Raw genomic sequence first — 288,358 nt, 5'->3', positions numbered from 1 at the left:
TCAGTTGAAGTCAGCGCTCTTTCTGTCCTTGTCTCTTCTTCTGTAGTTACGTCGTAACTACTCGTAGTCTTGCGCTGTACAAATATGTTGATTCCCTATCACCAACTAGCCCAAGCATCTGTCTTATCAAGTTACGAAATAACACACTGTATACCCAAAATTTCCAAAACAAAGATATTCGGAATATACATTTTGAGAATAGCGATGACCCAAGAACAGTACAACAAATTTATAAATGATGCATATGATGGTTCTACTCAAATGGACAAAGAAAACTGGAAGCGAGGGGCCACCTCATTGCTCGTGCCGTGCGGTATAAAGCATTGCTTGATTTTTTTTTTTTGGTAACACACGTGAACTCAGTTTTCTCAATAAATTTTTGTTCTTATTGCGATAAGAGCCCACAAGTGTTTTAATATAGATGGATGATATGATATGATCCCACTATAAATACAAATGTCCAATGAACTTCGCTGTTTAAAATTAACGGGGTTGCAGGCACTATAACCTAACTCAGTCTTGAAAGGTCGCTTCACGCCATTGCGAATATCCCCAAAGTAGTTGGTTTCACCGCACAAAGAACTTATGCGGCAGTGAAATCACCTTTCAAAGCGCTTATACACGGTGAAGTATGTCTCACAGGCGCAGCCACTCATTGAGGTTCCGTGCAGGAAATTTTTGCTTTATCGGGGAATTCTCGCCTGTCATTTTGAGCCAAAAGGAATCTTCGCGATATTGCAGGGTATTTCAGGAATGGTTAAATTCTCATATGAGGACCGATAATTAGCGGTCACAGTGCGCCTTCATCTGCTGTAATCGGTTTTGGTGCATGCACCACGCTAGCAGAACCCTTGAGATTTGATGTACGTGGAGCGATTTCTAGTTTATTATTGGTGTTAGACTTGAAGCCCGCAATGTGCAGTGTACTATCACTGTATGAATGCATTTGGCTCTGCACTACTACCTCAGTATCATGCATACAGCCTTGTGAAAGCTGATATTAAAGAATGGTGCCTACTAATCCCACTAGTACCTTGGATCCACCAGGTGTGGCCCTTACAAGTCCCAATCAGATACTCATCAATGTTGTGCAGTAACATTGTGCCATTCCACCATGAGTGACTTTTGTTTCGCCTTACCGTCAGGAGTTATGAGGTCTTCAATTGCGTTTTTTTTTGAGGGGCGAGGGTTTAATGTCCCAAAACCACGACACTGACAGTATTGTTATGTGCCGCTTACCTAGAAACCGAAGAAGAAGACTAGGTGGTGCCTGTCCTGGCCATCGTGGATGTTTTTACCCGCAGTACTGTTACTGTGAATATTGTAAATACACTCGTTTTCTGTCATCTCTCCGTAACATCTTTGGTGGAGGTGCTGGGCACATCAGGAGCACACAACGGAATTTCGCAGCGGGCGTATTCTTGGACCGTCCATCATGCCGGCAGACAATTCTGCTGATCCAGCCCCCGCTATGCCGAATGCACCCAGTCACGATGTCGTGACCCACCTCCGAGACCCAGGCCCCTTCTGCAGGACTGATAACGGTCACGTGGAGAAGTGGCTGGCCAACTAAGAGTGCAGCAGCAAGACCAATCGCTGGGATTCGACTTTGATGCTTGCAAACGTCAGGTACTACCTCAGGGGTAGGGCCAGTGTGTGGTTCGACACACACGAGGAGAATGTAAACGTACGTAACAAAAAAGACGTATGTAAACAAAAAAATGAAACACCTTTTCGGAAAGCCCATTGCACACCAAGAGAAAGAACTCTCATGCCGTGCCCAAACCTCAAAGGAGCTGCACATGGTTTACATACAATATGTCTTAGCCTTGTGCCGGCAAGTTGATAGCCAAATGACCGAAGCCAACAAAGTCACCCACATTAATGAAGGCATCGCTCACGACGCCCTTCACTTGCTCGTGTACAAAGACTGCATGCTTCACCATTTACGACATTATCAGGGAGTGCTGAAGTTTCAAAGAAGCAAAAAGCCGACATGTTACGCAGCAATTTGTTCAGCTCCATAACACTGCTGTCACGTCGTCGAGCAAAGGTGTCTAGATCCAGCCGCCGCCCTGTACCAAAAACTTCCTGCGTCTCGTGCGGCGTAAAATCGAGGCAGCAACTCCATCTGCTCCCACGAGGAGGCCCGCCCGACAGTGTCATTAATTCAGGCCGCCGTGCGCGAAGAACTGGCGAATGCAGGCATTCAGCCTGTATGTGCCCAAAGTCATTCTACGTCAGCCCTGCTCCATACTACCAGCCACAACTGACTTATTCCAGGTACCATGATTCGAACCAGTGGCGCACGCGAGAGGACGAGTCGATATGCTTCAACTGCAATGGCGCCGGTCACATTTCCCTCTATTGTCGCTATCGTCGGCCATCGTCTCCTCGTGCGCCATACCGTCCAGACGACACTTGATCCTCCCCTTTGCATGGCAATCCACTGAACACTAATGCCCGAACATCGACCCCACAATATGACCCGTCAAGTCTCCCCAGACCCAACGACTTTCTCGGTTGCTTATGTCCCGTCGCTTCCCTCGCCGTACCTCCTCGGGAAAACAGACCAGTGCAGCACCCGGAAGGTGATGCTGCCTTGACTGATCGACTCGGAAATCCTCTGCTAACTCTGGCATCTCGACAAAAGCTTATGGATGTAGATGCAGAGGGCATGCCTGTTTCAGCGCTCATCCACACAAGGGCCCAATCATCATTCATAAGTGCTCACCTTTCTCGTCGTCTTCGTAAAGTCGTTACACGCACCTCATCACCTGTTGTTCGCGTAGCCAATAGCCGTACACCTACCGTCCTTTGATTGTGCTTTGCGCATGTGAGCTTCGATGACCACCACACACGGAGCAAGAATTCTTGAGGAGGCGAAACTGCGCTCGCTCGGGCGTCCTAATAAAGTCAAGGAATTGGGCACAGCGCTCACGCGCCCTCTGTCGTGAGATTACGCTAGCGGAAAAGGAAAAATGCGCGCGTCCCTTTCACCACGCTCTCCGACGAAACTCGTCGATTCAAAGCCATTCGTCGCCGATTCACCGTTCGCGCTTCGCACCCGAATTGATCTTTTTGTGCGTCCTCGCCGGCTCCAAATTTTAATGCGATAGCGTTAAAGAGCTCGTTTCGCAGAATTACCGGCGTCGGTGAGGCCAGCAATTGAGACGCACGGGGCCCGGCTACTCTATTGCGTTCTACTCTAGAAGGCGAAGCTCAAGTGCACTCCAAGTTTCTTCGGTAAATTAATGAGAAAAAATGGCGTCGCATACAGGAAAATTACCAGCGTGATATATATTGTACAACGCGAAATCTATAATTTTTGATTACGTGAACCCAATGAGTTAGATATAATTTATTTCAACGAATAATGGGACTTAACCTAAATTCCATCAATTTCAGATTTGGTATGTTGCAGCGGCCGCATTTAGATGAAGGCGAAATGCTAAATACCCGTGTATTTACATTTAGGTGCACGTTACAGAACCCCAGGACTGCCTGCACTTTTGCTTTCGAATTCGGTGGACTCGTAGTGTGTTGGACAACGTCTTGCACGCGCCGCACTGATCTTCCGAACCATCAAGAAGAATGGCGAACCTTCTATGCCGCCGAAATCCGGTAGCGTCGACGGGGCCACATTCTACTTTGATCCCAGGAAACTTTTCCTGTGTCGGACCGCCGTGACATACAAGTTTTTTTGTGGAAGACCTCGAGCGTTTGCGTGACGTCAATAGCATGCTGGGTTCCTGCGCAAGAGTTATCTATTCTGCTGCTGACCTCTCGCTGTAGAACGCACTCTGTCATCTTCACACCTTCTTTGCACATTGTGAACTCGAGGCTCTTATTTACGAAAATCGGTGTTGTCGGTGATGCCTTCTTCAGCTGGATGAAGCAGATGCTCGGAGCTCCTTCCACGACGTCTTGTCGGCTCCAAGCAGCGCTGGGCGTGACGATTTCTAGTTGTCCCGTGAACTTGTCCAAGACGCACAGCTGAGATGAATTAAGTTGCAAAGACTCTATTGGCATGTTTGTCACTAGCACGTCAGCGGCACCAGAAATACTGGCACAGAGCGCAGTATTGTATCTTTCAACCTCGGAGACGCCAGTACTTGTTTCTTCGTGGTTCAATGCAGTGGAATAATGCGAAGAGGACGTTACACGACACACAGTCTCAATTTCCTCACCCTTGCAAGCAGCGGGTTTGTTCGTACCTCGAGCCACCGAAATATCTGTCCTTGCATGCTTTCCGCACTTCACGTCAGGTCCAGTTCGTTGTCTTTTTTTTTTGGAACAGCAGACAAGTAGCTGGGACAGCGCGGAAAGATTGAAGGCACGGCGTCTCGTAATAACACTGGCCGTTTCGGTTTGTCGAGGAGAACTTTGCCACCGAGCTCACCATAATAGCACCGCCTGTCTATGTCACTGTCCGAGAAGTGCTTCTCGCAAATGCAGTCCCGAGGCGACAGCTGTCGGTATTTTCTTGGTATGGCGCGAGCCCACGCTTCCAACCTCACTGGGTCACTAGGAGCTTTGAAGGTAATTACCTTCTCCTTGCAGGACGCGTACCCGCTGCTGCAGTTCGGAACGAAACATTTGCACCCCATCCTTGAGAACCACTGGTCGAAATCTGCAAAGCACTCTCCTTTGTCGCGGCGTGAAAAACGCGCGCAAACATCGGAGTTGGCGCCGCCGGGGAAACGCGCGGAAGCCACTGAGAGCGCTAAAGAGAAAGAAAACCAGCAAATCGCGAAGGGATGCGCGAACTTGTTGGGAACTCTTCCTCCCAAGGCCACTTATGCATGCGCGCGCACAATATGCGAGCGAGGAGCAAGGGGCGCGTGCATGCGGCGGCAGACTTCGTCTGCTCAGGGGCCACTATTAGCAGTTCGTTTCAAGCGCTGTACGGCCTATATTTCTGGCAGTATCGATTAGTGACTGCAGCTAAAATATCTGTCATATCTACCGATTGATGTTACAGACAGAAATCTTAGAAATTTTACATTGTACGAAGCGCTATAACGATTTTTATGCGTCCTGTCCATAGAAGAGCATGTGAAAGATAGATGGATGGATGGATGGATGGATGGATGGATGGATGGATGGATGGATGGATGGATGGATGGATGGATGGATGGATATGGCTGTACCCTTTATATCGGGCGGTGGCTAGCGCCACCAAGCCGTAATACCTAATGAATCAAAAACTATATTTATTTTTTTTTCCTTAAAAAGTGAGTTTGAGGATTCGTACTTTGCAGTGAAGAGTTTAATTTTCACTTGGCAAGACTTGGCACATGGCAACAGGCCGAAAGCGTCATCTGTCGTGCTTCGGCGTAACCCGCATTCCGCCGTGATGCTATCGCGCCGCCCTCGCGCGCTGCCGCCGCCTAGAGATTCTTCTCCTCAAATACTTCTTTCTCCGTGCCACAACACCTTAGTTCTCTTTGCTGTTCTGGACGTTGCTCCTTGGACGTTCTACTGACGCGAATATTAGTTTTGCCTCACTATCTTGTGCCTGTTTCTGCGAACAAATTTTGCAGACCTGTCCTGAACTTTGGACGCTGCACACAACTGCTTCCTGAAGGTATCACGCTGGGCACAATATCACCTTTAGACGCAAACAACTCTGTTTCTCTGGCCACTGATGCCCCACAGTCGCCTCCAGGCAGCCCTGCTGCTGGCTCGACACCTGATGACACATTCGAAAACATGATTGCCCCGGACCCTGACCCTTCTAAAAGCCAAGACCTACGCCTTTTCTTGGAGTCATTCCGCGACTTTTAATTTCGCTTCACCCAAACTTGGACAAACATATCTAGTGAGGCATAGAATTGACAACGTGGACGCAACACCCATTCATCGACACCCTTAGCATGTCTCGGCGACCGAGCGCAGCGTCATTCAAACGGAAGTTGATAAAATACTCGCTAAGGACATCATGGAGCCATTTTTGAGCTCTTGAGCGTCGCCCGTGGTATTTGTAAAAAACAAAGACAACACCTGGCAGTTCTGCGTCGACTGCCGGCATTTCACCGGCACATCAACAAAATAAAAAAGTACTTCTACCCATCGCTGCAAATAGACGACGCCATTGATTCCCTTCTGGTGCACAGTACTTTTCTTCCATCGACCTTCGTTTGGGCTATTGACAAATAGCTGTCGATGAAAACGATTGGGAGTTAAGTCATGCCCTTTGGGTTGTGTAGTGCGCCAGCAACATTTTGAGTGTGTGATGGACTCTCTACTGAGGGGTTTCAAGTGGTCCAGATGCCTCTGCTGCCTAGACGATATCGTAGTTTTCTCCCCTACATTCACCAGTCACCTGCAAAACTTGTCGGCTACATTGCCAGTCTTTCACATTACTGATCTTCAACTCAACTCTTCAAAATGCTGCTTTTGGCGCCTGGAGATCACCGTGCTTGGCCATCGTGTTGACGTTGCAAGTAAACGAGGTGATCCAGCAAAAATACGCGCCGTCATCAACTTCCATATCACACGTTCTTCCAAAGAGGTTCGCTCGTTTTTTTTTTTTTTTTGGCTCGTGCTTCATCCAATGTGCTTCAAAAAAGAAAAAAAAACCTTTTCGGAAAGCCCGTTGCACGCCAACATAAAGAACTCTCGTGCCGTGCCCGAACCTCAACGGAGCCGTACATGGTTTACATACAAGATGTCTTAGTGTTGTGCAACATATACGTCGTAACACGAGGCAGCTGGCTGTTCGCCTTTATTTTATTTGGCTGAAATCCAATGTTGCCTATGGACACCAACCATGCATCCTTCAACATGCCCACCCACTGAATACGCTCAATAAGCTCTAGCCCATGCCAACCATACACGTCAACTTGTGTGCGTTCGGCTAACCGACTCGCAAACGGGCCAACAATTTCGTTACGAGAGCAGTCATATAAACACTCACTTTCCTCCAGGATTCCTCTGCTGTGGTCTCCAGCACGCTGTATTGGGCTTTTTACAAAGCTACTGTTCCCGCCCCCCGAACCGTACCCTGTGCACCGCCAAGTGACTGACGTGACATAATAAATTGAATTGCCTTTTTCTTTGTCGACTCAACCCCGTACCAACATCGTTTACGTTGTACGTCTGAAGCCATGTCATACATTGGGCTGTCGCAGCGCACATGTATAATAACCACAACTATACCGTCTTTCTCTGACTGCACCGAGTCGGTGCCTTCACCGCCGGAGGGTAACGTTATGTGCCGCTCACATAGAGAGGACGAAAAAGTGAAGGACTAGGTGGTGCCTGCTCTCGCTATCTTAGTTGTTTTTACCCGCATTACTGTGACTGCAAATATTGTAAATATACCTGTTTTTGTTATCTACCACTAACAATATCATTTATGAAACGCCCGTTGGGCAGACACATATTTTCAGAGAAGGTTTTTGGGCTACGATTTTATTTCGGGCCTTACAAGGTTTTACAGCGAATTACCAAAGTACCCTATGAGCTTCTCCCAGAAGGCGCCTCAAGAAACTGCTATCAGCTTCCAGAAAGTGTAGTCGCGCGCGTTTCTAGACTTTAACCGTACTTTTCTTGCTCCGACTCGTCTAATTAGCAAAGTTACAGTGTATTGACAACTTAGCATGGTTTCTTTTATTTCATCCTCTCCATTTTGTTGTTTTCTGTTTATTCTTATTTGATACCTAGCTTGATAGCGGCCGATTGAGCTATCTTGCGTTATGACACGCCATCCCATTGTATAGTGCACTCATCCTTTTTCTTTCATTCCAATGTGCTGCATCGAGACTGCCACCGTGGCCGGGATTTCAATGCCGTAACCTGCAGGTCACCACTAGATGTGGTGGGTTGGTCCTCAATGCTGTCGGCCCACATCACTCAATGAATAAAACGGTACCAGAACACCACTTGTCACCACCAAGTTCCCTGCAATGCACACTTATGTGTTAACCCGGCAAACCACCTCTGCTGTCAGCAATAGTATGCCCTTTTTGAACACCACATCATCCAGTGCACCATTATATGATGGCCAACTACCAAGCCCACATTTTTAGTACCGATGTGCCACTTGCATTTTCAATTTCAGCTCAAAACAACAGAGCCCTACTCTAGTCTCAAGATGGCTAAGCCTAAGTGCAGTATAGTGCTTTCTCGTCAACAGAAAGTCAAATTGATATTGCCTGTGTATGCACCATGCTTCATCTGTGTACTTTACACATATTGGCCTGACAGCATCGTGTCGACAGTGTCCATTTAATATACGTGCCTGCCATGCCGCTTCCACTGAAATTCTAACAAAGACTGTGCTTTTTGAATCAATACTTCTTTGCAGACTAGTTGGTTTCATACTTGAAAACTCGGCTTGCAGTGCAAGCTGAAGGAAAAACGAGAAGGGGGACAGGAAAGAGTACGCTCTTTCCTGTCTCCCTTCTCATTTTTCCTTCAGCTTGCACTGCAAGCAGAGTTCATTTTGCTTTTCAAAGTTATTACCATGACTGTTCATACATGAACTCACCAATGTATGTATACATTCACGTGCGTCAATGCTTGACGCATAAAGTGTTATCTTTGTTGTGCCATTCTCCTGCAAATACCTTCAGTGTTCTCTCATGGGACAGTTTTCATGTTAATAAATTATTATCTCATGTATTGCATATTTATTTTTGCATGAGTATAGTGGTTACAACTGTTGGCAGCTGGGATTTTAGTAAGCTTCGCCCTAATACATTCTTTTATTGAAGAAGCCTCTCAAAGAAGACATCATGCAGAGTAAAGCCGCATAGAATGCACTCGACAGTTTCATAGAGAAGGGTGGCAGATTAATTTCAGATCACATAATACACAGGGGGCGAAAAAAAAAGCGACAACCACAAACGGGCGAGGATAACTGCGAGTCTAACTTGCCTTCACCTGAACACGGGGTCGTATTGCAGTGAAGCCATGAAAAAAAAAAAAACCATTTGCGAAGAGCTTTCCAATAAGTTTAATTCTCTTGTCTTAAATTATTTTGACTAAAGACAATGTCTCGAGGCTGCATGCTTTCCTTTTAGCTTCGACAGTGTGGTAGTGACGCACGACAAAGTTTTGCGCGCAGGCTTTCAAGAATTTTACGATCGCACGCATGTATCAACACTACATTTCTGTCCTTGCCCAAGCTCAGTTCGTAGCCTTATTTAAAACGATAGTATCGGAAACGCGCTTTCAATAACAGCATGCTGAGAATCAACAAAAACTCACCAAGTGGAGTGCAGTAATCTCCGGTGTGGCGTTTTTCGCAGCAGGCCTAGGTGTATCAGGCGTAGTTAGTCGACTCGGCTTCAATGCATCCTGAACGGCACACATTTGCGACTCGGCAGTGAAAGGTGGGGCACACGCTTTCTTCATGAATATCCAACTCGGCGTAGGGCGTTCGTTCAGTGGGAGGTGGGCGCACACGCTTCTTTCGCGAGTATCCTACTCGGAGCAGGGCTTCCATCCGAGAACTTGGCAACAGGTGTAGTGGCGACTCGGCTTCATTGCGTCCTGAATGGCGCGGCTTTTCGGCAGTGAGAGGTGGGGGCACACGCTTTATTCACGAGAATCTAACTCAGCGCAGCGCGTTCGGTCAGACGAGCCGCACACGATTACTTCGCGAGCATCCGATTGCAGGGCCATATGCCTTGGCAGGGCTACCTATTCTAGCCACTGTAGCCGGGCTTCCTTCCGCGAGCTTGTTGCTCGCTGGAAGGAAGCCCGGGAAGGAAGCCGGGCTTCCTTCCCGGGCTTCCTTCATTGCTTGTTGATGAGAAAAAATCCTGGTGCGGATTTGATCAGGAGAAGACACTGCTATGTTACGAGGCAAAGAAACTATGTCGAGAGCAACTCGCGGTTGCCTACCGTGGAGAAGTTGAGCAGGAGACACTGCAGTGGTGCCTTGTGGTGTGAACCTGTACGAAGCTAAACATTCCGTTAAGACTTGCTTGAGGGGACGGTGCTCTAATTGGGCGATCTGGATATGTTCCTTCAGAACGCGATTAAAGCGCTCGATTTGGCCATTTGATTGGGGATAGAAAACTGATGACCTCAAGAGCTGAATTCCTCGTTGTGAAAGAAAAGCCTCGAAATGTTGGGACTGAAACTGTGGACCATTGTCCGTAACTATAGCATCAGGAAAACCTTCCCGGCTGAAGATTGGAGACAGAAACTCAATGATGACCTCAGAAGTAACCGTATGTGTGAAACAAATTTCTGACCATTTGGAATGGTAGTCGATGAAAGAAACAATGAACCGGGCATTTTGCGGAACATTATGCAAAGGACCGATGATGTCCATGCCGAGTTTCTGCCAAGGCCGATCAGGCCACTGGACTGTGTGCAACGGAGAAAATGCAGGTTTGGCAGACCTGTCAGTTGCCTGACATATATGGCAGTTGTAAACTGCATACTCGACCTGCTTGTCTAAGGCTGGCCACCAGTACCTGTCTCGGAGATTCTGTTTGGTGCGGACAATGCCTGGAAGGGTCTCATGGGCAAGCCGTATTAGATTGTTACGGAAAGAAGCAGGGGGAATCACGCGTTCATCGCGGAAAAGCAAGTCCTCGACACAAGGCAGTTCCTGTCGGACTGCGAAGTAAGGCAAGAATTCAGAAGCAAGAGCACCTTTGGAAGGCCATCCTTCACGTAAATATTTGAGAACTTGAGACAAAGTGGAATCTGCAGCTGTAGCTGCCTGAAGCTCAGCTTTCGTAATGCAGGAAGTAACTAATGAAACAACTTCCTCATCCCGCTCTTTAGTAACCGGTATCTGAAGAGGAAGGCGTGACAGTGCATCAGCAACCACGTTATCAGAACCCTTACAATATTGAACACTGAAATTATAATACATGAGTTTGGCACACTAACGGGAAATGCGAACGGGGCGGTGGCCTTCGGATCCTGCAGAAAGAAGAGCAACTAGTGCTTGGTGATCTCTACGTAATGTGAAGTGCCGGCCCCACAAGTAAATATGCCATTTCTCACAGGCAAAAAGACAAGCGAGAGATTCACGCTCTCCTACTGAATATCTGCGTTCAGCAGGGGTCAATGTACGAGATGCAAAAGCAATAGTGATCAGCTGATCATCTCTGAGTTGTTGAAACACTGCTCCCAGTCCAAGATCGGACGCATCCGTCGTGATGACGATGGGAAGCTTCTCATTGAAAATACTAACAGCTGGCTTTGAGGCCAGTATTGACTTAACTCGAAGGAAGCTCTGCTCAGCTTCAGCTGGCCAGTTAAAAGGCTGTGCTTGACGAAGTAGAGTACGCAGTGGTTAACAACATCAGTATAGTGGGGAACAAATTCAGCATAATAACCAACAAGACCTAAAAAAGATTGCAAGGGTTTGACATCAGTAGGCCGTGGGGCATTGACAATGGCCTGAACTTTAGATTCAACAGGTGTCAAGCCGCGGGAACTGACATTATGTCCTAGAAATTGTAACTCATTCACAGAAAGAATGCACTTGTTATTAAGTTTCATACCACATTCACTGATGCGGTTGAACAGTATGCAAGTTAGCATCGTGCTCTTCGCGAGTACGTCCCCACACCAAAATATCATCCAAGTAACAAAGGGCGCCATTACAACCCTTAAAAATAATTGACATCCTTTTCTGAAACACTGCAGGGGCAGACGCAAGCCCGAAACACACGCGGCGAAACCGAAACAAGCATTCGTGCGATACAAATGTGGTTAAGTCTCTACTGCACTCAGAAAGTTCAACTTGACGATAAGCGGACGCGAGGTCCAGCTTGGAGAAACACACCGCTCCGGAGAGCTGATGAAGCAGTTCTTCAATGTGAGGAAGTGGAAACCCGTCTACGACGATCGTCTTGTTCGGTTCTCGTAAGTCGACGCATAGTCGATGGGATCCATCTTTTTTTTTTTTTTTTGATGACGACCAGTGGAAAAACCCAGTCGGAAGCAGAGACAGGCTCGATGATTCCGCTGGCTTGAAGGCGAGACAGTTCCGCAGAGACTTGCTCACGGAGAAGAAGAGGAATCCAGCGCAGCTTGGCACGCACAGGGCACACACCTGGTCGACGCATCACTTTATGCACAAAACCACGCACACAACCCAGTTCACGGGTGAACAGGTGGTGGAATTTAAAAGGCGCGTTGGCCGGAAGATCATCTTGGACGTCGACTTGAGCACACGTCATCGACGCACCGTCGATGTTGATGGACAAAGCCCTGATGGCATCACGTCTCAAAAGCGAACTGCCATTGGCAGTTGCATAAAAAGTAATTAAAGCAGTGCGACTGCGATAGGAGACCTGAGCTGTAAAATGAACTAAATTATCAATCGTTTCCTTGGAATATGTTTGTAGAACGACGTGTGAAGGCAAAAGCCGAATGTTGGAAAAATGACTATGAAAGTCAGCGGCACTGATTAAAGAGACTGAGGCACCAGTGTCCACGAGAAATGACAAGGGCACATGGCCCACTGAAACTACTATGCTGGGCTCGGACGTAGTGTGGAGGCCATCCACATTTAAAACAGTGACCGTATTGGTTTGTGCAGTGCTCGAAGGAGCGGACGAAGAAACTGGTTCCGCAAGATTTGCTGGACGGGAACTGCATACGGACTGAAAATGTCCGATTTTTCCGCACGCAAGACAAGTGTGGTTTCTCGCGGGACACTAAGCAAAATTGGCTAAATGCCGAGCCGATCCACAACGAAAGCAATGCGCGGTTGCGCTTGGAGAAGAAAATTTCGAACGCGAATTAGGAGCTCGGTGCTGTTCCTGAAAACCCGAATTTGGCGGAATGGGGTCGCCATATTGTCGGCTTCCTCGCCCCCGTGACGCAGAGGAGCAGCCATGTTGGCCGCCGCGCCGAGACGAAGATGAAGGCCCGCCATGTTGCCGCGTCCCATGAAACGAAGAGCCGCCGCCTTGGCCTTCCGCAGCAGAAAGTTGCTGCACTGAATGCGGAGCGAATTGCTCCAACTGGGAGCGAATAAGCTCGTCCTCTCGTGCAATCGAGAGGGCTACGGATAATGAAATCGAGGAGCCCTTTTGAAGCATGTGGCAGCGGACGTTTTGCGAGGCTACCCCGGTGAAAAGCTGATGGCGGATCATATCGTCCTCGAGGGCGCCGAAGCCGCACGACGCGGCGAGAGTTCGAAGAGAAGTAATGAACTCGGCGACTGGCTCACCAGGCAATTGTCGCCTTTCTTGGAATTTCACGCGTGCGAGATAATCGCACGAAATATCTTTAAAATGCTCATCGAAAAGAGCAACGGCATTCTTGAAGGCATCACACGACGCTGGCGTCGGCGACGCGTTGGTGGCTTCCAAAGTATAGAAGAGCTTTAACCCGGCAGGGCCCAACGCGTTGAGCAGCAGAGCCTTGCGACGCTCGGGCTTGCTGGCCTCCTCCCCGACCGCGTCTGCGTAGGCCTGAAACACCAACTTCCAGTCCGCCCACGGAAGTGGCGGGTCTCCGGGCGAATGAAGAAATAGGGGAGGTGGAATAGGAGACGCCATTTCAAGCAAGAAGAATGGAGAGGTGAAGACGAGAAGAAAATGACGCCAGTACACTGTTTGAAGACGAAGGCAGAGGCGGCGTAGCTGAATGAAGAAATGAAGCGACGCAGCACGCAGTAGCCACCTTGCTGGAAACAAAGAGCGTCTAGGGTTAGCACGAACACGGAGAACGAAACGGGTTCTTACAGGTCCTCGTCGCCATTGCTGTGTTGCGGGCTGGCAGGTCCCAACGAAGCAGATGAAGAAGAAGACGGCCGACGGAGACGTACGTGGCCGGCGGGGACACCGACCAGCCCGAACACGCGGGTTGGCGCGACTCGCCGCAAAAAAGCACAACAACCGCACTCCACGGCCACCTAACACACACTGCCTTTATTTTACAGTCGCCTTGTATGGATGGATGGATGGATGGATGGATGGATGGATGGATGGATGGATGGATGGATGGATGGATGGATGGATGGATATGGCTGTACCCTTTAGATCGGGCGGTGTCTAGCGCCACCAAGCCGTAATACCTAATGAACCAAAAACTATATTTATTTTTTTTCCTTAAAAAGTCAGTTAGAGGATTCGTACTTTGCAGTGAAGAGTTTAATTTTCACTCGTGCCTTGACTTTAGCCACCAATCAGATAACCTCCTTCTAGTTAAGTCTACCCGCTTAAAGTTTATTTTGCCCTCCCGGTCCCTAAACCCCAGTTCTTTGAAAAACTCTGCGCCATCATCCTGAACTATAGGGTGAAGCCCTTTACAGAACATTATCAAGTGTTCAGCAGTTTCTTCTTTCTCTCCACACGCACTGCATACTGTGTCTACCCCTTCGTATTTGGCCCGATATATCTTGATTCGCAGTACTCCGTCCTGGCCTCAAACAGTAGAGAACTACCCCGAGTATTATCATAGATCCTTTCCTTGGCAATTTTCTGCTTAAAAGTTCGATAGATATCTAGTGCGGACTTCTTAATCATGCCCATTCTCCACATGTCAGTCTCCGTTTCCTTCACTTTCTTCTTAACCGATAGTTCTTTTTGGTTTGGCCACCTGCTGTTTTCTAAGTATTTACCAGTCAACTTCCTGGTTCGCTTTCTCCATTTTGTATCGACATTCTTCATGTACAAGTAGCTGAAAACCTTCCTAGCCCAACGCTCTTCCCCCATTTCTCTCAATCGTTTCTAAATTTTATCTTGCTGCTAGCTTCCCTGCCCTCAAATGATGTCCATCCCATATCACCTTGTACTCCCTGATTTGGTGTATTCCCGTGAGCTCCTAAAGCAAGCCTACCTATTCCAAGTTGCTTAATTTCTAATCTTGCTTGAACTTCTGATCTCATGCACAAGACCACATTGCCGAACGTCAGCCCAGGAACCATGACCCCTTTCTATATTCCTCTCACAACATCATACCTATTGTAATTCCACAGTGCCCTATTTTTCATGACTGCTGCATTCCTGTTACCTTTAGTCGTCACGTATATTTCGTGTTCCCTTAGATACTCGGTCCCATTGCTTATCCATACGCCCAGATATTTGTACTTATCTGTTATCTCTAGCGTGACCTCCTGTATTCTAAGCTCACTACCTTCGTTGTCATTGAAAAGCATGACTGCTGATTTTTCCTTACTGAATCTAAAATCTAACCTATCTCCCTCATTACCGCAGATATCCATCAATCTCTGCAAATCTTCCTTGTTGTTGGCCATTAGCACTATATCATCTGCGTACATTAATGCTGGTAGCGCCTGATCAATAAGTTTTCCTTGTTTGACTAAAGAAAGGTTGAAGCCCATTCCACTTCCCTCTAATTTTGCCTCTAATCCTTGTAGGTACATCATGAATAATAAGGGTGACAGGGAACACCCCTGCCTAAGCCCCCGTTTTACCTCTGCAGGCTTGGATACCTGTTTTTTCCACTTTATAACTACCTTGTTACCTTTATAGATACCCTTTAAAAGATTAGTGACTTCATGTTCCACGCCTAGTGTGTCCAGTATTCCCCACAATTCCTCTTGAACCAGGCTATCGTACGCTCCCTTGATATCCAAAAATTCTAGCCACAGGGGCCTGTGTTCCTTTTCTGCTATTTCGATGCACTGCGTCAGTGAGAACAGATTGTCTTCCAACTTCCTGTGTTTCCGAAACCCATTCTGCAGTTCCCCCAGCACCCCCTCATCCTCTATCCACGCCTGCAGTCTTTCCTTTATAATCTGCATCGCCAGCCTGTAGACCACTGATGTCACTGTTATAGGACGGTAGTTGTTTATGTCAGCTTTGTCCCCATTTCCTTTATAGATCATGCTCATCCTGCTAAGTTTCCATCCATCGGGAACTTTACCATCGATTATTATTGTGCTCACTGCCTCTCTCAAAGCCTGCTTAGACTTCGGACATAATGTCTTTATCAGCCTAATTGGAAGGCCATCTGGGCCTGTTGATGTACTACTAGGAACCCTTTTCTCAGCCCTTTCCCACTCTTGTTGTGAAAATGGAGCCATTGCACCACTTGATTCGTCCTTGTCTATTGTGGTGCATAAAGTACTTCTTTGTTGAAATTTTTCTGTCACCCTTGTTCTTATATATTCAATAGCTTCGTCCCCTTCTAGCCCAGCACCTTGGGCTGTAGTTATAAAACTCTGCTCTAGGCTCGTCTCATTTCTTAAGGAGTTTAGATGGTTCCGAAATTTCGCAGCTGCCTTTTTATCTTTTTTATGTACTTCTGCCAGCCACTGAGCTCCCTTCCTTCTAATCTTTTCATTGATCAGAAGGGATGCATCCCTTCTACAGCTTAGAAAGGTTGCCCATTTTCTTTCGACATCATCTGTCGGTTCACCCCGCTGGTTATCATGTCTGTGTTTCCTAGAGGCTTCCTGACGTTTTGCTATGGCTCTCTTAACTTCCTCATCCCACCAACTTTTGGGTTTGTGTCTTCTTTTCCGGGGTGACTTGTCACGCGTCATAGCAAGCTTTAGCTCAAAGAGTTTAATTAGATTCGTGTATGACCACACTGTCTTATTATCCTCCGTGATTACTTTCTCAATTTGCTTAGTGGCTATTTCAATTTGCCTTTCTGAGTAAAAATTTTCCTGTAGTTGCTCATCTTGTCTCCTTCCCACTTTCACAGCTCTTCCAAAACTTAGCTTGATACGTTTGTGATCGCTACCCAGACTTCTGGAGCCACCTTCATCTATGTGCATTCCCCTGAGCTTATCATACATCCTATGTGACATCAGTGCAAAATCTATTGTCGACTGTAGCCTTACTACCTCCCATGTGTTTTGCCCTTCACACTTCTCGGTACTGTTGCAAATGATCAAATCAAGCCTTTCACACATATCCATGATCATTTTGCCTGTCGCGTCGGTATACCCATTTATATCTTCTATGTGCGCATTCATGTCTCCTAGTATAATTATCTCGCACTCTCTTCCTAACTCCTGATTGTCCTTTGATATACACTCTACCATTGCCTGGTTTTCCTCTCTGGCCTTTGGTCTCGTCCACAAGTACACGAAACCAAGGAGTGTCATTTGACCTGCCACTTTCCCTTTTGGCCATAAATGTTCCTTGCACACTGCTTGACCCTTTGCCAGTCTGTACTTTTATGAATGAATGCCCCAATACCCCCCCCCCCCCCTTTCTGCTGCCTTCTGTTCTAATACAATATTCCCACGCGTAGTTCGGATTGTTCGGAGGTTGTTCCATGTCCCTGAGATGTGTTTCTACAAAACCGTATACCATCGGCCTCTCTTCTATTAGCTGTTCTTCTATCTCTTCCCACTTCAGCCTGTTCCTACCACCCTGCATGTTAATATACCCTATGTCTGAATTGGCTCGGCGCTCGTGGCTACGTCTATTTATGCCCCGGACTCTACCTATCTTACATATTGGTGCCACTTTGGAATCGTATCTGTCCATACCACCTGTCGAAGAGTCTCCCTGGTTGTTTTCCTCGTTACTAGCTATCCTGCACCACGAAGGGCTCGCTTGCCCCCCAAAAAAGCTACTGCGCGTCCTGCAAGTCACCAACCCACCTCATGACCGAGCCGCCCATCGAAGTAAATTCTGTCTCGTTGAAAACCCCCCCCACCTATGCACCTCTCTGTTTATTTCCACCACCTCAAAGCCTTTCTCCCGACTCATCCGCCATGTCTTTTGCTTTGCGTTGACCACCGCTCTTTGCAGGTTGCTATCATGCACCGGTACCTCCGGTATCGTGCATATCACTACCTGTACCTTAGGAGAAGTGGCGCGCATGTCATCGACGCCTTTCGCCAGTGTGGCTGCTAGTCCTGCTGCATCTCCGTTGAGGACATCGTTTAAACCGCCTGAAATTATCACGAGGTTTCGTCTATCAGCTGTCGTTTTGAGCTTTGCGCTCGCTTGCCTCATGACTGCTTCCAGCTTGCGTCCTGGGAATGCCCCTACTGCAACCCTCTTGTCACCTCTTACCCTCTCTTTGATGGCTTCTGTGCATCGATTTAAATTCGAGTCTTCGGCGATTATCACATGCTGTGACTTTTCAGCTGGAGCGTTCTGCACCTGGGGGCTACTTGCACCTGTGGCGCCGGCTGCTTTGTTCCCTCCCTGCCCCACCACTACCTCGCTGAAGCTGGGCCTTGCGACAGTTGAACCGGCTAAACCTGTTTTTTCTAAACTTGCTTGCTTTTCCTTCTCCACCGTTCTGGTTGCCGGTTCCCTACTGTTCTCTCGGTAGGTCGCTTCTTTGTTCAGCTTCACTAGCGCTTTCTCGGCGGACTTCAGTCTTTCTCCCATTGCTCTCGTTTTCTCTTGCTTTGTCGCCAACGTAGTCTCGAGCTCGGCGATTCTCATCAGCAGTTCACTCTGGGCAACCATCATTTTCTCCATTTTTTCCTCGACCTCACATTGCCTACACTTCGCGTCAGCCTCTTCTCCATCCACTTCTATGCTTGGTCCACTTTCAAACCCACTCCACATCCTGAACACTTTACAGTTTTTTTAACCATGCCTTTCTGACACCAATTGTCCCTATACTCGATAATTACTAAACTCGAGCCCTGCACTTCGAAAAAAAAAGAAAGTCTAAGCTCTACTACAAAAAATCTGCGTGTTCAATGTACGCGCACCTTCCCCACGGGGTGGCAAAAGAAAAAAAAACTGATGCCAGAGCGCCAGAGCTCTGGTGCTCTGGCGCTCTGGCATGATGCCAGAGCGGCGCCCCCTGGCATCCTCACATGTCAATCCGAAACCGAAACTGAAAACCCAAAACACAACACTTGGCTCTTTTTTGCCCGTGTCGCTGACAGCCCAAGCGGAGAGGTGGCACCGGCTCGTCGGCCACCAAGCTCGCTCGATGGAGGAGTTTAGGGCGCTGTTTCGTAGCGAATTCCTTCCTCCTGAATACGAGCGCCGCATGCGTCGCGAGTTAGAGCTTCGCACACAGCATACCGACCAATCTCTTCTCGAGTACGTTCGGGCTTTGCAGGAGCTCTACCTTCTTGCCGATCCTACGGCATCCGACGCCGAGAAGGTGGAGCGAACCATACGCTAGGCTCATCCAACCTTCACCGCTTACCTTCGGAGCGCCCGTTATCGTGACCTAAACGTGCTGGCATTTGATGCGAAGAGTATTCAGGGCGACATTCTGACGGCACGAGCCTATCGCCCACCGCCACCGCCGTCCGCGTCTCTCGAGCCTCGTTATGCGTGGGCTGGTCGTGACTCGTCACACTGGGGTTCCCCGAACCATGAGGCGGCCTCTGCCGCGAGAGACTGAGACGTGCTCGACGTGTCGCACCGCGCTCTGGACCCGTACTCGTACGGCCGGGCGGCCACCATTGCCCGAAAGCGTGAACAAGAACGGAAACCCCGTGCTCCAGTGCACGAGGGGATATTCTATCGCGGAGCCCCCCTGCGGCTAGCGAACGGATACTTCGTAGCTCGAAAGGATCACCAAAATCTCCCCCTGCTGGAGGAAAAGGCGTTGTCTGCTTTCGTTGCCGTAAGCGGGGTCACACCGTGCGTGAGTGCAACGCGCCCCAACTGACACAAGGGCCTCCTCGCCCGTCGGGAAACGGGGTGAGCCGTCAGTGAGCTCCCCCTTGCCGGCGGCAACAGCAGTAAGAGAGCACGGTAGTGTAACACAACCTCTGGCACCGATGGCGTGTCTCGCAGGACATGACATTCCAGCCACGCCGGTGCCGTTCATCGCCCTTACGATCGCTGGTCGGGAGTTTGCGGCGTTGTTGAATAGCGGGGCTTCTATCTCGCTGTTCGGCGAAGAGGTTAGGCCGGCCTCATTTGCGCGACCACTCTGTCCACATTCGAGCTTGCGAAACTGCCTTCCACCTCGCCAGCGGTACCGCCACCTCGTGCGGCGCTGCGCGGTTGGTTGTGCGTTGGGAGAATCGCGCACGCCGCCAGCGCTTTGTGCATCTACCTGTTCTTTCCGTGCTTGTGATTCACGGTCGCGACTTTCTCGCGCGCACAGGTATCGTGATTGACGTCGCAAGCGGAGGCTACAGGGACGGCCCTTCTGGCGCCCTACGGCCTTTCGCTGCACCTCCCGTGGTCTCGGCTGCCAGTAAGTTGCCGTACGCCACGAGGAAGGAGGAGGAAAGGAGACCAAGCGTTGCCCCCGTGGCCCGTGTCTCCCCCTCCGACGCCAAGACTGGTCATTTGGCTGGCGCGGCGGAAAACGGTCCGTGCGAACAGCTTTCCGTCGAGCATAATGCTGCCTCGGTGAACGAGGCCTCAACTCTGCCGGTGACCCCCCCCCCCCCCCCCCGCTAAGCAGCAACTCGAATGGCTCGCTGCCGCCTTTGCCGGACAACTTGTCGAAACGCGAGAAAGCACGCCTGTCGTCGCTGTTTACACGCTTCAGCGACACGTTCACAGAACGCCCGGATTGCACCTCTCTGGTGAAGCACCGGATTGACACAGCTAGGTGACGCACAACCGTGGAATGCAATCCTTGTCCCGTTAGTGTGGCAAAGAGGAAAGCAATTGACCAGGCACTGGATGAGTTGATTGATACCGGAGTTGTCCAACGCTCAAACAGTCCTTGGGGTTCACCGGTGATAATGGTCCCCAAAAGAGACGGCTCTCATCGGCTCTGTGTGGACTACCGCCGGATGATCGAGGTCACGAGGAAGGATGCTTATCCTATGCCTAACGTTGACTCGATCGTGGCTGCTCTAGGCGGTGCTTGCTACTTCAGCACCTTGGATGCTAGCCGCGGTTACCTACAGGTTCAGATGGAGCCACTGACACGGAGAAAACTGCGTTCACCTCTCACAGAGGTTTGTACGAGTTTACCCGCATGCCGTTTGGCTGTTCTGGAGCTGCAGCTACGTTCCAGAGATTGCTAGACCACGTTCTAGGGGATGCTAAATGGCAACACGCCATGGCGTACATCGACGACATCGTCATCTTATCTCGAACGTTCGCGGAACACCTTCACCACTTGGAGAATGTCCTCGAGAGGTTGCGTGCCACCGGGTTGACTTTGAATCCGAAGAAAGCTCAAATAGCTGAGACTCGCTTTCTCACTATTAGGCTTTACCATTCAGAGCGGTCGTGTTCTGCCGTGCGAGGAAAACGTACGTGCCATTGTGGAGTACCCGACACCGGCAAACATTCAGGGCCTGAGGCGCTTTTTGGTCATGGTGAACTACTATCGACCGTTCATCCCAAACTGTGCAGCCCTCCAAGCGCCCTTGACTGCACTCTTGAAAAAGTCGCCACGATGGAGCTGGGGGCCAGAACAAGAGCAAGCCTTCAAGGCGCTTTCCGAAGCTCTAGTGGCCACAGCCGAGTTAAAGCTGCCCAACCTGAACAGGGAGTTTGTTGTCCAAGCGGATGCGAGCGACCAGGGTCTCGGAGCGGTACTCCTTCAGGAGCACGACGGCGTCCTCTGGCCAGTCGCCTTTGCGAGCCGGTTACCTAACGCCACCGAGCGTAGCTATAGCGTCACAGAAAGGAAATGTCTCGCTATAGTTTTTGCTCTCCTGAAGTTCGACTATTATGTCGACGGCGTGCCATTCGTGGTGGAAACGAACCACATGGCAATCACCTGGCTTAAGCGCTTGCGCGAGCCCTCAGGCCTCCTCGCGCGCTGGGCGTTGACCTTGCAGCGGTACAACTTTGTTGTGCGCTACCGAAAAGGGACTTCGAACGTCGTGGCTGACGCCTTGTCGCGTGCCCGCGTTTCGGCGCCCGACACTTGTGTCCGCCACTCCCGAGAGCAATCGCATCAAGTAGACCCCGGGCCCTCTGGCTCCAAGGGGTCGAAAGGCGCGAACTCAGATGGCGAAGTGACTTTCGAGTCGACAGCCTCGGGCGAGGACGCATACCTGGTAGACCCTGTCACGTCCGCCGGTATCGTCTTTAGCAGAGTGGAGCTGCTCAAGGCACAGCAGGACGATCCGTTTTGTCAACACATTGTTGACGAGCTCAAAGAGCTGAGCTCCCAAGCGGAGCGTGGCGGTCAAGCCGCCGGGAGCGAACAGACAGTTGGTATTGCTGTCGGCGCCGAGTGCCGTACGCAGGCTGGTATTGCTGCGGGCACGTTGGACTCGTACCTGCTTGATGCCGATAGCGTTCTCCTGTGCTACGTCCCATCTGAAGAAGCTCCCCAGGAGTCTTTCAAGGTTGTAATACCCCGCAGTCTGAGGGAAGCCACCTTAGGTTATTTACACGACTCGCGGTTGGCCGGACACGTGAGTGGCCTTAAGACTTTTCAAAAGTTGTGCCACTGCGCTACCTGGCCTGGCATGAAGCGCGACGCCCTTCACTACGCCCGCTCATGCCACGTGTGCCAATGCGTGAAGCTTCGCGGGGGCGAGCCTCCCGGGCTCATGCAGCCGATCGACAGCCAACAGAGTTGGCAGGTCGCGGACTGTGGCATTATGGGACCTTTCCCAAGAAGCTGGAGAGGCCATGTTTTTCTCCTGGCTGTCACAGATCACTTCACGAAGTGGGTCGAACTGTTTCCCCTTCGGAAGTTAACAGCACGTGTAATCTGGGACAAGTTGACCGAGGTCTTTACCCGCTTTGGCTTTTCGGTGGAGCTAATCACGAACAATGCGTCCTATTTCACGGCCAAGGTGTTTGTGGATGCGTGCATGGGCTGCCTTTGGCATTAAGCACCATAAAACAACCACGTATCACCCACAGGCCAACCGACCGAGCGGATCAACCGGAACCTCAAGCCCTTGCTGACAGCCTTTGCGCAGCAACACAGGGATTGGGATGCTTGTCTTTACGAGATCAGCTTCTCCTTGCGGTCTACGGTCAATCGCTCGACAGGGTACACGCCCGCTTTCCTCAACTTTGGAAAGAGCGTCCTAACCTCATGGACCGCGTCCTACGGGGCGGCGGCGGGGCAAGCGCCGCGAAGGTCAGCCCGTCTGGCTACGCGGCGGAACTGCGCTCACGGATGGACGCGGCCCCCGACCTGGCGCGTTCCAACCTGGCGAAAGCACGAGCTGGTCAGAAGGCTCAATACAACCGGTCGCATTGGGATGTCCGTTACCATGTCGGCGATCTCGTACTCAGGTGCAATCACGTCTTGAGTGACGCCGCCAAAGGCATCTCGGCCTCTCTTTCGGCCAAGTGGTTTGGCCCATACCGAGTGCACACCAAAGTGTCGCCCCTGGTATACAAGCTGGCTGACTTCCAACGGAGACCAGTCGGTGGTCCAGTTACTGTCTCCAACCTCAAACCTTTCGTTGCCCGCAGCAACGACTTCGAGGAGGGGGAGGCGGCCACCGAACCACAGGGAAACCGGGATAAGGCTGGTTCCAAACCACGCCACTGGTGCAACCTGCGAAAACGTACTTAGGCTGATTTTCGCCCCTGGCATGTAGCGGGACGTTATCCCCTCCATGTAAGGGAGCGGAGATTTATAGCTGCTGTGCGAGAGCCCATCCAGCAGCATTAGTAACGGCTAACTGGCGAGCTTTCTCTCTGGGAACACCATTACACGCGCTGCGCGTAAAATATCCACCCAGTTCCCAGCACTCCCGGCTGCTCGAGAGAGAAAAGCCCTTTCTCCGGTGGCTCACTCTCTCACTGGGTAACTTCCGCGTAGTCGGCGGGAGAAGGGAAGCGTGCGCCCTATTGGCTCACGCAACCTTCAATTCGACGGAGTAGGCTCTCTTTATTGGGCCAGCCTGTCGCGCCTCCGGGGCCGTACCTTCAGTGCATTTCTGCTTTTCACCGACACCTCAGCATTCGTTATGTCCTCCTCGATGACCCGTTCTTCCAAGAAAACGCCCGGGAGACAAGCCGCGTGCTCGGTCGTTCCGCAGGCACCGGCCACGTCCATGCCGCCTCCGTCGAATGCTCCCCCTGCCCCGGCTAACAAGACACCGCCTCGTCGTGAAGTCGCTACGTGGACGTTCCAACATAGCACTGAGGCCCCGGTCGCCTTCGTGTCGACTCGTCGCTGGTCCAAGCAACGCAAAGTCTGGGTGGGGTTAGACCCCGAGTCCGTCCCGCGTCCTTTCAGCGAGCGCACCCTTTCGGACCTGCTCGACGCTTATGGAGGTGCCTCGATGCCGCCTGTTCCTGAGGCCTCCTACTGCGACGCATTTGGTGTCCTGCTGGTGCACGAGGCTACCCACCTCCGTTCGAGGGTTCACCGAGCGAAGTCCGGCGGTGCCCCTGCGGTCCTGTCCACTCCGTTGGTGCCGCCTGGCCCGGGCCTTCAACCTACCCTCTTGACCGACTCCATTCAGGCGGTCGTGGCGGCGGTCGTCACGGACCCTTCATTCAAGTCGGCCATCGCTGCTGCGGTGTCCGCCACCCTCCCGCGGCCCCAGGCTCCTGCTGAGACGCCGCCGAACGAAGACACCGGGGCGCCCGACGATCTCGTGGACGGCAAGGACCTGGACCTCAGTTTTTTCGGTATCAGTGGATGCTGTTATTACGGCGTCTTTAGGGTGGCCTCGGTCTTAGGAGGGGGGGATGTGGAGATCGAGAGCGCCCTTCTACCTGGCGCCTCGTTACCAGCTGCCGCACGCGCGCCAACAGCGTAGCCCGGGCGCGCATAAGCACCGGCACCCGCCAAGATGGCTGCCAGGGCGCCTCTTGGTCTGGGCCAGTCAACCGTCGGCTTCTTCCCGCGCTGGCATGTCCGGGCACGCTACGCTGGTGCGCTGCACGGGCCTACGTAGCGCCATTTCCCATTGGGCGCGCGTGACATCCTCCTCTCCTATGAACTGTGTTGTGCCCGACGATTCGCTCGTCGCGGCGGATGCTCTCAGGCCTCCACGAGAGGTTGACATGCTGCTCAGCAGGCGGCTTCTCGTTCGTGCGTACGACTTCGGCCCTTGTGCGGGAGTCGTAGCGCCCTCGGCAAGCGTACTTGCTCGGTCTTGCGGAGTTCCCTATACGGCCTGCAAGCCCGTGAGTGTCGCACTGTGCTGCATCTTGGGTTAATAAACCCGTTGTTGTTGTTATCCTGCCTAGTGCGTGGTTTCTGCGCCGTGCCGGAGAAAACGACAAACCCGGCCGCAACGCCTTCGCACGCAGCGGCAGTGGAGGACGTCGCATCCCTACACGGTTGCGCATAGTAGGTAAGCCTTGTGCAAACCTATATCCACAGTGTTAAGTATAAGTGCATGCCTTTGGGTAGTTCTTGTTTGTGTTGTGGCTAGCCTGAACGAAAGATTCATTTTAGTCTTTGCAGTAATTCATCACACTAAGTCACAACTTTCATGTTTTCCAAGGTTTTCTTTCTCACAGGGACGTATTGCACGACATGGATGTTCTCAAGTTCCTCTTGATTGCTTTCGTTGGGACTGAAAGCCCTAGATATCATGTCAGCTAACTAAGACTAATTCCTTTCCTTGTCTGTTTTTTATTGCGATGTTGTGTCTTTGCATCTGAAGGATCATTCTTTGCACTTATCTTCGAACTTGATCCAATGATTTCTTCAGGATTGCTTGCTTCAGTGGCTTACGATTGCTCAAAATCTTTGTTTCTTTTCCGAATGTATACTGATAAAACTTCTTTAAGGCAAAAGCAATGGCCAGAATATCGTTTTCTCTTTGTGCATAACAAACTTCCATTGTTGTCAGTGCTCTGCTGATAAAAGAGACTTGCTGTTTAAAGAAGAGCTGCTCCGAGCCCAAAATCGCTCACATTGGATTTCTAGCTGTTTTCATTATTCATAGAAAGGCGCTCTTCTCACAAACTCATGCCTTTTCGAATGCTTCCTTGTGCTGCTTCCCCATCTGCTATGGTGCATTTTTGACAGTGAGTTTCCTCAAAAGCCCCAATATGCATGACAATTCAGCTAGAAATCGGGAGAGGTAGCTCATTTTAGCTCAGAAGCAACGCACTCCTTGGAATCGATTGTCTTTGGCATCTGCTGAATTGCCTTGACTTTATTTGGATCACATTTTTCAGAAATAGGATGGTGGTCAGCAAGCTTAGTTTGTCATCGATTACCCTTTTTTGAAAATTCAGCTTTTAGAAAACTTTGGCTTTAGTAGGATCTAGTACAACATCACCAACAGTGGACAATGCGTGACATGCTCTCTGTAGTTAAGCACTTGTAGATCGATGGATACTCACATTGGTCCTTTTTTTTTAATGCGAAGCATTCCTTAGCGAACTTCGGCGACTTTGAGCGTATCTACAGGCCGTGGCGTAAAGGTGATGGAAGGGATTGCAGTGCTGCCTTTGAGTCTCTAAAAATTGTCCATTTTTGTGGCTCTTAATCGCTGATGAATTGCAATGCGGCACGAAGAGCTGTGAGCTCTGCTCCCATTGATGTCGAAAGGTGGGAGGTCTTGAAGTTTCTTGTCGTGTCTTTTATTGGTTTAACAAATCATGCCATTGAACTCTTCTGTAAAACAGAGCCATCGGTGTATACGTGTATACAGCCTTGATACGTCTCGTATAACAATAGTAGAGCAAGCTGCCTAAGAGCAGGTGATGACATATCTGCTTTTTTCTGGATTCCAGGTATAGTTAGCCTGATGTAAGCCTGAGTCAGGCACCAAGGAGGAGTCGAAGGCCTGGCAGCGGGTGTGAAGCATGGTGGCAACAATAACACGCATAGTTTGAGGTTGAGGCAGAGGCTCGCACTTGTCGAGCATGGGGAATTGGGTCTGGGTATCTGCCTTGCGCATGATAGGGCAAAATTATGACTTGGCTGTACTCGAATGAACTCACACTGGGTCCACACCTAGCCCAGATCAACTGCAGGAATCTACCTTTTTTTTCACTGAACAGGATCTTATGTATTTTTCACGTGTGCCTATCAACATACTTGTACAGTTGCACGAGATATGAAAGTTGCCGTGCGACCGTTGACTTGCCTAACATCCCAAGGGCCTAGTGGCATGAACAGTGCAAATCAAGATCGTCCATTCTTCTCTCCCTCGTTTCCTGTTGCATGCTACAACAATCACTCATAAGGCGAAATGTACTCCTTTAATTTCTCTCAGTTTTGAGCCCCTCTTTCGTTGCAATCCAAGTGTATTCTTCGTGTGCTTTTATCTCCGCAGCTGGTTACAGAAGTACTTGGGAAAATATGTTACAGCTGGTGCTAGGCACTGCTTCATTTAAACAGCTTCTCCAGGTGGAAGTGATCGCTGCTTAAGGAACAGCAAAAAGAGTGTGTGAAGCTTGTGTAGTATCACCTTCTTCTCGAAAGTGTATTCTGGGACATGGAACTGCTGTAGTTCTTGGTTGTGGCTCGCGTGATAACCTTCAAATAGGGATTGACTGTAGACTTTAAACATTCCTGGCTAACAGCCTTCACCGATCAGAGTGCACAGCGCTGTCTGTAGCCTCTTATTACACTAAGGATTGCTGTCAGCTGGCCTGCTTATTAAAAACTACAAACGATCCTTTGTGATGACAGCAAGGTTCCCTACACATACTCGACAGACTTTTAGTCTGGCCAATGCACCACTGGCCTGCTTTTTAAACTCCTTGCCAGATACTGCATTCCCTACCACATTGAGACACGTCTCCAGTCAACCAGGTATTGAAAACTGTCAGTTGATGGAAGATGTCGTAGATGTACGTGACACTGCATGTCCAAAGCCTCTAACTTCATGACAACCTAACTGTCCTCTTGTCCCCTTGCATAGTCAGAATGCATCCTTTTTCTCCAGGGGCATTTGCATTTACATACAACTGCCTCGCCAGGGATACCCTATGGGCACATACCATCCTCATTGTCTCACTGGTGAAGACATGCGCACGTCGTTAGATTGTGCCAGTCTAAACAAATGCTCAGTTTAGACAGGCACATTCTAGAAATGAAAGTCAACCGAATTCTATTACATATGTTTCAGACATTCACTAAGTGATATTCTTTGGGAGCGATGATTAGGAGTGCTAAATATATTGACCACAGAATTTGATTGGAAGCAATACGATTGGAAAGCATTAAGTCAATCACACTGAAGTTAATAAAAAGAAAAAAGTACAGTGCATCATCAATACATGTGCTTGTACGAAACAAAGTCCACACTCAGTTTGTTTCAAACAAGTGTACGCATCCATGATGCACTGTTCCTTGAGTGCACATCGAGTTGAAGATGTCCTGCATAAATATTTTACAAGCTGAGTTTCACGTGGCAACATCTTTCTTGCATAATCCTGAGGTATATGCAAAAAGAATGAGCAAGGTTGGCACTAGCAAACAAGTGCTGGCAAACATGAAAATTAAAAACAAAATCAGATGACAATTACTGGCATACCTTGTGATATTTCATTTGCATAGCATGGTGGTTTTCTCTTTCTAGTAAAAATGCAGCCGACATAATGTGGTACCAAAGCATACGTAGCCACCACTATAGTTTTTTGAAAAATCATTATGAGTTACAATAACCACATAGGCCGTAACACTAGAATCTGAGTACTACAGTGACTTCATTAGATATTATGACTAGCATTCGAGTACCCGTAAGAAAGTAAATAGTTTTGTCCTAATGTAGAACTGCAATGTAAGATTTCACTTTGCGCAGAATGTTGATCAACACTACTTGTGTTGATTGCGCACAAAAGCAAACCGTTTCGCATAAATGTAGACATTTTTTGCTCCTCAGGAAGCATGAAGCACGCTTCTATTCTTATCATCATAATAATATCCACACCGTAAGCATGCACAAGAGATTTTTTATTTTGGGCCATTGAATACTCGCTCTTGAATATGTCACGTGCGTTGCCAGAAATTATTTAGATCAAAATGCTTTGATTTTGTCACTTTACGGAAAAACATGAAATAAAAGCAGCATGCATCACTTGAAACACATGGTCTCTTTGGAGGGTGTGGCATAATGCATAATTCTGAAGGAACACAAGCTTGTTAATGTTTGTGAAATAATAAATTGCTTTGTGTAACACGAGACAACAAAGTAATGCAAATAAGTTCTGTGGAAACCTGCAAGGGGGCAGAATGGTTCAGAAAAGGAAACTAAACAGCCTCCCGTTTGTGGCTCGAAGCCACAAGGAAATCTGTACGAATTTCTTACAAGGAAAAGCTTCTAAATTGCCGAAAAATTTATCCTGGTCCGGGGATTAAACCAGAGACCGACGCCTTTACGGGGCGGTCGCTCTACCAATGCGACAACAAAGTGACAGGTAGCAAAAAACAAAGGCATACAGGGGTGGCGCAAGGATTTCTCTACAAAGAGGGGTCACCCGTGATACGCGAGTTCCTTCAGGGGGCAGGCATGCTGAGAATTTCTGTGCTGCGTTTCACTATGTTTGCTTTTGTGGTGGCAGGAAGAGGGGGGAGCAGGTAAAAATTTTCAGGGGGCTCCAGCCCCAACAACCTCCCTCTCCCCACTGCTGGCACTGCCCCTGGAGGTGTACTTACTAAATGTCAGGAAACTGCTCGCCATTAGTATTTCCCTCAGCAATTTTCTGGGAGCCAGTTTGCTATGCAAAAATGTCACTGCACGAAAACTGTTAAAGTTGAACTCACCATGTAAAAGGCAACATATGCTGTTTACACTTGCATTGAACCGCTTGAATTGTTTCAAACCAATAACTGGTATGGTAATTGGCAATGTGGTTGCAGACGCACTTCGAAAAACAAATCAGTTGTGTGTTCAGTTGTGGTACCACTGGTTCGGCATGATGTCCTACATTTGAACAATTTGCTCTAAATTGGCAACATATATTTTTTGGCTTGGGTTAAGGCAGATTTTGAGAAAACTGATTTGGGTTGATTCTTACTAAAAGTTACTCTTTGGGTACAGTTTTTTATTGGTGTTTGATGCGACACCATGGTCTTACTACAAATAATGAACGGGCAAATATGTTGCGAAGAAGGCATCTTACAATATGCATGCCGACTAGTATAAGCATGACGTGCACAGTGCCATCCTCGACGACCAACTTAAGGTTGCTTTCAGTGGAATAAGTTACAATTCCCATGATTTGTCAGGCTTAGTGCTTAAAAGCTCGTGTTTGGACATAGCTAAGATTTTATTTTGAGGAAATCAAGAGTGGAAGCGGGGCAATATAATCATTATGTACATACAAATGTGAGTGTACATGATCTCGCACATTCAAACTGAATCATTTTTTAGGTGTTTCAAACATATCCTTTAGCTTGTTTGTGGTCTGTAGCATAGGCAATATGGGAAAGAATGAAGCATTACTTGTGATGTGTGGACTTGCATTGAGTATGTGAATGCACGATCAATTGACCTTTAGCACAATGGCTTGGCTGCTGTGGCTTTATAACAACACAGAGTCTTGACTTGTTTTTATAGTGCTGATGGGGCTGCTTCCATTGTACTTGTTTATATAAATAGCTTACTGTAAAACATGCTCACTGTATCGCATTTGCATCCAACGTATTCTGCACTGTTTTAAAGGGGTGCCCAAAAACTGTGAGTCTGTACTACAACCCAAGAACAACGTGACATGTTTTCTTGTGTACCCTATGCTATATCCTGTGCAAGCTGCTAATAAACTACCTTGTGTAATGTAACCGTTATCGTCTTTCATTAAAGAATGCAAAAGTTATTCAGACAAAATTATTTTAATGATTGTCCATAACTTGCAGCAGTTTACAATTACTATGATAGCACATGTGGCTCAATGTTCCATCTTATGTCATTTGTTGCAGGCTTTCATCTCATTGTCCATTTAAGCAGCTTGCTAGAACAAATGCACGTGTGCTACAAGGTAAACCTTTTTTTTCAATGACACCACTGAACCCATTTTATATTCTATTCAGTGTATTATTTTGGTTTAGTTTAGAATAAAAGACAAATACTGGGCAGCCGTGCATGTCATTTCATTTTATATTTTTTTAGCTAGTGCTGACCTTTGACACTTTATAACAGTGCTATACATATTAAAAATAAAATGTAGTGGCAGATGGTGAGCCACCAGGACCTTGTTTTGTAGGTTTCGGTGACCCCTCTACACTTGTAATGCTTTATACTCAATAAATGCATGAATGGAATTAGGCACTATGCATCACCGCTGTGAGAAGAAGAAATACCACAGGTGGATTATTATCTACTGCTATTCGTTCGCACAGTGGTGACATTAAAAAGCAATAGGTAAAATCAATATTGCATTTGTATAAGGATGCTGTGATAGTCTGGTTCAAGACAAGGGAAGACCGCGAGGAAGATATAAATTTACTGCAAATAAAAACACTTTTTTTTCAGTAACAAGGTTTTGCTGAAGCAAAATTTTCTTGTGAAACAACAGCTACAGATATAGTATTTAACATATTACAAAAGTAATAACACTGCAAGTAATCATCTTCTTGGGGTGTTCATGATTATGTTGAACAATTCCTGTTCTGCTCTATGGCGACGGACTGTCATAGACAGACAAAATGTCTCATCAGACTGACTCAAAAAAGGGCTTGCAATTAGCTGATGATGCTTCAGTATTACAGGAGCAACATGAAAGAGACTCATTTTATCAGCAGAAAACAATTAGTGATCTACCCACTACATTTACATTACTACCACAGGTGACAGAACGAAACGGCTCGATGGGCTAGTACAGCACGACTGATATTTGATTTTAGGATGATACAACGAAAACATTAGCCTGCCAATTCCCCATCTCAACTCCACATGTCACATCATGTTCACTCTGTAGTCAGTGGAAAGCGGGCTATGCATACACATCTCATGCTTAGTAGGGCAAGGCATACAACGTTGATGCAGCCCAGTGGCAAAGCCAGGGGCTGGCACACCGGGCTCACACCCTCCTCCTTTTTTCGAATAGTTTCCCTCGTAGTATACACAGTGAAAAATGACGCTCGATCACATCCACGGACTGGGCCCCACTTAAGATCATAGTGGGGCCCCTGATGATGTGTAGGGCTTAATGGCGCAAGGGCAAATAGGTGCCCAAAAAGCGCCATTTCAGTGACTAAATATGTGAACAATGATATGGTGTGTGGCTGTATAGGGGCCTTAAAATTCCTCGCGCTAAGGCGGGTAAAAACATAATTAATAAAATCATGGCAATGTCGTGATATGGATAGAAAAATGGGTGACAAAAGGTTTTGATAATAAAAGCATGTGTAAATTTTTTGGCACTAGCACAAATGCCTCATCAGCGCCCTTGTGTCCAAGGGCCGAGAGGCAAGTGCTTCTTAATGTAGCCACTGCAGCAGCAACCTCTCTTGAGAGGTCACGCTACGCAATGCCTGGGTATATTACATGGTAAAACCGACATCTCTTAAAAAAGCTAGCAATGATTTATGGGTGAAAAGTGGTTCCCTACCGACAAACATTGCGGGGTGTAATGGTATATGTTGTCGGTAGGGTAATGGAAAGTGTTGTCTTCTTAGAGTGTCTAATTGTTTACACTGGATTAAAACGTGAATAACTGTTAATGCCTCACCACATCTGTCACACAATGGTGGATCGCCACCGGACAAAAGATATGAGTGTGTCGTGTATGTGTGTCCTATCCTGAGCCTTGTTAGTGTTACCTCTGTTAGACGTGATTTTGATACTGGTGGCCAATGGCCAAGGTGTTGCTTAATAACGTGTAGCTTGTTTTGTGTGTGCCTATCCTACTTGCTCTGCCAGTAGTCCCTGAGCTTTCGTTTGAGAGACGGCTTAAGATCAAGGGGCGGGATCAATATGGGTGTAGTGGCACTGATTTCGAGGACGGATGCAGCAAGCTGATCCACCATCACGTTGCCTTGGATCTCACGGTGCCCTGGCACCCAGCACACTACAACATGTTGTTTGAGTGTGTAGAGTGTGCATAAAATAGAGTAAAGTGAGACGAGGACAGGGTTTTTTTTTGTTTTTTTAAGATTGTGCAGAGCCGTAACCACACTGAGGGAGTCCGTATAAATTACTGCTTTTTGTATTTGTGATTGCTGGATGTGTTTAGCCACCACAAGTATCGCGTAAGCTTCCGCTGTGAAGATACTTGTGCCTGGATGTAGAGGGCCAGCATCCGAAAAGGATGGGCCGACAGCAGCGTAAGACACAGAGGAGTTAGACTTGGAGGCATCTGTGAAGAACTCAGGACGTGCGTATTTGTGTTGAAGTTCCAGGAAGTAGTTTCGGATATGGGCAATAGGTGCATGTTTTGTAACTTCTAGGAAAGACACATCGCAGTCTATAATCTGCCACTGCCACGGTGGCGGGTATACTACAGGAGCCATTAAACTGTGTTTAAGGGACACTCCAGTTTCCTCAGCTAGACCCTTCAGGCGAACTGAGAAGGGCTGCCTCATCGAACGCCTGTTTTGAAACAGAATAGAGCTCGACAAATCATTAATAGTGTAGTATGAGGGGTGCTTCTTGTCTGCTTTCACCTTAAGAAAACATACAAAGGATATGTAAGTTCTTTGTAGATGAAGCGACCATTCATTTGACTTAACGTAAAGGCTTTCTACAGAGCTGGTGCGAAAAGCACCCGTAGAAAGGCGGATGCCCAAATGGTGCACGGGATCCAGCATCTTCAAAGCACTTTGAGTCGCAGACTGATAAACAACGGCCCCATAGTCTAAGCGGGTGCGAATGAGGCTTCTATACAGGTTCATGAGACATTGCCTGTCACTACGCCACGTAGTGACAGGCAATGTGGGCACGGATGCACAGACAGAATGAAGAACTTACGGCACATCTTTCTTGTTGTGCAGATTGTGGGCGTTCTTGCAAGCCATCCCTTGGATCATCGATCGCTTCCCGCGGTCGAAATTCCGTTTTGCGGCTCGACTTCGGCGTACGTGGATGTCATCTGCGCAGCCACCGATTCTTCATGCGTGTTTGAAAGCGCCGCGCCCAGTCTTCTCAACAGCGCCACGGCTTGCCCTTTCCATGAGCCACGCAGTACAACGTCAGTGACATCGTCACGACTGATAGTGGATGGTTTAAAAGCACACGCCACTTGCCACCCCGCCAGTGGGCACGGATGCACAGACAGAATGAAGAACTTACGGCACATCTTTCTTGTTGTGCAGGTTGGTGATTCCTTTCTCTTGCCTTGCAAATGTTACAAGACTAGTGACCGATTTGCGATTGTGCTTCCGTGCCCAGAAGCATTGCTTGAACCTTTTTCTTCTTTGCTGCTTATGCTTTGTGGGGACATTGAGGAAAACCCTGGGCCTGACAAGACCCTAACGGAACTAATTCAGTTGGTTAAAGAGACAAATGAGCGTTGTATTAGAATCGAGACTAACCAATCGAGCATGTCACAGGCATTGTCTGATCTTAAGGTTTCCCATGAGACAGTTGCAACTGCTGTGGCTGACATTACCGTACGGCTACAAACAGTAGAAAAACGGATTAGCGATCTTCCAAATGTACAGCAAGAACTATCTATCACGCGCCAATCACTAATTCGCGTGGAACAAGAGACAATTGATCTACAAGCCCGGCTTGACGAGGCTGAAGATCGGTCTCGACGTGATAATGTGCTATTTTATGGCTTACCTGACGTGCCAGACGAGAAAGCGCACCAGTCAGAAGAAAAAATTATCACGATGGCCCGTGACAGGTTGGATGTTCGCTTATCACCCGATGACATAGCACGAGCACACCGAATAGGCAGATACTTGGCAGGTAAAAATAGACCCCTCATTGCTAAATTTTCAAATTCCAAGTCAAAAATGCTACTACTGTCTAAGAAATCTATTTTACGAGGTAGTGGCATTGGCCTTTCTGAAGACTTCTCTGTATCAACTCGTGAAGCTCGTAAAAAGCTGACAGAGTTTGGCATTGCTTTAAAAAAACCGTTTAAGTTGCGGTACAAAAAATTATATGCACAAAATAAATGCTATGTGTATGATGCTCGCACCAACGTCGTCTGCGAGGCACCTTCCCCACAAGTTGCCGTTTCCTCTAGCCCTAGGGCGACCAGATCAGGTCGTCCTTATTCTAACACTAGCTAGGACAGTGTGAGGGGTGGTGGCTCATCTTCACCATCGGAGCTTTCAATCCTGTATGCTAATATTCGCAGCCTTATTCCGAAAAGAGACCGCCTAAGTGCTTTAATTAATGACACGGATGCTGACATAATTCTTTTGTCTGAAACCTGGCTTTCCGATCAAATTGCAACAAGTGAGCTTTTTCAGTGCCACAAAACTTTCACTGTACATCGATGTGATCGCTCCGAAAGAAGGGGTGGTGGGGTCCTTATTGCTGTGAATGAGTGTTTTCAATGTACACTTCTGAAAATCCCTTGTAGATTAGAAATTGTCTGGTGCTACGTGACGATTTGTTTTCAAAAAATTGTTTTTGGCATTTGCTATCGCCCGCCTAATTCCAACGGCTCTTTCTGCGAAGAATTACATGATTGCCTAAGTCATATTTCGGCATTAACTCCCGGTATTCCAGTTTTTCTTCTAGGAGATTTTAATTTTCCATCAATCCAATGGTCTCATCCATGCCCGTTTGCAGAGCCTGCTTCAGCTGAAACGAGTTATTTCCTAACCACTTGTTTGGATTACAATCTATCTCAATTAGTGCGTATTCCCACCCGTGTTACTCCTAGCACATCACACCTACTAGATTTGATACTCACCTCATCACCAGATATTGCATCTGAAATAACTCACTTGCCAGGGTTGAGTGACCATGACGTGCTACATTTTTCCATTTCTGTACCGAGGAATAGAAGGAGCAATCGCTTTAAACTTATAAAGGATTACAATAAGACCAACTTTGAGGCTATCAACACCGAGCTTTCCTCATTTCTCGACAGCTTTTGTCTTTCTTACAATGATGCTACGGTCGAGAAAATATGGACGTGTTTCAAAGACAAAGCACTGCATCTAATAAAAAAGCATATCCCTGTAAGGAAGGTTTATCATTCATCCAACGCGCCATGGTATTCAAGGTACCTCAACCGGCTGTCTAACAAAAAAAAAAGGCTCTTTCGTGCCGCCAAGAAATCGTCATCTGCTGATAAGTGGTCCACTTATACAACCGCGGCAAAAGCATACTCCAGTGCATTAAAAGAAACTAAGTTTAAATTTTATAATAATACACTTCCGTCATTGCTCCAAAGCAACCCAAAACGCTTTTGGAATGTCGTGAGAAACCGGGATAATCTAACTATAGCTCTTACTGATAAATCTGGCGAGTCAATCCCAAGCAGCCAGTGCGCTTCCACACTTAACACTGTTTTTGCCCGTTCATTTTGTGCTACTCACCCTGACATCTGTCCACGTTTCACTGCGCCTAGCTACGTTCCCATGGAACCCATTTTACTTGACTCGTCTGGTATCCGCTCCATCATTAACAATTTAAAGAGATCGTCCTCGTGCGGTATTGATGGCATCACGTCGAAATTTTTGCAGGCTACCGCCGAATATAGTTCCATCCTACTAAACCTTATTTTCACGAAATCACTGAACAGTAGTTCCTTACCTAAAGACTGGAAAACAGGCAAGGTGATACCACTTCATAAATCCGGTGACACACACAACCCTCAAAACTATAGACCTATTTCCCTGACTTCAATTCCTTGTAAGATATTCGAACACGTCATTTTCTCCCATCTGGTCAATTTTTTAGAATCGAATAAGTTCTTTCATAGTAGTCAGCATGGGTTTCGTAAGACATTCTCATGCGAAACACAGTTAGCAACATTTTGCAATGATCTTCACGCATTTCTAGACAATGGTTTTACAGTAGACTGCATATTTTTAGATTTCGCCAAGGCTTTTGACCGCGTCAGTCACCGCTTACTCTTATTTAAACTCAGCCAGTTAAGCATTGATCCCCTGGTTTTCAATTGGATTCGAGAGTTTCTATCCAACCGAACGCAATATGTCAGCATTAATGATAAAAACTCTCCTGAAGTACCGGTTGACTCAGGCGTACCTCAGGGCTCTGTTTTAGCACCATTACTTTTTTTAATATACATCAATGATCTTCCTAACCAAATCACAAGTTCCATCTGTTTATTTGCCGATGATTGTGTTTTATATCGCAAGATTGAAGGCCCTAATGATACCCTAACACTGCAGAATGATCTTAATAACATTTCGACATGGTGTAAGCTCTGGGTTATGGACCTTAACACGTCTAAATGCAAAACAATGAGAATTTCCCGTAGTATTTCAGCATGCCCTAATTATTTACTGAATAATACTTCACTTGATCAAGTAATATCCTATAAATATCTTGGTGTGCATATTACTAACAATCTCTCATGGAAAAGACACATAGAATACATTACATCGAAAGCTAACCGCATGCTTGGTTATTTAAAACGTAATTTTTCCTTAGCTCCCCCGAAGTTAAAGCAACAGCTGTACATTACTTATGTTAGGTCTAACCTTGAATACGCATGCTCCATATGGGATCCTGGTCATGCTAGTCTGACAAACATAATTGAAAATGTGCAAAATCGAGCGGTCCGTTTCATCCTTCACAACTACCATCGAACTGCCAGTGTCACTGACATGAAACGAACACTTGGCATTCCCCTTCTTTCTTCTCGTAGGAGGTTATCCCGTCTTTGCCTTTTTCATAAAATATATTATCATAACAATGAGTTGAAGTCCCGATACATCACATCCGCATCCTATATCTCCCCACGTGTCGACCACCCTTTCAAAGTTCACGTACCATCACAGCGCACAGTCACCTACTCATATTCATTCTTGCCAAAAACATCTTATGAATGGAATCACCTGCCTGCGTCACTAGTCGCAATCAGAGACCCTGACCGTTTCCGGAAAGCATTAACGAACACGCTATAAAGCTGCATCACGTTCACAAATGCATTTACAACACACTGAAACTGCAATTTACTTCTTTACCACCTATCTCTGTACAGGTCTTGATCTCAACAATTTTTTTTTTTTTTTTTTCCTTGCACTGATGTTTTCTTTTTGTGTGTGTAACTCGATAAAATTTGCTTTTTCATGTATCATTTTTTTTTTTTTTTTTGAACATGTGTATTTTATTTTTTTTTTTTTTTTTTTTTTGAACATGTGTATTGAAAAGGCATCAGTCGATTATTTTTTGTGCAACATGCACTGACATTCACTGTGATTGCGACGTCAAAGTGTATTTTTTCGTCCTATTTTCTTTTGTTAGTTCATGTATAAACTTATCTAGTTTGTTTCCTTTTGTGCTCTATCTCTTAGTGCCACTTTTTCTGTGTATTCCTTATAGTGTTTTCATTTACTTCAGCCCCTCCCCTCTACAATGCTTCTTGTAAGCCCTGAGGGTACCAATAAATAAATAAATAAATAAATAAATAGTACGTGACAACACTTTTAGAACATTCATGGCTTTTGAACATTTTGTTTTTAAATACTTGATGTGTGGTACGAAGGTCAACTTGTTGTCCAAGATTAAGTCTAAGAATTTATGCTCCGCATTGACAGACAGACGTTGACCATTCAGTTCAATGTCAGGTTCTGAGTGCACGCCTCTCTTTCGGGAGAACAAGACACACGTGCTTTTTTCTGGGTTCAGCCGGAATCCGTTTTCCTCTGCCCATTTGGAGACCTTGTTTAAACTTAACTGAACCTGCCGCTCACACATTGCTAGGTTGCATGACACACAGCCAAGCTGGACGTCATCGACATATTTGGAATAGTACATGTTGCGGGGGATGGACAGGTCCAAGGAATTCGTTTTGATAATAAAAAAAGTGTACAACTAAGTACACCACCTTACGGTACTCCCGTTTCTTGCACAAATGTTTCGGAGAGAATACTGCCCACACGGACACGGAATTTTCGATTGGACAAGTAACCCTCGATTATGGAAAGCATTCTACCGCGCACACTCAGGTGAGACAAGTCTCTTAATATGTCAAAACGCCATTTTCTGTCGTAAGCCTTCTCGATATCAAGAAACTCTAAGAGGAAGTACTGTTTGAGGACGAAAGCGTCTCGGATCTGTGCCTCTATACGCACCAGATGGTCGGTGGTAGATCTACCCTCTCGAAACCCACACTGGAACTGGTCGAGCAGATTGTGTGTTTCAAGGAAATGTAAAAGTCGGCGGTTTATCATTTTTTTTTCAAAAAGTTTACAAAGGCAGCTGGTTAGTGCAATGCGCCTATAACTTGAAACTGAGGAAGAGTCCTTGCCTTCTTTCAAAATAGGAATAACAATAGCCTCTTTCCAAGAAGCAGGGACGGTGCCAGAAAGACAGATAGCATTGTATAGAGAGAGTAAAGTTTTTCGCGTTTTGAGCGGCAGGTATTTCAATATTTCATACGTGACACGGTCGTAGCCTGGGGCAGAATTACTGCAAGAGTTTAGTGATGTTTGTAGCTCAGCTAAGTTGAAAGGTTGGTTATATGCCTCGTGATTTGTGCGCTTGTATTCTAGTTTCTGCTTTTCTATCCTTGCTTTATGTCTTTGGAAAGCTTCAGTATAGAGTGACGAGGTAGACACTTGCTCGTAGTGTGCACCGAGGAAGTTCGCCTGATCTTCCAGGCTTTCACATTGTGTGTTTACGAGTGGGAGTGAGTGTACTTGTCTTCCTGCTACCCTACGAACCATGTTCCAGACTTTAGCCTCTTGTATATATAAATTTATCTCTGATAAAAACTTGTGCCAGCTTTCTCTTCTGGCCTGCCGACGCGTTCTCCTGCCTCGAGATTTTATTTTCTTAAAGCTCTCAAGGTTTTCCGCTGTCAGCGAGTTCCGCAGCAACCTCCATGCCCTGTTCTGTTCCTTTCACGCATTCTGACACTCAGTGTTCAACCACGGGACGTGTCGTTTGCCGGGCAATCCAGATGTTTGTGGAATGCACTTGGCTGCTGCGACAGTAAGAAAAGCCCTGAAGTACTGCACAGTTTCATCTATGCCTAATTCGCATATGTCAGTCCAACTTAAGCGAGTAATCTTTTGAAATTGTTCCCAGTCGGCTTTGTTTACCGGCCATTTGCGAACATGTGGAGGACATTCATATATTATTGGTGTACTCAAAACTAAAGGAAAATGGTCACTTCCGTATGGATGATTTATGACTTTCCACTGAAGTAATGGTACAAGTGAAGGAGATGCGATAATGAGGTCTATGGACGAGTAAGTTTTGTTGGCAAGGTTATAGTATGTTGCCTCTTTCCTATTCAACAGACAAGCACCTGATAAAATGAGGAATTGTTCAATGAGACGACCTCGTGCATCACAGTGAGAGTCACCCCACAGACCATTATGTGCGTTCAGGTCCCCAAGGACTAGATAAGGTTCAGGTAGTTCGTCTATTAAAGACTGGAATTGAAGTTTTTCAAGACGGTGGTGCGGAGGTATGTACAAGGAGCAGACAGTGACAAGTTTGTTCAGAATAACTGCTTGGACAGCCACCGTCTCGAGGGAAGTTTGAAGGGGTGATTGTGTACATGCTATACCTTGACTAACTATAACCGCTACACCACCAGATGGTGGCATGGCATCATCTCTATCCTTTCGGAAGATTACGTAGTTACGTAAAAAGTTTGTGTTTGTTCGTTTTAAGTGTGTCTCTTGTACACACAGCACTCTAGGATTGTGTTCATGGAGGAGTTCTTGTAAGTCATCGAGGTTTCGATGAAGGCCTCGGATGTTCCACTGTAATATTTCTGTCTGCATATTTAAACAAGAGAGATGCTGCTGTGTGTACAAATAGTATCCTGTGTTGGAGTGAGCTCGTTAATTCAGGTGGAAGGACGGTCGTCCGGCCCCATTATTGGTTTTTTTATTTTTCTTGGCGCACTCCAAGGAGCCGCGCCGCTCTTTTGGTACCAAGGGTGCCGTTGTATCCTTTGCCTCCTCAGAGACACTGGGTGCCCGCACATGCGAGCTGGTGGTTCGGATTTTAGGCCTCGCCTGGTGAGGAAAGGCCTTGAGACCAGAGGATCCTGGAGTTTCCGGCCTCAATTCGCTAGGAGGCGGAGTAGACTGAACTACTGCTGCCTTGGGGGCAGGCGCCACAGCCGACGGCTTGCTCTGCGCTGGCCGAAGGAGTGGCGAGGGCTGGTGCGGCGTTGCCCCCTGACGCACCGCATCAGCATATGTAGCGCCGTAAAATGGCGAGACTCTTCGTCTTGCTTATTTGAATGTGATATTTTCTTTATTTTCAATGTGATGATTTCTTTTTCTTTTTTCCAAAATGAACAAGACCGTGAGTATGCGGCATAATTTCCACTACAGTTCACACAGTGTGATGGTTCTTCGAAATTGTCAGAATTGTGGCCTGACACTCCACATTGTGCACAAGTCTGGTGACCACGACAGCTTTTTGAGCCGTGGCCATACCTCTGGCATTTAAAACAACAACGTGGGTTAGGTATGTATGGTCTGATCGACGTCTTTGTGTACCCTGTTTGAATACTTTCTGAGAGATTACTGGAAGCAAACGTGAGTATTTGGTGTTTTGTTGGTGTTACCTTGTTATCTCTTCTAATGATGATCCTTTGTACATTGGTCACATTCTGACTCTTCCACCCCTCCAGAAATTCCTCTTCGGTCAAGCCGAGCAAATCAGCATCAGTTACTACTCCACGGGTTGTGTTCATAGATCTGTGTGGCGTTACAGTGATCGGAGTGTCACCAAAAGTTGCGAGATTCTGTAGCTTCTCAAACTGTTCTTTTTCTCGAACTTCAAGGAGTAGGTCTCCACTGGCCATTTTGGTAACTTTGTACCCGGATCCCAGAGTTTCTGTGAGACATCTCGCTACTACAAAGGGGGATACAGTCTGGCTTGCTTGCTGCTTATCTCAGTATGTATAACATGAAAATGGGGGAAGTTTTCATTTGATCGGTTGAAAAAGCCTAAGTCTTCGGTGCGTACGGGCTTTAAGGCGGTACGATCACTTAATAAGGAAAACGCTCTATGTATGCCAGTTTAATTTTCTTCAGAAGCGTTGGCGGCCACCCACCACGGAGCCCAACGAGGGTACGCTAAAGGTTTGCGGATGCTAAAACCTGCAGACGCCAGCCGTACAACGCTACTATAACCCAATGCGCCTTGACCAGTAGGCTATTTGCACAGGGTTAACCCTAGCCGCCGAAACTTTGGAAGTAGACAGAAGAGAGTAGAAGACAGGATAGATAAATAGTAAGATAAATACGAAGATGTAGGGAGAGAGAGATAGGAAAAGGCGACTGCCGATTTCCCCTGGGTGGGTCAGCCCAGGGGTGCCGTCTACGTGAAGCCGGGGCCAAAGGGGTGTGTTGCCTCTGCCGGGGGGCCTTAAAGGTCCAATCACCCAGCGTCGGCTCAACCCCCAGGATCCCCTTTTCCCCGGACGCGGCAAAGCCACGCACGGCTAGGCGTGGGAGGGAGTAGAAACTCCCGCGTTAGCTCGGGTCCGTGGTGTCGCTCATAGTGGGGCCCCTCCTTCAATTTCACGCCCATAAAAAAATTTAAAAAAATGTGCCTACAGCCCTGTGGCAGCCCACACACATTCTGGTGCTCACTTCAGTGTTGTCAATCGTTGCCATGACCATGTGTACGCATAAACTGAAGGCACACATTACATGCACATTTAGATTAAAAGGACATGCGTACAAAAAAAAAATAAAGTGCTGAAGCTCAAGCACACCAGTCAGAATTCAGGATAATGAGGCAGATTTTGCAAAATAGTCTATACTAGTTAACTTGGCAGCCAAAAAGAAGACATCACAAATTGTATAACGACTTTTCCCGATTACAGCTGGTTAAAGCCAAGGCCATGCCTTGTGCCAATAGAATGGTCTTGCGCAGCGTATTACACTACGTTGTGGCTGTTCTTGTTTATGTAGCCAGAGTTAAAGCAAACAGAAGTGTTTTCTCTGCCCACTGAGGAGTGAACTGACTTTGTCTCTTCTGAAGCCTTACACATTTCAACACATTCACATTTTCAGCAAGGTTTCTTTGCAAGAACCTTTAAATTCACGAATTGCAGAAGTGACAAATGATTTGAATTTACTGATACTATTATGCCCCAAAATGACTGCTAGCTGAAAATGTGTCTCAGAAGAAGACGTTGTGTGCAGCTCAACTGATCATAGAGGGAATGCCTTAGCAGCTGCCCATGTTTTACTGCATTTGGCACTCTGTGCCAGCTAGCAGAATATGAAATGGAGGAATTCGGGCTGCCCAGAAAAGACTGATATATTGAGTGATGAGAAAAAAGGTTTACCTTAGAGTAAGCACAAATATGCGTCAGTGAACGAGAATAATGGTTTCATTGGCGTCCAAAAAATGCATTTCATTCAAGCATGCCTTTCACTTGACTACTGTGAACATAGCCAAAGAGAAGATTTCCTGCTAACAATTATTCAAACGGGTGAAAAGGGAGCTGAAGCTCCGATAATTTGTCACATCAATCATAGAACATTCAAGTGGGTGGAGAAACCTAATATTCTGAAATAAAAACCTAGTTATGACATCATGTTAGTCCATGTAGCATTGAGGCTATGTCGCAGCATGTAATGAACCATATTGCCAATTGGGAAAAGATGATGAGGTAACAGGAATGTAGAAGTGAATGGGTTGTAGCAAATATATCGTGAAACCTTCAGGTGAGTTAAAACAACAGCGATGTTAGTGGTATCATTTTTTACACACACCAACAAAAAATGCAGACATGTGTTTTCGACAGCAGCAAGGTGTCTTGAATAAAATGTAAACACACAGTACGGTTCATATTTGAATTCTTTAAAAAAACAAGCTACAGCGCCTCTCATATTATACATGACTATTTGATATGCACATACATTTATTGCCAGACTTAATGAATATATCATACATACTAAACATTTTCTTCTAGGCTGAAACTTCAATTACTTCAATACTTGTCGAGCTCATTGTGACATGTTATAGAGGTAACGTGAACTTCTATAAAGCAAAGTAAAAAGTGCGTCAGCAAGCCGCGCACAACGATATACACCAGGGCCCAATGACAAACATTACGGACCAGTGCTTCGGCTATTTGTAGATAGCATCGCGGTATCGCAACATGCAATGCCGCTGCCACTGTAGGCCTTTTTTTCATTGTAATACAAAGCGTTTGTGCAGGTTGGCGCCCGAATTCCTGCTAGCTGTAAAAGATCGCCATCGCTCCAAATGCAACTCGAGCGATACGACTTGTGTGCGGTAACAACGACGACAACAACAAAAAGGGAGCGCGTAATTAGCCTCGAACACAGATGACTACGGCGAAGCAACACTTGCGGCTGAAAAACGCGTTGTGAAAATACAACAGCCTCAGTTTCGTGATAAACGCGGCAGCTTGAACCAACGCATTCAAAAACCTGTCAGCATCGTCTGCTGTTGGTGATTGTTGCCGACCTCAAAAACTGAAGCTCCGCCAAATGGTTGCCAGCCTTAACAGTCGTGGCGTCGTCCAACCCAACGTTTCTAGACTAGGTTGTTGGTCCAACCAGAGTGCGCATCAGAGCCGCTCACGCAAAGCTCATGCGGCTAGCGCTTGTGTTGCATTTTGGCGCAGGGCCGCCATTTCACTGTCCGTTCGCGGGCGGCAGGGGTCCCGCCAGGTGCGGAGCGGGTGTGCGGCTTGCGCGTGTGACGACCCTTAGCGGTTCGCCCGTGCTGGCTGGAGCGGTGTGGGTATGTAAAGATGCCGCTGGCTGTGGTATGTGTGTGTCAGCGCTTCCTCTATTTCGGTGTTGTGCGGCGGTTTGTATTATTGTGATATTCCTTGCGAATATGGTGATGCTTGAGTGCTGACTGTTTTGTGTGGACGTTAGTTGTGAATGCGCGGTGCGCTCTGACGCCCTTTAGTGAACGCTGTCACACGGGTACTTGCTGCATGTGGTCGCGCTGCACTGTATTTGATCCGGACCGTGTGGCGGTGAGTAATACAGGTTTTCCTCGAGAAATTTTGATCGCGCGCAACAACTTTATCGCTGCTGCGCTGTACAGCGTCGAGTTTGGCGCAGATGCCCTGACCGCGATCACAAGTGTCTGTGTGACACCAGCGGTATGAATATCGCATTATTTCTACTGCTCGCACAGGTAGTCCAAGTGGCATAGAGAAAAAAAAAAAAAAGCTGTAACTGTGATATCCCCTGTCGGTGATCGCACGTGAATGCTTATACCAAGTTAAACCGTTCAGTTCTGTACACTTGTGTGGCCTCTACTTCTTTAGCTGCTGCTTACATGACAATGCAAGAAAAAAAGCAGTCTACTAATTACATCAAAATGATGCAGAAACGGTGCATCATACTTAAGCAAGTCTCTAGAAAATATAAAACGTCTGCAAAGAAGCCCACGTACATATTCGGTCTTGCAAACAAGCTTATTGCTCACGCTTCTGGCAAATTTTGTTGTTAGGGTTCTGCTGACATGAGCCACTGTGAACCCCTGCATTATACATATATAGTATGATTGGTGTGTCAAGTGGTCACCTGTAAATTGGGATCTGCATAAAAAGCGAGTGTTTGCCTTCAGCGCAACTTTAGCATGCTCACTTTTTGCTTAACACCTAAATCTAAACCTCGTCGTACATTGAAGGTGTCATCATCATCATCCTGACTATGCCTACTGCAGAGCAAAGGCATCTCCCAAGATCTGCCAATTAACCCGGTCTTGTGCTTTTCATTTCCATGTTATACCTGCAAACTTTTTAATCTCATGGACCCATCTAACTTTCTGTCTCCCCTTCGTGCGTTTGCCTTCTCAGGGAATCCAGTCAAATACCCTTAATGACCAGCGGTTATCCTGCCTACGTGCAATGTGCCCGGCCATTGTCCATTTCTTCTTCTTGATTATGATATCCTGAACGCTGGTTTGTTCGCTGACCCACTCTGCTCTCTTTTAGTCTTTTACAGTTACACCTATTATTTTCCTTTCCTTCGCTCACTGGGTCATCCTCAATTGAAGCTGAACCCTCTTTTAATTTAACCCTCTCCCAATTCAACCCTCTCTCAATTTAAGCTCAAGCCTCATGTTTCTGCTCCGTAGGTAAATACTGGCAAGATGCAGCTGTTATATACCTTTTTCTTGAGGGTTAGTGGCAGATTAACATTCATGATTAGAAAATGCTTGCTGAATATGATCAACCCCATCTTCATTCTTCTAGTTACTTCACTCTCATGGTTCAACTTTGCGGTTACTACTTGTCCTAAGTAGACATATGCCTTTACAACTTCCAGCATCTCTCCACCTGTCGCAAAGTGCTGTTTTCTGCTGAGACTGTAGCACATTACCTTAGTTTTGTGCACATTCGTTTTCATACCTACTTTTCATACTCAGTTCTGTAATCGTGAGCTGTAATTCATCTCCTGAGTTAGTCATCGAGGCAATGTCACCAGCGAATCGCAGGTTACTAAGATACTTTCCATTAACTCTTATTCCTAACTTTTTCCAAGCTAGGGTCCTGAAAACTTCCTGTAAACAAGAGATGAATAGCATTGGAAAAATTGTATCTCCCTGCCTTACACCCTTCTTTATTGTAATTCTGCCGCTTTCTTTATGGTGGCTATGATTCCACTGCAGATTTCTTCCAGTATGTTTATGTAGTGTTCTTTGATGCGCTGATTCATTAGTACCTGCATTATTGCTTATGTCTTGACTGAGTCAAACACCTTCTCGTTCTCTATGAAGGCTATGTATAGGTGTTGATTGTATGTGAAGGTGTTGTTTGATATGTTTATGGCACGCGATAACGTTAACATTATGGAACATTCCACAGTGCAGTGAAGTGTGGCATATTTCATCGATGCGCCTTCTTTTCGTGATCTAGCAGTAATTTATTTTGGGCAACAAATATCAGTTTAGGTCTTGTTGCTTTTTACCACTTCATAATGCAAATTATTTAATAAAAGATAACATCTCATACGTTAATAACAGGACCAGCGCATCGGAGGGTCTTGACCCTTTGATCATGCACTACTATATTGCAATTTTCAACACCAACTCAAAGACCACTGCTTGGCATATTTAATGCATAATATATTCTGTTATTGCAACATTTGTCTGTGTAAAATTTTGGTTCTAAAAACATGTTCAGACGATCGACAACAGCTGGTCCATTAGTTTTTAAAAAGCACCCAAATGGTACTCCATGCCTATTGATTATAGCACAGCATAATAGTATTTGTCTAAAATATGTGGTCAACAGGTATGAAATGCAGCTGTGGCACTTTAAGCAAGTTATTTGCAGTTAAATAAAAGCTGGGAGCACTTGATCACAGCAATATTGGGAGTCTGTCACTATGTATAGATATTTTGTACATGAATGAATTTCTGTGCTTGCAGGCTCATGCAGAGCGGAGCAGAAGGAACCTACATTGCTGACCATTAAAAGCATAATAAAAGAATTTTGTATACTTATTGCAGCAATACATTTCAACTAGGAAGTTTGTCTGGTTAGAATTAGTTGAGGAGATAAAAGTACCTATAATCTTTAGATGCTATAACACCCCCTGAGGAGGCTTTGGTGGTCAAAAAGAATATGCTTTCTTAGCAGAAAAACCAAGGCAAGGTTTCTTTTGATTGTTATTAAAAAAGCCTTTGCTAGTCTTTGGCAATAGATTTTTAACCCCCTTTGCTAACACCAAGGAAAGTCAACAGTTTTTCTAGGTCTTAACGTCTTTTGCTGGCCTCTAAACAATGTTATACAAAGCTCTATTTTTACTCTTTATATAGCTTCTTTCCTATCCGTTTATGACACACTGCTAATACCTCAACATTAAATGTCTAAGAGTTCGAATACTTTTGAAGTCAACATTGTCACAAGTTATTCGGATTTTCTTTAGCGTGTCAGGATGGTGTCATAACATATTGAACTTCACTATAATGAATAGAATATTTTTGCTCTGATTGAACAGGTGCTGTTTTAATTGCCATGTATTTGCGCTGATTGTCAAACACATCACAAATGATTTAATTACAAATGCCTCTACTTCGTAAACATAAAAATTGTATAATACAAATATGGTGTTTTACTGCATTTCATGAAGAGGGTAACATCATTCAGTGAAAGCATTGCTCGTGATCTCCATAGTCAAAGAACTAATTGAATTCAAATAATTAGTATTGAGGTTCCACTTTGTTGTAGGTACATATAGTAGCACAATATTTATCCTCTTCGTTATGCCTGTGCATTTCATTATAGACATTTGAACAACCCGGAAGTCATATTAATATTTCCTGTCTTTGTCATATTTTACTCCGACTTAACATAGTGTTTGATGCAAGATGACAAAAGAGTTTAATATGTCCCATCTCTCATTCAGCACGTAGAGCTTTTTTTTAAGCTATTGTTTAAAGCAGTGACGTTATTCGGCATTCTGCTGTAGAGCATATGAGCAATACTGTTTGTTTGTACAGGACGCTATACTATCAGTCGCAAATACATGCTTTTTTTTGGTCTACACATGTAGCTTTAAAAATCATCACTGTAAATACTGCTGTCTTTATTTAATTATGAAGTAGTGCATTAAAAGAAAGAAAGTCTTTATCTCAAGTGTGACCCTAAGGTAAAGGAAAATGTTGCTCTGCAGTCAGGGGGGGATCCAGCCAATCATTTTAGGGTGAGGGGGGTTGCTTAAAGTAGAACCAGAGAGAGAGGCAGGGTCATTGCTTTTTATTTTTTTACTAGCCCAAGAACTCTATCATAGCATAAATACTATTAATGTGTGCTTAAAGAAATCCCACTCATTTGTCCTAATTGGTGATAACAGGTGGACGGCAAGCACTGAAGAGAGGAGGAGGGGGTACTGACAGGCTTTGGGGTGGGGGGGATTGCCTCTAGCACCCCCCTTCTGGATCCGCCACTGCGTGCAGTTCTGCACAAGATCACAGGATTGATTCCGAACCTCAGGAGTCACACTTTAATAGCTTTAATATGTACTAGTGCCCTAGTTTCATGCAGTCATAGAGATTATGAGGTCAAAATACTTAAGCTTTTTTTTGAAATAGTGCATCTCATAACCAGATTTTAGTTTGCGACATGAAGCCGTCGAACTTAATTTTATTGATTCTTCTCTAAACCAGCATTGATGTACAGTGCTTGCAGAATTCTGCTCCCAGTTTTTTTCATGCGAATGTGTGGTTCATCACAGAATTTATGGCATTATATAGCAGCGTGATTTTTCAAGGCCTTCCCTATTGCCACGACCTTTTCTTTTTTCACATTTGTTCAAACCAGAAGACAAGTTCACCCGGGAACATTTACTTCATGGGAGGATGTTTGAAACAGTTGGTTATGTGTTCAAGTTGGCCCATACACACACCTTTGCAAATCAACAAAATTTCTTCATCTTCATTAGGCAAACTAATTCTATATAATTGTGCAGCAGTCATGGAGCTATACTGTCAAAGAAATAATGTTTAGGACAAATAGAAATGTTTAATAAAAGTTACTGACAAGAAAATGTAAAGCTAGAAGTCTCTCATAATCATATGGTGGTTTTAGGACATTGAACCCCACATTTCACCGAAAATGATAAAGTAACCTTGCCTGAAAAAAGCTGCTTGTTATGTACTATAAGCATGAAGGATCAATATGAATTCTCTGCAATTAGAGACAAGTGCAAATCTAAAAAAAGTGCATCATAAAATCAAACGAGGGAGCAGATAAACATTAATGCCACTTAGCACTTTTACTAAATATCCTATCCAAGATTGCAGCAAAATAAGCACCTCCAAACATATGCACTGGTAATAATAACAGAATGCTCAGCTTGAGGTTTTTGATGCAGGAAAAATAAAGAAATTATAAAAACGACGACATGTTGGATGATGAAGCCAAGACAAAGCTTTATTAGCAGTTTTTAAAATGCTTATCTTGTGGTTCGTTTCAATAATATTCCTGACTTAGCTCGTTGTGCACTTGGCTGGAGTGCAGATTCATTTCCACCACTGTCACTAATCCTCATTTGAGGTCCTTGGCAGCAAGTACACCTACCTGTAACAGACATGGCAAATTACCCCACCTCCTCCTTTATTTTCCTGTACAATACAAGCAGCAGCCTATCTTTCCACTCCCAAATAAAGGTGGTAGGGAGTAAGCTATGCATGTATGAATTTCACTGCATGACTCGGGCTGCAATTCAAAGCATAAATTTTCATAAAAAACTGCAATAAGTGTTCACTTTGTTTAGACTGGAGATATTTAAGCAAAATTGGTTGAAACACAAAACTATGAAAACAGGTGTGCATTTTTACTGTAAAGTATTGTACAGTTAAAATGTTGCGAAGAGAACACTCGCAGATAGAGCAACTGAATTGGTGGCAAGCGTTCCTTGGTTGTACGGGTAGTCACATTCAATGGGCCTCTTGTGCAGCCCTGGGAATGCTATGAAAAAAGCACACGCTAGTGTCTCCATTCCAACTTCAATTGCGAGCGGGCACTGCAAGATACAGAGCAAGCGCCCCCTCCCCTCCTGCAATTATTTTTCAACCTGTTCTCCACTACGGAATTCCGCAGCAGCAGTATTTTGGAACCAAATTTCTGAGAGTCCTTATATATGCACAAGATTTTTTAAACACTTTTACAGTGTGATGCCTTGAGGCTGCATTCTGAGTGTTCACATATTGTCTGAACATTTGTAGAACAATTTTCCCGGATCGTCATAGCATCCTAAATTTCCCACAAGGATTCTCCTCGGGTCTGTAAAACAGCAAATGCATGTGTATTCAATACATAATTTCATTTGAAACACAGGTGTGCATTTTTCTTCAAGACACTTCTATACTGAATTAGTGTCTGAGACCAAGCAAAGGCCCCCTTCCAGATTATCTCTCAGGGTCGAGGGGGTGATTTCTCGGGATTTTAAAGTAGTATGAAGATGGAGGTAGTGCTTGGGTCAGTGTGCATCTCTCACTTTGAAGTACTAAGAACCTAGACAGCTTGTACCCTTACGCAAAGAGATGAAACGCAGCATACCAAATACGTTTGCACTGTTTAAAGTTTTAGTTCACCAAGGTGAAACTCGCATGTCTATCAAACAAGTTGTGTGAATGAGGGCAATCTTCAGCCCTGTGTAGCGTTTGAGCTTGTGACGACACACTTCCCACGTCACCAGTCATAGTCAGCATGGCTATACACTGTCGTCTTTTATGAAAGGAAAACGTGAGCACGCGGCCTGTGCTCAGCGGCGACTGGCTACAGTACCATCAACGTACAGCTGAAGAAAGCGTGCCTGCTTCTGTTTTTATCAGCGCCTATCTAACGGACATAATTCAGTATTTTGTTTGCTAATAGATGCCTTCGAAAGGTGATGTGCTTTGTTTAGCGGTTGTTTTGGTTGTTCCAAACCAGTTAGTAAATAATGGTAAGAGAGTAGCGACACAAAAACTGATCATGTCATTTCTTTTTATTTATTTATTTATTGATTGATACTCTCAGGGCCTACAAGAAGCATTATAGAGGGGAGGGGCTAAGGTACATGATACATGCAAAAACAAATATGTACAGTACAATGAAATATAAAGCAAAAAACAATATTATAACGGAAGAAAAATATAAGAGTGTAGGTAAACGAATGCAAACAGTAACAAATACAAGTATACTTATACATCTGCTAATATGCTGATATGAAGCAACATAATAAAGCAGTGTTAAACAGAGGATGGCAGTTGATAATATAACACAGAAATTTGAATTATGTACTTATGTTCATAAATAGATACTAAAGTAGTGATGCAGGAAGAGGAACGAAAACATACCGGATTACTAGAATGACAAAAAATGCATACAGATTAAAAAAAAGTAAGTGGTAATCAAACAATAAATCGCACCTGCTGTAGGAGAGCAGCATGGTAAAGACTTATAACGCGTAATTTAGTGCTTTTACGGAAACGACCTGTGTCTCTGATAGCGACAGAGAGCGAGAGAGACTGACTTTTTTGAAACATATCCTGAGGAGGCTGAGAAAGGGTTATTCGACCCTTACTTCAACCTGGAGGCTCCGCCCAGTATAGCGCTGGCAGCCGAAGGCTTGTAGCGATGTCCCGGGCCCTCTGGACCGCCTGTAGTTGCAGCTTGCATTGATTGCTCTTGAGGACTTCCTGCCAAGCCTCTTGGGTATTCAGTTGTGCTGCGCTATGGGTATAGGGCGCAGCCAGAGCATGTGTTCAAAATTGCAATAGGGATGGTTGCAAAGGGAGCATGTGGGTGGTGTGTCGGGGTCGACTCTGTGTAAGGTGGATGGTGTTATGTACGTACGTGTTTGCAATCTTCTAAGAGTTAGAGCTTGTGCTTTGTTAAGTTTTGGGTGCGTTGCTGGGAAGGCACGTCTTTGTCCCCGGTAATGTGAAGTGATCTCGTGGTATGTGAGTGCTTTGTCCTGGCTGCACAGATTCTCGTACCGCTCACTCATCGAGGGGTCGTTGCCCGCGGCGCGCGTGTGAGCTCACGCGCCAGGCGGTTGACCTCTTCGTTGGGATTGCAGTGGTCGAGTCCCGGTAACTGTCCCATGTGGGCTGGGAACTAGGATACGTAGCTTTGAGCTTTCTCTTCCTTAACAAGGGTTTCTTTGCTCTCGTACTCTCTTATTGCGTTGACGATGAGTTTTCCAGTGCTTCTAGCTACTAGTCCAGCCGTGAACGTTCGTGCTGCCGTCTTAGAGTCTGTGTATATTGTGGAGTAAGCTTGGCAGCTTTGCAAGACTAGCGTGATCGCCATTTCGTCTGCTTCGTGGACATGGCTTGTTTGGATGGTTGCCGCGTTTGTGAGGTTTCCGACTATATCAACGACCGCTATGGCAAACGCCTCCCTGTCATAGTAGCGGGTGGCATCTATGAATAGCGCGTGCGTGTTGTGTTTTTTTTGCCTTGTTTATATGAGCGCCCTCGCTCTGTCTTTCCTTCGCCCTTCGTTGAACGTAGGGTGAACGTTGCGGGGGATTGGCTCAACCCTTAATGTGTTTCCTCACGTGATTACCAAGTTGTGTTCTTTTCTCTGGTTGAAAAATTGGACAAATGCCTGCGTCTCGTAGGATGAGATGGCCTGCCTGCGTCAACGACAGGCATGTGATCTGTGCCACTCTCTGTGCCTCAAAAATTTCTTCGGCTATGTTGTGCAGACCAAGTTGCTCGAGTTTCTCGTTGCTTGTGCTATTGGGCAAGCCGAGTGCCGTTTTCAGTCCCTTGCGAAGCACAGAGTCGACCTTTTTGATTTCAGCCTTCGTAAGTTTCAGAAACGAGAACGCGTATGCAATGTGACTTACGAGAAAGGCGTGATACGCCTTCATAATAATGTCTTCTAGGAGGCCTGCTCTCTTGTTGGCGATTCTAGCAATGCCTCTTGAAAAATTGTTCGTGCTTTTTTCAAGGCGCTTGAGTGCTTCTTTGTTGTGGCCCTCCTTGGCGCTTAACGTTAGCCCTAGTACTTTGACCGTATATACTTGCGGTATCGTTTGGTTGTTCTCAGCTTTGAGCACTACTTGCTGCTTCTCTTCGCCCGAATTTCGTCGAGGGTGAAAGAGCGCTAGAGTAGATTTAGTGGAGGACAGTGCGAGTCCAGTTGGCTTAAGGAATTCTTCAGTTGTAGCCAGTGCTTGTTGAAGAATTCCTTCCAAGGCACCATATGAGTGGCCACATGGGACCCATATGTCATCCATAATATCATCCGCGTATATGGCATGGAGCACGGATGGGATTTGAGCGAGCTTCTCCCACAACCTGTGCATCGCCACAATAAATATCAATGGCGAGAGCACTGACCCTTGTGGGGTGCCGATATTTCCGAGTCGTTCGGGTTCACTGCATTGCTCTCCTATACGTATGGTGGCGGTTTGGTTCGCCAGAGAGCCTTTAATGTAGTTGTAGAGTTTCTCGCCTAGGTTCATGTGCGCTATTTAACCCAGTATGTGTTCATGTTTTACGGCGTCAAAAGCCTTGGCGAGGTTCAGGGCTAATATGGCTTTGAGCGTGTGAAGGAGGCCGTAACATACGTGTTCTCTTAACATCAACATGGCGTCCTGTGTGAACAGTGCCCTGCGGAAGCCAATAATGTTGTGTCGAAAGAGCCCATTGCTCTCAATGAGGTCCGTGATACGGTTGAATATTGCATGCTCAGCTACTTTTCCAACGCAAGATGTGAGTGATATGGGCCTTAAGTTATCGATGCTCAGCGGTTTTCCAGGTTTCGAGATGAGCGAAACCTTGGCACTACGCCATTCTTTGGGCACGGTACCTGTTTCCCATGCCTCATTTATCTTCTTAGTAATGATTACAATTGCTTTATTGTCTAGATTCCGTAGCAGTTTATTGTCTATTCCATCTGGCCCTGGCGCCGATCTGTCATTGAGTTGTTGTAAAGCGTATCGTATTTCAGCTTTGCTGAATGGTTCGTTTAGCTTTTCTTGCGGTCGACCTCCATATGAGGAATTTTTTTCCCAGGCCACTGATTTGCTTTCCAGTAGGAGATATTTTTGGCCTAGCGTTTTGAGGAGAGCTTGGGATCCACCACTATCCTGGGCGTGCTTGTTCACCAATCGTTCAATTTGCAGCTGGGTGCCGCCTCTGGTGGGTTTGTCGCTGTCCACCATAAGGCGTTTGAGCAGCCCCCATTTACTTCCCTTCCTAATTTTGCCATCTGCTTCGTCACATGTGTTTTTCCACTGCTGGGCGCAGAGTGTTTTGGCGTAAGATTCAATTTCGCGGCCAAGGTCAGCGATTTTTGTGCGTAAGTGTCTGTTGAGCTTGTTTTTACGCAACGCTTCTTTTAGGTCATGCTTTTTCTGCAGCAAACTGGCCAGGGGAGAGTCCATTGCCTGGATGGATTCATCAGTCTCGACTTCTTTGGTGGCCTCATTCAATGCCATTTTTAATTCATTTAAGAGAGCTTCATATTGTCACGTAAGAGTGAAGGTAGCCCGAAGACAGGAGGCCGGGAGGTTAGTAGAAATAGAAGGAGATCCGTTTATTTGGCGGACTTGCGCCCACTAAAGGAAAACAGACACACCGGCTTAGCGGGAGGCGAACAGCGCGTTCGACGGCCGTCGGGTAACAGAATGTCCCACTGGAACGCAAGGCGCGTTCACCATCCGAGATACAGTCGCCGTAGCGTCTGGCGCTATCTCGTTATCAACGAATGGTCGACGTGCGGGCCATGATCTTCGCAGATGAGTCGCGGTGCATCCTGGACCACGATAAGGCCGCGTGCCGGCGGTATCGGCATGCGCAACACTATCCGCAATACGCCTCGCGGCATTGCTCCCCTCCTCAACGTAAGCATCGACCCGATGCTTTGTTTAAAATAAAACCAAAACAAAAGGACAGCCTGTGCGAAAGTAAATGGCAAATAAGCACGAATCACGCACACATAAACAAAACAAGATATGCAAACAGGGTGCCTCCTTTAGCGCGCATGATAGGGCTTCAAACGGGAGACGTGTACCACTTCTTGTCGTGCGCGGCGTCGTTGGGATGAGCTAGCCCCATCAGGGACCACTTCATAGTCCACTTCACCCACTTGACGGATGACTTTGTATGATGAAGAAAAACATTTATTATAAAAGAGAGAGGTACGGGGCCAAAGCATGACCCCGCTACATGGTCGGCGTCCGTAGTCCGGGACACCGCATGACGAGGCCCCTACTCGCGCCCGTCTCACCAGAGCCCGTTGAGACTCTAGTGATGAGCAGTTGAGGAGGGCAGTCTCCCATGCCTCTCGGGAAGGGGTAGGGGAAGGGGGTAGGTGGGGATTTTTCGGACATGCCCATACTATGTGGAAGATATCACATGTCTCCCGACAGTGTGGGCACCGCCCATCTGTGTTCGCATCGAAATGTTTTAGGATTGCAGGACAGAGTAGAGTACCTGTCTGCAGGCGCCTTAGAGTTCGCTCTTCCGCCTTACTCGGCCCCTTGACAGGAGCCGGGTAGAGGCGGTGAGTGTCGCGATAATAGGTCAGAATTTCTTTGAACCGCAGCAGCGGTGTATTGGCCTCCGAGTCATAAGAGCCAAGGTGAGGAGCCCGGTGGGTAGGCGCTCGGGCAGCCGCGTCAGCGGCCTCATTACCTCGTAAGCCCTGATGGCCAGGAGCCCATACGATGCGTTTCAGGGCTGGATCAGCGAGAGCCCGTTTTAGAATTTGGCTGGCTAGGGGGGATATCTCTCCTACCAAGTAATGAGCACATGCTTTCCGGGAGTCCGTGATGATAACTTTCGAGTTGGGGTCCGCAGCAGCAAGCGCTATCACGACTCCCTCAGCGCGCTCTGGATTTTGTGCTCGGAACGAGGGCCCATTGACATGCTTTTCTCGGTGAACTACAGAGGCCGTGTAAAATCCCGTGGGCGAAGGCCCTGCTATATCTACGTAGAATACACCAGGTCGGGAGCCGTGTTGCCTCTCAAGCGTCCGAGCCTGCGCTTGTCTTCTGCTTTCATGCGTGAGCTTATCCATGTTACTGGGGAGTGGAGTGACCGAGAGCATATGCTGCCACAGTTCTGGGATACGCTCTGCCTCCTCTGCAGTGCAAGTGTGCTGTATATGTAAGCGGTTTAGCAGGCGGCGCCCGGGAGCCGTCTGCACGAGCCGCGTATATTGATTCATAAGGTGGGCCTCCCGCAACTCCTGGTAGGAGTTGAGCACACCTAACGCCCTCAGTTTGGCGTTGGAAGTGGCCACCGGGAGATCCAGAGCTCGTTTAGTAGCCTTACGAATGATGGCATCTATTCTTTCGTCTTCTTGCTTGTTAGTGCGAAGGTATGGGACGGCGTAGAGGATACGGCTAGTCACGAAGGCATGGGCGAGCCGAAGCGCGTCCCTGCCCCGCAGATTACCCCGCTTGTTGGAAACGCGGTGGATCATGCGCCCTACCTGTTCGCCTATTCCCTTGAGTTTCGCTATAGTGGAGTCCAGTCTGAGTCTGTGGTGAATGAACAGGCCCAGAATCCGGAGCTCCTCCACCTCTCTGATGGGAACCCCAGACAGAGAGATGTGTATGGCTGACTTATTTCTTGGCTACGCTCTAACGTGCAGAAGCTCTGATTTGTTTGGAGCACATTGCAGTCCACAATCGTTGGCATACGCCTCGACTATGGATGCGGCCTGCTGAAGGCATTCCTGCATTTCACCAAGGCTCCCTTCAGTGGTCCAGATTGTAATATCGTCGGCATATACTGCGTGTTGTGTGCCTTCCACCCTGGCCAATTCGCTTTGAAGGCGCATCATAGCAATGTTGAAAAGGAGCGGTGATAACACTGCATCCTGTGGGGTACCCCGTGTTCCCATAATGTACGGGCCATATTCCTCTTCCTCGATCCGAAGAAGTGCCTGGTGTTTAGAGAGAAAATCTTTGACATATGGAAAGGCCTTAGCCCCGCAATCAGTGGAGCTCAAGTTAGCCAGGATGCTGCTGTTTTTAACATTGTCGAAAGCCCCCTTCAGATCAAGAGCGAGGATGGCTTTATCATTGTGTTGCATAGTTATGGGCTGTATGACGGCCCTATGGAGCTGGAGAAGGACGTCCTGTGCAGACATGTGTGGGCGAAACCCAAACATGGTGTCTGCAAAAAAGCCCTTGCCCTCAAGGTATGGGGAGAGGCGATCCCGTACCATCGTCTCCATAAGCTTGCCCGTGCACGAAGTCAGTGATATGGGCCTCAGATTTTCCGTATTCACGGTCTTGCCTGCTTTGGGGATAAAAGTCACAAGTGACGTTTTCCATTCGAAAGGGAGCGCACGGCCGTCCCAGATCTCGTTCATGTATTCCAATAAATGGAGGTAGGCTGTGTCAGGGAGGTTTGCCAACAGCTTTACTGTTATGCGGTCCAGCCCCGGAGCCGTACCCCTGCGCAATTTAGCTAAAGCCGCTTTAAGGTCATGCAACTCAAAACGGGCATCGAGTTGGTGGTTAGGCTTACCAGAGTACGTGTACGCCGGCCCAGGTGGGTCCTCCGTACGGCAGAGATACCTATCGCACAGAACATCCGCAAGCTGTGCCGGAGTGCCTTGGTACCCTTGCAAAGCTCGCCGGAGCTGCTTCTGCGCCTCCCCTCTCGTTTGAGAGGGGTCTATGAGACTGCGAAAGAGACGCCATGTCCCCTTCGAGCTCATCTGATGAGCTGCGGCGTCGCAGCGGGCTATCCAATTTGAATCTGAGAGTTGGGCAGCATACGCTGCAGCCTGTTCCGTGAGTTGGGCTATGCGGATACGTAATTTGCGATTAGTCTTCTGCTTTTTCCAACGTTTTGTTAAGTTTCGGCGCGCCTCCCACAAGTGTAGGAGGTGAGTGTTAACTGCGGGGATTTCTTCGTTGGTTTGGAGGATAGTAGTAAGTCTTTTATGAATGTTGTTTACGTGTTGAGCCCATTCTGCATAGCCTCCAGAAAATAGTACGGGAGGGATAGTCTGATTGAGAAATTGGGTCCAATCGGTCAACTTGGCTTGACCGCATTTTTTATGAGCTGACTTTTCCAGGAGTGTGACCCGGAGAAGGCAGTGATCACTGCCTAGAGAATCACCCAAGTTCTCCCAGGTAGCACCCTTAGCATTTTTTACGAGAGAGAGGTCCGGACACGTGTCACGGGTTACCGAGTTTCCCACTCGAGTGGGGTACGCCAGATCCGTGACCAGCGTGAGGCGAAGGGTGGAGATAAGCTCCGCCAGCTTACGTCCTCTGGCCTTCTCGTAGTGATAGCCCCAGTGAAGGCTGGGAGCATTGAAGTCTCCCACGATCACTAAGGGTCCTTGTCTGCCAACTTGATCGCCCGGAGGAAAATTTCGCTAAAAGTTACGCGGGGCTTATGCGGGGGGCTGTATATATTTAGGATGTGTATTGACTGGTCGCGATGTCTGAGAGGCAGTACTCTGACCATTGTGTATTCTTGTTCAGTTCTTAAGTTTAAATCGACCTGAATCACGGTATATGCCTTGTTCACCAGGATGCATGACGAGGGCCCCCTCTGGAAAGTGCTATAGCCAGAGAATTTAACGTCCAAACCGGGCTCCTGCAAAGCAAGCAAGGCGGGCATGTTTCCGAGGAACTGCAAGTAGAGCTGGAGGTGCGACCGTTTTTTCCAGGTTCTAAAACCCCTGCAGTTCCATTGTATAATCTCGAATTTTTGTAGATATTTAGCTTGTTTATTAGATCGGCTAGCCATCTTTTAGTATTTATTTACGGTGCAGAGGACCGGTCCGGACCTGGAGCCGGTCCCGAAAAGCCTTCTTCTGCTGCCAGACGGGAGGCCGGCTTGCGTTTAACCTGCGGGGAGTCGCTCTGAGTGGTGTTTTTAATTTGGGCGATAACCCAGGGCTGCACGGCTTTAAGGACTGAGTTAGAGACCTGTGCCACAATTTCAGGAAGTGCTTGCGTTAAGGCTGCCGTGAACATGTCCTGAAAGGACTCGCGGACTGCCGACATGATTTGAGTGGGGAGGGCTGCCACACTCGCCTCTAATTGCTCGGTTTTATGCTCTAGGGACTCGATGCGACCGATGGATCCGGTAATGGAAGCTGGTCCAACTACCGTGTCTGCGTCCTGCCGCGAGACGCTAGTGAGGCGGGATGTGACGGAAGAGCCGTCATCCCCGTCCTCTGCCTCGGCTTCCTGCACTGGCTCGGATGACTCAACCTGCTTCGCTTCTAATTCCTGAATTTTGCGCGCAAGAATTTGGTTCCGGCGCCTGAGCTCCCCTATCGGCTGCTGTAGGGCGGTTTCGGTAGGGGAGGGAGAAGAGGAAGGTCCCGAGACTGCCCCACCCCAACAGCTCACCTGTGCTTGGACGGGTGTCAAGGGTGGGAATTCCTTGACCAAGACAGGAGGCTCCGACGGGGTCCCAGACTTTACATTGGTGGAGTGCCCGGTGTTGGTCTTCTTGGGTTCTGGCTTATTCGACTTGGCGGCTGGTGCTTTCTTGGGGCCAGTCTTGGGAGTCGGAGCCTGTTTGTTCCCCCCTTCCCCCCGTTGTCCTAGGCTTGGATCCGCGTGGGGATCCCGACTTGACCGGCTGCCGGAACCGTCAGCACAACCGGGAGCTCCATTCTTGTGGCCACCGCCGCAGAGGAGGCAGCTCGGAATGCACTGGTGTTCCGTGGGGCCGTCAGGAGTAGCAGCAGGTACCTGAACGCCGCAGCTTGTGCAGCGGCCGGGCTGCGGGCGCGGGCAAGTATGTGCTCGATGGCCCACTGTGCCACAAAGTGGGCATGCAGGCACTGTCTTCTTATACAAGCGAAGAGGGAGCCGCTCGCAGTTGTATAACACCGTCCGTGGCACCTTGGTCCCCGCGAAGGTGATCACCGCAACCGGGGTGTCCCCAAGCTTGCGCACAGACACTATATTTGGCTCAGCACTGAGCTTGCTTTTCACAGTTTCGAACGTTTTGTCTTGAGAGACATGCACGACGCCCCGACAAAACTCACCGGAGAGTTTGGGATGTCCCCGGAATGTTAGCTGGCGGCCCCCGACTGGCAGCTTAATGTCCCGGAGGAGTCTCTCGGCGGCGTCCACTGATTTGAGCGTGCACACAAGTACATTTTGATCCCAGAGGGGCCACACCACAAGTCCCACACTTGCGTCGGTTCCGAGGATGCTGCGGACTGCAGCGCCGGCTTGTCCAGGACCAAACGTGGCCTTGAGGTCGAGCGTCTCACGCGGTTTCAGCACCACTATGATGTCGTCTTTTTCGATGCGCGGCGTGTTCTTCGGCCGCCACTGGAGTTGCTTGGCGCGCTGCGAGGCGACGCTCGGCGCGTTCTTGCCCTGTGCTTGCTGAGGGCGAGACGCTGCTTGTTGTTTGGCTGCAGGAGCCCTGGCGTCTCTCGACGCCACTGCTGTGTTCTTCATGACTTTGTATGGGCCGAAATAACAGCGCATGAGTTTTTCGCTTAATCCTCGGCGGCGAACGAGCGTCCAAACCCAGACTTTGTCACCTGGCCTGTATGTTAAATCGCGTCTCCGCAGGTTGTAGCGTCTTGCGTCGTTCGCTGTTGGTCTTTTATGCGCAGACGAGCAAGCTGCCGGGCTTCTTCTGCGCGCTGAAGGTAGGCGGCCACGTCTAGGTTGTTTTCATCGGTGACATTAGGCAGCATGGCGTCCAGGGTAGTAACGGCATCCCTCCCATGGACGAGAATAAATGGTGTCATTTTAGTGGTCTCCTGCACCGCGGTGTTGTAGGCGAAGACCACGTAAGGCAGAATTAAGTTCCAGGTCTTGTGTTCTGTGTCCACATACATAGCGAGCATATTGGCAATGGTCTTGTTCAAGCGTTCCGTGAGACCATTTGTCTGCGGATGGTACGCAGGTGTTCTTCGGTGATCTGTATGACTGTAATTTAAGATTGCCTGAGTAAGGTCAGCCGTAAACGCCGTTCCCCTGTCTGTTATTAGTACCTCAGGTGCGCCATGACGGAGGAGAATTGATTCGACAAAAATTTGGCAACTTCTACGGCTGTGCCATTCGGGAGGGCCTTAGCTTCAGCGTATCGGGTAAGGTAATCATTGGCCACTATGATCCACTTGTTACAGGTTGTTGACGTGTGGAAAGGTCCAAGCAGGCCCATAAAATCTGTTGGAATGGTCTCGATGGGGGTTCGATCGGCTTGAGAAATCCAGCTGGTTTTGCTGGAGGTCTCTTCCGGCGCTGACATTCGCGGCAACTCTTGACGTACCGCGCAACATCTGAAGAGTGGCGGGGCCAGTAGTATCAGTCTTGAATTCTGTGGAGTGTGCGTGTAAAACCGAGGTGGCCTGCAGTGGATTCGTCATGTAACGCTTGTAAAATTTCTTCTCTGAGGCTGCTTGGGACGACAAGAAGGTAAGCAGCCTTATTCGGTGCGAAGTTCTTTTTAACTACCACCCGTTTTACACACAGAAGGAGGATATCCCACGCTTGAACAGTGCAGGCGGTATGGAGGCCTTTCCTTCGATGTAGTTGATCAACTGTTGTAGGATCGGGTCTGAGCGCTGCTGTAATGCAAAGGTGCTGCTGCTGATAGGCCCAAGAAAGGCATCGTCGTCTTCATGGCTTGGTAGTGCGCCGACAGGGGCTCTTGAGAGGCAGTCTGCGTCGGAGTGCTTACGACCAGACGTGTAGGCTACCTTCACGTCAAACTCCTGAAGCCGTAGGCTCCATCGAGCGAGGTGGCCAGAAGGGTCTTTCAAACTGGCCAACCAGCACAACGCATGATGGTCCGTTACGACCTTGAAGGGTCTGCCATATAAGTATGGGCGGAATTTCGAGGTGGCCCATACTATCGCAAGACACTCCTTCTCAGACGTGGAATAGTTCACTTCCGCTTTCGACAGTGAGCGGCTTGCATACGCGATGGCGCGCTCGCAGCCCTTGTGCTTCTGAACGAGAACGGCACCTAAGCCGATGCTGCTGGCGTCTGTATGTATCTCAGTTTCGGCATTTTCATCAAAGTGACCCAGCACAGGCGGCGACTGTAAACGTTGCTGAAATTCTTTGAATGCCTCACGTTGCTCAGCTTTCCATTCAAAAAGGGCGTCCGACTTGGTGAGCTGCGTCAAAGGGGCAGCAATGCGTGAGAAGTTCTTGACTAAGCGTCGGTAATAGGCGCACAGTCCTAAGAATCGGCGCACTGCTCTCTTATCTTGCGGTTGAGGAAACTGTGCGATAGCGGCTGTCTTTTCGGGATCTGGTCTTACGCCATCTTTGATTATAACATGGCCAAGGAACTGTAGTTCTTCATAGGCAAAATGGCATTTTTCTTGCTTAAGTGTCAGCCCTGATGACTTAATTGCGTCCAGTACCGTCCGGAGCCTTTTCAGGTCGTCGCTAAAGTTGGAGGCAAAGACGACCACATTGTCCAGGTATACGAGACATATTTGCCACTTGAGACCTGCCAGTACTGTGTCCATTAGACGCTGGAAGGTTGCTGGAGCGGAACAAAGTCCAAATGGCATCACTTTGAACTCATACAATCAATCCGGCGTGATGAAGGCGGTCTTTTCTCGGTCTCTCTCATCAACCTGAATTTGCCAATACCCTGTCTTCAGATCAATGGACGAGAAGTACCTTGCGTCACTAAGACGATCTAGGGTATCGTCGATCCTTGGTAAAGGGTACACGTCCTTCTTGGTTACACTATTCAACCGTCGGTAATCGACGCAAAACCGAAGACTTCCGTCTTTCTTTTTGACAAGGACGACTGGTGCCGCCCATGGGCTTTTCGGTGGCTGAATTACATCGCCGTGTAACATTTCCTCAACTTGCTCTCGGATGGCCTGACGTTCACGTGCCGACACACGATAAGGGCTTTGATGGAGAGGGCGGATGTCTTTTTGTGTTATGATTTGATGCTTTGCCAGAGAAGTGTGTCGGACCTGTGAAGAAGGGGCGAAACAGTCGTCATAACGTCGAAGGAGGTTCTGGAGCAGCTGCTACTTGCATTGAGGCAAGGAAGGGTTATTGTCGAATGACAACTGCGAGTTGTGGGTCTGTGGGGTGATGGTCGCTGGATTCGAGAGGGCGAGGGTGTCACTGACTTCCGCGATTTCATCGAGAAAGGCACTAGTCGTGCCTTTGGCCAGGTGACGGCGTTCTTGGCTGAAATTTGTTAGCAGCACTGGGCCCTGTCCATTCCGGAAATCCGCAATGCCTCTTGCGATTGCGATATCACGGCCAAGCAGAAGCTGTATGTTACCTTCGACGACGCCATAAGCATTTTCGGCAGTACCAGTGGTTACGGGGATTAGGGTCGTTGATCGGGGTGGGACGCTCACGTCATTCTCGAGCACACGGAGGGCTGCGCGATTATGTGGTGCCGAGTATGAATCTATGGCTTCATCCTAGGAAAGTTTGATGGATCTGGACGCCAGGTCAATAACCGCGTGATGTTGAGTCAAGAAGTCCATGCCGAGAATGACGTCACGGGAGCACTGTGTGAGCACCAAGAAAGTGGCAAGGTATGTGTGACCATCGAATGTCACCCTTGCAGTACATCGCCCCGATGGGGTGAGGAGGTGGCCTCCCGCTGTGCGGATCTGCGGGCCGTCCCAAGCTGTCTTAACCTTCTTCAGTTGTGCTGTCAATGGCCCGCTGATGACCGAGTAGTCAGCTCCTGTGTCAATCAAGGCAGTTACCGGGTGGCCGTCGATAGATACTTCAAAATCGATGGCACGTGGGCTGGAGTTGCGCGTTGGTTTTGGGTTCGGGTCACGGCTTCGTCTTGTTGCTTCGTTTTGCTTCGTCTCGCGGCTTGGGTTGCTGTGCGTTGTCGTCGTCGTAGATGATGTGCTGTCGTCATATATGGTCGTCGGTGGAGGGTCTTCAGCTTTTCCTCTTGAAGCAACCTCACCTTCAAAGGTTGCTGGTTTAGTTTCCCCTACGGGGGCTTGGGGACCTCCCTCGTTCGTTGTTGCTGCGGTTCGGTGACGTGAAGCGTGGGGATGGCGGTGATGGAGAACGGCTGGACAAGTACTCTGTATGGCGCAAGTAGTCTTCGATTGCCGGAGGTCGTTGTCCAGGGCGTGGCCGTGGTGCCTGAGATGAGAAGCCATGCAGTCCCATCCGCCTGTAGGGGCAGTGTCGAAGAATGTGGCCGGCCTCACGGCAGTGAAAGCATACGGGACGGTCGTCGGGAGTTCTCCAGGTGTCGCATTTTCTTTGGCTCGGGCATCTCTCGTATGTAGGGTGGGCGGGTAAGGGCGGACGGCTACTTGGGCCTGCAGCGTACCGTCGAGGACTGGGCTCGTTTCGTCGGGGTGGCCTAGTGTTCACTACAACGGCGTAAGTCATTGCTTCGGCCTCTGTTCGAGTCGTCGCTGATGAAGAGCCAAGCGCCTGCTGGACTTCATCACGCACTATGTCCAAGAGAAATGCTCCTTGGGGGGGCTGGGGGGTAGGAGGTAGCAATCGGCGTAGTTCTTCCTTAACCACTTCTCGAATAGTTCTGTATTGCCCTTCTGCTCCCGTATTTTACGGAACTGGTCCCAGTCTATGATTTTGAATTTTCTTGGCGCTTTCGCCTCATTCTCAACGGTAATTTTCAGGATGCAGTGGTCGCTACCTAGGTCTTCCGCGAGGTTATCTCAGGTTGCTCTGACGTTCTTGGTGAAGGTTAAGTCCGGCATTGTGTCCCGCTGTACCGAATTACCTCTTCTTGAAGGGAGGGCAAGGTTGTTTATCAGCTGCAGGTCCAGCACATTCGCGCTTTCTGCTAACTTGGTGCCTTTGCCTTCGCTTTTAAACATCCCCATTCGGTACTCCTGGCGTTAAAATCACCCGCTACTATGAGCGGATTGTCACCTGCCATTTTTACCGCCGAAGTAAGTAGTCTGTTGAAATCTTTTTTTCTTATCTGATGGAGGAATGTAAACATTGAGCACAAAGATGCTTCTTTGAACAGCCCTGTGTGGTAAGATATCCACCAGGACCGTTTCCAGGCCTTTTTTGTATACGGGGGCGTCCCTTTCGGCGAACATTATGTCCTTCCGGATGAAGGTAGCCACTCCTCGCGTCTTGTTCTGCTCGGGGTGCAGGGTCGTCCTGGCTACCCTGTACCCCTGTATGCCAATGCTTTTAGCAGTTTTGCTTTCTCCACATTCCTGTAGCAATATTATATGCGACTTTTTTTACAGGCTAGCAATAGTTGTGTTAGTGCTGCTTTGCGTTTCTGAAGTGAGTTACCGTTCCACTGCCAGATCTTAATCTCGTTAAGGTCAGCAGCCATTTTGGCTTGGTAGCTTGTGTGCGTCGCGGCTCGTTATTTCCGCGAGATTGCGTGCTTTGACTGGTCGGACTTTAGCTCTAGAAGTTAGGCTCGGCACGCTTGCCGTAACCGCTGGTTTGTCCGCGCTTAGCTTCTGAGGAGCACCTGCCACAGGTGGGTTGGCTGCCATCTCCTCCAGGCTCACGAATCTCTGGTCAGCTTTGTCAGTGTAAGTCTTAAAGGTTTCCATAAACTTGGCAAGCGTGTTCGCCAATGTATCAATTTTGTAGTTGAGCTTAGTTGTCGCGGACTCGACATTTGTCATTGGGGCTTCTTTTTCTATCGAGACCATCTCGATCTCCTCCGTCGTGTCGCTGTCGCTGTCTACGGCTTTGCGTTTGTGTGTGTTGTGGACCGTTTGTTGTGAGCGTGTTGTTCGTGGTGCCGGTGAGCTCGACAGATTAATTCCGTGGCAGCTCTCTATTCTAGCTATTGAGGCCCGGAGCTCTTCAAGCTTCTTCTTGAGGGCGCTGTTTTCTTGTTCAAGTGCTACAATACGAGAATCGGGAGCATGCTCTGGCTGTGCCTAACCTTTGGGCTGGCTACTTGTGCTGCGTGATTCACTTGCAACCCTGCTGGCCCAGGAGCCATTGTTCGGCTGCTGCTGCTGCGTGGCTGTTGATCTCGTTCTCGATCGGGATCTGGAGCACTCCCGAGGTGACAGGTGGTTGTCGGATCCCGACAAGGTTGAGGGGCACCCTCCAGAACGAGAACGGTCTTTGGATCGAAGACGCCTTCTGGATCGGGAACGCCCTCTGGAAAGGGATCTCCCCCTGGATAGAGAATAGTGATGGACGCTCGAGGCGTTCTCCCGTCCCGGCACATGGTTGTGGCAGGGTTCTTTAAACGTGACAGATGTTGGTGCATCTTGACGCTGTTGTGCTTGCCACTCTTGCTTTCTGCGTCTTCTTCTCCTTCTCACTATGTATGGAATGTGGAAGCGTCTTTTGCATTCGTGATCTCCGGTGGGGTGATTTCCATAGCAAAGCTTGCATTTCGGCTCGCAGTGGTGCACGCCGTCTTCTTGTAGCGTTTCTCCGCAGTTGTGACATTTCTAGCCTGTTGCGTTTGTGTGCCGGCAAACATCGGTGCGATGGCCGACTCCTTCGCACGTTCTGCAAACATCGACTTGTCGCTTGTAGAGCGAGCAGGGAACCATGGCGGTTCTGCATATCACTGTGCTCGGAACGCGCAACCCGTCAAAAAGGATCGCGACTACTTTGGTCTTTTTAATGCGTCTTGCCTCGATGGTAGTGGGATTTCGGTCGAGCACAATCAGGCGTTTGAGCATTGCGTCGTCAAGGGAGAGGTCAACGTTCTTGATGACGCCCTTGCATGTATTATCGGGCGCGGCCACGTATGCGGCAACTTCGAACGAGCCTTGGTTTGTGTGCAATTTCTGCACGTTCACGTATGATGTAGCATTATTTTGGTACGGCGTAGAAATAACAATGATGTTTTGCATATTGTTGGGGCAGATCGTGTCCTCCCGTGCTTGTTTGTCGGTGATCTGGGCGGCCATGATGACGGCTCTCGCCAGCAGAACGAGGTCGACTCGGGCTACGTCCTATCCTCCTCCAGCTGGGTCTCATAATTACCCTGATCTGGTCCTTGGGTAGGCGGGGTAGCCTGGAAGCGGATACCACACGGTGTAGTGCCGATTGACTTTTTTAAAGCCCCTGGGGTGCTTCGGCTGCTTGCTGTGCTCGACTGTCCAAGCGGCCAGCTCCTCGTTCAACGGAGTCGTCTGTCTTCGGCGTCCCATGGTGGTGGCCCATCCTGGTCCGCCGAAGATCTCCGCGCTTACTTCCATTCCCTCTACGGTTATGGTGGAAGGCATTTTCAGTGCCTGGTTGTCGGCTGCGACGTACGTAGGTTGATCCAGTAGCTGACACGTCTGGCCGAGCCCTTGGCTACGTGTAACGGCCGTACTCCTCGCCAACCCTAGGTGTGGTTAGGGTTAGCGGGGACGCTCACCGCGTCACTACTTTAAAGTCCAAAAATATGTCTACGAGAGCACTCACCGCCGAAAATGGCGTCTCCACTGAAACCGCAGAACTTGCTTGTTTGAATAAGCACAAATACAAGTGATCTGGGAGCAAAGAAACGACCGAAAACATTTAGAAAAGAGGGAGCCGACGCTTTCACATCCACGCTCCTCGACGCCAGCTAGCTTACCTCTGATAGCGACAAGTGACGCAGGCAGGCGATTCCACTCGTGACATGTTTTCGGCAAGAATGAATATGAGTAGGAGGCTGTGCGCTGTGAAGGTACATGAACTTTGCAAAGATGATTGACACGTGGGGAGATATAAGATGCTGGGGTAATGTATTGGGATTTGAGCTCATGGTTATGATAGTAGATCTTGTGAAAGAGGGAAAGACGAGATAACTTCCTACGAGAAGAAAGGAGAGGAAGGCCGAGTGTTGGTTTAATATTAGTCACGCTAGCAGATTTATGGTAATTGTTAAGGATGAAACGGGCCGCTCGATTTTGCACATTTTCGATTACGTTTTTCAGAGTAGCATGGCCAGGGTCCCTTATCGAGCATGCATATCCAAGGTTAAATCTAACATAGGTGATGTAAAGTTGTTGTTTTAATTTCAGTGGAGTTAAAGAAAAATTTCGTTTCAGATAACCAAGCATGCGGTTAGTTTTTGACGTTATGTGTTCGATGTGTTTTTTCCAAGAAAGATTGTTAGTAATATGCACACCGTTGTATTTATAGCACAGTACTTCATCAAGGGGAGTGTTGTTAAGTAAGTAGGGAAGGCTCTCTGATTACGTGAAATTCTCATTGTATTACATTTCGACGCGTTAAGTTCCACTACCCAGAGCTTACACCATGTTGAAGTGTTATTTAGATCATGTTGGAGTGTTAACGTGTCGTTAGAGCTTTCAATTATGCGATATATGATGCAATCATCGGCGAACAGACAAATAGTACTTGCAATTTGGTTAGGAAGGTCATTGATGTAAATTAAAAAAAGTAAGGGTGCTAAAACAGAGCCTTAGGGTACGCCTGAACTCACCGGTACTTCAGGAGAGTCAGTATCGTTAGTGCTCAGATATTGCGTTCGGTTAGAGAGAAACTCTCGAATCCAATTAGAGACCAAGGAAACAATATTTAGTTGGCCAAGTTTTAGTAAAAGTAAGTGGTGGTTAACTCTGTCAAAAGCCTTTGCAGAATCTAAAAATATACCGTCTACTATAAAGCCGGCATCTAAAAATGCGTGAAGATCATTGCAAAATGTTAGTAATTGCATTTCGCATCAGAAGCGCTTACGGAACCTTAGTTGACTACTATGAAAGAACTCATTTGACTCTAAAAAATTCACTAGATGTGAGAAAATGACGTGTTCAACGATTTTACAGGGTATTGATGTCAAGGAAATAGGTCTACAGTTATGAGGGTTGTGAGTGTCACCGGATTTGTGAAGTGGAACCACCTTGCCTATCTTCCAGTCTCTGGGTAAGGAGCTGTTGTTGAGAGATTTCGTGAAAATAAGGTTCAGTATAATGAAACTATATGCAGCAGTCGCCTGTAGAAATCTCGACGAGACAAAATAGATGCCGCAGGTGGATGATCGTTTTAAGTTTTTAATAATGGAGATAATAATACACCTTCCTTACAGGGATATGTTTTTTTTTATCAGATGCAACATTTTGTTTTTAAAACACGCCCATAATTTTGTAAATGAAGCGTCAGTGTACAAAAGACAAAAGCTGTCTAGGAAGGTAGAAAGCTCATTGTTTATAATGTCGAAATTAGCCTTATTATAATCTTTTTTAAGTTTACAGCGCTTGCTCCTTTTAGTCATCGGTACAGAGATTGAAAAATGCAGTACATCATGGTCACTGAGTCCGGGCATGTGAGTTATTTTAGATGTAATATAAGGTGATGACGTCAGTATCAAGTCTAGTAAGGATGATGTAGTGGAAGTAACACGAGTAAAAAGACGGACTAGTTGTGATAGATTGAAATCGAAGCACGTGGTTAGAAAGCAATTAGTTTCAGCTGAAGCAGGCTCTGCAAACGGGCATGGATGAGACCACCGGATTGAAGGAAAATTAAAATCACCTAGAAGGAAAACCGGAATACCGGTAAACAGTGACGAGATATGGCTTAGGCAATCATCAATATCCTCGCAGAAAGAGCCGATGGAATTAGGCGGGTGGTAGCAAATGCTAAAAACCATCTTCTGGACACAAATGGTTACACAGCACTACACTATTTCTAAATTGCATGGGATATTCAAGAGCGAACATTTAAAACATTTGTTCATGGCAATGAGGACACCATCATCCGTTCTCTCAGAGCGATCATAACGATGTATGGTGAATGTTTTCAGGCACAATTTTGTCGGATAGCCAGGTTTAAGTCAACAAATTTATATCCGCATCCGTGTCATTAATAATAGATCTTAGGCTGTCTCTTTTTGGAATAAGGCTGCGAACATTGGCATAAAGTATTCAGAGCACTGATGGTGAGCCACCACCCCTCGCATGTTCTAGCCAGTGGCAGAATAAAGGCGGCCTGATCGGGTCGGCTTTGGTGTAGCGGCAATGGGGACCTGTGGTGAAGGCGCCTCACAAACGGAATTGGTGTGAGCATCAAACATGTAGCACTTTTCGTTTGCATAGTCTTTTGTACCGCAACTTGAAAGGCACTTTTAAACCAACGCCATACTCTGTCAGCATTTTACGAGCACGGCGGGTGGATGTAGAGAAATCTACTGAAATACCAATGCCAATACCCCGCAAAGCATATTTCTTAGACAGTAGGATCATTTTTTACTTGGAACAGCAAAATTTAGCAATGAGTGGTCTATTTTTGCCTGCCACATATTTGCCTATGCGGTGTGCCCGTGCTATGTCTCCAGATGATAAGTGAACATTCTTTTTGTCTCGGGCCATCACGATAATTTTTTCTTCAGATTGGTGGGCGTTTTCTTTTGGGACGTCTGGTAAGCCGTAAAACAGCAGGTTATCACGTCGGGACCTGTCCTCACCCTCATCAAGTCGAGCTCACAGTTCATTAACCTCTTGTTCCTCGCGAATTAACGACTGGCGTGTGATGATAGTTCTTATTGTGTGTTTGTAATATCGTTAAACATTTTTTTGCCGTTTGTAGCCGCACGGTAATGTCGGCCACAGCAGTAGCAACCATCTCGTGTGAAACTTTTAAGATCTGCCATTGCCCGTGACATACTGGACTGGTTAGTCTCAATTCTAATACAACGCTCATTTGTCTTCTTAACCATCTGAATCAGCTCTGTATAGGCCTTGTCCCGTCCTGGATTTTCATCTATATCGCCACAAAGTAAAAGCAGTAAGGAAGAGAAAGGTTCAATCATGCTTCTGGGCACGGAAGCACAATCGCAAACGGGTCACTAGTCTTGTAACATTTGCAACGTAAGAGAAATGGGCCACCAACCTGCACAACGAGAAAGATGTCCCGTGAGTCCTTCATTCTGTTTGTGCCGCCCTGCCCACTGGCGGGGCGTCACCTCACAATGTCACCTCACAATGTACCACAGTGCTGAAGACTTGTGAGACTGGATATTTTTTTTTTGCTTGTGTGAGAAAAGCAGTGCACGGGCTCGTTTGAATTTACATGTAATGTGTGCTTGTTGCAATAAATTGTCCTCTGTGTCACGCTTCCTATTCTCCAATCTAGGATTATACGCATTGAGACGTGGTACACCTAACATTACAACTACACTGGCTTTCACTTTTCTTTGCGACAGGTGAATGAGCTGGTCAGCTACTCTACATCATTCTTGTTAGTTTTTTTTCTTTGGGTGTTGAAGGGACACTAAGAAGCAGAATAATTTTTCGCATAATTTTGAAGTATCATTTCACAGCACCACTCTTACCACGACACAATGCTTAATAAGTGCGAAACCGCGCAGAAAAAAATGTCTCACCAAGCACAATGCCATCAATATTTTGATGGCATTTACTGGGTTCTACGTAGCTTATAATCAATAAAAATGAAGGACATTGTCATCTGTGGGTGTCATAGACCTAGCATACAAAATTTCAGAAAATATCACTGAGCCAATCGGAAAGTTATGAAAAATACTTTTCTTTTGACGTCACGCATGGACGTTTCGGCACAACTTTCAATAGTGAAACTTCAACCTAATTTTCTTCGCTAATAATTAACTTGGAATAGTGAAACATATGGCATTGGCATTAGAGTTCTCATAGTGCAGTTTGTCAATCTAAACAAGGTCACTGTTGCTCTTCAGTATACTTGTAATGCTTTTGTAAAATACACACAAGAAGCTTTTGAATCAAGTGCAAAGCTGCACAGCAAACTGGTGTTGGGAGTACGGAGTTTGTACAATGTGATTTTACCCATGTCACATTGCTGCAGTAAAGGGAACCAAACTGCTCGAGACTACAGCAGCAGAGGCCTGTAAATACCTCCAGAGTTTCCTTCCACAGTTTCAACCACATGGGTTCAATAGTGGCAAAACATGACATTTATTCCACTTGTTCTTTACAACTCTATCATAAACAGAGACTAACACATGCATTTTTCTAGGTTTAAGTTTTATTTTTTATCTTTCAGTGGATAAGCTGTCTTGAGGTAACATTGATGTTATTGTATATAGAATCATTTTGAAGAATAGATTCAATAGCTCCCCTGCTATAGCCTCCTTTCTAACATGCATTCATGACAATTGCATTAAATGGCAATTGTAAGAAGTTTCAACCTACTGGTAAATTTACCATGCACCACCCTTGCAGCAAAATTAACTTCCTATATATGACGACATCTATTGAAATATTCTTTAATGCAAGATATGAAAAAAAATACAAATCCCCTGCCCACACCATAAACATATAGCAGGCAATGCCAATCAGAAAAGAAAAATGAACAGGGCAGAGTCAATTCAAATTTTGAGAAAGAAGGATGTGCAGGAGAAGCGGACTCCACCCGCAGTCGAACTGGGCAAAAAGAAATAAAAAAGATCTTGCTTTGGTTTGCAATGTTGTTCTTGCTGCTAACATGTTTGGCCAAATTTAATCTTCAGTGGTGAATTCTTGTGATGCGCATCTTAATGGTGCTGTCTTGGAGTTCTTTCTTTTACAAAGAAATCAAAAGTTACGCTCTACATAATGCCAACAAATAGCCAACTATAATACATAGACTACACAAGCCATCATCTTTGACACGGCAAAGAAGAAATATTCGTGAGAGAGGCAAAGCGTTTAAGAAGCGTCTGTAGCGACTACGATCACTATGCTCACCAATTAAGCAAGCCAAAGGAGACATTTGGCGAAATGACCTGCTCAACACTCTGAACAAAATCCAAAATGAAGCTTGAAAATTAGGAAATCATCACTAGCTAAACATGTCCCATAGCCCAGCCTAACCAGCTGCTAGCCTTTGCAATCAAATACCGAAACGCACTTCCAAACTTAAATAATATCTTTCGCAAGTACTACCTAACATTAACCAGCAACGAGCTGCTTCGGAAAACGTTCCCCGACATGTTAGTGCATGCACAAGTAAACTTGCATTTTTTTGTGCACATAATACCTAGTTGTCATTCAAAACTTAAGCCCTGCAAGCACCTTCAACATCATGTTAGAATGAAAAGCACTAAAAGCGATTTATGCATAGTATAAAATCTGCACTATTTCCCGCTCACTTTAATCCAAGTGCCAGCTTAAATAATCTACATACCATAGAAATAATTTGAGCGCCAAACTACTTAATCCCTGAGCCAAGCATTTAATCCAAGGGCCAACTCAATGAGGCTGCGTGCCAGTGCGTTTAATCCAAGTGCCATCATGTTTAATCCAATTGCCAATGACTTTAATTCAGGTGCCAGAACGTTTAATCTATGCACCAGAAACACATAGTTTGCCACTTTACATAGTGGAAATGTCAGAATAATGTTAACATGAAGTCACGAGAACAACTTTTCCCTCGCCTATACCTACTAGCGCTTAGGAAATAAAGTGCGCAGTGCCATTTACCCCTAACTTTTTTGTGCAAATAAAAAAATAAAAAATATATAAAAAATTGACAAAATAAAAAAAAGTTTGTATTGATTGTATTTACGGGTACCTAAATGTATGACGGCATTTGGCTACTAAAAGCAGATGGCATTTGGCTACTTATTCACTGAGGCACTCGCAGTCGTCTTCTCAGCCTGGTGCGAACAACAGTGATTGACAGATGATATTTATCCGTTCTTGGAATCAGAAATAACCATTTAAAAGTGAACTTGCATTTATTTAGGTTCATGTGGAATTAAGTCTTTTATGAAAGCATCAAAGAAGATACTTCTGTTTTCATGTAAAAGACAACGATATAGTGTTCCTAAAGCATGTTTGCTTGAAACATGCGTTCATCGAATACACATAATGTTTGTGGAATAAAAAGATAACAGCTAAAATGAATGTAAATTATGACTTCCGTTTTCCACATCAGGATCATGACTTTACGTCTTATGTGTATTGCAGGACGAAAACCTCTTAAGAGGTTTTCGTTTTGCAGTGCACATAAGTCATAATTAGAATTCTAATTAAGTCTAATTCAGTCTGCCCTGTGAGGGTCCCTTAATTTATTGACAATGCACCTGCTTTTACTCGTCACTTCCCACGGGCAGGTTTTCCATATATTAGTATGCATTCCGGCACTCCAATAACCATATTTTGTCTTTCCCATTACATGACCTGGCGTGGTCATGAAATCCAATTATGAGCTTTGTGGACGAACACAATATACTCGTTAACAAGTTCCTGATCTTAGGGGCGCAGCTCCTTATGGCGTGACTTGTGCGTCCCTCGTAATGCGTAACCACCAGTGGCACATACCCGAAAGAGCAGCCCTTAGAATGTCCGCTGGATGGCGCCACTTGTATATGAAGAATACATGATGAAAAAATGTGAGATCACTGTACCTGGTAGGTGTTCTGTGGCTGTACTTCGAGTGTTCACTTAGATAGACGGATGGACAGAGGGAGGGACATACAGATAGACGGATGGACTGATGGACGGACGGACAGACAGACAGACAGACAGACAGACAGACAGACAGACAGACAGACAGACAGACAGAGGGGTGGACGCACGGATAGATGGACGGACAGGTGGAGGGACGGCAGCACGAACACACGAACGGATGGACAGACAGGCAGACGAATGAACAGACAGACGGAAGAACGAATGGACACATGAATGGACTGACGAACGCTTCGCCCCACCAATTATCATTCACTCCATGGATATGCTGTGATTTTTTTCTTTTGTTGTCATTAAAGTCACCCGGGCCAAGCACTCATATGCAAACTTGTACATAGCAAAGTATAAGCACTCCAAACACGGCTCGAACCAAAGCAGTAATTTTTTTCACGAATACAAGCGGCAGATACCAATAACAATGAATTATTCTACCTTCCGACTATTGTCTTATATATTGTAGGAGCTGCATTTTGATTGCACTGCCGATTTTACGCCCTGTATTCTGCTTTTGGTGCTTGGATTAAACTTCCTGGCTCCTGAATTAAAGTCATTGGCAATTGGATCAGACACGGTGGCACACGGCCTTATCGAGCTGGCGCTTGGATTAAATATGTTGGTTTTTGAATTAAATGTTTGGTACATATATTAAAAAACTCGACGCTCAGAATATTTCAAAGGCGTGCAGATTATTTAAGCTGGCACTTGGATTAAAGTGAGCAGGAAAAACTGTAGTTTTACCTGCATTAGTTCAAACATTATCAACATGATTAAATATACATATTTATACATAACAGCCGGCACAGCCTGGCTGCACGAAAGAGAAAGACGACGTTGGTGGCTGGTTGTTGATGAACTGTCGCCCATCCCCCTCTGTGGGTGAGCGCCATCCATAAGAGGTTATCATCATCATCATCATCATCATCATCGAACTGTCGCCATCTTGTTCGCCGAGCACGGTGCATCGTATTTAATTTATTGAATAAGTTACCCGTAACTTTATTGGTAGAGTTTACGACTCCCGTACCTCGATGGAGACGCGCAGCGGTCGCAACACCGGGGACTCTTCGGCTACTTCAACTGCCAGTGCCTCATCCCCACCGGTCTCTCGACCCGAATCGACAACCTACGTCACCCTGCCACCCCTGCGTGATCCTGGAACTTTCTCCGCTGACGGTACCATCGACGTTGACTCCTGGCTGCACCGGTACGAGCGAGTCAGTGCTACCCACCGCTGGGATCTCACGCTCATGCTCGCCAATGTTGTGTTCTACCTCGACGGCACGCGGACGACATGGCTCGAAACCAACGAAGCCGAAATCACAAGCTGGGATCTTTTCAAATCGAAGATCCGTGATCTTTTTGACGATTCATCTGGTCAGCTCACTGCCAAGAAGACTCTTGCCACTCGCACCCAGACGTCTACTGAATCGTCCGTCTCATACATTCTTGACGTCTTGGCGCTTTGTAGCAAGGTCGACCAGCGCATGTCAGAAGAAGAAAAAGTTAATCACGCCCTCAAAGAGATTGCTGACGATGCCTTCAACCTGCTGGTTTCTAATAATGTCATGAGCATCGACACGATCCTGACAGAATGCCGCCGTCTAGAACAGGCTAAAGCCCACCGCGTCACCCGCGGCATCACGCACCTGCCGAACACAGCTGTTACTTCCTCTTGTGATGACGCTGTCCGCCCAGTTCCCCGATGTGACAACCTCACCCGCATCATTCGTCGCAGGGTCAAGGCAGCCCAACCAGTAGCTACCCCATTTCCAATGCCTGATCCTTCACTGACCCCTATCTCACTGATACAAGCCGTCGTTCGTACAGAATTATCGAACGTCGGCCTACACCTCATTCAACCAGTCTACTCTGCCCAGCCTTTTTATCGTCGTCCCTCCGCTCCTCGATTTGGTTCCAACTACTCTTGACAGCGCAATTTGTCCGAATGGCGTACACTGGACGACAAGCCCATATGCTTCAACTGCCGACGTGTCGGTCATATTGCTCGCCACTGCCGCAATCACTGGGCTCCGCCGGCACACTATGGGCCTCCTACCCAGGCCACTTCTGTCCACCAGTCGTCCTCAACATTTGATTTTGATTCGCCTATGCCGACCACATCCTCTGATTCTGCCGCACCTCTGACGAGAGACCTCGCTACGCCCGCTCACCATCCCCTGCTCGCCATCAATCTCGTTCGCCCCCACATCGTCCTCTTGCCCCGCAGCGGTGGTCTAGTGGCTAAGGTACTCGGCTGCTGACCCGCATGGCGCGGGTTCGAATCCCGGCTGCGGCGGCTGCATTTCCGATGGAGGTGGAAATGTTGTAGGCCCGTGTGCTCAGATTTGGGTGCACGTTAATGAACCCCAGGTGGTCTGAATTTCCGGAGCCCTCCACTACGGCGTCTCTCATAATCATATAGTGGTTTTGGGACGTTAAACCCCAGATATCAATCAATCAATCACATCGTCCTCTTGCCTCTACGACCTATTCGCAGCGCCCCCGACCGGAAAACTAGGCAATGCTGCTTCTGGAGGTGAAGCTGCATTGACGACAACCTCTGCAAGAAATCCTCGTGTAACATTACTGACCACCCGGAATCTCTTGAACGTTACTTTAGACAATGTACCTGTGCGCGCGTTGATCGATACCGGCGCGCATGTGTTCATAATGAGTGCTGTTCTTCGTCGCCGCCTAAAGTAAGTTATCACACCCGCCTTGAACCGAGCCGTTCGAGTCGCCGACGGGGGAACTGCCGCGATTATTGGCACGTGCTCTGCCCATGTGACTATCGCCGATAGAAGCATTGCTGTTCTTTTCACCGTTGTAGAAAATTGTCCTATTGAAGTAATTCTAAGCATGGATTTTCTAATCGCTCATTCGACCCTTATAGATTGTTCAGCCGGCTGTCTTGACCTTGAAATGCCTCTAATTTCTGATCTGACCAACCCACCCCAATGTCGCCTTTGCTGCATTGATTTCGCACGGCTTCCGCCTAACTGTGTCACACATATCGACCTCTTCTCTACACCACCTGTACCTGACCGCGATTACATGGTGGCACCAATTCATGCCGTGATGCTTACGCATGGCGTCGCTGTGCCGCACACCATTTTGACAATCGTTGAAAACCGCACATGCCTTCCTATTGTCAATTTCGCCCTCACTGCCCAAATTCTTGCAGAAGGTATCTCCCTGGCCGAAATTACTGCTCTACAAGACCATACGGTTGAACCCTTCAGAGTGGATGATTGCTGCACCTCAGACCATGAACCAACTCTATCACGTTCATCGGGCGTTGACGTTGACCACATGGTACCATCAGACCTCGCTTCTGATCAAGCGGAAGCCCTTCGTCACGTCCTGGAGTCCTATAGTGACATTTTCGACTTCGCCACACGGCTTTAAGCTGAATGAGCGTTGTTACTCATCGCATCAATACTGGTGACGCGAGTCCCATTCACCGACGTCCATACCGTGTTTCCGCGTCCGAGCGCACAGTCATACAACAGGAAGTCAAAAAGATGCTTGCAAAAGACATAATCGAGCCCTCTTGTAGCCCCTGGGCTTCTCCTGTCGTCCTGATTAGAAAAAAGGATGGAACATGGCGGTTTTGTGTAGAAAATATAGGCATCTCAACAAAACTACGAAGAAAGATATTTACCCGTTGCCTAGAATCGACGACGCTTTAGACTGCCTTTACGGTGCTACGTATTTTCCAACTATCGACCATCGATCTGGCTATTGGAAGATCGCTGTGGACGAGATGGACCGTGACAAGACCGCATTCGTCACTTCTGACGGGCTTTATCACTTCAAAGTTATGCCCTTTGGTCTCTGTAATGCGCCGGCCACATTCGAAAGAATGATGGACTCATTGCTCCAAGGGTTTAAATGGTCAACCTGCTTATGTTATTTAGACGACGTTATCGTTTTCTCGCCCACATTCGACTCCCATCTCAAACGTTCATCGGCGATTCTTGAAGTTTTTCGTTGAGCTGGACTTCAACTGAACTCGTCGAAATGCCACTTTGCTCGTCGTCATATAATCGTACTTGGCCACATCGTCGATGCCGCAGGAGTCCGCCCGGATCCCGAGAAAATTCGCGCCGTCACGGAATTTCCTGTTCCGAAGTCAACAAACAACGTTCGCAGTTTTGTGGGCTTGTGCTCCTACTTTCGACGGTTTGTTAAGGACTTCGCCATCATTGCACGCCCACTCACAAATTTTCTGAAGAAGGACACCTCGTTTTTTTGGGGGCGCTGATCAAGCCTCAACTTTTTCCCAGCTCACGACGCTCCTTACAACACCGCCGATTATAGCTCATTTCGATCCATCAGCTCCAACCGAGGTTCGCACTGACGCTAGTGGGCATGGCATCAGGGCAGTGCTATTGCAACACCAACGCGGACATGACCGTGTTATAGCATATGCAAGCCGCCTGCTATCTACAGCCGAGCAAAACTATTCAATTACGGAGCGTGAGTGTCTCGCTCTTGTGCCGGCAGTCGCCAAGTTTCGCCCATACTTATACGGGCGTCCATTCTGAGTAGTCACCGACCACCATGCGCTCTGCTGGCTGGCCTCACTCAAGGATCCCACAGGACGCCTCGCTCGTTGGTCCCTACGATTACAAGAATACACGTTCACCGTATCGTACAAAACAGGGTGGTCACATCAAGATGCGGATTGTTTATAACGCTACCCTGTGGAAGAGACTGCCCATACTGACACCTTTGCAGACCTTCTGTCTGTGACGCAGCTACTCAACCTTGGCCACGAACAACGCCGGGATGCTTTCCTGCGAACCATCATTGCAAGCTTGAGTCAATGCCTTGCGACGCATCTCTACAAACGTTTCTGGTAAAAGACGGCATCCGTTATCGCCGTAACCTCGATTCATATGGCCATGACTTGCTCCCCGTCATACCAGCACAACATCTTCGTGCGACTGTTCTCAACCAACTTCATCACGCTCCTTTGGCGGGTCACTTGGGCGTCTCTCGCACATACGACCGCGTACGTCGTCGTTTCTTTTAGCCTGGTCTTGCCCACTCTGTTCGACGCTACGTCGCCACTTGTGAGTCCTGCCAGCGCCGCAAAAAGCCATCTTCCCTACCAGCTGGATTCCTTCAGCCGATCGACATTCCCATTGAACCTTTTTGTTAGTTGGCCTCGACCTGCTTGGCCCATTCCCGATCTCCAGCTCAGGCAACAAATGGATCGCTGTCGCCACTGACTATGCGACACGGTACGCTATCACACGAGCACTTACGACGGGTTGCGCAACTGAAGTGGCGGACTTTCTGGTAAACGATATTACTTTAGTAAACGGAGCTCCACGCCAACTTCTCACTGACTGGGGCCGGACCTTCCTATCAGCTGTCGTTGACGAAATCCTGCGCTCTTGCTCTGCCAAGCACAAGTTTGCCACTTCGTACTATCCGCAAACGAATGGTCTTACGGAGCGCCTCAACCGCACCATAACCGACATGCTTTCTAAATACATAGCGGCTGACCACCAGGACTAGGACGTTCATTTGCCATTTGTGACGTTCGCATATAATTCGTCACGTCACGACACTGCCGGCTATTCACCATTCTATCTTCTATACGGTCGAGAACCCACCCTACCATTTGACACCTTGCTGCCCTCGGTCACTGAGTATGCAGGCGAAGACATCGCGTGAGCCGACCACGCACGCCAACTCGCCCTCACAGGAGCACTAAAGACAGCCCTACGATTCCCATCATTGAAACGTGCACTTTTCACCGGGTTCCCTTGTCCTCCTCTGCTCGCCACTCGGCGTGTAGGGCTTTCTGAAAAACTCCTGTCACGCTACACTGGACCATACCGCGTCGTTCGCCAGGTGACTGACGTTACATACGAGATCGTTCCAGCTGATTCAACGTCATCATCGTCACCTTCGAGTGACATCGTACACATAGCTCGACTCAAGCCTTATCACCCTCCTTCTACCGCATCAGAGTTGCTCAAGCACCGAGATGGTGCTTCTACCGCCGGGGGGTTATGATACACAACAGCCGGCACAGCCTGGCTGCAAGAAAGAGAAAGACGACGTTGGTGGCTGGTTGTTGATGAACTGTCGCCATCTTGTTCGCCGAGCACGGTGCATCGTATTTAATTCATTAAATGAGTTACCCGTAACAATATTGTCACAAACAGGACAACATTTTAACATGGTGTAGTACTAGCACAACTTCGACAGGGACACATAGTACAAGAAAACACGACAATCGCTTTTCTTGTCCTCTGTGTCCCAGTCGAAGGTGCGGTACTACACCGTATGTTAAAATATCTCACCAACTAGCCCAGCTCTCAACCTACTGATCAAACAGGACAACCTGTTAAGTTTTCATTAAATAGGCATCAAGCACGCATAAAAAATAACTGGAAGCAATGGCACAGCAATTTGCAGTGGCAGGACATATCTTCAACGATCTTAAACCTTAAATAGAGTAACCAGCTTTTCGAAAAATAAAAACTGCCGCATCTTATTCACAAGTTTGATACATTCCAGCCAACAAGTATAAATGTTTCAAAGGGGGCACTTGAACCAATTTGACATGGCACATACACAACGAAAACCTATAAAAAATAAGCCATACTTCAAGAAAGTTCTAAGGCTAATTGTCCCCATTGTCAGGTGGTGCTTCCTCGAGGCAAAGGTTATTCAGCAAAATGTCTTCTCTTTTTCTACCCATTCATGCAAAACACTTGCTCCCTCCTGCCCCTCATTTCTTTGTTTCATTGATTGCCCCTTTTACCTTGGTGCAACCCATTACGGGGGATTGGCTTTTAACTCACCCAAATCAGCATGCCGGCTCCTCATGTTCATCTCCCCGTTTTCGTATGTGGCCTTCCCTGCTTTGTTTAAGTTATAGGAGATGGTATGAGAGAGAGAGAGAAGAAATGTAGGAAAGGTGGGGAGGTTAACTAGTCTATGCGTCAAGTTTGCTACCCTACACATGGGGAGGGGGAGGGGGGAGTAAAAGAGAGAGAGAAGGATAGACACATGTCACATCACACGCACAATGCCGAGTTTCACAGGCGATCCCTCAATGAAGTTGCTGACAAGTATCTCAGGAGGGCTCGTGTGGCTTTCTGTGCTGATGTGCTTCGCGACCAGGCTCCTAAGATCTTTGCTTCATTAAATGGCCGGTCATCGAGTCTATTCAAGGCACACTTGAGAGTCCGGCGATCTTCATCAAATTGGGCACAGTGTCACAAGGGATGTTCAATAGTCTCTATACAGTTGCAGCTTTTTCACATGGATGAATCCGCCATGCCAATGCGATGGCTGAATGACTTAGTAAACACTACCCCAATTCACAGCCGGCACAGCATTGTAGCGTCACGTTGAGAAATCTTGGATGGCAGTTGTTTCTGACGTAATGACTTAAGATTCGTAGGGTGATGATTGGAGTTAAGTGGAGAATTTCAGTGCGCAAGCGTGGCATTATGCGCAATGTGACGGAGTTCTCTAGCTGCGTCTACTCTTGACAAGGGTATTAACAATGTGGGCGCTCCATCGTGGGCACATCGGGCAGTGTAGTCGGCGAGCTGGTTACCACTGATGCCACAGTGGCCCGGCAACCATTGTAAAATAATGTCATGCCCTTGATCAGCAGCGCGATGACAAATTTCATTAATACGGTACACCATCTGGTGGTAGTTTCCACGTCGTAGACTTCGCACGCATTGAAGGGCTGCCTTGAAGTCGCAGAAAATGGCCCATCTACTAGGAGATTCTTGCGTAAAAACTCCACAGCGGCTTGAAGAACGGCGAGCTCGGATCCCGTAGATGTCGTGACGTGTGATGTCTTGAATTTAACAGTGATTGATCGAGATGGTATGACAAAGGCACCTGTCGAACTTCCCGAGACCGAGCCGTCCGTGTAAACATGAATTCGGTTAGCATACGACAAATGCAAGAGGTCCAGTGAGATCTGCTTGAGGGCTGCAGATGACAGGCTTGCCTTTTTAGATATCCCTGGCACTTCAAGGTACACAGTCGGTCGTTTCATGCACCACTCTGGAGATTGTGGTATGGTTGCCGGCGAGAATCTCCACGAGATGGAATTCTGGTTAGCCGCAACAACTTTGGAAAACGCTGTCTTTGGTCTTTCTAGTGGCAAGCTAGCAAGGTGGGGGTTAGGCACTCTGCATATGTGACGGATACGTGTCCGGAGTGTGTCGACAGTTATATATGTCGTGATCGGATGGTCTTTAGCAATACCAATTGTTGCTAACGTATTAGTGCACCGAGGTAGCCCCAAGCATGTGCGGAGGACTTGGCCTTGAATGCTTTGCAAGACCCTGATGTTAGTTTTTCCGGCGTTGGAAAGCACGGGCGTGCTATACTGCAAATATCCCAAGAAGAGCGCTCTGTACAACTGAAGCATAGATGACACTGATGTGCCCCACGTTTTACCAGCGAGAAATCTCATCACGTGTGTGATAGAGCTGAGCTTCTTTTTCAAGTGCGAGATGAGAGCACTCCACGAGAGATCTCTGTCGATAGTGACACCCAGGAATCAGTGACGTCTCATATACGAAAGGTTCACGTTGTCGATAGAAACAGGATAACAGATCATGGGCTTGTGGGTAAAAGGGACTAAGGCGCACTTCTCGGTGGAAATTGTGAGGCCTCGAGCATGGAGGTACGTCGACGTTATTCTCGCTGCTTTCTGGAGCCGTGCGCGTACCTGGAGTCGTGTCACTGCTGAAGCCCAGATACATATATCATCAGCGTATGTAGAGATATTGACTTATCGAGGTAGGCTTTGTACAAGGCCAATGACCGTGAGGTTAAACAGCGTAGGGCTGAGCACCCCGCCTTGTGGAACGCCACGAGCGGTGTAATGATCAACGGTGCGGCCTTCCGCAGTGAGCACGAAGAAGGATCTCCTCTGTAGGTCGCTCCAAAGCCATCGAAACATTTTTCCACTGATTCCAATGTTCGCCAAGGCATCTAGGGTGGCATCGTGTGTTACGTTGTCATATGCACCTTTCACATCGAGGAACATTGCAACCGAGATGTGCTTGAGCTATTTCTGTTGTTGCACAGAGCTTACGAGGTCGATGACATTACCAATAGAAGAGCGGCCTCTTCGAAAACCAGCCATGGCCACTGGGTATATATTATAGCGTTCAAGGTACCACTCGAGGCGTGTCAGAACCATTCTTTCCATTATTTTCCCCACGCAGCTGGATAGCGCAATGGGTCGATATGATGCCAGATCAAGTGGCGACTTTCCAGATTTGAGGATTGGTACCAAGCGGCTGGATTTCCACCTTTCTGGAACGACGCAATCGTTCCATGACTGGTTGTAGCATTTTAGTAGCTGGTCTCGGCCGCGTCTTCCAAGATGGCATAAAGCAGCGTATGTAATACCGTCCAGCCCAGGTGACGATGAACGTCTGCAGGTGGCTAGAGCTGCATCCAGTTCCTCAAGTGAGAAAAGCATATTCAGTTCAGAAACTCGTGCTACGGGAACATCCCCGAGAACTTCGTCACTCGCGGTAACAACATTGCCCGCAATCCTCACGCAGTAATATTCAGCAACGTCAACCTGCAGGCGGCCTTGATGGAGAGCCAATGTGCTGAATGGATGTTGTTGTGGAGTCGAGCCAAGGCCACGCACCGTCTTCCATATATGCGACATAGGCTTGCGAGGATCGAGTGATTCACAAAATTTCTTCCACAGTTGGTCCTCCAGCTTGCCCATTCGACGTTAGATTTTCTTTTGTAGATGTCAAGCGTCTCTGCGGTCATGAATTGAATTAGTGCGCCTGTACCTCCTCTCCGCCCGCCTACGAATCGTTCGTAGTCGTTCCAGTTCTATATCAAATTCTGTACGCTTTGATGTGTATTTAAAGGCACACGTAACCTCTTCCATCACATTTTTCATTACCTCCTCGAGGCCACACGCGATATCATCACATGCCTCTTCCACCTTTGTCTTGTACATTGTCCAAATAACTCTTCGGTTAGTTGATGAGGAGGAAGTTGCAAAACCTGTGACCTTCAGATACGTTGGAATATGATCACTGCCGTGAGTCTCAATATCAGTGAACCATCGCACTTGTTGGGCGAATTGCCGTGACACCAATGCAAGATCCAAGCAACTGCTATATCTCGAACCACGCAAATGCGTTGGACTGCCGGCATTTATAACGTTAATTTCGTGGCGTGAGGCAAATTCCGCAAGTTTCCAGCCTCTGGAATCGATCATTGTGCTTCCCCAAAGCAAGTGATGAGCATTAAAATCACCAAGAACAATTCAAGGTCCAGGTGTAACGGTCAAGATGTCATGTAGTCTTTCACCATCGAACTGACCAGATGGTGAGATGTATGCGCCGATAAGTGTGAAGGCTACCTTCTTCTTTGCAACGCGGAGGCATACGTATTGATTTCCGTTATGGGGTCGCACCAAATGTAGAATGTAGGTTAAATCTGTGCGGATATATAAATAATCACTTTGCTGGGCTCACCACAAGTCGATGAAGTGAATGCTTCGTAGCCAGAAAGCTTTATCGCTTCTGACAAATTTGGTTCACATATTACTAATATAGAAAATCTGTTGCGGAAAACGTAATGACGAAAACATGAGATCCGTGATTTAAGTCCTCTGGCATTCCACTGTAAAACTGTCGCACTACGTACTTCATCTCGGAATGAAGGCAGTGAAAGAGCCATTTTGTCTATGCGAAGTTGGCAAGCACTGGACTCAGGGCATCCAATACTTGCACTGTGCATCGTGCTGTAGGCGTGTTCGTGTTGCCTATGAGCGTGCGAATGGCATTGATGAGAGACTTAATCATTGTCAAAATTTCTCGGTCACGCTCTGTCGCCTCATCTTGGCGAGATGCAGAAAGTTGTGCTACCGGTGGACGTTCTAGTTTTTCTGCAGGGGTTATCCTTGGAAGGGATGGCCATGCTTCTTCCAGAGCCTCCTTTTCAGGGGCAGCATTCTCAGTGCACGTGTTCCTTCTGTCCGGCGGTGGTGGTGAAGCCGATTCAACGAAAGGAGGCTTTACAGAAGACTTGATGCTGTGGGCAGGCTTTCTAGATTAACGTCGGCGACGAGAACGATGTCGCCTGACGACAGCAACAGCTTCTCGGTGAGTCAAACGGTCCCTCACCATTTTCTTCAAAACCGAAATCTCCTGCCTTATTTTCGGACACTATTGGGGTCCTTGGGGTCGTGGGGCCCTTGGCGATGCGGGCATTTATAGGATTTAGCTTTACAGTTGTCGGCAGAGTGTGGTGCACCACAAGGAGAACATGTTGTAGGATTTCCGCAGACGGCTCTCACATGGCCAAATTTCTGACATTTCCGGCACTGAAGTGGCTTAGGGACAAATGGCCACTCAGCATGTCGGAAATGACCCACCTTAACATGCGTCGGTAGGCAATCACTCTTAAAGTCTATCTTCACACATCTCGACTTTCCTAGAAGGCACACCTGTAGTATTTGGGGCCCATCATTAGCAGGCTTAATAAGAATCGGCAGATCTTCGTTCAAGATGGTCACATCGATGTCATATATGACGTCTGTAGTTGCCTGATTTCCTAGCGGAACGATAGTGTGAACATTCATGTCGCCAAGGATGGTAACTTTGCTCAGTGAATCTAACGCTGACGCTTGTGCAACGTCCACTGCTACAACGTTTTTCGGGGATTCACTCTGATATCCTTAATACTGTTCGGCACCAGTGCCTCGAGCTCTGAAGATACAGCTTGCTTGTTCAGTAGTCTCATGTTGATCGATGGTTGCGTAGGCAAAAATAGGACGGTGTACCTCGGCGGGCTTTGCGGGGCCCTCCCAGCAGATGCGTCCATGGATGCCCTGAGCATCCTCCGCTTTGCTTTCTGGCTCATGACGGTCACGTATTCGTCGTCGGAGCTGTCGACGCTCTCGGCAGTGTCAATGAGGGTAGCCTCGCTGTCACTGAAAAGGCAGTTTCACTTCCTTGAGGCTGCCGGCGCTGTCGCCGGCCACTCAGGCGGGCGTGCAGATAAGTCCACTTCCATCGCCGCCGAAAAGGGAACTACGTTCCCCGTATAACTGCGAAAATAAGTGAAAAGTCTGAAGATGAACGGCAAACACTCAGCTACAGCAACACTTCGTCTTCTTCCTCCGAGAGGGTATGAAGAATATACAAAATGCACTAAGGTAGAACAAGAGATGACTTCTGGCCTTCTTGGTACAACATATGTAAAATGTATTGTGGTCATTTGCTAATTGTTAGTACCAGTGTATGTGGGTTCTCTTCATCTTGATAAATCTGCCCTACACAATTTAGATCGGACGGCAGTTGCAGCCTTGAAGAAGTCTGCATGTTGAGACGATGGCTCTAGCGACAACCCGTGTTCATAAACGTTTCATCTCTTTAGGCTTGTCTTCCTCACAGCTTCTGTGTTTTTTGGTTTCCATAACATGACATTTCTTATTTTAAAAAATAATAAAATTGGTACTGCCTGGTATAATCCGTGTTAATAATAGCTCATTTTTGTCTGTATTTTGGTAGATTTTTCAATGCACCCATTGTCTTGGTTCCTTTTGAGCAATCATTTAACTGAGTTAGTAAACCAACGATTGCTCTTCATTGTTGATTCCCTTCCATCTTTTGTATATTTACTGCCATCTTACGTCTACAAACTGGTACGTACTATACTAAGACTGAAGAATGAAAGAAACAAAAAGAATGATGTTTTTACACTGTACCACCGCAATTAGGATATTTAGTAATTGCGTCTTTTTATAGTATTACCAGCATGTCAAGTTCCGGAGGCACGACTGCTAGCTAACCAATGAAGAGTTCATTCCTGGGTGAAAGTGAAAAACATTTTACCCCCCTCCCCCCTGCCAACGCTCATATTCAAATTTTTTCGGTAATTCATTAGTTCAAATAGCATAACAATTTGAAAAGTGGGCCAAATGTGACGTATCACCCTAATTTGTTATGCAGCACTGAGCAGCTGACTCGTCCGTCACCCAGTATCAGCGCAGCCGATTTTTCCTCGTTGAAACACTCCCGCTGCAGATCGGGCACAGCAAAAGAGTGACACGTTATCTTAAAACCAGCAACGTGTTTAAATTACACGCAATAAATGGACATTATGAGTACACGTATCGCAACAGGTGAAATACGCAACACGTACGGCGGAAGTATGGTAAACAATGAAACTCTCAAGATCTGTATTAGCTTTTACAGTAATCTGTACAAACCGAGTAACTTGCGCAGCGGGAACGCTTTCGAATTGTGGTACATTAACACAGAGCGGTATTACGATTACTGCCACGAAATTAATGGTGCAAAAGTGCGTTCACCCGGAGATTAGTTAGAGGTTGACAGCTTACCCGTCCTTGACACGAGGTGCACTATGAAGCTGTGAACATTTGTGTTCATCACTGTCGTCACTCAACAGTAGATTTATCGCGAGGAAGAGTGCTCGCCGCAAATAAACAAGTAGCTTGAACTTCGCGCCTGTCCCACGACAAAACCGAAAGCCGCCATGACACTTTTCCTCACAGGAAACAGACGCAGTGCCAACAAGCCAACGTAAACCTAAGGACTTCCGAGCAAAATTCAATGCAACTACCTTCTCAAACACAACAAGCGATGACCGGCGATTCGTGCTTAAAACGTTTTCATCTTCAATCTTTCATTTTAAATGTTTGACTAGATTGTACTAGAACAAGGGGAGTGCCCGGACCGAGCTCCGAGAATGAAGCCCAAAGAGGGTCAATCCGCTTGTGGCGCTGCGATCGGTAGTGTGTGATATACCGTCGTTTTAGGAGCCGCGCGCCGTTCCACCGAAGTGGTCGAGGGGTAGAATGCTTGTTTCCCACTAAACAGACCCAGGTTCAAATCCCAGATGTGGACGACAAATTTTTTTCCTACTTTTTTTGCAGAGATGTATTGGTTGTTTCTTTTGTAAATCTGGCTTCAATTGCTACATATTGCCACAAAAAATCCCACAAAATATGAAGTAAAAAAAATTTGTCAGCGAGGATGGTTGGATGGATGTGGCTGTACCGTTTAGATCGGGTGGCGGCTAACGCCACCTAGCCGTAATAATTAGTGAACTAACCACTATATTTATCTTTTTTTTCTTGAAATAGTGAAGTTGAGGATGCGTACTTTGCAGTGAAGGGTTTAATTTTCACTCGTGCCTTGACTTTAGCCAACAATCAGATAACCTCCTTCTAGTTAAGTCTACCCGCTTAAAGTCCATTTTGCCCTCCCTGTTTCTAAACCTCAGTGCTTTGAAAGCTCTGCGCCATAATCCTGAACTATAGAGTGAAGCCCTTTACCGAACATTATCAAGTATTTTGCAGTTTCTTCTTCCTCTCCACACGCACTGCATACTGTGTGACGCAATCCCTTCGTATTCGGCCCAATCTGTCTTGGTTCGCAATACTCCCGTCCTAGCCTCAAACAGTAGAGAACTACCCCGAGTATTATCATAGGTCCTTTCCTTGGTGATTTCCTGCTAAAAAGTTCGATAAAACTCTCGTGCGTACTTCTTAATCATGCCAATTCTCCACATGTCAGTCTCCGTTTCCTTCACTTTCTTCTTAACCGATAGTTCTTCTAGGTTAGGCCACCTGCTGTTTTCTAAGTATTTACCAGTCAATTTCCTGGTTCGCTTCCTCCATTTTGTATCGACATTCTTCATGTACAAGTAGCTGAAAACCTTCCTAGCCCAACGCTCATCCCCCATTTCTCTCAATCGCTTCTCAAATTTTATCTTGCTGCTTGCTTCCCTGCCCTCAAATGATGTTCATCCCATATCACGTTGTACTCCCTGATTTGGCGAATTCCCGTGAGCTCCTAAAGCAAGCCTACCTATTCCACGTTGCTTAATTTCTAATCTTGCTTGAACTTCTGATCTCATGCACAAGACCACATTGCCGAACGTTGCCCAGGAACCATGACCCCTTTCCATATTACTCTCACAACATCATACCTATTGTGATTCCAGAGTGCCCTATTTTTCATTACTGCTGCATTCCTGTTATTTTTAGTCGTCACGTATATTTCGTGTTTCCTTAGGTACTCAGTCCCGTTGCTCATCCATACGCCCAGATATTTGTATTTATCTGTAAAATCTAGCGTGACCTCCTGTATTCTAAGCTCACTACCTTCGTTATCATTAAAAATCATGACTGCTGATTTTTTTCTTACTGAATTTAAGATCTAACCTATCTCCTTCATCACCGCAGATGTCCATCAATCTCTGCAAATCTTCCTTATTGTCGGCCATTAGCTCTAAATCATCTGTGTACATAATGCTGGTAGTGCCTTATCAGTGAGTTTTCCTTGTTTGACTAAAGAGAGGTTGAAGCCAAGTCCACTTCCCTCTAATTTGGCCTCTAATCCTTGTAGGTACATTATGAATAACAAGGGTGACAGTGGACACCCTTGCCTAAGTCCCCGTTTCACCTCTGTGTGCTTGGATACCCGTTTTTCCCACTTTATAACTACCTTGTTACTTTTATAGATTTCCTTTAAAAGATTAGTGACTCCATCTTCCACACCCAGTGTGTCTAGTGTTCCCCACAAGTTCTCTTGAACCACGCTATCGTACGTTCCCTTGATATCCAAAAATGCTAGCCACAGGGGCCTGAGTTCCTTTTCTGCTATTTCGATGCACTGCGTCAGTGAGAACAGATTGTCTTCCAACCTCCTGTGTTTCCGAAACCCATTCTGCAGTTCCCCCAGCACCCCCTCATCCTCTATCCATGCCAGCAGTCTTTCCTTTATAATCTGCATCGCCAGCCTGTAGACCACTGATGTCACTGTTATAAGACGGCAGTTGTTATGATAGGGGCACGACACCGCATCGAGAATGGGTCGCTTACCACTACTGTATTTTCAGGCTGTACTGCTCATGGGCTTCAGCTCGTGGTCTCCTGATTCTTGGCAGCAGTGCCAATCAGAACCAGCTTCGTTCCAGCCGACATCGTTCTGTGCACAGCTACATTTGGACGGAAAGAGTTCCCTCGTCTGGCTACCGGGATCGTCAACTGATATCGTCACCGCCGCCGGTTATAAGCGCCCGCCTACAGCTGTTTCCTTTGGGCACGATACCGCATCGAGAATGGGTCGCTTACCACTACTGTATTTTCAGGCTGTACTGCTCATGGGCTTCAGCTCGTGGTCTCCTGATTCTTGGCAGCAGTGCAAATCAGAACCAGCTTCGTTCCAGTCGACATCGTTCTGTGCACAGCTACGTTTGGACGGAAAGAGTTCCCTCGTCTGGCTACCGGGATCGTCAACTGATATCGTCACCGCCGCCGGTTATAAGCGCCCGCCTACAACTGTTTCCTCTGGGCACGACACCGCATCGAGAATGGGTCGCTTACCACTACTGTATTTTCAGGCTGTACTGCTCATGGGCTTCAGCTCGTGGTCTCCTGATTCTTGGCAGCAGTGCAAATCAGAACCAGCTTCGTTCCAGTCGACATCGTTCTGTGCACAGCTACGTTTGGACGGAAAGAGTTCCCTCGTCTGGCTACCGGGATCGTCAACTGATATCGTCACCGCCGCCGGTTATAAGCGCCCGCCTACAGCTGTTTCCTTTGGGCACGACACCGCATCGAGAATAGGTCGCTTACCACTACTGTATTTTCAGGCTGTACTGCTCATGGGCTTCAGCTCGTGGTCTCCTGATTCTTGGCAGCAGTGCAAATCAGAACCAGCTTCGTTCCAGTCGACATCGTTCTGTGCACAGCTACGTTTGGACGGAAAGAGTTCCCTCGTCTGGCTACCGGGATCGTCAACTGATATCGTCACCGCCGCCGGTTATAAGCGCCCGCCTACAACTGTTTCCTCTGGGCACGACACCGCATCGAGAATGGGTCGCTTACCACTACTGTATTTTCAGGCTGTACTGCTCATGGGCTTCAGCTCGTGGTCTCCTGATTCTTGGCAGCAGTGCAAATCAGAACCAGCTTCGTTCCAGTCGACATCGTTCTGTGCACAGCTACGTTTGGACGGAAAGAGTTCCCTCGTCTGGCTACCGGGATCGTCAACTGATATCGTCACCGCCGCCGGTTATAAGCGCCCGCCTACAGCTGTTTCCTTTGGGCACGACACCGCATCGAGAATAGGTCGCTTACCACTACTGTATTTTCAGGCTGTACTGCTCATGGGCTTCAGCTCGTGGTCTCCTGATTCTTGGCAGCAGTGCAAATCAGAACCAGCTTCGTTCCAGTCGACATCGTTCTGTGCACAGCTACGTTTGGACGGAAAGAGTTCCCTCGTCTGGCTACCGGGATCGTCAACTGATATCGTCACCGCCGCCGGTTATAAGCGCCCGCCTACAACTGTTTCCTCTGGGCACGACACCGCATCGAGAATGGGTCGCTTACCACTACTGTATTTTCAGGTTAGTTACCTTGAGTGCGCTGTTTGTGTGAAGAGCGACAATCGTATTTTGATTGCGGTGTCGTGCCCAGTGACATTGTTCGATTCTGTGAGGCGAGCATGCTGTCTTCCGGCACGCCTGTGACATGCTCTGATTGAACTGTTGCTCATCGTTTGTGGCGATGTCGAGACGAACACTGGGCCTACCTTGGAAAACAAGGTCGCCACAGTTTTGGAGGCTGTCGGCCTCCAAAACTGTGTCGGCAGGCTTGAAGTTGGGCAGGCCAAAATACTCAGTGAATTAAAAAGTGTTCGGGAAAGGCAAGATGTGGCTGACCAGCAGAGTGAGCAATTGACGGAAAGAGTTACTGCCTTGGAAACCGCAAAGAATGCAGTTGATTCCACTGTACTCAATTCTCTGCCTAATGAGTCTTTGCGCAATATTACTGATAGGCTACAGTCTATAACGATGAGATGTGATGACGCGGAAAACAGGCAACGGCGGGACAATCTGCTCTTTTTTGGTATAGATGACGAAGACAAAGAAGATTGGGCAACATCCGAGGTAAAAATATTAACTATCGGTTCTCAAAAGCTTGGCATCCCACTAACAAACGACCACTTTGAACGGGTACATGGACTAGGAAAGTACAAGACTGATAAGCAGCGGCCAATCATAGCTAAAATGAGTTTCTTTAAAAACAAACAAAAAGTTCTTTCTGCCGCGCATAAACTAAAGGGTACCGACTTTTCGATTCGTGAGGACTTGTCGCCATCTACACGTTATTGTAAGAAAAAACTAATTGAATTCGCCAAACGCCTAAAGAAACCAATAAAGTTGTCAGTGGATAAACTGCGCATTGATGACGAGACCTACATGTATGATCACGCAACGGATTCCGTTATACTTCACAAAACAAAGCAAAGAAAGCATGCACACGCAACGGAACCTAAGTGTTCAGATTACTATAACAAACCACCATTCATGCAGTTATGTTTTACTAACATACGCAGCCTTATACCCAAACGCGATCAGCTTTGCTCGTTTTTAGAAGATAGTAACCCTGACATTTTAGCAATAACAGAGACTTGGCTTCATTCTGATATGCCCTATCACGAGCTTCTACCCGATAACAGTGCCTACAACATATTTAGGCATGACCGCGATAAAAGAAGAGGCGGTGGCGTTCTACTAGCTATTAAAAAAACACTGTCATCCTTTTGCATCAATATAGACTCCACTATTGAAATTGTATGGAGTGCATGCATCACATCAGCAACAAAAATATTGATAGGTGTCTGCTATCGCCCTCCCGACTCGGATAACTCGTTTGTAGAAGAGCTGCGCAAAAGCGTTGATTCCGCAATTCGGCAATGCTCTCCTGATAATATATACTTACTCGGCGACATTAATTTTCCCCAGATTGATTGGTCTCTCGTAACTTCTACCTGCCACGAAGCAATGAAATTTGTAAGTCTAACCCTAGATTATAACCTGTTTCAAGTTGTCAAGGAACCGACTCGTGGTACAAACATTTTAGACTTAATTTTAACTAACGCTCATGAGAGTGTTAGTTCTATTCTGCACGTAGATTGTTTCAGTGACCATAAGCTACTTCAAATAACACTTAGCCTCCGAACCCACGTATTACATAGCACTGTTAAAAAAATTCGGGACTATAACAGAGGTAATTACGAAGGTATAAATGATGAATTGGAAGCTTTTTACGATGAGGTTTTTCTTCCATCTTTCCCGTACCGATCATTCAACGAAAACTAGATTCTCTTCAAAAACAAAATCATTACTTTGGTTGATAAATATATTCCCCTAATTTCTATCTCTAACGACAATAAAAATCCCTGGTTTAACAAAACGCTTAAGTCCCATAGATCAAGGAAGAAGCGGCTCGTCAAAATTGCAAAACGCACTTCGAGCCCTTCAGATTGGGAAAAGTGCAAGGATTTTTTGAAAGAGTACTGCTCTCTTGTAAGCAAAGCAAAATCTAAATATTTTACACACGATTTGCCTTCCATGTTAAATACTAATCCGAAAAAATTCCGGCAAGTAATGTCCCCTCACAATGCTATCACATCTGTTAGTATGCAAGATGCTAACCATATGCCTCTATCAGATGTAGACAGCGCTTCAGTGTTGAACTCATTTTTTTCATCTGTGTTCACGTGTGAAGATCATTCCAAAGTGAATGCAGGAACAGCGCAACCTACAAGTAGTTACTTCGTAACTACGGAAGCGAAAAAACAAGGACAGAAACAGCGCTCTTTTCTGTCCTTGTTTTTCGCTTCCGTAGTTACGAAGTAACTACTTGTAGGTTGCGCTGTTCCTGCATTTAGTTATGTCCTACCAACTTGCCCAAGCTTCCACGCTTCATTCCAGAGTGCCAGAAGTTCCCGAGTTTGATTATACATTCATAGAACCTATTGCCATCAGCACTGAAGGGATTGCGATTCTTATTGGAAAACTTAAATTATCAACTTCTTCAGGCATTGACAACATTAATTCTAAGGTGCTCAAAAACACAATTATGCTCAAGTAAAATCCTGTACCACATCTTCACGCAATCTTTATCAACAGGACAACTGCCGGCTGATTGGAAAATAGGTAAAGTAGTTCCGTTATTTAAAAGTGGCAATAGATACTCACCAGAAAATTATCGCCCCATATCACTAACATGCATTTACTGCAAGATGCTTGAGCATATCATTTCTTCGCACATTTATTGTCATTTGGAAACCAATAACTTCTTTTTTGAGAATCAGCATGGATTTAGGCGAGGTTTTTCTTGCGACACCCAATTACTGGAATTTACCACTGATCTTCACTTCAATACGGATAATAATTTACAAATTGACTGCATTTTCCTAGATTTTTCTAAAGCATTTGACCGTGTACCTCATTCCCGTCTGATTTCAAAGTTAACAGAACTTCGTTTAGATTCGCTTACCTTCTTATCGTGGATCCGTAACTTTTTGTCTTTTCGAAAGCAGTTCACTCTGGTTAATACCTCTTCCTCTCCAATTTCCGATGTCACCTCCGGAGTGCCTCAGGGTAGCGTCTTGGGGCTACTACTTTTTCTAATCTACATTAATGATCTTCCAACTGATATTTCTTCGTCAATACGGCTTTTTGCTTACGATTGCATTCTATGCCGTCCCATAACTAGTACCGATGACCACCTTGCTCTCTAAAAAGACCTTAATCTCATTAACAACTGGTGTGGTGCATGACAAATGAATTTAAATTTATCAAAATGTAATGTAATATCCTTTCGTCGAAAAAAATTAACTGTTGAATTTGATTACTCCATAAATAATTCCAACGTGTCACGGTCGTCTTCGTATAAGTACCTCGGCGTTCATTTCACTTCTAATCTTACTTGGGCGACACATGTAACCTACATATCTGCAAACGCATCAAGAACACTGAGATACTTACGTCGAAACCTACGAAACGCGCCAAATAACGTCCGCAAACAAGCTTACTTAACCTTTGTTCGCCCACAGCTGGAATTTGCATCACCCATATGGTCTCCCTTCCAAGCCTATCTCATTAACCAGCTAGAAGCTGTGCAAAACAGGGCGGCACGGTTCATTTCACGTATTTACAGTCGCCCCTCGAGCGTCACACAAATAAAACATGACCTTTCATTACAGCATCTAGGCATACGGCGCACAGTTGCCCTCCTGTCTTTGCTTCATAAATATATTCACGCGTCCAGGCCACCACCCTTCACACTAACGGCCCCACTGCGCATGTCTAAACGACTTCACAATCAGCGAAGCATCACACTCAACTTTGGAAAAACAAAATCATTCAATTCATCGGCTTTGACTCGTGCCATAGCACTCTGGAATGACCTACCCGACGTCATTGTCAATTTAACTAATCATGAAAATTTTCGCGAGCAATTAATGATAAATCTATCTCAATAGCATTGTATGACCTCCTTGAACTCTGTTTTTGTTCTTTGTGCTTTTTTGCGGCTGGGAAATTTCTGTTGTTGCTTGAAGCCTCTCTTTGTCATTTGTGCAACCACTGTTATTAGTTCCAATGTTATTACTTGCTTTGTATTTTTATTAGTTATTAGTTGCTCTGTAGTTGCTTTGCTTTGTAGTTGCTTTGTATTGTGACAGAAGTATCACCCACTAGCATTCTTTCCTATGTAGCCCCCTTACTCTTTGCTCCGTAATAGAGCCTGTAAGGTATTTTTAAATAAATCAATATGTCAGCTTTGTCCCCCTTTCCTTTATAGATCATGCTCATCCTGCTAAGTTTCCATCGATCAATCAGGGACTTCACCATCGATTATGGTTCTGCTCACTGCCTCTCTCAAAGTCTGTTTAGACTTCGCACCCAACGTCTTTATAAGCATAATTGGAATGCCATCTGGGCCTGTTGATGTACTACTTAAAACCCTCTTCTCAGCCCTTTCCCACTCTCGTTGTGAAAATGGAGCCATTGTGCCACTTGATCCATCCCTGTATATTATGGTGCATAAGGCACTTCTTTGTTAAAATTTTTCTGTCACCCTTGTTCTTATATATTCAATAGCTTCGTCCCCTTCTAGCTTAGCACCTTGAGCTGTAGTTATAAACCTCTGATCTAGATTTGTTTCATTTCTTAGGGAGTTTAGATGGTTCTAAAACTTCGCAGCTGCCTTTCCGTCCTTTTTATGTACTTCTGCCAGCCACCAAAATAATAATCCTGATTATATTTAGCGCCACCACACGGGATTCAACAAAAACTTAAAAGCATCGCTTCCGAGATTTTAGCAAATAAGAGAGAGAGAGAGGTGAGTGTGTGTTGTCACTCGCCTGCGGTCGCCGCCCGCTGGCTCGCAAAAAAAGAAAAACAGATAGTAAACGATCCTCGCTCGGCGGGAAATCGCGAAGGTTTGAATACTGGTAAAGCAGCGATGGTCTGTCTGAGTTTTCAGTGGTCCTTCTGACACAAACGACGAAACCTATTGGCGTGTAACATTAATTAAATCGATCACGAGGTGTGCGGGAATAGACAGGGGAACGTGTTGATATTTTTGTAGCAGACGATAAAAAAGCGCCGTCCACAGTACTCGTTCGCGAAACTTCATAGTTGCCGCAGCGGGCTGACAGTGGAGCCGTGCAGACGACACGCGTGTTCCCCTTCAAATGTGGACCTCTCTGTACAAGTGAGCGTCTCACGCCTTGTTACACCTTTTCGCAAATGAAACCGACGCGGGAGGACCACTGCTGTGTGCCCGGCTGCAAGGTTAACTACAGAGGATCGACTGAAGGCACTAAGTGTTCGCTATTCGCGGTTCTAACATGTCCGACCCAGAGGGAGATATGGGTATACAGCTTAAGCTTGGCAAGAGGGCATAAGGAAATTTCAAGTGTGGTCTGCGATGCACGTTTCGAGCCGCATACTGTACTTCGAGACTTCGTGCACATTATAGGCGGTAGAGAGGTCAGGTTGCCCCGTGACCGGCCAAAGCTAGCAGTTGGAGCAGTGACTGCTATACTCAGCGGACAACAACGTCCCGACGGGGGGAACAGGAGACCAATAATACGACAAATCCTCAGCATGCCAAACAAGATGCCCCCGGGCCATCAACGGCCAAGTTCGAAGGAAAAAAAAGGTCCCCTAGTGCTGGGAGCTTGACAGAGAGGCATGCAAAGTGTGTGAAGTCGGCAGCACATCCCGCGATTGACTGCAATTTGGAGATACAAGGCGGCAACACAAATGAAGGAAGACGAGACCTTCTTTCTCTGACAATGCCGTCAACCTCCAGATGGACAGCCCTTCAGTTCCCGCATGTTGATGGTCTCTTCTATGTCACCTCCACACTAATACCGCCTTCGGAAATATCCCATGACCAGTTATATTCCTGAAACAAGAAGAAGACGGACTTCTCAGCCGAACACATCTAAACGGCAGTCCTTACGACGAAAAACGGGGTCTATCTTTTGCACAGGCAGAGGCACACATGAAAAAAATCGAAGTAGCTTCTCTATGCCCTGGCGCCATAAAGAAAAACGAACCACATGATGGATCACTTGAGACATTTGCCTTCGCACGGAACTTCAGATGCCATGGAGAAGCGTTTTACAGCAGAAGCTGTGAAGGTGTGGCACTTGACGTAGGTAAGTAGGTCTCTATACTTCACCGATACGGACAGAGCTTAAATTAGAGCGTATAGGAACGGGTCGTTTTGATAAAACTTATGGCTATTTTGATCAAGCTGTCAAAATATATGCATCGAAACTGCATTAATATGTACACCTTATTTCCATTTGCATGCTGTAATCGCTAACGGCCAGAGATGTTTCTATTACAGAGGTATATAAAAAAATGATCGCACAAGTTTACATTTCTTGTACATAATTGATATCACGAAAATAAAAGAAAAATAACAAGAGTGAAATTTATCACTGGTTAGCATTACTGTGAGTTAATGTTCTTCCCATTACTCCTCTCCAATCGTGAAAGCTTGATGGATGAGGGTGTGTGCGTTAATGCTAGTGTTTGTGGTTAGGCGTCTGTGTGTGCACGCGTGTTCGTGTGTCTTTCTGTGGTGCGTAAACATGTAGTCAGACCTTTTTTTTTAACTGTGCAAGTATAAAATGTCGACCATGCGCCAAAACAAGGCTGTCCTTGATCAGGAAAAAATGCAAGGTGATAGGTACCACTGCTGCTACTGGTGCCACTTCTGCAAAGCGAGCCATTTGTCGCCAAACGAAAAACTTGAGACAGCAAAATCGCCGACTGCTTGTACCGGTGTCGAACTTGAAATCAAAACTGAGAGATATGGTGAAGCAGAACAAAGCTATAAAAGAAGGCACGTTTGAAGAAAGTATTGGTGACATGCCTCCAAAGCAAAGAGAAACAGCACTACATTTTTTCCGTGCTTCCAAGCGAGCGAGTACCAGGGGATTAAAATTCTTTCAGAATTGAATCTTAGAGTGTCTGCTCATGAAGATGAAAAGTCCGAAGCTATAAGAATACATGAGAAGCAACAAGATCTTAGCCCTACCAAGTAAAGACACGTTGAGGAAATATCTGAACTCGTACAAGACGGGGTTCGATTTCAGCACAAGGGTTCTGAGTGCTCTAAAAAAAAAAAAAGACGAGATCGATGGACGTATTTAAGCGACACGGAGGACTGCTAATTGATGAATTGAAACTATCCGAACACTTGTCAGTCACATCCTCCACCACTATTGAAGGTTTGGTTGATCTAGGCCATTTTACATAAAAAAAGATAAAAGTGAGCCATGCGACCATGGCGTGATGATTATGTTTGCACCTTTCACAGGCAAGTGGACGCAAGTCCTATATAGCAGTGTTCGCAACACACAGAAACGTTAAAGGAGAGCTCCTCGCAAAAATTATGGTGGAGGCTGTATTACTTGCAGAAGATGCAGGTCTTTTCGTGGACTTTGTCATTTGCGACGGTGAGACTTGGAACAGAAAGATGTGGAAGGTACAGGAAATTGAAGCAACGTTTGAGAACATTCAATGCAGAATGAGGCACCCCAAAGACAGCAGTCGCTACGTACACTTTTTTTCCGACTTTCTTCATCTCATAAAGTGTCTTCGCAACAACTTGCTCCTCCACGGCTTCAGTACTCCTGATGGCCTGGTAGGTTTTGCAGCTCCCTTTTATTCTTTTTTTTCTTCTGTTGTTTTATTGTTGTGTATTTGTTATAGAACTTGAACGAATGCTTTCCTATCACTTTTGCGTTTTTGTTATGGGGATACACTTCGTCGTGAAATGTATACCTCGCGTTCAATTCGTTGATTGAATAAATATTGATTTAAGATAGAACTCGCACACTACGGCTGGGGAAAACAAACGGGGAAGCGTGATCAGAACATGTACGAGGCATGAAAAAACAGCTTTTTTCGATGTTACTTGATGTATGAGCAGCGCACGTCAACAAATGAATATATATATATATATATATATATATATATATATATATATATATATATATATATATATATATATATATATATATATATATATATATATATGGTGGGGTGATATTCAATGGATCCGGTGGAAAATGCAGTATAAAAAGAGGTCGACAAACGTGCGAAAAAACACTAGTTTTACTAACGTTTCGGCAGGTGGGCCTGCCTTCGTCGGAGTAGGATGACTCCGACGAAGGCAGGCCCACCTGCCGAAACGTTATATATATATATATATATATATATATATATATATATATATATATATATATACGGAAGCAAAAAGGCACGACTAACGAGCAAACACTTTTATTAATCACATACGTTTCGGCTGGTGGGCCAGCCGAAACGTATGTGATTAATAAAAGTGTTTCCTCGTTAGTCGTGCCTTTTTGCTTCCGTTATTACTACGGAGCCAGTGCGCTTCCTTCCTCGCAACGTCTATATATATATATATATATATATATATATATATATATATATATATATATATATACTACGAGAATAGTGCAGTATAGGAACCAAAACAATATTTATTCAATCCTAACAGTTTCGGCTGGTGGACCAGCCTTCTTCGGAGGATCTAAGTGAAATGATATATACATTTCGCTTAGATCCTCCGAAGAAGGGTGGTCCACCAGCCGAAACTGTTAGGTGTAAATAAATATTTTATTGTTTTGTTTCCTATACTGCACTATTATTGAAGTTTATAACATTTATTGCGGTAACATTACAATGCTACAAATGACTTTTACATGCCCACAATCTTGTCTATTGTATTGGATTTTAATGGTTTGTAGTGTAGTCACGTCTGTTTCAAAGAATTTTTGCGACACTCACATGCTGATCGCACGTGTTTTGTACTGACGTGTTCATGCCTCCCCATAAAATCTGCCACATACTCGTATTTCTGTTAATCCTGACGAAGGCCCTGCCACGGCCGAAACGTAGAGTAAACAATTATCAAATTTTCGTAAGTGTGCTCCTTTATTCCTAATTATATATATATATATATATATATATATATATATATATATATATATATATATATATATATATATATAATTAGGAATAAAGGAGCACACTTACGAAAATTTGATAATTGCTTACAATTGTTTGATAATTGTTTATAGATAGATAGATAGATAGATAGATAGATAGATAGATAGATAGATAGATAGATAGATAGATAGATAGATAGATAGATAGATAGATAGATAGATACACTTGATTTTGCGAAGTTCCAGAGTTAGCTAACGAATTTGTCCGCCAAACCCAATTTAACAGAGGATTTTTTTTTGTAGATACACTTTGTTCTTTGATCATGCTAACGCACTATAACGTATACAGATGCACTCTCTTTCTTAATGGAGAGAATACCGTCCTTTCTGGGCTGTTGCATGGGAGCACTGAATCTGACGTCTCATGCTCAGCAGTCTTTCTTTTTCCTTTGGGGGTACCGGGGGGGGTGGGGGGAACAACAGCCCACAGAGAGGACTATGGTGACGCCCAGGCAGCCTTCAATGAGAAAGTCTGTACTTCTTTAGTTTGAAGAAGCCGCACGCCACCTACAGGCATTCAGCATTGGACTCGGTAGCCGAGTTTTTACGTACAATATGAAGCGTGCGGCTATGGTCGGTTTCATGATTTCATGGCAATAACCGTCTGCTTCCAACCTTGTGCATCGGCCTCAGTTGGAGATCCAGAGCTGGGGTGAAGAGGGGGGGGGGGGGGCGATTGCCTTTAAAAAAAATATCTGTCGGCGCTCCTGCCTCTCAATATAGGGCTCGGAGTTCACCTCATATCATCAATCAGGACAAATGAGAGAAACCACTGTGAGCACATATTGACATAATTTGTGCAATGAAGAGGTTTTTCTGCGAGCAAAAACAAAAAAGTCATGACTACTCCCACCTTTCCAAAGTTACTTCAGGCGACCTCCCTTCCCCCCCCCCCCCCTTCCGTAAAATGAGTGGCTCGATCCGTCTCTACTCGCACAGTAACTTCATTCGTTTACCACGTCATTGCATACCGTGAATTAACCCGTCAATATGCCACCTCGGCCGGACACGGTTCCATTTATGTCCGGGCTACATTAGAGGAGGCTTCATGTCAGAGCCCCCTAGCAAATTTTCTCATACGCATTGCGATCGTTGACATCAACGATGACCTGATAGTATTTATTTGTCGCCTAGCTCGTAGAATATTTGAGACCTTGAAGAGCCATAAAATTACTTCCTCAAGTTTAAAAGTTTCCGGCTTTTTTTCCCCAAATAATTTGAGCGTCCCAATCACTTGAAGGAGTTTCAATTACATATATGATTTATGTTTCAGGTCTCCTTGGACGCTGTAGAAGACGTCTATGCGATGGATGGAAAAATTGTGACACTTCACGTGATGCATGGCAAACGGGAGGCCCACCTCAATCCCAATAACTTTGAGAAGATGCGCCTCCCCTACGCCTACCAATTGTTTGGTCCAAAAGTGACCCGTGGTCTGCGCTTCTACCAACAAGATGTCGATCCATCAAGATGCAACTGCATACAGGCGACTTTGCGGTTCTTTGAGTAAGTGTGTCCGATATCTTAATTGTGTTGGTCTCGGCAGCAATGCTTAGGATATGTTTGGAAAGTCAGGAAGAAGGAAATATTTGTTTGCACAGCTGGGTACTTGAACAAGCAATATACACAAGAGTGAGTGTACCGTTCTGAGTGTGTATGTACATCTGAGTCACCTGAAACGGCATATTGCAGGACACTTCGAACATGCTGCAAGGGAAGCCTCGAAACCACATAAAACGCTCCTATAAGTTTTTTGAACGTGTTACTGGATTGTCAAGCTCACAAATATAAAGCAAAATTTTCTCCACGCAGATTATATCATGTGACATTTACTGCATTTCTTCTTGCCCAAACTCACAGCGTTTCTTGCAAACTTAGTAGTAAATTTTTCAACGTTACATGTGCTAAGTTGTACTAGAGCAGTGTACCTCTGTCCAGAAACAAAACAGCATAACTATATCGTACTAATTTTGTAACATCTTTATGCAACTGAAATAATGAGGCACGAATCCCCACGATGACATGCAGTGTCATGTGCATTACGCGTTCCTGCTAAAGATATCTTGCACACAAACACAGAGCAACGCTCTTCTTAATTTCTTTTCTTTTATGCAGGATGATAAACAGCATCATCACCATCATGTCCTCTCGATACGCCAGAGTAGCGCTGCGGTTGAGCTCGAGGGCGTTCGACTGCCTCTACATCTTTCTTGCTTATTTGACAGAATGGGAGTCGCACGCAAAAGGCAAGCGGGGCTTCCTGAGTCAGTCCACAGCCGCAGGGTTTCGAGTAACCATCAAAAGCACCTTGCTATTGCTGGAATATCTGACGATGGAAGTAGGTTATGCCTACCTGATGACAGTCTGGCTGAACCAAGACCCCCTGGAGAACACTTTCGGTATAGTGCGGCAGTACAGCGGGAATAATGATCATCCTAAACCGCAGCAGTTTCTCGACACAATGTCATGCATCAGCTTTTGCAACCTCGTGCGCTCGCCGGACAAGGGCAATGTGGCTCCTGACACACTTGACTCTCTTTTGTCCCCTGGACTGTGCCCGCCCCCGTCACCGCAGAACCTAGGCTTCATTCATGCACTAAATTAAATTCAGTTTAAAAGCAATGAAACGATATGTTCGACGATGTGACGCCACATGAGAGTGACCATGAAGGATACGTGTCTGTCAGAAGTGACCGCAAACTGGTCCATTACATTAGCAAGTTTGTTGCGAGGAAATGCACCGTGCCGTTGCACTGTTCTGCTTGCGAAAACGACTTGTTGACTTCGCGAGAATCTTAAAGCGCTATCGCGCAGTTCACCCAACAGTGTGATTACGGGGGCCTTTTGTACCCATCTTCGACCTTGGTGAACTTTGTTGGATTTCTTGAGGACACATTCACTGGTTGTTTTAGCACCCGCCACGTGCACCATGACAGCATCATGAATCTAATGGAGCTCCTAAAGGTGAACAAAGTGGAACTGATCGGATGCGAGGAGCACCGTGAACATGTCACTTAGCGAGTGGTAGGGTTTTATGTGCTGACAAGGCTGAGATTCTTCATAAAAGCCTTGAACCGTGCACAACCTTCTAGGCCGAAGTTTGCTCAACAAAGAAAACTGAGCAGGTGCTCGTAAGGAGCCAGCATCGTTTATAAATAATGCAGTGGGCATAAAAATTGCAATTGTTAGAAATGCACGTTGCCCTTTTGTGAACTAGTGAAAGAAGACGTCGACTTGACAGAAAGCCTCATGTGCAGTTTGGCCTGTGTGGCGTGCGTTTTATCATGTGTTAGTAAGCTATTCTTCTTTATTACATGAGGTCGGAGACAACACAATGAGAGTTCGGCTTCGATGTGCATTGCGATCCCTCATGCAGTGCGTGTGTTATATTCTGCAAGCGGCATTTCGTTAAAAAGAACAGCCTTGAAGTTAGAAGTTGGTACTGAGTTGCATGAACTTCTCTTTTCAGTCACACATGTTGACAACTGTTGTGATGAACCATTACTTAAGAAAACTTTCTTGATGATATGATTCTGCAGCAAACCAGCAGAACTGGTCAAAGTTAGTTTTTTTTTCTCAATTTTTTTACTTATATGGCTGCACAAGATCCAGAAAAGCTCTGTTCAGCGTTGTTTGCTGGCTTCCAACCGTTCTACGTACTGTGGGCATTTAGTATACCCATCCTCTTCACCAGTACATTATCATCATTATCATGTGTTGTTCATGCATCCTCATCGTTGTCGCCTAGCATCATCATCTTGGTTCGTTCATCATAGCTGTCGGCTGCCGGTTCCTCCAGCCTAATAAAGGTCTTCCAAATCAAAACTTCATAATACACTTTTTTGCTATCTGTTGAATAAATACTTTGTCTGGGGCTTTCTAGCGGACATACACGATTGCATCGTGAAATTCCTCGATTGTTTTTCTACGAACATCATATTGTGCTGATCTGTGCTGTTTTTTTTTACATCTGGGATTGTTTTAGTACGGTAACAGGCCACATCACGAAAATCCCAGACACACCCCACATAGCAGGCAGCAGTCGGGATACTTAGTCCGGCAAGGGTCTTTTTCACTGTAGTGTAGGAGGTTGACGTGAGGGGTTGGGGAGAGCCTGAACTAAACGTTAGCTATAGTTGCCGATTAAAAGAAGATATTTCACACATATTTTATGTGGGCCATTTCTGAAAGGCACTTATTGTCAGGATTTAAAAAAAAAATACCGATATTGATCTTCGAAATGAGCAAAATCAGTGTGCCGATTCTGACATAATATAGTTTTTGTTTCTCGGTTATATTTGTTTTGTTTCTCGGTTATATTTGTGCTATATAGCTCCTTAAACATCGAATGCCTTTGATATCCTTCATCATCACATCTTCATGAGTGGTCTAGAAACTGCCAAGGGCTGTTTGACATTTCATAAGGCTGCTGTGTACACAGATAAGGCATCCGCATCATCAATTATTGCTACTTCTCGCCAAGTCGGTGAAGCGCGCCATATGCAAACAATCTTGTATCTAAAAACACATCAAATATAGGTTTTATTGAAATACAACCGCCTCTTGAAGTAAAATCGGGTGACAATCAACCTTCATAGTTTGCTTTACAATAACACTATAGTCATCACGCATCACCATCTTTTGTATCACAGTTAATATCTATATATAAAGAGCTTCCTGAGTACACGGTGCAGATATTTATAAAGCGCTCAAGTACTTGTCAGACAACAAAACGCGATAGGTGGTTGGTGACGTGGCTTAGAGCAACTTGTTTTTTAATAATCGGTATCAAAAAATGAGCCGCTGATAGTAAACAAAACAGAGCAAGTGATCTGAAAGAGGTTCGGGCCCACGAGCATGACATATGTACGGGGCACATGGCTGCACATATACCTTTTGACAGAGAATTTTCATTCATTGTTTGCTGTATACCTACGACTCCGCCAGTTGAACACAACTTATGTGGTTAAGCGTTGAACGAATGAATCGTTACTATGTGCTTGCTACGTGTTATTTATATGCGTCACTAAAAAGGCAAATCAAACCACGACCACTAGCTTCCCTTTGGCATAGAATGCTACTTAGGATTACGTGACCTCACATTTACGGCTGACGAGGAAAACTCCCGTAGTTTCCATGCAACTACGGATCATTTCATGTCTCCATTTTAGGCTTCGCGTCTGAAAAGAACAACGCACTTTCAACAACAACAACATTGAACAACGACAACAAAGGTTTTGCGAGGTAAAACTATATACCGCGTGAGGCTCGCCCTATTCAGTATAGAACTCCGCAAATTATGACCACCTGTGGTTTTTAGCGCCAACATCGAAGAACGCGGGCCTCTATAATTTCCACGACAACAAAATGCCACGTCAGTTCGCTGGTCAGCAGCCGCGCGCACAGCAATCACCACTGTGCCGTTGACAGCAAACCCGATTCAGGCTACCTCCACAACTGTAATGGGCAGGCCTGGCTGGTACGCTACTGGAACGGTCATGACGTATCTGTCATTCTTACTAATTTGCGTCCTGTCTTAAGCACTATTCCGTGGCACGCCATCCCTAAAATGAACGCTAGAGACCATCGGCCGTATGTACAAAGAGTGCACCGCTAAATATGCTTTTAAAAGACAAAACGTATACGTTCACACAAATCAGTTGTAGAAGGAAAGTACATGTGTATCCCAATACAACTTCATTACCGCCGACCAAGGACCGTTTACTTTCAGTTTTTCTTTTTTTGCGAGCCAGTGGGCGACGACCGCAGGTGAGTGGCAGCCCTCTGTCTCTTTTATTCGCTAAAACCTTGGAGGCCATGCTTTTAGGTTTTCGTTGAATCCCGTGTGGTGGCGCTAAAATTAAATTTGCTCCTAATCAATAATTAGCGTTGCGAGTACTGTAGGTGTGGGACACGGGCAACGTTGTAGTGACGTTGACCACGTGAACGGGCTGGCTGTTTTGAAGAAGGTCATGCGCCCGGTTAGTTGTTAAATAGCTAAAGCCGAACACGAAGAGGACCTAGTGCGAGGCTATTAGCGAAATTTACACGTATGTGTGTGGTGTAGGCGGCAGCTTCAAACAGTTGTTGAGGTAGGAGAGTTAACGGAGGCGGCTTGATAGCGGGATTACGGTTGAACGTAGGCCTGTCGGGCACTCGGTCCGATGGTCGGGCGGGCGATGGCTAAGGAGGCTAGGAAAACCACGAGCGAGAGTGAGCTGGTGCAGTGCGAAGAGTGCAAGCGCTAATGCTACTTAGATGAGACAGCATTCACGAGTTTGGCCGACACGCAGAAGGCGAGCTTCATGTGCAGGCTGTGCAAGGCACTGATGGTGGCCGTGCAGCGCATGGAGGCTAGCGTCAAGGGGCTTCAGGGGGAGCTTAGGGCGGAAAGGGAGCAGACGATAAAACTCCAAAAAGAGCTCGAAGCGTCCCGTGAGCGGGAGGAGGCTACCGCCAGCCTAATAAAGCAAATGAAGGGCTACCTTCGAAAAGAATGGGAAGGGCGGACCGAGCTAGAGCAGCGGGTAAAGGAACTGATGGCGCTTCGCCCCGGCCCGGAGCGGTGTGAGACGGAAGGCGTGTGTAGCGAAGAAGGCGACAGGCGGGAAGGAACAGGCGAGAAGGGAGGTCAGGGGGCCGCAGCATCTGGCCACAGCACGGAAGCTCCGAGAACATACAGCTCGGTGGCGTGGCAGTCTTCAAACAGAGCAGAAACACAGGACAGACGGCAGAGAGAGAAACAGGTGAAGCAAATAGGGGCGCCATCACAAACAGGAAGCCAGCGATTGGAGCGTAGAAGGGTCCTGGTGGTGGGGAACTCTAACGCGGCCATGGTTAGGGATGGCGTCTTTAAGACAGTGAAGGAAGATGGGAGATTCAGGGTGGCGGCACAGTCAGGGAAGAGCATGGTGGATGCGCCGGCCAAAGCACAGGAGGTTGTAGAAAACAGCATGGAGGGCAAAAATATAGTCATTATTCATGCTGGGCTCAATGATGTGTTGAAGGGCAAGGATCAGAATCTTCAGAGAAACAAGAGGATGGGTTGTGTAAGCTCCAAAAAGCCTCTGGGAGTGTGCATGTGACCATATGCACAGTCCCAGAGGTCTGGGGGCAGCCTCATGGGATTGAAAGGAGGGTATGCTAATTGTGTGATCAAGGGTTTGAGCCGGCAACTCGGATACAACGTAATGGAAGTTAACCAAGACGTGTACGAGCCCGGCGCTCGCACCTTTGCACAGGATGGCATTCACTGCAGTGGTGCGACGGGCAGGAGGGTCGGTAACAGAATGGGTCGCCCCATAGCTTTTTTAGGGGGACCCGGAGCCCTGAGGCAAACAGGGTAGCCAAAGACTGACCTAAAGGGCCACAAATATTCAAGCCACACGAAGTCCGCGAGAAAAAAAAATCGACGTAGGCACAAGGGCCGAGCTAAGTCAAACGTAGGCTATATTAACATGCAGGGTGGCAGGAGGGCGAGGCAGAAACCACCGAAGACCTGGAACAAGCGGTTCTGCAGGACATTTTTGTTTGCACGCTCGGTGTCGAACTAAAAACAGTTGAACGGATCCACAGAATAGGCCGAAAAGGGGGCCGTTCGCCGTGTCCGGTCATTATGAAGCTATACGACTCCCGAGAGAAGTTAACAGTTTACAAAAATTGCAAAAAGCTTAAAGGCAGCAGTGTATCAGTTGGGGACGACTTTCAAGGAAACTCTAGCCAAGCGTAAGCTACTATGGTAATCAGGAAAAAAAGAAAGAGATGCAGAAAAACGCATGCGTTTGATTTACGATAAGTTGGTCATAGACAAAGACGTGTATTCCTGGGACTACGACAAAAACTGCCAAGTTAAGCTTAAGCATACAAAGAAAAAACCACATCACTCTGACTACGATGACTGATGCCATTTGCAGTCAAGTGCATGCAGCCTTCGCTTAATTAATCTAAATGCTCGGAGCCTTATGAATATAGTTAGTGACCTAGAATATATATTAGCAAGCTACAACCCACACGTAATCACCGTCACAGAAACGTGGCTGCGACCGGAAATAGCGGATAGGGAAATTGTACCACCCGGCTACAAAATATTTAGGAAAGACCGCGATACACGAGGTGTTGGTGTGGCGATCCTACTTGTAGAAGATGTTGAAGCAATTGTTATGGAAGGAATACCCCACCATGTAAGTGTATGGGTAGAAATAAAATTACGCAAAACTTCCCTTGTTTTGGGTGCCGTTTACAAGCCACCAGGCGCCCCTAGTTCATACCTAGAAAGTTTGCAGCAATACGTTGATGGTATTGCTACCCGGACTCGTAGAATGGTTATTGCGGGATATTTAAATCTTCCTGGAATTATTTGGACCACATTGTCAACTAAATCTAAGGAAGCAATAGGCTGCCAACGGCTTTTAGACATGGCATTCAGCCATGACCTCACGCAGGTTGTCACTGAAAGTACACGTGAAACAGGGTATCCGCATTCCATACTGGATCTAGTTTTTATTGACGGGCGAATCGACACATACAACGTCGCAATTGAACATGGATTGTCGGACCACAAACTTGTTTCACTTGAGATAAGCATTGATGAAGCCTTGCCATGCAAAAAAGAAAGCTTCAGGCATGTGCGCAACTTCAACAAAGCTGATGATACAAGCATAATTGATTACTTGTCGTTTTCTTTGGATGCGTTCAGTGAGGAAAGTGACAACAATAAGATGTGGATAAGGTTTAAAGAAATTGTCACGCTATGTATCAACAAATTTGTGCCCTTGCAAAAAAAGAAACAAAATAAACAGAATCCTTGGATGAATAGGAAGATAATACATTTGAAGCGCGCCATTAACCGCTAGAGGCAAAAAGTAAACAAAGATCAATCCAAGATACGCATTTTATCAAGGCTTCTGCGTGCTGAACTGAAAGAATAAAACACAAAGTATTACGAAGAAATATTGCCGACATTTATAAAATCTTTTTCCCATCGTTTTTGGCGTCACTTGTCTCAGAAGGAACACCACTCAAGACGCGTGCATTCTCTTGTTGTCAATGATGAATTGGTGTCAGACTGCTCTTCCATCACTTACCTACACAACAGATTTTTCCAGTCTGTGTTTACCGCTTGTCGTGATAATGGTGATGCATCCACGCCACTTCCTTCTCAGTTGTCAGTTATGCCTGACGTTCAAATCACTTATGAAGGCATCGTATCATTATTACTGAACATGAACGTGAAAAAGTAGATCGGACCAGATGGCATACCAAATTATTTACTGCGAAGGTATGTGGAATGGGTTGCGCACTATTTATACATAATATATAATGCCTCAATAGAGCAAAAGCGTGTCCCAGACGACTGGCTTTTAACGAAGGTCGTGCTAACGCATAAGGGTGGAGACCAACAAGAGGGGGAAAATTACCGTCCAATTTCCCTCACCTGTGTATGCTGCAAGCTTTTAGAGCATAATATATACAAAGCTATGTACACGTATCTTGAGGGCACAAAAACATTTCTTCTTAAGGTTTTCGGCAGAATTTATCCACGGTAACCCAATTATTAGAAACAGTCGATGACTTCACGCGTGCCTTAAATAATTGACGCGATATGTCTCGACTTCTCCAAAGCCTTTGACAAGGTTCCTCACAGGGAGTTAATTAATAAGTTAGCACACCTAGGCATAAATTATAACATAATACAGTGGATAAGTGCGTACCTGACAGGCAGAACACAATATGTAGAAATAAACGGCTTCAAATCTGAGTTTTTAAGCGTTACCTCAGGGGTACCTCAAGGTTCAGTTTTAGGACCATTATTATTCTTAACTTAGATAAATGACATTTCATGCGGCAAAGATGGAAGTACTACAGCGCGACTTTTTGCAGACGACTGCCTAATTTATAAAGAAATACACAGTGAAGCTGACCAAAAAATGTTTAATGACATTCTTGATGTTGTCAGTAATTGGTGCACTGAATCTAAAATGGAAATAAATCAAACTAAAACAGTTGCTTTGCGCGTCACAAACAAAAGCAAGCGTGTCTTCTATTCCAATTACACTCTATGTTCTACCCGCCTGTCTACCTTCAATGAAATAAAATATTTAGGTGTAACAATATCCAGTAATCTAAATTGGAGGACCCATTTGGAAAACATTTGTGCGGTGGCGGAGAGAAAACATTGGTACTTGCAAAGAAAATTAAGACTTGCTACGACTCCCGTTAAGCTAGCAGCATATCTTACGTATATTCGGCCAACATTGGAATATGGCAGAATTCTGTGGGATCTCTCGGAAATCGGCCTCATTAATATGCTAGAAAGAGTACAAAGGCGAGCTGCCAGGTTTATTCTTTCAAAATACTCCTCGACTGAGTCAGTAACAAATGCTACTCTCTCTTCAACTGCCCACTTTAGCTGAACGACGACGATTGGCAAGGATGAAGTTCTTGTTTTTATTGTCAAAAAATAAATTAAACAAAAACACTACAAAATACTTAACGCCACGCCGTGGAAGAAACCTAAGAATTGTAAACGATTACACATACGAAGTGCCACAACAGCGTGTCAATGTATATGCGAATTCATTTTTTCCAAAAACAATTCGTCAGTGGAATGCTTTGCCATTACAACTGGTTCTTACGGAACGTTTCAGTAGGGGAGGCAGGCAATAAGCCTGATTCGAGCTGCATATTGTCAGCTGCAAGCTTTATTGCAGCTCGAACCAGCTGAAATACGGCCTGTTTCTAACTGGAAGTTAGTCCCTTCACAGCTGAACAATGGTCACATTCCATTTTCGTAATACGTAGTTATATAAGTTAGTAATACGAGTTATACGAGTTACAGTGGTACCAATGAGCAGATTAAGGTTGTTCCCCTCAATAGCATGCAGTTATAAAGGGGCTGCTTTTCAAAAGTTCATTAAATACACCCATAACACAGAAGCGTTGATCTATTAAAATTTATTGAAAATTTATGTATTTACACTTGAAGAAGGTAATCTGCCATCTTCGGTTCCCGCTCAAATTGTTCCGAATGAAAATTCACAGGGGACCTTGATCCACACCACAGATGTCTGTATTGTCAAGGGCAGCCAAATGATGCAGGCAATCTATAACAAAATGAAATATTTTGTTGTCAACGCAGATCGTGACAGCAGATATCAATCTTTACCAATGCTACTTAACATCCATTCGCGGGAAACAATGCGCATGATGACGTACATATTAAGCGAATAACATTTACATATATAAGCCCCCATTAGTTCACTCAGCAAACTAGAATTAAGCAGTGTGTTAATACTTCATTACACAGAGACAAAGGAGCATGGCTTACTTACAGCAACCGGCATGCATATGCGAATTCATTAGCATCACAAACTCCAATTTACGACGACACTGAGCTTCATAAAGCACAAGAGTATTCAGGACATGCACGGTTTATTTATATTTGAAACAAATAAGCAACTTACCTACATGAAAGATCGATCACTGAGAAACAAGGTGGGCCTCGATCTGCACTCACGAAATCCAAGACACCGTATAGCATAGCACCAAAAACAGCTCAAATAGGCTGATATTAAGTTGTTACACTTTCCGCAGATGTAACTGACTTAAAATAAACTATAATTAACCTGTTCATGTCACACATATAACAGAGGAAACTTGCAACTAACACACCGAACATACAAATGCAAAGGCAGACAAGTCACAACAAGAGCACAAGTGTTGTACTAAACTACGGCGCTAAAACGTCATAATGATTTATACGTTACATAAACCTACGATTTCTTATGCTTTTACCTGTAAATAAATAATAAAACTTTTTATTGTGCAGTTTTTTATTATTATGTAGCAAACTATGCAGTATTAGTTTGAAAAAGACGCCAATAATAGATACGAGACTAATGCTAGTGAGGAGTAGCTGGTACCAGCACAGCCAGCAGGCAGTTTGCTGGGGCCACCGGCAGGTCAGTAGGCAGTGTACTGGTCCAAGTAGAGAGCCAGTACGCACCCTGCTGGAACCAGCAGAAAACCAATGGGCACATTGCTGGAAGCAGTAAAACCAGCAGGTAGCTTGGTGGGACCATCAGCAAGCTAGTAGGCAGCATGCTGGTCCCAATAAAGAACCAGTGGGCACCTTGCAGAAAACCAGCAGAAAACCAGTAGGCACACTGCTGGAACCAGTACCACCAGCAAGAAACCAGCAGCCTAACTGCTGGTTCCATCAAAAACCAGAAACTCGCAGCAGGGAACCTGCAGAAAATATTCACCTGTTGGGCTTGTTGATTATCAACAGGCCCAGATGGCATTGCAATTATGCTGATAAAGACATCATGTCCGAAGTCTCAGCAGGCTTTAAGAGAGGCAGTGAGCAAAATAATAATCTATAGTGAAGTCCCTAATGGATCGAAACTTAGGATGAGCATGATCTATAAAGGAAACTGGAACAAAGCTGGCATAAACAACTACCGTCCTATAACAGTGACATCAGTGGTCTACAGGCTGGCTGTTCTGTTCTGTTTTAACTGGTTTGCTGTGGAGAGGTTGAGGTGCCTATTGCCTCGGATACTCCATATCACAAAGCTCTGCAGCGAAAAATAAAAGAATAATACAGGACGGTACCCAAAAATTAACAATACGGAGAAGAAAAAAAGCATAATAGCACACTGAAACCAGTTCAAATATCATGCCAATACACAGTTTTCTTAGCAAAGTTTACACAGTCATAAACTATTTACACGCACAGCTTACTATTCTACTGTCAGTATATACATGACCACATCTTATATATACCCCTCTCTGGCTGTCTGTCATAGGCGCTTGTCCAGCCGGGTCTGCACTAAAAAGTCTGTCAGGAAGATTATTGCCTTTTTATGGAGATGCATCTCAGGCAATGGTCCAAGTAGTTTCTTGATTGTAAGCGGCCGTCTGTCCAAACTTGCTAATTTGTTCTTTAATTTTTCTCGTTCATTCGCGTATTTAACGCACTCCAAAAGAATATGGCTAGCACTTTCTTCTGCATGACCACAATGGCGTTCCGGTGAGTTGGATCGATACAACTTGTGCAGGAAGCTGTTTGTGTATTCTACTTCTAATCGAAGTCGTGTAATAATGTCTCCAGGTGTCGTGGGAGGTCTGTAGCTACGGAAAATTTTCTGTGTGAATACCCTTCATAAAGTACCGTTTCGTTTGATTTAGGGCTATCAAACCACTTCTCCGTCGAACAATGGTTAGCCCATTGCGTTATAAAATGTCGAATACACGCCCCAGACATAGGGATTGCGCAATCCCGTTCTTCCTTCAATGCTTTCTTCGCGAGGCTATCAGCCTCTTCATTTCCCTGTATTCCAATGTGGCTGGGTATCCATCGGAATACGATGTTGTGACCCTGCGATGAGGCATATTCCACAGTTTCTGCAATACATTGTGCTATTTCATCATTTTTGTAAGGTGATCTCACATTTCTGATTTGCTGAAGAGCAGCTTTTCTATCAGTGCATATCACCCATTTTCGTGGCTCAGGATTCTCGCAGATAAGTTTAACTGCTTCAAAGATAGCCACCAATCCTGCTGTGGTCGATGAAGATTTGTGCGATAATTTGTACATCTTGTTTTTCTGAATCTCGGGTATAAAGACCGCACAGGCTGACGCTTCTTCAGTGCATGATCCGTCTGTATATATCTTCGTTTTTTTCATTACGCATTACATGAAGCTGATGAAGTACCATCTGTGCCGCTACTAGAGGTGCCATGTCTGCTTTATTCTCTATGCCATCTAGTTCACACATAACGTTGAGAAGTGGCAGCGTCCAAGGTGGTTTTGAAGGTTTCCGTTGTTTAAGTTCTGGCATTATTGCTTGAACTGATGATATACTATCCTGTAGTCTCGTTGCCGTCCTTTGTGTTAGTGCACCAGATAAAAGATGGCTTTCATGTTGCGTGAAAATTCTAAATAAATTTCGAGATGTTTCTTTAGTTCGGAGTACTGCCAAAGATGGCTGTCGAGCCTCCGCATACACTAAAGCACTAATTTTGACCGTGGTAAACCCAGACATACCCTCAAGCTCCTTGCCAATAACAAGTGAAGTCTCCTTTCGGTGGAGGCTGGAAGCCTGTGGAGCAGAGGCAGTGAGTAAGTTACAATGTGGCGTATCTAGGCAACATGTAGGGCTAATAACGACTCTGTAGTACCACCTAATTTGGCCCCGCAGAGATGCCGGAAAATTTGAATGGCCTGATTCACTTTTTGTTCAAGGGACTGGACATGAGGCGACCATGTTAGTCTTTGGTCTAAAATTACTCCCAAGAATTCATGAGTTTCAACCATTTGAATATGCCGATTTTGCAAAATAATCTGGAAATTTTCAGTACTTTTTAATGGAAACGGAAGTATTGCTGTTTTAGCCAGACTCAGTGCCATGCCTCTCTTTTTTTTTAGAAAATGGTCTACATAATTCAATCCGTTTTGTAGAGTTTGTTGTACATCTAAAAACAATGGACCAGACGTCCACATACTTATATCATCAGCATATACTGAACATCTGATGTTAGGTGGAAGTTTATACGGGAGCTGCGCTATGACTGCATTAAAGAGAGTAGGGCTTAGCACGCTGCCCTGTGGCACTCCTTCGTTGACGACATGTTCTGATGTTGGGCCCTCCTGCGTTACTACAAAAATTTTCCGGTGCTTCTGGAAGCCAGCGATCCAACGCAGTATCTTGCCCTTGAATTCCTGTAACGCCAGGCTTTCCAGAATGTGAAAGTGACTCACTGTGTCATATGCTCGGTGGACATCAAGGGATACAGCGACAGTGATGTTTCCTTGCGTTCGTTGATTTTCCACATCTGTGACAAAATCCAAAATGCAGTCCATTGTGCATCTACCTCTTCTGAAGCCGACTATGGTTTCTGGTAGTTCTTTCATGTCTTGCTACCATAAATTTCGTTCATTGATCATTTTCCATCACTTTTGAAAAACAATTTGTCAATCTAACCGGCCTAAACGAGTCCAACTGCATAGGACTCTTCCCTGGCTTTAGCAACGGTACTACTTTTGATATCTTCGAACTTTCTGGAACTTTTTCTTCTTGCCAACTTTCATTATAGATGTCCAACAGGTGTAATGTTTCTTTCTTGCACAAATTAGCAAGAGCAGCGTATGTAACTCCATCTGTTCCTGGTGAACTTGTTGGTTTCACTGAAGACGGCACATATTGGAGCGCCTCTGGTGTGAAGCTGTCATCCAGATCTGATGAACTTATCGCAGAGAACTTTGTTACAACCGCCGAAACTGATTCTGCTGAGGATTTACATTCGCTAGTTTGGACGGTCTCTCCATTTCTCAGTATAAGATCGCAAAATTCTTCGGCAATCACACGTTCGCTCACTCCTCGAGACAGTGCTAGAGCCTGTAGTGGTCTCGAGTGGACTACTGGCTGTCGGAGGACGCGTACCATGTTCCACAGTTGAGTCGCTGATGTAAATGGGGAAAGTGGGGCACATAAATCTTGCCACCTTTTGGTTGAAAGCTTCTGCAGTTGGCTATGCATTGCAGAATATACTTTCTGTGCAACCTTGAAATCTTCTAAATTACCCGACCTGCGATATCTTCTTTTAGGTCGGCGTCGTATTGCCCGAAGCCTCTCATACTCAGCGTCAACCCCCGAATACCCATCTGGAATGGGTACTGCACAAGTTTCTTTTGTTCGAAAATGTTTTATCTTCAATGCATACGTTTCTGCGTCAGAAGAAGGTTCAAGATTTTGTATCTTTAGTTCCCGAAAGACTGCCCAATTTGTTATCCTTGTTGTGCGGTTATTTCTCGTTTTCTTCAACTTTGGATGATATAATAATACTGGCAAGTGGTCACTTTCTCTTGTATTAGCGTCTGCAGTCCAGTCTGCTCCAGGCGCTAATTCAGAGGAGCACACAGTGATGTCTAGTACGCTGCAGTAGTTATGCCCCCGTAGAAATGTCGGAGAACCATCATTTGGTATCGTGTAACCATGGTATTCGCATATTTTTACTATAGCAGATTCCCTTACATTACAACGCTCACTACCCCACAATTCATGGTGCGCGTTAAAATCACCACGTGTGATTATGGGATCATGATCAGGTCTACACACTGCAGCCAACTCTGCGTATGAAACATTTGCGTGAGGGTGCACGTAAACACTAACTACAGTTACAGTAACGTTACCAAACTTCACCTTGCGTCTAACAAATTCCGGAGCATCTGTTTTTGAAGTATCCACAAGTGTCGATGGAATATCGTGTCTCACACACAACATCACTCTGCTTTTTTGCAGCAGGACGTTCTGCTTGGTACACCACATAATTGGACAAGCGAAAGTTAGTGGATACTCTTGTTTCGGAAATACACAAAATCGGAAACCCGTGCTGAGCAACGAATTTCCGAAAGTCTCCACTCTTATTTTACAAACAATTGCAGTTCCACTGGAATATTGCACGTCTTTTGTACCAGTTAAATAGTTCGGTAGCCATGGTTACTACAAGATAAGATGCTCAACATCTAGCAGCAATTTCACTTCTGGTAAAGAAACTGCTTGTGGCAGAGATCGTAGAATTGCTTTAAGAGGGGCAAATATTATGGGCAAAATGACGCTCGTTTCCGGCTGTCTCCGACGAGATCGCATTTTTTGAAGAATTTTTCCTCAGCAAGCAGCTGTGACCCTTCCCTTTGGTGGTCAGTGGCTCCTTGGCTGTGTCTGGCCCGGCAGAAAGTTCCACTTCAGCATGTTCTAGGGCCAGGACTTCTTTGCCAACGCGATGTTTTGGTGCTGAGCGCTTCAATACTTCCGAGTAAGAGTCGTGGCGCCACTGTTTTGCATTTCTTTGTGCTGCAGGAACATCTTCGACTGTATCCGCATTGGGTGCGTGACCTTTTTGTATCTTGTGGTACCCTTCTACAATTCTCTCTCTTTGTGCAGCCGATACCAAACGGTTTCGAGAGCAGCAAATGACGCCGGATGTGGTCGAGCACAGTTGGCATATTTAGGCTGACGCTTCGAGGTGCATTCTTTGTAATCATGTGTGCCCGCACAAACCTTGCATCTCTTGGTTCCCTTGCAAGTCTTAGCCATATGCCCATATCTCTGGCAGTTGTAACACCTTACAGCCGGCTCAATATACTCCTCGACAGTGTGAACCGTAAAGCCGAGAGCAACTTTTTTGGCAATGGCATGTCATGTCTAAACTGGAGTATCACATTACGTATAGGCTGCATCGTGGCACTTCCATCTTCATTTCTTGCCCATCTCTTTTGTCGTGGGACTGAGATTACTCCAGCGTCTTTAAGATATTCCAGTAGGTCATAATCACTCTGTTCAAGTGGAACATCTCTTATCTTTGCTAGGGTCTTCATGTAAGACTGAGGTATCATCACATGTACAGGCAATCCAGCCAGACTCTTGATCAGCAACAACTTGTTTGCCGAGTACAAAGACCGTACTCCAACACAAAAACTTCCGACCCTGTTGATTCTTGATGATGTCACTTTCTCATTGATAGCAGAGATTATCTCAGATGCCATGCGATTTGGATTCACCTTCCTGAAGGAGTCCTCGGCTGCGATTGGTGTGAACACCACCGGTATCCCCGTAGCTCGGTTCTTGTGAGAAGTGACCACCGTGTAAGCTCCCTCGTCTTCCTTGGGTGCTTCTGTATCCATCTATGTCATTTCATGAAGGGAGTACGTCGATGTACGCCATCGTTGTCAACCTCTTCTTCCTCCTCTGTACGCCTCTTCTTACACTGTTAGGCCTCGCTGCTCTCTGTATGGGACGTCGATATCGTTGCTCAGCCTGCAGCAACTTGAAGTCAAGCGGGATGGATAAGTGGTGCTCCGCATGGCGCTAGCGGCATCTCGTTTCCCCTATATCCGGGCTTTGCCAGGTATGTGGCACGGGCCCGCTAAGGGGCAATTCTGATCGCGATGCATACTGAAACTCCGACTCGACGATGTTTAGCTGCCCCTCTGGAGACAGTCCACCCACCACACACACGGTAAAAAGATCCTGAGCTCAATATAATAACTGAATTAAGAGAGCGAAAATGAAGCTATGGGCTTCTTCCATTCACATCTTCTTCCTCCTGCTGGCGATGCAGATTATAAAGAAAAGACTGCAGGCATGTATAGAGGATGAGGGGGTGCTGGGGGAACTGCAGAATAGGTTTCAGAAACACGGGAGGTTGGAAGGCAATCTGTTCTCACTGACGCAGTGCATCGAAATAGCAGAAAAGGAACACATGCCCCTGTGGCTAGCATTTTTGGATATCAAGGGAGCGTACGATAGCGTGCTTCAAGAAGAATTGTGGGGAATACTGGACCCACTAGGCGTGGAAGATGGTGTCACTAATATTTTAAAGGATATTTATAAAGGTAACGAGGTAGTTATAAAGTGTGGAAAACAGGTATCCAAGCCTGCAGAGGTAAAACGGGGGCTTAGGCAGGGGTGTCCTCTGTCACCCTTATTACTACCGATGTATCTACAAAGATTAGAGGCCAAATTAGAGGGAAGTGCACTTGGCTTCAACCTCTATTTCGCAAAAACAAGGAAAAACTGATTGATCAGACACTACCAGCATTGATGTACGCAAATGATATAGTGCTCATGGCCGACAACAAGGAAGATTTGCAGATATTGATGAACATCTGCGGTAATGAGGGAGATAGGTTATATTTCAGATTCAGTAAGGAAAACTCAGCAGTCATGATTTTTATTGATAATGAAGGTACTGAGCTTAGAATACAGGAGGTCACGCTAGAGATAACAGATAAATGCAAATATATGGGCGTATGGATAAGCAATGGGGCCGAGTACCTAAGGGAACACGAAATATATGTGACGACTAAAGGTAACAGGAATGCAGCAGTGATGATAAATAGGGCACTGTGGAATTACAATAGGTATGATGATGTGAGAGGATTATGGAAAGGGGTCATGGTGTCTGGTCTAACGTTCGGCAATATGCGGTCTAGTGCATGAGATCAGAAGTTCAAGCAAGATTAGAATTTAAGCAACCTGGAATAGGTAGGCTTGCTTTAGGAGCTCACGGGAATACACCAAATCAGGGAGTACAAAATTATATGGGATGGACATCATTTGAAGGCAGGGAAGCTAGCAGCAAGATAAATTTGAGAAGCGATTGAGAGCAATGAGGGAGGAGCGTTGGGCTAGGAAGGTTTTTCAGCTACTTGTACATGAAGAATGTCGATAGAAAATGGAGGAAGCGAACGAGGAAATTATTGACTGGTAAATATTTAGAAAATAGCAGGTGGCCCAACCAAAAAGAACTATCGGTTAAGAAGAAAGTGAAAGAAACGGAGACTGACATGTGGAGAATTGGCATGATTAAAAACTCCGATCTATCGAACTTTTAAGCAGGAAATTGCCAAGGAAAGGATCTATGATAATACTCGGGGTAGTTCTCTACTGTTTGAGGCCAGGACGGGAGTATTGCAAACCAAGACATGTCGGGCCAAATAAGAAGGGGTAGACACAGTATGCAGTGCGTGTGGAGAGGAAGAAGAAACGGCTGAACACTTGATAATGTTTTGTAAAGGGTTTCACCGTATAGTTCAGGATGATGGCGGAGAGTTTTTCAAAGTACTGGGGTTTAGGGACATGGAGGGCAAAATAGACATTAAGCGGGCAGATTTAACTAGGAGGTTATATGATTGGTGGCTAAAGTCAAGGAACGAGTGCAAATTAAACCCTTCGCTGCAAAGTACGAATCCCCAACCTCACTATTTAAAGGGGAAAAAAAAGAAGATAAATCTAATGGTTAGTTCACCAACTATTACGGCTAGATGGCGCTAGCCGCCGCCCGATCTAAAGGGTACAGCCACATTTATTTTGCATCCATCCATGCATCTAAAGAGTACCACCGTATCTGTCCATTCATCTATCCAGCAATGGTGCTGGAATGTAATGTCGCCACCAGGTGTTCTGTGGGCACACTCTCCCTCCTAGTAAGCCACATTTTTGTGTAAACCATGAAGAAAAAGCGATCCAACAATCCTCCGAAGAAGATTCACCTAGTTTTTGATGAGCGGGAGCGCCGGTAAGTGAAAATCACCTACAGTGAGCTGGAAACACTGGCAGGAAGTTGCAGCGCGACGCTGATGAAGCGTGCGCATTTGTTGACAATCCTGCATTAACTGTAGCATCCAACGTAAAGTGGCATCTGCCCTGCCACTGGGAAACGCCGAGTGAACGTGTTTCCTGGTGAGTTGGCACTGGAGTTTGCGAAACGTGTCGTTTATGGCGGAATGCTTGAAGCGTGAAGAGAGGACGGGAGTGCCAACGACGTACCTCCCGTTTGTTGACAGCCAAAGGTAGCGAACGATTTTTAGCACACGCAGCGCAGTGATAGTCACGTCACTCATGCCATCACGGAAGCTGCCCATTAAGAGAGCGCAACTCAGATCCGCAGTTGATGTGCCATTAACTCAGGTGAGCTCATTTCTTTTTTGTTTCCATTGTAAACGTAATTACACAATGGAAGGGGCCAAGATTGAAGTTGCTGCAACCAGGTTGATAACCTCTTAGCCAATGCTGATTGTTGGCCGAATTGGTACTTGCTCAAAATGACATGCTTTAACACAAACACCAGATCCAGCGACTTGAAACTGAGAATTGCCCTGACTCGTTATTGACAGCTGTCCCCGAACCGCTTTTGCGGAAGAGTAATGCTGCACGCACGACGTCGTGCGCGCAAACCAGAAAAGGCTGTACGCACGACGCGGCTGGATGGTTGGATGGATGGATGGATGTGGCGGTACCCTTTAGATGGGGCGGCGGCTAACGCTACCTAGCCGTAATACTGAGTGAACTAACATTTAGATTTATCTTTTTTTTCCCTTGAAATAGTGAGGTTGCGGATTCGTACTTTGCAGTGAAGGGTTTAATTTTCACTCGTGCCTTGACTTTAGTCACCAATCAGATAACCCCCGCAGGTCGCGGGATCGATTCCCGGCGGCGGCGGCTGCATTTCCGATGAAGGCGGAAATGTTGTAAGCCCGTGTGCAGAGATTTGGGTGCACGTTAAAGAACCCCAGGTGGTCGAAATTTCCGGAGCCCTCCACTACGGCGTCTCTCATAATCATATGGTAGTTTTGGGACGTTAAAGACCACAAATCAATCAAATCAATCAGATAACCTTCTAGTTAATTCTACCGGGCCCGCTTAAAGTCTATTTTGCCTTCCCTGTCCCTAAACCCCAGTGCTTTGAAAAACTCGGCGCCATCATTGTGAATTATAGGGTGAAGCCCTTTACAGAACATTATCAAGTGTCCGGCAGTTTCCTCCTCCTCTCCACGTGCACTGCATACCGTGTCCACCGCTTCGTATTTGGCCCGATATGTCTTCGTTCGCAATACTCCCGTCTGGGCCTCAAACAGTAGAGAACTACCCCGAGTATTATCATAGATGCTTTCCTTGGCAATTTTCTGCTTAAAAGTTCGATAGATCTCTAGTGCGGACTTCTTAATCATGCCAATTCTCCACATGTCAGTCTTCGTTTCCTTCAATTTATTTTTAGCCGATAGTTGTTTTTGGTTTGGCCACCTGCTGTTTTCCAAGTATTTACCAGTCAATTTCCTGGTTCGCTTCATCCATATTGTATCGACATTCTTCATGTACAAGTAGCTGAAAACATTCCTAGCCCAACGCTTCTACCCCATTTCTCTCAATCGCTTCTCAAATTTTATCTTGCTGCTAGCTTCTCTGCCCTCAAATAATGTATGTACATCCCATATCACCTTGTGCTCCCTGATTTTGGTGTATTCCCGTGAGCTCCTAAAGCAAGCCTACCTATTCCACGTTGCTTAATTTCTAATCTTGCTTGAACTTCTGATCTCATGCACAAGACCGCATTGTCGAACGTCAGACTAGGAACCATGACCCCTTTCCATATTTCTCTCACAACATCATACCTATTGTAATTCCACAGTGCCCTGTTTTTCATCACCGCTGCATTCCTGTTACCTTTAGTCGTCACGTATATTTCGTGTTCCCTTAGGTACTCGGCCCCATTACTTATCCATATGCCCAGATATCGGTATTTATCTGTTATTTCTAGCGTGACCTGTATTCTAAGCTCATTACCTTCATTATCATTAAAAATCATGACTGGTGATTTTTCCTTACTGAATGTAAAATCTAACCTATCTCCCTCATTACCGCAGATGTCCATCAATCTCTGTAAATCTTTCTTGTTGTCGGCCATTAGCACTATATCATCTGCGTACATTAATGCTGGTAGTGCCTGATCAATGAGTTTTCCTTGTTTGACTAAAGAGAGGTTGAAGCCAAGTGCACTTTTCTCTAATTTGGCCTCTAATCCTTGTGGGTACATCATGAATAACAAGGGTGACAGAGGACACCTCTGCCTAAGCCCTCGTTTCACCTCTATGGGCTTAGATACCTGTTTTTCCCACTTAACTACCTTGTTACTTTTATAGATTTTCTTTAAAAGATTAGTGACTCCATCTTCCACACCCAGTGTGTCTAGTATTCTCCACAAGTCCTTTTGAACCATGCTATCGTACGCTCCCTTGATATCCAAAAATGCTAGCCACAGGGGCCTGAGTTCCTTTTTGCTATTTCGATGCACTGCGTCAGTGAGAACAGATTGTCTTCCAACCTTCTGTGTTTTCGAAACCTTGTTCTGCAGTTCCCCCAGCACCCCCTCATCCTCTATCCGTGCCTGCAGTCTTTCCTTTATAATCTGCATCCCCAGCCTGTAGACCACTGATGTCACTGTTACAGAATGGTAGTTGTTTATGTCATCTTTGTCCCCCTTTCCTTTATAGATCATGCTGATCCTGCTAAGTTTCCATCCATCAGGGACTTCACCATCGATTATTGTTCTGCTCACTGTCTCTCTCAAAGCCTGTTTAGACTTGGGACCCAATGTCTTTATCAGCGTAACTGAAGTGCCATCTGGGCCTGTTGATGTACTACTTGGAACCCTCTTCTCAGCCCTTTCCTACTCTCGATGTGAAAATGGAGCCATTGTGCCACTTGATCCATCCTTGTCTATTGTTGTGCATAAGGCACTTATTTGTGTAAAATTTTCTGTCACCCTTGTTTTTATATATTCAATAGCTTCTTCCCCTTCTAGCCTAGCACCTTGAGCTGTAGTTATGAACTTCTGCTCTAGGCTCATCTCATTTCTTAGCGAGTTTAGATAGTTCCAAAATACCCCAGCTGCCTTTCTATCTTTTTTATGTACTTCTTCCAGCCACTGAGCACCCTTTCTTCTAATCTTTTCATTGATCAGGAAGGATGCTTCCCTTCTGGAGCTTAAGAAAGATGTCCCATTTTCTTTTAACATCATCTGTCAGTTCACCCCGCTGCTCAGCATGTCTGTGTTCCCTGGAGGCTTCCTGACGTTTTGCTATGGCTCTCTTAACTTCCTCATCCCACCAACTCTTGGACTTGTGTCTTCTTTTCCGGGGGGACTTGTCATGTGCCTTAGCAAGCTCTAGCCCAAACAGTCTAATTAGATTTGTGTATGTCCACACAGTTTTATTATTCTCAGTGATTACTTTCTCGATTTGTTTGGAAGCAATTTCTATTTGCCTTTCTGAATGAAAATTTTCCTGTAGTTGCTCATCTTGTCCCCTTTCCACTTTCGCTGCTCTTCCAAAACTTAGCTTGATACATTTGTGATCACTACCCAGACTTATGAAGCCACCTTCATCTATGTGCATTCCCTTGAGCTTAACACACATCCTATGTGGCATCAGTGCATAATCTATCATTGACTGCAGCCTTCCTACCTCCCATGTTATTTGCTTGGTGACCCATTCTGTTACCGACCCTCCTTCCTATCGCACCAATGTAGTGAATGTCATCCTGTGCGAAGGGGTGAGCGCCGGGCTCGTACACGTCTTGGTTAACTTCCATTACGCTGTATCCGTGTTGCCGGCTCAAACACTTGAGCACACAATTGGCCTCAACTACCCTCCTTTCAATCCAACGAGGCTGCCCCCAGACATCTGGGACAGTGCATATGGTCACATACACACTCCCAGAGGCTTCTCGGAGCTTACGCATCCCATCCTCTAACTTTCTTTGAAGGTTCTGATCCTTGCCCTTGAACACATCATTGAGCCCAGCATGAATAATGACTAGATGTTCGACCTCCATGCTGTTTTTTACAGCTTCCTGAGCTTTGGCCACTGCATCCACCATGCTCTTCCCTGACTGTGCCTCCACACTGACTCTCCCATCTTCCTTCACTGTGTTGAAGACGCCATCCCTAACCCTGGCCACGTTAGTGTCCCCCACCACTAGGACCCTTCTACGCTCCAATCGCTGGCTTTCTGTTTGTGATGGCGCCCCTGTTTGCTTCACCTGTTTCTCTCTCTGCCGTCTGTCCTGTGTTTCTGCTCTGCTTGAAGACTGCCGCGCCACCGAGCTGTATGTTCTCAGAGCCTCCGTGCTGTGGCCAGACACTGCGGCCCTCTGACCTCCCTTCTCGCCTGTTCCTTCCCGCCTGTCGCCTTCTCCGCTACCCACGCCTTCCATCTCACACCGCTCGGGGCCGGGGCAAAGGGCCATTAGCTCTTTTACCTGCTGCTCGAGCTCGGTACGGCCTTCCCGCTCTTTTTGAAGATCGCCCATCATTTGCTCTAATAGGGTGGCGGTAGCCTCCTCCTGCTCACGCGACGCTCTGAGCTGTTTTTGGAGTTCTATCCTCTGCTCCCATTCCGCCCTAAGCTTCCCCTGAAGCTCCTTGATGCTAGCCTCCATGCGCTGCACGGCCGCCTTCAGTGCCTCGCACAGCCTGCACACGAAGCTCACCTTCTGCGCGTCGGCCAAACTCGTGAATGCTGTCTCATCTAAGTAGCACCAGCGCTTGCATTCTTTGCACTGCACCAGCTCACTCTCGCTCGTGGTTTTCCAAGCCTCCTTAGCCATCGCCCGCCCGACCATCGGACCGAGTGCCCGACAGGCCTACGTTCAACCCTAATCCCGCTATCCAGCCTCCTCCGTTAACTCTCCTACCTCAACAACTGTTTGAAGCTACTGCTACACCGCACACATACGTGTTCAATTTGCTAGTAGCCTCTCACTAGGTCTCTTCGTGTTCGGCTCTAGCTCTTTAACAACTCAGCGGGCGCATGACCTTCTTCAAAACAGCCAGCCCGTTCACGTGGTCAACGTCACTACAACGTTGCCCGTGTCCCACACCTACAGTACTCGCAACGCTACTTATTGATTAGGAGAGAAAAAAAATAATGGTGTTCGCAAACACAAAAAAATGAAGAGAAACTTATCTCTCGTTGCGCGCTGCTTCTGCACCAACCGACCTTGCACGATCTTGAATCGGCCGAACAGGCGGAGCGCGCGAAAATACGTCCGCACAGCTCGGATGGTGCTACGGCGTAGTAGCGCCAGGTGGCGATGCGACTCTCTCTGCGAATGTCTGTAGTGCGCAATGGTCCCCTCTTCCATGCGCGTCAAGGAGCAAGCATCTTGAAGGCTTTCGACAGCTTCCGGCCATTGACGCGGCAAATTCTCGAAACCTAGCTCGCGACCAGCGTGCTCGTGAAGGTACAACTAGGAAGTTACTTTATCATTTCAGCGCGACTTGGACGAAGACAGGAGACGCATAAAACACAGACGGGCGCTCGTCTGTTTTTTGTGTCTCCTGTCTGTCCAAGTCGCGCTGAAATTATCCAAGTAACGTCTTAGTCGCCCAAATCAAAGAGTTATTGCGACTAGGAAGGCTGGAGTGTACTAGAACATTGTGGTATGGCCGTGGCCGTCGAGATGCATACTGTTCGGCGCGAATGGAACATAAATTCGCAGCAAGAATTTGCTCGGGTATCCGCGCATCGTTGAAACGAAAAGTGGGTGCAGGCATACCTCTGAGCGGTATGACCAAGCAGATATCATTGCTTGCACCTCCGCACTCGATTCAACAGCGCACGCCAAGCTCTACACATGCGGCACTACGTTTTTTTTTCTCCTGAACCGACCTCGCATCTTTCCAGGCACCACGTGTACGGCCAACACCACGTATGGCTGGAGTTAAGTTCTGCCAAACCGCACATATATGTGGTGTTTCAACGATTAATTTCGAGGGGGGGGGTATCACTTGCAAGGAATGTCCTCCCCAGCCTGAGCGCAAGAGGCGTCAGGGAGACCCTCCCATGATTTACGCCACTGCTGGCGGCTGTCTGTTATCCTGAAACATGCCCTGGAAATTAACCAGACAAGAGCAGAGATGAAGCACCCTTTTTCAAGAGGCTTCGAATTAGGGCTACCATTAACGGCAGCCAAAATGTCACGCAGGCAGAAAAGCAACTACGTTTACGAATATTAAGTGCTATCCGCAGGGTAATGTCTACTGTTAAAATTGCATGGTAAAATAGTGTTAACGCCGATGTATTTATTGCAAACTAGGACTGCCTGTGCACCTTTGCATCAATCTGCCTCGCGAACCAGGTCTACTTACGAAATTTGCAGATGTCAAGACCACTAGGATACTGTGGCATCTGTGTGTATAAGTCCACAAAAGTGAGAGGGGGCAAATAATTTCATTGACCTTGGTTACTTTGGAGTTATCAAAAGTGCCCCAGGCACATGGCATTCATTTGGCAAGTGCTATTCTTAACAGGCTGATGGCGGAACTTAATCAGAGGCCTTTGAAGTGCTCCGAGTGCAGTACCACAGCTTCCTTGCAGTTTCATTGGCGATCTCAGCAAATGGCCTGAAATGAAGACGGCTGTGCTGTGAAAATTATAGTAAACATACTATGCAAAAATAAATGAAGCGAATAAAATTTTGATTCAGAATGACAGCAACAGCTGTGGCCATTGATGAGGAACTTCAAGAAAAACGAGCTTTACAACTGTTTATCTCGAAATTGTTGGAGATAAATGCATTTCATCACATTAATGTAGTGTTTTTCATTAACTATAGAAAGGGGGCCTTATGCAAAAAAAAAGAAATGAAAAGGAAAGAACCTATGTAGTCGAGTGACTGAAACCCTTTTTCACACAGTTTAACATTTTCTATCGAAAAATTAGCAATGAAGTTCCCAGAAAACATGCCTTCACCAGTGGAACCACTCTCGGCATTGGTTGCTGCAAACCATACTAGTCTGCCCATAGTCAATAAGCTCGCAAAGGCCACAACTACACAGCCCTTTTTCCTTCTTTACAGCAACTATGAACAAAAAAATAGAGGTTTTCAAAACAAGGAGGCATTGAAAATGTTACACTATTTTACCTGAGGAAGTTAAAACTCTTTCCTTACCGGGCCTATTCAATTTCGATCAATCTGATCGATGGGTTCAATTTGAAATTCCCGCGCCCCAACGCGCCATATGGACATGAGGCGCCATCTGAAATGAAGCTCAGGAAGCACACAACCCGTGTCAGTTTCGGTTTTGGTTTTCCGGACACCCGCTGATTTTTGACCTTGCTTGGAAGATAAGCGAGCGCCTGGCGATAGCGGCAGCCATGGCGTCGTTGTCGCGCGCTGGGTCTGAAAGGAATCGTCGTGTTTCTCGTGATTCTAGTGTTGTTAGAGTAGATTTTTCGGATGAAAGTGGTAGCAGTGGCTCTGAAGAAGATTCCCTATCGTCGGAGTTAAGCACCGACAGCGATGAGGCCCTCAACACACCGGAAACGTCATCGTCAGCTCGACGGTGAGTTTTTTTACGGGATTTATCGCGTTGGTGAGCGCCTGCGAGGGGACCGAGCGTGTTGTCACAGTTATTATCTCTATCCGCAGGGTCTCTACGTCCTATGGGCGCGATTCAATGCCTCCCGCTGCACAGCGCGTGCAGTTTTGTCCAAGACGGAAACCGGGAGTCGATCTGGGCATGGCGCGACGGAGCAGCGCTAGTCGGTTTCTTCGAGCCCTGGATTTCTTTTTGCTGTTTTTCTCAACGGAACTCGTCACAGCGATGTGCGAGAATACAAATAAATACGCCTGGGCGCACATTCTCGAGAAACCGACGTACTCGGAACGCGACGGATCGTGGAAAAATGTTTCCCCAGATGAAATGATGAAGTTCATCGGACTCCTCATCTACATGGGGATAGTGCAACTGCCTCGCCTGCACCTCTATTGGAGCACAGCAGAGTTGTTTTCTGGGCTAATCTCACGTGGGGTTATGCCAAGAAAACGTTTTTTCTCCTTCCTCGGTATGCTGAGCGTGACGGATCATGAAGCTACCAATCCCGCTACAGACGGCAAGCTGCACCGAATTGCTTTTTTACTTCGGCACATCAATGATGTATCTGCGCTCCATTTCCAGCCAGACCGTTACATTTTTGTCGACGAAAGAATGGTGAAATCCAAAGGCCGTTCGGGAATACGACATTATCTTCGCGACAAGATTGTCAAGTGGGGATACAAGCTGTGGGTCCTCGCCGACTCCTATTCCGGCTACACAGTGCAGTTTAGTGTTTACACCGGGAAGCGTGAGACACCGAGCGTAAATGGACTCGCATTTGATGTCGTGACTAGCCTGTGTGAAATGTATTTTGACCAGGGATACACACTATTCATGGACAATTTTTACGCGTCCACGTCTCTTTTTTTATACCTCCTGGAGCAGAAGACTCTTGCTTGTGGAACAACACGGAAGGATCGTCGCACGTTCCCTGCGGAATTGAAGGACTCCACATGGGAGAAAAAGGCCAAGAGGGGAGATGTTCGCTGGCTGCAGCATCAAGGCGTCCTGTATCTTCAATGGAAGGACAGACGCGTGGTGCACATGATGAGCACTGCCCATACTGCGAACAGCCATGTGACTGCAACAAGAAAACTAAAGGTCGCTGGCCAATGGAAGAAGGTCCCAATTAGGAAACCAAGACTAGTTGAAGAATATAATGCAGGCATGCTTGGAGTAGACAGGTCAGACCAGCTCATCGCATCGTACAATGTGTTGATGAAGTGCGTCAGGTGGTGGAAAACTTTGTTCTTCCACTGCATCGACATCGCTGTTGTGAACAGTTTTATTCTTTTTGAGGCCCATAGGAGAGAGCACCCCGAAATTCCAGAACTGCACCGAGCGCCTCGTTACGACCAGCTTGCCTTCCGAATGGAGCTTGTGAAGCAGCTACTGGAAATTGAAGCCACAGGTTTTGGCAGCGCCCCTCCCCCTCGAGAATCTGCGCACAAGCCAAAAGTGATGGAAACTAGGCGCAACTGCAAGCTCTGCTATGCGAGCCGCAAGGTTGAGCACAAGACGAGCGTCTTTTGTGAAACGTGTGGCGTTTACTTGTGCTTCATCGCGACCAGAGACTGTTTTGGTGAGTGGCACCGCCACCACAAGGGATAAAACATTTTTGTGTGGTCTCACATTTATTTACGTGTACTCTTGTAACCTCTGTGGTCTTTAGAAGCAACTACTACCTAACCAATGTATATTCAGAATTTGTATTGCCATCTTTTCGCTTGTTACACCCACTTTTTTTTGAAAAAAAAAATTGTGTACCTGAGAATTTTTTGTTTGTTATTTTTTTATTCTTACTGTGTAATAATAACTTCTTCTAAATTTATTGAAATAAATAGACCATTCATTCCTCTACATTTTCATGGGCTGCAGAGAATCTAAAATATTTTTTATCTGCGGATAAAATTTTTTTCTTGCACCGTCAGAAAATTGTCTCGTCATCACAAGTGCTAACTTTTTTTTGCTGTGCTAACAATTTTTTATGTGTACTGTTGAAACTTTTAGGATAGTTAGCTACGTAAATATGCCACAAAACGTATATCTTTAATTTTTTTTACTGAGATATTTGTGCCCACCATGGTTACTTTTCCACATTTTTTTTGCGGTAGTTGCGAGAAATTTGTTGTTTGTGATTTTTTTTCTGCTATTGTGTTGCAAACACATGTTTTGTATTTATATCATTAGAAAGTGCATTTATTTGTCTACATTTTGGTGTATTACAATCAACAAAAAAACATTGTTATATAACGATAAACTTGTTTTTCTGCACCACATAAAAACGGGTCTTTTCCTGGCGGTAAGGAAAGAGTTAAAAGAGCCCATGCATCAGGACTGAAGTATTTCTTTAGTTTAGGCAAAGATACTCTGCAGTCTAGCAGAGCACTGGGCAGGGCTTCGGGACGAACTTCCAGGTCATGCTCCTGTAAGATGTAGGCACCATCTAGCACCCTTGGGCACAGGCTGTCACCAATGAGGCCAGACAATATCACTGGGAAGAAAGTGCAATGAAAAAAAAAAAAAAATCAAAGTTAACGGAAACACAGTGCCTAGAATAAATGCAAGCTTCAATAGCAAAATGCAATCTTCCTTACATTGTGTTTGCGACTTCTCAGACAGCTGCTTAAATCGCACTGGTCTGGCATCATCTTGTTCCCTTGGTCGCTTTAACCTGCTTTGCAGCACCCGCTTGCTTGGACGGCCTCGGCTCTTGACTAGGGGGAGTTTTATCTCGCTTACTGGGCTGGATGCGGTGCCCTTCTGGTTCGCAGAGCCTCTAGTGTCACTTCCGCTGATTGAGGGTCTTGCAGAGCACTTTTCGTTTGCAGAGCTTCCAGTGTCACTTCCGCTCATCGAGGGTTCCGTGGTGACACTGGGCTGACTCTGGTTGAGCAGCTTCTGCGCTCCATCAATATGCAGCGTATCTCCAGAGCCTACACCTTGAAAAGTGGAATTTTCTGGTGCTTGCACCTCGTCTTTTTCATGATTGCTCAGTGTCACCTCTTCCTGCCTTAGCCAGGCTGTGTTCACAGACTCTAAGAAACTGAGTTGTGGTGCAAAGACGTTTGGCTGGCAGTCAGCCAGATTGTCTGCAATAGCTTTCAGTGTCCTCATTGCATAATTGAAACGCTGGTTTCTATCCATTTTTTGAAAGGAAGGCCCTGGCATTGACAGAACTTGTTCTTCCGCAGAGCTGCCCGTCGTGGACTCCAAGTCAGCGTCAACTTCTTCATGGTTGTTCACTTCAGTAGCTTCAAGGAACTCCACCTGATATGATTCGAACCATCGCCTGCTGACAGCTTCCTCCAGACATGGCTATATTTCAAATTTAGCACAAACGGCAAGCATTTGCCCGCAAAGCAGCCTCATCCTTTTGTACGTGGTGCAGCTGCATGAATGTTTTTCATATGAGACATCGAGCCTGGTATCAGTGGATGTAGAAAAAACGGCGTAGGTGTGCGCTGGTGACTTTTTAATTTCTTGAGCTTCATGGCGCAGTTTCACCAGCTTACTGCTGAACAGCTTGCAGGCATACGGTGTGAGGACTTGGCAACACTGCTCCTGCACACCTTCATGTCCTTCATAGCTATAAGAGTCGCAGGTCTTTAGAAGGATGGTTTTGTGATGTGCTTCGTGTGACAAGCTTGTGGATAACTTGAAGAGGCCACGAAGAGCTTCATGAAGCTTTGAAGACGATGAGAGAACATTTTTTATCTTCGCGTTGTGTGATTCAACACGGTTGTTGGTATTGTTTCCTCCTGTGAACTCTTCATCGCAAAGGTGCCGTACCCACATCTCGGTGATGTTTGCTCACTTTTTAGTGAAATAGCTGGTGGATTCTGAACTGGCATACCTTTCGAATTTAGATTTTGCTTCATTATATTTCTGTAGTGTGGGAGCATGCAGCATTTGACTAAAGCTGGCTAACAAACGATTGCATTCATCAGGTGACTTTCCGATCTGTGCAGCTGCAGTTTGAAAGGCTTTTTTCTCATGAAATTCGCACAGTTGCACAGCTGGGGAATCTCGGAAGGCTGCTTTGACGGTGTTCACTTCCGTAAAATCTTTGTCTGTAACCACAACTTTTGTACTCATTCCTGCACAAATGTCTCTAAAAGATGTGTCACAATATACTGCTGCTCAGATGCCACAAATGCATAGGCACCACATGACTCAAACCGGATCCATCGTGTACGACCATTACAAACGCAGGCATGTGCAGCTTGTTGGTCCGGTATGTTGCGTCGAGCAGGACAACTTCTGGGAAGCACTTAAACGCCTGCTGCATGTGTGGAGTTTGGAAGAACAGGATCTGTAGTTCCTTGTTTTCATCTGTTATGGGAAGCACTTTTGCACCATACTTTGCTTTCAAGTTGTTCATCTCCTGCAGCAACTGGATCGCCTCATCCTCTCCTTGCCGCGCACACTTCAGGTTCTGTATATCCTTGGCGGTTACTGCTTTCCCTGCACGAACATAAATTAAGAAGAGAAATAAACGACAAATCTCGCATAAAGAAAATTCTTACCAGCTTCCTGTCGCAGCTTCTCCACGATGAGGCTAGGTCGATTATTCAGCTCTATTAGGGGTCGAACGAAATTGACCTCCTCCTCGTTCAGCTGGCGACACTCCGAGTACGCCTTATATGTTTCCGGGCTGACCTCGTGGTTATGCTCCAAGTTGACAACCGTGACCTCTAGTAGTTGGTTGGCCCGGCACGTGGTTACGGTAATTTTGGCCGGGCAGTCTTTCTTCATAGTCCTAGGAGAAATCTTTTTGGTTTCACAGTTCCCGCTCTGAGCACACAGCTAAGGCGAGAGTGGAGGGGGTGGAGGCGCTTACCTTTGTTGCGGACGAATTCCAGTCCCCGTCTTTCTCACAACACCTCCGTGCTTGCAAACATAAGTTATGTTCACGAATTTTAACTTTGAGTCGAGCCTAGTTAGACCGGCAGAAAGCCGAGAATTCACAACGTCCACAGTCTTGCTTGCCTTCGTGGCAAAAAGAGTGTTTGTAGCGACTTGAAAGTCTGAATGCTCGATCAAACTCGACGTAGCTGTCGAACTTCGCACCAACATTCATGCCGTCTTCGAGACTCGTACGCTGCTTCGCGCACGGTAGAGGGGACCCTTGTAGGCTACAGTCCAAGAGACCAAGGGCACGTACGTGAATGAGGAGGGATAAGCGAAGGCTGCCGACTGGGTCCGCACGCTACTAACGTTACCACCAGAGAACAACTGCTAATGCTGCTACCATGCCACCACTAAGACTACAACACTGCACAACACGCACCACCACGTGAGCGCCATGTCAGCCATGAGCTAACATGACCCGGCGCTAGATGGCATTACACGCCACGTCGTACGTACAGTCTTTTCCGGTTTGCGTGTACGACGTCGTGCGTGCAGCATTGTGCTTTGCGGAAAGCGAAGAGTGAAGGTACGAGAGCTACCACGGAGAAACAAGAAACTGAAACCATAAGACCTGCAGTGATTCTTTATGTTCATAAGATATCCCACAACCTGAAAAAGGTAGCAGACCAGTGTGGGGTACCTGTCGCCTTTTCCTCGCCCGTAAAACTGGCTCAGCTGTGCCCGAGAACTGCTCGGGGAGTGGAGGTAGGATGCCATCTACATTAAGGGACATCAACTACTCAAAAGTTACAAGCAAAACTATTGCAAAATAATCTACAAAACAAATGATGTACTGGTGAAGAAATACCTTCTGGTGTGAAATGCTTCTAATCAGTCACGGGCACATTACGAGCGAAAAGATGTATCCCAAATTTCAAAAAATAAAGATACTCCTAATAACAATATAGCAACTGCAGAGATAAAGTAAAAACTGAACATTTAGATTTCGCGCAATTTTGTCTGTGTACAGTGTAAAAAATCTGCGCCAGCTTTAACGTAATACTTAAAGGGCCCTGCAACGCTTTTTGAGCATGGTCAGAAAAAATGGCAGCATATCCACGGAGTGAATGATGGAGAGTGGGGCGAAGCATTCGTCCGTCCATGCGTCCGTCTGTGTGACCGTCCATGCGTCTGTTTGTGCGCCCGTCCCTGCGTTCTTTCGTGCATCCGCCCCTGCGTCCGTTCATGCGTCCATCCATGCATCTGTTTGTGTGTCCGTTCGTTCATCTATTCACCACTCCAAGTCCCACCATCTCGCATCTTTTTATCATATATACCCCATATAGAAGCACCGCCATCCAGCGGACACTCCAAGGACTAAACGAGAGGTGGCACACGCATACTTTCTTACGGCCTGTGCTTTGGGTCCACTTCCCACCTTTAACCACCTCGAGTTCATGGTATATTCTAGTTCACTGTATTCATGGCACTGCGACCAAATGCTCGCTAAACCTTTCGAAAACCAAGGAGGTTACGCCCAGCGAGTATAATGTAGCAACCTTTCCCTGTCAGATAGGGCTCAATTTACATGCCAATCGCTGCTAATGAGAAATGAGAGACAGGAGAATTCGGCTTTTACTTTCTTACGGCTTGCGCTTCGTATCTACTTCTCATTTTTAACCACCTTGAGTTCATTCATGGTAAATACAAGTTCATTGTATTCATGGCACTGCGGCTCAGCGCTCGCTAAACCTTTCTAAAGCTAAGGAGGTTACACCCAGCGAGTATAATGTAGCATCCCTTTCTTGTCCGATAGTGCTCAATGGACATGCCAATGGCTGCTAATGGGGATCGCAGCGTGCGCGTTGACTAAAAGCCGAATGCTCATGTCTCTCATTCCCCATTAGCAGCCATTGGCATGTACATTGAGCACTATTTTTTATTTTTAAACAACGCACAGAAGAAATCTCTCACTGGCACCACCTTGGAGGTCAAGTGTTATACCTATTTCGGGTATGTGCCACTGGTGGTTACATACGAGGGACGCCCAAGCCACGCCATAAGGAGCTTCGCCCCTAAAACACTGCCGATTGGTAGTAGAGCTTCCCGACAACACGCGAGCCAAATATTATAGCACAGCACGCGGCCTTAAATTCACAATAAATGATCAAACTCAGCTAAAAATTGCTTTCTCTTCTCTCCACAAATCACGCAAAATGCCCGAAAATCACACGTGGCAAGTGTTACAGTTACCTAAGCTAAAGAAAGTGGCCATGTGACTGTTACATGTAATAGATCACAAATGAAATGGTAGAAATAATATTTTTTAAATGTATGAAGGTACGTGAAACGGCATGGTGTAAAATTCTCTACAAAAGAAACCTAAAAGGGGGCCCAGCACAAGCATTTGTTGTGAACGCCTCAGTTTTTTGTGTCAATTTTTATTGCAAGAGAGCACGTTTCGCAAAAATTTCAGCACCCACTGTGGTGTCGGAGTCATTGGTTGTGAGTGAAAAATTGCGAAAAATGCAAATAAGATACTAAATATTTCCGGGCCCGAGGCAAGCAGGTGTTCTATATGAGTCTGCTTGGGAAATCAGTGGATACAACTTCTAGGCTTTACAAATACGAGATTCCTGTATACGGGTCTAACAATACAACATGTAATATCAAAGTAATATTCTGTGGTATAAGCGTACATTGCCGTCGGAATGTCATTACCATGGTTCAAAGCCAGCCACCCATTACAAAAGGCACGCAGGTTACTGCATTTATTCCGTTAACACTTTGCTGTGGGTAGATAGCAAGTTTAAAAACATTTCGCGCTCAAAACTGCTTAGATGGGAAAAATCAACGGTGCTCTTGCAAACCTCAACGAATCTGTCCACAATGCTGCACGAGGGCTTGTCAACCATGCAGCCACAAGGCAACAAGATGCTGAGGTTGCTGAATGCAATGAGCTAACAAAACATTTTTATCTAGGACGCAGGGTCTTCCCACTTCCACACAGTAAAGACAGAGCTGAAGCCATAACACTCAGACAATTAAAAACGCAAACCTTTCCAAGCCCTCTAGTAATTAACAGGATTTATCTGGAGTTCTGTGTTTCTACAACATGCGATAAATGCCACAAGACCCTCGATCTTGCTCGTATGCTCTGGCGTTGCTACGCATTATGCAGCGACAAGGAAAATACTGAAGAACGATGGGACGCAGCCTTGCACAGTACTTCATTAAAGGGAAAATTATGGGCAGTCCAAAGGGCCTGTGAAGCAGCTGTGAAGCTTTTTTTTTTCTGTTTTAACTTTTATTTGTTGTATTTCCTTCACTGTTGTTATTATTATTATTATTATTATTATTATTATTATTATTATTATTTTGCCACATTCATATTGTACCCACCCTCTCTGTAACACCCTCTGGGTCTTGAGGGTATACTAATAAATAATAAATAAATAAATAAATAATTAAAAAGCAAGATAATTCGGTACCATCGTGGGAGTGGCTCGCTTCGGGCTAGGACACTAGCACGACCCATTGGACCTCAATAAAGTTCTTTCATCAATCCATCCATCCATAACTACTTATAATTGTAAGCATGCTACCCATTGCACAGAATGCAGCTATATGTGAAAGCTTCACTGACAGAAGACACTTTCAACTTTATTGATTACAATTGTATTAATGCATAGTTAAAACTTTAATTTAAACATTAATTTTAATGCAAATTTAAACGATGCAAATTGCAATTTGCGATGTGCTTGAAGCAGTAAGCAACACCAACAGTGAAATTATTTTGGTGAATAAAGTGTATGACAACACACAGCACTCTGGAAAATTGCACTCACTGATCCTATTACATTGCATTAACAGCCGAGCAAGACCAAATGCTTTTGTACGTCGTTTCAGGCATATGCACAAGCAGTTAATATTTTGCCAACATAACCGAACAACCCGTTGAGACCGTGCGTGACGTATGTGAACGTGGAAACACGGCGGGGCTAGCAGACAATGCAGGGAGCGATCAACACTCGGCACGCTTCAGCCAAGGTGCTGCCAGGTGGTGACTCCCCTCCATCTGGTGGTTAATTGCGAGATGGCTTTACTGCACAAGGAAATGCACAAGTTTGTGTAGCCATGGTGGGTTGGTTGTCTGTTGTCGCGACCGGGATTGCAGGCACTGAAGATTCGGGATCAAGATGTTAAGGTAGGAGGAAGTTGAACTTAGAGAGAGTTTATTTACATGGCAAGACCTCTCTGGCCCGTAGCTCTACATTGGATAGCTCTACATTGAAAGGCTCTCTATTGAACAAGCACTTCAGTGAACAAGCACGAAGCAGCCTCCGAGGGCTGATTATAAACAGCCTCCTCTCTCCTGATCCCTATATCGGGGAATAGGTCCTCACTGTAGTGTCCAATATAAGGGCCCACAGCACACACGAGGGTCATTATGCCGGCACTGCCCCCAACAAACACACATACACAAACTAATCATGTGTATGGTCTCGGCGATGCTGCCTCCTCTGGCAAATGTTGCTTCCAGCCAGTGGGGTGTAATGGTTGTCATATCGTCGCTCGGGCCGACCACTCGTGCTTTTTCGAACGGGGGTCGCAGGCTAGGCACCTCTGAGGGCAAATGCTTGAACATCTGGGGCTGATTTGAGCGTCGTCAGCTCATCAGTCTGAGATGGGCAGTGTAGTGGTCTGGTATCCGTCTGTGGCGGAAACTCAGCATTGTGGCTTTTTCTGGGGCACGAAGACGCCACGTGCCGCATCTTCACGCCAACGTCAAGGATCGCAGTGCTCCATTGAATAATAGCAGCCACGTACCGCCCAGTACATAAAAACAGCGTTGCCATCTGGTGAAACTCGTCACCAGATTTTGGAAATTTGGTGAAATTCTGGAGCTTCTGGTGGCCAGGACTGCAAGCTTCCACACCAGCCAACATCTGGTGAAATCTGGGGAAAATCAGTCTACCAACTTACGCCTACCATGGTTGCTCATCCCATAGAGTTTCCCAATGTACACTAGAGGGAACTCTGGCGCTAGTGTTTATGGGAGCTGCAATGCACAGCGCTTCAGCGAGCATGGGAATGATGGGTAGTACACACATTTGTCTAAACTTCGTACTTCTGGCCTGCTTTTGGCTCCTTGTGTGTTCGTGTGGCTTGAAGCTGTTTTCTCACGAAACAAAAATCAGCAAATGTTCAGTGATTGCGCTTCACCACCCTATTTTTTTCGAATTACCTTTCGGAATTGGGTCTGGAAGTTCAAAAGGGTTGAATCTTTCTTTCAAAACAAAATCGAAACACAGCAATAAACGAAGCCGCAAGTACGATTCGCCACCCGCAAGTACGAAGACTAGGCAAATGTGTGTACTACCCATCATTCCTATGGTTGCTGAACGATCGCAGCGCCAGAGTGCCCTCTAGTTAATTTTGAGAAACTCTATGGCTCATCCAACCTTTTAACACTAATAGCGCCTATGACCACCCAATTCTAAGGCATGCACAATATAGTTTATATTCTCATATGCCTATTGACTTGTATTATTTGTCTATTGACTGTACTCTTCATTTAATACCTGTGCTGCTGCGCCACCGCTAGGGCATAGTTGGAGTGCACGTAGCACGAAAGCTTCTTTCTACAACGCATGCCTAGTTAGAAGAGGCTTCAGTAGACGGCGCCAGCTGTTATAGTGAAGGAATGCAGTTACCGCGGCAAGAGCAACGCTGGTTGGGTGCGCTAGGCTGCCGACACCTTCCAGTTGTCATTGTTGTCAAGGGGCCAGCCAGCACACGTGCATTTGCTTCAGTCGGTACGATCGGTACAGCCGCTCCGCTCGTTTTGTAGCTTTATAACGACGTCTAGCCTGTATGAATTTGGTGGCCTAAGATCATGGGCAAATGGCATCGTGATTTGGTAAGTTTGTCAGTAATTATTTATTTGTGTTTCTTTATTCACAGCGTTTCCACAAATGCACCGATTCTTTGTTCTAGACTCAACCGCTTCACGCTGTCGCCATGAATGGTAAACGCAAGTCAACTTCGGACGGAGATCCGGGAGATGAGAATGCAGGCTGTGCCAAGACAGTAAAGAGAGCCCGCAAGTCCTATGAAGACAGCAGAAAGTACCTTGAATTTTGGGAAACAGAATTCCCATGGCTTACAAGTGCAATATCACAAGGTACCAACCTTCCATTCTGCAAATTGTGTCGCAGATATCTGCAACCACCTCGTGGGACTCTAACTAAACATGCTCAGGGAGGTCAGCACAAAGGGACTGTAAAGGCTGCACCGGTTTCTAGGACCCTGAATTTCCCGAAGAAGTCAAATCTGTCAGATGAAGTAAAACGTGCCGAGTTGGAGCTAGCCCTTACAACCTGCTGCCACTGCTCTACATTGGCAATTGACCATTTAGAGAAGTGATAAAAAAATGGAAAAGGGAGCTCTGTTGAACACCTGAGTCTTCACCGTACCAAGTGTACTGCTATAATCAATTCTGTATTGTCTCGTTCACTTGGAGACGAAGTCGTTGCTGACATAAAAGGCAAAAAGTTCTTCCTTATGATGAATGAGAGCACGGACGTCACAGTGGAGAAATTGCTCGCAATCTGCGCACGCTATTTTAGTGAAAAATCTGGCGAAGTGGTGACTGCATTCTTGGGTCTTTATCTAATGATCCACGCCACTGGCGAGGCACTTTTTCAGATTGTCAGGGATTGCCTTTCTGAATATGGGATTTGCCTTAGGGATTGTGTTGGCATTGCATGCGATGGTGCTGCCGTAATGGTCGGTGTACACAACAACGTCTGGTCAAGAATTAAGGAGGAGTCGCCTAATTGTATCTTGAACAAATGTGTATGCCATTCCTTGGCTATTTGCGTGCAAAAGGCATTCGGAACCCTGCCTTCTAGTCTCGGCTCTCTCCTTGCTGAAATCCCAGCGTGGTTTGCAAACAGTACACTTTGACGTCATACTTACAAGGAACTTTTTGAAAACATGAATGAACAAGATGCGGGAGCACAGAATGACCAGAAATATTGCAACATGCCTTTTTTGAAGCTATCTGCCACACGTTGGCTAGTTCGAGGGCATGTAATCAAGAGGTTTCTCCGACACTGGAACGAGCTGAAGGCTTACTTTACATTAGTTTGGAGAAGGTACTCAAGAAGTCAGGTACAAAGCTCGATTGATCTATGACATGTTGTGTGACGATGCAAACTACCTTTACTTCACCTTTTTGTCTCCAGTCGTCTCGGAATTTGAAAAAATTGATGCTTTCTTCCCATCAGTCAACATTGATCCAGATAAAATGTACAAAGAGCTCGACCTACTCCATCGAACACTGAAGTCAAGAATTTTCTACAAACAAGGGCACCGACTCTCTGTGGGAGTGACAGACTTTGGAGCTCAGTTTGTCAGTGAACTCCTCCGTTGTCAGCATCAGGAGTCTAATCTCAACAAAGCTGCCATGCAAGGGTTAAAACAGCGTTTTCAAGAGTTTCTGATGGACCTACTGAAAGAAGTGGAAAAGCGTCTTCCCTCCAATCAAGCCATTTTTCAGGGCATGAGTAGACTTCATCCTTCGCGAGTGTTGTCCCAAACGGCACGAATTCTCGTTTTACAACTTCCACTTTAACATCTGACCAAAGAAAACCTGGACATTATAGAAATGCAATACAGAGAAATCATTATGCATCTCTAAAAGGAGGAGGCCGTCTTTGAAGGCAAAATTTCTGAGAATTCCCCTGCATTCTGGGCCGGAATTTTCAAATTCGAAAATGGCATGGGCGAAAAGCCCTACAAGGAACTTGCGCTGTATGCACTGGCATGCCTTTCGTGCCCCGTGTCCAATGGAGTGGTGGAGCGTGTGTTCAGCCAAGTTACATGCGTGAAGACGAAGTACCGAAACAAAATGTGTCTGAAAATTTTGGATACAATTGTACGAATTCGCTCAGCGTTGTATACCAGAGAGGGGTGTTGTGTGAAGTTCAATATTACAACAGATATGCTGAGCAGATTTGGTTCAGACATCTACAATGCCACAAGTGATGATTAAGGTATAAGACCAAGTTTGAATTGCGAGTTTTTTTCATGTGTCAAATTTTTGCTTTTGGTCATGATCAATGAGCAAATTATTGCCCGTAATATTGCTGAAGAAAGTTTCTGTCTATGCAGTTCATTTCTAAATGTGTCATTGCAATAATGACAACAAAGTGCATTTGACATTTTAAAGAAAGTTGGCATTGAGTCTGGCCTCTACACTACATGTGCTTGCTGGGCAAGTGATCGGCACTGCATTGAAAAATATCCCGTCCGCGCTCATGCAGCAAAACAACCTAGAAAAAAAAAAAAAGAAATGGCGGGTTGGCGGTCAAGGAAAGGCATACTGAAGAAGGATCTAGGATGGTACCAGCTATAAATATCGAGATTTTTAGCGCTCCTGATCCTCGTGTGTAAGCGCTGTATCTGTGTCAAAATTTTTTTTGATTTTCTTAGAATCTATATGTTTGGTATTTTTCCATGAGGGAACAATCATAACTTTTTGCTAATGACATTTTTTCATTAAAGCTTCTAGTGCTTATTTCTAAAATTTTTTCCCAACACTTGACAATATACCGTAAAGGCACCTCATCATGACTTTGTGAAAAATAAAATGAGTTCTTTCTGAATGTCGACTTCCTAGTCCAGGGGCTCGACGGAACACCGTCTGGCAAGAGGCATAAACAATTTTTCGGAATAAATACACTCGCTCTAGTTGCAACGTAAAAAAAAACTTCAGCGAATGTTTGCTTATTTGAAAAACATGTTGATTTTGGGTCATTTTTATGAATTTCGCAACAATTTCAATTTCTGGTGAAATCTGGAGAAATTTTTGTGAATGTCTGGTGTCGTGCCCACTTTACATTCTGGCAACGCTGCATGAAAACAGCAGGGCACCTTCACGCTGCTGCTTATCTCCATAAAATGAGATAACAGTCTTTCTTCCGTTCTGGCGGTTTCGGCAAAAGGGTGGCTCGCCAAACGCAACACTGTGCACTTGCTGCATGTGGCTCTGACAACGGGACATGTGAACTCATTTTATGCTGTCGTCACACTTTCACTCCATGGTGCATCCAGCCGTCAATAAGCAATTGGGGCTCTGTTGTTTCTTTTCTTTGTCTTTTCTTTATGTTTTGAGCTGATATAGTCTAACCCGACCCGATTGATTGTGGATGAATGGAATTATTTTTAAATCAAACTGCTCTTGAGCACAATATTTCTTTAACGCAAGACGCCACTTACGGATCTTTACACAGCTGAACAAAAATTACTTTGTATGATTTCCGTCATCCGTCGTGAGGCACTAAATGATGGGTTCTCTCCCCTATGACTGCAAAGAACACACGAAGGCTATGCGATGGGTGAGAGCAGAAATGGCTCTAAGAGAGGGTGGCGGTCGGCTAGATTGGCTGCATCTGGCTGGAACTGATAAAATATAGGATGCGCTGGCTGTACATGTACAGGGGGGGTTGAAACATTAAAGACCACGAGAGCATGTTGCAAAATTCACTGTGACGCCATCTGACGGCAGCTTAAGAAACTCGAGAGCGTCCACTGCACACACGTCCTTTCTTGCTTGTCAGCCTGCTCGTTCGCTCACCTCAAGTTTGCAGGCACTGGAACGCCGGAGATAACGCAAAGTGCCACATATGTAGTCGCTGCAAAACCACCGAGCAACTTGCCTGATTGAAAAGATTTCTGTTTGACAAGAACCTAATTGTGATCTAGGGGGAGAGGGCAAATTTTTCGTCTGTGCTCTTTTTGTTTATCACATGTTTATTTTCTAGTAGCTTTCTGCTATAAGCAGCCGGATGCAAGTTTCTTATTTCATTGCACTTATTAACGAGCTCTTGATACTTGCTCCGAGCACTAGAAGAAATTGCAGTTTGCATGAAATTGCAGCGTGCATGAGCGTGTGCTGCAAGTGAATCTGTTGGATGATCTTATCACATATGTTGACTTAGGAAAAACTGAGGCAAAGCATGTTTTGCTCTCTGTGGAATGTCCTTGAACAACGTGTAAAGCGTGGCGTTCAGTGCATCGCCAGTACAAGCTTCATATTTTTATTACAGTACCATCGCTGGGTTTATTTGCGGCTTCTGATTAAGTGACACCTAGTGTTTATGGTGATGGGTGCGCATTTGAAGTGAGCAAACAAGCAGGCTGTGTGGTAAATGGAGGACGCGTGTAAGTAGTGCACACTATTCAGCTTCTCCGACGGCCGCCATGCTGCTTGCCGCGTGCTGCTGTGGTCTCTAATGTTTTGACCGCCACTGTACCTTGAAAGGGTAACTTCATGCTATAATAATCGAAGTGGCTAGCAGTGGTTTCTTAAACTAAAAAAAAAAGCTACGTGCTGATATGATGGTGAAGTATTTAAGCACCTACCGTATTGTTCCTTAAACATTCAATAAACTAATCCTTTTGAGCAGAATGTTGAATGTGTTGCACGCTCCTGTAATTTCGTTTTAAGCTGTTTAGTTGACCATGCATGTCATCAGTGAACTTTCGTTTATGCAAAGATGCTGATTGAATGTCGATTGTAACCAAGATTGATTGAAATAACTGTAACGAGGTCCTGCGGCACACACCTTAGCTCTCTTGTCAGGACCAAGAGGGTGCCATGAAAAAAAAAAGGCAGAGCTACAGGATAAAAAGAGCTTTTTGTTATGTCAAGGTGAGCTGAAAGCAGTGCTTTTCATAGTGTGGCTCTTCTTGAATGGCTTTGAAGTGGGGGAAGTGCGGTGTCAGTAGGCTGCAGCGTTAATTCTAGTGTTTACAGGCAGGTGAGTGTCTTAATGATAGTCTGCAAGACAATAGGAAATGAAGGGCATATTGTGGCTATGTTTTATTTTTTGAGAAAACTGTTAACTAGACATTGTAATGATGATACTCGAAATATTTAATTAAAATGGGCTAACAAGTGTAGCCTTGACACGTCCATACAAATAAAATACGAATAAACTTTTTAGCCAAAACTTTGTCTTAAATTTCTAAAGTTGAAACTTAGAAAGTAAGGACTCAGATGACATTTCGAGACTGATTCGGTCCCTTCTTTACGCTCCGAAGCTAGCAACTTTTTTGGTGGTGTCCCCCTGTTCATCGTCCTTCTTCCCGCCATTCTCGTTGCTGCGGTGCTTTTTCCACTGGTTCCGTGGACCATGCACATATAGACTCGGTAAGGTTACATCATCATCATCATCATCATCATAATCATCATCATCATCATCACCACCACCACCACCACCACCACCACCACCACCATCATCATCATCATCAGCAGCAGCAGCAGCATCATCATCATCATCATCATCATCATCATCATCATCATCATCATCATCATCATCATCATCATCAGCCTGACTACGTCCACTGCAGGACAAAGGCCTCTCCCATGTTCCGCCAGTTAACCCGGTCCTGTGCTTGGTGCTGCCAATCTATACCCGCAAACTTCTTAATCTCATCTGCCCACCTGACCTTCTGTCTCCCCCTAACCTGCTTCCCTTCTCTGCTAATCCAGTCAGTTACCCTTAATGACCAGCGGTTATCCTGTCTACGCGCTACATGCCCTGCCTATGTCCATTTCTTCTTCTTGATTTCAGCTATGATATCTTTAACCCCCGTTTGTTCCCTAATCCACTCTGCTCTCTTCTTGTCTCTTAAGGTTACACCTACCATTTTTCTTTCCATTGCTCGCTGCGGGGTCCTCAATTTAAGCTGAACCCTCTTTGTAAGTCTCCAGGTTTCTGCTCCGTAGCTAAGTACCGGCAAGATACAGCTGTTATATACCTTCCTCTTGAGGGATAGTGGCAATCTACCTGTCATAATTTAAGAGTGCTTGCCGAATGTGCTCCACCCCTCTCTTATTCTTCTAGTTACTTTAATCTCGTGGTTCGGCTCTGCGGTTATTACTTGCCCTAAGTAGACATAGTCTTTTACAACTTCAAGTGCACTATTACCTATCTCGAAGCGCTGCTCCTTGCCGAGGTTGTTGCACATTACTTTCGTTTTCTGCAGATTAATTTTAAGACCCACCTTTCTGCTCTCCTTGTCTAACTCCGTAATCATGAGTTGCAATTCGTCCCCCGAGTTACTCAGCAATGCAGTGTCATCAGCGAAGCGCAGGTTACTAAGGTATTCTCCATTGACTCTTATCCCTAACTGTTCCTATTCTAGGCTTCTGAAAACCTCCTGTAAGCACGCGGTAAATAGCATTGGGGAAATTGTGTCCCCCTGCCTTACACCCTTCTTGATTGGTATTCTGTTGCTTTCTTTATGAAGCACTATGGTAGCAGTTGATCCCCTGTAGATTTCTTCCAGAATGTTTATATATACTTCATCTACGCCTTGATTCCGTAGTGTTTGCATGACGGCTGATATTTCTACTGAATCAAACGCCTTCTCGTAATCTATGAAGGCTATGTATAGTGGTTGGTTATACTCTGAGCATTTCTCTATTACATGATTGATAGTATGAATGTGGTCAATTGTTGAGCAGCCTGTTCGAAATCCTGCTTGTTCCTTTGGTTGATTGAATTCTAATGTTTTCTTTACTCTGTTAGCAATTACTTTTGTAAATAGCTTGTATACTACAGAGAGCAAGCTGATCGGCCTGTAATTCTTCAAGTCCTTGTCATCTCCTTTCTTATGTATTAAGATGATGTTAGCGTTCTTCCAAGACTCTGGTACTCTTCCCGTCAGGAGACACCTCGTAAACAGGGTGGCTAGTTCTTCTAACACAATCTGTCCTCCATCTTTCAGTAGATCTGATGTTACCTGATCCTCACCAGCAGCTTTGCCCCTTTGCATGCTCTCCAAAGCTTTTCTGACTTCTTCTATCATTACTGGTGGGGTGTAATCTGGGTTACTGCTAGTTCTTATAGTATTAAGGTCGTGGTTGTCTCGGCTGCTGTACAGATCTCTGTAAAACTCCTCCGCTATTTTAACTATCCTATCCATATTGGTAGTGTAGGGAACTATGCGAACGACGACGAAGCAGCATGAAACGGCAAGCCACAGCGTTGGTGCACGCGCTCGACCCGAGTTTGCGTTTGTTTTTGTATTTTCGGCCTGTTGGCGTTCCTAGCTCTTCTGGCGTTCCTCGGCCTTCCAGTAGGTCTGTACTTAAATAAACTGCGTGACATCTGGTGGAGGTGTGTGGACTCCCATACAAACCTGGAACTTCGCTCCCGTACGCTTCCCCCTCTACGTGACACGAACATGGCCACCGAGACGCCTCTTCATGTGGGACCTTCGACCGTCCATGTCACTTGCGGTGCCGTGTATCCTCAACGAGACCCTCCTATCTTCACGGGCTCCACTGAGTCGGACGTCGAAGATTGGTTGGCGAGGTACGACAAAGTCGGCGCAAGTAACAAATGGGACGACCCAAGTAAGCTGGGCTACGTCACATTCTACCTTGCGGACACGGCGCAACTGTGGTTTAATAACCACGCAGCTGACATTACTACGTGGTTTGCATTCAAGACGGCTATTACGGACGTCTTTGGAAGACCTGCGGCACGCAAGCTTCAAGCCGAGCACCGTTTACGTCACCGTGCGCAGCAACCAGGTGAGACCTACACGGGCTACATTGAAGATGTGTTGCATCTATGCAACCGCATCAACTCTACCATGCCTGAGGAGAAAAAAATCCAGCACATATTGAAAGGCATTGACGACGGCGCCTTTCAGATGTTGCTCGCGAGAAATCCCCCCACAATTGCTGTCCTCGTTTCTTTCTGTGAAAGCTTCGATGAATTGCGTAGGCAGCGCGCAATTGCTCGTCAAGCCGTCACGACGCCAGACACGCTCGCAAGCTTGCACCTAGCTGCCCATCCTACCAAGCAGCAGCCGCTGCTTTCGACAATCAAGGACTTCGTCCGCGAAGAGGTAGCGCGCCAGCTGTCACTGCTGCCACCGACACATGAGCCCACGCAAGCTTTGGCACCGGACCTCCAACACGTCATTCGGACCCAAGTCGCTGAAGCCCTTCTGCCGGTGCATCAGCAACCACCAGTCACTACGCCTCTCACGTACGCCGCCGTCGCTGCTCGTCCTACGCAACAGCGTAAGCCATATGCTCAACCTGCCACGCCACCCTATGTCGTGCCTACAAGCCCAATTGCTGCGCCGTATCCCTACGCGAGATCTTCAGCTCCATTTTACCGTCGCTCAGACGCCTGGCGGACGCCGGATAATAGGCCCATCTGTTTCGCCTGTGGTATCGCTGGACACGTCGCCCGCCACTGTCGCCGAGATCCTCCTCCAGTCGACACTGTGGGCAGGCCAATGGCGTCGTCGTCTAGGACGCCATCAAGGTACACCACTGACGGTCCTCGACCCTACGCAAACCATCGGTCACCATCGCCCCGACGACGCTCCCTGTCACCTATGCGTCGCCGACCTGCTACGGAAGAGGGAAACTGAACGCTGCAGCTCCGGAGGCAACAGCTGCAAACAATTCGAACTGCTTAAGGCCTCCATCTTTCTCGCCGCAAAACGTTATTGACGTCAATGTTGAGGGGGCCGCCGCACAAGCGCTAATCGACACAAGGGCCGCCGTTTCCATAATCTGTGAGACCTTATGCCGCAAGTTGAAAAAGGTGACGACGCCCCTTTCGGGCCTGATGCTCCACACGGCCAACTCGCAGTGCATAGAACCTACAGCTGTGTGCACTGCACGTGTCATTATCCAAGGGGAACTTTATGCCATTGAATTTTTTGTGTTGGCATCATGTTCCCACGAAGTCATTCTTGGATGGGACTTTCTTTCGCGTCATCGGGCCATCATAGATTGCTCACGTGCAGAAGTTGCCCTTACACCGCTGCCAATCTCTTGCTTGGTGGATTCTCTTCCTGAACCTTACAAACTTGTCGTTGTTGCAGACACGGAAATAGCACCGAGAACATCCACCCTTGTAGCCCTGACCTGTACGGCCGCTCCTGCCGGAACTGTTTTGTTCACCCCGTCTGACGTATTTACCCGCCGCCGTAGCCTACACCTGCCCTTTGCCGTACTCACCATGGAATCCGGTGCTACCGCCATGCTCGTCGCGAACTCGCTATCGTCGCCAGTTACCTTACTTCGCGGAGAATGTTTGGGTAACATACAAGACGTTCACCTCTTGCGCCCTCTAGAGTTCGCCGAACATGCACCTCACCCCAAGCTCAATGCTATGACGCCACCTGTGGCCACACTGCCCGCGCCAGACTCATTCCAGCCCTCTGTTGCCGCTGAGCTATCGGCGACACAAAGAAGGGAACTCTTGTCCCTTCTTCGAGAGTTCCGTTCTGCCTTCGATTGCGCTGAACCATCTTTGGGTCGCACAGCGAACATCACGCACCACATTGACACCGGTACTCATGCTCCCTTACGCCAACGACCATATCGAGTTTCAGCGGAAGAGCGCCGTATTATCAACGAACAAGTCGACGATATGCTCAAGCGTGGTGTCATCCAGCCATCGCAGAGCCCTTGGTCGTCCCCTGTTGTACTTGTGCGCAAAAAGGATGGGTCTATCCGATTCTGTGTCGACTACCGCCGGCTCAATAAGATAACTCGGAAGGATGTGTACCCGTTGCCACGCATTGACGACGCTCTCGATTGCTTGCAAGGGGCAGAATATTTCTCCTCTTTAGATTTACGCTCAGGATATTGGCAAGTTCCAATGGCTGATCCTGACCAATCGAAGACTGCATTTGTAACACCTGATGGGCTGTATGAGTTTAACGTCATGCCGTTTGGACTCTGCAACGCCCCAGCTACCTTTGAACGGATGATGGACACCATTCTTCGCGGCTACAAGTGGAAGACGTGCCTTTGCTACCTAGACGACATCGTCGTTTTTTCTCGGGACTTTTCAACTCACCTTGTTCGTCTTCGTGCTATTCTCACGTGTCTCACCTCTGCTGGCCTTCAACTTAACATCAAGAAGTGCCATTTTGCCGTACGTCAGCTCACTATACTGGGTCACGTCGTCTGCAAAGAGGGTGTTCTCCCGGATCCGGCGAAACTCCGCGCCGTGGCCGACTATCCGAAGCCCAATTCCATCAAGACGCTTCGAAGTTTTATCGGCCTGTGCTCATACTTTCGTCGATTTGCGCGCAACTTCTCTTCTATCATCGCGCCTCTTACCAACCTGTTGACAACTTCCAAAGGCATTTCTGCTTGGTCAAAAGAGTGCGACGAATCCTTCACCGCGCTTCGGCGCGGCGGTTATTACTATCACCTCCAATACTACGTCATTTTGACCCTGATGCGCCTACGGAGGTCCACACCGACGCCAGTGGTGTCGGTCTTGGTGCTGTATTGGCTCAACGAAAACCAGAGTACCAAGAATACGTTGTCGCTTACGCGAGTCGAACCCTCAAGAAAGCCGAGTGTAATTATTCCGTCACGGAAAAAGAGTGCCTCGCAATTGTCTGGGCATTGACGAAGTTATGCCCATACCTTTATGGCCGCCCTTTCGAAGTCGTCACGGACCACCACGCTCTATGCTGGCTATCATCGCTCAAAGACCCGTCGGGGCGCGCGGGTCGTTGGGCGCTTCGCCTACAGGAATACGACATTCGTGTTGTATACCGATCCGGCCGCAAGCACTCCGACGCTGATGCACTATCCCGCTCGCCGCTACCGGCTGACCCAACCCCCTCGTCACCTTCTTCAGCTGTCATAACACCAATTGACTTCACAGACATGGCATCGGAACAACGCAAAGAGGTGTGGATTTCCCAACTCCTCGCCTTTCTGACTGATCCGTTAGCTAATTTGGTCTCAAGAACTATCCGCCCTCAGGCCACACATTTCGCTATTCGAGACGACCTACTCTATCGGCGGAATTACACGTCTGAAGGTCGGAAGTGGCTGTTAGTGATACCCAACCACATGCGCTCGGAAATCTGTACTGCTTTCCACAACGACCCGCAAAGCGCTCACGCTGGCGCTCTCAAAACGTACGACCGTTTACGTCAGCGGTACTACTGGCGCGGCATGTACACATTTGTCCGCAAGTACGTACGTGCTTGTACTGCATGCCAGCGACGTAAAGTCCCACCTCAACACCCTGCCGGTACACTTCAGCCTCTGCCTTGTCCAGCGCGTCCGTTTGACCGCGTTGGTATCGACTTATACGGACCACTTCCCACGTCGTCTTCTGGAAATAGGTGGATAATTGTCGGCGTGGACCACCTCACGCATTACGCGGAGACGGCAGCACTACCCGCAGCCTCCGCGAGGGAAGTTGCGTTTTTCATACTGCGCAACTTTGTTCTTCGCCACGGTGCTCCCCGCGAACTTTTGAGCGACCTGGGGCGTGTTTTCTTGTCTGACGCCATTCAAGCCTTGCTCGCTCAGTGCAACATGGTTCATCGCATGACGACAGCATATCACTCGCAGACGAATGGCCTCACAGAACGATTTAATCGCACTCTCGGTGATATGTTGATGATGTACACAGCTTCAGACCAGACCAATTGGGACACTGTCCTTCCATTCGTCACGTATGCGTATAACACCGCTACGCACGCGACAACAGGGTTCTCCCCTTTCTTTCTGTTGTACGGACGCGAACCATCGTGCACGCTGGACACTATCCTCCCATACACGCCCGACTCCTCTGAGTACACTGCAATTTCTGATGTTGCCAGGTACGCAGAAGATTGCAGACGATTAGCCCGTTCACTGACAACCGAGGACCAAGGCCACCAGAAGCTACGGCATGACACCGACCGACATCTCTCTACTTTCACGACTGGTGCTCTCGTTTGGCTCTGGATTCCACCGAGCACTCCTGGCCTTTCGTCGAAATTACTGGCACGATACCACGGGCCCTACCGCATTCTCGCCCGTACGTCACCAGTCAATTATGAGATTGAGCCTTTGACACAGTCTCATGACTTACGCCGTCGTGGCCGAGAAATTGTGCATGTGAGTCGCCTGAAGCCGTATTACGACCCCGCTATAGTGACTACGCCTTAAGTCGCCAGGTTGGGTACGCTATTCACCGGGGGCCAATGTAGGGAACTATGCGAACGACGACGAAGCAGCATGAAACGGCAAGCCACAGCGTTGGTGCACGCGCTCGACCCGAGCTTGCGTTTGTTTTTGTATTTTCGGCCTGTTGGCGTTCCTCGCTCTTCTGGCGTTCCTCGGCATTCCAGTAGATCTGTACTTAAATAAACTGCGTGACAGTAGTTATTTTGCCTTCTTTGTCCCTTAGTGCATACATCCGACTTTTGCCTATCCCAAGTTTCCTCTTCAATGCTTTGACACTTCCTCCGTTTTTCAGAGCGTGTTCAATTCTCTCCATGTTATACCTTCTTGCATCGCATACTTTACGTCTATTAATCAACTTCGAAAGCTCTGCCAGTTCTATTTTGTCTGTTGTACTTGACACTTTCATGATTTGATGCTTCTTAATTAGGTTCTTCGTTTTCTGGGAAAGCTTGCCAGTGTCCTGTCTAACTACCCTGCCTCCAACTTCCACTGCACACTCCGTAATGATACTCGTCAGATTATCATTCATTGTATCTGCGCTAAGGTTGGTTTCCTCACTAAGAGCCGAGTACCTGTTCTGCAGCGACACTCTAAATTCCTGTACTTTCCCTCTCAGTGCTAGCTGATTGATTGGCTTCTTGCGTATCAGTTTCTGTCGTTCCTTCATCAAGTCTAGGCGAATTCGAGACCGTACCATTCTATGGTCACTGCATCGTACCTTGCCAATCACTTCCACATCCTGCACGATTTCAGGGTGTGCACTCATTATAAAGTCTATTTCGTTCTTATTTTCGCCATTAGGGCTCCTCCATGTCCACTTGCGGTTTTCTCGTTTTCGGTAGAAGGTATTCAAAATCCGTAAATTATTGCGTTCTGCGAATTCTACTAGTAGCTCTCCTCTGGCGTTTCTAATACCGATGCCATAATCTCCTACCGCCTGGTCTCCAGCCTGCTTCTTCCTTACCTTTGCATTAAAGTCGCCCATCACTATAGTATACTGTGTTTTTACCTTACTCATTGCCGATTCCACGTCTTCATAGAAGCTTTCAACTGAAGCGTCATCATGGCTGGATGTAGGCGCGTAAGCCTGTACTACCTTCATCTTGGATCTTTTATTCAGTTTAATTACGATGCCTATCACCCTTTCATTAATGCTATAGTATTCCTCTATGTTGCCAGCTATGTTTCTGTGAATTAGGAACCCCACTCCCTGTTCTCTTCTGTCTGCCAAGCCCCTGTAGCGAAGGACGTGCCCATTCTGTAGCACTGTATAGGCCTCATCTGTCCTAACCTCACTGAGCCCTATTATATCCCATTTAACACCCTCTAGCTCCTCAAATAGTACAGCTAGACTTCCCTCACTAGATAAGGTTCCGGCGTTAAACGTTGCCAAGTTCAGGTTCCAATGGCGGCCTGTCCGGATCCAGAGATTCTTAGCACCCTCTGCTGCGTTGCAGATCTGACCGCCGCCGTGGTCAGTTGCTTCGCAGCTGCTGGGGACTGAGGGCCGTGAGTTATTTGACGTAAGCATGTGGGAGGTAGTAGCCAAATACTGCACCAGGGTGGCCAATCCTTCTCTGGTGAGGGAGTGCGTTCTCGGCGGTGTTTGCCGGTGAGGCCGCACCCCAGGCCTCTTAATGCAGTTCCATCAACACGCGGATTTTTTTTTTTAATCCGGTTGGGAACTGCGCCGTACCGGGATTTGAACCACGGACCTCTTGCATGCGAGGCGGATGCTCTAACCACTACGCCATCGCCGCTGCATAGCAGCAGTACTGGGGAGTTTTTATCGTCTTGCGGTCGGGCTGCGACCTTACCCCGAGAGGTCGCCGCCTTTAGTTTCCCCAGTAAGGGCTGGGCGACCTTGTTCCCCGAAGGTCAGCAAAAGTACGTCGATTCGTTGACGATGTCTGAGCAGGAGATGGAGAGCGTGACCTGTGGGCGGAATTGGGCTGGCGATTAGGAGGCGACTCGTGATAAAGAGACCACGTTGTTGAAGGTCCTCGAAAACCAGGGTCGTCATGGCGAACAATGTAGTCGTCGTTGGCACGGTGACCGTCGTACCCTGGCCGAGACGGGCGAAGCGATGTGTCGTGGTACCAGCTGAGTGGTTAATATTTCCATTTTGTGTGGCTAGCTTCCGTGTCGACGACTTGGGTGTCCTCGAAATCGATGCGATGGTCCATCTTTTCGCTGTGTTCTGCGAGAATGTTTTGTTCAGCGTTGAAGCTACGCACATTGTTTCGATGTTGCCGTACCCTTTCGGAAAAGTTTTTTGTTTCACCTATATAAGTGGCATGACAGTCTGTGCATGGAACCTCATAGACTAGCTCAAGGAATCTTTCTTTGGCAGCTGGTCTTTTGGTCGTGACAAGAGTCGCCGGATTGTCTAAGCGGGTTTGTGCGCCACCTAGATGCTTTCCTTCCTCGGAAACCTGGGCAGTTGCTCGCTGAGTCCCGGAACATATGGTACCGAGATGCAATCAGAATGTTTGGGATAGGATCCATTGTTCTGGTCACTCTTAGCAGAAGGAAGGTGGGGGCACTTTTCTGGCCATCACCATGCTGGCCTACTCGGTGAATAAAGCTCTTCATTGTTCAGGTATTCATTATTAAGGAGTTCGGTGGTGATCACTTTTTTCTTTTCTTTGCATTTAATGGGAGCTGAAGATGGCCTCTGGGCGATTCAGGTGTACCTTGACCACTGATGTTTTGTGGACAGTCAACCGGTGTCAGTCAAATGTCATTCAGTGTCAGTCAGTCAGTGAAGAACTTTATTAAATAGTCCTGAAGACTTTATAGCCACCAGGGAGTCTATGAGGGACACTCTAGCAGCCGCTACTGTAGGCGACGCCAGAGTCGATGCGGGAACGGGGTGGCGCTCCGCTAGTTCTTCGGCCCTCTGAACTGCCTTTTGTTTGTTTCTGAGACTGGGGCTCCTGAGTGCCTCCTCCCAGTCGAACTCACTGGCGAGTGGTCCTCGAGGTAACGCGGGACATTGCTAGAGCATGTGTTTGAGTGAACAGGACACTTCTGAGCAGTCTGGGCATTGTGAATCTGAGTTGTAATGGCTGAGTTTGCCCCGTGATGGGTAAGATCTCGTTTGTAGCATGCGAGAAGCTACCTCTTGCGCGCCTTCGAGCTTTGCATGTGGTAAAGGGTATTGGCTTCTGTCGTTTCGCCAGTAGGAGGTAATTTCGTGAAAGGTGAGTAAAAGATAATTAAACTGTACGTCTGGGCCCAGCTCTACACTGGCTGATTGATCGTCGCGGTGGGTCAGTTCTTGTGCTTGATCATGAGCCATTTCATTGAGGTTGCGTTGCTGTGGTGGACCTCTTTGCCCTTGTGGCCAGGAAACCAAGAGAGGTAATGCAAGCCCATGCATTTGCGTGCTTGTAAAATATGGGCTGCTTCTCGAGCGATGTTGCCGCTTTCGTAAGCCCAAATGGCAGCGCAAGGGTCTGTGAAGACATGGGTGTGTTAGGGGTCGACCATCGCTAAAGCTATAGCAACCTGCTCGGCTATGGCGCTCGTTGCTAGCCTAACCGATGCTAGCCTAACCGAGACGGCTGAGCGTAGGGCTCCGTCGCCATCTAATACCGCTAATGTGAAGGTGGAGGAATTTTTGTACTGCGCCGCATCGAGGAAGACGGTAGAGTTGTGATTCGCAAAGGTACGGTTGAGGATCGCGCGAGCGCTGTCCAGGCACCTTTGTTGTGTTGCGGGTAAACAATTCGTGGAAGTGGGTTTACCATGTATGTATATAGCGCAGACAGCTCTGGGGAGGGTTACTGTGCATTCAAGGTAGGGATGTGGGGACATGCCAGCCTCGTTTAGAAGTTCGCGGCCTGCCTTAAAGAAGGAGAGGCAAATCACTTGGTCCGTGGTCTGGGCCTCGATCAGTTCATCGATGTTCCTGTGCATGCCTAGTTGGTCGAGACGGGAAGTACTCGTGTTTTGAGATAAACCAAGGACTTGTTTAATGCTTTTGCGCTGACCCGCAGGTCGCGGTTTCAATCCCAGCTGTGGCAGCTGCATTTCCGGTGGAGGCGGAAATGTTGTAGGCGCGTGTGCTCAGATTTGGGTGCACGTTAAAGAACCCCAGGTGGTCGAAATATCCGGAGCCTTCCACTAGGGCGTCTCTCATAATCATATGGTGGTTTTGGGACGTTAAACCCCATATATCAATCAATGCTTTTGCGCATGAGCATGTTTAGTTTTATCTTTTCCACTTGCGTCCAGTTGTGGGTAGAGGCGACGTAATTGATGTGGCTCATCAGGAACGCGTGGTATATGCGCAGAAGGTTGGCCTCTCCAAGGCCTCGTCTGAATCCCGAGACTCGCTGAATCAGTTGGAGCATATTTTGCATTTTTGCTGTGATGTGTGTAATTGTTCGTGCATGGCAGCCAGTGGCCTCGAGTAGGAGGCTGAGAAGGCGTATGGAGTGCACACGGGGTATTCGGTGCCCTTCTTTGGCCTGTAGCACTATGGGTAGTTCATACAAGGGCGTTAAATTACGAGCGCCTTGGCAAGATGGCCAATATAGCAGCAACTCTGATTTCGTGGTTGGCAGTTGCAGTTCAGTGTTCTTGAGGTAGGCTTCTGTGGTTTTGAGAGCGGTTTGAAGGGCCTGTTCTAACTCCGTCAAGAAGCGTCCCGGGCCCCAGATGGTGATGTCATCTGCGTATATAATGTGGTTTATGCTGGGGATGTCGCGGAGTTTGTCAGACAGTCCCTTGATTACTATGTTAGAAAGGAGTGGAGAAATTACTGCCCTTTGTGGTGTCCCATTGGAACCTATTGTATAAGTGTTAGATGTAAGTTGCAATATTCGAATCTTGGCCCTTCGGTCTTTTAGGAAAGAACGAATGTATGCCTGGAATCTTATACCGAGACTGAAGCTGGCAATGGATTCTAGTATAAAGCGGTGGGATACGCTGTCGAATGCCTTAGCGAGGTCTAGGGTGAGGATGCCACGAAGATCTCTCGTTTTTTAGTCGAAGATCTGTTCCCTTAGTAATAGCATGACGTCTTGTGTTGATAAGTGCGAACGGGACCCGACCATGCTGAATGGAAAGAGTTCGTGATCTTTTATGTAATGCGATGCACGATTTAGGATAGCATGTTCAACTGCTTTTTTTATACATAAAGTTAGGGAGATAGGCCGTATATTGTCGAAGTTTAGTGGTTTACCTGGCTTTGAGAGAAGAATTACCTTGGCCGTGCGCCTTTGTTCAGGTACCTGGCTGGTTCTCACATGGGGTTAATATCTTTTTTGAATAGTGTGATGGCTTGGCCGTCTAAATACTGCAATTCTGGTTACCTTGTCAGGACAGGGGGCGCATCGACTGTTGAGGTGTAATCTTTCCCGAACTTCAGGCTCCGTGAAGTCGTCATCAAGTTCGGGTATTGTTTCGCATTCTATTTGTGGCTGTTCAGGTTGTGTAATCTTTCCCGAACTTCAGGCTCCGTGAAGTGGTCATCCAGTCCGGGTATTGTTTCGCATTCTATTTGTGGGTAGTCGGTGGGTTGTGCAGTCTTTAGGGGGAAGTGTCGTTTTGTGATTTCTTTAAGAAAGGATGATTTCGTTTCTCCCGTGTTTTTGTGTGAGTGTAAAAGATGTTCTATAGCATGGCTCTGGTTATCTTTTGTTTGGCAGTCGTTAAGCATGTATTTTAGGAGATTTCGTTTACCTTCAGTTCTCATGTGGCCGTCGACCGCCAAGCAGAGTTCATGCTATTGGAGTCGTGTGAGCTCGGTGCAATATTTTGTGATGCCTTGGCTTAGTACTGATATGCGTTTTCGTAAGCGTATGTTTAGTCGTCATGCTTTCCAGCGCGCGAGTATTGACGCTTTTGCCTCGAACAAATGTGCGAGGTGCGGGTCCATTCTCAAGACCTCTAGTTCTGTTTGTATGGTTGTCGTTGTTCTGGCTTTGTCTTCCTGAATTGAGGCGAGTAGTTAAGTGAATGTGTTGCATTCCTTTGTGTTGTTTTTGCGGAGGGTGCGGAAGGCATCCCAATCGGTTAGTGTGAATGTGCGTGGTGGGGATGACGCGTTGGGTAGTTCAGTATGTATGATGAAGTGATCGCTGCCCAGGTTCTCTTGCATATTGGTCCAGGTGTGGCCTGTGACGTTACAAATAAATGCCAAGTCCGGTGTAGTGTTGCATTGTATTGATGTGCAAAGTCTCGTAGGGAATCGGTGATCTGTTATGAGTTTGAGGGACAGGTTGTCTATTGCTTGCGTGAAATCAGTGCCTTTCGTTGTTGCCTGGGCGTAACCCCATGACAGGCTTGGGGCATTGAAGTCACCTGCTATAACAAGTGGAGAGTTTCGCGCGAGGGTTGTGGCTTTAGCTAAGAGCGCATGGAAGGGCTGTCTATAATCTAAAGGGGATCTGTAAACGTTAAGGATAAAAACACTTTGTTTTAGAAAATGGTTTGTTACAAGTTCAATGAGTATCGCCTCTAAGTGGCTGCGGGTGGGTAACACTTCATGAGCTATGTGAGCGAATTTCTTACTGATGAGTGTGGCTACATCTCTCTTGGTCTCCCCTCGTTGTGAGATGGGGTGGTAACCCGATAGTGTGAGCGTCTCATAAAGGGTCTCCTGTAAGTAATATTACATGAGGCTTTTTGGGTTGCACTTTGATATACTGCAGCAGTGGGGTTTTGCGGTTTGCGAAGCTAGCGCAATTCTACTGTCAAATTTTTAACGTGTTTTGGGTTGTGGAAACCATGATGATTACATTAGATTTGTTGGCCCTGGCAGCTGTGCCGTTGGATCCATAGAAAGTACTTGTCTGGGTTTGGTTTTAGTTTTTATGGTGGCTTTTTGCTCTAGTGCTTCTACCCGGTGTGGCAGGGTGTTAATAGTATTGTGGTTTTCTCGCGTCATCCGGTGTGCATAGGTTTTCGGTAGACATGGAAGCTCAAACACCCTTTCACCCTCGCTTTTTCCGTTTCACTAGTACATTGACAAAAGGAAGAACGTTCTGTTCACATTCCACGGTGAATTGAATCGCCGGCTCGATTGAATTTCAGTCTACCAGGAAACTGTCGATGTTAGGCTCCTTTATCATGCAAAAGATGTCCATCATATCTCAAAAATGTTTTTGGTGGTTCCGCGAACGTGTCCAAAGCTCGTGTTTTGATGTGCTCTATTGTCAGGTTTGCTTGCCGCTGGGGCTGAAATGGAGGCTCCCATAGCGGTTCCACTTGTTGCTTGGTAGAAATAACCTATGACAGAAAAATATGTCCCGTTGAGGCAGAACTCCATCAGACGGCACAATTCGTCTGTTCTGAGCTTCGTCCTTTCACTGCGGTTTTCATCCCTCTTGGGCAACTAAGACCATGAGGGGTACGGGCACTCTTGTGAACAGAGAAACTACATCAAATGACAAGAGGCTCTCGTCACTGCCGATCATCACCTCCAACATACGCTGAATAAAATGGGCGGCGTTTCTTACATGCGTGGTGGTCTTCCCCACTAGTGGTGACAGGGTCCTGTGTAGATGTTTCGACGGCATGCGAAGTGGTGATGTTCTATCGGGCGTAGCGGAATCTTTAGTTTGTGCATCTTTGGAAGGCCGTAGAATCCCTGCCCAGAACCATTTTTGTATATGAGGCGTAAGTAAACTGTTTCTGATCCTGGGTGGTTTTTTGGAAATGTCAGCCAATAGCTTGTTTAGCTTGGGTTGAATCCTGCGCGTGGGGTCTTTCGGGAGTTTTAAGTATTAAGGGTTGTTCGGAAGGTTTCATATCTCGTCTTCATACGATTTTCGATCAAGTGTAATGGTTGAATTGCCTTTGTCTCCTGGCAGGATGGTTATGGTTGAGTCTTTTGGAAGTTCTTGAAGTGTTGCGTGTTCAGTTTTTGTAAGGTTATTTCGTCGTTGTGCTGGCAGCTTCAAGAGGATTTGAATGACTTTGAGTCTTACGTTGTCTTTTGCTTCGCTTTTTATGTGTTGTGTGCCGTCTTCAATAGCTGTGATGACCTGTGAAAGAGGTTGCGGAGTTGTACTGAAATTGTGTCTTTTAGATAGAACACTTGCCTCGTGGTTCGATAGTTGTCTTGATGAGAGAATGATGACGCTCTTGGTGGTATTGCTGTCATTCTGGAGTTCTTTGCTGTTCTTCAGTGCCGGGAGTTTACTTTTTAAGAATGTTTGTTTGATTTAGTCTGTGGTTGCGGCAACATTTCTTGTGAACATCTACAGGGACTCTAGTGCGTCGGGCATATGATACTCTAGTTGCCTGCATAGGAATTATAAGTGCAGTTCCTTTTTTCTGATGACTAGTAGTGCAGATTGGGCAAATTATTTATTTTGTAGGGAACTATGCGAACGACGACGAAGCAGCAAGAAACGGCAAGCCACAGCGTTGGTGCACACGCGCGACCCGAGCTAGCGCTTGTTTTGTATTTTTGGCCTGTTGACGTTCCTTGCTCTTCTGGCGTTCCTCGGCCTTCCAGTAGGTCTATACGTGAATAAACTACGTGTCATTTGATTGTTATTTGATTGATTGTTATTTTAACAATCTGAGTGATTGTTATTTAAGTATGTTATGTAGTAAGTATGTTACAAGATTTGTACAGTCAGTCAGATTCAATGTAACATATGTTTTGGCAGCTATCGTTTCTCTGTTGCTTTTTTTTGTTCATGAATGACTGATGCCGCGAAAGCTTTTTTTTTAGTTTTTTTATGTACGAACTGTGTACAAGGGTGTTAGGTCCTATGTCAGGCTATATGCCTTTAGCCCCAACATCCTTTTGTTTCTTGTGTCTTGTACAAGAAAACAATAAAACAAATTTTGAAATTGAATTGAAAAATTGACATGTGGTGGTGTGTGGACTCCCGTACAAACCTGGAACTTCGCTCCCGTAAGCTTCCCCCTCTACGTGACACTAACATGGCCACCGAGACACATCTCCAGGTGGGACCTTCGACCATCCATGTCACTTGCAGCACCGTGTATCCTCAACCAGACCCTCCTATCTTCACGGACTCCACTGAGTTGGGCGTCGATGATTGGTTGGGAAGGTACGACAAAGTCGGCGCAAGTAACAAATGGGACGACCCAAGTAAGCTGGGCTACGTCACGTTCTACCTTGCGGACACGGCGCAACTGTGGTTTAATAACCACGCAGCTGACATTCCTACGTGGTCTGCATTCAAGACTGCTATTACGGACGACTTTGGACGACCTGCGGCACGCAAGCTTCAAGCCGAGCACCGTTTACGTCACCGTGCGCAGCAACCAGGCGAGACCTACACGGGGTACATTGAAGATGTGTTGCATTTATGCAAACGCGTCAACTCTATCATGCCTGAGGAAGAAAAAATCAGGCACATTTCGAAAGGCATTGACGACGGCGCCTTTCAGATGTTGCTCGCGAGAAATCCCCTCACAATTGCTGTGCTCGTTTTTCTCTGTCAGAGCTTTGATGAGTTGCGTAGGCAGCGCGCAATCGCTCGTCAAGCCCTCACGACGCCAGACACGCTCGCAAGCTTGCGCCTAGCTGCCCATCCTACCGATCAGCAGCCGCTGCTTTCGACAATCAAGGACTTCGTCCGCGAAGAGGTAGCGCGCCAGCTGTCACTGCTGCCACTGACACATGAGCCCGCGCAAGCTTTGGCACCGGACTTCCAACACGCCATCCGGACCCAAGTCGCTGAGGCCCTTCCACCGATGCATTAGCAACCACCTGTCACTACGCCTCTCACGTATGCCGCCGTCGCTGCTTGGTCTACGCAACAGCGTATGCCGTATGCTCAACCTGCCACGCCGCCCTATGTCGTGCCTACAACCCCAATTGCTGCACCATATCTCTACGCGAGATCTCCAGCTCCATTTTACCGTCGCTCAGACGCTTCGAGGACGTCGAATAATAGTCCCATCTGTTTCGCCTGTGGTATCGCTGGACACGTCGCCCGCCACTGTCGCCGAGATCTCCCTCCAGTTGACACCGTGGGCAGGCCAATTGCTTCGTCTAGAACGTCATCAAGGTACACCACTGACTGTCATCGACGCTACGCAAACTATCGGTCATCATCGCCCCGACGACACTCCCTGTCACCTATGCGTCACCGATCTGCTACGGAAGAGAGAAACTGATCGCTGCAGCTCCGGAGGCAACAGCTGCATACCATTCGAACTGTTTAAGGCCTCCATCTTTCTCATCGCAAAACGTTATGACGTCAATGTTGAGGGGACCGCCGCACAAGCGCTTATTGACACAGGAGCCGCCGTTTCCATTATCTGTGAGACCTTATGCCACAAGTCGAAAAAGGTGACGACGCCTCTTTTGGGCCTGTTGCTCCGCACGGCAAACTCGCAGTGCATAGAACCTACAGCTGTGTGCACTGCACGTGTCATTATCCAAGGGGAACTTTATGCCATTGAATTTTTTGTGTTGGCATCATGCTCCCACGAAGTCATTCTTGGATGGGACTTTCTTTCGCGTCATCGGGCCATCATAGATTGCTCACGTGCAGAAGTTGCCCTTACACCGCTGCCAATCTCTTGCTTGGTGGATTCTCTTCCTGAACCTTACAAACTTGTCGTTGTTGCAGACACGGAAATAGCACCGAGAACATCCACCCTTGTAGCCCTGACCTGTACGGCCGCTCCTGCCGGAACTGTTTTGTTCACCCCGTCTGACGTATTTACCCGCCGCCGTAGCCTACACCTGCCCTTTGCCGTACTCACCATGGAATCCGGTGCTACCGCCATGCTCGTCGCGAACTCGCTATCGTCGCCAGTCACCTTACTTCGCGGAGAATGTTTGGGTAACATACAAGACGTTCACCTCTTGCGCCCTCTAGAGTTCGCCGAACATGCACCTCACCCCAAGCTCAATGCTATGACGCCACCTGTGGCCACACTGCCCGCGCCAGACTCATTCCAGCCCTCTGTTGCCGCTGAGCTATCGCCGACACAGACGCGAACTCTTGTCCCTTCTTCGAGAGTTCCGTTCTGCCTTTGATTGCGCTCAACCATCTTTGGGTCGCACATTGAACATCGCGCACCACATTGACACCTGTACTCATGCTCCTTTACGCCAACGACCATATCGAGTTTCAGCGGAAGAGCGCCGTATTATCAACGAACAAGCCGACGATATGCTCAAGTGTGGTGTCATCGAGCCATTGCAGAGCCCTTGGTCGTACTTGTGCGCAAAAAGGATGGGTCTATCCGATTCTGTGTCAACTACCGCCGGCTCAATAAGAAAACTCAGAAGGATGTGTACCCGTTGCCACGCATCGACGATGCTCTCGATTGCTTGCAAGGAGCAGAATATTTCTCCTCTTTAGATTTGCGCTCAGGATATTAGCAAGTTCCTATGGCTGATCCTGACCGATCGAAGACTGCATTTGTAACACCTGATGGCTGTATGAGTTTAACGTCATGCCGTTTAAACTCTGCAACGCCCCAGCTACCTTCGAACGGATGATGGACACTGTCCTTCGCGGCTACAAGTGGAACACGTGCCTCTGCTACCTAGACGACATCGTCGTTTTCTCGTGACTTTTCGACTTACCTTGTTCGTCTTCGTGGTATTCTCACAAGTCTCATCTCTGCTGGCCTTCAACTTAACATCAAGAAGTGCCATTTTGCCGCACGTCTCCCCGCCGCGGTGGTCTAGTGGCTAAGGTACTCGGCTGCTGACTTGCAGGTCGCGGGATCGAATCCTGGCTGCGGCGGCTGCATTTCCAATGGAGGCGGAAATGTTGTAGACCCGTGTGCTCAGATTTGGGTGGTTTTGGGACGTTAAACCCCATATATCGATCATTTTGCCGCACGTCAGCTCACTATACTGGGTCACCTCGTCTGCTAAGGGGGTGTTCTCGTGGATCCGGCGAAACTCCGCGCCATGGCCGACTATCCAAAGCCCAATTCCATCAAGACGTTTCGAAGTTTTATTGGGCTGTGCTCATACTTTCGTTGATTTGTGCGCAACTTCTCTTCCATCATCGTGCCTCTTACCAACCAGTTGACAACTTTCAAAGGCATTTCTGCTTGGTCAAAAGAGTGCGACGAATCCTTCACCGCGCTTCGGTGGTTATTAATACCACCTCCAATACTACGTCATTTTGACCCCGATGCGCCTACGGAGGTCAACGCCGACGCCAGTGGTGTCGGTCTTGGTGCTGTATTGGCTCAACAAAAACCAGGATACCAAGAATACATGGTCGCTTACGCGTGTCGAACCCCCAAAAAAGCCAAGTGTAATTATTCCGTCATGAAGAAAGAGTGCCTCGCAATTGTCTGGGCTTTGACGAAGTTCCGCCCATACCTTTATGGCCGCCCTTTTGAAGTCGTCACGGACCACCGCGCTCTATGCTGGCTATCATCGCTCGAGGACTCGTCGGGGCGCCTTGGTCGTTGGGCGCTTCGCCTACAGGAATACGACATTCGTGTTGTATACCGATCTGGCCACAAGCAATCCGACGCTGATGCGCTATTCCACTCGCCGCTACCGGCTGACCTAACCTCCTCGTCACCTTCTTCAGCTTTCATAGCTCCTCGTCACCTTCTTCAGCTCCTCGTCACCTTCTTCACCTTCTTCAGACTTCACAGACATGGCATCGGAACAACGCAAAGATGTGTGGATTTCCCAACTCCTCGCCTTTCTGACTGATTCGTTAGCCAATTTGGTCTCAAGAACTATCCGCCGTCAAGCCAGGCATTTTGCTGTTCGAGACGACCTCCTCTATCGGGGGAATTACACGTCTGAAGGTCGGAGGTGGCTGTTAGTGATACCCAACCACATGCGCCGGGAAATCTGTACAGCTTTTCACAACGACCCGCAAAGCGCTCACGCCGGCGCTCTCAAAACGTCCAACCGTCTACGTCAGCGGTACTACTGGCGCGGCATGTACACATTTGTACGTGCTTGTACTGCATGCCAGCGCCGTAAAGCCCCACCTCAACGCCCTGCCGGTACACTTCAGCCTCTGCCTTGTCCAGCGCGTCCATTTGATCGCGTTGGTATCGACTTATACGAACCACTTCCCACGTCGTCTTCTGGAAATAGGTGGATAATTGTCGGTGTGGACCACCTCACGCGTTACGCGGAGACGGCAGCACCATCCGCAGCAACCGCGAGGGAAGTTGCGTTTTTCATCTTGCGCAACTTCGTTCTTTGCCATGGTGCTCCCCGCGAACTTTTGAGCGACTGGGGGCATGTTTTCTTGTCTGACGCCATTCAAGCCTTGCTCGCTCAGTGTAACATGGTTCATCGCATGAGGACAGCATATCACCCGCAGACGAATGGCCTCACAGAAGGATTTAATGTACTCTCGGTGATATGTTGACAATGTACACAGCTTCAGACCAGACCAATTGGGACACTGTCCTTCTATTCGTCACGTATGCGTATAACACCGCTACGCTCGCGACAACAGGGTTTTCCCTTTTCTTTCTGTGTTACGGACGCAAACCATCGTGCACGCTAGACACTATCTTCCCATACACGCCGGACTCCTCTGAGTACACTGCAATTTCTGATGTTGCCAGGTACGCAGAAGATTGGAGACGATTGGCCCGTTCACTGACAACCGAGGACCAAGGCCACCAGAAGCTACGGCATGACACCGACCGACATCTCTCTACTTTCACGACTGGTGCTCTCGTTTGGCTCTGGATTCCACCAAGCACTCCTGGCCTTTTGTCGAAATTGCTGGCACGATACCACGGGCCTTACCGCATTCTCGCCCGTACGTCTCCAGTCAATTATGAGATCGAGCCTTTGACACAGTCTCATGACTTACGCCGTCGTGGCTGAGAAATTGTGCATGTGAGTTGCCTGAAGCCGTATTACGACCCCGCTATAGTGACTATGCCTTAAGTCGCCATGTTGGCTACGCTATTCACCGGGGGCCAATGTAGGGAACTATGCGAATGACGACGAAGCAGCAAGAAACGGCAAGCCACAGCCTTGGTGCACACGCGCGACCCGAGCTTGCGCTTGTTTTGTATTTTCGGCCTGTTGATGTTCCTCGCTCTTCTGGTGTTCCTCGGCCTTCCAGTAGGTCTATACATAAATAAACTACGTGACAATTTATTTATTTATTTAGCCCCATTACGGTGGTCTAGGGACTAAAGTGCTCGGCTGCTGACCCGCAGGTCGCGGGATCGAATCCTGGCTGTGGCGGCTGCATTTCCAATGGAGGCGGAAATGTTGTAGACCCGTGTGCTCAGATTTGGGTGCACGTTAAAGAAGCCCAGGCGGTCGAAATTTCCGGAGGTCTTCACTACGGCGTCTCTCATAATCATATGGTGGTTTTAAGACGTTAAACCCCACATATCAATATTTATTTATTTATTATTTTTTGATTTATTTTGGTTCATAATGAAATAGTTGGTGCATAATGAAGTTGTGAGGTTAATATAGCGCAGCTCTGTTTGAGGGTAAAGAAAAGAAGCCAGTAAAGAAGGGAAATACTGACGACAGGATGAGCACTAAACTTCCAACTTTTGCTCATTGCATGACCCTACAGCACAGCTCACCTATTTGAAGATGTGTACCGCACATGCAAAAGAAAAAAAAAACGTAAGTGTGTGGTGCAGCGCGCACATGACAGAAAATTTAGCTTTAAGCAGATTGTCAAAATTACAATTCTATATTGGCTCGTCCTTGCCCACGCCCAAGAATATCAAAATTTTTTTCAGATAGGGCTACGGATGGCCTACTCACACACACAACCTAACATATTTTGCAGTAGAGTTCACCTCAATAATCTTTCGTGTCTACTGGTTACAACTGCAGCCCAAAATGATACATTGGTCAATTAATGGAGTGCATTTACACGTCTGACAATGCATAGCCAGAAAAATATCCGAAGAAACCATTGTTTTTTACATTGTAACAGTGCTCGCACAAATGAGCAATGATACACCTACCAGTCCTATGTAAACCGCATCGCACGACAGAGGGAACATGTAAATTGCGGCTAGGGAACATTCAGCAAACCTGGTAGTCGCATGCTTCTTTACACAGGTGGGTTGTGAATCCTCCTTAGGATTCGTAAGTTTGCATAGTCAGTTTAGTTTTTCTGGAGCAGAGAACACTACGTGGATGTTTTTTTTATGAGCTATCTTTTTCAAATGATGTGAAATTTTGTGCGCATACGATATGACACTGTTTTTTCTAGCATTGTGCTCTAGCGTGCGGCCGTACTTGCCTACCTGAATCATGCAGCTTGCGTTTATCCATGGCAGGCAATCCGGTGTGCAGGTGTCAGTGACTGAGTGCTTGTTGCATGTGGTTCATGTAGGCGGGTACAGCCGCAGGACAATGGTGAGCCTGATGCTGGAAAAACCAGTGTCATGCCAGTAAAACTAAGTTGACTATGGAAGCTTACGAATCCAAAAAAGGAGTCGCAACCCACCTGTGAAAAAGAGCATGCGACTACCAAGTTTCTTGAATGTTCCCTAGCTGTCGTTTACATGTCCCCTCTGTCGCGCGACGCAGTTTACATAGGACAGACTGGTAAGTATGTCAATGGCCGTCTGCGCGAGCACTGTTACAATGTACAAGTAAGGTTTCTTCTGCTTTATTTCTGGCTATGCATTGTTAAGCGTGTGCATGCACTTTATCGTTTGACCAATGTATCATTTCGAGCCGCCGTTGTAACAAGTTCACAAGAGAGATTATTGAGGCGGACTCTATCGCGACATCTGTCAATCTTAGTGTGAGTACGCCATTCGTAGCCCCATCGGAAAAAGTGCCCGATTTTCTTGGGCGCGGGCGGTGATGCGCTGATATAGAATTGTTATTTTAACAATCTGCTTAAAGCTACATTTTCTGTCACGTGTGCTGCACCACACGCTTACAGTCCTTTGTCATGTGCGTGGTACACATGTTCAACCAGGTGAATTATATAATGTGTTGTAGGGGCATGCAATAAACAAAAGTTGGGAGTTTAGGGCCCATCCTGTTTTCTGTATTTCTTTTCCTCACTGGCTTCTTTTCGTCATGCTCTAACAGAGCTGCGCTGTAACCTTATGATTCTTGACTATGTTGTGGCAGTCGTGTACTCGGGCTTTCACCGGGCGGCATTCGGCTTATGTCACGAGGTTGTTTCCATCTGGCGTGGGGACAAGGGGCTTGAGGCGTAGCCTGCGTGGCATCGTATTCAGGTCTTGGCACGTCTTCATGAGGGAGAGGTGGTTCTGTAGGTTGACACATTGTGGTTGAGGTTGATGTACCGCTTTGCTATCAGGGTTGCTTCTTGGCCATTCACAGACGGTCACGCCACTTACATCGGTGAAACAGAAAAACTTCCTCGAAAGGATATGGCAAGATCAAAACGACGTGCATAGCTTTAATGCTTCACGAAAAGCTCTTACAGAAAACAGTGAAAAGATGCACCATTGCATAAGCTTTAACGATGCCCTGGTCATCGACAAAAAGGTTGGCTCACAAAAATACAGTTCTAGAGTCCTGCCATATCGAAACAACACCTGGAAATATTAACCACTCAACTGGAACCTTACCGAATACATACAAGCACGATAATTGGAATCAGTGGAAAAGAGCATCACAGCAATGAGAATGGCGGGAGGAAGGGCGATGAGAAGGGGACACTCCCAAGAAAAGTAGCTAGTTTCGTAGCCGGTTGAACAAATCACCCCTGAAGAACAAACCGAATCATTCTTAAAACGTCAGGTCAGTTTATATATTTTAAATTTTAACTTTAGAAACTTTGGGCGGCAAGTTGGCTAAAGAGTTCATTTTGCTTATATAAATTTTCACCCAGCCAGACAGATCTCTATCGAAAATGTTCTTTATAGCTTTGACAACTGTGCGCATGTTAGTTCAACTTTACTACATGAACAATTTTTATTTGTACAATAGATCAAAGCAATGCATTTTTATATTGGCAACTAGGTTTCTAAAAACGGTTAAGGAGAACAATTTTTAACCTCACATAGAGGCTGCGTCATGTCACAGCTTGTCATTCTCCACTTTGCTTGTCTATCATAGAAACAACAAATGTTGTGAAATTGCTACTTTTACAAGTATTCCTGACAAGCTTTAAAACAGCAGGGGTCTCAAACTCCGTAGGTGGTACAGATGGCTCCCGGACTGGTTTATGCAGCAGTGGCCGAGACGACTGGCCAGTTTTGCAGCACAATAATTTCCTACAATATTTACTAGAGGGATTGCTGGCACTAGTGTCTATAGAAACAACAAATGTTGTGAAATTGCCATCTTTACAAGTATTCCTGACAAGCTTTGAAATAGCAGGGGTCTCAAACTCCATGGGTGGCACAGATGGCTCCTGAACTGGTTTATGCAGCAGTGGCCGAGACTGGCCAGTTTTGCAGCACAATAATTTCCTACAATATTTACTAGAGGCATTGCTGGCACTAGTGTCTATGGCAGCTGGAATGCGTGGCACTTCTGCCAGCGAGGGAATGAGGGGTAGTACATGAATTTGTCTAAGCTTCATACTTTTGGCTCCATTTGGCTCAGTTTAGCCCAGAGCTGCATTGTAGCAAGGCAAAGTTTGGCAACATTTAACAGTTCCACGTCGCCTGGTTAACCTGCTTTGGCTCACCAATTCAAACCAGCTCACAAATTGACAATAATTCATTCTTTTATTCAGAACAAATGTCAAGACAAAAAAGTAAGTAAAGCTGCAAATGCGTTCAAGGCCCGCAAGCACGAAGACTTGGCAAATCTGTGTACTACCCACCATTCATATGGTGGCTGAATGATCGCTGCGCCAGAGATTTCTCTTTGCAATGATTCACCCCGAGATTGAATGCAGTGGCCGTCTGGTGGCCACTCGCTGAAGCGTGCCGAGTGTGGATTGCTTCCTTCGTTGTCTGCTAGCCACCTAAGGCTAGCATGTGCATGTATATGTTCATTTTCAAAGGGCGGATTGTCCTGCTCTGTTAGCGCAAGTTTAACTGCTTGTATATTTGTGTGGCACTATTTACAGGAGCATTTGTCCTTGCTCAGCTGTATATTGCCACATTCCCTCGAGGTTTTGTTTTAGCTCCGTTTCACTGTCATTAATTCTCAATGCAAGCCGCGCCTGCAGTGTTCGAAAAGCTTCGGGATTGCAGTAGAGCATTTTGTTAAGATCACGCCCGCTTCATGAACATTACAGATTATTCTGGAACCTATGTGGTGGCTAGCGATAACGTTAGAATATTCGATGGCACATGTATAAATGCCGACACGCTTCACTGCTTGTGACTTGATCGACAACAGATGCTCCGTTCGCTGCTATCATTGTCAGTGCTCGTGCATTTCTGTAATCTGTCTTCTTTTACGTGGCCACAAGTTCGCCCAAATCAATAATTTCTTTAGAACATCCAGTCTGCTTTCTTCGTTCGCGCCACTACCCCATGACATAGGGTGGAGGTGCTTCTAGGCCCATGTACTGAATGCCCCCTCCAGCCATGAGCCAAGCCCACACCGCAAAGAGGACGTAGGAGCCAACATCGATCAGTGAGCTAGCCGCAGGCAGCGAGGGCTTTATCTAGAGTACGGGGCTCTACCCGATAACATTCGCAACCCAGTGCCACCAACCACTACAGCGACCACTATGACCGCCCCTGTGCCAAGGCCTGCCACGATCGTAATGCAGCAGCCGACAGAGCCACCGACCTTCCTAGGATCAACTTGTGAAGAAGCGGAGACATGGCTGGAGATGTATGCCTGAGTGGTCGCCTTGAACCAGTGGAACTCGGAAGAAAAGCTGCGTCGTGCCTACTTTTAGTTGGAAGACGCGGCAAGGATCTGTTTCATGAGCCACGAGTGATCACATCAAACTTGGGACCCCTTCCACGGCGCATTCTTGGAAATGTTCACGAGCATCGCCTGCGAAGAAAAGGCTGCTTCTTTGCTGGAAAGATGGTCGCAGCTTCCGAACGAAAGTTTCACAATCTTTGCAAAAGAGATGATTTGTCTGTTCCGACTCATCGACCTTGACATGTCCGAGGACAAGAAGGTCCGTTTGCTAATGCGAGGGGTAAAGCGAGACCTCTTTGCTGGGCTGGTGCGTTAACCTCCCGAAACAGTCGAAGAGTTTGTCTCGGAAGCTACGACAATTGAGAAGACGCTGGAAATGCATACCTGCCAGTACAATCGCCGATCGACGCAAGAAAGCGCAGCTGTTCACACTTTCGGCTCTGACGGCATACGTGAAACGATCCGGCAGATCATGGGAGAGGAGAAACGGAAACTGCTGCCTTCATCGCAGCCCCAACTGGACTAGATTGCCAACATTGTCCGCTAAGAAGTTCGGCAATCGCTTGGAGTTTTCAAAGCACCGCAGCTATGCCGCAAGCGATGAGCTACACTAATGCAGCCCGACACTTTGTCCCCTCTCCGCGCCCATACCAAGACGCCGCTTCGCCGAACTTCTGTCGACAAACTACCGAAGATCCTTTGGCACTGCCGCCGACGCCATGACGAAACCTTCAGAGCACAATAGTATCTTGACCTCGAAATATCGAAACCTCACGTATCAAAGAGGACCTAATGACACATCACGGAAGCATCAGAACAAGCCAACAAACTAGCAACCTCGATGTTCTTATCAACAGCCACAATGTGAAGACTCTCGTCGACACCGGAGCCGACTATTCCGTCATCAGCGGAGCGTTCGCCACAAGGTTGAAAAAGTGAACACCACGTGGGAAGGCCTTAAGATACTAACAGCTAGAGGTCACTTAATAATGCCCGCAAGAATTTTCACAGTGAGTCTCTGTTAAAAGTGGGATTTACCTTGCAATCTTTGTAGTCCTACAACGTTGCTCCACAGACATAATTCCTGATAAAGACTTCTTAGGCCTTCACAGTGCAGTCATCAACCTCAGATCAAAGTTGATAATGCTATTGGCTCCAGCGTTATCATTTCTGCCGGCACACAGATATCAACAAATATGTGAAGCGTCGTTGAAAGCGACCAGTATCTGTTGATCAACCCCAAGATTTGTGTCACCAGAGGAATAGCTGAGTTGCGAGAAGGGAAAGCTATCGTGTTGGTTTCGAACTTCAGCAATGAATACAAGGACGTGATCAACCACGATTGCCAACATCGAAGACATAGTGGAAGCCAGCAACGCTTGTGCCCGCGCTGTGTCTACCAAAGCTCCTACGACAAACCAAGCTTGCCAACTAGCTTTCGACCTTAATGCAAGCCTTCTGACACGTAAGTAAGAACAGCTCAAAACTCTGCCCCAACAATACAAGGAGTGTTTTTCATCTTCGTGGAAAATCGACGAACTCCGGTTGCAAAACATCGCATTCTAACAGAAGAGAGTGCCAGGCCACTCCATCAGAGCCCGTACAGTATCGACGCGAGAACGCGACGCCATAAAGAAGCAAGTCGACAAATGCTACGCAATGACATTATCCAGCCTTCAGAGAGTCCATGGGTGTCACCTGTTGTGTCAGTCAAGAAGGACGGAACCCTACGCTTCTGCGACTATTATCACCGCCTGAATAAAATCATGAAGAAAGACGTGTATCTTCTTCCCCGGATAAACGACACCCTAGATTGTCTTCAGAATGCAAGGTAGTTACTTTTTTTCGATCGACCTCAAGACTGTGTATTGGCAGATGGTCGATAAGAGAGACTGAGAAAAAACTGCCTTCATTATCCTGGATGGCCTTGTTGAGTTCAAGGTCATGAGTTCAAGGTCATGCTCTTTGGTCTTTGCTCGGCGCCCATGACTTTCCAATGCATTATGGATTCAGTACTGGCCGGCTTGAATCGACAGACTTGCCTTGTGCACCTAGACGACGTCGTGGTGTTTTCTTCAAACTTAGACGAACACCTCCGGTGCCTTGAAGCTGTACTTCAAGCCATCACGACTTCCGGACTCGCCCTGAAGCCAGAAAAGTGCCTCTTTGCAAACGAGGAGCTCTTGTTTCTGGGCCACGTCATCAGCAAGTCCGGTGTCCGCCCCAACCCGCAGAAAACAGCTTCCATCGCCACCTTCCCGTCACTCACCGACGAGAAGGCCGTTACATCAACTTCTTGGCCTATGAGCCTATTACAGGCGGTTTGTCAAAAACTTCACCCGCATTGCCGATCCCCTCACTAACCTTACCAGGACCGACGTGAAGTTCAAATGGGAAATCACGCAGGAGGAAGCATTTCAGGTACTGGAACGATGCCTGCACACGCCTCCGCTACTTGCGCATTTCGACGAATTCACCGTGACCGAAATACACACCGACGCAAGCAGTGCATGACTCGGTGTCGTTTTTGTGCAGAGGATTAACGGACTAGAAAGAGTCATCAATTATGCTAGCCGGTTGCTATCAAAGACAGAGGCCAACTATTCTACAACAGAAAAGGAATGCCTTGCAATCATCTGGGCTACATCGAAGTTTCGCCCTTACCTTTATGGCAGGCCCTTCGATGTCTTTAGTGACCACTATGCCTTATGTTTGCAGCTGACTGGAAAGACCTTTCATGTAGCCTCACACGGTAGAGCCTGAGATTTCAGAAATTTGATGTTACCGTCCTTTACATGTGTGGAAGAAAACACTCTCACGTCGACCTTCTGTCTCATGCCCCGCCAAACAACCTCCGCCGGATGACCCAAATGAGGGCTGCTTCTTGTGAAACATGAGTGCCGACAACTTCGCTGAGCGACAGCGAGCTGACTTCGAACTGAGAAGCTTTCTAGAATACCTCGAGGGGCAATGCCGCCGTTTTCCCAAAAGTATTCAAACGAAGAGTTGAGACGTTTTTCTTGCGGAAAGGCGTTCTCTTGAAGAAAAACTTTTTGCCACTTCGGGCCAACTACTTCGTCGTATTACCTTTAGCGTTACGCCCAGAAGATTTAGATGCTCTACTCAACGACCCGATGGCTGGACATCTCGGTGTTTCTCGTATGCATGCAAAAATACAGAAAAAGTACTACTGGCCACGCTTTTCCACTGACGCCACTCGTTATGTGAAGACATGCCAGGACTGCCAACGACGAAAGACATCGCCGGCTAGGCCAGCCGGACTTCTCTAGCCCATCGAGCCAACTCAGTGGCCATTCCAGCAAATCAGCATGTACTTACTGGGGCCGTTCTCGACATTGAATTCCGGGAAAAAATGGATCGTAGTAGCCACCGACTACCTCACGCGTTACACCTAGACAATGGCCCTGCCCAAAGGCAGTGCTGCTGAGGTAACCAAGTTCTTTGTCGAGAACATCGTCCTACGGCACGGAGCTCCACAAGTCCTCAATACTGACAAAGGTGCGGCCTTTACAGCGGACCTAACTCAAGCGATCCTGAGGTACAGCCAAACAATTCACCGCCGGACCACCACCTACGGTTCACAAACCAACGGCCTCACCAAGCGTCTTGATAAGACCATTGCCTATATGCTGGCCATGTGCGTCAACATCGAGCACAAGACGTGGGACGCAATCATTCCGTACGTGACCTTCGAATTCAATACGGTTGTCCAAGAAACGTCACTCATGACACCGTACAAGTTAGTCTATGGGAGGAGCCCAACAATGACGCTCGACGCTATGCTTCTAAACGTTGCTCACGAAGAGAACCTTGACATCACCGCCTACCTTCAGCATGCTGAAGAAGCACGTCAACTCACCCTCCTGCACATCGAAAATCAGTAGGCGACCTATTGCGGTCATTAGAATCTTTGATGAAGTTTCATGAAATATCAGCCGGGTGACAGCGTTTGAGTGTGGACGCCGATACGCCGACGCAGACTCAGTGAAAAACATCCGCGACGCTGCTTCAGATCGTACAGGGTAGTTCGACGTCACGATACACTCAACTACGAGGTTGTTCCCGACAGCATTACTAATTCTCAATGGCGACGTGCGGACCTGAAGTCGTCCAAGTCGTGCGCTTCGAGCCATTTCATTTCATTTCATTTCATTTATTTACTCTCAAGGCCGAAGTATTACAATGTGTAACCGAGGACTGTATTTTGTTGTTGTTGTTGTTGCTGTGCTTTATTTCTTGTGCTTATTGTTCGTTTTCTTACTTTATTATTGTACTTTCGTCTTTTGTTAAAGCATTGGGACGATGCCTTTTTTAGAGGGGAGCAATGCCACATTCCCTCCTCAAGTTTTGTTATCGCCCTATTTCACTGTCAGTCATTCTCAGCGCAAACCGCACTTGCAGTGTTCGAGAAGCCTCGGGATGGCAATTGATAATTTTGTTAAGATTATGCCCGCTTCATGAACATTACAGGTTATTCCACAACTTACGTGGTCGTTAGCGATAACGTTAGAATATTTGATGGCACCTGTATAAATGCCGATGTGCTTCACCGCTTGTCACTTCATCGAGGGCTGATGCTCTGTTCGCCGCTATCAGTGTCAGTGCATTGCTGTAATTTGTCTTTGCTTTTACGTGGCCACAAGTTCGGCCGAGTAAATAATTTATTCGGAACATCAAGTCTGCTTCCTTCGTCCGTGTCACAATTTCATGACAATATGCACAGCAATAAGATCAGTTCGTGCTCTTATCAAGAGTGCTGTGTATCATCATGGTACCGAAACACGAGGAATTTTCAATATTGTGTGATTGCAGTGATGAACAGTGATGAAAGAAATTTGCTTGTTGTTAGGTTTCTATTACTGGTGTTGTTGGTTATCAGATGAGCTTTGTTTTTGAGATATCTTTTTATTGTATGGTCCTGGTCCCCCTACGCCAAAATATTTGTCAAGTAAATTGTAACACTTCGGCACTTAAATTGTCCTTTTAAAAGAACAGAAAATACAATGATATGGAGGTGCTTAAATTTGAACATCCGGAGAAATTTATACAGAGGTGCACACCCTAGTGTTTAGATTTTGGTTCGCTTTAATGTTGAAAATTAATCCTTGCCTCACAGCTGTGTAGTCTAATTTCCAGCACATTATCTCAAGCATTTTGCGTCGTTGTTACAGACTGAATGAAGGAGCGGACATTACTTGTTTGCAAAAAATATACTTTTCTCCTATGGCGGATCTCGTGTACCTTTGGAATTGATGTTATGCGAAGCATGCGGATGGAAGGTGACTGCATTCTAATTTTTTTATTGAGTGAAACATTACAGAGTGGTGCTAAAGAAGTGTACAAATGCACGCACAGACATACGTTAAGCAGCTGCATATGCTTTATATAACCAGTTGTTTCATAGCAGCATGGATATTAACAACACCAGAAGCAATTTGCTGATATAAAGCTCTGGTTCAGTGGGTGGCACCTAACTACAACTGATGTTAACCCCATGGTATGGCTGTATTTTAGAAGTATATATGTGATGTTTATAAAATTGAATAGCCAGCATTGCAATCACAATTGACGTTTCCAGAACATTGGGATCTACTTAAAATGTAGTTCCGAGACCTGGCGTATCTCTGTGGTAGAATATTTCATTTCCACGCAGAATGCTGGGGTTTGACTTGTGCGGGGACCCTATCATTTACTTTTTGCATACGTCCGGTCAACACTTCCGATGTCAGCTTTTTCTTGATGCTCACGTGTTAAATTTACGCATGTCTGTTCTCACCGTTCCTGGGTATTTATAAACTGTCATTCACATACCCGCCCGATGGTATGTGCCTCACCTTTGGCAGAGAGGGTTGAATGACATACGCAATAGAATTGTGACATTATTCATGTAATGACCAGCCAGTCATATTTGACAATGTTACTCTTTCATACTAATTTTGGTTTATCCCAAGTGAACGGGGTCATCATGAGAGTACCGATATGTAAGTGGCTAGATAGATTGATTCGTAGACACTGTAAGCTCCTGCAGGATGCAGAGAAATGCTTTGCATTTCATAACGAACACGTTGTTGCATCTCTGTCATGCAGATAATCGAGGAAAATTGGGTGCTGAACTGCTACCTTTCTATACTGTTATTGAAATAAGAACAGTCGCGCTGTCAGCCTTATAGCTTTCCTGAATAATCAACTGTCCTATGTTTCTTTCATGGAAAAATGAATCAGAAAAAGAAATTGTGAATGTGTTTGCAGTTATATTAGCTCATCGCCCCAGAATATCAAATTCTTTAAAGTATTTTTTTAGTAAAAAAAACCAGCATGCATGGAGACAGTAATAAATTAAATCGCACTGCAGCATAGCAGGCAATACTTAGCCATCACCTACAAAAGAAATGAAAAAACTAGAAACATGATATAGTGCGAAATTGCACAGACAATTGCCAAGTGCAATAACGCAGACAATTGCCAAGTGCAAACATCCCTTTCATTGGCGAATCGTGTTCTCTCATTGGTAATAATAATGTTGAGCGAGCTTTGTGCATCCATTCGGCAGGGGGAACATACATATTACAGGTTAGCTGTTGTGAATTCATTTTAATAGCCAACAAATGCCTTACACTGCTCACAATAAAGTGCCACTGCGTACATTTGTAAGCGCGCCGTTGGACGCCTAATCACACTAGCGTTTTGACGGTGGTGCCTCTTGTCGCCCAATCTTGGGGTGATGGGGTGGATAGGAAACTGTATAGTGCAATATCCATGTATGAATGGATTCTCTAAAAAAGCAGAAATGTTGTCCCTTGTTTTGAGGAATCATATGAGCGAGATAATGATGAATTTTCTTATGACAGCTTGAAAAACTAAACCCAAATTTTGTGCAAACCACACATTGCCAAAATTGTATAAAAAGAGTGCAGCTTTCACTTGAGTCTATATGGTATGTTGGCTAGGCTTGAGTTTGCTTGCCCAACATTCACGAAATGTTGTACCTACAAGAAGCAGCAGTGGTCTACATGTCGCAGTGTCGTAAAGTTGCCTGGTCTCTTTCCGTAGTACTTGCATCTCTTTCAGAGAAGCCAACATGTGTGTAGCTTACTAGATTCAGCATAAAATATGTGGTTACTGCCTTCTTAAAATTGACCCTCTCTTGCGTTTTGCAGCGATTTCTTGACCGGCTTTCAGAAGCGCAAGAAAGAGCGTCAGAAAAAAGCCCAGGAGAAGCTCAAGCTGCAGGCGCAAGAAGAGAAGCGGCGTCTGAGGGCAGAGGTAAGTTGTGCAGTGCATTTCTCGATGAGTGACCACACTGAGCGTGTTACTGAGAGCAGCATTTTGGGCAAGCTAGTAAGGCATTACTTCAAAAGGACTGTTCAGCAAAAAAAAAAAAAAACGCGCACGCACGCGCGCACGCGCACACACACACACACGCACACGCACACACACACACACACACACACACAGTGCAAACTTTCAACTCAATTTATTGTGCCAGTGGATTTGTTTACTGTATGCTGCACAGTATACACTGGGCATGTGCACACTGGTCCTCATGGGCAAAGAGCTTGCCTTTCTGGCAGTGGCATGTTGGAAATTGTATCGGTTCATTGTATTCACTGTGCAAGTATCTGCACTCCTTGTTGTGTTCATGTCCGTGCATGGACTGTGTATACTGTGTCAGTACATAAACAGATTTAATGAGACCATAAATTTTGCAGAAAGTTTGTGCTGGATGTGTCTTTGTTGCCGGTATGACTACACACCAACTCTTGTGTCTTCGTTGTTATCTGTGTTTTGTTCTTGCACAGTCGTTCTGAAGTTATGACAGTAACAATTGGTGAAGCCAACCTCGCTTTCAAAGTTTCAGGTGTTGACAAGACTCTCTCTCAAACCTTTGAGTCTAGAAGAACTTAGCTTTCTGTGCACTCAGGCATGTCCTTCGGTTGCCTGTGCTCTCTGCACTCTTGCCTACTCACCGATTTCAAAAACAGTTTATTGTTGTACCAATACAAAATTTTGCATGTTGGATGACTTCTGGAATAGACTGGTGTGGATGTGTGCATTATCTGCGAAATATTAATAATATTGCCTATAACTGATTTAGTAGTAAACTGATTTAGTATAAATGATCAGTAGAGTTCTGAGGTGGGAAAACTGGTTCATTAATCTTGTGCCAGAGCAGCAAAAAAAAAAGGAACTGAACACACAGGATGCAGTGCCAACTATCAGCTGTTTTTTCATTGAAAAGATTTAGTAGAATATATGGGCAGAAAGACAATGAAAATTAAATGTGCATAAATGTTATCAAATGACTCTAATGGATGGCATAACTCGATTTCAGTTAAGGTCAGCAGTTTACAGGAGGCAGTGTGAAGCATATTTCATGAAATGGCAGGCAAGAGAAAAAAACGGCAGCGCAGGACCAAGACTTGGCTGTCCGTACAAAGCTGACTGAAACAGCAAAAACCGCACACTAAGAAACCAAGCATTGTGTCCTTCGTTCGCTGTCCTGTTTTTGGTTTCGTTCTGCCAAAATATTTCAATTTAATCTTGAAGTGTGTCACACTAATGCACATAAACATACCTGCCAACTCTCACGAATTTTGCCCTAATCTCCCTCTTGTACTAATGCTATTTCAAATCTCCTGAAAAGGGACCATCACAGCAGGGCCGTTTTTTTAATGACGCGCGTACATCAGCCTTTCAACAGCACTGCGACAGTTGAAATGCTGGGGATGAGCAGTCACCACTGCACTTCTTGTTCATTATAACCTTATCGTAGAGTACCGCTAAGTATCGTATTTACGTGCCCTCACATAATAGGTGCACCCCCGGTTTGCTCGTGAGAGATCAGGTTTTCTTTTTTAATTCCCCGCATAATACGCACACCCTGAACTTGCTTGGACCGTACTGACACTGGTGCAATTCGACGCTCTTTTACTTAACTGGATTGAGGAAAAACAAAAAACAAACGCGGGATCGCCTAGTGAGGAAGAAGAGCGGTTGCCTGGGTGTCGGAGTAAGGTTTGCACTGGCAGGGCTCTGACTGCATGCGCTTTGCTTGGAATATGCAATGTGCAATTGCATCCTCATCAAGTGCACTTTGAGTTTCCTGCCAGAAAAGCGTCGTCGTTATCACGTTTCCTATCTCATCCGCAAATTTAAAAGCTTTTCGGCTTTCCGTCGCGATCTTTCGCCTTTGCTGCCACTACGGGGGCTTGAACAAGCTCAGCGGATTTTCATCGCCATTGATTTCCCGGCCACGAACCTAAACATCGCATCATGTGGGCTGGTGTTGAATCAGTGCTTGAGTATGATCTTTTCGACGCTCGATTATAATGTTGTCTCGTACAAACTTCCCGTGCCGGCATGTTTAAAATCAACGACGTATTCAGCATACATTCGACCTATGTTTTAATACGCTTGTGGCTGTGAGGGACGCATGGCACAGTACTTTAAGTGACAAACTTGAAATAATACAAAATAGAGCTGCAGGGTCGCTAATCAAGAAATGACAGATACACCAATATAAAAAATTAGCTGGGATGGGAATTACTCTCATCGCATTGAAAGAAACTGCGGCTAAAGCTCTTGCACCAAATATTTCACAGCAAAACTGGCATTCTAAAAGAAAAGCACCTTCACAATCCTCATTATGTTTTTTTGCGAAATGATCATTGCTTCAAGATTTTAGAGTACCGTACCAGCTCTATTGCGTATGCTAATTCATTTTTTGTTCGTTCTATTAGAGAATGGAATAAGTTTGCTAATGAACAAGTGTGCTGCATAAATGAAGATGTGTTATTTTCAGCATTGTAACCCCCCTGCTTGCAGTGCCTTTGGGCTAAGCGGGGTAATCATTGAATAAAGAATAGGGTAAAGACAACATATCGAACTGTAGACTAAGCCTAATCAGCATTTGTTGCTTTTCGGTGGCGGGCGATCAAAGTGAATAAAGAATAAGGACAACATATCGAGACAACGAAATTAACGGAACTCTTTGCCTTTGCCCTGCTTGATTGAAAGAGGACATGGGTGAAACTTGTAACACACGAGTGCTGGTTGGAGATTCGATTGCAGTGTTTTTGGATACGAGGTGCGAGGCTGTGAAATGATAATTCGCTATCGTTCAGCGTACAAAACTTCGGCCGTGACAATGCGTTTAATCTAGGTGGCCTGAAACGTAAACGGCAAATTTTCGCAATAGCGCTTGCTTTTTGTATTTTTTTTTTTCGGGCCCATTTTTTTAGCAAAGCGGGTCTTTCGCATGCCTCAGTTCGCATACCTCGCTAGGCTGCACTAGCTTATTTTGCACCATTGTAGCCTATGAAGAAGGCTGTTTCGGCTATAGTGCAGACATGCGGGGCGTCGCTGACTTATGTTATCAGCAGTCTATGCTGCAGTCAAAAATTAAACTTTTGAAAATTTCACCCCGCCTAATAGGGAGACCCTGAAATTAATGCCCTATTTTATGAGAAAACAAAGAACAATAACAATAACAATAACAAAGAAAACATGGTTAATCCTCCGTTTCAGGAATCTAAAGTGATACGTGTCCCTCCAGAGGTAGTTGAGCATTCATTCTGCATTGTTTCGCCACAAGGACAAAGGAATGAATGCTGCTGTCATGCGAAGAACACAAAGAATGGCAAGCTGCTCGAAACTTGCAGCACACACCTCAAGCAGAAAGCACGCACGAAAGAAGCATACACAGGACAAACATGGACAAACAACTATCACACCTCGACACTTGACCTTTGAGACGTTATGTACACAATTTTGTACACCACTCGTTTTTGCTGTATTTACATCAAGTACAGAATAAGAAAGAGCAAGCTATATCATAGTTTGGGTGAATTGAAGTTCCTGCATAATAAATTTGTGTTCATTTAACTTCATTTTGCAGTGCAATGATACATATTGATATGTCTACAAGACGGATTTATTCAGAGGCGACGTAACGGTTGACTCGACGGTATACAATGAACGCTCACTAGAGACCCGATGCTGATGACCTCAGATGGATGGCGCTCACCCACAGAGGGGGATGGGCTGAGAACCGGGCGGCAGGATACTTAAATGAAACTAAAATGAAATTGAAGCCAATCTGAAAAATTAGTTTAGAGATAATACTGCCAATAAACAAAAATAGTTGCTGCGCAAGCGGACAAACCATCTCTTGATCCTGACAGACATCGCTACGAATTATAAACTAATGATCTGAAAAGGTTAGGGTTCACTAGCACGGTAATCTTTTAGTTGCATTGATGTAATCAAACACAGTGGAGCATATATCCCTGTGACCAGAGACCTCTTGCCACCAACCGAACGTCCTCTTCTTCTGCCACCACCTTGTTCCCCGCTACACAGGTGCACATATTTAAATTACATATGTGGTAACATTTCCCTCCGCGCAGACGAAGCCCACTGGGCGAGTCAAACATTCTCTCGAGGAATAAAGCGCTTCTAACGCCCAACATGGGCAAGTTCAGTTTTTGCAGACCGTCGGCCGTTCGAATGGAGACGTGCTATGCGGTAAACTAAATCACTGATACGGTCTGTAAGAAGATAAGGTCCCGCATAGTGCGCTAGCAGTTTCTCGTTCAAACCGCATTTTCTAGTTGGTGTCCTCAGCAACACTAGGTCGCCATGATTGTACGTCACGTGTCGACGTCGGTTGTCAAAATGTGTCTTGCGAAGGAAGAGTGCGCAAATAAGCAAGGTGTCTGGCTTCTTCTGCCCGACTGATGATCTAGGATATGCGGGGATCACGGTGGTCCAAACACGAGAAGATTGTACTCAGGATATGATGAGGCGGTCGAGCATATAGAAGAAATAATGGACTGTAGCCTGTAGTTTCATGCTGTCCAGTGTTGAATGCATAAGTGATAAAAGATAGAATACTGTCCCAGTCCTTAAGATCAGATGCGACATACATAGACAGCATGTTTGTGAGAGTTCGCTTCGTTCATTCAGTTAAGACCGTTCGTTTGGGCATGATATGGTGTAGAGTGCCGAAACCTTAAAGCGCAGACACGAAGTGTCTCTTCCACCACGTCTGCTGTGAATTCTCGGCCATGGTCACTGATTACAATTTTGGGAGGTTCATGTCGTAGAATTACAAAACGTAGCAAGAAGAAAGACACATTGGTTGCAGTTGCCGATTGTATGGCAGCTGTCTCGCAGTACCGTGTGAAATGGTCGGTGCAGGCGACTATCCAGCGATTTCCATCGGAAGACGAGGGAAAGGGTCCAAGAAAGTCAATCCTGACTTGCTCGAATGGAGTTCTAGGGGGTGGCACCGGATGTAATCGCCCTGGAGGAGCACTTGTTGAGTGCTTATGACGTTGCCACTCGTTGGAGCTAGACATGTATTGTTCCATCGTCTGGCGCATTTTGGGCCAGTAGAATCTTTCTTGAAGATGGCAAAAAGTTTTTGCTGTGCCTAGATGACCGGATGTTGAGTCATCATGCATAGCCTGCAAGACATAAACGGGAAGACTTTTCGAAACCACCAGAAGATATTGTGAGCCGGTGCTGGTGCAGTTCTTTTTGTAAACTAGCCCGTCTCGGATGCAGAAGCGCGTAGGCGATGACTTTGGTTTGATAGCAAAAAGTTGCTGTATGGTGCTGTCCCTTTGTTGCTCATCCTTAAAGGTCTTGGTATTGGGAAATGATTGGTCCAGTGATGCGATGTAGGTGTCGAAGTTGTCCGCGTCACATTCCGTCGTTGGAAGCGGTAGTCGCGAAAGGCAATCTGCGTCAACATGGGGTTGGCCGCTTTTATAGGAAACCGTGAAGTCATATTCTTGTAGAGGAAGTGCCCAGCGCACCAGCCGACCAGATGGGTCACGCAGATTGACCAACCAGCAAAGAGAATGATGGTCTGTCACGATGGTAAAGGGGCGTCTGTACAGGTAGGACACGAAGCGCTGCACTGTGAAGACTACTGCAAGGCATTTTTGCTCTGTGACAGTGTAGTTACGCTTTGAGTTGCTGAGAGAGCGACTTGCACCAATTATGTTACCACATATGTAATTTAGGTATGTGCATCTGTGTAGCGGGGAACAGGGTGGTTGCCGTGAGAAACAGCGCGATCGATAGAGTTCCAGTGGTTGTACCGGCTCACCCTTTTGTAATGCATTAGCCACGCGTCCACATCTTCTCCTGCCATTCCCGCGAACGGACGAAGTTCCATGTAGCGATGCCTAGATGTAGCCAGCGTAGACCTGCGCGTACTTGAGGCAGTTGATTCCTGACCTTCGCACTGTTGTCGGAGGCAGACCGGCAAGACGACGGCTCCGGCAAACTCCGAACAACTATGGCTCTGTGATGGGTCGACGTGCCATACCCAGCACCTCCACCACTCTGTTACGTCTACGAGAAGGGTTTATTCAGAGGCCACGTAACGCTCGATTCAAGGGTATACAATGAATGTGCACCAGAGACCTCTTGCCACCAAGCGAAGGTCCTCTTCTTCTGCCACCACCCTGTTCCCCGCTACACAGGTGCACATACCTAAATTACTTATGTGGTAACAATATGATCACTTTTATCAAGTCACTACCACGTTCGACGAGTCATGCGCCGTGCCGCTTCCAGCAAGCAATGTGAAAAGCAGATTTTTTCTGTGCTCAAGATTGACATAACAAAAATGAATTGGCACTATATTACTACCGTGAAATTTTATTCTGTTCATGCCAGGAGTAAGCATCAATCACTCTAGGGATATATTTAGTTAAAATTTAATTAAAACGAGTTACTGTAACTCACATAAATTCAAGAATTATCTTCTTATTCTTGCTGCAATAGAATACTGAGTGCCTTGGAGTAATGTAGCGGTTCGACACATTTACAGACAGTTTTCAATAGGTATCGTCTAAAAGGGTTAAGCACGCTGCTCAAACAGATCGAAAGACGTACAAAACGAACGCACAAGTATACACATAGACAAGTGCGAACAGCGGTCACAATTCTTACTTCTTCTTGTGTGAGTACCACGCTCCTTTTGTAAATGCTGCTGTGGCAGAGAGCGAAGCGATGTTCGTGCTATATTTAACTACTAATTTTAACTACTAGTTTATAAGGCGATTAACAATGAGCTTCTCAATGACCTTACTAAAAAATGGGAGGATTGTTATTGGGCCATTACTAGAGAAAACTTTTTGGTCTCGCTTTTTGAATACAGGTGTCACCTTCCCTTGTTGGAGGATTGTAGGAAAAACGCCAGAAAGAAATGCGGTGTCGATAAGATCTGAAAGCACAGATGATAAATCGGGAGCAACAAGTCTGATTTTGGAAGAGTAAATTGAGTCTAGGCTACATTTTGTTGTCTTCAAACTTTTTAGAGTGCGTAGATTTTGATCAGGTGATGTGGGTTTCAATAAAAGTGAGTAAGACAAGCGATACAATGAAGGCAAGGTAGTGACAGTCGATACAAAGTTGTTGCAAAATGATTCGTTAATTGAATTGGCAATAGCGATAGGGTTAGTTTGAGTGCTGGTGCCATTCGAAAATTCTGTCGTGAGTGTGTCTGGCTGACCAAGATGTAGAAATTTTTTTAATATGTTTCATTTTTTTTACTGTCATTCCCACTATCAAGCACTTTATTTTGGTAGTAGGTTTGTTAAGCTCTTTTAAGTAGGTCAGTAAGGATATGTGAATACACTTCAAAGAGTGCCCAAAAAGAGAAGTTCAATGGCTGGAGCTTTACTTTTTTCTAAAGTTTGTCTTTTTTATTTATGATGTGCAGCAGTCCTCTTGTAAACCACAGGTCTTTAGGGGTTGAGTACCAATGTGATACTTTTTTGTAAAGATTGTCTTTTTATTTATGCTGTTTAGCAGTCCTCTCATAATCCATGGATTTCTAGGGGTTGAGTACCAATATGATATAATGGATACAGACATACACGAGTTTATGATACCCGTAAGCTTCTCGGTCAAGGCATTGAACACTTTGTTGATGCAAGGTTCTTGTGATAATTCCGCCCAGTCGGAGCACGATACCAAATCTAGGAACTTTGCAGAATCAAAAAGAGAACTTATTGATCATTTTAGTTTTGTTAATAGTTTGTATATTCAATAGCAGAAAAATTGAATAAATTCTGTCAGATTCAAATTGACCACAGTGGCTTTTTGAACTGACATTACGCTACTGAGTATATGATGAATAAGTGTGTTCCGGTCGGAAGAAGCACATCGTGTCGGAAAATCCAGGAGAGATTCTAAACCATGCCCCATGAAGCAGTGGGAGTATTGAGCGCAAGAGGTATCATTAATAGTTTTAATGTCAATGTTCATGTTGCCTAAAATTATCTAATTGTAGTTTTCGGGTATAAAGGAACTTAGAATATTATCAAGTTCAAAACGGAAGTTACTGTAAGACGAAGGCGATGACAAAATTCAGCGCGATAACCTGGTAAGGAAAACAAGTTATCATGAGCTACAGATGTTTCCGATGGCGAAAAGTGATGACCGGGTAACGTGAGAAAATAACCATATCGTCGAAGTTTTTTTGTTAGCTTCGGGCGATGGAAATCTGAGAAGCAGCCGAACAACCAAGAAGTTGCTTCCGCTCAGGGGCAGTGTGTGACACCATGATGGTTCATAATCATTATGGATGCATGTTGGGTGAAAACGGCCAGATGACCAACACAAGAGATGCGGTACACTAAGCCGTCTGCAGACTTGCAGCAGTTGTATGCCCATAGAAACTGTCACTGCTTTTCTCTCTGAAGTGCCAGTGCCTGAGCAAACAGCTGTTTGTTCTCAGGAGTCGGCTAGTTGTTCACAAACATGGACTGATCCTAATTCTTTATGCCGATAGACCTGGTTAACAGACAAACTTTTCTGGCCTTCGAAGAAAACTCTGCCTTCTTTTGTCGAGAACAAAAGCGTGCAATAATGTTCGAGCTACTTTTAACAGGTTCCCTGTGCACAATATCAATCTCAGCAGGGCTCAAAGAACAACTATTCTTTTCTGCAAACTGTTGTAGAATTGCCTTGCAGCTTTGGCCTTTTGTTTCTTGGACACCGTTAATTTCTATGTACGAGTTTCCATGTACGAGTTTAGCTGTAATTCAGGAATCTATTTTGATAGCTGTTCATTTGTTGGATACAGCTCTTTATTTTCTTTGAAGAGGTTTTTCTGCTTAGACTTCATTGTTTCACAGATGTTATTAAACACGGCCACGCTGCTATGCAATCTCCAACTTCTTTGCGCAATGATTCCAATTCTTGAGAAAGCTCAGCAAAAGTTGGCATTTCAGCTTGGCAGCAGTGATTATGGCTAAAAAAGAAAAAAAAAAGAAAAAAGAAGTTAACAGAATTGGTTTCAGTAACGCAAGTTCAACCAACCTGCGCATATAAAAGGATGTAGTTCATGGAATGTTGCGTTGCCACCAACCCAGCTGCCAAGTGAAAAGTTCAGTGATTATTCTAGATTATATTGGGCGCGAGGCCCACCACTGGAGGCGGGAGCACTGCAATCACGTTGACGTGCTGGTTTGTATCACGTACTGCTGACTAGGTGAGTTGGTGCATGATAAAATGATATGGCTTTAGCGCAGCTCAGTTTGAGCATAAAGGAAAGATACTATACAGTCAAGAAGACAGCACTCACACTGTTGTGTGTTTTTTCCCCTTATTGGCTGTATAGTATCTTTCCTTCATGCTTAAACTGAGCTGCACTAAAGCCATATCATTGTATCACGTGATCTCACCTCGCTCTAGCGAAGGAAAGCTGGCGGTTAGATGTGTTGTTTTAAACGGCGACTTCACGTTTTCATTTTTTAACAGCGTTGTATTGCTCTGACTTATCTGTGCGGACTTCTGCAGACTATGCAATGCAGAAAGTCGCAGCAATCGCGGCCGCTGGCAGTGCCACTGTCACCTCTCTCTTTCTTTGTTGTTGTGGTTGTTATTTTGAGCCCATGGCGTTAAAATAAACACAGACCAGGAATGTTCACCTAAGAGCAGAACGTTTCAGTTTCCGCACAGAGCGCCGTTCACAATGAAAAATGAATGTACAAACAGTTTATGTATATTACAAAAAGAGACTCTGAATTGTCAGAGATTAAAGATATAGCCCGGAAGTCCACTTTGTTTTCTTTATTTTCATCCTATTCCAGTCTATTTCGTGGCCAGTTGCTTCTCTGCGTGTTCGACCAGCCCATTCATCAAAACCTTCTTTCTCAGATCATACATGTGCACTCTAGTCTATGCGAAAGCTTACTTTTCTCGCCAAGGTAACTTTTACCACTGTCTGCGCCACCACCATCCTCCCCGGGCGCGTGGCCGGGTACATCTGTGTACCCGGCCACGCGCGTTTCCATCCGCCAGTGGTGCAGCCGGCACACCAAGCCCATGCCCCCCTTGCCCCCTCCGAAATTTTCCCATGGCATATAGTGCACCAGTAATGCCAGGTAATAACCGCAGAGTTGAAACAGGAGATTGAAGTAACTAGAAGAATAAGAATGGGGTGGAGCACATTCGGCAAGCACTCTCAAATTATGACAGGTAGATTGCCACTATCCTTCAAGAGGAAGGTATATAACAGCTGTATCATGCCGGTACTTAGCTACGGAGCAGAAACTTAGAGACTTACAAAGAGGGTTCAGCTTTAATTGAGGACGACGCAGCGAGCAACGGAAAGAAAAATGGTAGGTGTAAACTTAAGAGGTAAGAAGAGAGCAGAGTGGATTAGGGAACAAATTGGGGTTAAGGATATCATAGTTGAAATCAAGAACAAGAAATTGACACGGTCCGGGCATGTAGCATGTAGACAGGATAACCGCTGGTCATTAAGGGTAACCAACTAGATTCCCAGACAAGACAAGCGGGTTAGGAGGAGACAGAAGGTTAGGTGGGCAGATGAGATTAAGAAGTTTGCAGTTATAAATTGGCAGCAGCAAGCACAAAACCGAGTCAACTGGTGAAACATGGGAGAGGCCTTTGTCCTGCTGTGGATGTAGTCAGGATGCTGGTGAGGATGATGATGACGATATAGCGCCCAAAATAATGGTCACTCACACTTGCCTGCCCAGCCCCCAGTTCTAATCAAGGTGTTGCCCCCTCCGGTAAAAAAAAAGAAAAAAAAGATCTGCCAATGCGCTTGCCATCTACGACTTCAGCTCACAGGGTTCTTATAGATTACATCTATATAGAATAGGTCCGTATCCACTGTCACTTCCTCTTAATGTTATTTTGATCTACAAGCGATGATGTAATCAGCTTCGAAAACTGATTCGCCTTTGAAGAGCTGCTGTGAAATATCACACAGCTTATGAATGAAACTACAAAAAAAAAAGAAAAAAAACCCTGGACACAGGCATTTTTACCTAAATATGTGAAACATGAAATTGCTGTTTAGATCACGGTGCACAATACCTCGCAGCATGCTCAAAGGACTCAAATGATACGGCTGACTGATCCCATTTTTTAAATCACGATTTATCCCTTTGTAGAAGCTCTACAACTGAACTAATCATTCATAATTATAACCCATGTGGGGCCAAAAGGTGATCAAATGTGCAATGTGGGACCACCGTAAAAATTTCGTGCAATATTAGGATGTGCCACTAAGAAAAGTGTAGAGAAGTTGCCGAACACTGAAATGGGTCGAACTCTGAAGTGCTTTCTAGTGGGTCTACCCAAAAAGAATGCCGCTCGCGCGGAGAATCCGTGCTTGGCCGTTACTGTCGCCATTGTGTATACTCGCTGTGTGTCGGCTAATAAACGCTATAACAAGTTGGTGCTACGATCCCCTTCGATGCCCTTGGAACTACGCTCACGTACCCTGCAATCTACCATGTCCCACGACGCCTCTCAGCAAACGCCTACTCCCATGCCACACCCTTGACCTGATGTCGCCAGGATCCGCGATCCACCCATCTTCACGGGTGCCGATGGCACTGACGTGGAGGACTGGCTCGCCATTTACGAGTGCGTGAGCATCCCCAACAAATGGGATGAGGACGGCAAGTTGACAAACTTGGTGTTCTACCTTGCAAGCGTTGCAAGTTTGTGGTACACCAACCACGCGTCCGATTTCGCAACCTGGTCCGATTTTAAGACCGCTATCAACGTTTTTGGCTGCCCTGCCGTTCGTAAGCTGCAAGCCGAGCAGCGCTTATGCGAACACGTTCAGCAGGCCGGTGATTTATTCACCAGTTACATTGAAGATGTCCTGGACATGTGCGAGAAATCCAACGACAGCATGTCCGAATCAGACAAGATCCGGAACGTCATGAAGGGCATTGACGATGATGCCTTCACGATGCTTCTTGCCAAAAACCCAGGCACAGTAGCTGAGGTCATCACGCTGTGCCAGAGCTACGAGGAGCTCCGCCGGCAGCGTTCGATGACCCGTTGCTACACACCACGAGATGCAAGGCTTGCTGGCTTGAAGGCGAGATGTGATCAGGTGGCGCTGCTGGCAGACCTCAAGTCCTTCATACGTGAGGAAATCGCGCGCCAGTTCACTCTCGTTCTCTTTGCCCACCCACCGGCTGTTCAACAATCGGCAACTACCATTCTTCCACCCATCCGCCAAGCGATTGAGCAGGAAATAGCGGTGGTCATGCCTGCGTACCATCCACAACAACTTCCGGCCCCTGCGCCCCCAAGTTACACCCAAGTGGTCGCCAGGCCGCCTCCAGTCGTTCAAGCGCCTGCACCACTGACCTACGCCGAAGCTGCAGCATCACCTCCGTTCTTTGCAGCGGGTATGCTGGCTGCGTATGTTGGCGCAACCCCTCAGCCTCATTTTCAGCCCACCATGCAGCCTTTCCAGCCACCGTTCCGGGCGAGGCCCACCCCGGCAAACCGATGGCGCACACCTGACAACCGGCCCATCTGCTTTGCTTGCGGTTACGCCGGTCACGTAGCCTGTTATTGCTCTCGAATACGGCCGGCTCCCATTTCTCCTCCTGTATATGGCCACCTTAGCCGTTCGTATAACGACGAACTGCCGTTTGCGCCACTGTTGTCTCGCCCAGGTCTGTCTTCTCGAAGGTCGCCGTCTCTACGACGTCGGTCTCTGTCCCCCATGCGGTCAAGTTCGGCTGCTCATGAGCGGGAAAACTAGTCGTCACAGTCCCAGAAGCAAGGACTGCGACGCTATTGCATTGCGAAAGCCCTCAGAGCCGCCCACCTAATGTCATTGACGTGCTTGTGGATGGTGTTCATGCATCTGCTCATGTTGACACTGGAGCTGCGGTATCAGTTATGAACGAAAACCTTTGCCACTTGCTTCGAAAAGTTACAACGCCGATTTCTGGGTTGTCCCTTCGTACCGCTAGCTCACATTTTTGTATTCATCCTACAGCAGGCTGCACAACTCGCGTTGTCGTTCAGGACGTTCTGTATGTCGCCCAATTCATCATCATTCCTGCATGCTCTCATGACATCATCCTGGGATGGGATTTTCTCTCCCGCAACGACGCCGTCATTCATTGTGTCGCCGCTGAAATTGAACTCTCGCCCTTCTCGCATTTGACGCCAGAAGACGGTCCCTCGATACTGAGCAAGATTCTCGTGAAAGACGATACTATAGTGCCTCCAAGCTCGACGATGGGTGTATCGGTCTACTGCACCGGTTTCTCCGACACAATTGCACTCGTTTCGCCATCGGACCGTGCTTCCAGAAGGAAAGGGTTGCTAGTACCTTTCGCGACCGTGCAAATCACCCAGAACAACGCGGCTATTTTCGTGACCAACCCATCCCCGTACCTTGGTTCGAGGGGAATGTATCGGCAGAGTGGAATCAGTGGATAACGCACAAGTCCTAGGCGTACCTGATGACTCGCGTTGTCTCAATTCGCGTACCGTCAGTGCTGTTTCCACTTATGATTCATCATCTCCTGATCTATTTGGCCCCTACATTGATGACAACCTTACGTCAGTACAGCGTTCCCAGCTTCTAGACCTGTTGCAAGAATACCGTTCTTCTTTCGATGACGGGCGAAATTCTCTCGGTCGCGCGTCCACTGTTACGCACCGTATTGACACTAGTGCCCATCCACTATTACGGCAACGTCCATACCGCGTGTCGCCTGCTGAACGCTGGGAAATCAACGAGCAGATTGACGATATGCTCCGACGCGACGTCAATCGGCCCTCGGACAGTCCATGGGCGTCTCCTGTTGTTCTTGTTGCGAAGATGGTTCTGTGCGGTTCTGTGTGGACTACAGACGGCTCAATAAGATAACTCGCAAGGATGTCTACCCACCGCCGCGCATCGACGACGCAATTGACAGCCTTCACGGAGCCCAATCTTTTTCTTCTCTCGTTCTGCGCTCGGGTTACTGGCAAGTACACCTGGCTGATGACGCTCGACCGAAGACTGCCTTCATCACACCCGACGGCTTGTACGAATTCAACGTCATGCCGTTTGGTCTGTGTAATGCACCTGCGACATTTGAGGGCATGATGGACACCGTTCTGCGCAACTTGAAATGGCACACGTGCTTGTGTTACCTCGACGACGTTGTTGTCTTCGATCCAGATTTCTCCACGCATCTCCAACATCTAAAAGAAGTTTTCGCACGTGTGAGCATTGCCGGCTTGCAACTAAATCTGAAGAAGTGCCGCTTTGCAGCACGCCAACTCACCATCCTAGGGTACGTCGTGTCCAAGGATGGCATCCTTCCTTACCCAACCAAGCTTCGGGCCATGGCCAAATTCCCAAAACCTGCGTCCGTCAAAGAACTGCGTAGTTTCGTGGGTCTGTGCTCATACTTCCGACGCTTCATATGAAACTTTGCCACGATTATATCACCGCTGACGAAGCTCCTTGGAAGTAACGGGCCCCTCGATTCGCGGTCGTTAGAGTGCGACGACGCGTTCTTGAAGCTCCGCCATTTGTTGACGTCTCCTTCCATTCTCCGCCACTACGACCCTACGGCCCCAATGGAGGTGCACACGGACGCCAGTGGTGTAGGCCTCGGTGCTGTCCTGGCGCAGCGCAAACCCGGGTTCTCTGATTATGTCGTGGCATATGCAAGCCGTACGCTCACGAGAGCAGAGACAAACTACACCGTCACGGAAAAAGAGTGCCTGGCGATCGTCCAGGCTCTTACAAAGTTTTGACCTTATTTGTATGGTCGCCCATTCGATGTCGTCGCCGACCATCATGCACTATGCTGGCTGTCATCATTGAAGGATCCCTCAGGCCGCCTCGCTCGTTGGTCTCTTCGCTTACAAGACTACGACATCCGCGTGCTCTACCGCAACGGACGCCAGCATGCTGACGCCGACGCCCTCTTGCGCTCCCCTCTGCCTGAAGCTGACGTGCTCTGCTCAATATCCTCGGTTGCTGTTTCTGCCATTGATGTTGACATCATCACTACCGAACAGTGAAAGGATAATTGGATCGCCCAACTGATCGACTTGCTCTCTGATCCGCCCGCAACGCCATCCACGGGTGCCTTGCACCGTCGAGCTCACCATTTCGCCATTCGTGATGGCCTCCTACACCGACGCAATTACGACGCCGATGGCCGGCAGTGGCTACTTGTGATACCCCGCAGTCTGCGGTCGGAGATATGTGAATCCTTCCATTCTGATCCACAATGCGTGCACTCTGGGGTATTCAAAACCTACCATCGCATTAGACAACGCTACTTCTGGCGCGGGATGTACCGCTACGTCCAGCAGTTCGCTCGCTCCATTCTCGCTTGCCAACGCCGCAAACAGTCTGCACACATGTCACCAGCCGGTCTGCAACCGTTACCTTGCCCTGACCGTCCATTTGGGTGCATAGGTATCGATTCGTATGGATCACTCTCTCTGACGTCCACTGGCAATCGCTGGGCCATCGTCGTTGTAGATCATTTAACGCGATACGCCGAAATCGCCGCTCTCCCTGCGGCTACTGCGCGTGATGTTGCGTCCTTCCTACTGCATCGATTCATACTGAGCCACGGTCCATCCCAGGAGCTTCTCAGCGATCGAGACTGTGTGTGCTTGTCAGAAGTCGTCGACGCCATTCTCGCTGAGTGCCATTCTGTCCACCGCAAAACTACTGCTTACCACCCGCAGACGAATGGTCTGACTGAACGCTTTAACCGCACCCTCAGCGACATGCTGTCGATGTACGTCGCCGCCAACCACACGAATTGGGATACTATACTGCCTTTCGTCACCTACGCCTACAACACCGCCCCTCAGAGCACAACCGGTTTTTCATCTTCTCGCTGTACGGAAGGCACCCGTCACACACCATCGACACGATACTCCCGTACACGCCGGACCCATCTGAGTGTACACCTATTTCCGAGACCGCCAGGCTTGCTGAAGAGTGTCACGAGCTTGCTAAGACTTTTATGACGCATGAGCAAAAGCGGCAGAAGAGTATTCGTGATGGCTCCGTCACTTCTGAGCCCACGTTCCTTCCTGGTTCCCTTGTATGGCTCTCAATCCCGACCTCTGTAGCTGGCCTTTCTTCCAAACTACTCCCGAAATATGAAGGTCCCTATCGTGTGATCGAGTGCACATCTCCAGTCAACTATCTTATCGAGCCAACTGAACAATCTTCGGACATGCGCCGTCGCGGGCGCGACATAGTCAACGTGGAGCGCCTAAGGCTTACTATGACCCGCTCGTAGTGACAAGCTGTTAGGTTGCCAGGCGGCTCCCTCTTCGGCCCCGGGGTAATTGTAGAAGAGCCACCGAACACTGAAATGGGTCGAATTCTCAAGTGCTTTCTAGTGGGTCTACCCAAAAAGAACGCCGCTCGCGCGGAGAGTCCGTGCTTGGCCGTTACTGTCGCCATTGTGTATACTCGCTGTGTGCCGGCTAATAAACGCTATAACAAAAGTTACAACTCTGAATGAGGCTTGTACGTACGTGATGCACATGTTTGCGTGCAATCATAATAGAAACGCTGTGGCTGCATGTGGCTGTAAGAATGTTGTGTTGCTTCCAACAAAGCGGGGAATCCGCTTGTGCTGTGCTTCGTAGGGTTATGTGTGCTAAACATAGCTGTAATTTGTGCATGCTTTGCCACGAGAAAATGGCATCACGGGCCAGCTGCTTATGCATGTCATCCTGCTCAACACGCTGCCGGTCAAGTTTCGCTATTTTGTTGCAGCATCGATCGCAAACCCGCAGCCTTATGATGCCCTCTGCCCTGTGGTGGTCACCTGCTATGGCCATACATATTGCCCCCTTCCATTGGCCCGTGCCTAGCTGGTTTACCCGGTGTCACAGAGCAAGGTATCAACCGGCCCACTGGGTTCCCATGGTCGTGACGTTATTTCTTCGGCTACGACTCCTACCTCAGATTAGGTCTCAGGAGCATCTATTCCTGTGCCCTATCACGATGTCAAGCTAGACGATGCCATCAAAGTCAAAGTGAGGGCCACTTTAACCGACCTCTCCGAGAATCCCTAAGGATACGAAGGTTGGTCGCATGTGCCTGCCACCTGCATGTATTCTGCGACATCGACAGTATGTGGCAGCTCGGCGCCACCAGATTCCACGACAGCTAGCTTGTTGCACGCCTCAGTGTCTGGCGCATACATCCTCTCCCCTGCAGTTCGCTAACCAATCGCAGAGACATCGCCGTCGACTATGTATGCTGAACATGACCTTTGATCAGCCTTGACAACCTGTGCACCTTGCCAGCAACCATTACCTGCTACCTCGACATCTGCAACTGAAGTTCCTGCCTGTCACACGCTACGGCGGAACTTCTGTCGATGCTGCTACAATGACTGTAATGACCAAGGAGCACGTGACAGCTTTGTCAGTAGCCTAACAGCCAGCACATTTCATACCAATCATGCAGGCGTACATCCACAAGACTTCCCCGGCGAGCACAGGCATGCCAGCGGACTTTCTGGTAAAGCCCACGCATTCTAGGTTTCATAAGCACCCTCCAAAGTCCTTGACGGGCTATACCACCCAGTAGGAATGCCCTTTAACTTCAGGCATACCCTTCGTCACGGCCCAGATGTCTACTGGCTCTGCATGGTGCATACCCACCGTAACCGTCGTGCTGCTCGAGACGCCAGGTGCTCTCTTCAATGATCTTGCCAAGTCATCGTGGCACCTGCTCCTTTATGACCACAGCAACCCAGCTCTTTCATCTTTGCCCGCTGCTTTTTTTCCCTGTGTCACCTGTCAGAGACCTACTAGTAGCTGATAGTCCCTTCCCGTTGACGACCTGGCTTGCTCACAGTCCCTTTTGTCTTGTAATCTGCAGACTTTTCTTGTATATTTTATATACGCTCTCATTGTTTTCATTCCGGGTTCATTTCTGCGGGGGGGGGGGGGGGGAGTAATTTGTAGCGTCATCATTATAGTATAGGCAGGATTTATAGGCACAAAAAAAACGTGTTTTAGGCACTAAGAATAGATGGGCAAAACAGTTTTAGGCTCCTAAAATCGTAAATGTAGACGCATTAAACTTCAACAAAATTCAAATTTTCAAAGAAATACGTTTGGAATCCGTGCCTACAACAGGAAAGCAAACAAAAATGCTTTAGTTTATGATGCTACGAAGGCATAATGGTTAAGCATAGCTATGCATAGCTATGCATTTTTTTCCCTGCGGGGTCTGCAGAATAGTCTCTCCATTTCTAGTCCAGCATGAGGAGTTGAGTGTCCACCGTCGAACAAACATGCTTCTGGGTCTGTCTCTTTTTGGCATGGCTGAGAAGGGCTACACAGGTGCAAATAGCCTGAGCACAATAGGCCAGAAGGATTTTTTCACCTGGTATAAACTTGGTCTAACCGCACAGGCTCATTTTTTGTTCTGTCTGTGAACACCGTAAAGGGCCCTTACGCAGGTTTGAGAATTTTGAGAAGTGATGAGGAATGCATGCACTGGGCGCTCATGATCTCATCTGCCAAGATTTGTAGTGCAATGCGCACCATAAAGAGGTCAAATGTCAGACTGGACACCTCTTGACCTTCATCTCACAGGCTTGCACCCCAACATGGTGGAACTGATGGAATAGTCAAAGTAGTACGTGACAGTGCGAGAACTATTCGAGACGCCATGTGTATTTTGTGCAATCTGTTGCCTGAATTGAAGTATGAAGGTTGACAGAATATTAAAACACACAGAAGGAAACTGTGCGCACTATTTTTTTTAACTTTGTATCGAGTGAGATGTGAGACTAAGCTGCCTTCATTTTGTTTGCGTTGGTGTCATCACCATTATCGCATCGTGCTAGTAATACAAAGCTTTTCATTAGGCATGCAACAACTTCCACTGTCTAAGTGAAATTCCTCATGTGACCTAATGTAGTAAAGTGCCTATTAAGAAGTGAATGACAAATAAAACAAAAACCGCACGAATATAGTTTTTTTATCTACACTTTACTTTCCCCTGATGACACTGCATGGTTTTGCATTCGTTCATCGCCCTGCCGCTGCACAGGAGCACCTCCTGCTTTCTGTGCAAGCGAGCAGACACCGGAGAAATGCCGAGCAGACAACGCGACACGGATAAATACATGTGTAGAGGCTAAATGACCTTTATATTGGCTTAAACGCCTTATAGGCTTGACAGTGCTGAAAGTTACTCATGAGATTAAGTATAGGTTGCGCCCCACAGCGTTTCGGAAGCTCAATTTTTCGGGTAACATGAATACCAGGCTCCAGTGGTACTTGAAAGCAAAATTTGAGGTTAACTAGCATTTTTATGGGCACCGATCTTGAAAACAGGCATTTGTAGGCACCTATAGGACTCTAGGCCCCAATGTTCAAAATAGGCATTAATAGGCATAATAAAAACACTATAAAAGCTCTTCTTACCCTCTAATTCGTTCTTACCCTCTAATTCGCGCTAATAGTTCAAAATGGCATGATAGGAACGCAGAAAACAAAATAAACATTTGCCTATATTCTAATCATTAGTCATTATCATCGTCATTCATCATCATCATCATTTCTTGGTCACCGCACCGCGCGTCTTCCGCAGCTCATATATAGCTCGAGCTGCACGAGCAACAGAACGGGTTCATGCGTCTGGCATGTTGGATGCTGTGGCGAGATTGGCACAGCCGCATCGACAGGCTTCACGACGTGGTCTCGTCTCCCTCTCTCGCTACAAACCTCTTTGAGATGTACTCTGTCTGGCCTATCGTGATCACGGACATAACTTTCTCTTTATTCGGGCTCTGTTGAGAGCAGTCGAGTTCATCCTTGATGAATTATACTCAAGTGCAGCATGCACATTGTGTAAGGGTCAAAATCTGGCCATATATATATATATATATAGAGATGAAATAGATGATCAGAGTTTCTTCCGGCTACCGTAATAAAAGTTATAAACTTCGAGAATAGTGCAGTATAGGAAACAAAACAATAAAATATTTATTTAATCCTAACAGTTTCGGCTGGTGGACCAGCCTTCTTCGTAGGATGTAAGTGAAATGATACTAGTTCCCGTAGCAGAGGGTCACCCTCACAGTTTAAAGACCCTCCAAAAAAAAAGAGAGAGAAAAAGACAAGCGGGCGAACGAGGTAGCAACAGACAACAAGAAGCAGAAGAAGGAGAGGAACTAGAAAGGAGCGACAGAGAGCCGCCGGAAAGGAGCGGGTAATTCTGGCATTGTTACTTGGTATAGGTAAGACGCGCGCCGCCAGTGGAGGCGACCAAGAAAAACGGAAAAATGTGGAACATGTTGCCGCTTACTCGCATCCCACACATGGATCGAGTTTAAGTTCACGTGGTTCGGCGGCTGGCTCGTGGCATCGGGCCACACACACACACACACACAAGAAGCATACGACCCGCTCCAGCTTTCGGAATATAATGGCCACGTTGGAAAGCTAATGTGCCCTCTCCCCCTCCCTCCACCTGCCCTCTCTTGCAGAAAAATGTACAACCAGTCATACTGAAAATAAATAAATGGGTATTCTTGTAAAGGATGAAAATATATAAAAATAAATAATACCAAAAAAGTACTCAGAAAGGAAAATAAAGTCTAATAATACTAACACAATCCGTTTGGTTCACGTAGCATCGAATTCGTTTAGTTTTGCTATATTGACCAACTTGCGTGTGCGACTTCACGTATGTATAAATAAATTAATTGAGTAATTCAATTTCTGTATTTCACGAAACGTCGCGGAGACACGTCAGTCGCCCAGGGCTCTCGTTGATTCCGTGGGTAAGTGATCTGAATTTATATATATATATATATATATATATATATATATATATATATATATATATATATATATATATATATATATAAATAAAATAAGGGAAAGAAGTGTATACCTAAGGGCTCGTTTTTCCGGGTTTTAACACAATATTAATGAGATATAAGAGACAGTAATGCCAAGGAATGAATAACAGGGGAAGTTATTAAAACCAATGGAATGTAAATAAGAAGAAGGAAAAGTGGATGAAAAAATTACCAACTGTGAGCAGGAATCGAACCTGTGAGCAGGTTCGATTCCTGCTCACAGTTGGTAATTTTTTCATCCACTTTTCTTTCTTCTTATTTACATTCCATTGGTTTTAATAACTTCCCCTGTACATTCCTTGGCATTACTATATATATATATATATATAAATATATATATTGTTTCGTACATGCACGAAGACAGAGAAGCTTATACGCTGAACGCACTTATCACCCAGAGCGATAGCGAAAAAAGAGGATCAGGAGGATCTTTAACCAGTCGGCCGCTTCTGAGCTGCCCCTCACGACCTAATAAACGGCCCTTTTCAATGTCTGCCAGTCTCATTCAAACGTAACAGAGTGGTGCAGGAAATAATTCTGCCATAATAATAAAAGATTATTATAGCAGAAATCGATAATTATTTTTTCAGAATCGTTCCATGTCTCGTTGTCAGTAGGGTTGGAGATGCCTTAAAAGATGAGGTTATTTTGACGTGATCGATTTTCCGCGTCGTCTAGGCGGTCTTCTAACTCCTCGATCTTGCGAGACATGCTGCTTGTGTCTGCCCGCATCTTTTCGATGTCGTTTCGGATAGGAATAAGGGCTTGGTAGTGTGCTTCCAGGTCAGTCATCCGTTTGCATAAATCCGTTAATGCTCTATCAGTAGTGTTTAGGTGAGATTTGAGGCTCTGTACTTCGGCAATTACTTTGGATTGGCCTGCGGCTATTTTCTGAAGTTCTGCCAACAGGGCATCGTTTCCGCCAGGGCCAGGGTTAGTTTTCACATCTCCTGACAGCATCAACAAGGAATGAATAACGGAAACACATTCGGCGGCAATGGTGAGACAGCACCGTGGGCTCGGCAACTGCACCAAGACGTAATTGCTAGTTTTTATTGCAAACATGGCAAAGGATTTACTAATTTGCATCGCAAAGATTAGCGGGTTAGATGGCTGCGTTGAGGTGCAGTCACAGAGCCCACGGGGCGGTGCCGGCGGTGGGTGCGCTTTTATATGCAGCGGAGCTGTTGACGTCGATGATAATGTGGCCGTCCACAATGCTTTGGCCTCTGGTAGCCACTGCTCCTCTGGCGGTACGGTCATCCCGGGGCGGCTGTTGACGAGCGACAGGTGGTAGCATCCCGACGCCGCTGCGAAGCATGGCAGTGCGCACTCTCATGACGCACCGGCAAAGATGCGCACCGAGGTCAGCAGTAGCTGGCTGGTGATCATACGGAAGATCGTCTGCATCGCAGAGATTTGCGGGTTAGATGGCTGCGTTGAGGTGCAGTCACAGAGACCACTGGGCGGTGCCGGCGGTGGGTGCGCTTTTATATGTAGCGGAGCTGTTGACGTCGATGATGATGTGGCCGTCCACAATGCTTTGGCCTCCGGTAGCCACTGCTCCCCTGGCGGTACGGTCATCCCGGGGCGGCTGTTGACGAGCGACAGGTGGTAGCATCCCGACGCCGCTGCGAAGCATGGCAGTGCGCACCCTCATGACGCACCGGCAAAGATGCGCACCGAGGTCAGCAATAGCTGGCTGGTGATCATACGGAAGATCGTCTGCATCGCAAAGATTTGCGGGTTAGATGGCTGCGTTGAGGTGCAGTCACAGTCACAGTGTTGGGAGTAGCTTCCAACTGTCGCTATTCTATGTGTTGGTGTTAAGCCTCGGCTAACATTTGTTGCAGTAGCGCCGGTAGTAGCTTCCTATATGTCACAATTCTGCTGCTCCGACTTGATGGCCTGTGCCCGCGGCAAATACCGTACCAAAACACTTCAGGAGAAAGCTGATATCCTGCGGGAAGTGGACGCCGGACTCTTGCCTAAACAAGATATCACGAAAAAGCATGGGATACCGAAAACGACGCTATCTACTGATTTAAAAAAATAGGAGGACTATTAAAGACGCCTCAGAGGCAGAAGTTGCGAGCAAAAGGAGGAGACGATAGCGAATTGCTTTCGCCACTGTGGCTTCAGCACCGAAGCTCTGCAAGCTGACGAACCACCAGTGCTCGAACACGGCGTCATTGCCCCCATGGCGGACGTTTTGGAAGACGTCTGCTTTGCGGACTACGTCGATGTGGACTCAAGTGCAGTGGTGTGTGGTGCACACACGGATGGCGACATATGTCAGGTGAGAAGTGCAGAACCTGTTACCGCCAGTGACGACGATGAAGAGGAGGACGAAGCACCAGTGGGGTCCTCTGCTACGAAAGTCATGGCCGAATTGAATGCCGCCTGTCTTTTCTTAAGTTTTGAATAAGGCGGAGAAGAGGCCTTCCGCCAAATTTGCTCGTTAGAGCAAAAAGTGCTGGCTGCCGTCTTCAAAAAAAGTAGGCAGACCACGATCACAGATTTTTTAAAAATAAATTCTTATGTTCTACTCGCAGTGTACTATTGTTGTTCTTCACTTTCGTTAGTTCAAACTTTCAATAATTCGAACTGAGGCGGCTTCCCCTTGCAGTTTGAATTAACGAGCTTTTACTGCATTCTATTGCAATCGAGATAATGAACTGATTAATGCTATATGAAAATTTAGATCTGCTAGATTTACGTGTGAATGACATTACTTTGCATTTTGAGACATTTAGAGTCATGAGCCATGTACTACACCAACCATTAACTACATCGAGGTCACTTTGAAGTGACAGGTGATTTTTAAAGTTTTTGATTGGAAGATAAATAATGCAGTCATCGGCAAATACCCTGATACGAGAAGAGACATGTTGCAGAAGATCATTTATGAATATGAGGAAAACTAATGTGGGGAGTGCGCTGCCTTATGGTACACCTGAATAAACAACAGTTAGAAAAGAAGAAAAATTGTTGCCTGTTGTGTACTGCTGCCGATTAGATAGAAAATTGCATGGTATGGCCGGTAGCACACTCGGAATAGGCCTCACCAATACTAGTAGTGCATGAGAAGGACGGCCCAGTGACAATTTGTGGCGATTTCAAGGCCACAGTAAATCCTGCATGTGCCACTGAACAACCCTTGCCCATCATTGAGGATATGTCTCCACAGCTGCATGATGGCGATTATTTCAGCACCCTGGATTTACGGGCACATACAATCAAGTAGCACTGGACGATTCCGCAAAGAAAATTTACGTCATTAGCACATCAGAAGGGCTTTTCTGCTATAACCGACTGCCTTTCGGAATAGCCTCTGCACCGGCGTTAGTCAAAAAAAAATGAATGAGGTGCTAAATAGTCTTGTGGGGGCACAGGCTTTTCTTGACAGCTAGCTCATTTCTGAAAAATCAAATGAGAGTGGAAAAAGGCTGAAAAGCGTTTTAAAGCAGTTTCAAGAGAGAGGCATAAAGTCGCGACACGATAAGTTCAGGCTGCGCAGCCCAGAAATTACCTATCTCGGACATTGCATCGATCGCGAGGGGCTTTATCCGACAGAAAAAAACCTCTACTCTATCATACAAGCTCCAAGCCCTCGCAATGTTGCTACTGCTGAATTCGGTGCGCATCTTTGCCGGTGCGTCATTAGTGTGCACACTGCCGTGCTTCGCAGCGGCGTCGGGATGCTACCTTGCGCTCGTCAACAGCCGACCCGGGATGACCGTACTGCCAGGGGAGCAGTGGCTACTGGAGGCCAAAGCATTGTGGACGGCCACATCATCATCGACGTCAACAGCTCCGCTGCATATAAAACGCACCCACCGCCGGCACCGCCCCGTGGGCTCTGTGACTGCACCTCAACGCAGCCATCTAACCCGCAAATCTTTGCGATGCAGACGATCTTCCGTATGATCACCAGCCAGCTACTGCTGACCTCGGTGCGCATCTTTGCCGGTGCGTCATGAGGGTGCGCACTGCCATGGTTCGCAGCGGCGTCGGGATGCTACCACCTGTCGCTCGTCAACAGCCGACCCGGGATGACCGTACCGCCAGGGGAGCAGTGGCTACCGGAGGCCAAAGCATTGTGGACGGCCACATCATCATCGACGTCAACAGCTCCGCTGCATATAAAAGCGCACCCACCGCCGGCACCGCCCCGTGGGCTCTGTGACTGCACCTCAACGCAGCCATCTAACCCGCAAATCTTTGCGATGCAGACGATCTTCCGTATGATCACCAGCCAGCTACTGCTGACCTCGGTGCGCATCTTTGCCGGTGCGTCATGAGGGTGCGCACTGCCATGCTTCGCAGCGGTGTCGGGATGCTACCACCTGTCGCTCGTCAACAGCCGACCCGGGATGACCGTACCGCCAGGGGAGCAGTGGCTACCAGAGGCCAAAGCATTGTGGACGGCAACATTATCATCGACGTCAACAGCTCCGCTGCATATAAAAGCGCACCCACCGCCGGCACCGCCCCGTGGGTTCTGTGATTGCACCTCAACGCAGCCATCTAACCCGCTAATCTTTGCGATGCAGGTTAGTAAATCCTTTGCGATGTTTGCAAAAAAAACTAGCAATTACGTCTTGGTGCAGTTGCCGAGCCCACGGTGCTGTCTCGCCATTGCCGCCGAATGTGTTTCCGTTATTCATTCCTTGTTGATGCTGTCAGGAGATGTGAAAACTAACGCTGGCCCTGGCGGAAACGATGCCGTGTTGGCAGAACTTCAGAAAATAGCCGCAGGCCAATCCAGAGTAATTACCGAAGTACAGAGCCTCAAATCTCACCTAAACACTACTGATAGAACATTAACGAATTTATGCAAAGGGATGACTGACCTGGAAGCACACTACCAAGCCCTTATTCCTATCCGAAACGACATCGAAAGGATGCGGGCAGACACAAGCAGCATGTCTCGCAAGATCGAGGAGTTAGAAGACCGCCTAGACGACGCGGAAAATGGATCACATCAAAATAACCTCATCTTTTATGGCATCTCCGACCTTACTGACAGCGAGACATAGAACGATTCCGAAAAAATAATTATCGATTTCTGCCATAATAATCTAAGAATAACTGTAGGACCTCATGACTTCGAAAGAGCTCATCGCCTTGGTCGTCATTCGTTCGGTAGAAATCGTCCCATAATCGTAAAATTCGCATGTTACAAAACAAAGGACTCGATCTTATCAAATGGCCGGAAATTAAGAAATACTAACTTTAGCATTGGAGAGGACTTTTCGCTCTCCGTTCGACACGCGCGAAAACAATTGATAGCATTTGCCAAGGCTAAATCTACTAAGTTCTCCTTGCGGTATAAAACCCTGCACATCAGTCCAAAACGCTATATTTTTGATAAATTGTCTAGCACAGTTAAAGAAATCACATAGCAGACGTCCTGTCACCATGTACCTACAATTCGACAACGCCCGGCACTTGCGAAACCACTCGCATTTTCCGTGATATTTACTAACATCTGCAGTTTCCTTCCAAAGCGCGAACTCTTATCGAACATTGTTTTGTCATCCGGAAGCAATATACTGGTACTAACTGAAACTTGGCTCAGCGATAACGTTTCGGACGCTGAAATTCTGACCGACTTACCCGAATTCCGCGTGTATCGTAGCGACCGAAAGTGTACTTGAGGGGGTGGTGTTCTGGTCGCAATTCAAAAGTATATTATGTTCCGTTGTACACGTCACATCCCACATTGAATCATTATGGCTCATTTGTCACGCTCCTCTCTTAACAGTACTTCTTGGCGTTTGTTATAGGCCATTACATACTAATCCAGACTTCTGGAGGCACCTAAACAATAGCCTAAGGCAACTCGTTGCCACTTACCCCTATGCTAGCATCCTTCTCTTTGGTGACTTCAATTACCCAAACATAAAATGGCATAACCTAGGCATGTCCTCATTATTATGTCATGCAGAGGCTAAAAACTTCATTGATGTATGTTTAAATTTTAACCTGAGTCAGTTAGTCTCGGAACCAACACGCGTTATGCAAGAAACAGCAAACATCCTAGACCTAATACTAACAATCCTGAGAACCTTTCATCTATCAATTATCTCCCAGAAATCAGCGACCATAAAATCATACATGGCATGTATGATTTTACATGGCATGTATGGCTTACATGGCATGTATGCATGTATACATGGCATGTATGGCATACATGGCATGTATGCATGTATGAACTGAATGAAAATAGGGCATGCCCTATTTTCATTCAGTTCTGCTCCAAAGTACACATCCGCAAAAACAATATGCCTTTACGACCGGGGAAACTACGATGCAATAACTGAAGACCTTAACACCTTTTTTTCTGAGTACAAATCAGTGTTTCCCACTCGCACAGTACATGAAAACTGGTCAATGTTCAAAAATAAATTAAGTGTGCTCACTAATATGTTCATTCCGAGGGTTACCTTTCATACTAATCACAATAATAAGCCATGGTTTTCTGTACGTTTAAGGGGAGATGCAGGTCGAAAAATCGCGTTTATGCGAAAATTTCCAATTTTGAGATATTGTTTCTAAAATCACTTTTGATCATTCAACTATCATTTCCCCAAAGTTCATAGCTGAATTCAAACAAGAAAGTGGTAAAAAGTCGATCTGCGTTAGTGAAGGTAGCTCCCGAAGTCGCGAATTCACGCATTCGACAGCTATTTTTGAAAATCCGCCACTCGGCAACACGATGACGTCCGCCATCGGGGTTTGTTCGGTGATGTAGATCAAGGCTCCTTCTAGTGTACAGGCGTCCCCCTAGTTTCGTATTTTAGTAGAGGTTTTTAGTTTGACGTTTTTACGCTCCGCTTAGCAGCTAAGCGTAGCGGGAATGCGAGTGCGCATGCGCCCTCCGCTAAGGCCTTAAGCGGGTTACCGGAGCGTGGAATACGGTCCGCTTACAAGCAGCCTGAGCGGAGCGCGGTGCGTCGCTGCCGTTCTTGCAAGCGGAAGGGGGACAACCCGCGCGCCCCCTCTCGTGCGGGCAGCAACTTTGCTCATTTCAAGATGGCTTCCTCCGGAGACGGCACGCTTTCTGCGAGTGCTGCAGCTTTGCCGTAACCTGTCCAGCGCAAGCCGCAAAAACACAGTTTCAACGGTGAAAAATAAAAACGCCCCCACCACACACGCGTCAAAAGCACAAACAACACACAGTGAATGCTTGCAATAGATCTGGAACGGAACCTTGCTGGCTTTTGAGCAGCTACTATCAAGTCAGAGCTTGCTTACTTTAAAGAAAAAAAAATAGATGGTTAATACATTGAAAGTGAATATCTAAATGCTTCATGAAAAGATCATTTATACGTTATTGTTTTGCTTTGTATACGTGAAAAAAAAATTTTTATTAGGAGCGAAGCTCCTTATGGCGTGGCTTAGGCGTCCCTCCTATGTAACCACCAGTGGCACATACCCGAAATAGGTATAACACTTGACCTCCAAGGTGGTGCCAGTGAGAGATTTCTTCTGTGCGTTGTTTAACAATAAAAAATAGTGCTCAATGTACATGCCAATGGCTGCTAATGGGGAATGAGAGACATGAGCATTCGGCTTTTAGTCAACGCGCACGCTGCGATCCCCATTAGCAGCCATTGGCATGTACATTGAGCACTATTGAACAAGAAAGGGATGCTACATTATACTCGCTGGGTGTAACCTCCTTAGCTTTAGAAAGGTTTAGCGAGCGTTGAGCCGCAGTGCCATGAATACAATGAACTTGTATATACCATGAATGAACTCAAGGTGGTTAAAAATGAGAAGTAGATACGAAGCGCAAGCCGTAAGAAAGTAAAAGCCGAATTCTCCTGTTTCTCATTTCTCATTAGCAGCCATTGGCATGTAAATTGAGCCCTATCTGACCGGGAAAGGTTGCTACGTTATACTCGCTGGGCGTAACCTCCTTGGTTTTCGGAAGGTTTAGCGAGCGTTTGGTCGCAGTGCCATGAATACAGTGAACTAGAATATATCATGAACTCGAGGTGGTTAAAGGTGGGAAGTGGACCCAAAGCGCAGGCCGTAAGAAAGTGTGCGTGTGCCACCTCTCGTTAAGTCCTTGGAATGTCCGCTGGATGGCGGTGCTTCTATATGGGGAATATATGATAAAAAGATGCGAGATGGTGGGACTTGGAGTGTTGAATAGATGAACGAACGGACACACAAACAGATGCATGGATGGACGCATGAACGGACGCAGGGGCGGATGCACGAAAGAACGCAGGGACGGGCGCACAAACAGACGCATGGACGGTCACACAGACGGACGCATGGACGGACGAATGCTTCGCCCCACTCTCCATCATTCACTCCGTGGATATGCTGCCATTTGTTTTGTTTACCGACGATGAAAACGACTAGAGGGCGCTGCAACTGCGAAAGGTCCGCTTCGCTGCCGGCAACGAATAACTAAAAGAGGAAAATCAGCCGCCGCTCCGCTGTGGCTTCGTGGGTGCTCCCGGAGCGGAGCGCACCACAAAAACGTCAAACTAAAAACCTCTAGTGAGGAATTTCACAAAACAGTCGTTTCCAAGTCGGTTTACAGCCAAGCTGCAGCCGCTTCGCGCATCTCTACCGGTCACATGGTACGCTACCGAGGCCGCCATTGGGTACATCTGATCGGCCTCGCTCGCTGAGCGCTTGCGACGATCGGCACTTGCCGTGCGTTTCTACGTTTTTCCGAGTTCACCATGGATAACTCGAAGAAGCGAGACTTCCGAGCACGAAAATTTGCAAGCAAGAACAAGTACCGAGGGCGTCGACGTAAACCGAAGCGCAAAGCAGCGGTAGAAGAATGCGAGCTGCGGGCAACTAGGCCTAATCAAGGCAGTGGAGATACGGCGGCTTGCAGGAACTTTGACGAAATCGACGCCGCGATCAAGTTCATCAGCATATCAGAAAAAAAGATTGAACAGTTCGAAAGCGAGAGAACGAAGAGTGTTTGTGGCTCTGTGAGCGGAGTATTTTGTGACATCGGCGCACTGACATCGATGGTAAGCCGTGCTGTTTGTCCAACATGCCACACCGTTGGACTCGTCGTTCGCGACACCGCAAGTAAGGGCCTCTCTTCGTTCCTCGAGCTGCACTGTGATAACAGTGAGTGTCCTGAGTCAGTGGTTTCTGCCGCGCATAGTTCGCAGCGTGTACTGCCGGAAAGACAGCCCACCGATGCCTGTGATGACTGGAGTTACCGAAGCGGCAGCTCGCGCGACAGCTTCGCTGTCAATGTGAAGGTAGTTGTGGCTGCGCGTGCAATAGGCATCGGGCATGAACAGCTGTCGCGTTTTTGCGCTATTCTTGGACTGCCAATACCTATGCATCATAAGACTTTTATTGCAATCGGCAAAAAAGTTCATGCTGCAGCTACCAAAGCTGTGCAAGAAAACCTGGCGAAAGCGCGGATGATAACTAAAGAGAAAGTGAATGGGGCTGATGTTGCTGTCATATATGATGGCACATGGCAAAAAAGAGGGCACAAGAGCCACAATGGCATCGGCGCTGCTGTGTCTGTGGACACTGGTTTGTGCCTAGATTTTGAAGTGCTATCGAATTACTGCCTTGCCTGTAGCCGACACCAGGACTTGGGTGATGAGGAAGAAATATGGCAAGCATTCCACACACTTGTCTGCGAAAAAAATACAGAGTGCTCCTCTCATGCCATGGAGACTGAGGCAGCTTTGCGCATATGGGGCAGGACATCCTCATACACAACACCATTGTGCTTCACCAAGTTCCTCAGTGATGGGGACAGCAAAACTTATACCGCTGTCGCTGAGGCCAAGGTATATGGTGAAGTTGTTGTGGACAAGGAGGAGTGCACAAACCATGTGGCCAAGCATCTAGGCACTGCACTTCGGAAACTGCCAACATTACTTCCACGAGGGCGAAAGCTGACAGATGGCACAATTCAGAAGCTGCAGAACTATTACCGTATTGCAATCGCAAACAACAGAGGTGATATTCTGAAAATGCATCGTGCCATCTGGGCCTCATATTTCCATTCATCATCGAGCAACACAGCAGGCAGCCACCGATACTGTCCAGAAGGGGGGACTTCCTGGTGCAAGCATAGGCGAGCCGAAGCGCTTGGGGAGGCCCCACCCGACCACACACCAATCTTGACCAAGGCTCAAGGATTGGCTGTGCTTCCCATTTACAAGCGCCTCACAGATGAAAAGTTGCTGGTGCGTTGTATCCAAGGGAAGACCCAAAATGCTGCAGAATCTTTGAACAGCAAAATCTGGTTGTTGTGTCCGAAGACTTAAGTTTTCCTCCCGCACAACAGTGGAAACTGCAGCTGCTATGGCCGTGCTGTGGTTCAATAAAGGACATTCAAGCTTTGCACACGTGCTAGAGGAGCTTGGTGTAGTCCCACCGGATCAACTGATTACCCTGGGCCAATCCCGCGACCAGAGGAGAATCGAAAGAATGTCTGCGTGTGAAACAGCCGAGGCAAGGGCTCATCGGCGGAACGTGGAAAAGAAAGCGCGCCTTGATGACTCCCTTCTCAAGCGGCGAGAAGGATCCACATATGGAGCAGGACAATTTTAGGTGCTCTAGCACTGTGTAATCAGAGTAACATAGTTACAACCTTCACATGCATTTTTCTCGATTTCCATTTTGAGGTAATTCTCTCATCTTGTGCACAATCTTTTTTAGGCATAAAATAGTCCTATCTTGATGAAATTTTGCACAGAGCTTAATCAGCCACTCTAGAATACAACTATCTACTTTAGGTTGCATTATACATCACAGATTTTTTGTTACACAACTTGATACACTGATAGAGAGATGTAGAATATGCATTTAGTACTTTTAATTTTTTTTAAATGTATCAAATAATATTTCTTTTTGAGGTACTTTTCTGTATTGTACTGCTCAAGTGAAGCAGAATGAGCCATTTTGCAATTCTGTGTGAAAATTTTTAGTAAGCTTTATTATATGCACAAAAAACCCTATATTTTGGTATCAAAGTTGTAGTAACTCCGGAACTACTATAGCAATCAAAAAAATTATTGCAGTTATGAAATCAGCACCACAAGCTTTACTAACACCTAAAATTTCAAGGAGCCAAAAAAAAACCTTTTTCGAGTAGCATCTCCCCTTATAACGGCTGGAAAATGAAAAGAAACGGCTCTTCCATTCGGCCAAACGCCGTAACACGCGGAGTGACTGGGATAAATACTTCGAAGTGGAAAAATCATATCTAGTTGAGATCCCGAACGCCAAGCATACCTTTTATCACGATGACTTACCAAAGCTACTAACCAGCAACCCCAGAAAATATCGGCCACTTTTAAATCCAAAGCAGACTCACGACATCACACTGACTAACGATGCGCATGAACCAGTGACAGACCATGAATGTGGGGAAATATTTAACACCGCATTCGCATCTGTCTTTACTCAAGAACTTGACGTACCTTCACAGTCACCATCAGTTAACATCGAAGCATTCATGCAAACTATCTCATTTTTCGAAGAAGGCATTGCGTCCGTAATCGATAACATGAAGCTTTCATCATCACCCGTTATAGACTCAATTAATTCTAAGCTACTGAAGAATGGTAAATCAATTTGTGCCGCCTATTTATCTTTGATTTTTCCACAGTCACTCGCCTCAGGAATCATTCCAGATGACTGGAAAATGGGGAAGGTCGTTCCAGTGTACAAATCAGGTAACAGAGACTCACCCTTGAACTACCGCCCCATTTCATTAACTAGTGTACCCTGTAAAATCATGGAACACATCATTTACTCTCAAATCGCAAGTTTCTTGAACTCGTAATTTTTTACATCGATCACAACACGGATTTCGTAAAGGTCACTCCTGCGAAACACAATTAGCGCTCTTTCTTCACGACTTGCACACTAACCTAGACCGTAACATGCAGACTGATGTAATTTTTCTAGACTATGTGAAAACGTTCGATAAAGTTCCTCACCGCCGCCTTTTGCTAAAACTTTCACACCTGCACCTGGACCCTAACATTCTTCGTTGGATTGAACAGTTTCTCACCAACCGTTCTCAGTCAGTCTTTGTTAATGGCCACCTATCTAACTCTCTCCCAGTCACGTCAGGCGTTCCCCAAGGATCTGTCCTCGGTCCCCTTCTTTTCCTAATATATATTAACGACTTGCCCGACCATGTATCCTGCAGCATCCGCATGTTCACGGACGACTGTGCCATCTATCACACTATCAGTAACCAGCATGATCACCTTTATCTCCAAACCAACCTTAACAACGTGCTTAATTGGTGTAACACATGGTTAATGACCCTTAATCCTTCTGAATGTAAACTCGTGTCTTTTTCTCGTCGCCATAGCCCATATCGCTTCCACTATTCCATCGTTAACACCGCAATTGAATCAGTACCGTCTTATAAATATCTTGGAATAACCTTGTCTTATGATTTATCATGGCATACACACATTGCTAATGTAGTTTCAGCATCTAATAAAGCACTTGGTTTTCTCAAACGCCATCTCCGCCTAGCCCCCCTACATGTAAAATTACTAGCGTACAAATTTTTAATCAAACCGAAATTAGAATATGCATCTGCCATATGGAGCCCACATCAAGCGTATTTAATCAAAGAATTAGAAGCGGTACAAAACTGTGCTGCCAGATTCATTCAATCATCTTACTCATACGATATCAGTATTTCATCTTTGAAAGCGAAATCTGGACTGCCACTCCTTTCTTTGCGCCGCCGCACTGCAACTCTCGTGCTTTATCACAAATTATTTTATTCTTCCCTCAATCAGCCACCTTATATAGTAGCCGCAGCACGCATATCTCATCGAACCAGTCATCCATTTCAGGTTTCCCGCCCATCTTTGCGCACCACTGCTTTTTCTGCCTCGTTCTTTTTTCGAGCAGCCACGGACTGGAACGGCCTCCCTCGGGACATCGCCAACATCGCCTCATCATCTGCCTTTCAAGACCGTATCATTGATCATCTTCAATGCTAAAACAACTCTCACTGCTTATTGTTAACCTAAATAAATCCCCACCCCTTATGTAATGCCCCTCCTAGAAAGGGGGGCCTTTAAGGTAATAAACTGAACTGAACTGAACAACAACCGAGGTGTACGACGCACGCCCGAGACAGACTACAGAGAAGGCTGGGCGAAGCTACGACGCACCCGTGTGCTGGTCATGTCATCTGTTGTCTAACAGCGACAACTACGCAGGATTTGGAAAGGCTCCGAGATTGGCGCTTAAAAAAAAAAAAAGAAATCTTGGAGGTTACGTAGGACGGAGAGCAGGTAGCCGGCGAGAGAGAAAGATTGTGGGGGGAAAGAGTGGTGAAGAGTCAGTGGCGCTATTTTCTGCACTCTGGCCTCCGTGCCAGTTTCTCCGTTTTTTCTCCGCTCCTTGTCCACGCTGCCTCCTACCTCGGCAGCCGCCCTATCCAGTGACTAGCCAAGTCGCCGCGCGGTGGCGCGTAGTTCGAATGATTCGCGGCAGAACCCACTCTCGTTCGAATTAATGGGCTTTTTTATTCATAGGCTTGTATGGAGCTTGGCCGGACCATAACTTACAGTTCGAATTATCTATAAGTTCGAATTAACGAGCTTCACTGTATCGGTACTTGGGCAAAATATGCCTGTTCGATCTGGTCTCCCCATCAAAAATACTTCATTGACACATTGGAAGAAATTTAGAATAGGGCAAGCTGCTTCATCGCCAATAACTAGGGTCCCCATTCCAGTATATTGTATGTAAAACGGAAACTTTCACTTCCACTCTTGAACATCAGTCGAGATATTGCCTTGAGTTCATTCTTTCATAAAATCACCCACTCCTCCTGATTCACCATTACTGGTCTGCACACACCATATCTCATCTCACGTAGATTACACAATCATCTCAGCAATTCCTGTATGTACAGCTCTACAAACACGTTCAACAAGTCGGCACTCCCACTTGCCATTATTCTCTGGAATAGTTTGCCTGATTACATTGCTGCCGAGGCAAACCATGAAACATTCCGTTATATGTTATCGAGCCACTTCACCAGCTTCACCGAGTAGGTCCCTTTCCGTAGCACAAGGATGAATTTTGGAAACTTTTTTGCCCTACATCATCATCAAAGCAAATTTCTCGTATGCTATGTCAGATGAGGTAGTTCTGACTGGCAGTTATCCCGCCTATCGCCTTTTTTTTGTTCGCGCAGTACATTCATTTCACTGTATTGTCGCTATGAAGTGTATTGTTTTTTTTTATCTTCATCGCGCAGTTTGTATTTTGTAAAACATGAACTCGTTTTAAGATTGTTGCAGCTGTGACATGTAACCGTTCCATTCTTGTGCTCAATAAACACACACTTTCGCTTAGTGTTTGCATGCGTGCATCGTCTTTACATGTATATATTGATTTACAATGCTTTCTGTTTATTATATTGCGATTGTATCTTTTCTTGTGTATTTCTGCTAACTCCATATGTATATGTACATGTATCTAGTGTATCGCACCCCTTACTCAACGCCCCCACCCCTGGGACCTGTAAGGTACCTCGAAAGAAATGAAATAAATATGCCACAACTGTCGAACATATTTTCAGGCAGGTTAGTGGTAGACCGATAACGATGAACACGTTGAACACGATGAATGCTAAAGTGACATAACGTGGTGGCAAGCCAGCTTACATAGAAACTGAGCCAATCGTTCGACCACAAATAAAAAGCAAGTGCTCTTACCCATCGTTGACACGGTTAGAACAGTCAATATCATCGATAGGAAAAAAAAAATGTTGCAGAAGTAGCCTCGGCTTGCAAATCTTCATTAAACACGTACCAGCCACATGTCCCTAGGGATGTGTAGCTTGTGATGTATTATAGTGAATATAACCTGTGGGCACTCTTCATCGTGGCTGGGGGGAGAGTGTCGACACCAAAACTATTCTCACATCATGCAGAACATTCAACTTTTATCCACTTGTAGCAGCCAGCCAGCAGGCTGGTCAAATGTTGTTAACTAGAGAAAATAATAAAGATATCAGCCCTGCAAGCCTAGGTCAGTGTTTCCCTGATGCGTTATAAACAAGCTGAGTGCATGTGCAGTTTGTGTTACCATTTCGTGTTTGTGAAAATATGGGAGATGTCATGCATATCTCATTGTAAGTAAACTTAGACAATTTTTTTAGAAAACATTAGGTAGTAAAGTGCTGTGTGGAAGTGAGTGGGAATTACGGTATCATTAGTGACCAACTAGCCCAACAAGTTTTAATTGGCCCTGTGAAACCTTCATTACAGAAGCAGGAAATTCTGCAGCGACTGCTCGGAGACAAGCCTGTGGCAGGTGAGAATCCCTTGGGGACATTTATATTCTTGCTAAATGTTGTTCATAACTATGGGATCTAGTAAAATTGAAAACCAACTGTGAACGAAGGCTATTAAAAGCTACACAAGAACCCCTGTTAAGCGACAAGGGTGGGCTTACTTTGCCAGCAACAGATATTTCTGAACAGGGTTATGGCCAGTGCAGCATACACACTACATGTACTTGACAAGTGGATTGTAGCCAGAAAAGCAATTGCAAACACCTCTTCTCGATGCCCACATTGCCAAGAATTATACAGAGCAAATTTACACTTCATTTGTAATTGCTCAGCTTTCTCGTGAGGAAGAATACACATACAAGATGTGCCACGCGATGGTATGAGAAGCTTAGGCTCTATGCTACTACGATCTAATGCACATAAAAGCAGTTGCGACCTATGCTAGTACAAGTGGCCTGGGTTCAAGAGCCCTCTAGAAATGTTTATACCTGCTGGCTAGAGTGTAATAAACTTGTGAATAAGGTACGACTCTGTATATTTTCTGTCTCTTACAAACACTAAGTTTGAGTGAAATTTGCAGAGTTTGAGGTCGTCCAAGCTGTGTCCTGCTACATTAAAGGACCCCCCCTCCCCTATACCTTTTTTGAGCAGCAAATGCTGCTGATCGATAGCAGAAGCTCCAGAGAACACGCGGGCCAAATATTATAGCGTTGCAGGTGGCCTGGAGTTCACCATAATTGTCAAATCATATAAGAATGGTTTTCTCTTTTCAGGACAAATCACAGAAGACGCTAAAAAATCATTCATAGAAGGTCTTCATTAGCCATTGGCTGATTTGAACATGGCGTGATCGGTCGTTACAGGGATCGCCGCGGTAGTCTGCGACTTGTCCACGCTTTCGCGTGCGATCACACTGAGAAAGTTGCGTATTATAAGAAAAAAAGAAATGCTCGAGGTCACGATGCCCATGTGACTTTTTTTTTTGCCCCTGCCATCTCTCTCTGCTTAGCTGCCAGCGCTTTCTTCGGGACGAGAGAAGAGAGAACGCGATTGCAACGTGCAACACAGGTTTGTAACTCCACTCCACTTTGTAGCATCACAAATGGCCGCTTGTTTCGAGCATTCGTAGGAAACATCACAACATCTCACGCGATCATGTGATAAGAAGTTATCGTGTTGTAACATCAGGGAACACAGTGGTAGCCGAAATACCCCTCATAAAGAAACCACTGACGACACACTGGCAGTGCTCATGAGATAGAAGAATGACAAATAAATTGCATGTCATCGAAACCATTCCTCTGCATCAAAGTTGGTCATACAGAAGGTATACTTTGCAGAAGAATAGGACATAAAGATAGTACACAAGCACACCTTCTGTCTGCTGGCGACCCACTCATATATGATGTATGCAGTGCGCCACTGACTCCTTCACATCGTGCTTGAATGCACACATTTAGGCGTTGCTCTCTTGCATTCAACGGATTAAAGATCAAGTTCAAAGCTGCAAGTTTATTGTAGATTCACAATGTGAGCCGTAATGAGGCTGCAAATGGCACACAGGCACTTTTTCAGCTTGTTTATCAGGTAGCTGAGGCAGTGCCACTAGAATTTGGCGCGTCCACATCAGCTCGCGTGCCTCACCCACAAAAGGCTCGCCTTCTTTCCGCTAGCGCCAGTTGCGCATGTGCAAGCCGCCGAAGCGGGACCAACTTCGCAAAGGAGTCCTGTACTCTTCCCTACTTCTGGCTTCACAAAATGTGACTTAACAGTACAGTGTACTAGAATATACTGGGTAATTGGTTCAGGGAGTGATTGCGAGAGACACTTGTCACATTGACGGCACAAGATGGGGCCATTAGAGCATGGGCTGTATGGGACTGGTGGCACGCACTGCAACGCAGCATGGAATCGTCGCTCACTATTTCAATTAGTATAGACCGCTTATAACTTAAGTCGCGGGAGTTGGGAATATCCTCATTATAAGCGGTACCGCACTATAACCAAAACAACCTTTTTCAAGGGCCGCACTTGCGCAAAACGTGTTGAGCATGCAGCTTCGGGTGTTGCGTGTCTGAGAATCGAAACATGCGATGTGTGCTTGGTAACATATAAATTTCTGAATGTTAAAAGAATTCAACGTCTAAGGACATGCGTTGCCAATGAAGTGAACACGAAAGGGGGAGGGCGGGTGTCTCATAAGCAAAAGCACCTTCACGGAAATCGCAGACTACCAGACCGCCTCGATTATGCACATTACACAGACGCTATGTCGAATCGCGGCCAGAATTTGATGCCTTGAAAGACGCCAACCATTTTATTTCACGGGCGCGCACCCAACTTAAGTCATCGCAATCGCATCGCGAGCCACTGTTTGAGCACTACATGTGCCGTCCTCGTTTTCATTAACGATATGTACTTTTCCCGTCAAGTGCAGCCACCTCAAAGAGTTTCGTTGATTTGGTACCTAACCGCAACTAGATTCACGCGGCCGCTACCGGTCGAAGCGCTACCGATGCTGATTAGGCCTAGCTTGCCATGTGGTATGTTGTCGTGGAAAGTTTGTTCAAGACATGAAGATTCGGGGTGAGATAGATTGCACTAGCAGTGAGCGTGATACGAAGTTCGCGTTCGCGGCCGGGAGATCAGCAACAATAACAATTGTCCAAGCTTACAAACGACAGCGCACTGGCAGGAAAAGGGAAAGCTCGCGACATAAAACTGTAACCGGTTTTCCATTTACAGATGAGAAGATTTGTGTGCACGTTAAAGACCCCAGGTGGTCTAAATTTTCGGAGCGGTTATTCTGCTGAACAGCTGATCGCGGACCATGGAATTGGCAAAGGCGCTGAAGTTGCATTCGTTCGCCATGGCCTGTAAAGCAAAAACGTAGTCAGTAATTGATTCCCCCGGAATTTGCTTGCACATGTTGAAGTAGTGACGCTCTAGGACTTCATTGCTTGGAGCATGGTAATGGTTCTCTAGTAGAGTGAGTGCTGTGATGTATTCATCCGTCGCACCGAGTCCTATTTTCGCTTTCCGCCTGGTCCTGTGCATTTCGTAGTGTCCAGTAGACATCAAGGCTCTCAACTTCGAGTGCGTTAAGTAGTAGACTCTTCTTGAGAGCTGGCCGTAGACATCAAGGCTGTCAACTCCGAGTGCGTTAAGTAGTAGACTCTTCTTGAGAGCTGGCCGGAGGGTGTCTCCAGCGGCGACGTTGACGTATGCCCAAAAGACATGGCGCCATTTAGCCTGAGGCTCGGGAGGAGTGCCTGGAGTTTGCAAGAGTGGTGGAGAAGCAATCGCGCAGGTCATGCTGGAACGTTGAGGCACTGACGAGTCGTAGTCACCAGTTGGCGAGTCACTGGTGCCAGTAAGCATTGGCCAAACGTGCACCTGTGGCCGCAACAGGCCTAGCGAATTTCATGCAGCGTGCAAGTTGGGTGGTGCCCTGTAAATGCGCCCAAAAAGGTGGCAATTTGTGTAGAAAATCGGCGGAGAAGGCTGATGAAGTTCGTAAGATGCTTACTTCTTGTTCATCGCGTCGCCAGTTTGTGTCGTCGCCGGATGCACCGTCTGATGGAGACAATGGGCTCATTAGCGCCGGAGCGCTGTAAGGAGCGTCACGCTGAGCCGAGAACGGAGAGGGGACTCTTTATTCAGAGAGAGGGCGTCAGCGCGTAGCAATGGCTACACAATAATAGCTGTTGTGCGGCGCTATGCGACACATCCCGCGAAACCGAAGCTAATGAGAGGTCCATGACTACGAGATTAGTATTTTTGAATTTGAGGCATGAAATGCCCGTCACCACACTCAATAAGGTTGCAAACAGGCACGGCATGTCTATTGTTTTTTTTTTCAGCGCTACGAAAGCTATCTCAGGTTTGCCAACGTATACTAAATATTGGAACAAAAAAAAGTGGCTGTGGCAAGAAGCACACAAACTCGTACACAAATTGTGCCACCGGTGTTGTCTATGAATTTCCACTATCCTTCAGCAAGATATATGTTGGCCAGATAGAAAGGTGCGTGAATGAGCATGCGCGGGAACACGAGCTGTCACTAAAAGGTAAAGATAAGGCTAATTTACCGGCCCACTGCGATTCACACAAGTGTGAGCCATATCTGAATAAAATTCAGATTCTGGGGAAAAGCTGGGGCACCACTGCTTGAGAACTGCTGGAAGTTCTGCACATGAAATCACGAGGTTGATTTGCATTAGTGACACTGTTCTTTTCGCAGGCAGAGAGCTCATTCTTGAATCGCAGGTTTTAATTAAGATGTTATCCGACCAATGTTGGCCTTTCCTTTTTTGAGTGTCAGCACCTATGTCAAGGTAAACTGGTGCGCGCAACAAGCATCTGTCTTTTTTGGTCTTTCCGGTGTCCATCTCTTTATTTGCGCACACCAGTGTATCTTGATATAGGAACGAACTGGCCCAGCTGCAAGTTTTACTGAACCACATTTCTACCTATGCCTTTGCTTTTCGTGCATGCCTTTGCATATATTGAAATACAACGGTTCAGCTGACGCTTTATTCAAGCAACAGCAAGATGGCGCCGCTGAAGAAGAGGAACGGGCGAAGACTGATGATGGTTATAGACAGATGAGGAAGATGACGGCCAATGAATTCTTACACTAATTTCCCCTGTCGACGGAAGCGGCCAGCCTGGCCGCGAATTATGCTGGGGAACGCATACGATAGGGCTTGAGACGCGAAACGTGCACAATCTCTGTCCCGCTGCAGCGTTGGTCAGTGGGAACATGAACAAGTGTGACAAGGTAGTTCACCGGTGAGGTCTGTTCGACAACTTTGTAGGGGCCAAGATAGCGTGACTCAAGCTTCTCGCATAAGCCAGGCGTTCGCGCAGGAGTCCACCGAAGTACATCGTTGCCAGGACGTTAGAGAACGACGCGGTGAGTGGCATCGTAACGATGTTTGCGATCTTCTTGGCTAGCTTCGGTGTTTACACGGGCAAGACGACGGCATCGAGCAACACGGGACAGAAACTGGTCGCAAACGAATGGTGAAGAGTTGACGGGGCCAGAAAAGAATGAAACGTCGAGTGGTGATGTTATTTGGCGTCCGTATACTAAAAAAAATGGAGAATAGCCTGTGGTTCGTTGAACTGACATATTATATGCATACGTGACAAAGGGAAGTATGGCATCCCAATTGCGATGGTCCGGTCGGATATACATGGACAGCATGTCACACAGCGTGCGATGAAATCTTTCCATTAAACCATTGGTTTGCGGGTGATAGCTAGATGTTGTTTTATGAACTGTTTTTGATGCTTGAAGAACTTTACTGAGCGGGCTTGAAAGAAATGCCTTGCCGCGGTCGCTCAAAAGAACACGAGGGGCTCCGTGACGTAGGTAAAAAGCATTCAAGAAGAAAGTTGCTACTTCCGAAGCAGTTCCTGAAGTGATCGAGGCCATCTCAGCGTACCACCACCCTTCGACGGTTTCCGACGTCGTCTCTGTATGCCAGCGTCTTGATACCTGACGGTTAATCCGCCTGCAACCCGACTTCTCTGAGAACCCCCTGGCAAACAGCATGGAGCTCCGATCCATCATTGGAGCCATAATTCGTGAGAAATTGCAAGCCCACCGTTTAACTCCTTCTAACAATGTTCCCGCTCAACCCGCCTCTAGCGATCTGCATGGCATTATTAGGGAAGAAATGTCAGCGTTTCAAAGCACCCATTGTGCTCCACCATGCCCCCAACCCGCTTCGTATGCACAGATCGCTTCAATGCAACCCTCGCCGTCTCAAGTACCACCACCTGTGCCTGATCATGAACATCTCGCACCTCTAGTCGCCCGTCCACCGAACCCAACCTACCATTCTTCCTGGCGGGCCCCACGGCCTATTTGCTACTACTGTGGAATTTGAGGACACATTTCCCGGGTCTGTCGACGTCGGCAGCAAGATGAACGTCGTGGTTATGCCGCTTTTGAAGGAGATGACACATGTGCTCGAGGCTACTACCGTTATGCCGACAGTCGTTCCAACCACCGATCACCGTCTCCTGTGCGCATTTCCAACACGACCAACAATACACGTGCATCCCGACCTCGCTCCCCTTCGCCACTCCGACGCTCTGTTTCACCACTTCGGCCTGTCTCTCAACTGGCTGCCAAGCGATCGGAAAACTAAACAGTGCAGTTTTTGGAGGGAAAACTGCATCGCGGCAAATTGACCCAAGTCCTCCTAAACGACCGTCAAACATGTTATTGGTAACTGTGCAAGGTGTGCGGGTGTTGGCTTTGGTGGACTTGGGAGCAACTATTTCAGTTATGCGTGCCGACTTGTGTTCTCGATTGTAGAAAGTGAAGACACCCTACCTTGGATCACTTTTGATTGGGGCCAATGGAGCAATAATTAGATCATCGGCCCAATGTACAGCGCGTGTCTTCATTGATGGTATTCGTCATCACATCATCTTCGCTGTCTTAATTTCATGTGCTCATGAACTAATTGTAGGTTGGAACTTTCTCTCATCAGCATCTGCATTAATTTCTTGCCATCAACGTGTAGTCGAAATGACCGAGACCGATCACTGCAGCGAACGCGTCGACGAAAAACCATTGCGTTTCTTCACAGCTTCCGAATCCATACAGCTCCCGAAACTGGAGCAACTCATCACTATCACTTCTCTGAATATTGCCAATGGTGACGTCCTTATCACCCCTTCCAGCAGCTGTCTAGCTCGCGGCGTTGTAGTCCCCTTCAGCCTGGTGCGGTTCAAAGACAGTGCTGCGATAATCCTTGGCCTGAACCCTACCCCAGAGCCTGTCCTCCTACCCCAAGGTTCTGCAGTGTCATGTTATATGGATACCCAACCGGTATCTTTGGTCTCTCTTGACGCCTTGACAGCTCAGCGACAACAGGCCCAGTCTGTTACTTCCTCCTCCTTTGCTCCCGGGATAAATCCTGACCTTTCTGCTTCTCAACGTGAGGCGTTCCTAAATTAGCTAACGAAACACCAGGCCTCCTTCGACGCCAATGCTTCGGCACTAGGACAGACCACAGTTGCGCATCATCGCATCGGCACTGACGGTCAGACAGTTGTACGGCGGCGTCCCTACCGAGTCTCCTTGGCCGAGCGCAAAATCATCGAGGAGAACGTGACCAATATGCTAAAAAGAAACATCATACGACCCTCTACCAGTTCTTGGTCATCACCCGTTGTGTTGGTACGAAAGATTGATGGATCGCTACGATTTTCTGTTCATTACCGCGCGCTCAACAAGATTACCCGAAAGGATGTATATCCGATGCCCCATATAGATGATGCACTTGACTCATTTCAAGGCGCCCTATACTTCTCCACCCTTGATCTTCGGTCCCGGTATCGGCAAATACGAATGGACGAAGCAGACAAAGAAAAGACCGCCTTTTCTATGCCAAACGGTCTTTACGAGTTTAACGTAACGCCATTCGGCCTATGTAATGCTCCCGCCACATTTGAAAGGATGATCGATGCTGTTCTTCGTGGCCTCAAGTGGAAAACTTGTCTATGCTACCTCGATGATATCGTCGTGTTTTCTTCCACTTTTGCTGATCATCTGCAACGCCTAGATCAAGTGCTCACATGTCTCTCCAATGCTGGACTTCAACTAAACACAAAGAAGTGCCATTTTGGCAACACAGCTATAAAAGTTCTTGGACATCTCGTTAGTAAAGATGGCATCCAGCCCAATCCGGACAAAATTTGCGCAGTCCTCAACTTTCCGCGATCATTTAGCTCCAAAGAACTACGCAGTTTCCTTGGACTCGCATCGTACTTTCGCCGCTTCATTCGCAACTTTGCCACTATTGCCGCTCATCTACACAAGCTCCTTGGCAGTACCGGTTCCTTCGATTGGAATGATAAATGCGCAGCCTCATTTCAAAAACTCAAGTAGGTACTGACATCCTCACCGGTGCTTTGTTATTTCGATGGCAGGGCACCTACGATATTACACACTGACGCTAGTGGACAAGGAATCGGTGCCGTACTCCTCCAGCGCGACTATGCCTTTCGCAAGAAAGTTGTCGCGTATGCAAGCCGCACTCTGACCTCTGCAGAGAAGAGAAACGGGCGAAGACTGATGATGGTTATAGACAGATGAGGAAGATGACGGCCAATGAATTCTTACAATATATTGTGCTGCAGTAATGTTGGAATAAATGGCAGAAAATTTGCCCTCCCCTTGAACCTTTCCCACGTTATTTCTTTGCTCGAAATACCCACATCTGTGGCTTCTAATTGCCCATCTCTACTGCTGCCCCGCACCGTGCATACCAGGTTTGCTTACAGCCCACGCTATCGCAGCGCCACCATGCACCTGCAGAACCTGTCTACACTCGCCGCTTCAAGTGACCACATGGAGCGTGCCCTTGTTTGAAGCCACTACCTAGTACATTCTAGTACAGTGAAACTTTGATTGCACGTCCCCAGGTTTCATGACGAACCCCGTTTTATGACAAATCAGTTTGGTCCTGGCGAAATCACTAAAGAAGCAATGTATTGAAACCCTTGGTTATACAACGCAATTATACGCCGACCCAGTATATAACGACCACTTTCAAATTCAGCCAGAAAGAAACAACCACCTTTACTGGAATCAATCGTTATCGAAATATTTATGAGTGCAAAATATTGATACGTCATCATTAACACCAATGAATGCACCATAAAGGCGACGAAGATGACGATTGAACAAAAGCTCGTGTTGTTGTTGCCACTCCGCCATCTTGGTTCAAGGACACTGTGTACTCAGTGTACGATCTGTAAGTATATTTCTGCCCTCTGTCTACTCTCACCCCGTGACAATATAAACAGGTTTCCCCCTAGGTTGACCATTAGAAAGGTAGATAGACGGGATGTCTTCGTCCAAGGAAAAATTAATTTTCTTAGAAATTCATGCGCTTCAACATACGCCTTCATTGCGTACGGACGTGTCCGGGGTCATTACCTGGTTAAGCTCTATCCACACAGAGTAACTTCAGCCGGCCGCAAAGCTGATATTTTAACGTTTTCGGTAAGTGGAAACTTTTGACACACACTCGCAGTCACAGGCTTGCGCACGCGTAAGGGCGTGACTCAGCTGTTGGTACCGTGCAAAATTACTTTCACTTGACGTCAATGTTCATTATAACAGTGGGATGTCACTAGTTCCACTTCACAAGCTAACAAATTACAACGCGCACAGCTCAGTCGTGCACGAAGACATTGTGTGCAAACTCTGTGTCTGTTGCCATTATGTGATAGCAATGACACTGTGTCTGACTCTGCTGACAGGAGGCTGTTGGCAATGCGGTTTGGGTTTCGTTTTGATGCGCAGGCAATTTTCGAACTCTATGTATCAGTAGAAAGATGTGCATTGGGTTGGATTTCTTTAGAGGCAAGAATAAAGACTCGCTTGCACCTTCTTCAACTAAGTAATACTGCCTTTAGCTGCTGCTGGCAAGAATAATTTAATCCGCCTTTTTTGCTGAGGTCGTGTCTTGGGTTTATTCAGGCAGTGTGCACCAGTTTTTTTGGCAAGGCTGAGTGCCACTGCCTATACTCTTAGTTTCTTGATTATCTCCTGAAAGTCACATAATCGGGGTAGCAGTGTCCTCTCCTCAGTATTCCTTTCTCACTTCTTGAGGCATGCCAACCTTGTTCGAATGAATACACAACAGGAAAGGAAGAATAGCGAGAAGACCTCTCAGCTCTGAACTTCTTTCAGGCTTGTTGCATCCGCTTGTATTATGAAAGCATTTGGGTTAACTACAAATGTTTTGTTGCAGGCAGCTCGGCTGATGTGGAGGGGGAGGAGCAGGTCGTGACATATGACATGCCTGATCATACGGTTACTGTGACCAGCCTTGAGAGTTGTGACCTCTACGGAGACGTTCACGTTGGCAACAACCAGGCAGCCGATGAGGAAGATGGCATTACCCAAGAGATTGAGGAGAGCCGTGCCGTAGACAGCGATAAGCAGAGGTCAGTGTGCTGGGCAGCAATCTGTGGGCTGTAGTGACTTTTATTGCCATCTTTATTGTTTCCGCTGGAATTGTGAGATAGGGGGGGGGGGGGCGTTATTTCAACACCAATAATACTGTTATGCTGAAATGTAGACTTGCTGAACAAGCAAAAAGAAAGAAGGGAGCCCTTTCTCTTTAACATGGATGACTGGTTTGGCATTTCTTTGAATTAAGGTATCCCCTCTACCTAGAAAAAGATCCTTTTCTAAAGCTTGTGAGGGGAACATTCATGCATATGTCCACCTAATAGAAAAGCTGAAAGTGCCCGAAGATAGTGACACGTAAAGCATGCTTCATATCCATATTAGAATGATTTCAGTATGAACAGGCTAGCATGAAAAAAGTTTTGCTGTCGTGCTAGATATTGATTCTACTCAGATAGCTAATGTCAAGTTTTCATTCAAAATACCCTTAGAAACCATCAACAGGATGGAGTGTTATGGAGAGTCACAAAACACCTCTGTAGGGCCACTTATCTTTTGTTTGAAACAAAGGGAAATCGTGCTCTAGTGTAACAGGAAATCGAGGAACAATATGTAATGCACCAATCGCATGTAAATGCTAAAGACAATGATAAGGAGCCCTAAGAGCTGTGACAAAATGAAAATTCGGTATTGTAAATTACGTTCTCAAATGATTAGAAGGATGTGTCTATCTGGGCTAAATACCGTAATTACTCGAATCTAACGCGCACCTTTTTCCGGTTAAGCAAGTTCATAAATCGCATGGGCGTTAGAATTGAGTACGAAAAAAAACTGAATTCGGTCATTCCATTGCCACCGGCATTTTCGAAATGGCCGTTTCTGCCTACGTGTTTCCCATGTGCGGCACTTCGTACGTATGCTGAGGAGTTCGTCATCTTCTAGTGCATTAGCATCGATGGCATGGAAGGGCCAACTCCGAAAATGCGAGTGCACCACCATGCCGCTTTTAAAAGAAATGTCATCGCGTGTGCAGAAACGGACGGAAATCGGGCCGCATTGCGGTCGTTCAGAGTTCCGGAAACGTGCGTGCGGGACTGGCGGAAACAAAAGCAGAAGATTGTGTAGGTGTTCTGTAAGATTGTCGACAGCAAAATTTCACGCAAAGGCTTCAGTGGACCACAGCAGGGTCGGTTTCCGCAAATGGAAGAGCTGCTCGGCGAGTATGTGCTTGAGCAGCGAGCGGCTCGTGACGACAGAACTGCTCCAAGTGCGGGCTATGCAGTTAGCATTAAAAAAAGGCTAATGCGGAGCCAGTTGAAAGCGAGCAGGTGCTGGCTAACTAACTTTATGAAGAGGAAACGCTTTTCCCTCCGAAAGAAAACGGGCATATACGAAAAGTTTCTGGAGGAGTACGATGAAAAGCTTCACAGTTTTCAGAGGTTCGTCCTGAACTTGCGGCACAACAACGGCTACCTGTTTGGGCAAATCGGGAATGCCGATCAGACGCCTCTTTACTTCGACATGCCTGGCACCACAACCGTCGAGAAGAAGGGGGCGAAGCAAGTTCGCGTGCTGAGATCGATTCACGGTAAAACTACAGTGACTGATGGCAATGCTCTGTTACACGTCAGATGGGCACAAGCTTCCGCCGTACTCCATATTTAAATAGAAGACGCTCCCGAAAGGAGTCCTTTTTTCGAGTGGTGTGATCGTGCGGGCCAACGAGAAAAATGGGTGCACGTTGCAATCAATGTCTTATTTTTCTTTTTTTTGTCATGGAAACCGGGTGCGTGTTGCAATCGAGGGCGTGGTAGAATCGAGTAAATACGGTATTAGTACAAGAGCCTGCTCATGGGATGGGATATTCCACATTTGGCAATGAAAAGGTAGAACCATTGTATATTAGCACTTTTGAATACTTGCGACTTCACTGAGCGCTCGCCATCTAGCGGCTGCTCCTGGAAACAGCGCTAACAGGGTCAATCTTGAAAGGAGATATGTTACCACGTTGTGTGCTTTGAGAACTGGCTGCCTAGTTCCTTCATTTTTGCCGTGCCGCGCGCGGCATAGCTGTGGAAAGATGGCAACGTATCATTTTATGATTTCCCGAAGGATGCAGGTGATGCGCGACAGAGAACGGCACAAATCAGAAACATACGCATTGAAGAGAAAGTGACGGACACTACGGTATTTTGTTCTAATCCACTAATTCACTCGTCACAATATAATTCTCTTCGGTGAGTTCACCATTATTTAGCAAATGTGCATTTTTATAAATATTCGGGCTTCTCTAAGCGCGGAGTATAGTTTCATTTATATAAGCAAGCGCTTTAGAAAATTTGCTGCGTTAGGTTTGTGACTATTTTTCACATATGCTTGTGTTCTGCGCAACTCGTAGTGCTACTCATTCACAAATTAAGCTGCTCTAATCTTTCCCCCTGAACATTTCTTGATTTCGAATGTGGTTATATACACGCGCAGAAGCGGATGTATACAGTATAACTTCGTCACAACAGATCTTCATAGTGAAGAGGATATTGGTCTGTTGTAAAGGGAGTATAATAAATTCCTGTACTGTTACAACACTTTTATGTGAATGCATAAAAAGCATGTTATATTGAGAGAGAATTGCAAGTCACAAACACAACACGATTGACTAACAGATTTTTTCTTAGATCTTTTGAAAAATGCTAGTCCGCTTCATCCAGACTGTGTGGTGGACAGCTTTAAACACTATACGTGCCTCCATTGTCACAAGTGTGTTCACATCATCTGGACCTGTGACCTGTTGCTAGAAATAGTTTTTCAGCCCTTGAACACAGTCGAGGGCCTGAGAAGTTGACACTTTCTCAGTTACAGTCTCTGAGGTGCCGTCTTCATTTTTGTCTTCATCCTGCTGCTCTGTATTTGGCACACTGTGAAATTGGGCAACAATTTCTTCATCTGTCAGCAGCTCTGAGCTAACAAGGTCATCATCCACAGTTATGTAATCAGAAAACTGCTGGCTCCCGAAGGCCTCCTCAACAGCAGACAGTGGGATCTGGTTGGCCTTCCAGTGGCAAGGGGTCTGTGCAGTCACTGTCACCAATAAAAAAACCAGCATTTCTAAAGCAATTCTTTATTATTGCTGGCTGAATCTGTGCCCACACAGTTTAAAGTACATGCACAGTGAATCTGAGGTCTATGACTGAGTCGCTTTTGCTGTATGTCAAAAAGTAAACGCTCAGCAAGGCGTGAGCGATACCTTGACTTCGCTGGGTGCACAATGCCTTGATCAATAGGCTGCGCCTTTGACATTGTGTTAGGTGGAAAGTATGAGACTTTTGTAGCTTGAATGTTAAAGTGGAGCAACCATCGGTTGAAAGTATCCTTGGTCATCCAGGCACTTTTGTTCGAATCCCACTCCACGGGAACGTGTTTGTTGCACATACACCATGGTCTTTTCGGCTTGTCTATAATTAAGTGTTTGGTTTTCTCGCTCTCGTTTATTATACATCGAAAGAGAACGCTAACATGCGCCTTGCACGTGCTGCCTTGTCACGCCTTTTTGGCAAAAAAGTCTTTCCTGGCTTCAACTTATGAAAAAAGAAACGCTCGCATCAGCATTTAACACATCCCACGGTGCATAGCCTTCGAGGTGAACAGGAAGAACATCAGCTTTTCAGTCTGCAACTACTGTGTCGTCAATGCTGGCCAACTCCCCTGATAGACACTTAAAGGAGATTCGATGCCTCGATTCAAAATGGCTGAGCCAACCTTCGCTGCATTGAAAATGTTTTTGCTTAGAAACAAACGTAAGTTGCTCTGCACGTTTTCGTAGTTTGTAGCAGAAGTTCTTCACGGGGATATTTCGTGAACGGGCGTGGCGAAGCCACATCAGCAGCACCTGTTCAATGTCAGAATATTAAGCTTCACAGAGCCGAAACCTCTTGGGTTGTAATCCACCTGATACTTTCTTTGACAAGATTGTTGTCTTGGTGTTGGCAATGGTGTTGACCATCTGCTTCGACAAGCCGTACGGCGCGGCAACATCCACCTGCTTTTTTCTCTTCTCAACTTGCTCAATGATATCAAGCTTGTCTTTCGGGGATATCTGCTTGCGCTTCGTTGCTTCCAGTGGCTTACGACGCGTGGCGTTGGCTGATGTGTTCGGCTGATGTGTTCGGCTCCATAGGCTCCATCACACTGGGATCACATCCATAACGAACCGATGCACCCGATACACAAAGAAACAGCCGAAGCCGAACAAAGCACCCGCTGTCAGCGCCTGCCAAAGCAACGCACGTAACTTATATTCAGCGAAGGGCCGCTACTAAGCGAGTGCTTTCTATTAACCTTTTTTTTAATTTGGCAAAAGCATGCAAATTCTAAAAAAGTATCGCTTTAATGTTTTTTTTCCTGAGTTTATAAGCAGACTGTTTTTTGCTTTGAGAACACTGTAGTCATTAAAAATCATATATCGATTGTCATACGATGCATTGGCTATTAGTCGCAGTAAGCCCTGTTAGCCATATCGATCCAAGCCAAGTACGGTTGTTTCGAAATGGCCGCCACCAGTCTTGACACTGCAGGTGGAGTGTACTAGAAGTGTTGAGTGGCGTGACCGTGCCTTGCCGCCTGATCCCTTCCGCGTTGCCCGCAGCGGCGGCGCTGCATTCGAATAGTACTGAAAGAGCCGCGCGCCAGGTGCTGGAACTGCTATGCGCTTCGGCTCCTCCGTCGCGATTTCTCGATGCAGATTTCTTCACACCTGCCAATCATTCATGTCTAGCACGTGAAGCCCTAGCCCTTGAAGTATGACACGGCCATCTACTGAATTTGAGCTCCGTAAAAGCCCTTGTGAGAGATCGAAAATAATTCAGAAAGGGTGTGTCTTATACTGATTTCTTCTCTCTTAACTCTTTTTTCGTTGGTTAGGCGTCTACAATATTTTTACGTGCGTCCCGCGAAAAAGATGAAGGCGACAGCGCATACGCGCATCTGCACACTTTTATGCAGAATGCAACAACGAGAAAGACGAGGAACTCTCTCACCTGCGCGGTTAACAAAAAGACCGACCCGCTGCTGTTTTCTCAGCATCTTCAAGTACGACCTCTGTCTTGACGTCGCGACAATATTCAGAATAACTCGGCTGATTCATTGGAAGTTTGCTGTGCTGAGAAAGCTGTGAGATTAAAAAATAAATATCACACGCACGCAGAACCCGAAAGCCACAAGCAAAGAGGGGAGAGGAAGGGAATCTGAACCCCCTAAATCATGAAATGTTTTCTTAATTTAACTTTTCAGGGTATACTAAAATAGTTACAGGCAGTCACAGCGACCACCGATTGCCAAAGTTAGGCGTTCTGCCGCACACCATACCCCCTCAAAAAACAAAAAAACAAAAAAGAAATCCTGGGTAGCCCTGCGCCAATAGTTTACAGTTGGCGTAGCGGAACATAGCGTGTCTCTACAAATGTGCACTGTAGATTTCACATTTTTCGAGTATAAGGGCTCAAACTAGTTCAAGTCTAACGTAATCGGACGAGAAATGCTAAGGGGAAATGATCATGCTAAATAGTAGCTGTGCTAAGGGGCATTGAGTGTGTGTGTGTGTGTGTGTGTGTGTGTGTGTGTGTGTGTGTGCGCGCGCGCGTGCATGTGCGTGTGTGTGTGTGTGTGCATGCGCGCACGCGCATATACAAGGAAGGTAAATTTCTCCAAATAAGATGCACCACTGTCTGTCTACACCTTTGACGCTTATTGATAGAACTACGCTTAAATACAAAACATCGTCATAAACTTGCTCGCTTGCAATGACGTTACTCCAATAGAATATTTGGAAAGCACCTCAATTTAAGCTCTCGATACAAAATGAGAACTGGTTACAATAAATTTATGCAGATTAACAGAGGAGCTATATATACAATTGGCACTTTTTACTATGTTTGAGTGTTGTTTTTAACAAGTTTAGTATGTAATAAGCCTTTCAGAAAGCAATAGTTGTTATCTTCCACAAAACTAGCATCATAAAAAAGAGTCGTCACCAATTAATGTTGTGACAACATTACTTACGCTCGGGTTCCTCGTGAGACAATCGAGTGCATGTAGGCTCATAAGAGGAACACTGTGCTCTGGATATCATAGAGACCGCTGAGAAAACGAGCGCATGTTTTAATCATAGTTTTGACACTTCTCATCTCTTTGTAGTTCGCCAGTAGTCACCTATGATGTAATGCAGCTCAAAGCGCTGACTAAGTAAGGAGCTAGGGGGATCTGTGCAAGTTTCGATTAACAGTTTCTTTTCTGGGTCGGCAGGCTCTAGAAACAGTGAATGTATCGACGCAATGTTGGCGTGCCTGCATATTGTCGCGGGTTATAAATGACAGGGGGGTTTATTTAAAAACACGGACAGTAGGACTTGTAGAGACGCTCTCAGAGAAGGCCGCTAAGATTGTCCTCTTCTTCACTCTGCCGCGCTGCGCCTCTCGAGCGAATCCGCGTTCTTCGTTGTCGTCGCTATCTCGCCGCTAAATACAGCTATGCACGCAGCATTACCCTCCCGCCAGAGTGAGCGTCGTCCCGACGCTCAACAGGTAGAGATGCGGCCATCGAGTGTTTATATCACTGAGAGTGGTAAAGTTTCATGCGGACCACGTGCACTGTCTCAGGCAGACGCTGGCGACGTTTTGAACAGGAGGAGGCGTCGGGCACGACTTCGTACGTCACGTCGCTAAGACGACGCAGAACCTTGTAAGGTCCGAAGTATCGGCGTAGAAGTTTCTCTGAGAGGCCTCGTCGTCGTACAGGAAACCAAACCCAGACTCTATCTCCTGGTTGATAAATGACGAATCGATGGCGAAGGTTGTACCGACGTAACCGTTGGGCGTCAAGTTGCTGCTGATTCATTATTCTGACGCGGGCAAGCTGCCTTGCTTCTTCGGCGCGCTCAGTGAAGTCTGCGGCGTCTGTCTCTGAATCATTGTAATCGTAAGGCAGCATGGCGTCAAGCATTGTCGTAACTTCTCTGCCATGAATTAGTGCGAACGGCGTCATTTTTGTTGTTTCCTGGCGCGCCGTATTATACGCGAATGTGATGTACGGCAATATTCGGTCCCAATTCTTGTGTTCTACGTCGACGTACATGCAAAGCATGTCAGCGATTGTCTTGTTAAGTCTTTCTGTAAGCCCATTAGTTTGTGGGTGGTAAGCTGTCGTCTTCCTATGCGCTGTGCCACTGAGCGTAAGCACAGTGCGCAAAAGCTCGGCTCTAAACGCGGTACCTTTGTCTGTTATGACGACAGCTGGAGCACCATGTCTCAGAACAATGTTCTCAATGAAGAACTGAGCCGCTTCAGCTGCAGTGCCACTCGCGATTGCCTTGGTCTCCGCGTATCGGGTGAGGTAGTCCGTCGCCACTATAACCCATTTGTTGCCGCTGTCCGATGTTGGGAATGGGCCCAGCAGATCCATTCCGATTTGAGAAAACGGGGTTTCTGGCACGGGCACAGGATGTAATAGCCCAGCGGGTTTGACAGGTGGTACCTTGCGCCGCTGACAGTCAATGCATGTTCGGACGTACTGTTTAACCTCTGCTGCGATTCTTGGCCAGTAATATTTTTCTTTGCGTGTCAGTGTTCTTGTGAAACCGAGGTGGCCCGCAGTGGCTTCGTCATGGCAGGCTTGTAAAATTTCGCTGCGGAGAGCTCCAGGAACTACCAGCAGATAGCTTCTACCTGTTGATGAAAAGTTCTTTTTGTACAGAATTCCGTCCCGTAAACAGAATGACGATAAGTTCTTCGAAAACACTCTTGGTGCATTGGCGGCTCGTCCATTCAAGAATTCTATAAGCGAGTTGAGCTCCCGATCATCTTGTTGTTGCCGAGAAATAATAGCTGCATCAACAACTCCTAAAAAACCTGGGAAATCATCATCCTCTATAGCCGGTGATTCAATCGGTGACCTTGACAAACAGTCGGCGTCTAAGTGTTGCCTTCCGGACTTGTACACTACGGCCATGTCGTACTCTTGGAGCCGTAAGCTCCACCGTGCTAAACGTCCAGATGGGTCTTTCATGTTGGTCAACCAACAAAGAGAGTGATGGTCGCTTACGACTTGGAAAGCGCGGCCATATAAGTACGGGCGGAACTTCGCAACTGCCCAAACGACGGCCAGACACTCCTTCTCCGTTGTTGAGTAGTTGGACTCGGCACGTGTCAACGTTCTGCTAGCGTAGGAAACCACTCTCTCCACACCATCTTGGCACTGGACAAGAACAGCACCTAGGCCCACATTGCTGGCGTCTGTATGGATGGCTGTTGGTGCATTCTCGTCGAAGTGAGCGAGGACAGGTGGAGTTTGTAGACGCTGTCGCAGCTCGTTGAATGAAGCTTCTTGCTCTTCACCCCATACAAATGCGATGTCTTCCCTTGTAAGGCGGGTGAGTGGAGAGGCGATGTGTGCAAAGCCTGCTATAAATCGCCGGTAGTAGGCGCAGAGACCCAGAAAACGCCTGACCGCTTTCTTATCAACAGGCCTTGCGAACTTTGCGACGGCTGCTGTTTTATCTGGGTCAGGCTTCACACCTTCGCGACTGATCACGTGTCCCAAGAACTGGAGTTCTTCGAAGCCGAAGTGGCATTTTTCCGGTTTGAGTGTGAGTCCAGCGGACCGTATGGCTTGCAGGACTGACAGTAGCCGCTTTAGATGCTCTTCAAACGTGGCCGAAAAAACGACCACGTCGTCGAGGTACACAAGGCATGTTTTCCATTTCAGGCCGGACAGAATGGTATCCATTAGTCTCTGAAACGTGGCTGGGGCTGAGCATAGACCGAAAGGGAGGACTTTGAATTCATAAAGCCCGTCTGGCGTCACGAAGGCGGTCTTTTCTCGGTCGCGCTCATCTACTTCTATTTGCCAGTATCCACTTTTAAGGTCCATTGACGAGAAGTAGCGTGCATGCCGTAGCCTGTCCAAAGAGTCATCGATCCGTGGTAATGGATAAACGTCTTTTTTTGTAACATGGTTCAGCTTACGATAATCGATGCAGAAACGCAAGCTGCCGTCTTTCTTTTTCACGAGTACCACTGAAGATGCCCAAGGACTTTTTGATGGTTGGATAACGTCATCCTCTAGCATCTTCTTCACTTGCTGCTGGATTACCTCACGTTCTTTCTGAGCGACGCGATAAGGGTTCTGTCGGATCGGTCTTGCTGTGTCTTCTGTAATTATACGATGCTTAGTCAGAGGCGTTCGACCCACTCGTGATGTCGATGAGAAACAGTCCTTGAACTGGTCGAGCAGCTCCATAAGACGGCATCTTTCAGTCGGTGTTAGACTCGGACCGATATCAACTGGTGGTGTATGTGGAGGTGATTGAACTGTGGCTACCCCTTGCATTAGAAGACAGTCGTGAGAGTAGTCCAGCTCTTCGAGGTACGCCACAGCCGTGCCTTTACCGATGTGCCGGCGCTCATTCGTGAAGTTGGTCAGAAGCACGTCTGCGCGCCCATCCACTAAGCTGACAATACCGCGAGCGATGGCGATGCCTTGGTGAAAAAGAAGGTCAGTGATGCGTTCGACTATGGCGTCTTCATTACAGTGCACGGCACAACACACGGAAACAAGACTACATGACAGTGGTGGCACGCAGACGTCGTCGTCGACCACACGTAACACCCTGGGTTCTTGGTCTGGATCAGTGGTCACAGACTTGTCAGCAGCAAATGTGATCACACCGTCGCGTATGTTGACCACAGCACCGTGCTCTCTTAAGAAGTCCATTCCCAGAATCATAGGTTTGCAGCACTCCGGTAGGATCAGAAATGTGGCTACAAAAGCCACATTCTCAATAGTGAATCTTGGTGTACATTTTCCCGTGGGAGTCATTATCTGGCCTCCAGCACTTCGGATATAAGGGCCCGTCCATTCCATCCTGACTTTCTTGAGTTCGTCTGCCAATCGTTCACTCATTATGGAGAAGTCTGCACCCGTATCGACTAAGGCCGTCACTTCAACGCCGTCAATCGTCACAGCAAGGTCGGCAGTCACAGTTTTTTCGGCGAAGTCTTCATCGTCGTCTCTCACGTGTTTCGGCAGCAGTGGGGGTTTTTCGGCAATTCGACGGCTTGCAACCTTCCCCCCAGAGGTCGCTGCTTTCAGTTTCCCCGCCGTGGGCTGGGAGACCGACCTCTGACGGCGTCAGCAAAACTACGGCGGCTTGGTGAACCAAAGCGAGCCGGTGATGGTGACCGCGTCCGGAAGGTAGAAGAGCCTTCCCGCCTGCCAGCCTGGTCGTCGTCGATGGGGGCACGGCTTTCGTCGAACTGTCGGCGCGTAGCTGTAGGTGCACTACCGCGGTATTCAGCTCGGCGATGTGGGCAAAAACGGCAAATGTGCCCTGGCTCTCCACAGTTGTAGCAGAGTGGTCGACGATCCGCAGTGCGCCATATGTCGGTCTTCCGCATATAGGGTCGCCTGACAGAATCCTGCTGAGCCCAGGCTGCCACAGGATACGGTTCGAGGTACTGCGGCGCTGGCATGGGCGTGGGTCGACGAATAGCGTCTGCATAGCTGTATCCGTTCGGCTGGTACGATACTTCTGGAGCCAATGGACGACGCACAGCATCTGCATAGGTATACGAGTTTGGACGGTGCGGTGGAGCAGAATATTGCTGAGGAGAGGCAAACGCTTGTCGAAGTTCATGGCGAACTATTTCAGCGACGGAGGCTACTGTGGACTCCTGCTGCGGGGGCGCCTGTGACTGCAATGTGTATTTCGCGTTCTCCTTCGCGATCTCCTCACGCACGATCTGTCTAATCAGGTGGCGTAGAGCAAACTCGTCGTTTGCGGTAAGTGCGGCGGCGCCTGCAGCTGCGCCGGTGGCCGGGCGATCAGACTGTCGGTACCGTTGCTGTAGCGCACGCTCTATTGCGGTGGCCTCCCTGGTGAACTCGTCCACTGTTGTCGGTGGATTGCGCACAAGACCAACAAATAGCTGCTCTTTGACGCCCCTCATGAGATGGGTTAGCTTTCGAGCCTCGGGCATGTTGGGGTCCGCGCGGTGGCACAGGCGCACCATATCCTCAGCAAACATGGCGACGCTTTCATGCAGCTGTTGGGTGCGTCCTTCAAGAAGGCGTTGTGCGTTTTCGCGTCGGTCCGCGTTACCGAAGGTGTCAAGAAACCGACGACAAAACTCCTCCCATGTCGTCAATGTTGCCTCCCGGTTTATAAACCATGTCTTCGCGCCGTCTTCAAGGGCGAAGTATACGTGGAAGAGCTTTCCATCGAGACTCCAGTAGTTCGATTTAGCTACCCGTTCGAACTGCTCAAGCCAGTCTTGTGCATCTTCGTTCGGCCGGCCATGAAATGGTTCAGGAATGCGCATATTCTGGACCGTCACCTGTGCAGGACTCCTTGCCATTTCTTGAGTAGGGGTGGTTGTCGGAAGTGTTGCTCCCTTTAAAAGGCCAAATTCTGGTTCAAGACCTTGAAGGCGACGGCTTGAGCGGTGCACAGGCGTCTCCACGCGTGGCTGTCTCGTAGGGCTGGACTCGGGGCTTCTCACAGGGGTGCTGATCATGGGGTGGTAGTACCCAGCACCTCCACCAGTGTCGCGGGTTATAAATGACAGGGGGGTTTATTTAAAAACACGGACAGTAGAACTTGTAGAGACGCTCTCAGAGAAGGCCGCTAAGATTGTCCTCTTCTTCACTCTGCCGCGCTGCGCCTCTCGAACGAATCCGCGTTCTTCGTTGTCGTCGCTATCTCGCCGCTAAATGCAGCTATGCACGCAGCAATATTTACTCCTGCACCATGGTGCGTAGCTGGTGCGTCCACTGATAAAGGCTCAGGAAGGCATTAAACGTGCTGAAAACAAGCAATTACACGCTTTAGCAGGCTCGGGCGCGCTCGCTCCCAATGCGGACGTTTCCTGGAACTTCAGTACCATAAAACTACAGCGTCGCCGCTACTGTCACCCGCCGGAGAATCAGCCGAGATGCGGCGCGGCCACCTCGTTCACCCCACTGCCCCCTTCTAGTACACTGTAGTATTAGAAGTGCTGAGTGGCGTGACCGCGCCTTGCCTCCTGATGCCTTCGGTATTGCTCGAAGCGGCGGCGCTGTAAATACAGTTAAACCCGCTTATAACGAACCTCGATATAACGAATTCTTCGATAAAGTGAACTTTTTCTATTTCCCGTAGTTGCTCCATGAAGCACATACATTTGCGACCTCTATGTAACAAAGTAACAGCGGGAGACGACCTTGATATAACAAATTTTCTCCACAGATAATCTAGGAATTTTGCTCCTCATTTTTTCACGAGCATGTATCTTCCGCGGCTGCCCCGCCGGCGACAAAGCGCGAAGCGGCGCGGGGTGCACGATGCACCAGGCGAGAGCAAGTGCTCGTTATTGCGGGCTGGTGAGCGGGAGGCACGAGGTGGGCGGTAGGGCCTGCACCCCACAAGCTGGCGTTGCTGCCCTTCTCGCCGCCGCGGCCGCATGCGCGACTGTGCCCTCTCCCCACCCACTCCAAAAAAATATATAAATAAATAAAGAAAACTACTTATGGGCGTTGGCAGTGTCATGCTTTAGTTAGTGTCACATATGTGGGGCTGCGCTGGTTATGGAGGGCGCATTACGTAATAGTTTTCTGCGGTATCCGTGTCTGTGTCCGTGTTGTTCGCTCTTCGTTTTCGACGCCGTGCGCGCATGCATATAAGTTTTCACTGTGCGTGCATGGTATGGCCCCTGGCAGCTTTCAGTTTTGCTTTTTTTTATTACCATAGCATTTATGCGGAGAGTCCCAGCTGGTTTATTGCAGTCGCCGTTGTCATTCACCGTATATGTACGTTTCCAATATGGAAACTCAAGAAGAAAAGAAAAGCCGCCTGCGTTCAGCACCAAGCTCGTCACGATGAGCCGACCCGCGCTTATCTGCTACGCGTACTTTGCCCCACGAACAGAGGGAGCGGGAGGAGTGTAAATGCCTGTTCGTGCGCACTTATCCTTCGGCGAGGAAAATAGCACCTTCTACTTTGACCGGAACAATTGCGTTTAGTTGCCGGGTGCACAAAGATTGCTTCGCTTGCTGACAGGCGCCGCTTGCGAAAACAGTGCGCTTTTCAAACACGGCAAAGTGAACCAAGACGTGTACGAGCCTGGCACCCGCCCTTTTGCACAGGATGGCATTCACTATAGTGCTGCGACGGGCAGGAGAGTCAGTAATAGGATGGGTCGTCAAGCTACAGCTTTTTTTAGGGAGACCCAGAGCCCTAAGGCCAACAGTGTAGCCAAAGACGGTTATAAAGGGGCACAAATATTCAAGCCACACGGAGTCTGCGGGAGAAGAAATCGACGTAAGAACAAAGGCCGAGCTAAGTCAGACATAGGCTGTATTAACATGCAGGGTGGCAGGAATAGGTTAAAGTGGGAAGAGCTAGAAGAGCAGTTAAGGCAGGAAGATCTGATGGTATATGGGGTTGTGGAGACAAATCATCGGGACATGGACCAACCACCTTTCAATCCTGACTTTGTAGGGGAATATTGCTATAGAATAGAAGGTAGTTAAAAGGGGGGTGGAATTGGTGCATTTATACATAATAGTATGGGTTGGCAAAGAGTCAAGCAGGGATGTATAGAACATTTAGGTTAAGAAGAACAGTAGCTGGGCAGATGACACTCCTTTGTTTCGTGTACTTGTGGACGGGAGCAAAGGCCAGAGAGGAAAACCAGGCAATGGTAGAGTTTATATCAAAGGACATTAAGGAATAGGAGGAGAGTGCGAGATAATTATACTAGGAGATATGAATGTGCACATAGAAGATATAGATGGGTATACCAACCCAAGAAGCAAAATGATTATGGATATGTGTGAAAGGCATGATTTGATCATTTCCAACAGAGAAGTGTGAAATGCAAATAACTTGGGAGGTAGGAAGGCTGCGGTCGACGATGGATTAGGCACTGATGTCACATAGGTTGTATGATAAGCTCAGGGGAATGCACATACATGAAAGTGGCTCGAGAAGTCTGGGCAGTGATCACAAACGTATCAAGCTAAGTTTTGGAAGAGCAGTGAAAGTGGGAAAGAGGCAAGATGAGCAACTACAGGAAAATTTTTATTCAGAAAGGCAAATAGAAATAGCTACTAAACAAATTGAGAAAGTAATCAGTGAGGATAATAAAACAGTGTGGACATACAGGAATCTAATTAGACTGTTTAGCTAGAGCTTGCTAAGGCACGTGAAAAGTCATTCCAAGAAAGAAGACACAAACCCAAGAGTCAGTGGGATGAGGAAGTTAAGAAAGCCATAGCAAAACGTCAGGAAGCCTCTAGGGAACACAAACATGCTAAGCATTGGGGTGAGGAGGAGGAGGAAACTTTATTCAGAGAGAGAAAAAAAAAAATTTGAAATGCAGGCAGTTTGGTCGGGCCCTCAGTCCAGGGCTCCGCTGGCACGAGCGGCTCGCTGGACCTGGTCAAGCAAAGCTATTTGGCTCTGCTTGCCCTCGTCCGCAAGCCATGCCTCCCACTGCCTGTGAAACATGTGTGGTTGCTTCGTGATGTGTGGGCTGTCGATGTGTGTGGGCCTCTGGGTGCACTCCCATGTTATGTGGCTGAGTGTTGGTACTTGTGAACACCACGGACAGGTGTCTTTATGCGGGATATATTCTACTTAGATGGTACAAATTGGGAAAGCTATTGGTTTGTATGCGTCTCCAATCCCTGCTTTGCTGGCTATCCAAGTCCTTATGTGGAAGCCTATATTCCTTTCATTGCTTCCTTTGTTGGAGGAGGATGTCACGCGAATTGGAAAGAGGTTCAACGTCGTGGCCTGCTGTCGCTCGGTTGGTGATGCCTTGAGCTATACGGTCTGCCACGACGTTCCCCTCCAAACCTTCGTGAGCAGGACACCATATAATGTGATGGTCTCCTGTTATGGGTTTATTTAAAAATTTATACACTATTTTAGGTAGCGTTCCTCGGAGAAACATTCGGCATGCCGCTTGTGAATCGGAGAGCACAACCACTGATTCTCCCCTGATTTCTGCGTTGGATATGGCTATGGCTATTGCTGCCGCCTCTGCCACTCGTGTGGAACAAGTTTTAACCGACGCCATTGTGGTGTGATTTTGTGCTACAATTGCCACTACATGTGACCCTCTGCTCGCTTTACTTACGTCTGTAAAGACGGCTTCTGAGCTATTCTGAAATGCTTTGCGTAAGAAGTCTGCTCTCGCTTTCCTCCTTCCTGCGTGATACGTCGGATGCATATTTCTGGGAATAGGCGCTACAGTTAAATGTGTGCGTTTTTCCGCATCTATTAGCACCGTTTCCTCGTCACAATATAACGGTCGCAATGTATATCCCATCTTTTCCAGAATTCTTCTCCCATGATAGCTTGAATTGAGCCTTTCCTTTTGAGATAAAAGCACTGCATTCGCATACTCCTCAAAGGTATTGTATATGCCCAATTTCTCTACCCTCTCGGTTTTGGCATTTTCCGGAATCCCCAATGCTGCTTTGAATGCTTTCCTTATTATTGTGTTTATTTGCTTTGTCTCCTGGTTTGTCATTGTCTGGTACGGTAGCGCATACGTAACTCGGCTGATCACAAATGCATGAACGAGTGCAATGGTTTCTTTCTCCTCTAGTCCCATTTCGCTATTTGCTATCCGCCTGATCATCCGGGCCACATTCGCCGTGGTTCCCCGTAGCCTTTGTAGTGTGTGTGACGTTCCCGAATTTCCTTGTATCCACATGCCAAGCACGCGTATTACATCTGCCTCCCCGATTTGTCTCCCATCCAGCAGTACTGCTACCGGTATTAAGTCCTTTTTCATTGCGTATCTTGCCCTAATTCTAACCATTTCAGTTTTTTCCGGCGAGCATTGCATTCCTGCAGCTGTCACGAAAGCTTGTATTTTATCTACTGCCTCCTGGAGGGCGTTTTCTTTGTCCGCATAAGAGCCACCCTTTGTCCATAAGGTGACATCGTCTGCGTAAAGAGCTGCTCCTAGACCTTTATATTTTCCAGCTCACATGCGAGCTTTCTCAGGCCGATATTAAATAGTATCGGGGATAGCATGGCTCCCTGGGGGGTGCCTCTATTTGGGTAGTCGAAGGTTTCAGATGTAACCGAGCCTAAAGAAATGGTAGCTTTCCTGCTTGTCAGAAATGACCGGACATACTCATATATTCGTTGGCCGCAGTTAATCGATTCGAGGCCTTCCATTATCACCTTGTGTGATATTGTATCCAATGCTTTCTTGATATCTAGTGCTAGTACGAATTCGTCGCTTGAACCTCTGTTTGGGTTCATGACGTCATTTTGCAACAGCAGGAAAACATCCTGGGCTGATACATGTGGTCGGAAACCGAACATATTCACCGGTAGCAGACCCTCTCTCTCTACATAGTCTGTCAATCTAGTCAATATTGTTTTTTCAAAAAGCTTACCCAAGCATGAGGTAAGGGAGATTGGTCGGAGGTTCTTAATATCTCTTGGTTTCCCTGGTTTTGGTATTAACATGATGTTTGAGTCCTTCCAGTCTACTGGAAGGTTTCCTCCATCTACCCATACCTTTTCATTAAAGAAATCCGTGATTCGTCGAAGGGCCGCATCACTCAAATTTTTAAGCATAGAGTTTGTTATTTTGTCTCTTCCTGGGGCGGTATTCTTTTTGAAAGACTGGGCCGCCGCATAAACCTCTTCAAATGTTATGGGAGCGTCTAACTCTGGTTGTTCTTTTCCTGCATATTTGCCATGTACCACTTCACATGCGTCTTGTCCGACATATAATTTCTTGACTTCGTAGATAAGTGCGTCATCGTTACCTTTAAATTCATTCTCCAGAATTCTTAAAGCCCTGTTCGTCATTGTTTTTGTTGCCCCTGGATCGATCATACTCCTCAGGATGTGCCAGGTCTTTTTGGTTCCTAACGTCCCTTTAAGTGAGTTACTAAATTGCCTCCAGTTACTGTTATTTAGTTGACGTGCGTAGTCATTGGCTTCCTGTGACAACTGAGCTATCCTTATCTTCAATTTGCGATTAAGCTTTTGCTTCCGCCATCGCTTTGTGAGGCTTCTCCGCGCGTCCCACAAATGTAGCAGGTGCTTGTCAACTGCTGGGATTTCCACGCTTGTTTCTATTTCCTTTGTCACTTTCCTGTGTGCCTCCTTTATCTGTGTCACCCAGTTACCTAGATCTATTATTTCCCCTTGGTCTCCTACGTTCTCCCTAAATTTGTTCCAATCAGATATTGTCGCTTTCCCCATTCTTCTTGTCGTGGCGGCATTAATAGTTATTCCGAGAATGTAGTGGTCGCTTCCCAAGTTTTCTCCGAGGTGCGCCCATGAGACGTTTCCTTCAGAATTTGTAAACGTTAAGTCCGGTGACGTGTCTTTTGTTAAGCTATTCCCGACCCGTGTCGGTAGGTCTGGTTGTGTAAGTTGGCAGAGATCATACCGTTCAACAAAGTCTACAAGGAGTTTGCCCTTAGGGCTGTCCTGCTTATATCCCCAATTTTTGTGTGGCGCATTAAAATCCCCCATGATAACTAACCTGTCTTTCTCTTTCAATAAACCCATCGCATGTGCTATAATGTTCTCAAAGTCGGCTCGTCTCTCCTTAGGTGGGCTATATATATTGACCCCCACTGTTTTTGGTCCTCCACGTTTTTTGGGCCACACTGTTATTATCTGGTGTTGCACTGCCTCATTGCTCACGTAGCTGACACTCAATGCGATATCTTTTTTGGTAAATGTCGCCACTTGTGGGTACTTTGGGTTAACATGTCTTATGTACCCTCTCAGATTTATCTGAAATTTGCCTACTTCCTGAAGGCAGATTATATCAGGAGGGATTGGAGATGCTCCAATAAATTGTTTGAAATTTTCAAGTTTTGTTCTCAATGAGCAGCAGTTCCACTGCCATATTTCCGTTTGCTCGGTCTTTTTATTGTTACGGTGTCTAGCCATGATTGGTATTCTCGGAATCTGTTATTCCACTTTCTTTAGGTTGTCTGGTGGGGGCACCCGGGCTCTGACAAGATCTCTTGCGAGGATTCTGCGCCTGACTCAAGTCGCTTATGGTGCGTTCCATCTGGCCTAGTTTGGCAAAAACAAGTTGAATTTGTTGAACTAGGAACGCTATCGGCGGTGTTTGTGGTGGTTGCGTTTCCACGGGCTGCGCAACTGGCTGCGAGACAACAGGTGTGCTCGCCGGGCTTTGTGTGTTGCTCGACTGGTTTAGTAGTGACTCCAGGCGCGCCATTCGAGACTTAACCTCCTGTAGTTCTGTTCTAAGTTGTCTGTTTTCAGCTACTACCCGCTTGTATTCTGGGTGTTCTGTGATCGTTGGTGTAACGGGTTTATTTTTGGTAGTGGGAGATACGGCTTGCGCATAGCTTACCGCGTCCGCCTGTGGGTTGCTATGTGCAGGACATGCCCCCGGTGGCTTGCTTCTCGGAAGGGCTTGCGCGTTCAGATTGTCCTGGGAGATTGCTCTCGGCGTCGAAGTCGACTTTGGATGCCACTGTCCTGGTTGTCCTGTCTCCACGGCACGGTTTTTCGACGGCGTGCGGGTTCTGGAACGGCTCTTTCGGGTCCCGCCTTGTCCGTACTCCCATTCTGATTCCTCTTCCTCCGACTGAAACCAGCGAGGGGCTGGCTTGTGTGGTTTTTTGGGTGGTTTCGCTGCTTGCTTGCGAATAGGCTTGAGGCGTTTCAGACAACTGCGGTCTCCAGTGATATGGTTTCCCGTGCAAATTGCGCATGTCGGAGTGCAATTATGGTTTACTTCGGGGGTTGCGCATTCCACAGGTATGGCACACGGGTGAGTCTGGCTGGGAACACACGTCGGTGCGGTGGCCAACCGCCCCACACGCTCGGCAGAATTGGACGGTGTTACGAAAAGGAATACACTCCTTCTCACCTCCTCTGTAGTAAACATATCTTGGTAGAATGTCCCCGAAGAAAGTCAAGACGGCACTCTGAGAGTCTCCCAACATCCGAGCGTCGACCAGCGTCACGCTCTGGGTGCGAAAACGGATGCTCGCTTTGATGGTCTCAGACGGGGTGTGCGGCTCTATACCGTGAATAACACCTTTTTTGGTTCTTTCACCTGCCGTAACGTAGACGTTGACTGGGTGTGGTCTTCCGATGATATTCAAAGACGTGACGCCTCTCATCCCCATCGCGACGGTCGTGTCTGGAGTCCACGCTAGCGCAATGTTGGACCCCGGTCGGATGCGGAGAATAAACTGATCCCACCTGACTTTTCCTTGGCAAGCCTCCACTATAGCGTCGGAGATCACTTGGGTGGTCACATTCCTCAGAGGCAGTCCCTGGTGAGGTCGGAAGACTACTTTCAGATCGTCCTTGGGTAGTGCTGGGGGCCTCCGTCTTGTAGGTCGACCCTGGCGCTTTGGCTGGTTGTCCGTCGTAGGTCTGCTGCCTGCGGAGAAGTCCCCTCCTTGTTGAAATTTCCGCTCCTTCGCCTGTTTCTTCTTCGCTCTGAGCGATTGGGATATTTGCCATCCCTCCTCTGTGCGGTCGGTCTCCGTTGGGGCGGAAAAATCTGCGGTGGCGTGCGTGGACGCCGCGTTGCAGTTCCCAGGCAGTGCTGCTTCATCCCGGTTTTGCGCGGCAAAGTCCATGACTTCTTCAACCAAACCTGGTTCGGATTGTCGTACGGACGCTGTTTGCGACTCCCCAGTCCAGTCGATAGCCGTCAGCAACCGCGGCAACGCCGTGGTTGTCGTCTTCGGGCGAGCGTCTCCCGGCGTCGTCGCCGCCGCTCCTCTACTGGACGCTAGAGGTAGCGAAGGCTCCACATAAGCGAACGAAGAAGTGGCCGTAAAAACAAGAAAAATGGTCCGATTTCAGTGAAACTGGAGTACACCGATACCGGAGCATATCCCTTACACGCCTGTGGCAATTCTGGACGATTCAAGGGTTGAACCATACAGAAAAGACAAGAACATTGGGGTGAAGCGACAAATGATGTTGAAAGAAAATGGGAAATCTTTCCAAGCTCTAGAAGGGACGCATCCCTCCTGATCAATGAAAAGATTAGAAGAAAGGGGGCCCAGTGGCTGGCAAAAGTACATAAAAAAGAGAGAAAGGCAGCTGCGAAATTTTGGAACCATCTAAACTCCCTAAGAAATAAGACAAGCCTAAAGCAGAGGCTTTTAACCATAGTTCAAGGTGCTAGGCTAGAAGGGGACGAAGCTATTGAATATATAAGAACAAGGGTGACAGAAAATTTTCAACAAAGAAGTACTTTATGCACCACAATAGACAAAGACGAATCAAGTGGTGCAATGGCTCCATTTTCACAACAAGAGTGGGAAAGGGCTGAGAAAAGGGTTTCTAGTAGTACATCAACAGGCCCAGATGGCATTCCAATTAGGCTGATAAAGACATTAGGTCCGAAGTCTAAGCAGGCTCTGAGAGAGGCAGTGAGTACAATAATAATCGATGGTGAAGTTCCCGATGGATGGAAACTTAGCAGGATGAGCATGATCTATAAAGGAAAGGGGGACAAAGCTGACATAAACAACTACCGTCCTATAACAGTGACATCAGTGGTCTACAGGCTGGCGATGCAGATTATAAAGGAAAGACTGCAGGCGTGGATAGAGGATGAGGGGGTGCTGGGGGAACTGCAGAATGGGTTTCGGAAACACAGGAGGTTGGAAGACAATCTGTTCTCACTGACGCAGTGCATCAAAATAGCAGAAAAAGAACACAGGCCCCTGTGGCTAGCATTTTTGGATATCAAGGGAGGGCACGATAGCGTGGTTTGTGGGGAATACTGGACACACTAGGCGTGGAACATGTAGTCACTAATCTTTTAAAGGATATCTATAAAGGTAACAAGGTAGCTTTATAACGCGTTATTCGAAGGTCGTAGGTTCGATTCCTGCTCACGGCTGGTTATTTTTTCATCCACTTTTCTTTCTTCTGATTTACATTCCATTGGTTCTAATAACTTCCCCTGTACATTCCTTGGCATTACTGTCTGTTAGATCTCATTATAATATATATATATATGTGTGTGTGTGTGTGTGTGTGTGTGTGTGCGTGTGCGTGTGTGTGTGTGTGTGTGAATTATAAAGCGATGGTTGGTAGAGACAGAGAAGGAAGAAGTGCAGAATGGAATAAACATGGCGAATGAGCCAGGCCACATTACCCAGTCATCATAGCGTCACACTAGTCGACAGGATGAAGACCTGGCCGCCGCTCATCAGCCACACATCACTCACGAAGCCAGCAGCGATACGCCTCAACTGAATATCGACCACAGAAGAGGTGACCTTGGCGCAAGCAGTTACCGGCATCAAGGCAGAACCATCAACCGACCTTCCCATCCCCAAGTACACCGGAGCAGCAGACAATGGACCTGTACAGGACTGGTTCGACCTGTTCGAGCTCCACGCAACCGCTGCATCATGGTCGGAACGGGAGATGATCATCAACTTTACCGACTGCGTCTCCGGTGAGGCCTTCAATTTATACCTCACCCACAGATTTCAAATTGATGAGTCATGGGAAAAGATAAAACAAGAAATGATCATTTGGTTTAAAGAAGACGATGATGACTACGATGAAGATTCACTTATAACCGACCATCCACAGACAACCGCGCTCGGTCGCTGCAGTCAAAAGCACTGCTCACGCATTGGGACACCAAAAATGAATCGGCCTTTGCAACAAGAGCAATGAAAGCACCCTCTCACTGAAAGGCAGCCAGATCTGTTTGCAGGAAGAGTGTACCCTCAACCGCACCGCGTTTTGCAACTGCCCGATCGAAAACCAACTTTTACGTCATCACTGCACCGTAGCACTCACATTAGGGAGCCACCCTGTGCACAGTACTTTCCGTCTCACGCACTTCGTCCACCTTCTACTTTTCCGTTGATTGGCCCTTAGGTCACTCACAACGCCCACCTCGCGTCTCACGCATTCACTACGGTCGGAATAGAGCGAGGAAGCTCCGAGCACACTCAGTCAAGCCCGTCACCTACTGTTCAATTTCATGCGCCAGAAGAGCTGGCATCGTTCGTTCCACAGAAAGACAGTCATTCCCAATTAAAATATCACCAAACCGATTATTTCGCAGTGTCACTGTCGAATTTCCAGCCACCTGAGAGCGCAACCCACACAGGAGGCTCGGAAAGATAAACTCTCAAGCACTGCCCTGTGCCAGAAACAACCATCAAGAATGGCGTTGCAAGAGCCTCAGCAGATTTTTCTGGCAATTCTAGCGCACTATCTTCATTGCCTGACACAAATCGCGACGCCCATGTATCAACTATTTGCTGGTCACGTCAACCTACAAAGAAAAGCGGGCTCATGGTTCCAAAGGAAGTCCACCTCGTCAGACAGTGCAACATCAGCAATGCCAACGAAAGCAACAAGAGAAACCCCAACAGCTAAAACGCCCACACCAACATCGGCAACGAACAACTAAAACTACATCGAGAGGATACTTGCAGCCTAAAGAGTGTCGTGATCAACATACACTAAAGAAAAGACTGATTCCGCATCTGAGCTATTTTCGCAGAAAGGAAAGCCAAGGAACTTTTCCGCACCAGCGTTCAAGATTGCGCCTTCGGTCTGAACATCTGCGTCATCACCATAGAAAGCTCCCAAAAGCCACAAAACAATTGCTTGTGCTCTGCAGGAACACAAGCAGCGCCTAATCAGCCACGATCAATGTGCAAATTGCATGCATGGCGTTTGTATGACCCACGACAAAAAATGCGACTCCTACGAAACATTCAATCCTGCAAAGTGTTCCAACCTCGTTCGTTCTTTGCAAGAATACCGGATGTATTTTCATCTGTTTTCACTTCCAAAGCATTTTTGTGTTATCCAGGACGCAACCACCAGCCTCGCCCACCAGAAATCCTTCGTTAACCGGACTGCTGCACTTTCCCCTGAAGTTTTTGAAAGTTTACGGAACTCCCCCTGAGCATAGAACCAATTGTGAATTTTTGACTTTTATGGCTTTTCAACCTCTCCTAGTTTACTTTTTCTTGTTCATAATTCATGCCTTCTTTTGGGGGGAGGGGGATCGTGTGATGTATGAAGCGATGGTTGGTAGAGGCAGAGAAGGAAGAAGTGCAGAATGGAATAAACATGGCGTATGAGCCAGGCCACGTCACCCAGTCATCATAGCGTCATATATATATATATATATATATATATATATATATATATATGGTGGGGTGATATTCAATGGATCCGGTGGAAAATGCAGTATAAAAAGAGGTCGACAAACGTGCGAAAAAACACTAGTTTTACTAACGTTTCGGCAGGTGGGCCAGCCTTCGTCGGAGTGAATGGTTACACAGGGCACATATATAAGCCGCTTCTTTGCGTATCACACGGCTAAGTCATTATCAGTAGTATAGGAAACAAGATTATATATCGCCAAAGGTACGTGGCTATAGTGTATCTACAGCTGAAAACGCGTATCATTATACAATAGTGAATTGGCACGTATTAAATACCCTACAACTTGTGTGGAATGAAACAGGTCAGCAAAATAACAAACTGCGCACGCAGTAGCTCACTTGGTCATACGTTCTGCGGAATAAACACAGCCTAAAAACATTCAGTAAGCCTTTAAAAAAGAAAAAGAAGTTTAGAGAGATAAACAAAATCACAAAGCAGGCAGAGCAAAATGAATGCGAGTAAATGGTGAAGCGACAAAGGCCACCTACATTATGTAGGTAATATTTGACAATAGGCCAACATCGTGCGAAGAATATACACTTGTCAGTAAAAAAAAAAAAAAAAGAAAGCGATTTACTAAGGCAATATGCAAGTAAGCGTACCCGGGCTCCCGTTCATGCCGGCAGATAGTGTTTTGAATTTATGAATTAAAAATGACTCTTTTACTTCGCGTTCATGGTGTGATTTAAAACCCGATTCCAGTATTGTAGCTATCATGTTACTGAATGAATGACCTGCCTCGGTGACATGCCTTGAAATCGGTAAGTTAGGAAGGGCATGCACATGAGCTTTATGATTATTGAAACGGTATCGAAAAGCAGTTTCAGTATGACCTATGTATTGTACATGACAGATTGAGCATTCTAGCAAATATACGACATTTGCAGTATCACAAGTAAAACTGCCCTCAATTTTGAACTTGAAGTTCGTCGCAGTACTGGCTGCCAGTGTTGTTGTCGTCATGTGTGCACACACTTTACAGCGGGGCTTTTTACAAGGACGGCAACCAAGCGCCTGGTCGTTATTGCTCTGTCTGGTTTTAGAGGAAGTTAATAAATCTCGCAAATTTCTGCCTCGTCTGTACACAACACGTAGTGGTTCTGGAAACGCTTTTGCAAGGCGTTCGCTCTGCATAAGTATGTTGTGGTGTTTACGGAAAATTGATGCTACGTTAGGTGCCGATGCGTGAATGTCGAATGTCGTGGAGAGCGGAGCGCCCATCGCGCAAGGCGCTCAGAAGGGTCTTTCAGCATGGAGAGCCAGCAAAGCGCGTGGTGATCAGTTACTAGATCGTATGGGCGGCCGTATAAGTACGGTCGGAACTTTCCAAGCGCCCACACCAGAGCCAAACACTCTTTCTCTATCACGCTGTAATTATTTTCGGCTTTCGTCAGAGTGCGGCTAGCGTAGGCTACAACGTATTCTGAATAGCCGGGCTTTCGTTGAGCGAGGACAGCGCCTTGCCCGACGCCGCTGGCGTCGGTGTGCACTTCGATAGGAGCCGTCGGGTCGAAGTGGCGAAGAATAGGTGGGGAGGTGAGCAGACGGCGCAGAGTAGTGAAGGCAACGTCACATGCAGGTGACCAGGAGAGGTTCACGTCACCGCGAAGAAGCTTGGTTAATGGTGACATGATGGATGCGAAATTGCAAACAAAGCGTCGGAAATATGAGCATAGGCCTACAAATCTGCGGAGTCCCTTCATGGTCGTCGGCTTGGGAAATTCTACGACTGCTCGAAGTTTTGCTGGGTCAGGTAATATGCCGTGCTTTGACACGATGTAGCCTAGGATGACGAGCTCGCGTGCAGCGAAGCGGCTTTTTTTCAGGTTAAGCTGCAGGCCAGCGTTGGTCAGACAAGCCAAAACATGCCTGAGGCGAAGGAGGTGCGTAGGAAAGTAGTGCGAGAAAACCACGACATCGTCGAGGTAGCAGAGGCACATTTTCCGCTTGAGGCCACGTAGCGTATTATCCATAAGATCTCCAAACGTGGTGGGTGCGTTACAAAGCCCAAAGGGCATGACGTTAAACTTGTATAGTCCGTCAGGTGTAATAAATACAGTTTTTTGGCGATCGGCTTCAGCCATTGGGACTTTCCAGTAGCCAGACTGCAAATCTAGCGACAAGAAGAATTCCGCTCTGTGAAGGGTGTCAATGGCGTCATCAATGCGCGGCAAAGGATATACGTCCTTGCGGGTTATCTTATTCAAACGACGATAGTCCACGCAAAATCGGATAGATCCGTCTTTCTTACGCACCAGGACGACAGGAGACGCCCAGGGACTGTGAGATGGTCGAATGACGTCTCTTCGAGGCATATCTTCGACTTGATCGTTGATGACGCGGCGCTCTTCAGTGGAGACACGGTATGGTCTTTGACGCAGTGGCTGGTGTAGGCCGGTGTCAACATGATGCTTGACTTGCGACGTGCGGCCTAGTTGAAGTTGCGACACATCGAAAGAATTCCGGAACTCATGCAGAAGATCAAGCAGGTCGGCATGTTCGGTGGGAGTGAGGGTGTCGGCGATGGTGCTCGAAAACGTATCCTTGGACGACTCCCCGAGGGCCGACAGTGATTTCGGGTGGTCGCAGTAGTCATCCAGGACATCAACCAAAGACGAAGGGTGGAGATCCTGCATGTGGCCGAGACATTCCCCCGCAAGCAAAGTGACCGGTGTGGAAAGCGGGTTGAGTATGAACATATTGCTTCTTCCGGTGGCAAAGTCAATCGTTGTGAAAGGCAGCGGCAGAGCTCGACGACTCGTGAAGATATCAGAAGGCATAAAAAAAGACTGTAGCGTGGGTGTAGGCGTTGCATAAAACTGGAACAAGTGCGAAATTTTCAGGTGGAATATCGGTATCTTCACGCATGAACAACTTCGGCGGCTGACGAAGAGCGTCAAGTAATGGGACATCACAAAAGGGTGAAAACTCAACTTCAGCGCATGCGCAGTCGATGACGGCATTATCGCGGGATCGGAAATCCCATCCGAGGATGACATCATGCGAACAGACAGCGAGGACTATAAACTCCATAATGTAAACAATGCCTTCGATGGACACTCTTGCAGTGCAGGCTGCGAGAGGCGTTACTTGCTGTGCACTTGCGGTGTGGGGTGACAGTCCCGAAAGCGGCGTCGTGACTTTATGTAATACACGGCAGACATTACCGGCAATAACAGAAACAGCGGCGCCGGTGTCTACAAGGGCGAAAGTACAATAACCTTCAACAGTTACTGCAACCACCTTAGCAGGAGAGGGGCGAGGGCTTAGACAGTTCGAAAATGGTGCAGTTCTTGACTCTTGAACTGCGGTGTTTAGTTTTCCTGGTCAGAAGGTCTGGGTCGGCGACGCATGGGGGAGGGCACGCCGACGAGGAGAGGGTGCACGCGGCGTCACGAAGTCGGGGTCGTTCAGAGGGGCACAGCGAGGTGACGAGACCGGTCCATATTGCGCGAAGGGTTGGCTGCCGGGTTGCGACGATCGGAGATAGTCGCCGAACGTCTGAGGTCGACGGCGGCAGTAGCGGGCAACGTGTCCGGGAGTGAAGGAGGCGTAGCATATCGGTCGGTTATCGGGCGTCCTCCAAGGATTGCCGACTGGTGATGCCGCCCAAGGTGCAGTATGAGCAGCTGGGTGTGCGGGCATTGGTCGCGAGGTGTAGGGTGGTTGCGGAAGTCTACGCACAGCGTCTGCATATGTGAACGGCGCTGCTACAGGCTGCATCACTTGCGAACAGACGACAGGAGGAGCCACCGGCTGCGCTGCATACGTTAGGGGTGCGGCCACAGGCTGCACGGCTGGCGATAGGGGACAGGAGGGCCTACCGACTGCGCGACACGCTGGCAGTGTGAACACAGCTGGATAGAGGCGGCTCGCGGTGCGCAAGAGGAACAGCTTGGGCAGCCTCTTTCGAAATAGCAGTGCGAAGTGGGGCAGGTAGACGGGTGGTGGTCTGGTGAGTGAAGGGCACTAGGGAAAGTTGGCGGGCGACTTCCTCACGGACGAAGGCTCGAACTTGTTGAAGCAAGGGTGAATTGTCAGGCAGGGTGTCAAAGCTGGACAGTGACTCACCATCATGCTCAGGCTGCCGAGTCAGAGTACGTTGCTTCTTCAACTCGTCGTAGCTCTGACACAAGCTGACGACTTCGGAAACTGTGCTCGGATTTCTTGCCAAGAGCATTTGAAATGCGCCGTTGTCGATGCCCTTCAGGATGTGTTTGACCTTGTCAGATTCGGGCATGGTGTCATTTGCACGTCGACAAAGGTCGACGACGTCCTCAATATAGCTGGTAAAGGTCTCGCCAGTCTGCTGAGAGCGGACGCGCAAGCGCTGTTCTGCCCGCTGCTTGCGGACAGCCGGCCGTCCGAATACTTCAGCAAATGATGTCTTGAAGACGCTCCATGTGGGGATGTTGTGTTTGTGGTTGTTAAACCACAATTCGGCGAGGCCAGTGAGATAAAATATGAAGTGGCCCAGCTTGTCGACCTCATCCCACTTATTGTTGGCGCTCACCAGTTCGTAGTGCTCGAGCCAGTCTTCGACGTTGGTCTCATCCGCACCGCTGAAGACCTTCGGCTCCCGTAGCCTAGGATGGCCAGGGAAGTTGAACTGGGGCGAAGGCGTCGATGTAGTGGTGTTGTCAGTCATGACAGGTGGTAGCGTGGGGCTTCCCAGCTCCAGGGTGTAGAAACGGGGATTAACAGCACCTTCCACCAAATGTGAGGAGGTTTATTAGCCGTTAAAAACAGCGATGAGACAGCGTGAAGAACCGTCCAGCGATCGGCACAGCAACGAACCGAAGCACGAGCCGAGAGAGACGGGCATTGGTGATGCTGCTTGCTGCAGGCACATCTTCTTCTTCACACCAGCAATGTTGGTCTGGGAGCTGTGCTTGTGCAGCTGCAAGAAGGCACACAAAGAGTAATCGTCTATGCAAGTTGCGCACTAACACGCGCCGAGACTAATTACTCCACGACTGAGAAAGAATGCCTCACCGTAGTATGGGCGGTCACAAAATTTTGCCTGTATTTATACGCCCGCCCTTTCAAAGCCATCAGCGACCACCATTCACTGTGTTGGTTGACGAATCTTAAAGATCCTACTGGGGGATTAGCGCGTCGGAGTCTCAGGCTGCAAGAGTACGACATGACGGTCATACACAAGTCAGGGAACCGCCACATGGACGCTGACTATCTATCCTGCTCACCCATTGAATCGGCAACTCTATCCAATGAGGAGGAAACAGCATTCCTCGGTGTCCTCGACACGACCGCCATTGTGCAGCAACAACGTGGCGACCCTGAGTTACTAGCCCTAATTAATTACCTGGGCGGAAGATCTCAGAAGGCTCCAACTGTTTTCGTAAGAGCGCTGTCATCATTTTGCTTACAAGGTGGAGTATTATACAAAAGAAACTTCTGTTCGACAGGATTCGTGTATTTGCTCGTCATCCCAGCAGCCCTTCGCTCTGAAGTACTCAAGCATGCCACAACGAGGTGACTTCAGGCCACTTAGGTTACACGAGAGCATTGGCCAGAGTACGGAAACGCTAAAACGGGCCAAGACTGACCATAACCGTAAAGCACCATGTTCGTACTTGCCTCGGCTGCCAGTGACGGAAGTCACCGCCGACTAAACCAGCTGGCCTCCTGCAGCCCGTGTAGGCCCCAAGAACACCATTTGACCAGATTGGCATGAACAGTTTGAGCCCACTTCCTACTTCTACTGCCGGGAACAGCTCGGTTATTGCCGCCACTGATTACCTTAGCCGTTATTATTTATTTATTTATTTATTTACAGTACCTACAGCGCCCGCTAGGGGTATTAGTGTAGGGGGGAGATAACGATTTCAAAATGCAGAAAGGCGACAGTCAATTAACACCGACTGGAACATAAAAGAAATACAGATACATAATAAAGCATCCAATGGTGACACGTAATAAACATTGACGTGTGTGAAGGTAGAGAAGCAAAAAAAAATATATATACATATATATAAAATGCATACGCACACACACATATATACATACATATTGCCACGTTTCATTTCACAAGTTTTTGTTATCGTTCCGAAACATCACACGATTCTCGGCGCAAACCGCGCCTGCAGGTTTCGAGAAGGTTCCGGACTGTAGTAGATCATTTCGATAAGATCACGCCCACTGTGCGAACGGTACAGATTGTTCTGGAACCTACGCCACCGCCAGCGATAACGCTAGAACATTAGACGGCAAGGGTATAAATGCCGACGCGCTTCTCCGCTTGTCAGTTGTTGATCGAAGGCCGACGCTGCGTTCGCCGCTATCAGTCCGAGACTGCTATCTGTGCAAGACTGCTGCTGTAATTAGACTTTCCCTTTACCGGGCACAGGTTCGCCCAAATAAACAGTTAAATCCCAACACGAAGTTCTCTGTCTTTGGCCACGTCACGACCCCGTGACATCTGGTGGAGGTGCTGCTTCGTTCATGTACCGGACGCCCCCGTCAAGCCGTGAACCCAGCCCCCGTTGCGGAGAAGACACCGACGCCAACCAAGAGCAGCGAACGAGCCGCCAACAGCAAGGTCTCCCACTGGAGTACGGCCTTCTACAAGACAAGGCGCGGAAGACCAAGACCATGACCTCGACTGCAGCGACAATGACAACCGGAGCGTCCCAGCCCGCGATCGTCATTCATCAACCCAGGGAACCACCAACGTTCCATGGCTCATCGTTTGAAGACCCGGAAACCTGGCTAGAAACATACGACCGTGTGGCCGCCCTCAACCACTGGGACAACGAAGAAAAGCTCCGTCGTGTGTACTTCTACCTGGAAGACACCGCAAGGTCCTGGCTAGAGAATCGGGAGTCCACGCTCCGAACGTGGGATGTCTTCTGCGGTGCATTTCTGCAAACGTTTGCAAGCGTCGCTCGCAAAGAGAGGGCCGCTGCTCTACTCGAGCTCGGGTTCAGCTACCAAATGAAAAGGTTGGAATTTTCACAGAGGAGATGACCCGCCTATTCCGTCACGCTGACCCAGACATGCCTGAGGAAAAGAAAGTTCGTTTCCTCATGCGAGGGGTCAAACAGCAGCTCTTCGCGGGACTAATAAGGAATCCACCGAACACCGTCCAAGAATTTGTATCCGAGGCGACCACCATCGAAAAAACGCTGGACATGCGCACCAGACAGTATAATCGTCGTCTGACTCCAGAATGCGCTGCTGCTCAAGCCAGTGACTCCGACGACCTGCGTGAAACGATCCGAGCGATCGTGCGGGAAGAGCTGCGCAAACTGTTGCCTTCGGCGCAGCCTCAAGTGGATTCGATCGCCAACATTGTGCGAGAAGAAGTCCGGCAATCGCTTCGAATTCCCGAAACACCGCCGCCCGAGCCAGAAACTATGAGCTACGCCGCTGCAGTGCGCCACAACGCTCCTCCTCGTCCACGCCAAAACGCCGCCCCGTCACACTTCCGTCGCCAGACGCCACCGCCGCCACCACCCCAACCGACGTCCTACCGTTCCCCGGTAGGACGTCGGAAAACGTCCGTTTTCCGAGGAAAACGGACGTTTGGCGTGCACCTGACAACCGCCCGCTCTGCTACCGCTGCGGCGAGGCCGGGCACACATACCGCCGTTGCCAGTACCGACAGATGGGACTGCGTGGCTTCGCCGTCAATGCACCGCGTCCGCAGCCAGGAGATCGGCCACGTGACATCGCCGACTACCTGGCAGGAACTCAGTGGACACCACGAAGTTCTTCCCGTTCACCGTCGCCCAGCCGCCGCATGTCACCGCACCCCCGGCAGTACTCTGGCCCAACGCGGGGCCGGTCTCCTAGCCCGTATCCGGGAAACTAAGGGCAGCAATCGATGGAGGTGCGGTTGCTGTGCGACGAACTACCGAAGATCCTCCGACGACGACGACGCGACGGAGCTTTTTGAACACAACACCAACCAGGCAAAGCCCTGAAGGCAAAAGCTCACTTACCGAAGGTGGCCGGACGACGCAACATGGAAGCAGCGGAACAAGCCGACGCAGCCGTGACCCGATGCCACGCCCTAACTGTAATGCGAGACGGCAAACTAGCGACCTCGACGTTCTTATCGACGACCACAGTGTGACTGCTCTCGTCGATACTGGAGCCGACTATTCTGTCATCAGTGGGTCGTTCGCCGCAAAGTTAAAGAAAGTTAGGACAGCTTGGAAAGGCCCTGAAATCCGCACAGCCGGAGGTCATCTCGCAACGCCTGCAGAAATCTGCACAGCGAGAGTCACCATTAACGGCCATATTTATCCTACAGACTTCGTAGTCTTACAGCGTTGCTCGAGAGATGTCATCCTTGGCATGGACTTCTTATGCCTCCATGGTGCTGTCATCAACCTAAAAACAACGTCGATAACGTTATCCACAGAAGAAGCACTACCGCCGCGCACGCCGTCAGGACACCATGCCTTGAATGTGCTGGAAGAACAAGTCACCATTCCGCCTCGCTCAAGCGTCATTATTTCAGTCGGCGCTCCTAAATCACCTGACTTGGAAGGCGTCGTTGAAGGCAGTCAGTATCTGTTGGTCACCCGAAATATTTGCGTCGCAAGAGGAATTGCAGAGCTGCGGGGAGGCAAAGCAACGGTTATGCTCACGAATTTCAGCAATGAGTACAAACATGTGAACAAAGGAACAACGGTCGCATACATCGAAGAAATTGTCGAAGCCACCAGTGCTTTCGCCCTCGCCGATTCTGTGGAACCTGCTCAGAGGAACCAAGCCCCTCCCATAGCTTTCGACGTCAATCCCACACTTCCGAACGATAAGCAAGAACAGCTCAAGGCCCTGCTCCTGCAATACGAAGATTGCTTTTCGTCGTCATTGAAAATTCGGCAGACCCCAATCACGAAACATCGCATCATAACCGAAGAAAATGCCAGATCACTCCGTCAGAGTCCGTACAGGGTTTCGACGCGAGAACGTGAGGCCATGAAGAGACAAGTTGATGAAATGCTGCGGGATGAGATTATCCAGCCGTCCAAGAGTCCGTGGGCATCCCCCGTGGTGTTAGTGAAAAAAAAGGATGGGACCCTACGTTGCTGCGTCGATTATCGCCGCCTGAACAAAATCACAAGAAAGGACGTGTATCCTCTCCCACGAATAGACGACGCACTTGATCGGCTCCATACACCAAGTACTTCTCGTCAATGGACCTCAAGACTGGCTATTGGCAAATCGAAGTCGACGAAAGAGACCGAGAGAAGACGGCATTTATAACACCGGACGGCCTCTTCGAGTTTAAGGTGATGCCCTTCGGCCTTTGCTCAGCGCCTGCAACTTTTCAACGCGTTATGGATACAGTACTGGCAGGATTGAAGTGGCAGACTTGCCTTGTGTACTTGGACGACGTCGTCGTGTTTTCCTCGAGTTTCGACGAGCATCTTCGGCGCCTTGAAGATGTTCTTCAAGCCATCAAGACGTCCGGACTCACACTGAAGCCAGAAAAGTGCAGATTTGCGTATGAGGAGCTCTTGTTTCTGGGGCACGTTATCAGCAAGTCTGGAGTTCGTCCCGATCCACGGAAAACAGCCGCCATCGCCGACTTCCCGCCACCCACTGACAAGAAGGCCGTGCGCCGATTTTTGGGCCTGTGCGCCTATTATAGGCGGTTCGTGAAAAACTTCGCCCGCATCGCCGATCTTCTCACTAACCTTACCAAGGCCGACTCGGAGTTCAAGTGGGAAACGCCACAGGAACACGCTTTCCAGGAGCTTAAACATCGCCTCCAGACGCCTCCGTTACTTGCCCATTTCGACGAATTCGCCGAGACAGAAATACATACTGACGCAAGCAGCGTAGGTCTTGGCGTTGTTCTTGTGCAGAGGGCTGACGGACTTGAAAGGGTTATTAGTTACGCCAGCCGATCGCTACCCAAAGCAGAAGCAAATTATTCCACAACAGAAAAGGAGTGCCTTGCTATCATCTGGGCTACGTCGAAATTTCGCCCCTACCTCTACGGCAGGTCCTTCAAAGTTGTGAGCGACCACCACGCCTTGTGTTGGCTAGCCACCTTGAAGGACCCTTCAGGTCGCCTCGCACGATGAAGCCTGAGACTTCAAGAATATGACATTACTGTCATTTACAAGTCCGGCAAAAAACACTCCGACGCTGACTGTCTCTCTCGTGCGCCTGTCGACCAACCGCTACCTGACGACTCGGATGACGACTACTTCTTGGGAACGATAACTACGGACGACCTCGCTGAACGACAGCGGGCCGACCCGGAACTTAAAGCCCTAATAGAATACCTCGAAGGCAGGACCGCCGAAGTCCCGAAGGTATTCAAGCGCGCACTTGCGTCGTTCTTTCTACGAAACGGTCTTCTACAATTGAAAAACTTTTCACCACTTCGAACTAAGTACCTCCTTGTGGTGCCTTCAGCTCTGCGACCAGAACTCCTGCAGGCCCTGCACGACGATCCGACGGCAGGGCACCTCGGTGTTTCCCGCACGCTCGCGAGGATACAAGAAAGGTACTACTGGCCACGTCTTACCACCGACGTCACTCGTTATGTGAGGACATGCCGGGACTGTCAGCGACGCAAGACACCGCCGACAAGGCCAGCGGGACTTCTGCAGCCAATTGATCCACCTTGCCGACCTTTCCAGCAGATTGGTATGGACCTACTGGGGCCGTTCCCGACGTCGGCTTTCGGAAACAAGTGGATCGTGGTAGCTACCGACTACCTCACCCGCTACGCCGAGACAAAAGCCCTGCCAAAAGGCAGTGCATCCGAGGTAGCTAAGTTCTTCGTCGAAAATATCGTCCTACGTCACGGCGCCCCGGAGGTCCTTATCACCGACAGAGGAACCGCATTCACTGCCGACTTAACTCAAGCGATCTTGGCATACAGCCAAACAAACCACCGCTGGATGACAACGTACCATCCACAGACCAACGGCCTCACCGAGCGGCTTAACAAGACGATCGCCGACATGCTGTCAATGTACGTCGATGTCGAACACAAGACGTGGGACGCCATTCTTCCGTATGTGACCTTCGCATACAACACGGCGGTGCAGGAGACGACGCAGATATCTCCATACAAATTGGTGTACGGAAGGAGCCCAGCAATAACGCTCGATGCCATGTTACCCAACGTCACCGACGAAGAAAACCTCGATGTGAGCGAGTACCTTCAACGCGCCGAAGAAGCCCGACATCTTGCGCGTCTCCGTATCAAGAATCAACCGACGACCGACAGCCACCGTTACAACCTTCGACGACGCTTCGTGGAATACCAGCCCGGTGAACGTGTTTGGGTGTGGACGCCGATACGCCGACGTGGACTAAGTGAAAAGCTTCTGCGACGGTACTTCGGGCCGTACAGGGTGGTTCGACGTCTCGGACCACTTGATTACGAGGTTGTCCCCGACAGCATCACGAACTCTCAACGACGCCGATCGCGACGTGAAGTCGTCCATGTCGCGCGCCTCAAGCCATTTCATGCACGTTAACAAACTGAAACAGTGTTTTTCGTATTATTGTTGTATTGTAATTTATTCATTGTACTTTCTTGCATTATTATTGTACCTTCATCTTTAGTTAAAGCATCGGGATGATGCCTTTTTTCAGAGGGGGGCAATGCCACGTTCCATTTCACAACTTTTTGTTATCGTTCCGAAACACCACACGATTCTCGGCGCAAACCGCGCCTGCAGGTTTCGAGAAGGTTCCGGACTGTAGTAGATCATTTCGATAAGATCACGCCCACTGTGCGAACGGTACAGATTGTTCTGGAACCTACGCCACCGCCAGCGATAACGCTAGAACATTGGACGGCAAGGGTATAAATGCCGACGCGCTTCTCCGCTTGTCAGTTGTTGATCGAAGGCCGACGCTGCGTTCGCCGCTATCAGTCCGAGACTGCTATCTGTGCAAGACTGCTGCTGTAATTAGACTTTCCCTTTACCGGGCACAGGTTCGCCCAAATAAACAGTTAAATCCCAACACGAAGTTTTCTGTCTTTGGCCACGTCACGACCCCGTGACATTATATATACACACACAGATAAAAAGCAGGCGAAAAAAAAAAAAAGAGCTGAAGCGTAGATCCCTAGAGAGATGAGACGAAAGTGTAAGCAACCTTAATGTGTGCTCAGGCTACGATAAGATATGATGTTCCAGCGCAGTGGCGAAAGTTTCCCTGGACGTTGCTACAATTTCATGAGGTAGTGTGTTCCATTGCTTAATTGATCGCGGAAAAAATGAATATTTAAAAAGGTTAATTCTGGTAGAGAACTCGCGCACTTTAAGGGGGTGATCAGTACGAGCAGATATATACGTAGGCTCCGATATGTAGTTTTCTTTGTGAATACCCGTTAAACCATAGAATATTTTGTGAAACAAAGATAAACGTAGGAATTTGCGCCTGTCTTCAAGAAGAGGCCATCCTAAAGTACTCCTGATTTCGAAAGATCTTTTAGAAAAGTTGTAATCACCTGTGACGAAACGGGCCGCTCTCAGCTGCACGCGTTCTAGAGCGTCGATGTTCACCTTAGTAAAAGGGTCCCACGTGCTGCACGTGTATTCCAAAAGTGGGCGTACATTCGACATATACAGGATTTCTTTCAGGCTGGCCGGTGCTTGTTTAAAGTTACGTCTTAAGAAGTTTAATGTGTTGCTGGCCTTTGTTACGATGTAGTTTATGTGGGCATTCCAAGTCAAATTGCTGAAAAAAATGACTCCTAAGTACTTATATTCTGTTACAATGGACAGCTGTGTTGTATTCATGACATAGCTTGCCATCAGCGGGTGTCTTTTGTTTGTGAACCTTAAGAGGTTGCATTTGGACAGGTTGAGTGTCATGTTCCAAGTTGAACACCAAGACATGATTTTGTTCAGATCATTCTGTAGCAGTTGACTATCTGATTCACTTGAAACTTCACGGTAAATACAGCAATCATCTGCATACAACCTCACACGGCAAGACAAGTGTTCAGTAAGGTCATTGATAAATATAAGAAAAAGCAGGGGCCCTAAGACGGACCCCTGTGGCACTCCAGATAATACAGAGACATCAGAAGAGCGGACACCATGAAGTATCACGCGTTGGTTTCTATCTAACAGGTACGCTTCCAACCACTTCAGGAGGGTGTTCGGCAAGTTGAGGTAGGACAACTTTAGTAGTAACAGGGTGTGAGATACGGTATCGAAAGCTTTCCTAAAGTCTAAAAAGATGCAGTGAACTTGCAAACCTGAGTTAATAAATGCTGCGATGTCATGGCAAAATTCTACAAGCTGAGTGTCGCAAGAAAATCCAGCCCTGAAGCCATGTTGCGTTGGAATAATGAAGCTATTTTCTTGAAGGTGTGCCATTAAATTTGTATAAACAACATGTTCTAATGTTTTACAAGCAACGCTTGTGAGTGAAATTGGCCTGTAGTTGCACGTTCTTGTTTTTGAACCACTTTTGTGAATTGGAATAACATTTGCAGTTTTCCAGTCCGAAGGTAGAGCACCAACTTGAAGAGATATCTTAAATAACAGTATTAAGAAAGGGGTGACAGACAATGCACAGTTTTTTAGGACAAAGTTTGAAATGAAGTCAGGACCGGTAGCCGAGTGGATGTTTATCTTCCGTAGTAATAATGCGATACCATCTTCAGACAGCTCAATTTCCCTCATCTGAGTAAGCTCTCTGACGTCATGTGATTTCAAAAGTGCGGCTTTTGAGCATGAAAACACGGAGTGAAAATAAGCATTGAAGGCCTCTGCTTTTGCCAAAATATCTGCGTCGTAGGCTTTTCCATCTATGATGTCAGGGATAGCGTCACCAGAGTTCTTTTTGCTCTTGACATATTTCCACATTTCTTTTGGATTAGTTTTCACTTTGTGTCCTCGAGTGAAAAGAAACTTTTTATGTGCATTGCGCATCAATCTCGCTATCGTTTTGCTCATTACCTTCATCTTTGCGAACAATGTAGGATTCGGCGAGTGGCAGTGCTTACGAAAGGCTCTATTTTTCCTGTTTAACATCGTACGAATCTCTTTAGTAATCCATGGTTTATCGTTTCGACGCTGGGAAGTAATGACATGCGAGGGAATGAAGGTTTGTGTCAAGGACAGTATTTTAGTCTTAAAAAGATCCCACAATGCATTTATGTCTAGACACGAACATTGAGCCCTAAACTCTGGAAAAAAATTGTCTAGTTCACATGGTATTGTTGCGTAATCGCCTCTTTCATAAAAAAAGACCTTGCGAGGCTGCGCAGAATGACAATTCTTGGTGGCACAGGACATCTTAGCGACGACAACATCATGATCACTAATACCAGGAATCAAGGTAATCGAAGACACGAGATCAAGCACATTGCAAAAAAATAAATCAAGTACATTTGCACTACTAGCCATAATTCGCGTTGGTTTTTGCACAAATTGTAGTAACGAATGGGCATTTATCATTTCGCGGAAGGTCGTGTACAGGAGGGATGAATTGACTAACACTGGTGTAAGCTGCTGCCATATCACATCTGGTAAATTAAAGTCACCTGCCAAAACAATATAAGTAGTTTGTAGTATCAGCAGCACATTGCTTAAATTGAAAAGGGGCTGAGGGTCTCTCGTGCTGGGTGACCTGTAGAAGGAAACGAATGCCACAGACGAGCCGTTGTTCAAGAGTACTTTGCAGCAAACAATTTCGGTTGAGCCAGCTTTAACGTCAACGAGGAAGCTAGATATAGTATTGTGAATCAAAACGAAAACACCTCACCCATGCGCGTTTCTGTCCTTCCTGTAGACTGTGTAGCAGGTTGGAAAGATTTCGTTGTCATTTATTGTGTCGTCTAACCAAGATTCAGAACCAAGTACTACATGTGGCTTTGTCGTTTCAATGAGGGCGGCGAGTTCTATAATTTTATTTTTTACGCTACGACAATTTACCACAATACACACGATGTCATCCGGGCTGGATGGTTGTCTAGAAGTTACGAGGGCCTGTTTTAGTTGCTATGTCTTGGTTTTAGTCACGCTGTCTGTTTCAGCATTATAGACAAAAGTTTCCTTGCCAATCTTTAGTTTGTTATACGATAGTCTGAAGTCCCCTCCCTAATTCTTCGCAAATTGAATTAATTTCCGCCTCTCTTGTCGAACTTTGTTGATATAGTCCTCGCTAATAGCAAAGCTTGTACCTTTCAACCTCGAAGTAGTTGATAAAACACGCTGCTTTTCTTTAAACGACAGAAACCGAACTATTATAGGCCTGTTTTTTGTTGCCATGAAGCGACCTAGCCTGTGGGCCCTCTCAAACGCATCAGCCGAAATAGCGACTTTTAACTTTTCCTCGCAAAAGGCGATCACCTTAGTCTCCGAATCTTGCCAGTTTTCACCAGCTGCATCTTGAAAGCCAAAAAAGATAAGGTTGCTTCTTCGAGATCTATTTTCCATATCATCTTCCAATTCTTGCAGCTTCAAAAACGTGGCAGCAAGATTGTCAGTCTCCGCAGTTAACTGCATCACCTTGTCTTTTAATGGAAGCACCGATAGCAATTTGTCCTCAAAGACGTTCAATTTGTCCTCCATCTGCGAAAACCTTTGCTCGAGTGCCTCTTGCCGTGACGCTACGGAACGAAGTTCCCCAAGAATTTCCGTCTGCTTTTGCAGTACCGTGGGAATCGCCATGACAGCGGTGAACATTTGTTGTTCTTGCTCAGAAGTCAGAGGGCCTGGGTTTTGTTCTACATCACCTGCAAGCTGCAGTAGTTTTCGGAGATAATGTACACATAACAAACACTTGGTTCGCACAAAAGTAATGCTGCGCGTACAAAAGTTCAAGGTGGAGTTGGGATCCGGCGCCAATTTTCGAAATGGTTTACCGTTAACAGGGCGATAGAAAAAAACAACCTGAAGAAGTACGAGGCGTAAGTGACCAGCAGCCATGTCGGCGCCAGATCCCAAGGTGGTATGCAGGGGCGGTAGCTTATGTAGTGTGACGTTGAGTTCCGATGTGCCAGGTTGCCAGTCAGCGTAGCGACAGTCGAACAGCGATGGTAGCGCCGTCATATCCAAAGGAAGGTGTGCTTCAGTGAAAAAGTGCAGGGCAGGGCATACATCCCAGGCGGCACCGTCTGCGTGGTCAAAAAGCCGCTCCGCTCCGGATACGTGGAAAGTCGACACCATCTGCAGAACCTGAAGAAGTACAAGGCGTAAGTGACCAGCAGCCATGTCGGCGCCAGATCCCAAGGTGGTGTGCAGGGGCTGTAGCTTATGTAGTGTGACGTTGAGTTCCGATGTGCCAGGTTGCCAGTCAGTGTAGCGACAGTCGAACAGCGACGGTAGCGCCGTCATATCCAAAGGAAGGTGCGCTTCAGTGAAAAAGTGCAGGGCAGGGCATACATCCCAGGCGGCACCGTCTGCGTGGTCGAAAAGCCGCTCCGCTCCGGATACGTGGAAAGTCGACACCATCTGCAGAACCTGAAGAAGTACGAGGCGTAAGTGACCAGCAGCCATGTCGGCGCCAGATCCCCTGCTGAAAGAAAGGCATCTGCTGAAAGAAAGGTTATGCTGAAAGAAAGGCTATCAAGAGAGGTACAGCAGCGGAGGTGGCACGATTTTTCATCGACAATGTTGTCCTGAGGCATGGTGCACTAAGCCTCAAAATCACAGACAGAGGGAAACAAATTTACGGCAGCTCTTTTGGATCAAGTCCTCATGCTGAGTGGAACAACCTATCGTAAGACCACCGCCTACCACCCGCAAACGAAGAGCTTACAGAGCGTCTTAACAAAACAATTGAAGACATGCTTTCAGTGTACGTAGACATTGAACACAAAAATTGGAATAATATCTTGCCATATATCACGTTTGTATACAACACAGCCAAGCAAGAAACAACCCGGATGACCTCGTTCAGGCTTATTCACGGACGGGAAGTACGAACCATGTTAGATGGGACGCTAGCGCACGAATGTGACGACATTGACCCGGACGCCGAGATGTGTACTGAACGAGCAGAAGAAGCAAGGCAACTAGCACACTTGCAAATTCAGCGGCAGCAAGAGCACGATGCAAGCCGCTACGATTCTCGCCGTAGAACAGTCGTTTACCAGACCAGCGACAGAGTGTAGGTTTGGATGCCCATACAGAAACGAAGACTCTCCGTAAAGCTGCTAAAGAGATACTTTGGGCCATACCTAGTACTGCGACGACTGAGGGATGTTACTTACAAGGTCGTTCCCGACAGTTTGGGTGGTACAAGGCTTCGCTTGCACCGCCCTGAACTAGTTATCGTACGTATGAAGACTTATGCCAGGTAGTGACTGTGCAACACATTTCTTGAAAAAAAAAAAAAAAATTTACTACTGATCTAGCATCGGGGCGATGCTCTTTAAGAAGGGTGCAATTGACGCGTGTGTACTGGGGAACAAAAACGACGATAAGTGGATTTGGCGGACACCAAGTAGTGGAGCTCTGGCTGATTGAAGACAAAAAAGGCAATCTTGCTGTTCGGCTGCTGAGAATCGCTGTGTCAACGTCTATCTGCCCTTCATTCGTGTTTTTCCGTGACAATATTATGTCCATACATTTATGTCCATACATACTAAACTCCAACCAAAAAGTATGTGAAGATGGGTAAACCCAACGTTTCAAAACTGACTTGGCTCCTTTCTCACGGTAGACTCTGGCTACGTTGTAGGGGCGTTTTCAAAACATTCGCGGGGGCGGTTATTGACACCCCTTTCTCTCTTGTTTTGCCGCGGAGCGTGATCCGTGTATATACACCAAGGGAAGAGTTCCGAGAGGAACGGTTGATGTTTTGTGCCGTTCGCTGTATATGCCACGATTCGAGTAGTAACCTTTTCCTGCAGTTAGTTTCACTTTCGAGGATGTCGTTGTGTCGAAATTTCTCCGGTGATGAAACGTCTCGGAATGCACAGCGACAGCGCTGCGCTCTTTTTAGAGGTTCTGATTGTCGTTGGCGTGTTGTTTGAGTCGTTCCAGTAGGTTTTTTGTCTCGCCGATACACAAGGAAGGGCACTCAGTGCTTGGAATTTTATAAACGACAATGGAGGCACGTATGTTGTGAACCCCTTCTTTTTTGAAGACCCGTGCCAACATCTCGCTGGTTGCTTGGTCGTATGGGACCGATATGCGTTTCAGAGGGCTGCCAATTAATGCCGATTTGTGTTTTCGAATCCTCTGTTGCTCTGCCTGGCAGGTGATGGCTCTTATGAAGTTTTTCGGGTATCCGTTTTTTCTGTGGTCTGCAATTAGCAGGCCACCTCTTTCTTTTGCTCCGAATCATTGGAGCATATGTTCTTGGCTCTTTAGACTAATGTGGTCACAATTGAGGCCTTTTGGCAGGGGGGATGAGATAAATCATATTAAAGGTAGCGGCCGGTGTATGTTGGCATCCTGTGAAAGGATAACTTCAAGCTGTTGCGCTTCCTTGCCACCTGGACAGCAAGAAAGGGCAGGCTGCGGTCGCTTCTACACTCGGCTGTAAATTTTATGGCCGGGTGCATGGAATATAGATGCTGTCTGAAGTTTTCAATTTCAGACATCTTCATCACGCAATAACAATCGTCCATATAATGAAGAAAGAGCTTAAGTAGCGGCAAGAAGGAGCTGAGTGCTTTCTCTTCTATGTGCTCCATGGTCAGCTTTGCCATTGTGACGGAGATGGAAGCTCCCATCGCAGTTCCACTGTTCTGCCTTAAAATTCTTCCTCTGTAGGAGAAGTACGTACTGGACAGGCAGAATTCCAGCATACGGCAGAGCTCGTCATTAGCCAAAGGAGTCCTTCAGTCAGGTTTGCGTCACCTTCAAGTGCAGCATGGGTAGAGAACACAGCTAAAGGCACTGGCACATTGGTGAACAATGAGACGACATTGAATGAGACCAGGCTCTCGTCATCGTCGATGCTCACCTCTGACGCTAGCTGCATGAAGTGGCTGGAGTCACGGGCATGAGTTGGTGTCTTACGAATAAAGGGGGTGAAAATTCAGTGTAGAAAAGTCGGAAGGGCGCGGCACGGAGAGTAAGTAATAGTCTGCAATTGGTCGGAGGGGGACGTCAGGCTGGTGAATTTTCGGTAGTCCATAGAAACCTGGTGCAGACCCATTACAGTAGATTAGTCGCAGGTTAAGTGTTCTTAGATCTGGGTAATTCTTGGAAATTTCCACGAGTAGCTTGTTTAGCTGTGTCCGGCTTTGCTTGGTTGCATTCTTTCCTAGCTGCGGGTATGCGTTCTCTTCTAAAAGAGCTGAAATCTTCTGATCGTAGTCTTGGCTATTAAACACCACCGTCGGAGTTTCCGAAGTGCCTGGTTCTCCTATGCGATTAAGTTCTTTTTTCTTTGTAACGGTAATTTCAAAAGGATCCTGCTGCAATGTAGCCGCAGTCTCTCCTGAAGAAGGAGCCAAGTCGGGTTGGTTACCGTTACAAAAGAAAAAGAACTTGAGCTCATAGGAGAACCAGGCGTTTCGGGAACTCTGGCAAAATTAGAGTATTATCTTGCTTGCCAACAAGGGCCATTCGACAGTGGTGTTGGACAGCCTGGACTGCGATCAAAAGATTTCAGCTCTTTTAGAAGGAACGCATACACACAGCTAGGAAAGCACCCAACCAAGCGAACCCCTGACACAGCTAAATAAGCTACTCGCAGAAATCTTCAAGTATTACCCAGATCTAGGATTACTTTACCTGCAACTAATCTACCGTAACGGGTCTGCGGTGGGTTTCTATGGATTACCGAAAATTCACAAGCCTGACGTCCCCCTCCAACCAATTGTAAATTTCACTTCCTCACCATGCCGCGCCCTTTCGAATTTTCTACACTAAATCTTCGCCTCCCTAAAGGCATGTTTACACTAGAAAGACACGACACGGATTTTGGTCTCCGGGCTGTCTTTAGGAGTGTCTTTTCTCTTGTCATCGGCCTATGTACACTGTAAAGACACAAGCAGTCCGCCGGTGGTCTCCCAAAGGCCTTGCCCGCATCTTGTCGTGCTCACAGCCTTTCGTTGGCCAATTCTGCAGTCACATTGGGGGCACCTGCAGCACACTGGCTAAACTTGCACACCTGCACCTCATTTTCAGCCATGCTCCCTGCTCTAAATTGTCCCTCTCCGGCTACTCAGCACAGCCCCCATCATAACCCATGGTAACGAAGGACAGGGTTGGGGATACACAATAGGGTAGCAAATAAAGGACTTCTGTTGGGGGCTCGAGCTGCTTATTCAGACACCGTGGAAGCCTCGGAGAGAGTATTGTTAGCTCCCCAAAGATTGCCGGCTTCGTGGTGGTTTGAAGCAAGAACATGGGGCGAATTTTCGCTCAGCCGCGGATCTCCCGACGACTCACTGACGACAGGTCTGCGGATGCGTTTTGCTGGGGTTTTCGGTCTCTCATGATGTTACACTACGATGAAATACTGTCTTTTGAGGCGGCGGCGGCGGCGACCGAGTGTGACCATGGGGTCTGGCGACTTCGTCGGCGGGCGACTCATTGGCTGGTGGTTTGCGTCTGCCTCGTGTTCTCGTTGGGGTCATGTCAGTGTCGTGTCGCTCTAGTGTAAACACACCTTAACCCGGAAAACACCAACTCATGTTCATGACTCCAGTCACTTCGTGCAGCTAGCATCAGAGGTGAGCATCAACGATGACGAGAGCTTCGTCTCGTAAGATGTCAATTCATTGATCGCCAATGTGCCAGTTCCCTTAGCTGTGTTCTCTGCCTGTGTTCCACTTGAGAATGACACAAGCCTGAGTTAAACGACTCCTTTAGCTAATGATGAGCTCTGCCGTCTATTGGAATTCTGCCTGTCCAGTACTTACTTCTCCTACAAAGGAACAATTTTAGGCAGAATAGCGGAAGTGCAATGGGAGCTTCCATCTTCGTCACAATGGCAAACCTGATCATGGAGTGCATAGAAGAGAAAACACTCAGCTCTTTCGAGCCGTTACTCAAGCTTTTTCTTCACTATATGGGCAATTTTTTTTTGTGCGATGATGACTTCTGATATTGAAAGCTGCAGACAGCATCTAAATTCCGCGCACCCAGCCGTACAATTTACAACCGAGGGTTAAAGCGACCACAGCATGCCCTTTCTCGGTGTCCAAGAGGCAAGAAAGCACAACAGCCTGGAGTTCTCCATTCACAGGAAGCCAATGCACACCGGCCGCTACCTTCAATATGATTCGTCTCATCCCACCTGCTACACGGCCTCGATTGTGACCACATTACTCTAGAGAGCCAAGAAGATATGCTGCAACAGTTCAAAGTGAAAGAATGAAGAGTCCTGCTAATTGCAAACCTCAGAAAAAACGGATACCCAAAAAACTTCATACGAGCTGTCGCCCTCCACGCAGAGCTACAAAGAATTCAAAAACCTCAATCAGCATTGATTGCCAGCCCTCCGAAATGCGTACCGGTTCCATATGTCTAAGCAACCAGTGAGACGTTGGCGCGGGTCTTCAAAAAAGGAGTTCACATCACGCACGTGCCTTCATGTACACCGGGCCGCCTCCTCTCCCGCCTAAAAGACTGGCCAAGAATGGACAGTACCCCCGGTGTCGATTACAAAATCCTGTGCACAGAGTGCCCTTCCTTGTGTATCGGTGAGACAAAAAACCTACGGGAACGACTTGAACAACATGCCAAGGACATTCGGAAGCTCTACAAAGAGCGCAGCGCTGTCACCGTGCATTCCGAAATGTTTGATCTCTGGATAAATTTTGATGCAACGGCCATCCTCAAAAGCGAGACTAACTAAAGGAGAAGGTTGCTACCCGAATCGTGGCATATACAGCAAAGGGCCCAAAAGGTCAACCGTTCTCTCGGAATTCTTCCTCTGGTGTATGTACACGAACTATATTCCGTTGCAAAACGAGAAGGAAAGGGGGTTATTAAGTGCCCCGTGAGTGCTTTGAAGATGCTGCTGCAACGTAGCCGCAGTCCCCCCTGAGAAAAAAACCGAGTTGTTTTCGAAACGTTGAGTTTATGCATCTTCACGTACTTTTTCGTTGGAGTTTAAACCGCTTCCCAGTATACATACCCAACCAGACACACATCTGTGGAATGTTTACGTTCAAGCGTGCGTAGTGTGTGCATATATCTGCTTTGATGAAATCAAGGCTTCGACGGATGCCTGTCTTGTCGGGAAAAAAAAAATCATTGAATGAAAAAAGTAAAAACGCCGACCACAACAGAATAAAAATTATTGTGACGTTTCAGCACCCAGAACGGGAGCCTTGTTCACAATGACACCACGCACAAGTGCCTGGAATCTGCCTTCAACTCATGAGATTTGTCAAAAACAGGGTGTTCATAAAATAACTCAAAATTTAGAGCGCCATTGAATTTTTACACCTAAGAGATACTCCAAACAAAACAAGTGACGATCTTCTCTAATAAAGTCTACGCAAGACAGAAACCATAATGACACATAATAGGTTAACTGCACGTGGGAATCATTCAGTCCACCTATCAAGGAAAAGGCTAAGAAGGGAAGGCTCCGATTTTACAATAAAAACTGAAGTACAACGTTTGTCGTCAATTCCATTACTTTTTCCTCCCGTGTGCCGAACGAAAAAGTTGTACATTTTGAAGACAAGAATTCCTCGGAGCAAGCATTTCTTTTTTTCAGAAAGCTATTACACTCAGACTCTCTTGTAGTGCAACGACAGTTACAGACCCATAAAAAAAAAAGGATATAATCTCCCAGTAACGTTCGCTGTACGTAAGTCCACCTCTCTTCACTGACATGTTACAGTTCCCGGCTTATGTGATCACATGATCGTCAAACATCGGTACAAAAACAAAAGTGAACAATCTGCCTGTGTAGACCCTTGCGACACGCTGCATACACATGGAACCACAGGAAGGACACGCACGAGCGCAAACTAACAACTGTTCATTCGATGGAAGCATGACAAATATGTATAGTAAACTGCCTGCGTACACAGACTTCTTGCTAGTCTTATAACCTATCACTTCTAGTGAAAAATGCCCCAAAGCTCTTCTGAGCTCTTTGTCAAACCACTCAGGACACATGCAATTGAGACAACAAACAAGCAAGTAAACTTTCGCATGAAACCTCTAAAATACTCGCAAGCAATATTTTTGCTCGTTCAAGATTACTCAAAATTAACTTCTTACCTCACCCTTATCATCATACTTGAAGAGACTACTCTTCACATGCTTCTGTGCGTGCTGTTATGCGACGGCACAATGCTTGTCTTTGAAAGAAAAATCTACAATGTTTAAACATAGTTCAAACCTAAAACTTATAACCGAAACACTATCTCATTTTTATTTGTTTTTATTTATAACATACTGCAGACCAGAATTCGGTCCTTGCAGGAAGGGCACTCATAATACACTCCCGGTGTCAGCATGGCTTCCGAGCTGGATTTTCTACAACAACGCAGCTCCTAGAATTCACCCATGATATTGCCACATCACTTAACAAAAGGGGTCAGACAGACGCAATTTTCATAGACTACTCAAAAGCTTTCGACAACGTATGCCATAAAAAACTTCTTCTAAAACTTAGTTCCTTTCTTAAAGATTCTAAATTACTCGGTTGGATTGCGGATTACTTGCGTTCTCGATCTCAGTTCGTTACTTTCAACCAGGTGCAGTCATCCCCTGTTGAAATCACATCCGGTGTGCCGCAAGGCTCTGTGCTAGGGCCTCTCTTGTTTATTATATTTATTAATGATGTTGTTAATGTCATCTCTGGAACCCATGTAAACATACGTCTGTATGCTGATGATTGTGTACTGTATAACTGCATTACTACCTTTCAAGACCAGTCAGTCCTCAACAACGTATTCTCGTTATTCTGCGATTGGAGCTCAACGTGGCAAATGCCCATAAATTACAAGAAAACTGTAGCTATGACTTTCTCAAATAAAAAACAGCCTCTCAGTTTCAGTTATAACTACAATGGGTCCACCCTAGCACATGCGATTGAATTCAAATACCTCGGCGTCACCTTTACACATGACCTTAAATGGGGCAAACATGTTGATCAGATAACTTGTCAAGCTCTAAGGAAACTTGGTTACTTAAAGCGAAGATTGAAAAACTCGACAAAAAATTGTAAGTTAACTGCCTACAAGACACTAGTGAGACCGATACTCGAGTACGCCTCTGTGGTTTAGTCGCCTCATATTGAGCAAGATAAAAACAGGTTAGAATCTGTGCAGAATAAGGCTATATGGTTCGTTTTTAACCGTTATGATCGGGACTTCTCCCCATCTTCACATGCTCATTCGCTGTCACTTCATTCGCTGGAACACCGCCGTACACGTTAGAGTATTATCTTGTTGCACAAGATTGCACACAAAATGACCCGCATTCACGCGCCCTTATCTTTCGCTGATATACCAGCGCGTACAACACGTAGTACAGACGCTTTGAACCTTGTATCCTTCAGGTCTCGTTTGGATTGTTTCACTTTTTTTTTTCCGCGTGTGGTGGAAGTTTGGAACAAGCTTGATGGTGCATTGCGTAGACTGAACACTGTAGAGTTCGGGAAAAATTTTATGTGTTAGTCACATAAATTTGTGCACACTATTGTTTGTTTCTGTGCTTTTGTTGATTTTTCTGTACCTGCTCCTGTAATGTCCCAGGCATGGGACAGCAGTACTTGTGAATAAAATAAAATAATAAAAATTTAAAAAAATACAATACCAAAATATCAATATAATTAGTATAAGATATGCGCAAATATTTACACTCAACTTAGTAAAGGCACTAAGACTGCATTCTATAGAAAAATAAAAAAAATGCAGTACCGTAGTTACAACAGAAGTAAGTAAAATGAAGTAAAACATACAACATGGAAACACAACACCTAACGCGTGTATTACGGTAAAAAAGGGTCATTCATTATATGCGCAGAATTCCACTCCAACATATAAAATCATACAAAATCAAAACGCAACATACAAAAAACATACGAAATCAAAACACTGCACCTAACGCGGGCATTGTGGTAACTTAAAGATCAATCATTTTATGCCTAGAGGTCCACTCCAACGCTGTCCTGGGAAAAAAATTAGTGTTTGTAAATATCTGTCCTAGCGAAATGAGGGTTTAAAGCATGTGTGTGATCGTGACGTGTACGCCTTGTGGACCGAGGTGTGTTTAATGAGTGATTGTAGGAGTTTGAGATGGAGAATCTGCCTTCGCGTTTTGAGGAGGGGGATGTCATTTTCTGTCATCAGCTGTGTCGGGGAATCGGTGTGCTTGAACTTAGAGTAAATGAAGAGAACAGCTTTTCTCTGGACTTTCTCTATTATTTTAATGTTGTGTTTAGAGTAGGGATCCCATGTAATGCAAGCATACTCTAACTTCAGTCTAATGAAAGTAATGTAACTCAGTAGTTTAATGTGGGCGGGTGAATTTTTAAGCTTGTGTTTCAGGAAACAAAGTTTACTGAAAGCTGAGGAACATATATTACTAATATGTAAATTCCACCAAAGGTTGTTTGAAAATGTTACTCCCAGATATTTGAAGTTTTCAACTTCTTTTAGCGGTGAGGCGGCCAGTGTATAGGTGTATCTTAACGGGCTTTTTTTTCTTGTGGTACGAAGACAGACAGTTTTTTCTTTGTTTAAAGACATGCCTGATCTGTGACACCACGCCTGTATGTTATGCAAACTAATCTCGAGGTCGGTTTGGTTATGCACTGTAGTTATTTCCTGATATAAAAGGCAATCGTCTGCAAATAATCTGATTTGTGTGCCAGGTGTAACAACGTTGACAATGTCATTTATATAGACCAAAAACAACAATGGCCCCAGGACACTACCCTGGGGTACTCCGGATGTCACTGGAAGACAGCTCGAGTTGTTGCCCTCAATAGTGACAAACTGCACGCGATCCGAAAGATAAGCTGCTATCCAGGATACTATAATGCTAGGAAGATTGTAATCGCTGAGTTTTTGTATAAGTTTACAGTGAACTACTCTATCGAACGCCTTGCTAAAGTCTATAAAAAGAGCGTCGATTTGGCCATTATTATCCAATGTTCTTGCAAAACTATGAATTACAGTTAACAGTTGTGTCGTAGTGGAGTAGCCTTTCCTAAAGCCATGCTGGCAGTTCGTTAACACTGAATTTCTGTCTAAAAATTTGGTCATCTGGTTGGCGATGATATGCTCGATTAGTTTACAGCAGGATGAAGTTAAAGATATTGGTCGATAATTTTCTACTGATAAATGATTGCCCTTTTTAAAAATTGGCACTACCCGAGCCGCCCTCCAGTCTTTGGGTACCTGAGTAGACAACAAAGAAGCTCTGAACAGTATAAAAAGAAATCTACCGATACATTCCGCATAGCTCATAACCGAAGTACCACAAGAAAACTATTTCAAAACTGAAATAAACTATCAAACAAAAGTTCAAAAAAGAAAGAAAAAACAAATCTTGTTGCAACCATCTCTCAAAAGCTTACGGCTGTTAAGCGCTTCACTGGCAAACCGAGTTCTTCCCCTTATGCGACTACTTCCCGAGGACCACTGATACCCCTGTCACAGGTGGCAGCTTAAGTGCACTTTGAGTGAGTACACTTAGCCGGTGGTGTCATTTGTGGGCTGTCACACGAGCAAGTTTAGTGTCACTTGCTGCAAAGTACACTTGCGGACAAGTGCGTTCCCCAACCTCGCTTCGCTGCGACGAAGTGTGTAGCCTCGGTACCAGTGGGTTGCACTTAAATATGCTGTTGCCTAAAGCAGTGCTAATACTATTCTTGAACTACTGTTTTCGGTATAAGGGATAGTGCTATGTATTGAAACAAGTCGTAAATCAACAAAAATCTTACCATCGAGCAGGTTGTGACAACGTCCGCTAGGGCGATGTGGCAGCACAAGCTGTGCAATGGCTGCGTCTGTCGCGTTATTTACTTCCACGCATACTTGCACATGTGTAGGCGAGTCATTCTGCAGTCGTTTACGATGACACGTGCCACTGGTGCTTACACGAAGACGTGTTTCTATGATGAGGCCTTGGCGCAAAAATAACAAATATATGTTTCCTTACAAACACGTTAACTGCCCCTGTCATAATTTCCAAAGTACACTTCGCTTTCTTGTGCAGCAGCAAACCACAAAAGTGACACTGTGAGTGTAAGTACACTGGTACCAAGTACGCTTACGTTGCCACACGAGACAGGGGTATGACTTTTGTACTCCCGCGCCCCACCACAGCTGTTGTGGATACATCAACAGGAGAAGTGAGCCCTTCCTTCAGTCTGCGTTTTTCGGCTAACCTGCTTCTCTTTTTCTCGGTATACCAACGTTGACGTTGTGAAAAAGCCACCCTATTTTCCCACCGCGACAACTCGAGTAAATGCATCGCAGAGTGGGGGGGTATCGCATGAATGTTGCATAATTGGGTATTGTTTGGGAATGCCTGATTGTTATTTTGTCTTTATTATTCTTATTTATTGAATGTAGGTGAAGTGTTGCTTTCAACGAGTGGTGGCAAGCGGATATTCGATCTGGTGCAAACATATGGGGTGGCTAGTGAACGGTTGTGCAGCTCGAGCAATTGGTTTTTACTTGCACACGCTTTCTGCGTCGGTATTGCGAGGCGAGAGGGAAGCGCAGACAGTTCACATGAAACACAAGCATGCGGCATGATACGTCAGGTGCGAGCATGCGCGTTAGGGGTGTGGACATCGCTGCCGATGCGTGAGATCTTGTCACTGAGAAATGCTTTGCATTTAAATCTTTTTCAGTGTTGTTTCGGGCCATACAAGTCGCTTCGACATCTAGATGTTCCAGACTACGAGGTTGTGCCGGGCGGCATTACGAACCCTCAACGGTGATGTGCGCAGCCAGAAGTCATGCATGCTGTGCGCTTTAAGCTGTTTTATGCGCGTTAGAGAACCTATGGACTGTACTTCTCAGTTCAGTTCAGTTTCAATTTTATTTCTTAAGGGCCCCCATTCAGGGGTTGTTACATAAAGGGTAGGATTTCCAGTAAAAATCTAACAGTGATGATTAAATTAACATTTCAGATTATCAGTGATGTGCTCTTGAGAAGTAGATGATGCAGCAGTGTTGACAATGTCATAGGGTAGGCTGTTCCAGTGTGAAGCTGCTCTGAGGAATAATGAAGCAGAAAACGTAGTGGTATGCGATGGCGATTGGGCAACTTAAAATGGGTGATTGGTGCGGTAGCAAATGCATGATGCGGCTGTGATATAAGGTGCTTAATTGAGAGGCGAATAAATGAACTTATAATAATTGTCAGCAGCCGATTACGTGTGTACGCGTCGCTTCGTGTTGTGTTTTTAATAAACAGCCGCTGGTCAGCCGAGTCGTTGTTGGGCTTCTACGCAGTTCGTTTGACTCACTCGTGTCGGTGGGCCGATTGCGATTGCCAGCGCGCGCCGAGTTCCGCGTCCAGTCGTCGGTCCCCTCGCCGTTGTTCGGACGCCGGCCGCTGTCACAACAACATGGCGACGATGCATCAGGACGATGCCTCTTCAATGCGGAGCATTTCTTAGTCACACAATGTCACGCGTCGTGCGTCGGCAACAATGTCCACGCGGCATCGCCCTGTGGACATCGTCGCCGACGTGCCACATGCTTGTGTCTCAACATCGTGCCACATGCTTGCGTCTCGTGCGAACTGTATTCTCGCCCCTATCCCACCTCACAAGGTTTATGCAGGCAGTGTCTGCTAGTAAAAACCGACTGCTCGCGCTGCACCACTGTTCACTGGCCGCCCCGTGTATGTAGGCACTGAATCGCTCATTTGGAATTCAGTCAAGGCCATCTTGGCTTTTACTTGGCTTGACGCTTTGCTTGACTCGAGTAGATGCGATGGAAGCAACAGTATCTGCAATAAATAGTGGGGCACAAACCAACATCAGTGTCCTAACACTCGTTTAAGCAAAAGTTTCTCCTTCATTCAATAAATAAGAATAATAAAGACGAAAGAACAATTAAGCATTCGCAAACCATCTCTCACCTCGCTAGGCCAACGCAGGCAGCGCCTGCAAGTAAAAATCGACTGCTCGAGCTGCACAACTGTTCACTGGCCACCCCATATATGTAGGCACTGGATCGCACATCAGCGTCCCACGACTCATTGAAGGCAATGCTTCTCCTTCATTTAATGAATAAGAATAATAAAGATGAAATAACAATTAAGCATTGCAATGCTATACCCAGTAATGCAAAATTCACGTGATACCCCTGCCACTCTGTGGCACGTTTACCTGAGTTCTCGCCGTGGAAAGATGCGAGTCACATTTTTTCAGAGGGGGCAGAGCCACGCTCTTTTCTCAAGTTTTGTTATCCCCCCCCCCCTTACACGTGTAAGTGCTGCTCTGTGCAACCACGCTAAGAATCATTGAGATATTTAGAGAACCTTTTGATGCGATTACGTCCACACCCGGACAATACAGATTCTTCTCGAAGTTACGTGGCCGCCAGCGATAGCACTGTAATATACGACGGCAAAAGTATATATGCGGACACTCGTCACCGCTTGTCACTTGATCGATGGTTGATGCTCTGTTCACTGCTATCAGGGCCTGTATATATTGCTGTAATCAGTCTTTCAGCTGACCGGCCACAAGTTCGGACAAATCAATAGTTTCATCTTCGACATACAGTCTGCTGTCTTCGTCAACGTCACCACCACTTGACAATATGTGTGCTATTTTTGTGAATACATAAGTTATCATTGCGAATAAATATCAAATGCGAATAAATATATAAACAGTTATCATTGCAAATAAATAAGTTATCATGGCCAACGTTTCTAGGCACTCTATTGTTTTCTTTTTTCGCTCTGTTAGAGCGATATTAGACACCGGGGACCACGGACAATTATCTTGCTGCTGGTGTGGTCTGAAAACAGCATTTGGTGTAAAGAATTGCTGGCAATCATTCACAGCTGTGTACAGCGTTTCTGTGGCCCCAGAAACAAGAAGTCAGTGCAGTATTTTCTGTCAATGGATGTAGAGATTTTTCTCATTGTGCTGTTTGAACGCATTTTCGTTGAAGCTGCATAGCTCAGGTTCCTTGTGCATGAGATAGCCGATGTTGCATGGTTTGCACACCCTTTTTTTTCTGTGCTAGTTTAACCTTTCTCCCAAATTTCGGGTTTAGATCCTAAATAAAATGGAGCTTTTTCCCACGTAAGCTGCTACTAACTAGGACTTTTCTGCATCAAAAGCGATATTTTCGTGCTGCAAAAGTTACTCCAAGTCATATTTTGGCTGTCCCCATGAGGGGGCAGTTACTGACCCAATACCTTCATCCAGATATTGTCATTTTCAGTTATTTTTTGTTTGGCTGCATGGCTCAGCGGATTGAAGGCGTGAAAGTAACAGTGGTCTTGAAGTACTTAGTTAGAACCTGCTAATTTAGGAGTGATGCTTTAATTGTTGTTGTAGTTACTCCCATAGACAGTACAATGCCTTAGCAAGGCATTCTCTGAACTATTCATGTTCAGTAAAGAATGATGAAGCTGGCAGTCTCGTCTTCTTCGTGTTATATTTTAGCAGTGGTGCATAATATAGTAATGAGGCCCACATGATGTGGCATTAATCAGAATGGTGACTACATTTTTGGTCTAGTTGGACAAGGGCTAAATCAGTTGTGGTGAAACGGCACAAACAACAGGACAAAGAACATACAGGACACGACCGGATTGAAGTCTGGTTGAGTGGTTTTTATTTCTTTTCTGCCAACTGTCATGTCATCGTTCTTTCTTTACCACTTCGTCGCACCTGTTTACGTTCTCATGAAATTTGCTTTTGCCGCATCTTGTAAAACACCTATCCACATGCTGGCTGGCCGAGTGACTCAGTAGCTTATGCTTCATTTTTGTTTACATATTTCTTCGCCTGCGCATATATTCTCTGCCTTTCCAACAAATAAGTCAGTGGATAGCCAGCACTGTGTTGTGCATGTTGTTCCCCTTGTGTGTGCTGTTCTGCCACTACGTCCATGAACCGATCAAAGAACCTTTGTGGACTACATGTGAGCTGTCCTATAACTGTGCAGCCAGCGCTAGATATAGTTCCAAATGACGCTTGATGCTATGCAGAGGTTTTAATTCTCTGTCCTGTGCATTAATACACAACTGTTGGCCACGTGCAGGCTCAAGGCTCTAGCCCGGCAGATGGGTGACTGCAGCACCAAGCTCCATGCAGCATTGCACAAGGACAAGAAAGAGCGAGGAAAGATGCGTCGCATCAAACTTCGCACCACTAAGAAGGCAAAGCTGGCACGCACACATCGGCGGTAGCAGGCGTCATGAATAATAAATGTGTTCTGACTTTTATTTATTTTACCCTCAGGGTTTGCACATTACAAGGAGGAGGGATATGTTGCGCACCAAGGTTGGATGAAATAGAACTCGATACGTGAAAAATCCACATAATTCGATGACATATCATACACGTCAACAAATATATTGTAGCAGTAGAGATAATGCAGATAATCCTTGTTCAAGAACCAAATCTACTCAATTTTGTGTAATATTCATACGGTATGAACTGGGCCTTGGTTTGGACGAAGGAAGAGAAAGTTGATTGGTTCGGCCTATGTACGCCATCATCGTCGATCACTGCACGATCTTACCTGTAAATAAACATAGTTAAACTCAATTTAACCGTAACAGTTTTGTGGTGGAGGTGCAGGGTAGCTAACCAAGCAACACAGTTCTGCAACAACCTGAGCTACGCTGAAGCCACCGCATTGCTGGGCTACCTCCATTACTGCTAGTGGTCGAGATGTTTCACAGTGAAGACGGAACCCTCAAGCTGACGGCAATGCACCACCACTTCCAGCGACACCTTTACTACCGACATCAGCCGTGACTGGTGCTCGGCAGCGTCAGCATCTGATAGAGCCCCGTCCTTTCGGGGGCAAATCTGGAGAGGACATAGACAAGTGGCTCAAACATTACAAGCGGGTGAGCGAATTGGGACGCGGCAGCTCAGTTGACTAATGTGGTGTTCTTCTTGAAGGACACGGTGCTCACATGGTATGAGAACCATGAGGGCAACATCACGACGGGGGATCACTTCGTGTCAAAAATCAACAAAGGTTTTGAGGACACCGCGGCAAATAGAAAGCAAGCCAAACAAATGCTGCTGCAAAGAGCCGAGGTCCCTGGCAAAACCTGCACGATGTATATCGAGGCATTCCTGAAGCTATGCAAGACCGTCAAACCTTGCATGTCCGAGGAGGACAAAGTCAGCCACCTGTAGAAGGAATCACAGAGGACGTTTATCACTTTCTCTTCGGGAAAGACAGCATTGATACAGTAGCCGGTGTCAAAGGCACTGTCCCACTTTTGAGATGCAGAAGATGAGGCCTATCGCTCCTAAATTTGGATGACTACCAAATGTGACCATGGTAGCGAGTGCGGACAACTACGTGCCTTCTGATCTTGCGTTTACGATACACGAGATCGTGTGTAAAGAACTCAGTCTACACACTCGCGTGACGCCTTGTGAAGCTACACCCTTGCCGGTTCCCGATCAGCATCCTGTTTCCATTGCTCAAGCAGGCATCGAGGAGTACAACTACATTCTTGGCACACCACTGAGGCCGCAGCGCATTCACTACCAAAACACCAGGTAGTACCAGCTCCGCATCAGTTATCCTTAATAGCTAACCTTCGCCTATCAGGACCGTAAAGAATATGCTCTTGTGTCACGACGCCTTCGCAATGCTTTCCAAAATGCATATCGTCAACCTCCTGTGTCCTTTAGCTGTGGTGCTCAGGGACACATTGCTCGGTTCTGCCGTCGGCAGAGAGAGATGACATCAAGATACAAGCCATCATCAAGACTTCCTTGTAGTGGCCACGGTTATGACAATCCCTAGTGGTACACGTATCTGAATAGCACCCTACACCAGAAGAACCGGTGTGGTACACCTCCGCCTGGCCGTATGCGTTGCTCGTCTTCACCTCTACGGCGGCGGTCGCCACCACCACCGCTGGGAAACTAGCCATCGCGGCCGATGCAGGTGAGGTCGCACAACAGGGTTCACCTCATATACCTCTGCCAGTTAATATGTACAAAAACCGGATATGTGTGTCAATATACAGATTGTGTGCAACGGCTATAGTGGATACTGGTGCCACAGTTTCTGTTATGAGTAGTTTATTCAAAGATAGCTTAGGCCACAAAGTTATATTTTCCTATCAGGATTCTAGTAGATTTCGTGGCGTGGGCAGGGACATACTTCAACCTGTAGGAGTATGTGCTGTCATGGTGTTGTTGGTGGGAAAGGCATTCCCAACTGAGTTTTTGATTCTGAAGCGGCGTATACATGATGTTATTCTCGGCACTGACTTCCTCCAAAAGTGTGGCGCTTTAATCGACTGTGGTACGGGTAAAGTTTCTGTTACCGACGTTGATGCCCTTCCCGCACTAGTTAAGCAGCCGCCGCCTCCAGAAGACTTCCTGATTGTTTCTAAAGAGCTGACATTACCACCATGGTCTACTAGTTCAGTAGCCGTATCTGCTCCTGTAGCTGCATTATCAGCCTTTGATGCCGTAGAACTTAGCAGCTTTTTCGGGTTATGTTCTTATTTTCAACGCTTTGTGCCAAAATTTGCGAATATTATGTATGCATTGCAAAAAACAGTGCATTCTAGTGGATATCTTAATGTGGCGCTTCGTTTTGTCAACTCAAATTTCTGCTGACATCAGAGCCAATTCTCCGTCACTTTGGTCCATCTGCTCCTACAGAAGTGCACAGTGATGCAAGCTGTATTGGCTTCAGAGGCATTCTTGTTCAGCATCACAATGACAGAGAGCATGTCGTTGCCTATAAAAGTCGTTCCCTTAGCAAGGGTGAAAAAAATTACACTGTGACTGAACAAGAATGCTTGGCAGCCATATTTGCGGTTCAGAAGTTTTGTTGTTAGTACCTGTATGGGTGTCCGTTTTCTTATGCGCTATGTCAGCCCATTCGTTATCGTAAATCACCTGAGTCACTTGACCTACGTGGTAGCACGCTTGACGTCATGTGGCACATGTAGCTCATCTCAAGCAGTTCCATCCCACACTCCACCAGTGATTAGACTCGGCCAGTAGGCTTCGTCTGTGAACCTGGTAATAAACTGTCTGAGCCAAGCCATGGTTCGGACCAGGAAAGAGGAACTTGGTTGGTTCGGCCTATGTACTCCATTATAGCTGATCGTCGCCTGATCTCACCTGTAAATAAACATAGTTAAACTCAATTTAACCGTAACAATATATATTATAGTTTGTATTGACGCTGTAAGGCAAACTTAAGCAATAAAACAAAAGAACCAAAACTGAGAACAACTACCAAAAAAAGCCAGAAAGAAAAACATCACGTAATGGTTGAACAATGCTGAACTTATATTCTTGCAAAAGAAAAAAAAACAATTTCAAACCTGATGTGTCGGTGATAGCAGACGCTGATTGCGGCAGTAGATCCCATTTGGAGGTGGTTTTTGGAATGAATGCATTTCAGTAGGTTTACAGTTCTCCAGCGAAAAACAAACTTTTGTCGTCGAACTTTTTACAAATGCACATGTCAGGGGTGATCGAATCCTTCTGCTGCCAGACCCCATTGGATCTACAGGCTCAAAATAAATCTGATAATGTAGCTATACACTGTAGGTTCCTGCGAAGGGTCGTGCCGAATGGTCCAGCCATCTCTGCCAGGCCCCAATGATTGTGGGGAAAACGCGAAAGCGGTTTTCCTGCACCTGCAAATAGAAATGTGATGACTGAGTTCAGATTCGGACAGCTGTGTTTAAAAACTACTGAAAGCCATTCAATAACTGGTAACGAAACAGGAAAAAAGTTACACTAGCTTTAGCCCTTTAATTTCTGAATTATGAAACCATCGAACAAAATAGAAATTACTCTCATTTTTCAGCTTTAAATAGAAACGTTTGATCGATTCCACACCTAAATTTAAGGCATACTTTTGCTTGTGTTTGAAATTCTCGATATGCCACAAAAGCGAAGACATATAACGAGAATTATATGTCCGAGAACTATATAGCGAGAACTATATAATGAGAACTATATATAGCGAGAACTATATAACCTATCATGTGCCACTTCGTACGTACACACCAAATAAAATTATTCGCGTTACTTTTCACGTCAACTAGGCAAAAAAGAACGAAGAAGTGAGAACTGTTGCACGTGCTTTGCGCTTGCTGCTATGAGCTACAAAACAATAGGTTCTGGCATAAAATATGTTGCATGCGATGGTGCTAGATTTTTCAGGCTGAAAGCTACGTTCCCTGCGAGTACTTGCGAGTCGGTAATAAAGGGACCGACTGTGACGCAGAACACGAAATGAGATGACTACACGGATGGGAAAATTGTCCCTTTTAGTGACTCAAACCAACCCTGTTTTTTCTCGTTAGAAGTGGAGTTGTACCTTTATTTTTTCATTCAAAATTACGAAAAATGGCCTGTGGCGCCTCTGGAGGCAAATACTTATTTTATTCGATATAGCCTGTCACATGATGGTAGATTAGTATATGCGATCAGCGATTTTCTTGTTAGTAGCAAAATATTGTTCGCTTCTTTATAGTGAAAAGTATCACTTCATAAAAATGTGTGTATAGGCCTGCGTTAGTATGCGTCAAAGTGGTGCTGCCTTAGCATGGCGTGACGATTTCATGCATGCCAGCGCGTCTTGAGGAAGTTTTCTACGTGCTCATAAAATCGTGCACGCAGTTTTCAGGTCGCTAAGATTTTAGAGCGATCTGATTTTTCTACCTACACTTTGCCTCAGAAATGCCATGTACTGCTATTCAGCATGGCCAGAGTGAGTTACCTCCGTATTCACAAACGCTCCTCGGCTTGGCTTGCACCCTTCACTTGATAGAGTGGAACACTGCACCACTGCTCGGCTGAAAATGACCCTGTGCTACTCAAGAATTGCAGCAGATTATCGCACGTACGCTGTGACTTGCCATGCCTATAGAAAGCACGAGGGAGAAATACAGAGGGGGGGGGGGGTTAAGGCGGAGCCTAATGATGGCGACAGGTTAAGATAAGTCCCCCCCAAATGTCCCTCACTCGCACGGGCGAGGCAAACGGTGGGGGAAATCAGTGTGGCCAGAGCCTCCACCATATAATGCAGCGGGAGCACTAAAGAATTCTTTGACCCCCAGCCATAGAAATCTGCAAGCTTTCGTTTTGGAGGGGGGGGGGGTGTCAAAGCCGCGTTGTGTTTTTACTGGAGAAGGAAGAAGGCTGTGTTTCTTAGGTGAGGAAAGAGCTGGTGTGGTTGGAGAGAATTCTCTCCAATTAGTTTCGCTCCAAGTGCCCGTCTTGCACCCCCCCCCCCCTCCTTCTGCTTTGCTGCTTTTAGAAACTTTCTTGTTCGTATGTCTTTTTTGTGCGGGATGCAGACTCGGTGTTGCTATTGGTTTGACTTGCCTCCACAAGCTTTTCTTTTTTGCAAAAACGAACACAAAAACGAACCAACAGTGCGCAAGTGCATGACCTAGAGCCTGCTGTTTTGTGTGTGTGTGTGTGTTTCTTTTTTACAACCGAGTCGCTATAAAACACTGCATTCACCCAGCATTTGATAGTCCTCGTGTTTAGGACTATGCCAAGAGCATTTAGCGATGAGCTAGAAACAGAAAGCGGCACTCACTCTGAAATTATGTTGATGAATGGAGGGCACGACGACAATAAACACCACTCTGGAAAGTTGCGCTCGTTGATCTTATTAATAAGCATTAGCAGCCGAGAAAGACCAAATGCTTTCGTATGTCGTTTCAAGCATATGTAAAAAATTAGGCAGATCTCACGTACCTGGGAGTCGACGTTACGCAAAGCATGCGGAGGGAAGGTTACCGCGCTTCAATTTTTTTTATTGAGTGATACGCCAACAAATGACGCTACATATATGTACAAATGTTGCACTTACAGACATATGTAAGAGTTCCAGATGTTTATATAACCAGTTGTTTGCACTTGCGCAATGATGCGAACTAGAACATGCGCATTAGCAAAACTGTCGCGTGCTGCAGCAAACATGTCGTGTCATGACTAACAGCCCTACTGCAACGCTTTGCAGCAGAAAAACGTGAGGCCAAATTGTTTGTGTCAGTACCCCTTTAAGGGCTCGCCTGCATTCAGACTGCGTTGCAGCTTTGACATTTCGTTTTGTTTTGAATTCAGTACGAACACACCCATTCAGAAAGCTTTTCGCGGACGTGTCAGCAATTAAACACAAGAATATTAAGCGCGATGTATGCAAGCGCAAGTCATGGGAAGTTATTAGACCCAATTGTAATGTAGATGGCAAGAAAGAAAAGTTGATAAAAATATAACTTGCCGTGAGCAGGAACGGGACCTGCGACCTTCGAATAACGCGTTCAATGCTCTACCACTGAGCTACCACGGCGGCTATCCTCCCAGCCACTTCATTGGGTTTATATGTGGATTTAAACGTGGCAGTGTCAGTCAGCACCACCTGTAGTGATGGAGGCTAGTGTGGCACGCCCCTTCTGAGCCTGTTTGGCGTCACGTAGCACGTGAACTTATTACCAGCTTATTACAGCCTGCACTTGTTCGTCTCCTCTCTTGTGTCCCGTTGGTTTGCGCTTCCAGTTATTCCATTATGAAAAGGGGGACAAAGCTGACATAAACAACTACCGTCCTATAACAGTGACATCAGTGGTCTACAGGCTGGCGATGCAGATTATAAAGGAAAGACTCCAGGCATGGATAGAGGATGAGGGGGTGCTGGGGGAACTGCAGAATGGGTTTCGAAAACACAGGAGGTTGAAGACAATCTGTTCTCACTGACGCAGTGCATCGAAATAGCAGAACAGGAACACAGGCCCCTGTGGCTAGCATTTTTGGATATCAAGGGAGCGTACGATAGCGTGGTTTAGGAGGAAATATTGGGAATACTGGACACATTAGGCGTGGAACATGCAGTCACTAATCTTTTAAAGGATATCTATAAAGGTAACAAGGTAGTTATAAAGTGGGAAAAACGGGTATCCAAGCCTGCAGAGGTAAAACGGGGGCTTAGGCCCGCCGCGGTGGTCTAGTGGCTAAGGTACTCGGCTGCTGACCCGCAGGTCGCGGGTTCAAATCCTGGCTGCGGCGGCTGCATTTCCGATGGAGGCGGAAATGTCGTAGGCCCGTGTGCTCAGATTTGGGCGCACGTTAAAGAACCCCAGGTGGTCGAAATTTCCGTAGTCCTCCACTACGGCGTCTCTCATAATCATGTGGTGGTTTTGGGACGTTAAACCCCACAAATCAATCAATCAAAACGGGGGCTTAGGCAGGGGTGTCCCCTGTCACCCTTATTATTCATGATGTACATACAAGGATCAGAGGCCAAATTAGAGGGATGTAAACTGGGCTTCAACCTCTCTTTAGTCAAACAAGAAAAACTCATTGATCAGGCACTACCAGCATTAATGTACGCAGATGATATAGTGCTAATGGCCAACAACACGGAAGATTTGCAGAGATGGCCGGACATCTGCGGTAATGAGGGAGATAGGTTAGATTTTAGATTCAGTAAGGAAAAATCAGCGGGCATGATTTTTAAATATAACGAAGGTAGTGAGCTTTGAATACAGGAGGTCACGCTAGAAAGAACAGATAAATACAAATACCTGGCCGTATGGATAAGCAATGCAACCGAGTACCTAAGAGAACACGAAATATACGTGACGAATACAGGTAACAGGAATGCAGCAGTGATGAAAAATAGGGCACTGTGGAATCACAATAGGTATGATGTTGTGAGAGGAATATGGAAGGGGTCATGGTTCCTGGGTTGACATTCGGCAATGTGGTCTTTTGCATGAGATCAGAAGTTCAAGCAAGATTAGAAATTAAACAACGTGGAATAGGTAGGCTTGCTTTAGGAGCTCAGGGGAATACACCAAATCAGGGAGTACAAGGTGATATGGGATGGACATCGTTTGAGGGCAGGGAAGCTAGCAGAAAGATAAAATATGAGAAGCTATTGAGAGAAAGGGGAGGAGCGTTGAGCACTGAAGGTATTCAGCTACTTGTACTTGAAGAATGTCGATACAAAATGGAGGAAGCGAACCAGAAAATTGACTGGTAGGTACTTGGAAAACAACAGGGGGCCAAACCAAAAAAGAATTATCGGTTAAGAAGAAGGTGAAGGAAACGGAAACTGACAAGTGTAGAATAGGCAAGATCAAGAAGTCCGCACTAGAGATCTATCGAACTTTTAACTAGGAAATTGCCGAGGAAAGGATCCATGATAATACTCGGGGTAGTTCTCTACTGTTTGAGGTCAGGACGGGAGTTTTGCGAACCAAGACATATCGGGCCAAATACGAAGGGGTAGACACAGTATGCAGTGCGTGTGGAGAGGAAGAAGAATTTGCCGAACACTTGATAATGTTCTGTAAAGGGCTTCACCGTATAGTTGAGGATGATGGCGCAGAGTTTTTCAAAGCACTGGGGTTTAGGAACAGGGAGGGCAAAATAGACTTTAAGCGGGTAGACTGAACTAGAAGGAGGTCATCTGATTGGTGGCTAAAGTCAAAGCACGAGTGAAAATTAAACCCTTCACTGCAAAGTACGAATCCTCTACCTCACTAAAAAAATAAATCTAATGATTAGTTCTATAAGTATTACGGCTAGGTGGCGTTAGCTGCCGCCCGATCTAAAGGGTACAGCCACATCCATGCATCCATCCATCTAAAGGGTACAGCCGTATACATCCATCCATCCATCCATCCATCCATCCATAGCAGACGATGCGCCGTCGTTTACATTGAGCGCGCGATGAAGTCCCGGTGCACTGGTGCGCACGTTCATGTGTATGTATATGTGTTTCTGCTTTTAACGCGTGCGCTGACTGATTCACGGGGTTTAATATCTCGAAGCGACACGCTGGTCATAATGAGCAGAGGAGTCGAGTGGAATTGATGTTGATCAGCCGACTTTCCGTCAGAAGGCCAACAGATGGTCGAGAACACATAGGCCGCAAAACCAAATAATATACTAAACTTGAAGTGGGGAATGCAACCATTGCAATTCTAACTTCGCTTCGCGGAGCCTCGCATCAGCTGTGGAAAAGTAATTCAGGGTTTGACGGCCCATCTTGAAACAGGAGTTTCCGCAGGGCACGCTTCCCTGCTGGACCCACGCTGTCACCTGTCTTCAGGACCAACTCGTTGCCGCTGCAAGAAGTTCTGTTTCAAGACATACCATTCCCACGCTGTCCAGGTGTGAAGGGTGTGTGAGGAGTGATAATTGTAATCGTCAGGGTCAAGCAAACTTAAGGCGACATGAACATGTGGCCCTTGCACATGTCCAAGTTTTAGCAACGTAGCAGCTTGCCGCTACAACGAGAGTTCATGCCAACAGTATTTTCAAACCGTCCACCATTTATATTTAGTCATCGCGGTTACAGTCAATTGAAACGTTGATGCGCCTTCAATAAAATTACCACGTATATTGCATCGGCGCGGCCACCACGCTTTCTCATGACTGCTGGTATCCACCGTCGTGAGAATATGCTTCATATAAAAGCATTACGAGACAAACCCAACTTAATCAGTTGCTCTCCCTATCATTTTATGTATTTCGACTATCCACTTTGCAATATCACTTTCTTGTTTCACGAAATTTTATATCTGCCAACAAGTTTTACAGTTTGCAAAACTATGTTAACCTACACAGCAATACCTACTGTGCATGCACTGTTTCTGATCAAAGGCTGCATTTCCAAATTTCTTGGTTGACATCATGCACATGATGCACCCTGAGGGCCTGTTTGGCAATAATTTCGAAGAACAAAATTTCAATGCTGTTTACACATTCACTCTGGCAATTTACTAGACAACTTCTATATATATTTCAATACTACACAAGTTCATAAATTCCATGCTTGGCGCTGAAGATACAAAAGGGGATTCCTCGAAAGCGTTACCTGTGCGAGCTTTCCCACTGCAAGAAGCAGAATTATGAAGCAAGTTCACAATTTAAATGAGTTTATTTCGCTCAGCATACACTGAAACACCTGCATTTGGCAGGCACATTCCAGTTAACATTTCCAACATTGAATGTGCAGTCATTATCAGTGATGGAATAGACATTCTGATTTTTTGTGGCAGGAAGAAGGCTGTTCTGAAGTGGAAGCAGTATACCATCGCAGAAAATGGTATTGACACGTGCGGTTCTTTTGGTTTACGAAGGAAGACGCTATCACTTTCTGTTAAGCGCAACGCAGGCCGCGTTTATCTTGTATGCCACTCTGGAACGCGTTACGACGCGTGTATAAAAAACTGACACGTGCGGTTCTTTTCGTTTGCGAAGGAAGACGCTATCACTTTCTGTTAAGCGCAACGCAGGCCGCGTTTATCTTGTATGCCACTCTGGAACGCGTTACGACGCGT

At 46.8% G+C, this 288,358-nt stretch overlaps 2 protein-coding genes and 2 pseudogenes across 4 annotated transcripts; 3 read left to right on the top strand and 1 right to left on the bottom strand.

The window, feature by feature from the left end:
• Positions 1 to 54,716: 54,716 nt before the first annotated feature.
• On the bottom strand, positions 54,717 to 66,313 carry LOC142784983 (uncharacterized; annotated as a pseudogene).
• Positions 66,314 to 120,838: 54,525 nt separating this feature from the next.
• vito (nucleolar protein viriato) lies at positions 120,839 to 278,266 on the top strand. 3 transcript variants are annotated; one of them, XM_037417987.2, is made up of 5 exons: positions 120,839 to 121,003; positions 177,438 to 177,543; positions 210,115 to 210,181; positions 213,767 to 213,812; positions 278,083 to 278,266. In XM_037417987.2, the coding sequence occupies exons 1-5, from the start codon at positions 120,936 to 120,938 to the stop codon at positions 278,228 to 278,230; spliced, it is 435 nt and encodes a 144-aa protein (XP_037273884.1). In that variant the 5' UTR covers positions 120,839 to 120,935; the 3' UTR covers positions 278,231 to 278,266. The 3 variants fall into 3 exon arrangements, with proteins under 3 accessions (XP_037273884.1, XP_037273883.1, XP_075739471.1); XM_037417986.2 differs by lacking the exon at positions 210,115 to 210,181 and adding an exon at positions 223,581 to 223,776 and having other exon boundaries at positions 120,844 to 121,003; XM_075883356.1 differs by lacking the exons at positions 210,115 to 210,181; positions 278,083 to 278,266 and adding exons at positions 223,581 to 223,776; positions 274,698 to 275,281 and having other exon boundaries at positions 120,844 to 121,003.
• On the top strand, positions 138,773 to 149,351 carry LOC142784961 (uncharacterized). Its single transcript, XM_075883355.1, has 2 exons — positions 138,773 to 139,421; positions 139,499 to 149,351. The coding sequence occupies exon 2, from the start codon at positions 146,765 to 146,767 to the stop codon at positions 147,971 to 147,973; it is 1,209 nt and encodes a 402-aa protein (XP_075739470.1). The 5' UTR covers positions 138,773 to 139,421; positions 139,499 to 146,764; the 3' UTR covers positions 147,974 to 149,351.
• LOC142784960 (uncharacterized) lies at positions 206,956 to 210,103 on the top strand (annotated as a pseudogene).
• Positions 278,267 to 288,358: the final 10,092 nt, after the last annotated feature.

Source organism: Rhipicephalus microplus, unplaced genomic scaffold, assembly GCF_043290135.1.
Source record: "Rhipicephalus microplus isolate Deutch F79 unplaced genomic scaffold, USDA_Rmic scaffold_16, whole genome shotgun sequence".
NCBI lineage: Eukaryota > Metazoa > Arthropoda > Arachnida > Ixodida > Ixodidae > Rhipicephalus > Rhipicephalus microplus.
The sequence above is the reverse complement of the archived record's forward strand: the minus strand, read 5'-3'. Positions and strand labels throughout refer to the sequence as shown.

Coding starts and splice junctions, on each gene's coding strand:
- vito (XM_037417986.2), top strand. CDS start 120,936: ATGAAGAAAAAGCGATCCAACAATCCTCCGAAGAAGATTCACCTAGTT. Junction 121,004..177,437: donor TTTGATGAGCGGGAGCGCCG/GTAAGTGAAAAT, acceptor TGCGTTTTGCAG/CGATTTCTTGACCGGCTTTC. Junction 213,813..223,580: donor CGGAGACAAGCCTGTGGCAG/GTGAGAATCCCT, acceptor GTTTTGTTGCAG/GCAGCTCGGCTGATGTGGAG.
- LOC142784961 (XM_075883355.1), top strand. CDS start 146,765: ATGGCCACCGAGACGCCTCTTCATGTGGGACCTTCGACCGTCCATGTC.